At 47.2% G+C, this 285,275-nt stretch overlaps 6 protein-coding genes across 14 annotated transcripts; 4 read left to right on the top strand and 2 right to left on the bottom strand.

The window, feature by feature from the left end:
- Positions 1–42,257: 42,257 nt before the first annotated feature.
- On the top strand, positions 42,258–49,614 carry TAC4 (tachykinin precursor 4; the record flags this gene model as incomplete). Its single annotated transcript, XM_082679424.1, has 4 exons — positions 42,258–42,374; positions 45,087–45,180; positions 47,243–47,272; positions 49,508–49,614. The coding sequence occupies 4 exons, from the start codon at positions 42,258–42,260 to the stop codon at positions 49,612–49,614; spliced, it is 348 nt and encodes a 115-aa protein (XP_082535550.1).
- A 4,439-nt stretch (positions 49,615–54,053) lies between these two features.
- Positions 54,054–85,713, bottom strand: KAT7 (lysine acetyltransferase 7). Of its 2 annotated transcripts, XM_082678721.1 has the most exons (15): positions 85,565–85,713; positions 82,728–82,875; positions 80,304–80,480; positions 78,844–79,083; positions 73,211–73,293; positions 69,937–70,026; positions 68,419–68,517; positions 65,657–65,767; positions 63,859–64,050; positions 61,346–61,435; positions 60,974–61,114; positions 59,783–59,876; positions 57,853–57,999; positions 56,579–56,685; positions 54,054–55,950 (listed from the first exon to the last, which is right to left on the bottom strand). In XM_082678721.1, exons 1-15 carry the CDS (start codon positions 85,577–85,579, stop codon positions 55,849–55,851), a joined length of 1,836 nt encoding a protein of 611 aa, XP_082534847.1. In that variant the 5' UTR covers positions 85,580–85,713; the 3' UTR covers positions 54,054–55,848. The 2 variants fall into 2 exon arrangements, with proteins under 2 accessions (XP_082534847.1, XP_082534848.1); XM_082678722.1 differs by lacking the exon at positions 69,937–70,026.
- A 22,321-nt stretch (positions 85,714–108,034) lies between these two features.
- On the top strand, positions 108,035–151,013 carry FAM117A (family with sequence similarity 117 member A; the record flags this gene model as incomplete). 2 transcript variants are annotated; one of them, XM_082678723.1, is made up of 8 exons in its annotated part: positions 108,035–108,230; positions 133,407–133,576; positions 142,013–142,108; positions 143,391–143,501; positions 143,922–144,056; positions 145,233–145,434; positions 146,810–146,960; positions 149,782–151,013. In XM_082678723.1, the coding sequence occupies 8 exons, from the start codon at positions 108,035–108,037 to the stop codon at positions 150,080–150,082; spliced, it is 1,362 nt and encodes a 453-aa protein (XP_082534849.1). In that variant the 3' UTR covers positions 150,083–151,013. The 2 variants fall into 2 exon arrangements, with proteins under 2 accessions (XP_082534849.1, XP_082534850.1); XM_082678724.1 differs by lacking the exons at positions 108,035–108,230; positions 133,407–133,576; positions 142,013–142,108; positions 143,391–143,501 and adding an exon at positions 143,736–143,789.
- A 2,133-nt stretch (positions 151,014–153,146) lies between these two features.
- On the top strand, positions 153,147–159,698 carry SLC35B1 (solute carrier family 35 member B1). Of its 6 annotated transcripts, none has more exons than XM_082678730.1 (9): positions 153,147–153,237; positions 154,312–154,415; positions 155,025–155,130; positions 155,423–155,453; positions 156,045–156,202; positions 157,548–157,674; positions 158,413–158,519; positions 158,687–158,840; positions 159,537–159,698. In XM_082678730.1, exons 2-9 carry the CDS (start codon positions 154,384–154,386, stop codon positions 159,587–159,589), a joined length of 768 nt encoding a protein of 255 aa, XP_082534856.1. In that variant the 5' UTR covers positions 153,147–153,237; positions 154,312–154,383; the 3' UTR covers positions 159,590–159,698. The 6 variants fall into 6 exon arrangements, with proteins under 6 accessions (XP_082534856.1, XP_082534858.1, XP_082534857.1 ...); XM_082678732.1 differs by having other exon boundaries at positions 153,207–153,237; positions 155,000–155,130; XM_082678731.1 differs by having other exon boundaries at positions 153,218–153,301.
- Positions 159,699–175,636: 15,938 nt separating this feature from the next.
- Positions 175,637–243,495, top strand: SPOP (speckle type BTB/POZ protein). 2 transcript variants are annotated; one of them, XM_082678727.1, is made up of 11 exons: positions 175,637–175,799; positions 212,723–212,771; positions 222,779–222,921; positions 223,547–223,668; positions 225,573–225,724; positions 225,848–225,975; positions 232,780–232,957; positions 235,795–235,850; positions 236,348–236,470; positions 240,496–240,638; positions 241,903–243,495. In XM_082678727.1, exons 3-11 carry the CDS (start codon positions 222,844–222,846, stop codon positions 242,045–242,047), a joined length of 1,125 nt encoding a protein of 374 aa, XP_082534853.1. In that variant the 5' UTR covers positions 175,637–175,799; positions 212,723–212,771; positions 222,779–222,843; the 3' UTR covers positions 242,048–243,495. The 2 variants fall into 2 exon arrangements, with proteins under 2 accessions (XP_082534853.1, XP_082534852.1); XM_082678726.1 differs by lacking the exon at positions 212,723–212,771.
- A 15,908-nt stretch (positions 243,496–259,403) lies between these two features.
- Positions 259,404–263,362, bottom strand: NXPH3 (neurexophilin 3). Its single transcript, XM_082678737.1, has 2 exons — positions 263,258–263,362; positions 259,404–260,876 (listed from the first exon to the last, which is right to left on the bottom strand). Exons 1-2 carry the CDS (start codon positions 263,309–263,311, stop codon positions 260,172–260,174), a joined length of 759 nt encoding a protein of 252 aa, XP_082534863.1. The 5' UTR covers positions 263,312–263,362; the 3' UTR covers positions 259,404–260,171.
- Positions 263,363–285,275: the final 21,913 nt, after the last annotated feature.

Raw genomic sequence — 285,275 nt, 5'->3', positions numbered from 1 at the left:
GACCGGCCTCATCTTTCTCCCACCGAGCGGGCTCCCTCCCTCCCGCAGGGAAGTGCTTTTGCTGTAGGGCTGGGGCTGGCCAGCTGACAGCAGGCTGCGGGGGAAGGGGATGAGTCCAGATTTACACACACCCTTCCCTGTGGGAGCCCAGAAGTTGGCTTGGGCCTGCATCCCCTCCATCTCTGCCAGCCCACTAGGCCCTAGGTGCTGAGGGCCACAGAGTTTAGGGACCCTGGGGAAGGGGGTGAGGAAGAGAAGGGGGCTGAGGCATCTGCTCCCTTGGAAATGGGTACCATAGGCAGGAGTTAGGGAGTTAGAGATACTCTTGGGAAGAGTGGGGAGGGGTCTTGGGAAAGGCTAGGGGGTCACTTCAGGCAAGATGAAGTCACTTTTTGGAGGCAGTGGAGTTTACCAGGTCCCATCAGGGCCACAGACTCTGAGGCTACGGTGGTGGGCGTGGTGGGGGCAAAGGAGGGTCCTTCCCCCTCTCTCCAACTCTGAGGAAAACTGACCCCTTAAATGCTTCTACAAAAATCATGTACTGAAGGTAGGAGTAGCAGGAAGGCTGCCAGTGAGACTCTGAGAAGAACTTTCTCACCTTCCGCTTCACGTGCGCCTCTCTTTCTCCAATGCAGATCAAAAGGCAATAATGAGATGGGCATCTACTGGGGTTTGGGGGTTCCAGGAGGTAGGATAGGGGTGATGATGGGGGCTCAGCCAGGGCAGGAGCATAAATGGAGGCCCCAGCCTCTGAAATCTCTCTCTTCTCTGCCCTGGACCAGGAAAGGGAGACACGCACGTGGGTCTGGGTGCCCTAGCTCACCATCTGAGGTCCACCCTCCCCCTGCCCCCTGACCACACCGCCCACCCAAACAGCCACCCTGGGGTCTCGGAGTTTCAGCGGGCCTGGCCTAGGGAAGATGGAGTGAAGGGGACAAGCCTGTGTAGACCCGGACAGCAGGTTCAGGGCTGCTCGGGCAGGGGGTTCTGAGGTTCTGTGGTCTAGCAGGAATTGTGCCAAGTCTCCCCCTTAATTTCATGGAGTCCTTACTCTTGGGGAGGGGGATCTGGCTGGAAGAGGGCCAGAACAGGGCTAGTAACCTTGGGGCCTAAGGCAGGGGCCCCCCATGCCCAGCCCAAGAGTGATACTGCTGCCAGCACTTACTTCCTGCCTGAGGGCTGGGGAGAAGGTAAAGGGCATCCAGGTGCCCCAGCCCAGCTAGCTCTGGGGAAGAGGACACCTCCCGTCCCCAGGCCCCCTTCCTTCCTCTTGCTCCAGCCCACCTCTGGGCTAAGCCATTGCTCTCTCTGGGGATGGCCCTTAAGAACTTTCCCGGGGGCTTCCCTGGTGGTGCAGTGGTTGAGAGTCCACCTGCCGATGCAGGGGACACGGGTTTGTGCCCCGGTCCGGGAAGATCCCACATACCGCGGAGCGGTGAGCCATGGGCCCATGAGCCATGGCCGCCGAGCCTGCACGTCCGGAGCCTGTGCTCCGCAACGGGAGAGGCCACAACAGTGAGAGGCCCACGTACCGCAAAAAAAAAAAAAAGAACTTTCCCGGGTCACCTTTCACCCCAAATCCCAACCTTCCCAAGGCCCAATCCTGTTGCAATCCGTGCTACTCCCTTAGGGGGAATTCCACCCGGGAAACCAGGGAGGGTGAGGCCAGCCCTGAGGGGGAGAGGTCACCTGGTGTGATAACCTGTGGGACCAGGTGTGGCCTGTTCCAGGAGGGAGGAGCAGGACAGGGTTGGAGCCAGGGCCTCAGGAGATGGACAAAGATGACGGAGGCAGGCAAACCCTGTAGGCGAAGTCAGGGGGCATCCTGGGGAGAAAGGGCAGAGGGAAGAAGGAGCAAAGGGCTGAACAGAGTCCACCCTGCTCCAATAGCAACTTAATTTTGTTTTTCAATAATTCCTACTCCTCCCTACCTTACCTGCCTCCCTAGATGTCCCTGACTAAGCAGAGTGCCCCCTCCTGGCAGGGTTATGGACCTGCCTTCCAGAGAGCACAGCCCAAACAGGCAAGGAGGAATGCAGGAAAGTCCCTTTGTTTCTCTTAGAAACACCCTCTACCTTCTGTTTTCTCACACAGCTCCTAGTTGATTTGTGGGCTTATCTCCCCTAAGAATAAGACCTCTTCCTCCCACCCAAAGAGTCACACTGACCCAAGTGTGAATTCTAGTTCTGCTACTTACTTGTTCTGTGAACATGACCTATTATTACATAACTTTGAGCTGTTATGTAACCTCTCAGAGCCTCAGGTTTCTCATCTGTGAAGTGGGAAACCTACCACAGAGGATGCTGTGAGGACTCTCTGAGGTCATGGAAGCCTTTGGCCTAGCGGCACACAGCACACAGCCGCTGGGTCAGTATCCTTGAATGGATGGATGGATGGATGGACGGACTTGAAGAGCTGTTTATGTCTTTTCCCTGATTTCCTTACAGATTCTTGGGCACCATCTGGATTTCCAACTTAACCCCTCCAGGTCTCAGTGTCCTCAGCAGTAAAAAGGGTGATAATGAGACTCCCTGCCTGGTGGGGTTATTGTGAGGCTTGGATGAACGCGTCCAGGTGAAGATCTTCCAGGAGCGCCTAGTACTTAGTAAGAGTCCAGTCATTGTTGATGTTGGTCCACTAAAGGCCACCTTGTCTCTCCCCCAGCACAGAGCAGGGCCTTCCCTCCAGCCCACACCATGCTATCTTCAAACAGCTAAGATGCCCCAGGACACTTCCTCTTCCTTTTTTTTTTTTTTTTTTTTTGGTATGGGGGCCTCTCACTGTTGTGGCCTCTCCCATTGCGAAGCACAGGCTCTAGACGCGCAGGCCCAGCGGCCATGGCTCACGGGCCCAGCCGCTCCGCGGCATGTGGGATCCTCCCTTACCGGGGCACGAACCCGTGTCCCCCGCATCGGCAGGCGGACTCTCAACCACTGCGCCACCAGGGAAGCCCTCTCTTCCCTTTATCTTATTGCCCGCCCCTCCCCAGGCCCAGTCCTCCCCACTTGGAGATCAGAAAATCCTTTCCTCAGTACACTTCTTCTCTCAGAAATACTCTCCCCAAGACTGTAGAAACTCCAGACAAGTTCCACTTCCTCAGAGCCCTCCCGGGCCCACCCAGGACCCAGTTTGGGCCACCTGCCCTCCCCTCCTTCCCTGTCTCCAGGACTGATCCTTCCCGTGTCCCTGCCATGCTCTCAACCAGGGACCTCCCTCTCCACCCTCCTCCCTGTTGCCCCTCCACCTGGCGGCTGGGCCTCCCTCTCCTGGGTGGCGGGTGGCGGTTGTGTGCAGACTGAGTCTGCAGCAGGTCTTGGGAGGAGCATGGGGTGCCAAGACCAGCCCGGGCCGGCGGCTCAGGCCTCCTCTTGCTGAAACCTGCCACCTCCCAGCCCCTGTGGACACACGCTCATCCCCTTTCGCGGCCGCCAGGAAGCGAGCTCCAAACACCTTTACCTAGAAACCAACACTCCCTACCTACCAGATCCTGTCCTGGGACAGCTCTGCCAGCTTGTCACCTCGGGTGGGGCCTGTGGTCTTTGCCTGGGCTCTGGCCCTCTCTAGACAGTCTTTCCCCACTGTGACTGACCTGCACCCCTTCTAAAGTGGGCCCTAGCCCAAATGGCAGAGAGGCAATATGGTGGTTATTGGCAAACAGTACTTCTCAAAGTTCCCCATGGGGGACCTGTAAGAGCAGGATCCACAGGTGGGCGGGAAGGCCATTCAGAGCAACTCACTCATAAATACGTTCATTTCAGGCCTCTGGTTTACTTTTAATAGACGTGTACATAGGTATTGCACACTTTACTCCATGTTATGTCCAAGTTTGCTTTAATATAAAAAGCATGCTCTTGGGAATTCTCTGCTGGTCCAATGGTTAGGACTCCACACTCTCACTGCTGGATTCAACCCCTGGTTGGGGAACTCAGATCCCATAAGCCGCGCGGCCAAAAATAAAAAATAGATAAAAAATAAAAAGCGTGCTCTAAAATAGATAGTTGAATTATTTTCTCTCCAAAAATCTTTAGGTCAAATAGACATATCAGAAAGATGTGCAATGTCTGGGGTATCGCCTGGCACAGCCTGTGTGGCGTGGGGCACATCAGTTTCTCGATGTGAGAAGCTAGGGCTGAGGGAACAGGGAGAAGGTCATCTGGATGGAGCGCGTGAACAGGCGGTCAGGGAATTTTGTGGGAAATTCTGGTACCTGTTCCTTGGGGCTGGCCAGAACATCGTTTCTTCCCTTCCCTTGCTAATCTGACCTTATCTGAGGCCAAGTTCTCCAGCCCTAAGTCCCAAACATGCCCCATTTATCTCAGATCTTTCTGCAGTGGGGTTTCCCTCAAGGCTCACCATCCCCAATTCCAGCTGAGCCAAACCTTTGCTCTGATCCAGAGAAGAGCCCTTGGCAGTTCCAATTCTGGGAAGCAGCAAAACACAGCCTTCCACCCCAGAGCACACCCCGACACCATCACACACAGCAGCGTTCTTCATCTTCCATCGCTCCACGCCTCAGTTTCCTCATCTCCTCATCTGCAAATCGGCAGGGTTGAATTTTGGTCTCTGAAGATCTTCCTACAGCAAGAATCTTAACCTCCTTATAGAAACTGTAGGCTTCACTAGAAAATCAGTCTCTTTACTTCAAAACTAATATTCTTCCATTTATTCCACAAACACTTATTGAGCAACTACTATATACCCAGCTCCATGCAATGTACCAGGGCTGCAGGTAAAGCATGGTTCCTGCCCACACAATACTCAAATGTGGGGATTAGCGTGATGTTGGAAGACTGCCTTTCTTCATCACTTAACAAATCTTAAAGTACCAGAGGCTCTGGAGGCCTGGGGAGGTGCCCAGCCCTGCTCCTGCCCCTGTACTGAGTGAAGACCCCACGCAGGACACAGGAGAGCACTGTGAGTCATCACTCAGGCTTCAGTGGTTCATATCCAGTCTCCACACTCACTACTGAACCTCTCAATCCTCCGTTTCCCCATGTAACATGGACTTAATAATAGTACTTCCCCATAGACTCCTCTCCTGCTGTGCCCCTCACATCATCCAACCTCCTGCCACCTGTGCTCCCCTGAGCACTCTCTGCTCCCACACACTGGCCTTCTTGCTGTGCCACGTGCAAGCTAACACCCACCTCAGGGCCCTTAAACTTGCTGTTCCTCTTGCCTCCACTGCTGGGCCCTCAATATTCAAATGGCTGGCTCCCTCTGGGAGGCCCAGCCCACCACTCTCTGTCCCCTCATGCTGCTCCAGGTTTCTTCAGAGCACTTACCCAACATTATATGTCTGTTTTCCCACTTGTTTATTTTCTCTCTCCCTCACTAGAATGTAAGCTCCAAGAGGGCAGAGGGTTTTTTTTAATAATAATTTTTAAAATTATTTATTTGGCTGCACCAGGTCTTAGTTGTGGCACTCGGGATCTTTAGTTGCGGCATGAGAACTCTTAGTTGTGGCATGCGGGATCTAGTTCCCTGACCAGGGATTGAACCGGGGCCCCCTGCATTGGGAGTGTGGAGTCTTAACCACTGGACCACAAAGGAAAGTCCTGAGGGCAGGGTTTTTAATCTGACCTTTTTTTAAATTCACTGTATCCTCAGCTCCAGTATCTGGAATAATGCCTGGCAGATAGTAGTTGCTCAATAAATGTTTCCTTGAATGAATCTTGACTAAATGAATAGGGGAGTAAACAAGGCAAAGCCTGTAAAGTACTGCACAGTCTCTGGCACAGGGTGAGCCACAATAAATGGAAACTGTTAATATTAAACACACGTCAACCAGCCTGTCTGAAAGAGACTGAAATTTCATGAGGAGAAAAACAGAAGTCAGCCAAAATTATGCATATTACTTCATGCAATAAACACTTCTGTTGCCATTTCTGTCATCCATCCTGATTAGAAGATGGTTCACTCCACGTGCTCCAAAATCAGCCTGCTCAGCAATCGCTAATTCTTCATTTTCTTTAAGCACCTGTCATCCAACCTCTGAGGGAGCAATTGGAAGAAATCAGTGAGATGTCACTTCTATGGTCACCTGGGCCTGGGGTGGGGAGAGTGACTGCCCCCAGTGCTAAGTGATCATAAGAACTGAGACAGCAATGACCACGAACAAATGCAGCCATTTCTCTTCCTGGCAGGGGCCCTGAATAAAGAGAGGGCCATGGACGAAGCACCATGAGGGGACTCCTGCCTCTCATTGGGAGTCCCCCGCCCCCAACCTGCAGTCCTGTCAACCTAGGGCCTGGGAAGAAGGATGCTACACCCTCTCCCTACCTTCCCAACTGCTGAGAAGCCCCCAACCCCACATGAGGCCTTTCCTTGTCTCAGCCAGTGAGGACAGGAGATACGCCTGCTTCCAACGTCTGGTATGACCTGTGAGGCAAACGGGTCCCCCGCGGTCCTCACCCCCTCTTCCAATGGGCCCGTTGTGGACTCAAGCTGGAAGGTGACAATCCCTGACCAGTTTGAAGAGACAGGTCCTTGCCCTTCGCTCCACCATAAGATCATCAAACACTCACTGGGTCAGGCTCCTCTACCACCATAACGCGGCAGGCGGGGTTAATCGTCCTATTTACTGCTGGGCAAACGGCCTCAGGCAGGTCAAGCGGCTTGGTTTGTCCAAGGCAAGAACGAAACCCGGGTCTCTGTGACTCAGGCTGAGCGTGCCGCCCTTCCATCGCCGCCACGGTGGCTGAAGCCTGGGCGCCAGGATAGGAGGTGTGGCCCTCTGGGCAGGCTTCTCGGAGGAGGAGGAGAAGAGGCTCAGGGCCGGGAAGGGGGCGGCCAGGGGCAGAGAGGCAGGAGGCCGGGGTCCGATTCGGCCTGGGCTGCGGGATGCCGGGATTTGAGGGCGGGGCAGGGTGAACCCAGCCCAGGAGGGGCCCCGAGCCAGCCCCTCGACCCGCCCGGCCCACAGCGTGTCCCCAGCCACCCCCAAACTGGCGGGACTGGAGGAGGACGTGGCAGACCCCGGGGGCCTAGACGTAGGGGTGAGCTCCCTCCTGCAGCGCTCCTCAGAGGCTCCCCGGGACGAGGTGGGAGGTGCGGTCCAGCCTCGGGCCGGGTCTAAGGCATACGTGCGCCCGCAGTAGAAATCAGGCAATGGAGCCAAAACCAAGGGGTCCGCCTGCGCCCGGCGCCCCGGACTGCCGGGGTGGGGCGGTGTCGACGAGAGGTGGGAGGTGGGGGGCGAGGCCGGGTTGGAGGCCCGCAGGGCTGGGGCCCGGCTGCCTAATGGTTTTCGGAGGAGGCTCCTGGAGGATTAGAGGTCTGCTCTGAGCAGGGCGGGGCGGCGGGGAAAGGACTCGCTGGAGCCGCTGGGCCGCGGCGGGTCAGGGAGCCGGGTTTCAGGGAGCCGGGTTTCGGAGTGGGATAGGCCAGGGCCCTGCATGTGCAGAGTCGGGCCAGGAGTTGGGGTGGCTTTTCGTGCTAACCCAGTGCCCGGTGGCTGCTGGCTCTAGGCACTGAGAAGGGATGAAGACCCAAATGAAGGTGCTGGGGGGAGGGGGTATCATGGGACTTGCCTTAAAGTTGCGATTGCCCGATACTTTACATAAGACACAGATGCCAACTGCAGAGCAATGCATGGGGCAGAGGCTGGGGGACTAAAATACCCCAATGTCCTGCTGGAGAGGACTTTTCCATGGGTTGAGTGGGTGAGCAGTTGGGGCGTGGGGGGGGATGTCTCCTCCCCAAGCCCCCATCGCCGCTAGCAGAATCCCCTCCCCCTCACTGAGCTTTCCCCCACTTTGAGCCTTCTCCCTTCATTAGCCCCCCTCCCCCTTACCAGTCTCCTCCCTCAGCCTCAGCCTCCCCTCACACGGCCCCTCTGCCTCGGCCCCTGCCAGTCCCTGCAGAGACCCAAACAAGGAGGCTGACACCTCCTCCAGCCAGGCCCAGGCCTGCCGGTTTCCCCCTCCCTCTCTGGAGCTGGCCCCAGGCAAGAGGAGCTTTCTCCTGAGAGGACCCCAATTCTTTCCAGGGAGTTGACCCAGAAGAGGGGCTGGGCCTTGAGTGCAGGCTGGATGACTTCAAAGGGCGGTGGGTGGGGTTGGCGCCTGGTCACAGGTGCCACTCAGGGTGGGCCAACCTGCCCAACCAGGTCAGGGCTTGCACCGCACCCCGCCCTCTGCCCAGAACATCACGACACAGACCTGACAGCAGCTCCACCCATCAGAGACTTCCCCAGGGCCTCCGGAGAAAGACCTGAGACACAGGATCCAGGATTCAAGGCACAGAGGGCCTGGCAGGTCATCCCAGCCGTCCTCCTGCCACCCCAGTGCCCTGAGCCTCCACACACCCATTCACCCATGTGCACACCCACAGAGCTCTCTGGCCACATAGAGACACAGACTGGATCCAGGGCCTCAAGAGGCTACACCTAGCTTTGTCTAAAAGTTCTTCCTGCTGTCTACCCTTGGCCTGGAATTCTTAGGAAATGAGCAGAGGGTAAGCCAGTCCCCAGTCTGGCACCAGCTCCTTTGGACTGTGGAGCCCTTGGACCTGAGAGGGGAGGCCTAGTCCCCCTTCTCTGCATGGAGGTCTCTGCCCCCCTAACCAGACCATATGTCAGATGAACATCTGCACGTTCCTGCACGCAGCACCAGGTGCTCAGGACCATGCTAGGTGCGAGGGCTTAAAAGAAGACTAAGGTTTTTTTCCTTCCCGTAGGAAGCTGATAGCCTCAGTTTGCTGATGTGTAAAATGGGAATAATAATAGTACTTACCACATAAGATTGTTGTGAGAATTAAATGAAATACCATGTAAAGTTCTGGACACAGAGCCTGGCATATAGTAGGTGCTCAATAAATGGCAGGTGTCATTGATATGAGTATTAATAGTATTCAGGGAGCTCACACATGGCGAACCACATATGCCATGGACCAGACTGGACCTTTGCAAACTGAGTGGGTCCTGGTCTTGTGCGAATCAGTGTTTGCCCCTGCACCTGCCGCTCCACCTGCAGCTCGCCCCAGAGTAACCCCCAGGACTCAGACTGACCCAGCCATTTACTAGAAGGGACTCCAAGCCCCCAGGCAGAGGCAGGAATGGTCGGTGGGGGCACATGGCTACATATGGTGAAGACTCACAGGGGGAGAGAGGGGCACCGGAGAAAGAGTGTCAGCCAGTCGAGTTCCAGAAAGGCCTCACTCCCAGGAGCAATGGGAATAGCCGAGGGAAGTGGCCCTGTTTATCCTGGACCAGAGACAGGATGGGGACAAAGGGGGCTAGGAGAGGAGGATGCTGGGGGAATGCAATAGGGGGTTGGGATGGTGAGATGAGAGCAGCAGACAGGGCAGTGGGGAGGGCACCTCACTCGGGCTCTTTCCAGACCCTATGCTGGCCAGGATAGGCGGGGTACCAATGAGCCATGTCAGCTCATGTCACGTGCGGGGAGCCTGGCTTCTCAGCCGGTCCATGCCTCTGCAAGATGTATTCATCTCCGTGTGCATTTAATTCAGCAGTTTGGCAGGCAGGTGGGCATTACTTACTGGGCACTGACTGCCAGGCCCTGAGCATAGGCAGTGACCGAGTTAGTCAGGGCCCCTGAGGCTGGGGCACCTATAATCTGGAAGGAGCAGTGACCCCTCAGTCTGAGAAGCCCTCCTAGAGACAGGGAGGGTAAGGAGGCAGGGGCACTGGCTGGAGAAGGTAGTGTGGGAGGGCAGAGCAGGCCAATCTGAGGACCTCCTCCAACCAGGGGGAAGGAGAGGAGGGGTGGCCTCGCCAAGTGCAACGGGATCCGAAAGGCTGGAGCCTTGGGTAGAGTAGGGGAGGGGACTGGTGGGGGGAGAGATGCTGCTGGCACCCATTCCTGGCCTGAGTGGGAGGCGATGTCTCTGGATCTGCCAGCCCTGGACTCGGGCTACATCCGACCTCGACCTCGCTCAGCTAGGCAGCAAGAGCCGGATGGGCCACATTCCACAGAGGCCCAGGTTGCCATCCTACTGGGCTTGGATGTGCCCCCAGGGGCAGGCTGGTCTCAGGGCTGGAAAAACTGGTCTTCCTGCCCCCCCAATACACACCAGCCTGGAGTTTGAGGATTCAGGAGAGGGTGTCACGGGAACTGGAGGTTCCCTACATTCCACACTTATGGGCCTGGGAGGGGAGCTGGGGAGGAGAGAAGGCAGGGGAAGCACATAAGAGGAAGCAAGACAGGAGCTTCTCCGGCCAGTGCGGAGCGTGGCTTGACTGGTGGTGGGAGCATCTTTAATAGACTCCGAAGCCAGATGAGATTAGGGTCAGATCCCTTTCCCTCTCCCAGTCTGACAGGGGAGGTGTCCTACTTCTAGGCAGGAAAGCTTGAAGATAGACATCAAAAAGAACTTTCCCCCTGGATGAATTAGATGGCAGTGAGGGAGGAGTGAAGTATTCTCTAAGGAAAAAAGGAGAGAATGGCTTTCAGCCTGGGATGAACCCAGGAAGTGCAGCCTTAGTATGTGCTGACTGGCCCTTCACCAGCTCCTCCTTCCCTACCATGGGGGTGTGTGTGTGTGTGTGTGTGTGTGTGTGTGTGTGTGTGTGTGTGTGGAGGGGGTGCTCTCCTACTATCCTCTTGGACCCCTGCTGCTTCCCAGGACCCTAGGCCATGTTAGACCTAAGAAAACCTCCAGCCCCTAGTGCTACCTCTATAGGAATATCCTTTGCAGCAAGAGAGATTTAGTGTAGAAACAAAGAAGGAAACTGGTGACCGAAGCTAAGTCCCAAAATTGGCCCAGGGGACATGTCAAGCCCAGCTCTCTTCTCAGAACATTCTCACTCAGTTACCTGGGTCCTTCCCCCGTCTCTGGACTGCGAGGGCCCCCCGCCCCATTCCTTCCCCGGGCCTGCTGTGGTACTGGTGCAGAGTCGTCCCAGTAAGTGTGAGGTGGGCTCTAGGGCAGCAGTCCCCAACTTTTTTGGCACCAGGGACCGGTTTCGTGGGAGACAATTTTTCCACAGACGGGGGTGGTGGGGTGGGAGGAGAATGGTTTCGGCATGATTCAAGCGCATTACATTTATTGTGCACTTTATTTTTATTATTATTACATTGTGAGATATAATGAAATAATTATACGACTCACCATAATGCTGACAGGAGGTGGAGCTCAGGTGGTGATGGGAGAGATGGGAAGCAGCTGCAAATACAGATGCAGCTTCACTCACTAGCCCGCCACTCACCTCCTGCTGTGCGGCCTGGTTACCAACAGGCTGAGGACCGGTGGTTGGGGACCCCTGCTCTAAAGGACCATGGCTAAGCCCCCGAAGTTTCCATAGATCCACAAAACTTCTTCCCTAGAAATAAAACCCAGCCCTTCTTGGAGCGAAAAAGACCAAATTTCTGCTCAAGGTCATTTCCTAGCATTCAGGGAGACAGGCACTGAGCTTTTGTTTCTCAAAATGTAGACCACAGATCACCCACCTGCCTCAGAATCAGGGGAGCACTTGTTCGAAATGTTCCCACAGTCTCCCCATTGAAATTCACTGAATCCAACATTTTATACTGCTTTCCCTATCAAAGTCCCCACCCCAAGCCCATCAGTGATTCTGAGAAGTTTAAGAATTTCGGCAAAGGACCAGCCCAATGAGCAGGTGCTAGAGGGTGGGGCTTGGGAATCTCAGACTTGCAGGGCAGAAGCCTTCAAGCCTTCTGTAGCCCCAGGGAGAACAGTGTGACTGGAGGGGAAACTTCCCCCTGACAAGTGACCTGAGTAACAAAGACCTTTCCCCAATGTCTCTATCCTTTCACTTGACATTCACTTAATACTCTTTGTTGCGAGACCACTAAGTGCCACGTGCCGTGGCTGGTCATTTTATTATTTTTTAAAATTTTTTTAAATTTAATTTATTTTTGGCTGCGTCGGTCTTCCTTGCTGTGCGCGGGCTTTCTCTAGTTGCGGCAAGCGGGGGCTACTCTTCGTTGCAGTGCGTGGGCTTCTCATTGTGGTGGCTTCTCTTGTTGTGGAGCACGGGCTCTAGGCACAAAGGCTTCAGTAGTTGTGGCACATGGGCTCAGTAGTTGTGGCACATGGGCTTAGTTGCTCCGTGGCATGTGGGATCTTCCTGGACCAGGGATCAAACCCGTGTCCCTTGCATTGGCAGGCGGATTCTTAACCACTGTGCGTGGCTGGTCATTTTAGAAGAGGTCCTGCTCACCTGCCCTAGGGGCAAAGGAGGGGTGAGGGCTGGAGGATGTACACGATGACCTCTTAATGTCCCCTGGAGACCCAGCGGCATCCCTGCCTGGCCTTCCCTCCCCGGCTCTCAGGATGGGCCAGGTTTCTCTCTGCTTCCTCACAGCGCCGCCCAGTCCAGATGAGAGTGAAATTTCCTGAAGGTGCCAGACCTCATGGAGGGGAAGGAGCCTCTAGCCTTGTAGTCTGATATCCCACTGAGAGGTTCCTGAGGAAGCACTACTAAAGTGGAACTCACTGATGGCTTCATCATTCATTCACGCATTCGTTTATGCACCACGCCCTCCTCTGTTCAAGACTGGGGCTCAAACGTGGATAAGACGTGCTCTGTACCATCAAGAGATGCTCACGTGAAATAGACACTTATGATCCAGGGTGTTCAGACATCCGACCATTCACGCACTCGTGCACCGCACGTGCACCAAGGGTCCTTGTCCTGAACCTCTCCAATCACCAGCATTGTTGCCTGCAGTAGAAGGGTGAAAAGAGCAAGGGCTTTGCAGTCAGAAGGTCTGCAGTTCAAATCCAGCCTTCTAGCTCCCGGTGAAAACCACCCAGGGCTTTGTCCCTTGCACCTGGGACTTCCCCTGGCTTGTTAGCGTGCCAGGAACAGTGTCAATTAGGGGTAAGTGAGCTAACAGCTCAACAGTGGGTGAGTTTCTAATCATTCATTTCTCCTGTTGCAGCTTCTCCAGTCAAAGCACTTATCACATTGTATGGGTTTGGTCTCCTGGACACACACGCAGTACATACATGAGACTGTGGATCTCAGCACCTGGGTGTGCAGTAAGGGTTTGCTGTGTGAATAAGTGCTCAGCGCAAAGATTAAGAGTGAAATCCGTAACAGCCTCCGGAAGGGGTTGGGTGTTGCCCTGAAGTCTCTGCCTTTGATTAGGTCTATTGGCTGGTTTTTGGCTGAGAACCCACAGCCTTGTGGATCAGGTTAACACATGAAGGGTTAATGCTGACTCCTCTGGCCTGCTGAGTCCCAAGAACCCAGGTATTCTGAGTTGCCAGGTGAGTGTGGAGACAGACATGCACATACAGGACGACTCCAGTCTTCCAGCTGGACCAAAGGGGCGGGGCGGGGGCCAGTGCCGGAAGCAGCTAAGGAGAGGGGGACACCTGGGTCTGCTCCCCCCACCACCTCCCCACTATGGAAGCGACAGTCCCCACATCTCCCAAGAGAACCTTCTGTAGTATCTGGGAAGTGCTTTGACATTTGTAGCCTTGGAAGGACTTCTGTGCACTTCCCAGACATTAAGACCCAGGAGGCGGAAAGGTGCCTCCTGGGCCCACAACCCCCAGCCCTCAGTGAATATGCCACTGCTGACTGTCCAGACCTTCCTTGGTCTTTCTCCTCTTTTCTGCAAGAAGCTTCCAACAAGGAGAGGACAGGAATGCTCCCTTGCTTCCCAGTGCGCTCACACCACTGTATCGGGAGAGCAGAGCCTTCCCTAGACCACCCAGCCAGCTGAATGAATGGTGCCCTGAAAAGGAAGACCCTGCCCAGGAGATGTGAGGAGGGAACGGCTCAATCCACCCCCTGGGATTTGGGTCAGACTTGAGGAAGGTCTTCCTGAATGGGCAGACCCTGCCCCCAGGATCAGATCACCAAGGGGGAGACGGGATGCCTTCCTCTAGGGATGGGACGCACGTGCAGTTGTTCTGCGGAAGCGCGCTCTCACCACCACGAAGGGACAAGCCTCCTTGTTCAGCGTTACCTGTGACGAGACTGCCCGGATGCCTCCTGGGAAGCAAGTTAGATTTCATCCACACGGTGGGCGCTCTGCGGCCTTGAACATGAGATCGCTCTGTGAATGCGGATGGGAACAATGGAAACACAAATCAAGGAACTGTTTGTTTTATTACTATTTGTTAGTAAAGTCCTGTTTGTGTTGAAAAAAAGTTTTTGGAATGCTTACAAAGTTCTGGTAGGAAGCACACCAGCGTTAACCACAGTTGCCTGACGGGGTGGGTAGGAGTATGGAGTGCTTTGTATTCTATAGACTTCCATACTGTTTACAGAAATTCCATACTCCAAGCACGTAGAAGTAGGACCACAGCAAAGGCTGGGCTGGAAACCCACCCAAGGGCTCCGTCCGCTAGGCACGCCCTCCCCTCTCTCTCCTCTCTGCGGCACTAAGAGACCGGAGCAAACCAGAGGACCTGCTTCTCACACACAGGCACTGGAGGCTACCCCAGTTCTGCAGGCTCATTTTTGACTTCCCAAGGCTTTGTCAGAATTCCTCACCCTTCCGTGGGACCCAGAGCGAGCCACATGGCCTCCCTGTGCCTCAGTTTTCCCGTGTGTAAAATGGGAGTCGGCGGTACTAATAACTAGGATCAAAGAGATGATGTTTATGAAAATATTAATGTTAGCAGCTGCTTCTCTTTTCCGAATGAAGGCGGCCCCTTTTGCGGGGGCAGGAGGAGGGTTGGGGTGAAGGTGAGTACCTGCCAGGTCCTTCAGGGGAGGGCCAACCACAGCTGTTGGGCAGCACCCAGAGGTCTGCGTGGGAACTGCGTGCCTCCCGCCTGCTGGCTCGCTCCACAGACAGGAGGCCGGGGGAGCTGATGCGAGTCCAGCTGTCCAGCCCCACCCGCAGTGGGCAGCTCTCAGGTCCTCTGCAGGCCTCTGAGGGTAGGGCGGGCAGAGGAGGTACAGAGTGAGAAGAACATGGGTCATCCTCCTGCAGAGGAAGCTCTGCTGCTCAGAGGGGCATCTGGATTTGGGCTGCCGTAGCGGGGACCCCAGGGCAGGATGGGAAGGAGGTGCTGGGAGGGAGCCAGGTGCACTTGAGAGGTGGAGCGGAGGAGGGCAGGCGCCAAGGGCAAGGGTGGACAGCAGTGTCCAGGGAGGAGGCAGGCTGAGGGCTGGAGACAGGGTGTCTGTTCAAGGGGAGAATGCGACCATGTTGGCCGGCCCCCTGCCTCAGAACCCCTCCCGAAAGGGATGAGTTGTTGCTGGCAGCGGCAGTGTCTCCTGCGAAACTCCACCTGAAGCTGAGTTCCCAGCTGCCACCCTCCCCCATTCCCGCCCCCCAAGGTCGGCTTCCCTGGATCCTAGCCCTTCTTGGGAAGTTCCTTCTGGAGCGTGACCTCAGATGTCCCCCTCCCTCCTGCCTGGGCTGGGGGGAGGGAAACCACTGCTTTAGTCACGCCAGATAATCACCTCTGGTCACTCACTGTCTGGCCTCTTCCTCCAAGTAACTCCCAAGTATCTCTTAGACATTATCTCACCATGCAGGCCTGGAGTGGGGGGGGGCAGTGGGTAGGGAGGGGAAGAGGAGGGGAGGCAGCATTTAAGGAGAAACTGAGGGCAGAAAGGACCCCCACGCCCCCTTGCCTGCTTCCCCACGTAGCCTGGGAAGGTGACACCGTGTCGTACTCTGAGGAGGGGTGGTGGGCAGACAGCAGAAAGAACCTCCAGGAGGGCTGTGAAAATGAGCACTTGAAAGGGGCCTTTGGAGAGTCACTGGAGCCCAGTGGGTGTCAGACTCCCTGAAAAGAGCTTTACAGGAATGTCATCCCTTCTCCCACTCTCATCCTTATCCTCCTTTTACAGATGGGGAAACTGAGGCAACCACTTGCCCAAGACCACTCAGTAACCAAGGGGGGATGCGAGGATTCCAGCCCAGGGGCTCTGACTCCAGAGGCAGCCTCCGGTGAAACAGTCCGGAGACAGGAGCACGCGTGGGGCGACCTCCGGTGACTGCTCTCGAGGGACCAGTAGAATGACCTTTAGGTGTCCATTAGGGTGAGAGTACACCTTTCGTAATCACTGCTGAAGGTGCCAGGCCTCAGCTCACCACACTGTTGGCCTTTCTCTCCCCAGTGTTTTCATAGAACCTGATTTTTATGCCTGGGAGAGGAAAGTGAGCCAGGAGAGGACGAGGGGTATTTCTTTCCCTGTGTTCAAAGGCCTGACCCTCAGGTCTTTTTTGGTGCTAACCCTTGTGCCTCTTTCCCTCTGTTGTCCACTGGCTGCCTGCCTTTCTAAATTGCTCAGTGCCACGCCAGCAGGGCGGCCCTCCGAGACCTGGAGCAGGGGTTAATTCCCTAATTCTGCCCCATTGCAGACTTGGATCGGCCAGGTTTATTATCATGCACCCCCATGACCTGGGAGGTTCTTCCCGGAGTCTGACCCAAAGCCTTTTCTAACAGCATGGCGGAGGACCTACACGGGGTGAGAAAGGCAACCACAGCTCCTGCCTTCGATTGGAGGTGGGAGGAGCTGTCGTAGGCTTTCTCGGACACAGGATGTCGGGGGGGGACCCCAGAGGTCATATAGCCACACGGGCCCATCTCAGCCAAGATGAGAAGGCAGGTGCCACGTGCCCAGCTAGGCCTGGACCTGCCGCTAGGCCTGGACCTGCCGGCCCCTCGGCTGTGTCCCTCGTTAGAACAGCAAATGGAGCTAGGCCTGGACCTGCCGGCCCCTCAGCTGTGTCCCTCATTAGAACAGCAAATGGAAGGTAGTGAAGGACTGACTTATCTGATGGGAGTCCACTCAGGCCCCCTCCCCCGGAAAAGCCTCATTACCAGGGCCCCACCTGGGCTCTGCCTGCCTGTTTACTCTGTCCTAAGAACAACACACTCTGCAGCACTTCAAGGCTGCTGGGAGGGAGGGAGGGAGGGAAAGAGCAGGAGCGGGTGGGCAGGCAGAGGACAGAGAGGGCCAAGGCAAGGGCAGGGCTCAGGGCCTGAGTGGCAGGTGAGCACCCTCTGGAAGCAGGAATGGATCACTGAGGCAGCACTGCTTCTGCCCTCAGGGAGCCCCCAGTTTACGGGAGAGATAGGCCCTGCCTTGGGAGCCCCTGGTCTGATGGAAGAGGCAGCTCCTCTCTCAGACACACGCGCACACACACACACCCCCCAGGACATGTAGACTTGAATGTGGAAACTGACTCTCCTGCACACCACGGCTGCAGACCTCCGGCCGCAAATTCAGGAAAGCAGCCCAACTGGCCCCTCGCCGACTCTGTCATCCCAACTTGGACCCACAGTAGGATCAAAGAGATGTGACCTGGCTGCCTAGATTCTCACCCAGGTCTGACCAACACGGCTATTCCCATCCCCTCAGAATCCCCCCCTGAGCCCCTCTACCCACCCTGGTCTGGTGGGAAGTCTTCCTGCTGCAACGCCAGCTTTCTATCCTAAAATCCTGCCTCTGGGCAGAGCTTCTGGAAGGTAGAGGGCCTTCTCCCCTCCACCACCCCACAACGATCAGGATGTGCTCCCATGGGTCACACCTGGGAGGATGAGATGGGTGCTGGCAGGCGCCATCTCCTGCTTCGCAGGAGGGCCTCCAAGAGAAGTCCTCGCACCCTGGCACCTTCAGGGGTTTCTCTTCCCACCTGCCTTCTCCGCTGCCCCCAGCTTCATTAAGGAAGGTAGTTAACCTCAAACAACAAGCAAATTAAGGTCCTCAAGCCAATCAAACAGCCCAGAGGGTAAATTGAAGGTAAGCGGCCCAGGCCTCGGAATTATCCTGTTCGCGTTCCCAGCTCCCGGGCTCCCTTTTCTCCCATAAAAGGCAAAAGTTTGAAATGAGGGGCTCAGTTAGGACAAAGCATGGAATCTCTGGGATCTGGAGTAGCTACTTCTGGGAAAGAAAGGTCCCTAGCACAGATGGCCCACCTGCTTCCGTGCCTCGTTGGGAACAGCGACTTCCCACGGATGAGCCGGGTCACAGCGAGCATGGGATCCAAACAGCGCTGACGTCTCATGGCAGAGGTGCGCTGACAAAGCCATGGTGACAAAGAGGCCAATAAAGATGCAGAGATGGTGCCCCCAGGAAGAGAGTATGGGCTACAACTGGGACTGAATTGAACCACGTAAAATATACTTGCACCCAGACAGCATGGAAGGTTCATCTGGGACAGTGTCCTATTGGCGGTATGGAAGATCATTTTATACTAATGGTTCGTAGTTTTCTCTATTTCTTTTTTTTTTTTTTTTTGGCCGAGCTGGCAGCTTGCGGGATTTTAGTTCCCCAACCAGGGATTGAACCTGAGGCCACAGCACTGAAAGCGCTGAGTCCTAACCACTGGACCTTTAGTTCTCTATTTTAATGTGTGTGAGAAAATCTAACTGGTAGGCTTCCCTGGTGGCGCGGTGGTTAAGAATCCGCCTGCCGATGCAGGGGACACAGGTTTGAGCCCTGGTCCAGGAAGATGCCACGTGCCACAGAGCCACTAAGCCCGTGCACCACAACTACTGAGGCTGCACTCTAGAGCCTGCGAGCCACAACTACTGAGCCCGTGTGCCACAACTACTGAAGCCTGGGTGCCTAGAGCTGGTGCTCCGCAGCAAGAGAAGCCACCGCAGTGAGAAACCCATGCACCGCAACGAAGAATAGCCCCCGCTCACTGCAACTAGAGAAAGCCTGCACGCAGCAACGAAGACCCAACACAGCCTAAAATAAATATACTTTTTAAAAGTGAATGTTTAAAAAAAGAAGAGAAAAGAAAATCTAACTGGTGCACCAAGCCACGACTTCACAGCTGTCGTTGCTCAGAAGTGTTTATTTACTCATTCTATCTAACAAACGTTTACATAGACCTTTCCATGAGCCAGGCACTCCTCCAGCGGCTTTACAAACACTAACTCATTTAATCCTCATGATAACCCCATGAGATAAGTACTATTGTTATCCTCATTTCACAGGTAAGGAAACAAACGCACAGAGAGATCAAGGGACTTGCCCAAATCACACAGCTAGGAAGGAAGTGGTGGAGAAGCTAAGTTTAGAAAGTGGGTTGATATCACATCAGTCAACTTCAATGTCCTCACTGCTGAAATCAGGCCAGTGGCATTCCCTCAGCCGAAGTGTGGGAAGCACTGAATTCAAGGGACATGATTGGAATTTTATGTCCAATTACTTATCTGTTTAATTGTTTGTGAAGGTTAATTTAAAAGTAAAAGAATTTTTATTCATATCTCCACCCATTTCCCCGTGCTTTCCTCTGCCCGGTCCCAGCTGATGAGAAAAGACCCTGGGCAAGTGATTCATTCTCGCTGGGTCTCAAGCCGGAGTTCACTCCTACATCTGCGCCCCCGCCCCGTCACAAACTCCATCCCCATTCCTGTCCCGACTTCCTCACGGCCCAAGGAACTGGATCCTGGCATTAGGTCACCAGCAGATGCCATAGAATTCACATCCTTAGCTCTACTTATGAATTCGAATAATTACTGAATGTCTACTACGGGTCCGGCACTATACTCAGAGCTAGAAAAAGAACACATGGGAAGGAGGGAGAGGGAGGGAGGGAAGAAGAGAAGGACCGAGCTGCTCTTCTACTGATTCCCACTGAGGACAACCCCCTTTTCCTGCAGCTGAGGTCCTGTCCAGCCCCCCTCACCCCACTGCCCCCTGACCACCATTAAGAATGGCCAGGTGCCCCTCAGGGACACCTCTGCAGCTGGGGTCACCCAGGAGACCAGCCCCTTGCCCACAGCCCCATTCCTGGCTCCAGCTGGGGGTGGGTGGGGCGTGCTCCAGAGTGATGAGAGGGTACCAGCCAGGGAGCCACGAAGCTCGGGGGAGAATGCCCCAGCCTCTGGAGGAGTGAGTAGGGATTAGGGGACACACTAGGGTGGTGCGGGAGCCTCTGTGGACACTTTCATCTCTACATCTGGGCGGTGGCAGTGTCTCCACCAATCTGTTCACCAAGCCTCCTCTGCCTGCAGGCCTGTCCTCAGCCTCCCACCCCAGGGTAGGTTTCAATCACATCCCCCGCCCAACGTTCACTTGCCCCCATTCCCCCCCCCCACCCCCCCATCCCCGCCCCCCGCCTCTCCCTCTCCTACCCTTCCCTCCTTCTCAGCCCAGCTACCCATGTCCTCCTGCTGGAAGCCAGCCCCAACTCCCCCTCACCCAACACCTGAAGACCCTCCACAGCCTGGACAAGGAGGCAGCCCCTTCGTGCCTCTTCCGCACCCTGGCAGCCATGCCCATTCACTAGGAAGGCTATTTCAGACTTTTCCATTTTGCCCCCTTTTCCCCATCTGAGTCAAGTATACATACCTTCTGCCCACCAGGCACCTAGCGGCCATAGCAAAGGTGGGCAGAGCACATGGGGGCCTGTGCCCATGGCAGGTCACGGGCTCAGGTCCTTGCTCAGGGCAGCATTTCTCATTCCTCAGAGAGGATGGTGGGTGTGGGACAGGGCAAGGGGGTGAGAAAGGGAGAAGGAAGGGGTCCGGCTAGGAGCCACCAGCACTAGTGCAAACACATGGTGCGTAATGGGCAGCGTGCCCCGCTCTCTGCCCAAAGCACCTTAGGCTCATGGACTCCATCCTCCTAACAAGCCTATGAGGTTGACACTATTACCATTTCCTTTTTACTAATTAAAACCCAGGCACAGAGAGGTTCAATAACTTGCCTAAAGTCACACAGCTAGGTTTCAGGGCAGGATTTGGACCCAGGCAGTCTGGGTCTCTGCTTTTATGGTGTAACTTTCCTGTTTAAAAGCCCTTCACCTACAAAATCAAGCTGAGGCTTCTCATCGAAGTAGTCAAAGCCCCTCCCAAGCTCCAAGCTCCCTCTGCAGCATTTCTTCCACCTACACCCTCCGTGGAGCTTGACAGACCGAATCCCACCTCTGCCGGCAACCTAGCTGTGTGACCTTGGGTGAGTCACGCGACCTTCTTGGGCCTCAGGTCCTCATCCCTAAAATGGGAGCTAATGATACGTCTTCTCCGGCAGAGTTAATGAGATCACCTGGGTAAAGTACCTATTAGGTGTCAGGCACCGGTAGCAGCTCAGTACAGAGCAGGAAGGGAGAAGGAGGAAGGAGAGCTCTGAGGTGGTGAGTTGAGGTGGCTGGGGTGCTGGGTGGGCCTGAAGAGGAGGGGTCTCTTGCCAGGGTCGGGGGGAAGGAGGCTGTCACCCGGAGAAAAATGTGCTCTGCAGTGGCCTGGCCAGTCACCAGCAGGGGGCCACACTGGCACTCGGCCTCCAGAGTAAGATGGCGCCTGATCCCGTCTCCCACTCACCCGTGGAGAGGCAGCCCACCCAGTCTGGGGCCAGACCCGGACCTCGTGCCTCCCACCAGCCCCAGCAAGCCCCAGAGCCAGGATGCAGCCCACAAGATGCTGGCCGGGGCCACCAGGCCCTGTCCCTGGAGGAGAGAGGGCAGCGACCATGCAGAACTTCCTCAGAAGGGGTCCTGAGTCCGGAGACTGCCGTGGCCCCAGCCCTGAGGGGCTGACGGCTGTGCTGGAATGGGAAGGGGTCTGCGCTCGGCCGAGGTGAGCCCATCCACTCTTCCCTGGCCCTGTCCCCCTGGTCGAAACCAGACACACAGGCTACCCACGAGGGACCCAAGGCCTTCCTGGCTCCGAGGACCAAACCGAATTATTTCCCGAATGCGATAAATAATAAGAGAGTGGGGAAGAGGGGGCCTGAGATCGCAGAACCTGGCACGCTTCCTGAACGAGAAGGGCTCTCCTCCTCCACTTCCTTACCCGCAGGTGGGGGCACGGCCCCACTCCTGCCTGAGTCTCAGGATTGCCAGGGGCTCAAAATGAGGTCGGGTGTGTGAATGTGCAAACTGTGACGTGACCACAAACTGAAGTCGTTCCTACTTGAGATGTGTTGCGTCAATCAACTGCAAATAGAGCTATTGGAGCCACTGCTATACAAGCTGGTTTGGGTCAGATGCGCTTTGAACACCTGGCAAAGGGGCAGCCCGCGCTCAGCCCTACGGAACCTTGCTCTTCTACTAAGAAGGAAACGGGCTGATCTACCATCAGGATTTAATTCTAGATCTGCCTATCCTTGGTCACACACGCCTCCTCTTCCTGGAGCCAGTCAGAGGGGGGCACACATTCCCTGCTTCCAGAGCTTCTCAGCTGATTGGCGAAGACCAGCCTCAGGTCTCAGGACCCGCTCCCACCATCTGGAGACAAGGCCCAGGGCATAGAGCAGGGCACAGGGAGGCAAAGCAGGTCCACGTGGGGGTTGGGACGGTTCGGTGGGGGGCGGGGAGTGGCCTGGAGTCTGCTTTCCACCCTCCCACTCACCTCTGGAGTTCTCTGAGCAGGCTACCTGGGAATGGGTGGGTGCCAGACACTCCCAGGGGCTCCTGTCCTCCTGAGCTCCCCGACAGGACCCCCACAGGGATGACCCAGGGGCCCTTTCCACTGGCATTCAGCCCCTTGCCTCCCTGGCTGGAGCCTCTGGACAGTGTCAGGGACGACGTGCCTGTCCCAAGGTTTCCTGGGTCTGGGAGGGAGGGAGAGAGTGGGGCCAGGGGAGTGAGTGGCTGTTGAGAAGGTAGGGAACCCAGGCTGGCCGCGCCACCCCCTGCTGAGGACACTGCTTCCTCTCCCAGGAGGGGCATGAAGGGGACCCTTTACAGCCCTCTGGGCTTCCAGGAGGGGGTGTCCCCAAAATATTAGTGGGAGACTGAGGCAGAAAGAGAAACGAACTAAGCAGGGCTCCAGGGTCCTGGAGAGGCCTCGATGCTCAAAATAAATGCCAGAGGCCTTGACCGTCCAGAGTTTCAGGTGAAGACTCGGCCGCCCCTGCATCCCAGGTGCCTTCAGGAAGCTGCCCAGGGCCTCCCAGCTCAATTCTGCCTGTCCCCCCCATCCCTTCCCGCTCTGATGTCCTCCCTCTACCCACCCTTCCCTCCTCCCTCCCTCCCTCCCTTCCTTCCTTCCTTCCTCCCTTCCTTCTTCCCTTCCTCCCTTCCTTCCTTCCTTCCTTCCTCCCTCCCTCCCTTCCTTCCTTCCTCCCTCCCTCCCTTCCTCCCTTCCTCCCTTCCTCCCTTCCTCCCTTCCTTCCTCCCTTCCTCCCTTCCTTCCTTCCTTCCTCCCTCCCTCCCTCCCTTTCTCCCTCCCTTCCTCCCTCCCTCCCTTCCTCCCTCCCTCCCTCCTTTCTTTCCTTTCATTTATTCAAAGAATTGCGCAGCTGTCTTCAGCCCTCGGTAAGTACTGTGGATCTTGTGGTTCTGGCCGGCTGGGAATTGTGTCCTTATTTTACTGTGTGGACCCAGCTCTCTGGGTATCCAGTGTGTCGCATCACTCCCATCAAACTGAGGGGTTCCCCGGGCCACGGCTGCTCCTCCGCCTTCAGATTGGGGCTCCACAGAACCAGTGCTGCAACGTCTCCCTCATCCAGCCACCCTGGGGATCCATGCCCCCCTGCAGCGGAGGTGTGCTAGGACAAGTCCATCTGGGGAGAGCACACCCACCCCAGCCCAAATCTCCGGTTTCTAAAGGCAAAGAAGACCCCCCCCCACTCCTCCACGCTTCTCCCCTGCCAAGGGCCTCAGACCGGGGCCCTGCCAAGCTGGCAGCTGGGGGAGAGGCTGAGACCCAGGCAGCAGGAGAGGCTTCACAGGTGAAGGGCTGAGGCCCGGAGAGGCAGGGGCTGGTGAGGCTCAGGCGGAGGCTGCCAGGGCAGAGGCTGGAGCCAGCGCCCGGGCCTGGGAGCCGCCTCCCTGACCAATGGGACCCAGACACTGGCGCTGGACGATCACTTGTCATCGCACCCCCACCCTGGGCCTCAGGACGGTGAGGGGAGAAAGAGGCCAGGACGCACTTCTCCAGTCCTCCTCTGACCCAGGCCTCAGAGGCAGGGCCGCCACGTCCTGCGTCCCGACCCCAGCTCTGAGGACCCCTTCCTGCCGGCAAAGGGAGAAAAAAGTGTCCCCAGGGTGCCTCTGGAATAGGGGAGTGGTCCTGACACTTGATCCCCAAAGGGTGGCTGAGCAGGGAAGGGAGAAGGAAGCGGACAGGGAGGGAGGACGGAGGAGGGAGGGAGGAGGTGATGCTGCTGACGCTAAAGATGAGGAAAAAGCCTGGGCGTCACGCCGCTCACACAGCAGCACACGCGTGCGCACACACGTGCACGCGGACCCACACCTGTCTGTTCCCCCCGCTCTTGCTCTCGTTTATATATTAACCTGTGTACATAGATCCTCCCGCATCAGAGACCCAAGTCAATTCACACACACACACACACACACACACACACACACACACACACACGTCTCGCATACTCAGGACTCACGCCCGACACAACCCTCTCACTCATTCACATTTGAAATGACCTCACAGGATTGCAGGCACTCACGAACCACAGCCTCTCACACCCTTATCTGTGGAGTCACGAACCCTCGCTCCCAGGCACACGCACAGTCACTCGTGCTCGTGTGCACACTCTCACACATGCACCCGGAATCACACACTCCCTCACAGCCGTGCACACACACACAGTCACGCATGCTTGGGCTGCCAATTCAGAGGGGGTGTCCCCCCAGCCTCTCGAGACCCTGATCACCTGAGCACCCCCAGGCATGGCCTCTCCTGGGTCCTGTCCAGAAATGCCCCAAATCGGGGTCCCTGCTGAAGCCCCTTGACTCATGAGTTCACAGCCACCTGGTGGGCACCCATCTTTGCCCAGAACCTAGAACTGGCCAGAACTACCCAGGCCTGAGGGACGTGAGGCCCCAGCCAGGGCCACTGTCCGGAACCTGGACTCCCACAGGGCCCCGAGCCCCCAGTCCAGCCGGCTTGCCTCCCCCTGAGGAGGGGTCCTGGATCGGGCACGTGGCATCCCTGTGCCTCAGTGTCCTCATCTGTAGAAAGATGGGGTCACCTCATTCCACGCCCGTCAGGGGTCACGAGGCTTCCACATGACCAGGAAAGGGCACTGTCAGCTGGAAAACAGGGAGTCCAACCTAGGGGTTAGTCACGTCTTTCTTAGTACCACCCCTCCTCATGGCATCCTTGAGAAACAGGCCTAGAGAGGCCCTGGGGCTAGTCCAGAACTGCAGCGTCAAGGGAGGGCTCTGTCAGCCCTGAGGGGGCTATCCACACCAAGACCACCCACTGCCCAAGCCTTGCCCCTCGAGGCCCGTCTCTCCAAGAGGACCTGGGTCTGTGGCACAACAGTGAGAGGAGTGTGAGCCTCTTCTCTGATGGGGATGAAGCCCTTACACCTGATGGGCAGATGCTGCTAGAGGTACCTGGGCCCCGGCAGGGGTCGAGGTGCAGCCCAAGCCCCAGTGCCTTGGAGGGGAGGGGATCTGTAGGGTTCTTAATCCCCTCTTTCCCATATTAGGCCGTGGAGAGGCTCCTAGCAAGCCCCGCCCTCTCCCGGGAAAGAGAATGGACAGGGCACTGCCTGCCATAGGGCGGCAAAGGGAGCCCGCTGGGCGGGAGGTCAGCCTGGCCAGGAAAACCAGATGTGGGAAGGGCCTGAAAGAAGTCCAGGGAGGGGCAGGAGCCACGGGGGCTGTGCTGGGAGCTGAGGGCACGAACCAGGGAGGAGGCGGACAGCCTGGAGCTGGCCCAGCTCACAGCCCAGCGGGCTTGCACTGGGGCAGTCTCCACCAGGGAGGGGGTGGGGCCCGAGCCCCATGTTCTGGGTGGGAGGGGCACAGATAAGGACGACGTTCAGTGTGGCGAGGGGCTGCAGATCCCACGAGAAATAAGGGGGAAAGAAAAGGAGAGGGACGGAGACAGAGCTTGGTAGAGATGGAGAGAAGGTATGGCAATAAAGACGGAGAAGTCAAGTCTCCAGTCGGAGTGAGAGCACACAGGAGGAGACAGAGGAGGGGAGGCCGCGGGGCAGAGAGCGTGCGTCCATGGGAACTGCAGCCTGCGGCCCAGACTAGAGCTGGTCCCTGATCTAGACAGAGGATCAGAGACACAGAGAGCCAGAGAACCAGGAAGAGAGGGAAAGAGAGAGATGGAGAAGGAGAGAGAAAGTAGAGAGATAGAGGCAAGACAGAGCGCCTGAGCCAGATCAACAGCAGGGAAGGGAGCGAGGGTGAGAGGCAGCGTGAGTCAGGCTCTAATTACGGGCGGGCGGGCAGAAGCAGAGGGCAGCCTGTTTGAAGTCTGTGGTGAGAAGCATCAAAGGGAGAGAAGGGGGAGGCCAGCAGGCGAGGGGAGACACAGGAGGGGCCACACTCTGCCACGGCCCACCTGGACCTCCCAGGCTCCACCCTTCTCTGCCCCAGCCGCCAGCTCCCCTCCACCCAGCTTCTCGGGACTGGCCAGAGGTCTGGCCACCTGGTCACCGGCCTGGGGCTCAGGCTGCCACGAATCCCTGCTGCCTTCTCAGCATCGCCAGGGGCAGGGCAGGCTTCTGGCCTCAGGAACTGCCTGGCTTGGGGAGGGGCAGGCTTCCCTTCTAGTTCCTGCAGCTACCCCCTTTCCTGTCTCCCCAGAAATATGTCCTGGCATCTCCCAGCCCCCACTTTTGGGATCCTGAGGTGGGCTCCGAACTGCTCCAGCTTCCGCATCCCAGCACCGGTCCCCATGATGGGTCTTTCCTTGGATCCGGAGAGTTCCAGGTCTCAAGACTCCCAACTCCCACCCAGGCCATTGTGGCCTCTTTTGGCTGCAAGAGGATGTCCCAAGATGAATTCTTCTGGCCACCCCTTGTCTCAGGTCAGCAAATCAGCTGCGCTGGGACCACCATAGGTCACCTCCTGCAATGAATGTATTTTTCTGCCCTTCCTCTTCTGCCCTTTTCAGAGTTCTACAGCCCTCTAGGCCAGAAAGTCCTGCTGGTAGTCTCACCCAAATCCTTCATGCTGCCTCTTATTTCGAATAGAGGCCAGCAGGTCTCTGTACAAGAGCCCTAGAAACACTTAAAGGTCCTTGGCTATAGCCCATCTCCTTGGTCTCGAGCCTTCTCATTCTCTGGGGGCCTCACCTACATCCCTCTGGTGTGTCCTTCCAACTGCTGCTCCTTGAACCCGTTCTAACCAGCTGGACCAGACTGCAGGGAGGGGGTGAGGGCTCAGACATGAGAAATGGCATGTGGCAGAGAAGTCAGGTCGACCTGAATAGGAATCCTGATTTGATGACCTCCTTGACGGGTAATACCAGGCACATTCTTTAATCATGCTGGGCCTCAGTTTTCTCATCTGTAAAATGGGAGAAATACTCCCTGCCTTGAAAGGATACTGTGAGAATTAAACATGATGACATATGTAAAGTGCCTGGCGTCCAGAAGGTTCTCAATGCGTGAGGCTCCTATAATTGTCATGGAAGCCAGGCCATCCAGAGTCCCCAAGGGAAGATTTTCCCCAAGAGGAGGGCAACAGAGAATCCTCTTGAATCCAAGAATAGGCCTGATACCTGGGAAGGGACAGAGAAATGCTTCCACAGCCCACCCCCCCATCCCCCGCCAAGCACACCCCCTCCTGGCATTTAACCTCCATGTGTCTTGTTACAGCTTCCGTTTGCCTCCTCTCATTCGGGAAAGCAGGTCAGTGTCCACCTTCTGTTGTCAGGGCAGCACTGCCGCTATCAAGTTCATGTTAGCATCCCACCACCTGGCAGATGCCAGGCTAATCTCTGTGGTCCTGGGCTCCTCCAGTGCTGACTAAGCTTCAGAGAAACTGAAGGAAGAGCCCTAGACCCTCAGGAAGTCCAGCCACTGTCCCTGACCCTAGAGAAGGAGTGAGCCCACCAGAGAGCTACAGGAGAATCACAGCACACTGACTGAACTCTGTAAGTGTCTGAGAGGAGATGCCGTCCTGCCCAGCATGGGAGGGAGAAAGATGATGGCAGGCTGTGAGGAAAGCAGGAACTGGACTCCCAGGATGAGCCGTACCTATGCATATGACTGACACGTTATATGCAAAGTTCAGACCCTCAGACTTCATAGGGGAGAGCCAAAATCCACCCCTGAGTGTGATATAAATCAGGTTGCAACCAACCAGCATCTTCTAGATTTTTCCATAACATGGTTTCTCTCCATCAGTTCAGATGAATTGAGGGCTGACCAAAACCAAGATACTTGTGAAAAATTCATTCCCTGTGTATAGCCTGTCTTTCAAAGGCTCCTCCAGGCTCCCAAATCTCTACCACAAATCCACTCACACACCTATCTACCCACTTTCCCATCTCTACCCTTCCATCCATCCATCTATCCATCTGTCCATCCATCCATCTGTTTATCCATCCTTCCATGCATCCATCCACCTACTCTTCCATCCATCTATCCGTCCAACATCCTCCACACACCTAATAATCCATCCGTTCAACCATTCACTCATTTATCCATTTATCTAAATACCCACCCACCCATCCATCCTAACACCACCCGCTCACCCATCCACACATTCCACCTGCTCACTTATCCGTCCATCCATTCACCCGCCAGCCGACACGGGCATCCCCCACCCAACTCACCTGTGCACTCACCCTCTTCTATATATTCATCCACCCACTCAGCACTATATTTCCATCTTCATATGTTTACCATCTCTTATACGGAAGGCACGGAGCCAGACCCCTAACCTCCACGCCCTTTCCCAGTCATTGGGAAAAGCCCAGCTTCCTTCTTGGCATGCTTGGCGGCTTCCCTTCAATGGAAGGAATGGGGTTGGTGCCTCGTTGCCTCCACTGAAGACCAAATAAAAGGAGACAGGAGGGGACTAAACCTCAGAATGATATTTTGGTAGAGCATCCATAAATACCTGCAAAAGCACAGGACGGGTGCAAGGACTGTCCGTACTGTGGGGCCCTGATTGCTTCAGGATGGGGTGTGACTCGAGGCGGGGCCAGGTCCTCTCACCCAGCTCCCACTGGCCTATCTCCATTCCATAGTTTCCTGAAACAGCAGACTCTTCGAGGGTGGCAGGGACAGGGTACTGAGGAGGCAGAGGCCCAGCCATGGGGATTAGGAGGGGTCCAAAGGGTCTCCCTTGACACTTACAGAGCAAGACCCTGGGCTCCGTCCTGGCTCTGTGGCTCACCAGTTGTGTGATTTTGAGTAAATCCTTTAACTTCTCAGAGCCTTGATCTAGACACCTCTGAAATAGGAAACATGGTAATACCTGCCCCACCTGTTGAGAAAATCCACGGGAGTAAACGTGAAAGAACTTTGAAAATCACTTCTGGTTTTGCACAATACAAGGAAAAGGCTAGACTTAAAGCCTCAGCGTCAGGAGGCACGACTAAAGGACTAGTCACTCTCCCGACGGAGAAGCCACAGAAACACGAGACCCACTGTCATTCCCAAGTCTCCTGCATGGAGCTCCTTTGACCCCACACCGAAACGGACAGCTTCGCCAGCTAGGGTGGGCCGAGCCCTCACCAGACGGGCGCCCACTGCCTTCTCTCTCTTGCTTTCAGTGCTCACTGGCCGGATCACGCCTTCCCCCAGGAATGCGAGGGGAAGGAATGGGAGGTCGGAGCTGCAGTCAACTGTGGGGGAGGGGTGCAAGGGCCAGGAATGAGAGGTTCAAAGACAGAGGGGTGCCGACACACATGTAGGCCTGCCGAGCGCGTGCTGAGTGACAAAGAAAGAGAAACCCAGGGGAGACGTGGCCCCGCCAGCAGTGTGTGTACCTCAGGACCCATTTCTCACGGGGGCACCCAGGTGTGGGGGCAGGGGACACACACACACACACACACACCCTCCGGGGCTGGAGAGGCTGCGGTGAGGGCACTGCCCCTGGGCTCAGAGGCGTCGGTGCCAGCCGGGTGGGCTGGCACGAGGTGGGGAGAGGGCGGCGCGGGCAGCTAATCCCCCCAGCGTCTCCCAGACGCCCACAGAGACCAGGGTGAGCTCTTTGTCTGAATGAAGAGACGACAGAGGGGCGGCGGGCAGGCGGGCAGGCTCCTCTCTCTCTCCCCTGCCTCACGCCCGGGGGCAGGTAGAAGCCTGCCGTCTGTGGGGATGGTCGGAGGGAGTGGGGGTGAGAGGATTAGGAGAGAGACAGGCGCTTACGACTTGTAGGGTTCCCTCCCTCCAGCCCAGAGGGCCTGTGGCTTTGGGGTAGGGGTCCACAGAAGGGCAGAGGGGCATGACCCTCAGTGGGAGCAGGACTCATTTGCAGTGGGAAGCTGGTGGGTGACTGACTGGTAGCCCCACTGCACATTCCCATAGCCAGTCACACCCAGAATAACAATACACACACACACACACACACACACACACACACACACACACACACACACACACACACACACACACAGAGCCTGAGTCCGAAACCCTGCATCCACACATGCGTTTACTCCCAGACTCGCACACGGAGACCCACATCCAGGGGGATAATTACACAGCCCCACAGGATCAGAGCTGGACAGTTTAAAACAGCCCTAGTCCCTCATCTACCACCATACTCCTAGGCTGCCCCACAGAAACGTCATGACGGGGTCACATGCCGCCCTAGTCACCTACAGTGGAGCAATGCCATAGCCACCGGTGGGTCATCTCACACCCGTGTGCCACCAGAGCCCAGCCGTGCAGTCACCCACACCACACGGGTCCCAGCCCACCGGCCCCAGCACACAGTGAGAGCCCACCACCCCGAAACCCGCGGCAATGGGGCAAACACCACCGCACGCCCAGCACCACTCGGCACCAGGAGGCTGCCTCTCTGTGCACCTCTCTTTCCCTCCTGCACAGTATCCCTGCCCCCTCCTCATCTTCTCTAAACACTGACGCCCAAACATGTCAGTCTCCTTAGAGAGAATGGAAAGGCCACCACCTTCCTGTCCCTGGAACTCTGCCCCCTGCCCACCTCCCTGATTAAGAACAGGCCCCCAGACTCCCAAGCCCAGCTAAGCCCCGTGCCACAGACACGCTAGGCCTCGGCTGGGCCTGGGCTCACCGGGGCAGGCAGCAGGTCTTCTCCCAGGCCTGCCCTCCAATGCCCGTAGGAGCCTTCAAACCTACAGACACATCCTGAGCGTGGCATTCAGAACTGAGTGGTCCTGACTGGCGTTGACACTCCCCTGACCCCAGCCCTAAAGATGGGCACGGCCACATTTGCCCTTTCTCCCCCCTGACCCCACTCCCTGCCCGAAGCCCGTCTGCCCTGCAGCCCAGGAGCCCAGCGTTGGCAAGCTGAGTCCGGCTGTGGCCAGTGCCTCCAACGATGAAAGACCTCTGGCTCCTCCAGAAACCAGGGCTAAATATACCCCTTGCCAGCTTTCTTGTGCCTAACTGGAACCAGCTGGGCAAGACCCACCCTTCCGCCTGCAGGACAGGCCATCGGCCATCAGACCAGGGACAGGCAGATCGAGAGGCTGCTGCCCGGAGCTGCGCCGGATAGAGTGTTGGGATCCAAGGAGTGGAGCCTGGAAGGAGATGAAGAAGAAAGCCCTGTCTCTCGGCATCCCGCCCCCAAACCACCATCGGAAAAGATCAGGATGCTCCCTGAGCCTGGCACACGAAAAATGGGTTCCTTCCAAGCCTTAGTTTTTCTATTTGTAAAATAGGGATAAAATAGCACGGACCTCGTAGTGTCGTTGTACACAGTAAATGAATTAATACAGGTAAGGTGCTGGGTCGGTACCTGGCACAGTAAGCACTTAATAAATGGTTATAAACACTCTGGGCACCCCTCTGGGGCGACACTGTCCTGAAGGTGCTCTGGCCGCACCTTCTTGGACACACACAGATGCAGGCCCAGGGCTAACTGCCTCAAATCAGCAGCGCTACAGGGAGGGGGCAGAGGGATGGGCCCAGGGGGGCAGATCAGTGAGGGGCCCAGGGAGGGGTCAGACGAGCCAAGGACACGCCCCCACCGGGCCCTGCCCCAGGCCTGGCCACGTCCCCGTTCCCCTCCCCCTGCCAGGACTCCGCCCCGGGCTGTGGTCTGTGCTGTGGCTGCAGCTCCCACGCTGAGGCCCAGTTTAGCGGCTCCAGCCCTCGGCCCCAGGACAGCCCACTCTCCGGCCCAGTCCAGAGGCCTGAAATAGGAAGGAAGAGGGGGCTAAAAATAGCCCTAATTACAGAGGGGCCCAAGGGGGTGGGGGGCGGCGGCTCCTCTCTGGCTCCTGGGCACTGCCACAGCCGGCCCAGGATCCTGCTCCGGCCCTGGGGAAGGGACCCCACCCTGGGCCTCCTGTCCCAGCCCACAGCAGGCCTCCCAGTGGGACGGGGGGTGAGGGGTGGGGCGGGGGGTATGGGCCAGTCGGGGAGTTTAGCCCCAGTTAGGGCCAACGTGGGCCCTTCCCCTGCCTCCAGGGCTGTGACAGACCACCCGCCCTGCTCCCCATACATGAGGATCACTCAGCAGCTGCCATTGCCCTCACTCAGCCTACCTTTCCCTAGTCCTGGCCCCTGCCTCTTCCAGGAAGCCCCCCTTGAATACCTTCACCTGGCTCTGGCTCTATACCGGTAGGGGTTCCCAGAAAGCTACACCTCTGTGTTCCCCTTTCAATAGGCTTCTGGGGCAGGGCTGTGTTTCCCACTATCCTGGGGGCTCCCCAGAAGGCAGAGAGGGGCTGCCTCTTCTACATTTCAGCCTTATTAGAAAAGACAGAGCATGAATATACGTAGAGAGACCAAAAGGAAAAGGAGAGCCTGGTTAGTGTGAAGATGCCTCAACTCTGAGAAGACCCAGAGGCTAAGATAATAGCAGGCGCTTCCCTGGGTAAGGATCATTCTGTGTCAGGTTTGAAAGAAACAAACCAAGAGACACCAAAGGGACAGTCACGGGCCTTAGCATGGGAGAAAGTGCCCAAGGGCCTCACCTGCTCTGGGGACCCTCGCACCATCCATTTCCACCCACTCCTGCCAGCCCAAGAACCCCAAGTTTTGGGAACCTGCAAAGCTGGGGTTCAAGTTCCCTCCCACTACACGTCTGATGTCCCACCCTGGGCGACTGACTTCATTCCTTTGGGTTTCACTCTTCATGTGCACAGTGCACACTGCGCAGGACCTCACGGGTTTGAGGTAGGAATGCTGTGATGTGTGCGAGCACCCTTCCCGAGGTAGATGTTACCCTGAGGCATTAGAGCCTCTCCAGCTCCGGGCCCCCACCCTGGCCATGCCCATATTTTGCTGCATCTGTTTTCCTCCATGTTTAAAGTCCCAGGAAGGCTCTGGGTAGGGTGTGGGTGTTGTGAAGGGTTAAGGGTGTTTAATCGCCCTGGGCTGGGGGGAGGGGGGAGCGGTACGCTCATCTAGGATGGGACACGTGGTGCACTGGTGCCATCTGGTGGCTACAAATAGCAATGCTAGTTACTGGGTTGAGAGAAGAGAGGGAGGAGGGACGGGAGGGCAGAAAAGTGGGTGTAAAAGGAAAGGAGGGAGACAGAGACAGGCAACAGCGAGAGAGAGTAGAGGAGGGACTGAGATGGAAGGAGAGAAGATGGGGCCAGGGGCCCACAGCAAGAGGGGGAATGCCAAGGACCGTGCCTCTCAGATGTTGCCGCGGGCTCCGGCAGCCCAGAATGGCAGCCCAAGAAGATTTGCAGTCTCTCAGAGGCTCCCAGGGGCCACAGGGCCCCAGCTCCACCCCCAGCACCTGAGTCTGATCCATGAGACCTGAAAGTCAGGAGGCTGAGAAACAGCAGGTCAAACGAGTTGTTACTCCACAGGGACCCCCAGTTCTAAGGCCCAGCCTCGTGAGCCTTCAGCTGTTGGCCCCCAGACACCAGGGATGGGGTGAAAGGTCCCTTGCTCCGTGGCCAACTTGGTCCCTGGAAAAGGTTGGGCACAGCTCCCCCAAGGACGCATGTGTAAGCAAACACGCTTCTGTACATGTGGCCCACATGCAAGAGCCCAGCACACATCCTCCAGGCCCCGTGGACACCCATGACACGCATCTGTGTTATGCAGATGGCTTGGCCCTGGTGGGGTGCTTGTGGGCCCCCACCTCACCCTCTTCCTTGCTTCCTCTCAGGGGTGGGAGGCAGAGGGCAAACTTGTTTACCACTTCTGCTCCGGGCAGTGGTGATGAGCTCAGACTGGCCCAATGCCCTCCAAGCGCAGGGCCAGGCCTGAGTCATGGGGGTCAGATGACTGCGGAGGCTAAACGGGTCCGATCCTGCAGCCCCCAGGAGCTGCTGGAAGCCCCACCCTACCCCCGACGGTGGGCTGCCCTTCCAAAGCAATCAGGCACTCCCAGGCAAACAGGATGGGTGGATACTGAGGTTCAGGCCCCAACCGGCCCCTCCGCTGACCAGAGGACAACAGGGCAGATGGCCCCTTCCATCTCTGCCCAGCCAGGCCCAATCCTCTGAGCACCCATCCAGGAACAGTGCCTGCCCTCTGGGGCATCCTGGTTCAGGCCAACGCCCTCCCAGAAGGCCAAGCACTCCCAAACACATCTCAGAAATAAATGGAATGTTGCAAAAATGGTCGTGCTGGAGAATATGTTACTTCTTCCTGGACCTCAGTCTGCTCCACTGTGAAATGAGAGGAGAGGGATCAATGTCGTCCAGGGGCATTTCCCAACGGACCTCAGCCTTGGCCTGCAGTCCCTGTTCCTGGGCCTCCAGCTAATGACAGACCTCTGTCCCCCAACAGACCTGCAGGCCTTGGGATTATCTGCCAATAGGAGCGACCCACAGCCTGACCCCCCTGGACAGCAGAGTAACCAAGGTCAGCTCCAGGCACTCAGCACTCACCTCCATGATGTATTTTTGTCTTGTAAAATCCGTTCTAGTACTGTGGGATATTTGAGTTCCATTGAAAATAAATTCCTAATGGTTTTAAATACCTCCCTATTGTTTGGAGTTCCACCAAAACTACAATTTCCATGGAATCCCTCCCAAAGGTCCCAGCTCACAGGAGGTGCGCTCCACTATTGACCCAGAACATTTCCCCAGGGGCGCACGTGGCCTTGCTCTGCTGCCTGGGTTTGGATGTGTTTGGCCTCATCTCCCCAAGGACCACTGGTGTCCTTGGTCAAGACTGGAGCCCTTCACTCGGCACCCCTCACCTTCCAGCTCCCCACCCTACACCACACAGGTGTGGCACAGACTTGGACACACAGGCAGGTTCCATCCAGTTCATGTCTCTCGACTCACTGGGTAGCCCTAGAAAGGCCAGTGCCCCACTGTGGGCATCGCTGTCCCCATCTGTACAAAGAACGAATTGGAAAAGATGACCCCAGAGGCCTCTCTGAACCCTGAACTCTAGGGTTTATAACTCACCAATAAAGGCCTCTGTTTTTATTGCAAACTGAATGAGACCTGGGAAAAGAATAAGTTTGAGGGTTCCCTCCCCCTGCCCCCCAGCCCCAAGTTGGCACTGACTCTTTCCCATTGCTCCTTTGGCACTGCCCACTTCCTCCCGGTGACCCTCTGTCTTCACTGATCTCCACACTCCACCCACTGCCACCCTGCCCCTGGCGGCCTCCTGCTTCAAGCCCTGACAGTGCCCCGGCCCTCCCCCATCCGCTCCTCTGATCTCCAACCCTGACAGCCCCTAGCCCCAGCTTGGCATGGTATCTTTCAGTCTGCTGTCTGCCAAGCCTGGGCATCGCCCGCTCTCCATGCCTGGGCACCAGGACTTGGCTTTTGCCTCCCCAAACCTTCAGGCCTCAACACTATCCTCGCCCCCCCACCCCCTGGGCACCAGAGACTTGCTGGCTCCTGCCAAAGTCAGCATGGTCATCCCCCTGCCTCGGGGCCAACCTACGCCTCCAGCAGCACTGCCTGGCCTGGACACTGTCACCCCTTTGGGTCCTCAGACAAATCTCTCCCAGAGTGATGACTCCACTTACTCTTGGGTAAGAGACGAGGACAGCTTCACTGTATCGTCAGCAGCAACATCAAAGGCTCCTCGCGTGTCCCGGAGGCGGCAGGGCTGAGACCACAGTGGGAAGTACCCAGGTGGCCCACTGGCTGTTGATGGTCTTCAGGGCCCTCTTGGCAGGGCTCTTAACAGGAAAACCAAAAGCAGACCCTGAGCCTATGGGCCCAAAACACTGGTGGGAGCTCGCCTACCTCAGGCCAGGCCAGGCTCTGCCCCCAGCTCTTTCACTGCAGGACTTGCTCTGTATTTCATACTGTTGACCCTTCCCTCTTTCTTATAACCCCTCTCCCCATATTTTTCTATTTCTCTTCTAATCTTCCTTTTTCAAAATGTGTTAATTATATCAGGAACATAAAAACGTATACATAATACTACAGCAAACCTGAACGCTCATTACCTAGTTTTTTTGTTTGTTTGGCCGCGTGGCTTGTGGGATCTTACTTCCCCGACCAGGGATTAAACCCGGCCCTCGGCAGTGAGAGCGCAGAGTCCTAACCACTGGACGGCCAGGGAATTCCCTCACTACCTAGTTTAAGAGAGGAATCATTACAGAGAAAATTGAAGCCACCTGTGTTCTCTCCCCAACCTCCTCCCCATGTATATTTTCACTACATGTGTATATATCCATTTATAATATGGATATATGTTTTTCATGTTTTTCAATTCTACATAGATGGACTCATACTCTAGGAATCCTGCTGCAACTTGCTTTTATTAGCTCAACATTCTATGACTTTTATCCACGTTGATAGACACACTCTAATTCATTCGTTTTCACTGCTGTGTAGTATTCCACTGCCACAATGGACTTATCCATTTTCCTGTTAACGGGCATTTATATTATTTCTCATCTTGTTTTAGATTGTAAAGGTATATTCTTATCGTAAAATATTCAAATCATATAGGGTACTGAATAGATGACGGACACCTCCCTTTGCTTACTTGTCCATCTCAAAAGTTAGCACCACAACCACCTATGTGTATTCTGCCAGTCCTTCTTCTAGGCGTTAACATACACATGTTTGAGGTGAGGAGGATTTGGGAACCCATGAAGGAAAAAAACAGAATCCCACATAACATCTTTGTTCTAAAACCTTCAGTGACTCACCAGTGTCTGCCGGATAAAAGCCACACTCCCTAGCCTGGCATTCAAGGCCTCATCTCTTTGTTCTCCAGTCCCCAGGCAGCCTGTACAGAGTCTCACTGAACTCAGCAATCCTCTGAGAGCCCAGGTGTTCCAGACCATGGTCAGGGAGAGCAGGACAGGAGTCAGTGCTGAGTCTCGTGCCCCGCCCCCACCAGCCAAGTTACCCCACCCGTGGGTACCACCTCCATCTCTGAGTGGCCGGCTCTGGCGTCCTCCCTGACTTGAGAAACAAACTATTCTTCAGACAGTGGGGTCTGGAGGCACAAAGGACAGTGCATTATAACTATATTTTCAATTAGTCGTGCACTTTTCTGCCACACTCGCTAACCAAGATCCAGGAAGAAAAGGCTGATTGGAATCATGAGCTTCACCTCTCCCACTAATGGGGTCAGACTCTGGCGGCCTTTATTGCACAGAAGCTCTGGGAGACACAGGCACACAGGCGAGACTTCACCGCCATACATGAGGTAAGGGCCGGGCAGAACCCACATCCCCTTAACAAGGGGGGGGCTCCACAGGCCTCCCTCAGCACCCAGGCCTGAAGCTTCTGAACCCTAACTTTAAGGTTGGGTTCACTGAGCCTTGTCTGAGAGACCTGGCTGCAGGGAGCTCCTAGTCTGATGGGAGAGACCCAGTTCCTGTCCTTAGGAAACTCTTCACCTGATAACAAAATATCAGGGAATGCCAAAAATGACTTTTCTTAATCTGGCTTTCCTGTAAAATAGGGATGAGTGTTATTGTTTAATTATATTATTAATAGCAATAATAATTGCTACCATTTACTAAGACCTACAATGTGCCTGATGCCGCATGAAGTTCTTTTATGCATTATCTCATTTAAACGTCTCAACAACCTTTTTAAGAAAGTATATTATTATCCCTAGCTCATGGTGAAAATCAGAAAGGTTAGGTGCCTGAGGTCACACACTGGTAAGTGGTGGGGTCAGAATTCGAACCCAGAGTCTTATCCTTAGACACTACACTTTGCTTCTACTCTTGACTTAAATCCTTCTTATGGACAAACAAGCCCCCACCATGCACGTTTGTCTTTCCTTATAGAATCTAACTGCGAAAAGGAGGTAGGTAGGTGGGGGCCAGGGCCCTGGGAAGAAAGGTGATGGAGAAGGAAGGGAGATGGCGTGAGAACCTCCTAGGGCCATAGGCCTGGGCCAAGATGCACCTTTGGTGGGGGGAAAGGGGCCTGATGAAAAGGGCAAGGGCAGGGACTGTTTGGAATCACCCTCAGGACCCTGAGAATTTCTGAAACTGGGCTACCTATATCTTCAGGCCCTCCCAGAGATACTTGGGATATTATTAAGAGGCTAGAAGTGCTGAAAGCAAGGCAGTCTTGGGCCAAATTGTCTGCCATACCTACACAACCTGTGGGCACAGAGGATTATGGCTCTGTTTGCTCCATCTGCAATCCGTGTGTAGAGACCCACTTTTCCAACCCAAAGTGTTCTGTCTAGGACAAGTGTCTGAAGCGTACCCACACTGTAAATGTGGGTAAAGGGGGTCCAGGATTCTTCTTCTCTCCCCAGATACCCCCGTCACGGCACTTTCCACACTGCTAAAAGTGTTATAATGCTTGTCTGTTTCTTTCACCTGTGTTCTGGGGCAACTCCCGTGTTGTAAGGTCTCAGCAAATCCAGAATCAATGAATGAATGCATGAGTGTAACCTCAAAGATTCGCAGTAGAATTAAGTCATTGCGAGCGAAAGGGTCCTAGCACAGGGTGCAAAGACTATTGCCCCAGTTACACACTCCGAGCTCCTTTTACCCATCACCCTGCTCCCTCCGTTGGAAGGACCGCACTGCCCACCCGAAGGAGGCTCACCTCCTCTGGGGGCCCAGCCTCCCCTTTACCTCCCGTCCTCTATCCAAGGGGCAGGCCGTGAGACCGGACCCAGCTCTTGCCCCTCCCGGGTCAGCCAACTCCGAGTTCTAGGAAGGGGCGCGCAGAGGCGGGGAAGGGGGGGTAGATCGGGCTTCAGAAGGAGCCTCCACACGGGGGCGCTGGAAGGGCGCGGGGAAGACGGACGCAGGGTTCCTGCGGCGTCACCTGGGGCAGAGAAACCCAGAAGGCGAGCGCCCCCGGCTCCCCTTCCCGCCCCGGCCCGCTCCGCCCTTCCCCGGCTCGCGTTTGCGTTCTCAGTCGTGGGGAAAGACCGATCAGGCTCCCGACTCTGCTACTTCACAGCTGGACGCCTAGTCCGAGGCACCCAGCCTCCCCGAGCCGGCCGGTAAAGTGGGGCCAGTCATCCCACCTCCTTTGGACGCAGCCGGCGCTCAGGAAACGTCAGCTTCCCGCCCTCATCCCGCCCTCGGCTTGTGTTTCCCTCTTCCCCGCTCTCCTCCCTCCTGCACCCTTTCTCCTCTAGGCTCCGCAATCTTAGCCAAACCGCAGCCTTTAGCAATCGTGAGCGCCCACCCGGCGCCCGGGCAGCCTCGCCGCGGCCGCGACTCACCCTGCGGCCCGCCCGCCGCCCGCGCCCCAGCCCCGCGCGCCGTCCGCTCCCGCGGCCTTGTCACCGCTCGGCTGCGGCGTCCCGACCCCCCGCCGGGCCTCGAGGACCGGGCGAGGTAGGATCCGCCGGCCAGGGCAGAGCCCGGGTGGCCGAGGGCACAGGGCGGGGCGGCGGGCTCGGCAGCCTGGCCTGCGAGCGCCGGCCCGACCTCAGCCCAAGGGCAAAGCTGCAAATAGCCGCGGTTTCCAGCCCGTACCCGGCCTCCCTCCCGGCCTTCCGGGCCTTTGGGATTTTCTCTCCCTTCTTCCCGCCGCCCTCTCCTCTGCCCCGTGGCCCCGCCCCCTCCCCTCTGTGCACCCCACACACTTGTCCCGCGCAGCTGGGGCCAGGAGACCAGCGCTGAGGTCCAGGGTTCCAGAGGTCGAAAAATCACAAAACATAAGTTCGGATTAATTGAGCACATACTATGTGCCAGGCACTCTGCTGAGCTCTTTAAGGGTGGGCATTTATGAAACCTTTACCACCACCAGATAAGGGGTGGCTCCAACTTTCAGATGGAGAAACTGAGGCTCAGAGAGGGTCCTTGGCTCCTAAGGTCACCTGGTTTGGATCTGCAGAATGGGAAGGCATCACCCCTATCCAGAGGGCCATGCTGTTACTCTGCCTCCACCCACGTGCTGCTTGCCCTTGTGGGAAGGTGGGAAGCAGCTGACTGGGGACCCGGGATGCTAGTCCGCCACAAATTCTCAGTGTAACCTAGAGCAAGCCCAACCTGCTGGCTTGTGAAACCCAGTGCCAGTTTCCACATCGGTAAAGTGAAGGGGCTGTTCATCCCTGTAAGGCAGAACTTGTTAACAACAGTGGAAAAACAAAGTGGATTGTGAGCTATTAAGTGCCCTGCCCTTGGGAAAGTTCAGCCAGAGGCTGTGTAGATTCAGACCCACAGACTAGAGTTGGCTGTGTCAAAAAGGGCTGAGCTGGGGAACATGCATTTTAGCAAATGCAGGGATTCTGAAACCATCAGGTCGGGATTCACCAAAGAGATTCCTGGAAGGGGGTGGACGTGGTATGTATGAAGCTGTCCTCCCCCAAACCTCCACACTTGTCCTTATTCATCTCTGCCTTCACTGGCCTGGACTCAAGAGTAATTGCACGTTTCTTAAGGACCCACTGTGTGCCAAGCACACATATATCACAGCCCCGCTCTCAGAGCATTCGTGACATAATACGGCAGCCTAGCAGGGCTGTCCTCAGCCCAGCTGGCCCCTCTGGGAGAAATGGAACCAGGCACCTTCTTGCAGGGGGTGAAGCCTCTCGCCAGGCTGTGTGGCGCAGTGAGCAGAGTGAGGGCAGGTTTCCACCTTCACTCCCCCGTCGGCAGCCTCCTCTGTGCAGGACACAACCTGCACAGCCTCTGACCACAGCCTGTGCAGAGCTGCAAGAGATATGAGTAGGAGATATTGGGAAAGCCTAGGAAAGGAGCCAACTAATTCTTGCTGGAGTCCGAAAAGAGACAGAGAAACTCTACTGGGGGTGATCATTAAGGAGACCTTTAAGGATGAGTGGGAGTTCACCAGGTAGAAAAGGAAGTCTAGGCAGAGGCAACAGCTGAGGCCAAAGCAGAGAATCAGGGAAACTTGTCCTGTCTGGGAGCACGTGGTGAAGCTGTCTGGGGGCAGGAAATGGGCAGACTAGGAAGGGGGGTGGCGGCGCGGCCTTCTCCTGTCCCCACCTCTGTGCCAGCACAGAGCAAACTGAACACAGCTTATCTGCCAACCAGAGGTCTCCTTTCCTAGAGACTGTGAGATGCTGTAGGACAGGGACAGGGACAGTGTCTTATTCATCTTCTGTGGCCCAGTGCCTCACCCAGTGTCAATAATAGTAATAGGAATGATAGTTAATGGGTATTAAATATTTACCATCATGTACTGTGCTAAGTGCTCCACATGCATTATCCCATTTCATCCTCAACTTTGGAAATAAGTGCTATTAATAATCTCATTTTACTGATGAGGATTCCAAGGTTTAGAAAGGCTAAGTAACATGCCTAAGGTCACATAGCTATTTAGTGGGGGAGCTAGGAATGGAATTCAGGGCTCTCTGACCACAGGACCCTTGTTCTACACTAACAGATGGACAGATGGATGGATGGGAGACAGGGAGGAGCTAAGTGGAGAAGCGCCCTGAACGCCATGCCAGGCGAACTTTACGCCACGGGCAGTGGGGAGACACTGGAAGGCTGTAAGCAGGGAGAGATAGGTCAGGTTAGGGCTTTGAAAAGATCCCAGCAGTGGGAAGATATTTTAGAGCTGATGACACTTGAGCAGGAGGTCATTTTTCTGGCAAATCCCAATTCCTGCCTGTGAGGACCCTTATTTCTTTACGTATTGTCTTACCTCTTAGGGCAAGACGTGTGCAACCATGTTCACATGAGGACTACTGATGGCGGGGAATGCCGAGGAAGGGGTGCAGTGACTGGAAGGGGAGACTAGTGGTAGAATACTAAGTTCTGGGGAGAGGCCTCTCTTACAGGGTAAGGGAGAAGCCAGGCAGTTCCCCCTTCCCATTTCCAAGATGGCGCTGCCTGCTCGGGGCTTCCAGTCAGGAAGCCGGAAGCACCAGGCCCCACACACTGCTCCATTGTGCACCTGCCTCCCAAGGGGAATGCAGCCAGCGGTGAGGCGGTGTTGCAACAGAGATCAACTGCTGGGGGGCGGCAGTGGAGGAGACCTGGTCCCTTCTCTGGGCAGCTCGCGGTATCATTGGCTTTTCCAGCTGGTGGGGGCGGGGGGCAGTCACAGGAAATGGCCCCGGGGGTCAGATAAGCTGAAGGAAGAAGCCGAGTAGCTGGGAGGACAGAACAGGTGGAGTTTCCCCCACCTGCCGAGAGCAGCCAGAGAGAGAGGACGGAGCCTGCTAGTGGCGGTCTGTGGACTGAGAGGGGCTCCCCGAGGGTCCCAGGGCAGAGCTCACCATGCTGCTCTGCCTCACCCCGCCTCTCCTGACGGGGCTGTCTGCTTGCACTGTGGCAGGTGACAAGGAACTGCCACTTGACGCTGAAGCTGGGTCCTGGGGCACCGTGACCCTGGAGGTAGGTGCCTTTGGGGAGAAGCAGGGGATGATACATGGTGGAGGGGGCAGAAGATCCCCTTTATGGCTGCCAGGAGAGCAGGTTGTATACTGCAAGGTAGGGTGTCTGCCTCCCCTCCCTGGGCAGGTTCAAGGTCATGGCCCCTGGCCTGGCAGACCTCCAAAGAGTTGCATGCATATGGAAGCAACAGTGTGTGTGTGTGTGTGTGTGTGTGTGTGTGTGTGTGTGTGTGTGCGCGCGTGCGCGTGCATGCACTCACACTTCATTTAACAAACACTTATTTAACATATACTATGTTCCTGGCACTGTCTTAAATGCTTCATAAATATTAACCCCTGTAATCCTCATATCAGCCGGTGGGGAAGGTACCATTACTATCCCCATTTCACAGATAAGGAAACTGAGGCACAGAAAAGTCAAGCAGTTTGTCCAAGGTTATGCAGCTTCAAAAGCACAACTGTACAGGGACTTCCCTGGTGGCGCAGTGGTTAAGAATCTGCCTGCTAATGCAGGGGACACGGGTTCGAACCCTGGTCCGGGAAGATCCCACATGCCGTGGAGCCACTAAGCCCATGCGCCGCAACTACTGAGTCTGCGTTCTAGAGCCCATGAGCCACAACTCCTGAGCCTGTGTGCCACAACTACTGAAGCCCGCACGCCTAGATCCCGTGCTCCACAACAAGAGAAGCCACCGCAATGAGAAGCCCACGCACCACAACAAAGTATAGCCCCCGCTCACCGCAACTAGAGAAAGCCACACCCAGCAACAAAGACCCAATGCAGCCCAAAATAAATAAATTAATTAATTATTTTAAAAAAGGCACAACTGTGCACCTTGCCCAAGGTCTGATTCTGTGTATTTGTGCCTCAGAGGACATTGTCCAGCATTTCTTTTCAAGGGGGTCAACTTGGGGCGGGATCACTGTTTTGTCTCACATGCAGAAACTCTTATTTCCTGACAAGTACTGGTTTGACTGCCAGTCTCTCCTACTAAACTGACCTGAGTTCTGTCACTGGGAATAAACCTCAAAGTTAGAGACACAGCATCTGTGCCCCACCCTGTCTGGTCACGGAGACAAAGATCCTGACCTTGGGGAGTTCCAATCAGACAGGGGAGCAAGGCCAGTGGATCAGAGACAAACAGGCCCGGTGCTCAGGGAAGGCCTCCAGGAGGGCAGATGGGACTGGCCGGGGCCTGGCTCCTCCAAGTCCTGGGATGGTGAACACACTGGGGCCACAGGACGAGCCATCGAATAACAGCCATTCCTGGTGGGTTTCCTTCATGGCAGGTTTCCTTCCTGGTTTGTCTGAATGTGGAAGTGTGTGCCCTTGAGAAGACAGCAGGCTGGAGAGACCCAGGTTCAAGTCTCACCTTCTCCACTGACTCTGTGCGAACTGGGGAAGGTCACATCAGTTTCCTCACCTGTAAAATGGGGGCAGCGGGGAGAGGATGATCCCCAAGGTTTTTTTTTTCCAGCTTTGACATTTTCCAGCTTTGACATGGAAACTGGGAATGGAAGAGCAAGTCCCTGACCCAACCCCAGCTGCCAGCCTCCTGGCAGGTGGCTTGTGTTACTCTAGGGCTCTGTTCACCTGTCTCAGCCTTCCTGGAAAAGGAGACCCCATCCTCTTCCCTATTCCCAGACTATCAGAGAAAGGACCTTTCATTCAGCATCCTGTATCCCACACATGCTGAGCTCCTGTGTGTACCAGTCACTGTGCCAGGTACTGGGGATATAGAGATGTGAAGACGGTCTAATGAACGTCACACACTGTCATGCTCTCCACTAGCGAGCATCTCTCCCTCTCAGCAGAGCTAAGCAGGGCCTCCATCAGAGGCTGCAGTTAAGGCCAGAGAAGGAGAGGACTTCGGCCAAGGTCACAAAGGTTAACGGAGGAATGAGAACTTAAATCTATAGTCCTTGGTCCAGAACTTTCACCCCATCAGCTCGATGAAAATGTCTTTGCCCAGGGGAGTGGCCTCCACCCCAGGCCACATGCCATTATCCTCACGGGAGGCCCAGGTTCTAGGGCAGGATAAATCCAGGACAATGGTGGTAGTGCCGGGGGAAGAGAGGAAAACAGGAGTTAGAGAGGGGGTTGGAGGGGAAGCAGTCTCATCTCGCCAACTGGGTGCCCACCCCAAGTTCATCAGCTGCCCCCTCCTTGTCTATATTGGAGATATTTCCCAAGATGGAGCAGAACCTGTGCTCTGGAGTCAGACTTCCTGAGTGGCTCTACTGGCTCTACCACTTCCTGTGTGACCTTGAGCAAGTCACTTAACCTCCCAAAGTCTCAGTTTCCCTACCTGTAAAACAGGGATAAATCAGTTCCTACTTCATATGGTTGTTGTGAAAAGTAAATGAGATTATGACTGGAGTGTTTGAGCTTTAAGCCAGATGACATGGGTTTGAGTTCTGGCTTCATCTCACATCCTTGCTGGTAATTGCTCTGTGCTTCAGTGTTTCCATCTGTAAAATGGTGCCAGTAATAGTACTTACTTCATGTGGTTTTGGTGAGGATTAAGTGAATTAATATATGCAAGTGCTTAGGAACATGGTACAATGTTAGCTATTAATTATTATTATTATTTACAGTATTGTGTAAAATGTGCAGAAGAGCTCAGTGGCAGCACAGAGCCCGTGTTACTGAGATTGTTATTGCTCAGGCTGTCTCCTTGCCCCAACTCTAAGGAACTCTCTGCTTCTTCAGGAAGATGTTGTGCCCAGCATTCAGCTCCAGCTCTGGGAAGTGAAGAGGAGCAAAGCGAGCCAGTTTTTTGGACTGATGGGGAAGCAGGTGGGAGGTGAGTGACAGAAGTGGGCGGGTGCCCAGCGAGGAGGGCTTCTGGGTGGGTTCTGTTACACCAAGCAGAGACCCTAGCTTACAGCAGCTCTTACTCCAGTCCAGTAGGAGGCGCTCATGTGATGAGATGGGATAGAGTGTCCGTGTCAATTACCATCCAAACCAGGATACTTCAGAGAGTGGTAATTATGCCAGGCAACAGGTGCAAACCAGGGCTGTCTCCAGCATCCGGGGAGTGCAGTCACCCTAAGGGTGGGGACAAATGCATTGCATCCTGCTGGCGCCCTTCCTTCAATACAATGGATGACTGGAGAGAGGTGGTGGTGCTCAAGATCAGCCTGTAGATGTGAGTAAAGGCATGAGCTAAGCTTTCTAGTTGATTCTGTTTGGCTCAAATAAAATTATTAAAATGAACCTATGTTCCCTGAGGGCACGCTTGACGCGTGATTCATGTCCTGGGGGGACAAGGAGAAAACAGTCTGAACAGAGAGCCGTTTTCTTTTTCTTATTGCCAATATTGTATATTTTTTAAAGTAGTGTTGGTGAGGATATGAAAGAACTGGTACTTTGGGCTTCCCTGGTGGCGCAGTGGTTAAGAATCCACCTGCCAATGCAGGGGACACGGGTTCGAGCCCTGGCCCGGGAAGATCCCACATGCCACGGAGCGGCTAAGCCCGTGCACCACAACTACTGAGCCTGTGCTCTAGAGCCCGTGTGCCACAACTACTGAAGCCCGCGCGTCTAGAACCCGTGCTCTGCAACAAGAGAAGCCACCGCAATGAGAAGCCTGCACACTGCAACGAAGAGTAGCCCCCGCTCGCCGCAAGTACAGAAAGCCTGCGCACAGCAACAAAGACCCAACGCAGCCAAAAATAAATAAATAAATAAGTTTATATTAAAAAAAAAAATATATATATATATATATAGGGCACATCCATACCCTTTATGGCCATTAAAATGGATGAGGCAGATCTGTGGAAAGATAAAGATCTCCAAGATACTGGTTAAGTGGAAAAAGCAAGTTATATAACAATATGTAAGATAGGAGTTTACCTGTTTAAAAGAAACACTACATACTTACACAGATATATATATGAAAACATAGGGAGAGTTCCAGAAGGATAAATATCAAACTGTCTACAGTGTTTACGCCTAGGATAGGAAGTGGAGGTGAGGGAGAGAGTTAAGAGGGACTTTTACGACACTATCCTCTACATTACCATTTTATAGTGGGCATTTATTCAGAGACTGCTTTTTTATTCTTTTCTTTTTTTGTTGGGGGGGCATGCCACATGGCATGGGATCGACCAGGGATCGAACCCGTGCCCGCTGCAGTGGAAGCACAAGAGTCTTAACTACTGGACCACCAGGGAAGTCCCCAGAGACTGCTTTTGTAATTTAAAAAATGCGTATAAAAATAGAGAAAACCTTCCCAGTACCTCCACCAAAAAAAAAAAGAGGAAATCAACTTGTGAGCAAACACTTTTGGCCTCAGTTTCCTCCTCTACAAAATGAGTTTTGGACTGGGCCGTTTCAGAGCTCTCTTCCAAATCCAGCAACCCATGAGGAAGCAGGGGAAGGGATTATATGAGAAATATTTACTGAGGAATTCCCTGGCGGTCCAGTGGTTAGGACTCCGTGCTTCCACTGCAGGGGGCACAGGTTTGATCCCTGGTCAGGGAACTAAGATCCCGCGTGCTGCGTGGCACGGCCAAAAAAAAAAAAAAAACAACACTGTGCTCACATGTGATTAAATCTCACAATATCCCCTTTACCACCAGCAGGGAAGCTAAAGCTCAGATAGGCTAAATACCTTCCCAAGGATGCCCAGCTGGTGCCAGAAGCAATGACTCCAAAGTATGCGCACTTCCTACTACCCCACGCTGCCTCCTACCCAGAGTGTACCTTGTGCGGCCCAGCCACACCAGGACAACAGGGAGTGACTGGAGTTCCATTGAAGACCCACCAAAGGTGCGGGATCCCCAAGAGCCATGAGCCCTTTCACCTCACTGGGCCCCCAGGGAAGCGGTGCAGCCCTCATTCCTTCTCTCTCTTTCCCCCAGGAATACCTCCCATCCAGCCAGAGAGAAGAGGTAAGTGTTGTCCAGACCTTCCCCCAGCATGCTCCCTGGGGAGAACCGAGTTGTCCAGGGGGGCGGGAGAGATGCTCTGGCCAGGGTGCACCAGGCTGGCACTGTGGAGGACCAGGGCAGCATGGTTTGGCCGCATGCTAGGCTCCCTGGTTGTTTCCTTAGAGAGGCGGTCTGTGCATACCTGGGGAGTAGCTGCAGGGATATGGAAAATACGGGGATGAACCTAGTTCTGCCAAAGGTCCAAAATTACCTTGGGTCTTACTAAAGCCTGGAGTTGGAGAAACTAATCAATCCAGAAGGACCTTAAAAGTGAAAAGCTGTCCTTTTGGTGAAAAGGGAAAAACAATATCAAAAGAAAACAAACCAACCTTTACCCACCACCCTTCAGTGCTCTCAGGAGCAAACCTAACGCCCTAGACTCACCACATCCTCCCGGGCGCCCTCACTGACAGGACTCCTAGCTCCTCTCTTTCCCTGCCTGCTTGCCTGCCTTACCCAGAGCTTGTCTCCATAGCCTGGGCACGGTGCCCTCCTTGGCACACTGCCTTGCACTGTTCTGCTGGGTCACATGGCTGGTGTCCCCAGAGCAGGAACTACCCCACAGACAGGTAGAGGTCTGCCATCTCCTCTGTCCCCACAGTTTCTATTAGAGGTGCCCACGAGGTGTTTGTGGAAGGAAGGGGAGAAGGGAGGGAGAATGGAGGAGAAAGAGGAAGGAATCAGTGAATGCATCAGTGAATGAATGAACCTCAGCTCCTAGATTGATTGAGAAATGACTCCATTCATGAGGCCCCAGCTCTGGCCCTGTCTTTCTTGGTTCCCAAGACAGCCTTCCTCTACTGCACTCTCTCTTTTTCTTCTCTATCTCCTCTCTTCACCACCAGCGTATCAACGAGGACCAGTAGTCCAGGGCCACCTGGGCAGGGGAGGACCATCTACAGAAGGTAGATGAGAGCTTCTACTGGATTGCAAGGGCATAACGAGAAAGTGACCACTTTGCTGCCAGTCTCCACAGTGGGGGCCAGGCAGCTGGCCAGACAGAAAGGCTCCCCACAAGCTATTAGGCAGAGGACCCACGGAAGAGAGCAGTCGAGGTGCAGGGAGATCATGATCCCTTTGATGATCCAGGCCTGTAACAGCCGTAGCCCTGAAGCTGCACCCTCTCCACCCCCAACACACCCAGGCACACTCTGCTCCCCCCTCTCAGGGCCAGCTGAAGCTACAGAGTAGTGTGTGGTTTTTCAGACCCTGAACATCCCCCTTATTCCCTTACTAATCGTTGTTAGAAAGTCTTAAGGTATTTCCTATCTTCAATGATTATAAATAAAGGCAAATGGCCCTGGGAGGGGTAACACCCTAAGTAGTTATCAGCTAACGCCTTCTGGCAGGGGCCACAACCCCAAAGGGGTTCAAGGGGACGCTCAATAAATGAACAGGCATGAAAGTAGATAAGTGAATCGAGCTGGGGAAGGAGCCATAGCTCAAGCCAGTCAGCTCAAGAGGAAGGGCAGGGGGTGTCACAGCTGATCAAAGACGCCAAGCTCAAGTCTGCTTTCCTAAACCTGACCTCTCCCCCCAGAGCCGCAGACCTGTGGACTGCTCTCTAGCTTCCCTGATACCTGCTCCTTCCAACATAGGCTCTTGGGAATAAAGATGGGAAAGTCCTCTATATTCCCCCAAGAGTTTTTCCTAAGTGTCTGAGCCTTTCCACTTGAAGCGCCATGGAAGTCAACCCAATGCCAATGTGGAAACGAATGTCCCTCCATGCAGAGTGTCGGCAGGAGCCTTAGAAATCATTTTTCAGGGATGGAAATAATTTGCCCAAAGTCACACACTGAACTGATAACAGAGCCAGGACTAAACACTGTGTGTCCCGCTCCCTAGGCCAGGGCACTTCCCGTGGCCCCAGGAGGGCCTTTGGAATTTTGAGTGGTGGATTACCACTCCCTTTCTTTAGAGGATTAGTGAGGGTTGGCTCGTCCATGCTCTGGAGGCGTTTATGGTTGAAAAATGGAAGCTGTGCCAGATGAACCTGTAATTTGCCTTAGATATCTGCAGCTGGAGAAACGCGAGTTAGGGACGTGGAGGGCCTTGGGTGGATGACTAGGGAAGGGCTCCGAGGGTGGAGGAGGCAGACCAGTCTCCCCTCACCGCCGGCCACGTGCAGCACTCTTCCCAGGCCCAGAGGATGAGGACCACTGGTCAGAGTGAGAGCCCCTGCCACGTGCTTCCCAGAGGACGAAAAACCCCTTTCTCCCTACCTGGACGTGACAGCCAACCAGCCAGCCTCCGTGTCTCCTGGGCTCATCGCCAGCATGTCCCTACCACCAGGCCCTCACTGAACTCACTGGGGCTCCTCCCAGGACTCTCGGTCTCAAGCAGCAGTCGTGCATAAGTGCACTGTTGTCACCACTGTGAGCTAGTGACCCTGCCCGCACCCCCCCTCACTGCACAGCAGGATGAGTCTCCCCCCCTCCTCTATCTCCCAGAACACAGCAGGGGCTCAATAAACCAATGAACAGTGGATGGCTTCTTCTCCGGTGCAGGGCAGAGGGCAGGGATGGCCTGGGCTCTGCACCCTGCCCAGTGGCCTGGCATGTCAGCAGTTGGGAGACCTTTTTGCAGGGTTGTAAAGGGAAATACTAAACAGTTGTGCTCCCCACCCGAGGTGGGAAAACAGGCTTGGGACACAGGTAAAGGTGACAAGCCCCTGCCTGAAAGCAGACATCCCCTCCCTACTCACCATCATAACCTCAAGGGGCAGAAGTGGGTCCCAGGTCCTTCATCAATTCTTGTGTATGAGGCGGCCCGTCAACTGACTGCTCTGCTTTGGGGACACAGGCATCTAGTCATGCTCCCACCACTGGGAAGAGCTCTAGAGAAAGGAAACAGGTCCCACCTCAGGAAGCCGCCACCCCCCCCCCTTCTGACGGGGAGACCATCGTCCTGCCCCAGTGGCTCATAGGCAGGCGGGACACAAAGGACCCTAGGATGCTTAGAAAGAGCTAGAATGAAATCCTAGGGGCCAAACCTAGGTGAACAAAGGACTGAGCTGGGAGGCGTGTGGGCTTGGCGGTAAAGGGCGATTCATTAATTCACTGGGCTGCGTAACATTCAGCTTCTGTGTCCCTCTTTCCAAAAAGAAAATGGGTTAGGGGCTTGGGGGGGTGCCTGATTCTTTGGGGGTGGGGTCGTTAGGCTGTTTAAAAGGAGGGGAAGAAGGCATTGGTGGAGAGGCCAGGCCCTTCATCTGGGTACCAGGGAAGGTTTTAGTGACAGCAGAGGCCCTGAGAAGCCAGACGGTGTCTGCACAACCAGTTAAGATTCTTCTGTTTGACCTGTAGTGAAACGGTCTCCATCTCAAGACTGACTGTTCATCATGAGGCATCTCTCTTCCTCATTCTCACACCTTACCCGTGTCCAGGGAGAAATGTGGGAGTAGGGGGCGGTGCAAGCCGCCTCCTGACTGCAGGCCTCCCAGGGTCCAGCACCCCCCTCCCCAAAAAAAGTCCAGCTCACACTCCAAAGGAAAATTAGCTCTTACTGGAAGGAGCGGCACACACATCCAGAGATGGGAGAAACTGTTGGTGGCCATCTCTGGAGGTGATCTACCGCACTTTTTTTGTGAGATAAGGGTATAGGTTCCTAAAAACTTTGGAACTGATTAAACATAAGGTGAGTGGTTTCCAGAAACAAATACCCAATTGAGAAAGACTGACTTCTTGGAATGGACATGACTTATCAAGGATAAAGGTGTTTACATCTCACATAGAACATCTGGGAGGAGCAATGGAGCCAAAGTTGTGCAACAGCACAGGTTATTTTCTCCACTCTTGGGCACAAATAAACTCCCAAACCCCAGAATGGTAGCAGCATGACCTGCATCTACACGTATTGCACAAGACGGAAGAGACAAACTGATATTCCAGCAAGGGGCATTTTTCACCACTGGGCAGCCTTTTTTTTTTCTTCTTAGTGACATTCATTGGCATTTTGTTGAAGATACCACAAAGGATGTGGGCAATTAAACTGCCCCCATCAGCAGGAGACAGTCTGGAAGAGACTGTCATACAAATTTATAGCAGAAAGTGCTGGAGCAAACCCAGAGGAGGTCCAATTCTACAATTCCATGATATCAACGAATAGCAAAAAGTAGTTTCTAGAATTCCTAGCATACATCATATATATTTAGCAAAAGAGTTTTCACCTTATTCTCTGAACATGCAAAACCCCACTGTGTATATATGCGCACCTGTGAGGATCCTAACGTTGAGCCCGTGAGCCAGACCTTCTCCCTGTCATCACTGTACCTCACTTAACGGGACCTGTCATCTTACACAAAGAACTAGTCATGGGCTGGGAGTGAAGGCAGGTAGGTGGGGTTCCTGCCTTTTCACGGGAGCTTTCTCAAACCAGGGTTTCTTATTTACTAACCCCAGTTCAGAAATGGACTTCAAAGGCTCAATTTCCTCAGCTGTAGACAAATGTGTGCATATTTGCATTTATGGACATTTTTTTAAACAGACTCGATGCTTTGATTAGATTCTCAAAAGGTCAGAAGGAAAGTAAAAAGGGTAAGGATCACTGAGAGCTACACTGCTTGATCCTAGCACCTTTCATACAAACTACACTTCTTCAATGTTTGGCATATCAATTGCTCTTCAAAGGAGGAAAAGGCAGCCATGTTTATGACTAGTTACTAATATACATTCAAAAAGCTGCTTTTCATTGGTTTCATATTCCAGAAGGAATGTGTGCTGTAAGCAAGCTGTGGTATTTTTCTATACTGGCTTCCCATGAACTCCATTAGAGGCCATTCCTAACCCCAGCGAGGCAACCTGCCCAGAACTACAGGGTCAAACCAAAGCTGAGGACGTGTCAAAAGCATCATCTTCCCTACCGAGGGCACACCATATTCTTAAAAGTTACTTAATATGACTCACTGTTCCCCCTGTGAGAAATGGGAAAGCAGGCACAGAGGCATCAGATGACTCACAATAGCGTTGTCAGAAGCACGGGATTTGGAATCAGAGGAGCAAGGCTCTCATTCTGTTTCTATAACCCAGCAGCAAGACCTCTGAGCCTCAAATTTTCTCATGTGGAAAAGGGCTACAATACTCACCTTACAGCGGTGGCGTTGTAAGGACTGAAGGAAACCATGTAAGTAAATGGGCAGACAGTGCTTGCTAAACAGTTTATTCCTAAATCGGAAGCAGAGCCAGAATGAAGCACATCCTTGTTTCCTGGTTTAGGTCTCTGGCCTCCAAATGCTGCCTATAGGAGCAACTAAAATCACTTCTTTCATCTTAAAGTTTTCACCAGTGTTGTCATCCTTCTGGCAGTGGAAGCCACTAGAAGCATGGGGGTCTACAGTTGAAGCAAGGAAATCTAACTAGAAGGGAGATGATAAATCATTAAGGAATCAAAAAAGCCAAGAAAGCAAATGATATAGGTTCTCAAGCTGGACAGACCAAAATATTTGTCTTGGACGCTTCCTGCGTCACCCTGTGCTCTAGGTTTCCTTCTGCAAAACCGGTGTGAATTTCCATTGCGCTAACAAGGCAGTGTGAAGGTACTCAGCACGGTGCTGAGCAGAGAGGAAGCAACCAGCTCGTGCTAGGGCTCTCTTCCTCCCTCCAGAAATAGCAAGTAGGTGCTTCCACTTAGAGAGTTTCAGGAGCTAGATCCAGGAATGACTCCAGACTTTTGCTCTTCTAATGAAGGAGCCTAAGCAGCTGAGCTTCTTTTGTGCAGGTAAAAAGGAGTCAGCGGGGACAGGCTGACTCAAAGTAGCCAAGGAAGTGAACTGTCTGTTCCCATACCTGCAAGGATTTAAACCAGAGAAATCTTCCTTTGATTTCTAGGTGAGGAAAAGGGGGTGGCAATCAGTGGAGGCTTGGGACCGCACTGTGCACAAAACTTCAAGTGCCTTGACCTCTCAGCATCCATTCTCGTGGTCCACATTAACTACCTAAATTTTTTCAAAATGTGAGAGAGAGAAGAATTTCCCTTTGATGTGAATACCTAGAACAGGGAGATCTGGGCACACATCTTTCTAAGATGTGTAAGAAGGGTCTTTTTATAAGCTTGAGCTTCTCTCCATCCCATCTCCCACCCCCAGTCAAGTGACACACTGGACTATAACCTTACCAAGGAGGACCCTTAGTTTGTCTGCCAGGAGAAGTTCTCACCATGCTGGCCACAGTGGGCAAAACCACCCCAGCAAATACAATTTCCACCCTCCTCCTCTCCACCATATAGCGAAGTGCCCGGCCACCCTTTTCCTGCTCTAGGTAAATGCTACAGGAAAATGCAGCTACTTTCAGAAATCATCTCAACCTGAGAGAGATAATGATTAGAGGTGGCACTGCTCACTACTGGCAAATAAGCCTGGAGACAAGAAGGGACCCACCTTTTCCCACCTCCCACAGCTATCGATTGTACCCCACATATCCTAACTTCCTGCTGGGTTTTCTGTCCTTGAACTTAATGAACTTAATGGAAGAATGGGTAATACAGACTACTTATTGCTATGCATACCCATTACCTGGAACCAGAGTGTGGCAGGGAGTTTATCCCATCAACTAAACAAGCTCAGAGTAAGCACTCCCTCCACAGATACCCTGCATCACAGAGGAAGAAACAACCTTCCCCAGCCACAAACCACATCCCTCAACAGTCAGTTTACTGCTAGGAAAATAAATCCCAAGTGCATTACCTATTAGCGGCAGGTCAGTGGCACCATTTTCTACTCAAATGAGATCTCCTAGGTGAAACAGACTTGAGCAGAGAACATGCTTTATTGAGGAGTAGATATAGAACAGCACATTCTACCACATATGGGGAAGGATTAGCTTCTGTAAAAGGCCTTTACCCCTTAAGAAAACCCCCAGTGAAGTTGCTTTTGGATAAATTTTAACAGTGACACTGAAACTGGCAGGGAGCTGCCACTGAACATGCTTAAAATTAGCTCCCCCCAACCCACAGTGAATATAAGTAGTGTACAAAGATGACAAGAGAAAGGCACAAATGACCAGAGTTGGGATTGTGGTGAGGGTTCCACATGAAGACAGCGGTGTTGTAGAGACCAAGTTGGAAAGGGTGACATGTCATACATCAAAAGCTGCCCCAAGATAGCAGGTTATAACGGGCTAGAGAGAAATTAGAGGGAGCATCTCTTCCTTCACTTAAACACCACCAAAAATAGGAGACCAGAGAATGGGGGGATGGTGGTAAATCCCAAAAAGGAAATGGAGGAGGAGTTCTTGGAAGGGCATAAGCACTTCAGTCTTAGAGGGAGGGTGAGGCACTGTTGAAAAGGGAAGCAAACCTTGGCAGGGGTGGCCATTCTGCCTTGCTGAGTCATGGGCTGAGACACGGAAGTCATTTTCAATCACTTCTCCAAGGATGTTCAGACAAAAGCAGTGTAACTTATGTGGAAGTATAGGTATGCTATATCAGACTGGTACTGGTGAAAAGGTTTCTGCAGTATAATTAACCAGTTAACATGCAGCATGAAAGGGAGAACTGGAAAGTATTTTGGCACCTGCAAACGTAAAGACGGGCAGGGAGTAAAGAGAAGAAAACATTTACCACTGGGCACTTTCTGGTGAGGCAAAAAGTAGTATTCCATTCCCTTCCACCAAGACGTTGCCCACTGCCCACAGGTGAACTCAAATCCAAATACAGAATCACCACTTCTCCATTCTTTTCTCCATCTCACTCAGATAATGTGCTGTAACCAAGACTAATCACTGCGAGTCTTCAAAAGTATTTGGCTCGGGGCTTCCCTGGTGGCGCAGTGGTTGAGAGTCCGCCCGCCGATGCAGGGGACGCGGGTTCGTGCCCCGGTGCGGGAACATCCCACATGCCGCGGAACGGCTGGGCCCGTGAGCCATGGCCGCTGAGCCTGCATGTCTGGAGCCTGTGCTCCGCAACGGGAGAGGCCACAACAGTGAGAGGCCCGCGTACCGCAAAAAAAAAAAAAAGTATTTGGCTCTGGTCAGCCTGATACTGATCAAAAACAGGTCTTTCAGTTAAAATGGAGGAAAAAACTTAAAGTGAGATGAAATCCAAAGGGAAGGGACCCCTCCCAGCACACACACACACTCAGAAGTGTTACCTCTTCCCTGCCCCTCCAAGAACACAGGTAAGGAGTAACTGGGAATGTCCTGGTGGCAGTAACCGTAGTTGGTGGTCTGATGACTGGGCGGCAAGAAGAAGCGCTATTACAAAGTTTAGAAGACACGACACAACCTCATGGGGCCAGAGGAGAGAACCAGTGACTGGACAGGTACAGTACCAAAACAGAACACCTTGGGTCAGTGCTACGAGGGATCTGCACTCAAGTCTAATACAGATCCCATCCAGGCAACCTCACTGAGGCCGAAACAACAGTTCCTCAGAACCAGCGTCTGCAGTGTACACGAAGGTCGGAGCCAGGACAGTCCTGAGGGGGATGGCCTTCCCAAAGGATACTGTACTTGCCAATCACAAGAGCAACAGAAATGACAGACAGATCCCTAGGGTACGGATTCCTACTGCTGGGGTTCGCTGGCTCGGAGTAACCGGTCACTTTAAGTGCCCTTGGGAGGGGTCCATTTTAAACAGCTTGGATCCATGGTTTTATTGGAGTTGGATCTTTTGGCCTCTTTGGCTATCCACTCATCAATCAGGTCCTGAGGGAGAACAATGGGAAAAATTATTATATACATTCAACTAAAACATGTTTGTAAGTGGATTCCAAAATGATTATTAGCAAAGAAGAAATGGCCAAAGATTTAATAATATACTAAGGTGTGAGACAAGTATATAAAAAAAAAATTATCTTTTGATTTACCTAGTGCTCTCCTACCTAATCCATTTCTTCTTACTATGCTTTCGGTAAGACCTGAAAATCATTATTCATCTTCCATCAGTAAACGTTATAAGTCAACTTAAAAAAATTTTAAATTGGCATGAGTTGAGATGGCATTTGTTAAAGGAATTTAAAACCACTTCCACAGGCCCTGGAGTTTATGAAGATTCTCCTCCACAGATGGGCACTCTTCATCTGATCTAAGGAAATCATCAAAGGATAGAAGTGCGACTGTGCGACATAAAGCTGCTTAACTGGAGCTGCTTACACGTCTGTCATCAAATCTGAGACAGGAGCTTAAGATAAGCCTAACGATGAGACCAAGTAAAGGATGCGTAGAGCCAGACTCCTTTAAGGGAAGGTTACCTGTAAGGTGTGAAGGCCCCACTTTGCTCTGCTAGGCCTCAAGGGACATTAAGCAATGAGCAAGAGGCTGAGAGTAACTTTACCTGTCTCTTCAAAACTAGGTGTTTTCCTTTCCAATATTTGAGCATCTGAAGGGCTTGCAGAGTGCTGACAATGTCCACAGGATTCACAGCTGTCTCCTGGCTAATTTCTGAAACAGAAGAGCTACTGAGAACTTGGCCAAAACGTAGACACCACCCCCGCCCTGCCCCACCAAGGCCCCCTTTGCCTTGGAGGAAATCTAGACGCAGACTCCAAATGTTTGGAATCTTCACTACTTGACCCAAGCTGTTCAGAAGAAATTTACGAAGCATTCATTTGACCAGTTAAAATAACTACAGAAGACGGATATTACAGCAGGAAACCACTTGGCCCCTATAGAAATCAAGGTCAAAGACAGACCAAACTAAATTCTCCCATCCTCACAAATATTCAGGGATGTTAGAAGTTCCTGTGTGTGCCAAAAGACTTGAAGTTTTTCTTCTTTCTTGACTTTTGTGGAGAATTAAAGTGTCAGCAACCTGAGATTTGAGACGCAATAACGAATGTCTGAATAAAATCTATCTATAAAACACATTTTCAGACTTCCCTGGTAGCGCAGTGGTTAGGAATCAGCCTGCCAAGGCAGGGGACACGGGTTCGAGCCCTGGTCCGGGAAGATCCCACATGCGGCGGAGCAACTAAGCCCGTGTGCCACAACTACTGAGCCTGCACTCTGGGGCCCGCGAGCCACAACTACTGAAGCCCGCGCTGTGCTCTGCAACGGGAGAAGCCACTGCAATTAGAGGCCGTGCACCACAACGAAGAGTAAGCCCCCGCTCACCTCAACTAGAGGGAGCCTGCATGCAGCAACGAAGACCCAACGCAGCCAAAAATAAGTAAATAAATAAAGTTCAAAACTCAAAAAAAAAAATTTTAAAAACAAAAAAACGCACCACATTTTCTCTGTAAGAAACCAAATCATATAACCAGTCCCAAGAAACCAAATCATATAACCAGTCCCAAGAAACCAAATCATATAACCAGTCCCAAGAAACCAAATCATATAACCAGTCCCAAGAAACCAAATCATATAACCAGTCCCAAGAAACCAAATCATATAACAAGTCCCAAGGGCCAAACACTCTGGAATCCTTAGGCACCTTTAGCGAGTGGTCCACATTAGTGGGCCTTCTGCTCTCATATTCAGATGAAACACAGAATGGGGTTATTTTCTTTGCAGGTTACAAAGCATGAACAGGGCCAAATAGAAAAGTCAGAATATTCAGTGGAACTAACATCTTGAGTAACAACCATTTTCTAAGAGTCAAAAACCAACCTTTGATAGAAATCTCTTTGCCTTGGAAATTATGCAGGTAACGAAGAAGCACTTCTTTCCAGTAACTGCGGTAGCTTATGAGCCCCAGATCTGAGAGTGGACGCTCTGGGGAGCCAACTTTTTCTTCCACTTTGGAAAGCAAATAACCTGCCAGGGAACAATACAGACACTGTATCTCACCCTAGTAAGAACAATGTACCAACATGGAAAAAGATTTAAGGAGCAGAGTCTGCTTTACAATATCAATTATAAAATAGGTGTTACCTATTCAAAGATATACAATCCCCTCACACCCTTAGTGGATTATGCCATTTCCTGATTCATCTCTTACCAGATGGCTTAAAAAAAAAAAAGGGGGGGGGGCTTCCCTGGTGGCGCAGTGGTTGAGAGTCCACCTGCCGATGCAGGGGACACGGGTTCGTGCCCCGGTCCGGGAAGATCCCACATGCTGCAGAGCGGCTGGGCCCGTGAGCCATGGCCGCTGAGCCTGCGCGTCCAGAGCCTTGCTCCGCAACGGGAGAGGCCACAACAGTGAGAGGACCACGTACCACAAAAAAAAAAAAAAAAAAAAAAAAAAAGGATCACAAAGCTGTTTCTAAGAATTCTAATTTGACTAAAATATGTCATGTTACAGTGAATATCGAATAAAACACGGTTGAATCTCATTATTTACAGTAGTTATATTCTACAAAGTCACAGTGAACACTGAATTAGCGAATGTTGAACCACTGCTCTTAGGGGAGATACAGGGTTAGGTTCCTGTGGGCTGCTGGTCACATTTTTGTCAACCAATCAATACATAACCTCGCTTTATGTGCTTCTGTTTAAAAACACCTATTTAATACATATCATTGATTCATTAACAGTGAACTAACAGCCAACAGCACAATAATGTATGCCTGAATAAAACCTATCTATAAAACGCACTTTCTCTGTAAGGCACATCACAGCCTTCCTAGACAGTACTTCAGCACTACGCTTAGGGACCATTTAAAACCAGTCCAGTAGTTGGGACTCCACGCTTTCACTGCCAAGGGCCCAGGTTCAATCCCTTGTCGGGGAACTAACATCCCACAAGCTGTGTGGCGCGGCCAAAAAAAAAAAAAAAGAAAAGAAAATCAATAACAAAAAGCACAAAAATATGGGGACTTCCCTGGTGGTCCAGTGGTTAAGACTCCACGCTCCCAATGCAGGGGGCCCAGGTTTGATTCCTGGTCAGGGAACTAGATCCCGCATGCATGCCACAACTAAAGGTCCCGCACGCCACAACGAAGATCTCGCACGAGGCAATGAAGATCCTGCACAACTAAGACCTGGCGCAGCCACATAAATAAAGATTTTTAAAAAGGCACAAAAATATGAATGACATGGCACTAATAGACCATGAAAAGGACACTGGCTTAAACACAGAGAGCCGAAACAAGGCACCTTGTTTAACTTCATCTGGGAATGCATGGTGACTTTTTTTTTTTTGCTGCCACGGGCATGTTGGTTGATTTGGGGCTTATTAATAAATTTTAATGAGTAGGCAAATTCCCAAATACAGAATCCATGATTAATAAGACGACTGCCTCTAGACAAAAGCTTACAAAACTAAAATTCCTAACACCCAAGAACAAATTTGAAGCCTTATGCATGTATGTGCTGTCGGTAAGTCTCAAACTGGGGTAATCCTAAAGAGCTTACTTTACTATCCTCTATATCTCCCACCATTAGGTACCAACTCAGGGTCCTGTATTCATTTGAGTGTTCAATGTGTATCAGGCCAACTGACAATGTTCAGGTTTCTTCCACTTACTCATTCACTTAATACCAGTGTAATTCCACTACATGCCAGGAACTGTATAGACAGATCACAGGACAAAAGGACAAACAACAATATTCACATGGTCCCTGCTTGTGGAACTTATGACTTTCCTGTTTCACTTACTGAAATCAATGAGCATCTTGCCATAGCCCTGTCTCATGTACTGAGGCATGGTAAGGATACAGGATACATTGTAGTTGAGGAATGAATTCTTTTCCTAAAATCAAGAGCAAACAGATGAGTGGGTCATGAGAATTTGGAACCAAAGGTATCAGCAGTCCCACAGATACAAAACAAGGTTGCTTGAAAAATATATGCTAACTAGTCCTGAGAAGTGGCTGTCAGGCTCACAGCTGGTACATCCACACCCTTTATTATGATCCCAGGGTTTCCCTAGCTCTAAGATTTCCAGTCTCATCTTAAGGGGGCTGACTCTGGGTTCCTTACAGGCACAGAGCAAGGCAAGAAGGTTTAGAACGCTGAGTCAGTCTAGAGCAGCCCTCTTTAAAAGTAGTATTTCAAAAGAGTGTTGCCTACTGGAGAAGGGAGGGAATCCAAACAGTAAGTCCCCATTCTGGAAGGGGGTCAAACACAATTAAATCACATACTGCATGATTCCATTTATGTGAAATGTCCAGAACAGGCAAACTGATAGAGACAGTGGGGCTGGGAGGGAATGAGTGGAAATGAGGAGTGACTACTTATGGGTATGGGGTTTCTTACTGGGGTAACAAAAACTGATTGTGGTGACTGCCAGGTGGTTGCACAACTCTGTGAACATGCTAAAAACCACTACACCATACACTTTAAATGAGTGAATTGTATGGTAGGGGAATTATATTTCAATAAAGTTGTTATATTAAAAAGTCATAAGCAAAATCTGGCCTTGAGTCTTTAAAGGCACAGTGGCGTTATCAACTGAAGGAGCCCAGCTAGAAAACCAGGCAAAAGGAACATATTCCTGGTTTTAAGCTAATACCACAGAGAAGAGCAAAGCCAGGAGAGCTGGTTGGCTTGACTACAAGATGTGGGCTTGTGGGTTAGTAGGCAGGGCCCTGGCCATTAATTAATGGGCAGCTTCAATCCACAAGTCCAGAAATGAATAAATCAGAAGCTTTTAATAAAGAATTGCACATTTTCATTAAATAATCTTTGATACGTGGATTTCTACCCCACCCCCGCCACCCTTTAAGAAAAGGGCTGTCATCATTGCCCAGGGAGCTGCCTCTTTCCATCAGTGATCTGCGTCACCATATGCCAACATCAATCACCCTGCTCTGGTCATCAGCTTCTTAATCTCCAGATCCTGCTGACCTTGGAAAAATATCCAATCAGATGACAACCAGTGTTGTCTGCTTCTGTCATAACATAGAACAGGAAGGGTTCCACATCATAATATAATGTCTTGTGGTCCAGAAAAAGCTTGGCCAACAGGCACAGGTTTTGGCAGTAGATCTGGAAGTAGAGAAACAACGTTTATGTGTGGGCCAGTGATTCTTATACTTATCAGATAAAGGCCTAAAATTTAAAGATCATACCATTATTGTTAATGAAGCAGAAATTGTGTATTTTGGCCAACAGAAGAGTTCTATCTTCTTTACAAGGTGAGATGGAGATAAAACAAATTTCTGAAACCTGTGAATGTACAACACTTTCACCCCTTTTTCTGATGTCAGCACTTTTTACCTTGTTTTTCTTGCCATCCACTTCAAACACAGAGATTGAACCTTTGCGATATATCTCATCTCCGGGTGGGTGTTTCCACACACACTTAGCCTGCAAGAGAATGGAATTCACATCAGAGAAACAAACCTTCCCAGTAAGAATGCTGCTCAAAAGGGAAAAGGAATCACAGGTCAAATTTAGTTAGCTGAGATGGACAGGTGGACAAACCTGAGAACATACAGCAAAACAGATTTTCTTTTTAGTGAAACGAATAAAGGTTTCTAAAGCCACTGCAATACATTTATGGTATTTTTATAGCAGTTTGGAACAGGTTTTCTGGATTATATTCTGGCACTGTTCCAACCCAGGAGATTAAAATCATCTACCACGTAAAAGCAAGATAAATTTAAAAAAATACCCCAGCTTATTATAAAATGCCTTGTGCCAACAGGAAATTCTTAAGCAGCTTATTTCCAGCAGCTGAGAGTTGCTATGTAAAGGTACTCTCACCTTTACCAGAAACTTCTCATTACCACCTAAACCATTATGGTCTTTTTTTCAGATTAGAAAACAGACCCAGTGATAAAAAACCATGCCCCCCTCTCCAAGTGTTCCGTTTGTTATACTGTAATGAAATAGGAGCATGTCCTTCTGTGGCTTAAAAAAAAAAAAAAAAAGACAAGGAAGCCTGGTTGAGCAGCAGGAAGCAGGGGGAGCGGAGGAGGGAGGAAGACAGGACAACGGACACTGACTTGGCCACAAGGGGGCACAAGGTACTACTTTCCTCACCCTCAATTGCTAATAGATTTAATGCAGCCGGGAAGCCACCGCTGTAAATGGGTGAATTTTTAAAAGGTTTTATGTAAAATACTTTTAAAAATATCATTTAAAAGGCATATGTATATGGAATATTTTTTTATTAAATTTTATTGTGACTCTTTCGGTCAACTCAAGAATCATGCCCCAACTTGTCACATGTAAGGCCACATATGCAGTAACTGGTCTTGTTTCAAGAAAGCTCCACCTGTAGTTTGTTCCTATCTCCACCTCTCTATTCATGTTGGCTTTTCCCAACAATAAGCAAATGAACACCAATTATCTTCAGAAACAGAAGCCAAACTGTTGGCCAAATGGCCAAAGAAAGCCCATTTCTGTGATTGTGCCTAAAGCAATAGGGATCTTCAGACGTGTGAACTAAAATAGGTTTTTATTTCATGAAATTCACTTTTTGTAACTCATATAATACAGTAGAGAACCTCAAATATTCAGAATGTTTACTTGATCCTCAGATTTATCTAGGCCCTCTGTTTGCTCCCCCTACTACTATTTCTTGCCTTTTAGCTACTTCATTGGTTAGTGCCACTAAATAAACAGAAACAAAAAGAAAAAGGGCACAAATAGTAAGCAGTTCATATCAGTAAAAATACCAGTCTTTCACATAGCAAACCCTAAATGAGGTTATCTCCATGGTCTTCAATCATGGAGTCCAGTCCTCACTCATCACCCACCTGCCCTCCCTCCCCGTCCCCCCTCCCCACATCCTTCCCCACCCAGTCTAGTGGGAGCCTAGTGGGCTGGAGTCTAGAGGGCTTAATCAGCAGTGGCAGTTCTGGGCCACTACGTACTCCAGAGTTGGGAACACCAAAAAGCAGTTATCACCAAACTGGGGAGGAGAGTCTTATGACAGAAATCACAGGAAGTCTGGGTTATAGATTCTCAGCATGTGGAAATCCTGGGAAATAAAGACGGAAGGGGAAGGGAAAAGAGACACCCTAAAAGGCCTTAGAGCCACAATTACGTTGTGACTATGGAAATAAGAAAAAAGATAGGTTTCCCCACCTGACAGACTAATCTCCACCCCTGACCCTTCCCCATCCCTGCTCCATGGCAGAAATTCCCTTTAAGACAAGCCTTTTCATTCCATAACTAAGGAAAGAAAAATGGCTTAAAACTGCAAAATACCTAGTGAGCACATTTGTCAACAATAAAATCAGATTCAAGTGTTTATTCCTATTTTCACAGGAATAAGACCGTTCAGAAACCAGAAAACACTAAGCAACTCAAGGGAGGGGCTGACCTAAGGACCCATTCTGTTAATTTCATAATTTGTCTTTCTTAAGCAAGTGTTCATTTAACACACATTTATGGGGCATTAACTGCCCATGCTAGCTGCTGGGGATACAAAAGGTGAGTCACGTCCCATTTCTGTCTAATGAAGGTCTATCTAATGAAGTCCATTTATTTTCATCTAGTTGAGACAGAAAAACTGTGGGCAGAGGTAATTCACATCCCAAGGGAGAAACAGACAAGAGCAGGCAGCAAGAAAAAAGACAGGGAGATGAGTATGACAGGATGTGGTTAAGGGCCACCCAGGCTTGCCACAGGCTGTATATCCCGACTCTGAAATGTGGCTTTCAATTTCCTGTGCCTTCGTCCCATTTCTGTGGACCACTTAGAGGTGCTTAGATAGAGGTCTAAATCTAGAGATCCCACAGCTTATCACCACCATGGTCATGGACCCCCAAACAACTTACCATGTGTCGGCGGAGTATTGTTTGGCTCTTCATGTATTTTAAACAGAATTCACACATGTAAAGACGTCCCAGTCGTGCATATTCCTCAGGATAGGGAGAATGGTACCACGTATCAAGCTCATAGCGACCAAAAGCAATTGTTTTAATCATGTTGCTCCCCTCTGTGATTTGGCCTTGCAGCCTTAACTTCTCCTGTTGTAGACAAGAAATTAAGTCAAAGGAGGATTAGAATTGATCATTTCTGTTGTTGTTAAGCTGTGTGCACGCCACCATGCTAGGCTATGAGAAAAAAAAAATCAGATTTGGCTTCTATCTCACGAGAAACTTGCATTGAAGAGAACTACAGGAGCATAGATAACCAGAACTAGGAAGCTTACAGAAAATGTAACTATCTGCACAGCCCAGAGCACAGACCTCAATAGGGGCTTTTCTCTGCTCCCTGCCACACTCTGGGTCTCATCTCCTGAACAAGTCCTTGGTAAAATTTTATTTTTACCAGCCAGAACCAAACTGAATGATAAAAGGCAAATCTATCACAAATACTCCCTGCACCTTTACGAAGCATTCTAAAACTAAACAAAAGATTCTCTAGAATGTGCTTTACATATCTGCAGCTTTTATAAAGCTGCGAGGATCTTCATGGCATACAGCCATGGCAGCCATCCTCTCAGCTTAGGTCCTTTAAAAAATATTTTTGAAAGAGGGATGATGCTTTAATTCTGGAACCTAAAGCTAGAAAGTAGAAGATATTTTTGGATGCCTGTGCCCACTCAGCGGCTATGAGTTGGCTACAGAAATAATTTTGAATAACCAGGTAAAGAGTTGTGAAAAGCTGACCTAGGAAATGCTCTGTTCCAGGGTAGGAGAGAGGAAACCAACAGCAGCAACCCAGCCTAGCCAAGGGCAGCTATCAAACCCTGCCTCCCACAAAACTTTCAACAAGTCTATTCGAGAATTTTTAAATAAAGTATTCAATATAATTTTTTTAAAGAGGAAGATGAAATTCACTTTACAAGCTAAATTTCCTTGAAGACATTCAATTCATTAAATCCGAGGTAAACTCAAGCACAATTCTTGTTTTTGGCAGCACCGTGCATCATGCGGGATCTTAGTTCCCAGACCAGGGATCAAACCCATGCCCCCTCCAGTGGAAGCACAGAGTCTTAACCACTGGACCACCAGGCAAGATCCCTCATTCACAATTTTCTTAAAGCAAAACTGTTGAAAATTCTGCCTAGGGAATCAAAACTAAATGGTAACTATAAATAAAAATCAGAAGAGGAAAATCTTAATACATGAAACTAGGCTGTGTCAAAGAATAATTTTCAAATATCTGACAACAACTGTGTCCATTATTCCTCTTCACCGTTCTCTTTATTCTTTTATAGCTGTAATGAAGGGCTGAGGCAACCCTGCAAAGAGGAGTTCCTGTTTAGGTTAAGAGGACAACAGAGAGGGGTTATCTCCCAGTCTAGAGGTTCTTGGAATTGCAAATGACCCACCTGACACAAAGGGATACCTGTTGTTTTACCCAGCTAACCACCACCACAAAACAGGTCCTTCCAGGAGTTGAGGTGGGGAGGAAAAACTTTAAGGGACGAGGGAAGGGAGGAGGGGTAATTAATTTTAAATATGAATGGGAAGGAAGAAAGTCTCAAATAAGGATGGCTGGGGGAAGGGGAAAGAGTCAACCAGCAAGGTATATTTAATCCCCATCAAATTGACTGCTAATCATTTTTCTTGGCAGTTCCAAGTGCCCCTCACAAGTGGTCCTCAGCTTGGAGGTTTTACTACTCACCAGATCCTCTGAAGCCCGGGCTTGTGCTCTTCGGAAAAGGTCCAAGTCATACTCGCTAGTCAGGTTTTCCAAAAGAGGTTCCCGAGTGTTCCCATAGGTCTGCCTGTGTTCCTAGGAAAATAACCAGAGCATGATACTCTCTGCTTCTAAGAACTTAATCTATTGTATTTCAATGGATGCCAACCAGAGGGCCAAGAACAACCATAAGCTATTTATTTAGTGCCTACTATTTGCTAGGCATTATACTAGGCACTAGGGATTGAGTACAAAATAAACTATTTATCAGACAGATTAATTCCAGAAGACACCCACTACCCACCCTAGTAAACCTGGAAAGGAAATGCTCTTATAATCTCTCCAAAAGTGAGTTTCATTCTTTGGAACTCTATGCTTCCATTTCTTTCTCTGAAAATGTGCGTGACAATACAAAGAAATAAAATACAACAAACCCAAAGGCACTACCAATTCCTAGAATCCTAAAATCTGGAAGGAACCTTGGTGGATACTCCCCATTTAAAAACAAAACCAAATAAAAACTAGAATCTCTAAGCTTTCGAGTCTAAGATTTTAGACTGAATAAAATCTGCAGGTAGGAAGGGGCAGTTGGACTAAGCAGTCTTTTGTAAACTCTTTCACTTGAACTGCTGCAGCACCCACCACTACACGATCCACCAAAGGTACCGTAATGCTCCTACTCTAGAACTCCAGCCCAAGTGCACTGGAAAAAAGGCTAGCCTGAGAAATGTGTTATTCAATATTAAGCAAGAACAAGGGACAGAACAGACATAGAAAATTAGAATCATAGAAATAATCCAGTTTTAAATAAGTAACAAATCTTACCATGGCAGTCACTACACAAATATCCTTTCACAAGAAAGAAATTCCACAGGGGAAACTTCGCTTTTAACCTTTGATTCTAGCCCTTCCCACTCCGTCCTAGACTCCACCTCCTACCCAGAGAACAGAAGATAATGGTTGTTAAGAGGAGCAGATGGCTCATCCCAGGAAGAACTCAGTAGATTTCGCTCATATATTATCATATGAAGAAACCACTCACCAGCATCTATTAAAATTTCTTCCGCTTAATCTGAAATTAAAATTTCTTCCGCTTAATCTGGGCCCATCTGATGGATATCTTTTTTAATTTGGGCTGTTATCTAATACTTGGGTTTTAAGTATAAGTTATTTCTTCTAGTTTCATGAATTTTTTTAAAAAACCTTTAAAAAATCCTATCCAGCATTTTTACCAGGAAGGTTCAGTCCAAATAACCTAGCCCAAACTAGTGGAAAGCAAATGTAAGGTAAATTTCAGGAGGTTTTACTTCAGACACTCTCCCTACCTGTATGATTCTGGGAAAATTACCTCTCTAAATCTCAGTTTCCCATCTATAAAACAGGTGAAATACCATCCATCTTTGTAACAAAGATTATGGGAGCAACATAACCACAGTGACTACCTAGCACATAAGCACTCAGTAAATGGTATTATCGTATTATTACACCTCTACCCAACTTGTAGATAAAAACACTGAACAAGACAGAGGGGAAGCATACAACTTCCCCCCCACAGCCCATTTCTAGAGCCTTCCCTCTCTCTACAAACCCAGCACAGTCTGGAGCAGGTGTTTAGCTACAAACTCACCCCACAGCCTCCACACATCTCAAATTGGACCATCTCCATTTACTCGTAAGGGTATCATTTTTAAGACAGTGATGACTACCACACTGTCTTAAAAATGATACCCTTATGAGTAAATGGAGATGGTAGTAAATGGTAGTAAATTTGCTACAAAAGCAAATACATAGTTGGGCATATTTCTGTCTTAATGAAGCCATGCTAAGTATTCACAAACCATACTTTTAATAATCTATTCTAATGACTAAGTAAACAAAGAGTCCAACTCCATGAAAAAATAAAAATACACATCAGAAGAAGATGCCAAAACATTAACAGTGGTTTATATCTGGGAGGGTGATTTTTTTATAATTTTTCTTTTCTATAGTTGGTATTTTCAAAGTAAACGCTATGAAGATATTTATAATAAATCTTTACTTAAAAATTAATATTTTGTGCAAAAAAATTTTGGAAGAATTTTTAATAAAACGGGGAAATCAGCTTAAGATAGGTAAATGAAAACACAGAATTAAAAGCTGTACTTATAATAATATCCAAACTATGTAAATAAGGCATTGTAAAAAGCTAGAAAGTTTTATCTCAAAATGCTAGCTTATTTTTAGGTAGTAGGATTAAGTGTTTATTTCTGAATACTTTCCTTAATTTTTCTATATTTTTTATTACAAACGTGCACTACTTTTAAAACTAGAAAAATAAATTAAAACACTACAAAAAGACCTATTATACAATGTATCACTCAATTAATACCTTTTATCATGTAGGTATTTTATTCTTCCATTACAGGAAATGCACTACTGCTTAGCTTGAATACTCTTCCTTACACAGACATCTCCAACATCATGGTATTTGTTCGAGCGGGTAAATTTAACCCTTTAAACCTAAAGTGAGGATTACAAACTAAAGGATTCAATTTTTTTTCATCTAAATTCTAACAGTATTTTGTTTTTCGAGGACTCCCAGTTCCATTCTTATTGGGGAATTATATATAGTGAACTCTAACTGCCAGAGTCCTGTTACTTACAGAGCATACCAAATGGCAAATGTGAAAAGTAGAATCTTAGTAACCAAAAGGAATCAAATGTGATAGCAAGAGTTCATGGTAATTAAATATTTAACTTTTTCTCACCATATATTTCTCTTTCTGTTCTTTGCTCAGCCCAGAATTTCTTTTCTTCCTGAGTTCAGCAACCTTTTCCTTATATCGCAACTGCCTCTCTGTTGGTGTCTAAAAAGAAGGAGAAAATTGAGAAGTTAGCTAGAAAACTCATTATGTAATTAAGTTTCTAAATGAAAGTAACATACACCAAAGAAGGGGTGGGGGGGCGGGGGTGGGACGCCAGATGCATTACGGGCACCCTGTGAATAATGCGGTAATTTTAAAACTCTAAATGGGGTTCCCTCATCACCTAGAACACTACCCTGTCACTTAATACGAGCTCAGGAAATGTATAATACTTTAATATTGATCCAAACAGAATATAAACTAAGGATGGAAGCAACGGGAATAAAAGATCATTTCAATTCAATAGGCATTTACTGAATGCTTACAGTTTTCCAAGTACTGATACGAAAATGAATAAAAATTTAAAAACTGATTTAGAACCCAAGATAGACAATGAAGACAAGTGTAGAGTGCTTTTACCTGCCAAGCACTGGGAACAGGTACTTTACATGCATAATTTAGCTGACTACACTGCCAGGTAGGTATTATTCAAGGAAATAAAGTTTAGGGAGGTTAGCTGACCTGCCCAAGACCACACAGCTAGAGTAACAGAATCGCCGTATTCAAATCCAGACCTGTTTGGCTCCAAAGTCAAACTTCTCCCTCATCACCGTGCCTCCTCTGCTATCCACTTATAATCTAACCACAGAAACAGACATCCATATGATGAGCTATGTGTATATAATATGTGCCAAAGGCTAAACTTACAATCTGAGAACATTGCAAATAGGAATACATGAGGAAGAAATTCATTATGGTAGAAGATTTGGGAAGAATTCCTACAACAGCTAAGAGTTGCACAAGGCCTTGAAGGAGAAACACAATCTATTCTTGGTATAAGTATAGAGTTCTAGGGAGAAAAACAGCAAGAGAAAGACCAAAGGCATTCAGGGGGAACAAGGAATTAAATGTAATCAATGGGCATGAATGTTCAGAGAGGCAGAAAGATTAGAGCGAAGCACCATCTTGGAATCCAACAGAAAAGAGAAGCAGAAGAAAACTGACATAAACAACAAGCGTCAAATGCTAAGGAAGTTACTGGTGACATTGGAAACATACCACCAGAGCAGAGGGGCCTGAAAGTAAATTATAATGGGTTAGAAAATGGATGCAAATAAGGAAATAGAGCAGCAAGTATAATCTTTCAAATAATCAAGATCACCTATTATTACTAATATTATTATTACCATTATTATTATTATTCTAGGTAGCACGATCCCTTCTTTTATGAGGGAGAAGTTTTTTTCTTGAAAATTCACTATTTGGAAAAAGTACGATTCTAAGTTTATGACCAAAGACCAGTTAGCCAGACACAGCATAGAAAACGAGGCATGGATATACCTAAAGACCATGACAGGGCAGAGGAGATCCAAGACTTGGCTCTCCAACTGTAAATGGCCAGAGCTTTAACAAGGCCCGTACCTGGTGCCTGGTTGCATGCCTGTTGTTGTCATCTTGCCTGTGGGACAGCATCCTTTCTTCTATCTGCTTATCCCGGCTCTGTGCTCTCACCTGCAACCATCAACAACGTCAATCAATCCACCTGCCTCTAAGACTATGTTTACTTAAAGTGCAAGAATACAACAGTAATCCCTTGAAGTTACACTGTGCTTTTACCTTCAAAGGGTCTTCACATTTAGTCTCACAATCTCTATAAGAAATAGATAAGGCAAGCTTCACACTCTGTTTTCTCAGCCATTATCCGAGAATCAGAGAAGTGAAATAATTACAGCCAGGTGGTGGTGAAGCTAAGATTTTAAGTAAGTCTGATGACTCTGAGCCTCTGTACTCGTTCCATTGTGCAACAGTATGTGTGAGGAAGTGCAAGAACAGAGTAAAGAAGTACAAAGAAAAGGTTAGATACTTGGGATCAAGTCTATAGAGAAATTTAACTCTGTAGTTATGACCTTAGACAAATCACATTGGCTCTCCAAGTCTCAAATTCATCTTCTGGGCAGTGAGGACTCATATCCAACTCCCTATTCTACAACAACACTAAAACTCAGCATGGTCAAAACAGAGTGACTGACACTCTCCCACAAATCTGCTCCACCCCAAATCTTCCCTGTAGCAATAAATAGCAACACTTTCTAAACAACTGATCAGGTCAAAAACTTGAACGTCATGCTTGATTGTTCTCTTTCTCTCTCACCTCACAATGAATTCATCAGCAACTCTATCAGGCTGCCCCCCTCCAAAACATATCCTGAGTCCAACCAATTCTGACCATCTCCACTGACAATGACACTAAACCAAGCCACCATCTACTGCCTAAGCCTCAGACACAGCCTATCTACCCTGTGTCAACTCTTGCCCCCTCCAGTCCACTCTCCACATACCAGCAAGCTGTGATTTTTAAACAGTGTTTACGATATTACACCACGCCTCTGTTAAAGCCCTTCGAATGCCTCCCACGGCCGTCAGAACACAGGCATACTCCTTTTGCCAAGGCCTACAGGTCCTTCATGATATGGATCCTGCTTCTTCACTTCCCATCACGTTCCAGCCACACTGGCCTACTTTCCACCCTTCAAATGCAACCGTTTATCCCTGTCTCACGGCCTTTGTGTTTGCCCATACTTCTCCTCAGGACCTAGACACAACTAACTGCCTCTTTGCCGTCACCCATGGCTCAGATAAAATGTCTTTCTCCACAGCCCAAGCAAAAGCACTGCCAAACCCTGTCACTCCCAAAACAGTCACTCTGTTTAACCTTTTCATTTCTCACAGCATTACCACTACACGAAATTCTTAATTGCTTACTAATTTTATATGTTGATTTTGCCTTCCCCCATGAAAATGTAAACTCATTGAATTCAGTCTTTTGACTGAATATAAAATGGTAATATCACTGATTGCAATCATTTACTGGAAAACTCAGAGTAATTCTGTACATGCAAGTACTTTAAAAACTCTGGGTTTTTAGTAAATGTGAGGAATTAGCCTCATCTTTCCATTTGGGATTCTAAATGTAATAAAAATATGTATCTTTCAGAAATTCTCCTGATCCACACAAGCACATGGTCCAGTAGTAAAGATGGGTTATGCTGAGCCTGATTCCCCTTGTGAAAAAGAGCACAAAAGAGGAAAGTACAGGAAATGCGTTCCTTTTTTCAGAATTTTCTTCCCCACACTGAAAATTTTCTTTTTCTTTTCTTTTTTTTTTTTTTTGCGCGGTACACGGGCCTCTCACTATTGTGGCCTCTCCCGTTGCAGAGCACAGGCTCCGGACGCGCAGGCTCAGCGGCCATGGCTCATGGGCCCAGCCGCTCCGCAGCACGTGGGATCCTCCCGGACTGGAGCACGAACCCGTGTCCCCTGCATCGGCAGGCGGACTCTCAACCACGGCGCCACCAGGGAAGCCCTCTTTTTCTTTTTTAAAAATAAATTGCTTAAGGCAACATGTTCATACTGCTATTAGCCAACAATTTAAAAAGTTATACCTTAAGAAGACTTTTATGTAAAACCATCCATAGTATCAGATCGTTATATTTAAAGACAAGTGGTAACAGACAACTCTCAAAAACCAGAGTTCACAGTTATTTTCAGAGAAAGAAGCACCTAATGACTTGTCAGCTTCTGATGCAGATGTTGGAAGAGCTGTTCCTGTTTTGATCTGGTCTCACACTAATGGGAAGATAATGGGAAGACCTACCACTTCTACAGAGAACAGAAGAAACTGCCTGGCTTGTATTAGAGATCTGGGATGAAGGAAGATAAGAGTAAGTATCCACAACCTCAAAATCCACGTAAGCACTGAAAGTATACTACTTTGCTGAAAGACTAAACAACACAGAACGAAACTTTCCCTCCTGTGGTCTACTTGTAAATAAGAGAACATATTTCTGAATCAGGGAGAATTAATGTTAGCTGGGGAATCTCATTTTTCTCAGGAGGAAACTGGCCCAAACAGGAATAAACCTGTTATCCTGGCCTTCTTAGCAAAATAACAACTATAAAAATGACAATTAATACTTTGGTCTAACCAGCTTGGGTAACCTGTCCAAATACTACCTGAGCAATGCATTTAATTAGTAACATTTTCAACTCCTGCTTGCCCATAATTAGTTTCTTGGTTCCTCCTTGGTAGCAACAACCCATGGAGAAACATACAAAATAGGATCTTAGGCTCTACTCCTAAATCCATTATTCCAAACCCCAAAGGTTATTTAGAACTATATTTTTCAAGAATGTAAGACAAGAATTAGCCAAGAGTAGGTGTGATTGAGAGTAACAAAAAGAAAAGTATTTCACAGAAACAGACAAAGAAAGAGGAAAAGAATTTTGAAAAACTTTTAAAAAGCAAAATGTCCTCATAGATTTATAAGAAGAGAAACTAATGCATAAATATTGAGATCACATATTTATGCAAATTATTCCTTAGTGGAAAAGGTCCCTAGCAATCTTTGAACATAATTTTCAACAGAAAATATCAAAGCACTTGGAGGATGATGTTCCAAATAGTCCATAGATAATCTCATTGTTAATTTCTCTCAAAACACTCACTACGTAGAATAATTCATTTGTCTGTTTTTTTTTCTTAACACAGTTGTTTTTTATAATGTTTCCTCCTCTAGAATGTAAGAACATGGACCTTGCCCATTTTGTTCACACTGTATCCCCATTGTTTAGCAAAGTACCTGGCAAATGGTAAGCACTCAATAAGTATATGTTGAATAAATGACAATACAGTTACCTTGCATTCATCAGCTGAGAGATTATGATAGAGAGGGCATCCTGATATAGAGAAATGTCTCTCGTGTTTTCCTGTAAGGTGTCCTGTTAAAGGAGGAAAAAACTTAATCTCAAGATGAAAGATTTAAGCTTGTAAAGTCATATTTTTCTCTACCTTTTTTTACAGTATCATTTTATCACATACATGTCTGATTACAGATTAAATCCATCAAAGGTAAGTGCTGTTAGGGTCATAACTTGCACCCACAATAATTTTTTTTCTTCCACAGGTTGGATCTAGCAATCTTTGAACACACTTGCATATATTCAGTATAAATTATAGTTCCTTCTTTTCTGATAATTCTTTCTCAAATTCCAAAATGTCATTACGCCCATAAACTTATTTAAAAGGCACAAAGTTGGGCTTCCCTGGTGGCACAGTGGTTAAGAATCCGCCTGCCAATGCAGAGGACGCGGGTTCGAGCCCTGGTCCGGGAAGATCCCACATGCCGCAGAGCAACTGAGCCCATGTGCCACAACTACTGAGTGTGTGCTCTACAGCCCGCGAGCCACAACTACTGAAGCCTGCGCACCTAGAGCCTGTGCTCCGCAACAAGAGAAGCCACTGCAATGAGAAGCTCGCATACCACAAGGAAGAGTAGCCCCTGCTCACCGCAACTAGAGAAAGCCTGCGCACAGCAATGAAGACCCAGTGCAGCCAAAAATAAATAAACAAATTTAAATAAGTAAATAAAAATAAAAGGCACAAAGTTACAAGCAAGAATATTTTCTTTTGGTGGAATTTAACTTTCCTATGCTAAACTGATCAAGTCATATGTATAGTAAGTACTTTCCTTTCTGTTATGCAATGTTATACAATCTGAATTGAACTTTTTTTTTTTTTTTGGCTGTGTTGGGTCTTCGTTGCTGCGCGTGGGCTTTCTCTACTTGCGGTGAGCAGGAGCTACTCTTCATTGCGGTGCACGGGCTTCTCACTGCGGTGGCTTCTCTTACTGTGGAAAATGGGCTCTAGGCACGCGGGCTTCAGTAGTTGTGGCATGTGGGCTCAGTAGCTGTGGCTCTCAGGCTCTAGAGCGCAGGCTCAGTAGTTGTGGCACACAGGCTTAGATGCTCTGCAGCATGTGGGATACTCCTGGACCAGGGCTCGAACCTGTGTCCCCTGCATTGGCAGGTGGATTCTTAACCACTGTGCCATCAGGGAAGTCCTTTTTTTTAAAAAAATTTATTTATTTATTTTTGGCTGCGTTGGGTCTTCATTGCTGCGCATAGGCTTTCTACAGTTGTGGCAAGTGAGGGCTACTCTTCGTTGCGGTGCACAGGCTTCTCAGTGCGGGTGGCTTCTCTTGTTGTGGAGCACAGGCTCTAGGTGCACGGGCTTCAACAGTTGTGGCACACAGGCTCAGTAGTTGTGACTCGCGGGCTCTAGAGCGCAGGCTCAGTAGATGTGGTGCATGGGCTTAGCTGCTCCACGGCATGTAGGATCTTCCTGGACCAGGGCTCGAACCTGTGTCCCCTGCATTGGCAGGCGGATTCTTAACCGCTTCGCCACCCCGGAAGCCCCTGAACTTCTTTCAAAAATCAAAAGAAACTTATGAAAAATGGAGAAGGAAGTGGCCTTTTCTATCGTATAAGGAAACATACCTTGGTAACTTTGGACCAGATTAAATATATTCATTCTTTTGGAGGGGTGGCTGGTTTTGTTTAAAGATTTAGCCTTCTTCTATAATCAAACTTTTATATTATTCATTCATTCATTTATTTATAAAATACATAATCAAACTTTTAATCAGGAAGTTTGCACAAGGCCCTCTTAAGAAGGGAAGATGAAGATATTAGGAAAAACAATACAGAAAGCTCATTTTATCTAAAAGGGTATCTCTTCATTTTTCTATTTCTCATGTGGTTTGTGAAAATACACAGAGAATTGATTATTTCATTTTTATATGTTCCTTCAATCAAAAGGTTTATCAAACACCTAAGATTGAGAGGGATGGTGAGCCAAGGCTAATGAGATAAAAAGATAAGTGAGCTAAGCTAAATTGCAAATCTACAAAAACCTTTATCTTTCTTGGGGTAAAGGAGACATTTAAAAGGGATTTAAAAATTATACAAGATTTACAGAGTAAGCTTTAAAGGGTAAAAACAGGGAATTCCCTGGTGGCCCAGTGGTCGGGGCTCCGTGCTCTCACTGCCAAGGGCCTGGGTTTGATCCCTGGTCGGGGAACTAAGATCCCACAAGCCTTGCAGCGCAGCCAAAAAGTAAATAAATAAAGGGTAAAAACAGTCCAAGTACTGGGGGAGAGGGGAATTAATATATGATACGCAGGCTGCCATGTCTCCAGGACTATATTATTTAAAACGTAATATTAGAGATCCACACATTTATCTTAGACACAAAATACTACCCTCACTGATCAAACACTATGTACAAAATGTAAAGTATCATCGCTATGGCAAGCTTTTTAGATACTATGCATCTGTAACTGCTGAATAAATTATTCAAGTTTGTTTTATTTTATAATATGTAAACTACAACCAATATGTCTATATTAAAAGTTTAAAAATGATAGCTGTTCTATTGACCTAGCAATTCCACTGCTATGAATTTATCCAGCAGATTTTCTAGAGACACCAAAATACATACATACAAGGCTATCAATTACAGTACTGTTCAAAATAGCTTTAAGAAAAAAAAAGTTAAAAAATGAGAAACAATATAAATGTCAATCAATACAGGACAATTTAAATAATTTCTGAACTTTCAATATAATGGAATTCTCTATATCCTTTAAACAGATGGACCTCTGAGTGCCAATAAATATCTAAGATGTCAAACCACTGTATATTTTCCTTTTTCTAAATAACAAAAAAAGAAATACATGTACATATACACGTGTGCTATATATGTATAGAAACTTATCAGCATTCATAAAAAACTACCAATAGTAGTATTATATCTAGGGCATGGTTCTGGGGATATGAGTGAAGGAGAACTTTTACTTAGCACTCAAGACCTCCTGTAGGGTTTTAATTTTTCAAAAGCACATCCTACTTTCATACCAAAATTACCAAGAAAAAAAAATTAACGACACTGTTTTGCCTAAGATGAAGAGTGGAACAGGATCCAGAATAATATTGGAAGCTCCGGTTCATACTTTTCAATCTTCGCCAATATATTAAAACCAAAAGTCAAGTCAACTTTCCCGTGATGCAGCAGATTTATACTTACTCTCTGGTCTCTACCACATTAAGGGTGCTGAGTCCAGGACATAAATAACACAGAATTAGTCCCCCACTCTAACCTCATTCTGGTCTGTCTCCTCCTCCCCATTCTGGTCTATCTGCTTCAGGCATATTGGCCCCTAAAGTATTCCTCAAAGGGACTTCCCTGGAGGTCCAGTGGTTAAGACTCTGTGCTCCCAGTGCAGAGGGCACGGGTTGATCCCTAGTCAGGGAACTAAGACCCTGCATGCTGCACGGCGCAGCACCCCCAACCCTCCCAAAAAAAATACTCCTCAAAGTGGTTAAGCATTCTCCTGCCCCAGACCCTGTGCACTTGCTGTTCCCTCTACCATAATGCTTATCCCCCAGATACTCAAATGGTTCACTCTCTCACTTATCTCAGGTTTCTGCTCAAATATCAGCATATCAGAGTGGCTTTCCCAACTCACACACGCTTGTATGTGCAGTATCCTACTCTTCAAAGCATACATCTCCAGTTGATGTATTACACATCTGTTTTGCCTTCCCCAGTTAGACTATAAGCTACATGAGGGTAGGGAATTTGACATGTTCACAACTCCACCCCCAGAATTTAAAACAGTCAATAAGTATTGAATGACTGATTACACATAGTACATAAAATAAAAGTAACAATCTAAGGATGCGTGGATACCAACAAGCAGAGCTGAGGAAAATTCCTTCTCCTGCTGTGTGGCAATGAGATCCTCTTACTGTCTGAAAGCATATTAGCTATCTCTTGTACTAGTGTTTATATACTGTCTATTCTTAGTTTTTCATTATTTATCTCAAGGAAATTGATTTAGGCCTGAAACAACTACCTTGAGTAACAACTGGTGTAGTGTTCAGGGGAACTTTTGCTTTACTTATGCATTTTGATGGCCTGAAATGACCTAAGAAACTGCTGCTAAGACCAGGAAAGGATCCAAATAAATAAAATACTAGGGAAAATGTACTGGTGGTCTGCAAAGCAGCAACTTACTCTGTTCTACTTTTTTTCTGAACCTGGTGGCCACATTCAATGGCTAAATTTTATTTATTTATTTATTTTTGGCTGTGTTGGGTCTTTGTTGTGGTGTGTGTGCTTCTCATTGCGGCAGCTTCTCTTGCTGTGGAGCACGGGCTGTAGGCATGCGAGCTTCAGTAGCTGTGGCACATGGGCTCTGCAGTTGTGGCTCGCAGGCTCTAGAGTGCAGGCTCAGTAGCTGTGGAGCACAGGCTTAGGTGCCCTGTGGCATGTAGGATCTTCCCAAACCAGGGCTCAAACCCGTGTCCCCTGAATTGGCAGGCGGATTCTTAACCACTGCGCCACCAGGGAAGTCCCCAAAGGCTAAATTTGTAGATAGAAAGAGAGGCCCCTTATCTTCCAATCAGCACCTTTCAACTCTAGACAAAAGCTTAGCCCAACATTTGCACCTAATCTCAGTTAAGGAGCACAAATAAGGTTTTTAAACCATTACTAGAATCCCTCAGTAAGGGGGAAAAATAAGTCATAAGAAAATAATGAAATATTCATCTATCTGTGAAGAAATGCTTATCTAGTTTATACTTACTAAAGCACACAAAGCCACAAGACCTAAAATTACAGAAGTCACAAAAGGCCAGGGTCTCATCTGTACTCCTTACCTTCAGAACCTCTTGACCAAAAAAATCTGTTTTTCTCATTTCCTTAATAGCTATGGCCATACAACCATTATTCATCACTAACTTACAGTCTATTAGTCCTCAGTAAGCTTGAACGAAGCACCGCACAATGAGATATTTAGAGATAACTGGTTTTCTGTTTTGTTTTTGCTGGAAAAATGAGAGAATTTTTCACTGGGAAAAGCTCTCAATAAACTGAATGGCCCATCACAGTTAATTTCCTTGTAACCAAATCTGTTACTATGGATAAGAGGCCAAGAAGCAGAGATGCTTTTTTTTTTGGCTGCGTTGGGTCTTCATTGCTTCTCGCGGGCTTTCTCTAGATGCAGAGAGCAGGGGCTACTCTTCCTTGTGGTGTGTGGGCTTCTCATTGCGATGGCTTGTCTTGTTGCAGAGCATGGGCTCTATGCATGCAGGCTTTGGCAGTTGCGGCTTGCGGGCTCTAGAGTGTAGGCTCAGTAGTTGTGGCGCACGGGCTTAGGTGCTCCGTGGCACGTGGGATCTTACCGGACCAGGGCTGCAACCCATGTCCCCTGCAATGGCGGGAGGATTCTTAACCACTGCGCCACCAGGGAAGTCCCAAAGATGCTTTTATTCAAGCGGGCAATTCAGAGTTACTCTGAGGAGTGATCACTGAAGAGCCTAAGAAGCTAAGTCGCAATGGAACACTGAACATTCCTGGGTGATCCTAATTCCAGAGGGAGAGAGAACCACACATCACAGGGTGTCATGAGGCTTGGGCACACTTACCTAGGGAGTTACAGCCTGGTGTAGGACACTTCATATTGAAATTGTAGCTTTCATGGAAGCGGCGGCGCTTGGGGCGATGAGAGAGATCACTGCCTGAGTCCTTCAAGGACATGTCCTTGGCAATGCTCTCATCGTGAGAAACGTTGGGGCTGGAGATGTCTATATCAGACTCGGAAGAAGGGGCATTTCCAGTTGGCGTTCGAGGTGGAGACTCATCGTGATCAGCGGTATTTTTAGTTTCTAAAGTAAAAGCAATTGGTAGAACTCATGAATGGGGTTTATTTTATTTAGAGGGTTATTATATTCAGAAGAGCTTATGGGCTTTCCAAGACCCTCTTTCTACGATTTAACCAGTAACTTTTAGCCACTTATCTGCCATAAAACTAAATAGAAAATGAAGAGAAACTAATAACATCATTCCTCTTTTGCAACTTTAAATCCTGACTAAAATTCCATTTGGAGTTTACCTAATGCATTTTACTTATCTGTGTTTCTCCCAAGCCCCAAATCATGGGTAATCAAAACTGGATGGGAATAAATCTTTAAAAAACATTACCACCCCACTCTCCTTCCAGGAGATACACAGGATGGAAGATAAACGAAAATGGTTCTTTCTGGATGACACTGAACAGACTTGGTGTGAGACTGTGAATGGACCTGACTAACTCTAAATTAGGGGTTGCAAACCAAATGCCTACCGGGGCTGAGCAAGGCCAAATCGAGAGCTGACTGTCCCTCTCAAGGGGACAACTACTACTCAGTTCCAGCCAATTATTACTGTGGTGAATGGCCACCTAATGTTCCCAGAGCTTTCCATTTTTTAAAAGAAACTAGTAACTCAGGTTTTTACATGAAATCTTTGTTTTTTCAAATACTGGCAACAAAACTTTTTTTAAAAAGTAAATACGGGTCCATCAAACCAGCTGACCAGACTTCCCTGGTGGTCTAGTGGTTAAGACTCTGAGCTTCCACTGCAGGGGCCGCCGGTTCCATCCCTGGTTGGGGAAGTTACACATGCTGTGGGGTGTTGGCAGGCTAAAAACCTAAAGCCTTTCATCTAAGGCCTCTGATTTGGGCTGCTGAATCACAACCTCAGTACCTTACCATTCCCCATTACTGACGGGTCACTCCTCTTCAGAAATTCAGAGATAAATGGACTGACAAGCAGGCTGTAAGAAAATGTGCTTTAAGCCTTCTTCATCTGTGGGTAAGAGGTACCCAGTCCCTTTTGCCTACTGCAGGTCCAATCAAATATATTCCAGCTACTCTGGACCTCAAGAGTACTAGAGTACCAAACTTGACCTCAGCAAGACACAGAAAAGGAATCAGACACACCAGCATTCACCTAGCTGAATTTTGTATTGGGCATCTATCTATCTGCAGTGGCTCCAAGCCTCCCTTAAGAGGAAACTGACTAGACCCTCTCTGTAATGGGTCCAAATCATACCACACCCACTCACCTCTATCTGAAAAGTCAACCACTTGCTCAGTTTCTGAGCCAGATGAACGAGTCTGCCGAAGAGGGTATTTTTTCGGAGTCACTGGGGTAGGCTGCTGCTGACTACGGGTCACTCTCCTGGTAGAATAAGCAGGCTCCTCAGTGCCAAAAGACTGCAAATTTCGAACAGGACTGGAATCTGATCCCGATTTTTAAAAACAATAAAACAATTAAAGAAAAAAGAAGGAAATCTGTTTTATTTCCCAGTGGTAGGACTTATTAGCACATAGGCCCTCCTCTTCATATTTCACAAAATCCAACAAATCCTCAAAATACCCATTTTATTGAACTAAATATAAGCAAAACAGATCAGGTATAGAGATGCAATACAGCAAGGAATTAATAGTTTAGGCTCTGGAATCAAGACTGAACGTGATTCAATTCCACTTCAGCATACTAACTAGCTGTGGCATCTTGGGCAAGTTAATCTCTCCAAGCCTGTTTCCTGATCTATAAAAAATGGGGCAAAACTAGTAGCATATTCCTCATACATTTTGTGTGAGAATACGTGGAATAATTCATGTAAGGCACCTAACATGATCCCTAGGTAGCTAAATCTAGTGCTTTATAAATATTAGCTACGTCCTCTCTTTCTTCCTTTATCTAACCCACCAGAAAACAGATGCTCTACTACTAAAGGTATATCAATATACGAATATTTCCTTTCCTTAAGGATCTCTTTTTTTTCTTCCTGATTACCCTATCTGATACCCTAAAGCAAAATAGTATTAGATTCGTAAAGGGCAAGGCAAGACTACAACTTTTAAAATTCTTTTGGATAGAGAAGTCTATTCTGAAGCACCCAGTAGCCTTTTCTCATCTCTACTCTGATGACACTCAAAAAAGGAATAAAAGAAATTCAGAGCTAAAATTAAAGCATATTTTAATCAACAAAAAATCCTAACATGTATATCTTACAGATTCTGCAAAGAAGAAAACTGAAATTCTCCAACTCTTGTGTAAAAGTTAGCACACAGCTAGGTTTTCAGTTTGCATACCTCCAGGGGGCTCCATTCACAATGTACTGATAGTCTACATTTGCTTTAGAGAGGGTCATCTTACATGGACCACACTGTGAACGGTGCCCCATGGAGTTGTGTGACTCAGTGGTCATAAAGTATAACTAGAAAGAGACCCGGAGCTCGTGTAATTCCTAGTTATTTTGAATATTTACAACTTTCAGGTGTCCAGGGCATGATCAATTATACTTTCTAAGAACACTTATGCCCATTCCTTTGCATATACTGTACTCTCTACCTATAATAACACTTTCCCATCTTTCAACTTGTAAATTCCTACTAGATCCCGTAAGATTTCCATATCTGGGCTTCCACGGTACTCTATGCAAACCTCTCTCAGAGCCGGTTCCACAATGCATTACCATACCAGTTTACATCCCGAACTAAACTGTGAGCTCCTTGAGGGCAGGAAGTATGATTTTTCTATCATGGTATTCCAGTACATAGCATAGTACCTGAATTATAGTAGCCATTTAGCAATATTTCCATTATGCCAAAAGATAAAACTTAAAAGTTGAGAAATCAAGAGACAACATCTATACTTCAGCTCAAATATTACATTCAAAAATAAAGTAAGGAACAGTTGCTGAGAATGTTCCCACTTTCTTGCTTGAAAGAAGAGATGTTCTTCTCTCATTTTGCAACATGCTTATACAAAGCACTAACCAAATCAACACTGTTTAAGCGCTCTAAGTATATTATATTTTCCCTCTTAACTTATTATCGCCTGTTGATCATCAGCTCTTTGTATTCATTATAACTTTCTTTCTTCCCCAGGGAATCCCAGAGCAGAGCCAAGAGGGTTTAGGGGTACGCTCCAAATCTAAGCCCAGATAGCTAATTGCACTAGAGAACCTTCTGACACCAAGATTCTCTGTTCTTTACTACCAAAGCAAAATTCTGGGTATTTACAATTGATAGTTAGGTCAACTATTTATATTTATTACCTGTACCTGACTATATTACAGAATTAAACGTGGCTTTAAAAGTATTGGGTCTCCTATAATAACAAGTTCAAGAGACTATTTTAAGTCCCTAGGCCTAAACCATTCTAATGAAAGTGAAAAGATAGCATTCTCATTTTACTGATAGGGAAACAGTAATCTATAAAAAATTAAATGACTCAGGACATACATGTGTCACACACCTATTAAACCAGACATAGTTCCTTTGGGTCTACAAATTGGACAGTACCTCCAACAGAACCATTTTTAAAAACCTGATACTTCGCAGTCATTTACTCTGCATTTTACCAGATTCTGTCATCAACATCAAGACATGGGACCAGTTTCCACAGTAACTAGCACCATAATGTGATGTCCAGTCAGCTGTGAGGTGTGGTCAGGAAGAAGGAAGCCGCCTTTTACCTTGGGAACTCTGGCTTAGTCGGGCTGAGGAGCGGGTGACTCGGGCAGATCGCCGGGATGTGCCGTCACTCTCTGAACTGTCTGTGTGCTCGAGATCTGTAGAAAAATCGGAATCTTCGGTTCCATCTGAACTACTGCCTGCATTCCTCTGTAACACCATAGATCCAAACATTAGCACAGAAACATTTACTCTGTGGGTCTGAATTAACACTGGGAAAAAAACGAACTGTGATACTGAAAACACCAAGTTCAAACCTAAGAAAGGATTCCACAGACAACTTTCCTTTATTTAGAGCATTTAAATGAAACAACCTACAAATAATGCACCCTTATTAAATAAACACAGAAAGAGAATTCTTACTGTATTATCGTTAATTCTGAAACAAGTCCATCTGGAGGTCAGTACCACAAACTGGAAAGTATTCTACTCAAAACAGATCGGTTGACATAACCATGTACTTACAGAAAGTCCAGAGTAATGAGAAAAATGTTAGTACTAGACCCCATTGAAATTCAGAGTAGCTTTTGTACAAAGTCTCCATCAACAGCTATTACATTTTTAAAAACTACACACTAATTCAAAATGTCATGGTCCACAACTCTGATCCCAAAAGAACTTAAGGAGAAAAAGAGTAACATTCTTCTTTCTTATCTACTTTTGAAGTTTCTCCACATGAATGGCAGAAGTGCTTTAAGAAAGCGGGGAAGGGAGCGGCTTGCACATGAAGACTCATAGGTATGCAAAAACAAAAGGTTTTTAAAAATCATCTTTTAGGGCTTCCCTGGTGGCGCAGTGGTTGAGAGTCTGCCTGCCGATGCAAGGGACACAGGTTCGTGCCCCGGTCCGGGAAGATCCCACATGCCGCGAAGCGGCTGGGCCCGTGAGCCATGGCCGCTGAGGCTGCGCGTCTGGAGCCTGTGCTCCGCAACGGGAGAGGCCACAACAGTGAGAGGCCCGCGCACCGCAAAAAAAAAAAAAAAAAAAAAAAAAAAAATTATCTTTTAAATAATTATTTGTCAATTGTTAGCCTCCTGAGGCATGATTAACCATAAAGATAACTTTTATCAACTGAGCATTAACACTATACCTTTTACTAAACCAGAAAGAGAAATGTATTTGCTAAAAGAATAACAAACAAAAAAACACCAAAGTTTCAAATTACAAGTCCCCAATTCTTTATTCAAAACTCTCAGGACCAGCTGTATTTAGAATTCATAACTTTTTAGAATTTTGGAAAGGGAATAATTTGCATATATGCTGCAAATAACACCATTTCTGCAGCAAAATATGTAAACAATCACACTAAATGAGACACACGAAAACTCAGGACAGTTTAGGACAGGTTTTGTCACCAAATAAGTTACTAGAAAATCTACATTTTCAAGAGCTCTTTGTATATGGGAATTGAAGAAAGGGGACTGTGGGCCTATTTCAAGGCACCAGTACTGTTCCTGCATTTGGTAAGCCTTAACATAAATACCACCTGTCAATGTACGTCATTTTAGGAGACATTAAAAAGTGTAAATATTTGAAAGCCTCTGTGAAGAGAAACATTTCTTCAGAAGTGAACAATACCACCCAATTTTCCAAATATTTCAAGTCTAATCTGCCCAGATAATGAGTAGAGGCCCCAGAGAGGGTCACAGAAAATTGACAGGATAAAAGGGGGAATCTTAAAGGTCATCTAGTCCAATTACCCAGATATTTGAATCCCTGATCATCTCTGACCATCCCTTCCTGGCTTGACTGTAGAACTCAGTTCTTCTCTCTGGCTTTCACCAATCTACTTCTCATCTTATTCCAGAACAGACTTAATTGCTCTCCCACTTCTCTGACATTAAGCTTTGTACATTACTGCCAAGTAGAGAATTTACTAGATCCTTCTACAGTTATTTATATGTCTGTTTTCCCCATCAGACTCTGATTTCCTTAAGCCAGGGTTCACGTCTAATTAATTTCTGAATCCCCAGCAACCAGCACGTAGCAAGTAGTCAATAAGCATTTGTTGAACTGAATTAGATTTGTTCTGTAGTCCTGGCTCTGCCATTGCCTAATTGAGTAGCTTGGGGAACTCCAATAAGCCTCTGTTTAGCTGAGAAAAGAAGGGATGGGAGTGTCCTTAGGTGATTTCATAAGTCCCATCTAATTCTACAAAGTTTCTGATTTTACGAACTGCATTTTCTAGGCGCTGTCCAACTAAGGAAACAATAATAATTACAGCGTAGGAGCAACAGGCCAGAGTGAGATCCCTTGGGAGTGGGCGCTGGTTCTCCACCACCCAGTCCTCTGCTTTGTTGTGTCCCCCGCGGGGAAAGGAAGGATGCTCCAAAACCCCGCCTCTCCTCCTATGAGCATCTCCAGACGGAAGAGAGGGGGATTCGTGCCACCCAATCGCGGCCCCGCTAAACCGCGCCCCCACAGGACAGACTGCCAAGCCCAGCCAATCAAGAGAAAAGGGATCGTTCTCTACCGCCAGTAGGAGAGCGGTGGGGCCGGGCCCAGACACCGCCCCCACACGCGGGGAGGTGACCGTTGAGCCCAAATGGGCGGTGTCACCAGCCAATCAATATGCTTCTAGACGTTTCAGCGACCAGTTAACGAGAAGAACGCCTCCGAGCCAGGCAAGCAGAGGGCGGGAATAGTTGCAAGCATAGGCCGAGGCCAGGGTCGGGCCCACATTTTTCTGTTGGGTATGGACAGAAGAGAGGGTTGCTGAGCTAGGTTCGGGGGAGCGGGAAGTTGGAATCCAACCACTGTGAGGCGTGGCCAACTGCGTCACGTTGCTCAAAAGACTGTCCTTAGAAACCCGCCATCCCTCCTGTCCCGTTCCTCTCACCTTCCTTCGCGGCATTGCCGGCGGCTGCGGCCCGACGGTTCCGATTCGGGCAGCGGCGGCAGCAGCAGTAGGAACGGTGGCTCCGGCGGGCTCCGTGGCGGCCTCTGTAGCAGTCCCAATCCTGCGTACGATCCCAAGTGCCTCTTGCTTCACAGCGTCTACAGCCTTCTGCGCAGGCGCCGCGGGCTGAGGCGCTTTTTCCTCTACTTCCGGCTGGGGTTCGCGTCACCTGACGTTGCGGGTCAGAGAGGATGCTGGGAGGTTCGCTCCTCCGGTGAGGCTACTGAGCGCCATTTTGGACTTGGTCAGGAAGTGACACCGATGGTGGAAACCGGGGTGAGCCGTGTTTAGTTAGGGGAATGGCACCCTTTGTAGGCGTGGGTAGCCATTCCTGTTTGGGGCAGAAGCCCGACAGTTGAAGTTAACGGTTCTCATCTTTACCTTGGGCAACATTTCCCTTCCCGGTCGTTTTCATTTCCTAAGTCGGAGAAGGAAAGCCCCAGAATCCATCAGGTTGCTGAGGTTTAACGCCTTCGTCGCCGAATTGGCTAAAGGACGTTTCCGTTTATGACATAAACTCAAAGTTGGGAAGGGGTATTTTGCAGAAGAAACTATATTTTAACAGCCATCCTGTGTCTCAAAGTGGTGAGAATGGGGGCTTGTGAAAGGAACGAAAGGGTAGCGTCTATCATCGGGAAGTTTCTTGTCTGGTAGAGGAGACATTGTCCTTGCCCTTAGCGAACAGCAAGTAAGTTAATCCGATCACTCGCGAAAGGAGACAGAACCATTCTCCAGAAGCTGTAGCTCCAAAGAATTACCAATTTAGTTCTGTGGTGAGCACATTCTGTATGGGTTTGAGAGCCTTGGGTGGCCCGCAGGGTGAGAGTGTGCGCCATAGCAGAGCCGGAGAAGCATTGAACCCGTTAGCCCAAGTGACCTCTCGAATGCAGATGCTGGAGCCAGGAGTTGGGGGAAGGGGGAAGAGGAAGGAATATTTTTAGTAAAGCTGGAGCTCAGAAAGGCGTTGATTTTTAAATAATAGTGAGAGCGCCTTGAAAGGAGAAGTTTTGGAAGATGTAAGGCTAGAAGAGTCATAAGAAAAGGCTGGGAAGTGGACAGCAGGCATTGAGGATTTAGCCTCGCTGGAAGAAAAGCCTTGAGAAGACCAAGGCTTGGCCCAGAGCTCATGGGTGGAATCCAGCCCAGCTCAGTCATTAAGTTAGGACCCTGGACCCCAGTTTCACCTGAGGGTAGCTAAGATGGAGATTTCCCCCTGGAGCTGAGCTAAGGAACAAAGCCACAGAAGGTAAACAACTGATTAATGTGCTGAACAGAGGACGCTGAAGAATTGAAGTTCCAGACCCTTGGTTAGTACTCTCCTTGGAGATATCCTGGGCTGGTGTTAACACAGGAAGCTTTTAGTATTTAGTGTTTAGCTTTTAATGTTTACTATAAATACCTTTGAATAATTTACTTAGGTTGAATTGTACATAAGAGCTTGTTTGGAAAGGGCTCATGTTTCTTCTTTTGTATCCCCTCAGGACTTAAGCATTTAATTTCACACTATTACTGTTATTTTGCACTTACTGGAGTGTTCCTGAGGTTACTCTTGGATGTTGTGGCTCCCCGACTATTGGTAAGGAGCTCTAATGTTAAGAGCATATCTCATTTTTTTTAATACCATCCTTAATATTACCCAGAGCTGGGCTTCCCTGGTGGCACAGTGGTTAAGAATCCACCTGCCAATTCAGGGGACACAGGTTCAGGCCCTGTTCTGGGAAGATCCCACATGCCGCTGAGCAACTAAGCCCATGTGCCACAACTACTGAGCCTGTGCTCTAGAGCCCGCAAGCCACAAGTACTGAGCCCACACGCCATAACTACTGAAACCCGTGCGCCTAGAGCCTGTGCTCCACAGCAAGGGAAGACACCGCAGTGAGAAGCCTGCACACCGCAGCGAAGAGTAGCCGCGGCTTCCTGCAACTAGAGAAAAGCCTGCGCGCAGCAACGAAGACCCAACGCATCCAAAAATAATAAATAAATAAATAGTACCCAGACCACGCTCTATGTACAGTAAATTCTTGCTAGTCAATCAGAATATGTTTACTGTTTCACAGTCTCTGAATGTATAGCACTCAAAGATGGTGAAGTATCCCTCCCTAGAAATTAGTGTTTTAGAATAAAATCCTGACTTAGCCATTCAAAATACAAACACCAGCATTACAGATGTTCAACATTAGTTAATCCCTTACACCGAATTTTCAAACACTGCAGGTAGCATTAAAAGAGTTTACAGTTTCCTTTAGACATGGTTCTTGTCCTGGGAAGGTGTACCCTCTGGCAGAAAGATGAAAAAACTAACACCAAGAAGGTAGAAATGTGATCGTAAGAAAGGTGTGTACTAAAGATGAAAGTCAAACAGCTAGGGGTGTGTGTGTATATATATATATATACATATATATATATATATATATTTTTGGCTGCATTGGGTCTTCGTTGCGGTACGTGGGCTTCTCATTGCGGTGGCTTCTCGTTGCAGAGCACAGCCTCTAGGTGCATAGGCTTCAGTAGTTGCAGCACGTGGGCTCAGTAGTTCAGTAGTTGTGGCGCACGGGCTCAGTTGCTCCCTGGCATGTGGGATCTTCCTGGACCAGGGATCAAACCTGTGTCCCCTGCATTGGCAGGCCGATTCTTAACCACTGTGCCACCAGGGAAGTCCCTTTTTTTTTTTAGCTAGGTATATTTAGAATGGGGAAGGGGAAATCCTAAAAGCTTTCTGCTCTCTTCCTTTCTTTTTTTGAACCAAACATAATCTTTACTTTGAGTTTTATTTTCATCATGATACAGTTATTGCTCAAAGCAGGAACTGATGTTCGTTTCAAAGCCTTTTACCAGTTGCCCCGTGCCCACACTCGTACGCCAGACTTCATTCACATGGGTAGCTCCACTGCTCTTCCTGCTTTTATGCTTTCACACAGGCTTTTCTTCCTGCCTTGATGCATCTCACAACCTTCTTTAATATTTACTTTCTTCAGAAGGTCTTTCCTGATTTATTCTTCCTAAGGTATTAGGGCATAGTGATTTATGTTATTTTGCACTTACTGCTTTATGTGTACTTTTCCTTATACAGTTTGGTAGATGTTCTGTTTCCCTCTCTCCTTCCCTAAAAAGTAAGAGGAACATAACTCCTCTTTGTTTTACTCATCAGGTCTTCTAGCATCCAGTACAGGGTTTGATGTCAGATCTGGATTTGAATTTTAGCTCTGTCGCTTTCTGTCTGCATTGCTCTTGGACAAGTTATAAAATTTACCTGTGCCTGAGTTTTCTCATCTGTGAAGTGGAGATGAGAATAGCCACTTCACAGGGTTGTTATAAGAATTAAAGGAAATGACTGTTATAGAGAGCTTAGCACAGTTCCTGACAGAGTAAGTGCTCTTACTCTGGCAATAAATGGCTGTTGTTACTGATATTTATTATTCCAGTTACCCTAGTTATGGCAGTAACATCTTAATGTTTGTGAATATAGCTTTATATGGTCTCGATGTTTGATTACCCAGGCATTATATGTCAGGCATTGAGTCAAAGCAAGATGGATAAAACATCGTGTTTCCCCAGGCCAGTAAGCTTGTTGTTCCAAAACACTATAAGGGTATTAATGGAAAAATAGAAAGATGAGCAAGGTTCAGAAGTGCTACAGAGGAGGAAGTGGACGGTTTTATCAGGAGAGTTTAGGAAAGGATGCATAGAGGAGGTGAAACAAGTAGAACTTCATAGGACGAATAAGTTTGCCAGCGGACAAGGAGAGTAAGGGCTTCCTATGCAGAGGGAGCAGCATGTGCAAAAAGCACAGAGGTGTGGAGCAGTACGGTGTGTGTGTGACTAAGGGCATGACTGGATTTGGAGTGGTTGACATAAGAAGAGGCATGAATGGTTTTAGGAACAAGTTCATGCAGAGCCTTGAATGCCTTGCTGAGGAGCCTGGGCTGGAGGTGAGGGGGAATCTCTGAAGGACTTTAATCAGAGGAGTCCCACGATTAGACTTGAACTTTAGAGATCTTTTTCTGAAAGCTGTGAGGGGGACTGATCAGAGTGGCAGGGAGACCAGTCAGAATGCTTCCATAGTAATACCCTTACCCAGAGCTGAGGAGGAACCAAACAGGGCAGGGGTAGCGGGGGTAATCTTTTGTGTATGTTCTTATGAAGTTTCTTTCTCATACCTGTATCTTGTCTCCTCAGTTACATTTGAAGCTCCCTAAAAGATCCTTCAATTTCCTTTCAAATGCTCCCCTTGCCAGTAAAATGGTGGGTACCATATTTCAAATACAAAGTGTAGTTGTCCATTGTTTGCTTCAAAGGCCTGGGAGTTCCTGGAGGTTGGGAGCCTTGCCTGGCTGGCCACATCGTCTCCAGCTTCTCCCTTGCTGGCATCTAAAAGGGCTCGGTAAATGGTGTGGCCTCTGCCAGGTGTTCGCTCAGTTAGGAAAGACTTGCACAGAACCAGCCACCCTCTCACCTCTAAGCCTCTTTTTGACCAGGAGGGGTTAGGGATAGCAGTTTCCTCTGTGTGCAGATAACTGTCCTGTAAGGTGGAAGAGCATGCCTTGACCTTTTAAAGACAATGCTAGTGTAGCCAGGCCAATCTCGCAACTTCTGAGTAAAAGTATTGGCCTAGTCTCTGTCCCTCTGCAAGAATCTCAGAATTTGCTGATGTGACCATAATTCATATTAAAATCTTTTCACTCACAGCTGCCTTAAAAATAGAGTCAGCAGAAATAAATAAACAAATAAGTAAATACTTTTTTTTAATTGAAAAAAATAGAATCAGTGAGGTCATTAGTGGTCCCTCCTTTCTTACTCTTGCTGGAGATGGCCTGAAACTTCTCTTACCTTCTTGGTTAATTTGGTTCTTGGATCACCTTATCCACCACCCACCCCAGCCCTGCCCTGGGGGAAGGTATTGGACAGATCCCAGCAGGCTCGGTCACTGTTGCCCACCTCTGTAGCTGGGGTTATAAATAACGGCCAAAACTAAATAGTCAAATAACTGCATTTTGAAAATTGCTAAAAGTAAAAAAAAAAAATCACTCTGATCCTGATTCAGTAGCAGTTCTTCTCCCACTCCTGCCCTTCATCTCCCCCTTTCTTCCACTTATCTACCTCCCTTTCCCCATCCAAGCTCCCTAGGGAAGCCAATCTGAGCACAAAGCCCTCATACAATGAAGACATCCTTTTCCTTATTTGACAGGGCCAGAGCCTCCAGGGCTGTAGTTATAGTTACACAATGTTGTTATGGCAGCAGAGGCCTCAGGGCAACATATGTTCCTGGGTGGTAATTGGGTTTGCTTTAACAGACTGTCTCTCCCTGGGTTCTCCATGCCCAAATTCACTTATCAAGAAAACCAGGGAATTGCTGTTATGGACGGGCCTTCTTTTTTTATTTTTAATTCTAGCAAAACCAAATTCTTTATTCCCCAGGATAGAATGTACTCTGTGATCATGGGTTGAGACTTTTTAGACTGCAGACATTTTCATTTATTCATTCAACTTATTGAACATCTGATAAGTGCTAGGCATTGGGTAGGAGCTGAGTGCACACTGTGAATAAACACACATGGTCTTTTCCTCCTCCAGCTGACGATTTAGGACAAGTGTGTATAGGAGGGGGCTGGGGGAGTATGACGTTCACCGGCACCAACCCCCTCCACCTTTTCAAAAGTTACTAACACAGTATAATAACACTAAATAAATGTCTGAAAAAATAAAAGACATCCTTAATCTCACTGGTGCCATAGAGCTATTTTTATTTTTTGCATATTGCCTTCCAATTTTTCTCCACATGTGTACATTTTATTACATGTACACGTTTTGTATAAATGCACTCATTGTTTACATGAAATTTCATATTTTTTACACATTCTCAATATTTCCCGTGTTTATCTGTAGTCCTCATAATTGTAATTGTAATTGCCGTGTGCCATTGCAATGTGGCTCTGTGACATAATGTGCCCTCACTCCCCTATTTGGGATTATTGAGTGTCTTTTAAGTCAAATAATGCTGCAGTGAGAGTCTGCATGCATCTGTAGTTCTCCTGTTTTTATTTCTGCCTCTTATACGTTGCTTTATTTCTTTCCCCAAAGACTTGCCCAAATTTAAAGTGTCACCATCATTGTGGGAGGATACCAATTTTAAGATGTTCCCAGAACTGAGTGTTACCACTTAATAAAATCTTGCAAGTTTAGTAAAAAAATGAAAACTGCACCTCAAATGTGCTTTTCGTTTTATTTCTAGTTAGGATAGACTTCAGTCTTCCATGTGTTTCTTTACTAGTCCTGTTTCCTCTTCCATGAAATCCTATGTATTACTCATTTCTCTACTGAGGTCTTGATGATTTTCTTTTAAGTTTGTGTGAAAGATGCTTTGTCTGAACCACATTCAGCTATGGAATCAGTGTTACTAAGAAAGCAGAAGATTTGCTTCATAATGATTTCTCTAGTTGTTTCTCCTCACTCTTTCTCTCTGGCTTCCCTATTACCTCTAGTGGTAAACTCTTTGTCAATTATGCATGCTATTAAGAAGGAGAATGATATTATGAACAGAATGTGTAGATGACATGGATGAAAGCAGTGGGGAGGCAGGTTATGTCTTACCTCAGCAAGAACTGAGGGACCGCTTTAAAAGCTGTAGTCACGGGGCTTCCCTGGTGGCGCAGTGGTTGAGAGTCCGCCTGCCGATGCAGGGGACACGGGTTCGTGCCCCGGTCCGGGAGGATCCCACATGCCGCGGAGCGGCTGGGCCCGTGAGCCATTGGCCGCTGAGCCTGCGCGTCCGGAGCCTGTGCTCCGCAACGGGAGAGGCCACAGCAGTGAGAGACCCGCGTACCGCAAAAAAAAAGAAAAAAAAAGCTGTAGTCACTCTTGCCCACTGTAGAAACTTTGAAGATGGTCGTGTTGACACTATTTTCCTGATGACCTAGGAGAAACTGAGTACTAGGAAAAAAATTCGCAAACCAGTCTACTTCAGGAGGATGAAAAATGACCCTGCCTTCTGCCGTTTGTAAACTGAGGGTCATTTCATTTGTTGGGAGATGCTTTCCCAGGAACTGGGGCCAGGAATGGTTCTCTCTGAGTCACTTACACATGCTCAGTCAATCTCCCTTGTGACTAATTGTACCCAAATGTGAATCAACTGCCAGGGTGAGGGATGCGAGCTACAACTAGGAAAATAATTTCTCTATTTAAGGTAAATCAGCACATAACATGGTCCAAACTCACAACCCTGCTCTTCTTAGTCTTGCTGTAACCAACTGCGATTACTGACCCAACCCAATCTCAGAAGTTAAGGATGATTTTCTTACTAGTCTGGAAATTATTTGAGGATGAGTGGGCATCTGGTCATTTTTTTTTACCTGCCTAGCCTTGCCAGTAGATGTCACTACACCAGACCACATTCTCCAAAGATAGGCCTGGAAGGAAAGAGAGGGCTTCAGAAAGGCCAAGTCCAACCATCATGACCCTATTCTCCCATGGCTTCCATTAATAACTCCAAACTATCAGGAATATGTATATACATGGTTCCAGACAGTACTAAGGCCTGAAATCAGAAGGCCAAGACCTCAGGTTCTGGGCAGAGTCAGAGTTCTTATCCAGAGGCCTTCCCCAGATTGGGTGGGGCGCACAGCTGCTGTAGGAAGGGTGGCAGGGTGAGAAGACCATTTAAATGGGGGGGGTGCACATGATAGACTTATCAAGGAACAAGAGCCATAGGCTTGGGGCTGTTCCAAATGTCACTGTGGGGCTGATACCTCAGGCAAAGCACTCCACCCACCCTCCACCCCTGCCCCTCTGTCCATACTGACAGTGTCCATCCCTTGACTGAGGGCTGCCAGGCTGGGGCCGGTTCATCAGCTTTGGGCCTCCCCAGGGCCAGCCAGACATAGCCACACCATGCCAGGAAACTGGGAAAGTTCCTAACAGTTCAGACTATCATTACTGTTCCCCTTCAAGACAAGTATAAGCAGCATTAATAATCTGGGGAAAAAAGCTCTTCTGTAAAGACTTTGGTTCCATGATCTTCTGTAGGATAAAGACTGAAATTCTTACCTGGCTGCAATGACTGCATGATCTGCCCTTTGGTTAATTCTCCAGCCCGTCCCACACAACCTCATTCTCTGGGCTTTAACCTCATTGGCCTTCCTGCAGTTCTCAGGAGTCCCTGGTTCCTTCCACCTCAGGATCTTTGCACATACTCTTTACTCTGTCTGGAATGTTCTTTCCTCATTCTCTTCTTCACCTCTTTCCACTAATCCTTCAGCTCTAAGGTCAAATGTCATTTCCTCAGGAAACTATTTCCCGAAGCTTCCAGACTAGACCAAAGCCCTTATTTCTATACTGTTACAGCACCCGGCGTTTTTCTTCATAACATTTGTCTCAGTTTATAATTATATATCTATTTATGTGACTGTTTGGATTCTTTGCTTCTGTCCTCCCAACACATACCCAGACTAGGTTTCATGAGAGCAGTGTCCATTTTACTTACCATTGCATTCTCAGCACCCAGCACAGTACATAGTGCTTAAGAGGTACTCAGTAACTATTGGATGTATGAAAGAATGGCAATAATAATGATAAATGAAGGAAGTTAGACAACATAGCATTACTCTCGTACACACATTCATGTAGCATTTGTATATGAAATATCGTGTCTAATTCTGGTCACCCAGCTCCTAAGAAGACATATCAGAGTCCAAAGAAAGTTATCTAAATTGGTCAAGGGGAAAATGGAGGTTACCATATGAGGCAAAATTTTAAAGATTGTGGAAAGATGGAAGCTGAGACTATGATCCGTGCATATGAAAATATAAAGGGGATAGATGCAGATTTATTTACCAAATCCGAAAAGTCAGTGCGAAGGAAAATCTTTCAAAAACTAGACTGTGGACTCCCCAGAGAAGAGACTGTGTGTTATTTATCTCTATATTCCCAGCACCTAGCACGATGCCTGGCACATAGTAGGAGCTCAAGAAATGTATGTTGAACTATTTTGTTGTTGAAGCTTAAAAGAGGTAGGCTTGGGTCTGGGGATAAAGTAGAATACGATTTTCACTTGGGAAATCCCAGAGGCAGAAAAGTATGAATAGGGTCAAGAAGGGTTCCTTTACATGTATGGACAATAGCTATACAATAGACTATTTCAGGGACATTAGGGCTATTCAAGGCCCATCCCTTGACCTTTTGAGATCATCCTTATGAAGGGCAATTACCATACACTCTCACAAAATGCATCTTCTCTCCACCAACAGGGACAAAACTCTAAACTATAAAAAGCATTGATCTCACCCTGCCTCTCACATTGTTATCTCCAGTGCCCTCCAGACTCTTGGGCACATGCCCTCTTGGTTCCCTGGGCATATTCTACTCAGGTTTTCACCAAAGAAGGGAAAATCCCAGAAGGTGGTGCCCTTCAATCAGAAGTAAAAATGGCTGCATCTCTCAGGGCAACCAGAGCCTGGGGCTGGTATTCCTGAGCCCACAGCAGGGAGGCCAATAGCCCTGGTTCCAAGAATCCCTGCAACCAGCCTCCCTGGCATTTAGCCTTCAATCCCTGGCACTTACCCGCCACCCCCCCCACACCCCGGCCCCTTAAGCAGGGACATTTCAAATAATTTTTCTTAGAGCCATGGAGGGTTCAAAAGAATTCTCGTACATTAAAAAAATAAATCCTCCAAAAACAGCTATTGAGCTGCTCATCCTCACTTATTTCTTCCCTCTCCCAGCAGTGTGTGGCTTAAAGTAAAGGTTGAGGATTTGGTTGTATGTTCATTTCCCAGCCAGCTCTGCTGGTCTCATCCTACCTGGTACCAGAGCGGTAAGGGCTGTATCATCTCTCAAAGATGGGCCCGAAGGCACAGGCATCAGGAAAATACTTAGACTCTTGTCAATGGTGTGCTGATGCATCATGGAAACTAGTCCCAGGGGCTTCCCCTGTCTGACATTCCCCCCCACCCCCTTCCAGCAGCCTATAAATCACTAAGGATTAAATACTGTCTGGAGGACCCTTCTCTCCCACCCTTATTCTGGGGCTCCCTGCCAGGCAGAAGGCTGCAAACTAAGCAGGGAGAAAAAAAGAGAATGGGCAGCAGGCAGGGGTGCCCATCATTTATCAACCAAATGCAGCGGTCAGTGGCTCTTTCCAGCAGCTCTCTGGCAGGCTGGGCAGGCAGTACAGCCAGTGTTTTGTGTCAAAATGGAGAGCACAGTCCGGCAAGAGTTCCCCTTATTTGGCTGTCCCACCCCGGACGTAGGGAGTCAAGGGGTGAGCCCCTTTCTTTTTTTTGGTTTTGGTGGGTTCAGAATTAAACCACACTTTTGGTCCTGGATAGAGTCTGACTTCCTTCCCACCCTTTTCTGCCAAGTCTTCCCTAGGGCCTCCTCTTGTAGCTCCTCTTTTGACCCCAAGAAGAGCTTTCTCACTTTACTTGGCACCTTACAGAAGTTTAAGAGTCCAAGTTCCAGAGCTCTGGCAGTCTTTCTTAAAGGGCAGCACCACTGTTCTACCTCCTTTGATCGTCTCTGGTTTCTCCTAAATGGAAATCCCCCAGCTTCCCCATCTCTCTCCTTCCCCAAGGTAGGAAGCTTGGAGAAAGGAAGTGCATTTAGTCCATGCTTTTTTCAAGGAGGAGTTCCAAAAAATGTTCAACTCCCTCACCAAGAACAGCTGGAACCTGCCAGACTCACCTCCATAATTTCTGAGCACTGCTTCTCTGCGCTATAAACAAAGTCAGAGTTCTAGAGAGTTTAGGGCTAGGGGAGGGGACAGGGAGGCAGGGAAGTGGGTTATAGGATCTGGTCTGTATTCCTAACTCTGACCTTCAACTTCTGGATAAGGGTGGACCTCTAGGTCTGCATCCCTCTGACCTAGTCCATTGAACCCCCCAGTAGTGGTTATACACAGTCTTTGAAAGCAGATGAACCTGTCTTCTCTAGCTAGATAACCTCCAATACATTTCCTAACCTTTCTGAGCCTCAGTTTTCTCACCTGTGAATTGGGGATAGTTACACCAACTGGATAGGATATAATAACTAGGACTGAGGGTTAAATGATATTATGTATGCAAATTACTTAGCCTATAGGAAGCTCCCAGAAAGCAGAAGTATTCTTTTATGCTGTGTAGTTGGGGCATATGGTCTATAGCATCCTAATTATATGACCTTCTTTCCGGGGCCCTGATGTTAGTGTCTCCACAGGTGGCACAAGCTTCTTGGGCATTCTGAGGAATGCAGACCCACCACAGATTCAGAGATCCCAGGAAGAATTTTTGGGGAAGAATTCAAAATTGGGTGTATATGGCCAAAAAATTAACAGGGTTGAGATCTAGACCCTGACTTGACATTCTGGGCAAACACCCAGTAGGTCAGAGAATTGGATGGAGCTTCTGGGTGGGACTTCCAAGGAAGGTGCCAACTTGTATGATACTATCAGAGTGGCATGGAAGAAGTAAGACCAAGCTGCTTCCTACCCCAGCAGAATACATGCTACTTTGTAGATTACCAGGCCTTTGCCCAAGTTGAATAGAAGCAGGGGTCACAGAGGCCACTGGTGGAATGTACTGGAACATTCCAGGCCCTTCTGCTGCATAAGAACACAACTCCTCGAGGCTCTGAGCCATCAGGGTCTTCCAGGAAGAATTGGATACAAGGTCCTCACCCTCCACCACGCATAGCAAGAAATCACCTGCTCTGAAAGGAGCATTATTCTAAGTGCCTCCAACTTACTAAGTGGGAGGAGTGTTAATCCAGCCCTTTGGGACTTTTTCACTAAATAGAGAGACTTGGCTGCCAAGGCCATTTTGTTGAGCCAGAACCTTCTTGTGGAATAGATGTGCTGGATACAGGATATCCACAGGAAAAGCCAGGAATAGGCGCCTGATCAATCAGGGCTGAAGAGTTGGATGGGATGTAACCAGGCTTCATTTTTTTCAGTCAGAAACAGATTTACAATGAAGCTAATGAAACTTAAGAGTCAGATCCCCTCACTTACACAGAACCCTTCCAAGTCCTCCCTAATTCTATAATTATTTTACTATTTAACTTAAAGAGGAACCCCCAAATTATATAAGTATTAGACCTCACAGAACCTGGAGCCTTCCCTACTTTTAGTCTGCAGGGCTTTTATTTATTTTTTTTATAGTGTTGCTTTATTTATTATTTATATATTTGGCTGCTCTGGGTCTTAGTTGTGGCACGTGGGATCTTTTAGTTGTGGCATGCGGGATCTAGTTCCCTGACCAGGGATCAAACCCGGGCCCCGAGCATTGGGCGCGTGGAGTCTTAACCACTGGACCACCAGGGAAGTTCCTGCAGGACTTTTAGCCTCAGTCTTCAGGAGTGATCAGAAACATTAGTTGGAAAAACAACCAACATTGCCTCAACATCGCCGGACGCAGTGGCTTGCACTAGTAGCTGACAAGAAATAACAGAGCAAATGGGTCCCTTTGCTCAGAACTGGGGAGAAAGGACAAACATATATAAAATGACTGAAGAGGAATTATGAAGCTACCCATAAGGTAGCACAAAATAATGGGCTAAAAACCGAATACTTAAGTCCTGGGGGCATCATTAGTGCCTCACAGGGTCAGCTGAGTAATGCTAGAAGGACCTGAGGTCTGATTGGAAGTTGAAGCTGGTGATGAAGATGGTGGAATTGCAGGGAGGGAGGGGGAATAACATATCCAAGTTTCAGAAGATAAAACTGAGGATGCATCTGTGGTGATATTTTACAGTTGTCTATTACAAAAGCCCTTTAGATAATATTCTTGGCTCTGAAAACAAATTCTGAGCCTATGCCCTAGGACTGAAGGAAATTAAACTAGAGACCAACTTTCACATCACTTGTCCCTTCTGTTATATTTATAATGTATTTGGACTGGATTTCATGGTACTTGATTCCTGATTTGGCGCATGGTGTGAGGGGAAGGGAAAAGGATTAGGTGTGGAATTAGATGAAGAATGTTTAGGGTATTGTAGCTTATTTGCTCCAGAGGTCATTGGTTTTTTTTTTGTTTTTTTTTTTTTTTTTTTTTTTTAAGTACGCAGGCCTCTCACTGTTGTGGCCTCTCCCGTTGAGGAACACAGGCTCTGAACGCGCAGGCTCAGCGGCCATGGCTCACGGGCCCAGCCACTCCGCGGCATGTGGAATCTTCCCGGACCGGGGCACGAACCCGTGTCCCCTGCATCGGCAGGCGGACTCTCAACCACTGCACCACCAGGGAAGCCCGGGTCATTGTATTTTTGAGGCTGACCTGGAGAAGGTAAATGGGGACAATAGCAGAGGAGAGAGGTCTAAAGGGGGTGAAACGAATAGGCCTTTTGGTTTATATACAGTCTCCTGAGAATGTATGCAACCAGCATCTCCTCTCCAGAGACTTTACTCTCTGAGGGGCCTGGGAGTGTGTAGGGGATGCAGACTCTTCCCACCGAGGTACTGCTCTAGAAACCAGATGGTCCCTCAAGGTACCCATAATCACATGACACAGCAGAACTAGTTTATTTTAATTCATTTTTTGTGAAGCACCATCTGCATGCTGGTCACAGTGCTAGGTGTAGTAATTAGCCTGAGGACAAAGACACGCCTGTTCTCCTCAGGAAACTTACATATTTTAGTGAGGAGGACACTTTTTAAAAATGAAGAATGCTAACCTGGGTATTTCATAGGTCAAAGAACCAAATCTTATGTCTTTCACAGTGAACTTTTATGGATATCATGGGGGTAGGTATATCTTTTTCATTAGATGTTCCCTTAAAAGATTAGCAGGGTCTGACATACATCATAAATCTCTCATCCATAAACATATCTAAATCCTTTTTTTTTAAACAGCTTGATTGAGGCATAAATTATATACCATAAAATTCACTTATTATACATGTATAATTCTATGATTTTTATTAAATTTATAGAGTTGTGCAACCATCACCACATTCCAGTTTTAGATCATTTCCATCACCCCAAAAAGTTCCATTGTGCCTGTTTGCAGGTCATCCCTGCTTCTGCTCCTAGCCCTAGGTTCCATTGTGCCCATTTGCAGGTCATCCCTGCTTCTGCTCCTAGCCCTAGGCAGCCACTGATCTGCTTTCTGTCTATAAAATTGCCTTTTCTGGATAGTTCATATAAATGGTATCATACGATATGTAGTCTTTTGCATCTGGCTTCTTTTACTTAGCATAATGTTTTTTAAGGTCCATCCACATTGTAGCATATATCAGTAGTTTATTCCTTTTTATTGCTGAATAGTATGCCATATAAATCTTTTGGAAGTTATTTATTTATGTTTTGAGGCAACACTGACCAGGATGCAGGAGCCCTGGTCTCCTGTCCTGCCTCTGATTTGCCAAGTGGCCTCTGGCAATTCATTCCCTTGTCTCGGCGCCCACTTCTCCATTTGTAAGATGAAGGGACTGGATCATATACAGTCTCTAATGTCTCTTCCAGTTCTTCCAAAAAGATCTACTTTGTATTTTTCATGGAGCGCCACTAGGTCCTGTATTCCAAAATTTTGATGTCTCTGATCCCACATTTACCCTTTACCTATTTTAAAACATCCAACAAATCCTTTATTGTTAAAGATGAGGAAGTTTCAGTTTTAAAAGGCTGCAGCTTAACAGGAAAATTTGATTCCCACCGAGAGGAAAAGAAGAGTTAAGGAGTGAACATCACCCAGTCTGAAAGAAGGAGAATGAACAAGTGAGATAACTAAGCAGAGGATAGAAAGTAGTGGGATGCAACAAGGGACAAAGTGTGTCAGAGTACCGAAGGTCAAAATCCAGGCCACGGTTACCTCGGGAGTAATGGGGCAGGGATGCAGGGAGAGGGAGGCCACCAGAGTGGGAGAGAGGTTGAGGGCTAGGCCCCCCTCCCTACTCTGTTCCCATAACCTCATTCGTTCCCTCAATACTCCTTCCCATTCCCTCTCAGGCTGCTCTGCTCCTTTAGCTCTGACCCCATTTCCTCAGGATCTCATTCCCTGAGGAACTGGGCCTGACATTTCAGACAGAGGCTGAGGGAAGGAGGTAGGTCAGAAAGAGACACTGTGTGTCTATGTCATTTTATTTTTCATTTTTATCATTTTGGAACCCAGGGGCCAAAGACGTAAGTACTCAGACATTTACCAGGAAGTTCAGAGATAGTCCCCCAGGTACCAAGGAATGTCAAGACTTCTCTAGTCCCTGCTGAACAAGTGCTACTGAGTATCAGATTCTGAAGGGTAAAAATGGTGATTTAGAATTTCCATTCTTGTTGGTTATTATGGCATAAATGCACAGGGTGAGGGTCAAGGTGCCCTGCAAGTAGGGCCGGACAGCGCTTTCGGAACTGGAAAGCTGCTCTTGGCTATGACAGCCCCAGCCTTCTCTTAATTCAGTAGCCAGCAGGATAAGGCCTCCCTGTGGATCCTCTGATCTTCCAGAATTCTCCACAGCCTTTCATCCTTGGTAGTCCCTCAGACTTCTGCAGCTTTGAAGACCCCAGGCCTTATAGGGACTGTTTGGGGAGGGGCTGTATCTCTGACTCACACTTGTAGGAAAAATAACTCCAATTCCTTGAGTCTTCATTTATTTGTGACACCTATGGACATCCCAAGATCAGGCTGGAATCAAGGGACTAAGCATTTGCTGTTGGAACCCTCTAAGGCAAGTAATTCTCCCATAGATGAAAAACAATTTATTGATATACTTGGTGTAGGTAATCCTCCACTTTTGATGTTTTTGAGTGCCTGCCTCTGACCTCCCTGAAAGCAGGACCCAGCTCATGTCTCAATCAGAACAGCATCTAGACCACTTCTGCTTACAGGCTTCAAGGCCTGCTGGGCTGTGAACTCCAGAATAGGAAGTATGTCTCTGAACATTATTGTCATTCCTTAGTGCCTAGCTCTATGTCTGGCACGTTGTGGTCATTTAAATAAATTTGTGACAAGTGAATTAATTAGTGACAATTATGTTGATAAAGATGATAGGGGGACAGTGACAAAGGTTTTCTTGCAAGCTAGAAGATGCTTTGTAAGGCAAGACATCTTCCCTTAGCATGCAGCCTTCTCAAAGCCATGGCCTTTTTAATTGGAGGAAACAGACAGGGGTTAATCTTCAGATGAGGACTTTATCCTCCCATCATGCCCATGCCAGGAGAAGCTATCAGTGATAGAGAAGGGAATAAGAGACAGCTGGTTGGGCATGATACCTGGGTAAGGAGAGGACAGGGATCTCCTCCACATGCCTGCCTTTGCATTCCTCCGGCTAGGTCAACTTAGTGTCTTTTGCCAGCTTATCAAGAAGGACCACGACTCTCTGGATTCAGAAGATCCAATTCTTCAGCTGTGCCACCTCCATCAACTCTTCTTCCACTGTCCAGGCTCTCTACTCCTGGTACTTCGGCTTTAGAATAAAATTTAAACTCCATATCCTTGAGACTACCCACATTACCCTTCTCTCCAAGGGAAGAATGCCTCTATCCAATAATATGCCATTTTATCTTTTTTAAAAAATTAATTTATATTTGGCTGCATTGGGTCTTCGTTGCTGCACGTGGGCTTTTTCTATTTGCGGAGAGCAGGGGCTACTCTTTATTGCAGTGTGCGGGCTTTTCATTGCGGTGGCTTCTCTTGTGGAGCACGGGTTCTAGGCGCGTTGGTGTCAATAGTTGCAGCACACAGGCTCAGTAGTCGTGGCTCGTGGGCGCTAGAGCACAGGCTCAGTAGTTGTGGTGCACGGGCTTAGTTGCTCCGTGGCATGTGCGATCTTCCCGGACCGGGGCTTGAACCCATGTCCCGTGAGTTGGCAGGCGGACTGTTTTTTCTTTTTACTTATTTATTATTTATTTATTTATTTATTTTTGGCTGAGTTGGGTCTTTGTTGCTGCCTGCAGGCTTTCTCTAGTTGTGGTGAGTGGGGGCTACTCTTTGTTGCAGTCCGTGGGCTTCTCATTGTAGTGGATTCTCTTGTTGCGGAGCACGGGCTCTAGGCGTGTGGGCTTCAGTAGTTGTGGCTCAGGGGCTCAGTAGTTGTGGCACACAGGCTTAGTTGCTCTGCGGCACGTGGGATCTTCCTGGACCAGGGCTCGAACCCATGTCCCCTGCATTGGCAGGCGGATTCTTAACCACTGCACCACCAGGGAAGCCCTGCAGGCGGATTCTTAATCACTGTGCCACCAGGGAAGTCCCGCCATTTTATCTTCAGAACAGCTCTGTGAGTTTGATGAAGCACAGTTGATTCTGCCATAGAGAAAGGAAGCCATTTGTCCAAAGTATTTCAAGATTCCTCACTCCAGGGCTTTTACCTCTAACACACACTGTATGGCCCAACCAATAAAAATCACACATCATCTTCTAAGACTGCCTGAGAATTTACATGTTGGGTCCTAAAATGCACAAAGTTGTCAGGTAAGAACAGATTTCAAGAGACTAGCTGGCTCACACTTTGGCTCTCAGGCAGGTTGGTGGTCTAGAAGTTGAGTGTTTGTTGGGAAAACACTTGAATCTGAAGTCAAAAGACCTAGGATGTTAGTCCTGGGTCTGCCTTTTACTAAGTGGAAAATCTTGGGCAAGTCATCTAGCCTCTGTGACTTAGCCTTCTGTAAAATAAGGACAATAATATCTGTATTTTCTACATAATATCTGCATTTTCTACCTATTGTACATGTAATATTCTACCTATTTTTTTGAATTTTATTTAATTTATTTTTTTATACAGCAGGTTCTTATTAGTCATCAATTTTATACACATCAGTGTATACATGTCAATCCCAATTGCCCAATTCATCACAGCACCACCCTCACACCCCCGCGGCTTTCCCCCCTTGGTGTCCATACGTTTGTTCTCTACATCTGTGTCTCAATTTCTGCCCTGCAAACCAGTTCATCTGTACCATTTTTCTAGGTTCCACATATATGCGTCAATATATGATATTTGTTTTTCTATTTCTGACTTACTTCACTTTGTATGACAGTCTCTAGATCCATCCATGTCTCAACAAATGACCCAGTTTCATTCCTTTTTATGGCTGAGTAATATTCCATTGTATATATGTACCACATCTTCTTTATCCATTCGTCTGTCGATGGGCATTTAGGTTGCTTCCATGACCTGGCTATTGTAAATAGTGCTGCAATGAACATTGGGGTGCATATGTCTTTTTGAATTGTGGTTTTCTTTGGGTATATGCCCAGTAGTGGGATTGGTAGATCATATGGTAATTCTATTTTTAGTTTTTTAAGGAACCTCCATACTGTTCTCCATAGTGGCTGTATCAGTTTATATTCCCACCAACAGTGCAAGAGGGTTCCCTTTCTCCACACGCTCTCCAGCATTTGTTGTTTGTAGATTTTCTGATGAAGCCCATTCTAACTGGTGTGAGGTGATACCTCATTGTAGTTTTGATTTGCATTTCTCTAATAATTAGTGATGTTGAGCAGCTTTTCATGTGCTTCTTGGCCATCTGTATTCTTCTTTGGAGAAATGTCTATTTAGGTCTCCTTCCCATTTTTGGATTGGATTGTTTATTTTCTTAATATTGAGCTGCATGAGCTGTTTATATATTTTGGAGATTAATCCTGTGTCTGTTGATTCGTTTGCAAATATTTTCTCGCATTCTGAGGGTTGTCTTTTCGTCTTGTTTATGGTTTCCTTTGCTGTGCAAAAGCTTTGAAGTCTCATTAGGTCCCATTTGTTTATTTTTGTTTTTATATCCATTACTCTAGGAGGTGGATCAAAAAAGATCTTGCTGTGACTTATGTCATAGAGTGTTCTTCCTATGTTTTCCTCTAAGAGTTTTATAGTGTCTGGTCTTACATTTAGGTCTCTAATCCATTTTGAGTTTATTTTTGTGTATGGTGTTAGGGAGTGTTCTAATTTCATTCTTTTACATGTAGCTGTCCAGTTTTCCCAGCACCACTTATTGAAGAGACTGTCTTTTCTCCATTGTATATCCTTGCCTCCTTTGTTATAGATTAGTTGACCATGGGTGCGTGGGTTTACCTCTGGTCTTTCTATTCTGTTCCATTGATCTATGTTTCTGTTTTTGTGCCAGTACCATATTGTCTTGATTACTGTAGCTTTGTAGTATAGTCTGAAGTCAGGGAGTCTGATTCCTCCAGCTCCATTTTTTTCCCTCAAGACAGCTTTGGCTATTCAGGGTCTTTTGTGTCTCCATACAAATTTTAAGATTTTTTGTTCTAGTTCTGTAAAAAATGCCATTGTTAATTTGATAGGGATTGCATTGAATCTGTAGATTGCTTTGGGTAATATAGTCATTTTCACAATATTGATTCTTCCAATCCAAGAACATGGTATATCTCTCCATCTGTTGGTATCATCTTTAATTTCTTTCATCAGTGTCTTATAGTTTTCTGCATACAGGTCTTTTGTCTCCCTAGGTAGGTTTATTCCTAGGTATTTTATTCTTTTTGTTGCAGTGGTAAATGGGAGTGTTTCCTTAATTTCTCTTTCAGATTTTTCATCATTAGTGTATAGGAATGCAAGAGATTTCTGTGCATTAATTTTGTATCCTGCAACTTTACCAAATTCATTGATTAGCTCTAGTAGTTTTCTAGTGGCATCTTTAGGATTCTCTATGTATAGTATCATGTCATCTGCAAACAGTGACAGTTTTACTTCTTCTTTTCCAATTTGTATTCCTTTTATTTCTTTTTCTTCTCTGACTGCCGTGGCTAGGACTTCCAAAAGTATGTTGAATAATAACGGTGAGAGTGGGCATCCTTGTCTTGTTCCTGATCTTAGAGGAAATGCTTTCAGTTTTTCACCATTGAGAATGATGTTTGCTGTGGGTTTGTTGTATATGGCCTTTATGATATTGAGGTAGTTTCCCTCTATGCCCACTTTCTGGAGAGTTTTTATCATAAATGGGTGTTGAATTTTGTTAAAAGCTTTTTTTGCATCTGTTGAGATGATCATATGGTTTTTCTTCTTCAATTTGTTAATATGGGTTATCACATTGATTGATTTGTGTATATTGAAGAATCCTTGAATCCCTGGGATAAATCCCACTTGATCAAGGTGTATGATCCTTTTAATGTGTTGTTGGATTCTGTTTGCTAGTATTTTGTTGAGGATTTTTGCATTTATATTCATCAGTGATATTGGTCTGTAATTTTCTTTTTTTGTAGTATCTTTGTCTGGTAATATTCTACCTATTACATGCCTATTGTGAAAATTAAATGAGATGATGTACGTGAAAGCTGTGAAGTACTAGACAAGAGTTAATTTTAACATCTCAGCCAAATTGCATCTTTGGAGACTCTTTATGTAAAATGTACATAGTAATCCTTCTATGTTCATAAGAAAGTTTTAAAAGAATAGAGATTAGTATTTCATCTCTGGAGTCAGGCTGCCTGAGTAACCTTGGGCAATAAGTAATCTTGCTTCAGTCTGAAGACTCAATGAAGAGGAGATACTACCCATCTCACAGGTATCATGATGAGAATCAAATGAGATAATGTATGCAGGATGCTTAATATATACCTGGCATGGAGAAAGGAACTCACTGAATGTTATCAGCTACTATTACTGATTTTATTAATGAAGATGTGAGGCAGGGTGGTGCAATAAGATCTGATAGAGATCTGTGCTAGGAATCAAAAAGATTTACCTTTTGGGGCCTTAGTTTCTCTACTGGCACCATAATAAGAATCCATGGTTTTCTTTTTCCAGATTGTCATGGGGATTTAAAAAAAAAAAAGTATATGAAGACTTTGAACTAATTGGAATTGAGGAATGTTATAAATTGCAAGATATTTTTTAAAAACTGAGTTAAGTTTATAAAGACTGAATTTTCATCAGTTCATCAACTTTTGTTCATTCCTACCTGCCTTTGGTAAAGTTGTCCTCTTCATGGAAAAGGAGTACAGCATCTCCCTGTCAGTAAAAAAGATTTCAAATGTCAGACCTCAAAGTAAATTTTTCAAATCTGCAAGGATATACTCTTTGCAAAGAAAACCTTTCTTTAGGACGTTGCATTGCCTCAATTTGTTCTCTGTACATAGGCTGATTTTAATATTCATCCAGTTCATGAATTTCCACTTTGGGTATTTTCTGCTTTCAATATTTAATCCCAAGAATGACCTCTCCTTGCCTTGCAGCACGCTCCCAGATTACCTCCTTTTCTCTGATTAGTTAGTATGGCTTCAGGGAATACCTTCATTTTAACGTTAAGCCGGGCAAAAACAGAAATAGATAAATCTGTAGCAAGATCAAAAATAGATATCATGGCTAAATATAAACCTGGAGGGAATTATCTAATTATTTGGATGGTCCCTTATCACAGACAATCCAGGGTTGATTGCCTTTCACTTTTTCCATATAAGAGAACAAAATGGTTAATGAATACCACGAGTAACAATTTTTTCTTTTGAAGAGTAATAATTTTAAATAGTAACTTAAACCCTCTTTTCTTCCCCAAATCTCATCATGTATATTATAGTATATGATTTTCACAACTGCGTGCATTCTTTTTGGGGACCGTCCAGTCTCATTTTGACTTGTAGGTCAGAGAGCATTGAACTGGGAAGACCAGGACTTGCTTATGGAGTCACTGTGCAAATTTGGTCAACTTTCTCAGTCACTTTGTTCCTTCCACTCTGCTGAGCTAGAGTTGGAAGGGACGACTCTGCTCCTTTTCAGTCTCAATTTAATTTACAGGCTAGCAGCTGCTTTTTTTTAGGTTGGACCAACACCAAGTAAGGACTTGGAAATGTGAAGAAAGACAAATGTGGTGTCATTTGAGGCACAGTAGCCATTAAGTTCACGGATATAATGCAAATCGCATGCAAATGTTATGAAAACTTGGCATTAATTTGTAGAAACTTACTTTGGAGCTTGCAAGCAGCGTTGAGATCCTATGAGGATTCAAAACTAATGTTTTTAGGTTAAACCAAAAGTAAGGCTTTTTGAAGTTATTGGTTTCTCCATACTTGCCGGGACTCAACTGCTGAAAGTTTGACACTCCTCCCTGCCCCCCATAATGATTTCACTACGGCTTGATTCCATTTTACACCCGGTCCCGCTCCCGCTTAGCCTGACGTCACGTGATATCGTATTTGCATACTACCTGGGACTGGGTGTAACGCTCCCCTTTTCTGCGTCTTCTCATTGGCGGCGCCGGAAAACCAGCCCTCTTCCGGACGGACCAATCAGCGGACCCTCGGACGTGGGACAGCAGGCAGGGGTGGGGTGGAGGTGGGGTCTTAGGTTGGATCGCTAGGCATATCGACCAATCGTCCTCTGGTGTGGGAAGATCAAGCCGAGGATTGGTTGGGAGGAGGGGTCTGGGGATCCGTAGGCCAATGAGGGCTCTGGGCTGAGGGGGGGCCGGTCTCCACCTCCTAGGGCAGATAAGCAGCAGCGGCGGGGGTTGGGGGGCTGTGTGGGGCTCACTGTGGGGCCGAGGCAGGCCGACAGTCAGGCGGGCGGGCGATGGCGGGGGCCGCAGTGGGCGGCAGAGGCGGAGGTGCCTGGGGGCCGGGGCGCGGAGGGGCAGGGGGGCTCCGGCGGGGCTGCTCTCCCCCAGCCCCCGCCGGCTCCCCCCGAGCTGGGCTGCAGCCGCTCAGGGCCACCGTCCCCTTCCAGCTGCAGCAGCCGCACCAGCGCCGGGACGGGGGTGGCCGCGCAGGTGAGTCGGGCCTGGAGTGGGTGCGGGGGGGTGAGGGGAGCCGTTGGGGGAGGGGGGGCGCGTGACTGGGGGAGGGGTATGGGGAGAAGTGTGAGGGGGAAGTGGATGGGGCGAAGGAAGAGCAAGGGGGTCGTGCAAAGTCTGCGAGGACGGAAGGAGCAAAAGCAAGGAGTCGTGAACGCGGAGTGCACCGCCGGGACAGAGTGTGCAAGGAGTCGGGGCCGAGAGGTGAGGGAAGGAACCTGGCAGATGGAGGCTGGCTTTGGGGGCGTAACCGAAAAGTGGGCAGAGGTGTCGTGTGGGGGTGAGTGGAAGATGCAGGGGTGGCAGCGAGGTGTGAGGAAGGAGTGAGTTGCGCGTGATGGGGGCGCCCTGTGTAGGGTTTGAGCTGGAGCGAGGAGCCGGTGGGCGCTGGATGTCTGCACGGGAAGGGGGAGGGGCATGGAGGAGAGCCCCGTGGAGCTATGTGTTAGTTCTCCAACTTGAGTTTGGCACCAGCATCCCGTTCTGCAGCTCTAGAGTTCCTTTTCCCACCACTTCACGTGGGCTTCCCTTTCTGCCACCTCCTGGAGCTGATTTCTTCTGAGCCGTTGGAATAACTTAGTTTAACGGCTTTTACTACCGTACAAACGCTCCGCTCCTATTCCCTACATTCCTCTTGGTTGGCCCAGAAGTTGTATGTTCCCAGATCACTGACCTGCTTAATATGGCTTCCAACCATTGCGTGTGTGTGTGTGTGTGTGTGCGTGCGTGTGTGTGTGTGTGTGTGTGTGTGTGTGTGTGTGTGTGTGTGTGTAGAACCTGAGTAGTTTGCCCCCTGCCTTTCCCTCCTCCCCCCATCAAGGCTGTTTTGTCCTGGGCATGTCAGTCAACGTGGCAGTGGGGTGAGGGCTACATTCAAGTACATTGTGGCAAATACCCACACTTGCTGAACAGCACCAAAAAGATGTCTTGATAGCAGCTTAATAATGTGGTCGATATGGGGAAACTAGGGGAGCGCAAGCTTAATCTTGCTTTCACACTCAAAGTTGTAATGGATCCCCTGCAAATGCAGGCAGTTAGGAATGGGAAAAGGAACCTACTTGCATGAGGAGGTTGGCAAGAAGTTGAAAGTGAGACTTGCATTTGATTCACACCAAATGTGAAAAGATCACTGCACACTTCCAAAGCCTCAGGGTCTACCAAACGCACAAAAGTCATGGTCCCTGCCATCTGATGGTTAATGACATTCTCTAAAGCAGAGTTTCTTGAGCTTTTTGTGATTACTAAACTTAGTTTCAGCACACCCCCTCCTGAAAGTATAGCTGCTACGGTGCCTTCCTAGGTAGGAATGGGATTAAGAGGGTCTCTGAAGTAGAAAATCCAAGTCTGTCTGGACTTCATTGTAAATGATAGCATTGCATCTTGGAACGCAGAAACTTGGTCAAATCTGGTAGCAAGATGGTAACCAACTAGTAAAAGTATACCTAGAATCTGTAGAGCAGGGCAATGCCCAGATAAACTCATGCCTTTCATGAACTGCTGTAAAGCAAACCAGAAGACTACAAACCTGTTGGTTTTGTTTGTGCTTCCTTGGAGTCCAGGGAAGTTAGTAGAACAGCAAGCACCTGAACCTTAGTTGCTTTTAGTAGAAATCAACAGAAAGCCTGCCTGTGTATTAGTTGGAAATCTATTAGCGATCATATTTTAACAGCAGTTATTTTGTGTCTACTATAGAACTAATATTTAAAGGACAAACACTGGTGGACACTGTGGAAAGAAGAGTGTAGCTTTGGATGACTGGGTTCTTCACATGGCCTGTTCCTTTTTTAGGGCCAGGGAACCCAAGATACTGGTAAAAACATAGGAAGCTAGAGCTCTGCACAATTTGTTGGGTGATTTAAGGCAGATTGGGTGATCTCTTGCTTATGGATTGGGCTGATGGATTGTTTCTCCACTTATTAGTATCCCAGAGACCCTAATAAGGCACTTACCTGGTCTGTAGTGGGATTATCTATAGTTCTCAGTGAGACAGGAGAGAGGAAAGACAGGAGGAGGAAAGAGTGGCCTGAGCCTGTGGAGTTCTTTGTGGCCAGACATTAAGGAGATGTTCCTGGCCTTTGGTTTGGGAGCACATCAGGTCTTCTGAATGTTAACTTTTACCTTTATGTGTGTTCAGATTGTTTCCATTCCTCGGCCTTGAGAAGTGGCAGAAGTGGTTTCCTTTGGGCCCGTAGGATATATGTGATAGAAGTAAAAGCCTTGCAGTCATAAACCCTTAAGAGAATGGCTTTGCGTGCCAGTTACCTGGGTGTTGAATCCAGGTTCTACCTTTTACTAGCTGTGTGGCTTGGAGGAAGTTAAGTAACTTCTGTGCCTCAATATTCTCATCTGTAAAGTGTGAATAATAATATCTACATCATAAGAATCAAATGAGTCAGTAACTATAAAGTGCTTAGAACAGTGCCTGGCAAGTAGAAGGTACTCTGAAGTGTTTGCTGCTGCTTATATTGTTGTTATTCTCTCCACCCAGCCAAGGTGAGAGCACTGTTGGCCAGAGCCCATTGCCTTTTCAGGCTTCAAAGAGCAAACCCATATTGGTCTGAAACCAGTACTGCAGGTTTCAGAATTTCAGGGCCTCCCCTTGCACTTTTATTCGCTCATCTTTTAAAATGAGCTTTCTAAACAGGGCTGTGAAACCCAACTGTTTAAAAAAGCATGTGAGCTGAGACGGAGTTTTAGGAACAATTAAGTGTCGTCACTTTCTGTTTCCCATCTCAAAGTGACGTAGTGCTCAGGGCTGTGCAGTTATCTCTCCACCACACACCCTGTTGTGTTCTTGACTAGGTATATTAGATGTTGTTTTAAAAAAAAAGAGTTATGGTGTAAAGAGCAGGATTTACCTTCTGTGGCCATTTATCTGTAAGGGATGTCTTCATAAAGTGAGGAATGGCTTCATTTTTACAAGCCTGGGCGAGGGGTGTGGAAGGTAGAAGAGAGTGGAGAGAAAAATGAAGGTCAACTCTAAGATGCTAAGAGCTACTAGTGGGTAACAGAAATCTAGGATAAATTTCTTACTGCAATTTCCCCTTTAATTAAATTCTCGTTTATGTCTTTAGTCACTTGGAGGCTGCTGACTTTTATATTCTTCCAGGACCACTGATGATGGACAAAACGGGGCTAGGAGGTGAATTGTTCTGGGTTCCAGTCTTACCTTTTCTGTTTAGTGTCTCCATATCCATGTCCAGAAGCTAATGTTCAATACAGCTTTGCAAGTTCTTCTCTAGTGGACCAGCCCCGCTGGCCAGCTGGGTGCTGGGGGGGTCCAGTGCCTCCTCTGCCCACCAGACTCTTCTTAAACCGGGGTTTGGCATTATGGCCTGCAGACCAAATCCAAGCCTCTGCCTGTTTTCGTAAATAAAGGTTTATTGGAACACATGGAGCCCTGCTCCTTCATTTAGGTATTGACTGTGGCTGCTTTTGCACACTGACAGAATTTGAGTAGTTGCGCACAATGACAGAGTTGAGTAGTTGTGATAGAGACGGAATAGCCCACAAAACCTAAAATATTTACTACATGACACTTTTCAGAAAAAAATTGGCCTACTCGTTGTCTTCAACGATGTTCCTGACCAATATTCCTATTAAAAAGATGAGTTTCAAATGTGTGTAGTATACACCTCTGCAGAAAATCCTAAGGGGGTAAAGAAAACTAAGAAGCCTGTATCCCCACTCATATTTTAGGGAAAAAGAAAGGGGGATCATCAGCTTCCAGTCAGTTCTCAATCTTTATAGAAGATCAGCACATGTGAATCCATGCTGCCCACCCCCACCCTTGTCAGGTGACATGTGTTCGGTAGATATAAACTAGTTTGGATTTACATAAAAGCTTAACTGTTAGGCAAATTTGCATCTCCTCCCCTCTTACCCTCCTTCCAAATCTAACAACCCACAACTGCAGTGAACATATTTCAAAATCAGTTGGAAATTACTTTAGGCTTATCTCCTGTTTTGGATTTTTCTCCTTACCTTTTATTTTTCTGAACAGATCATTGAGAGCTAGTGGTAGTCATGGCTGCCCTCAAATACTGACTTCCTCACAGGGACATAGGAAGGGTTTATTTCAAATGTCCATTAGGTTCTCCAGGATGGTTGTCTCAATGAATGTAAGGCAGCATTGTTATTAAATGCTATTGGTAATTATTAAACTCCTTTCCTTGCAGTGCTCTTGTAAACTTAGTCCTTAGGGGATGGGTGTTTAGAGAGGTATGGAACCACATAAAGGAGGTTGCTTATTAGAAGCTCTCATCAAACCATGGTCCTTGGTTTGAAACAGCCTGGAGATTAGAATAGAGTGTAACTTTTCTATGCCACGGAGCCATCTTGCTATAATGAAGCTTGGGCTGCAGTTAAAATCCTTTAAGAGCTACAATTGTGCTTTGAAAACCTGTGATTGAGGCAGCTTCTGTTTGGGAGGCATCAAACACCAGGCACTTCCCAGCCTGACACTGCTAGCTTGCTTTTGACAGCTTTGCTAGCACTAGGCACATGGTCAGCAAAATGCACTGCTGAAATATCTGACTCTTAAATGTTATCACCAATGATGGCATCTTGAAACTGGGGGCTAAGGTGCCTAACTACTTTATCTTTTTGGTACCCAAAGGAGAGTGCGTCCATGTGTTTTTCAGTATTTTGGACAGTAAGGGATTATACATACGGAAGCTCTCCACAGGTCACATAGGGCGAGGATTTTTTAAACCATTTGAGGTCAAATGGAGAAGGGCTGAGAACAACAGTGGGGTGTGGCTGTAAGAGGGCATTGTTCTCTCTGGTTCTAGATATAGATTGTCCTCTAGAAAATTTGAGGCGGGATTGATTGCAAAATTTTCATAGTTGTGGTGGCAATATGAGCATTGCCAAAGTGGTTGGTGGGCTTTAATAGCCAGAGAACACTTTACCTTCATTTTCTGCTAGTTTATAATGAATGATGTGATGGGCACCAAGGCCACACTATTCCTTGGCTCTTTTTTTTTTTTAATCTATTTATTTTATTTGTTTTAGTTTTGGCTGTGTTGGGTCTTCGTTGCTACGCACAGGCTTTTCTCTAGTTGTGGCGAGCTACTCTTCGTTGCAGTGCGTGGGCTTTTCATTGTGGTGGCTTCTCATTGTGGAGCATGGGCTCTAAGCATACGGGCTTCAGTAGTTGTGGCACACGGGCTCAGTAGTTGTGGCTCATGAGCTCTAGAGCGCAGGCTCAGTAGTTGTGGCACACGGGCTTAGTTGCTCCGTGGCATGTGGATCTTCCCGGGCCAGGGCTCGAACCCGTGTCCCCTGCATTGGCAGGTGGATTCTTAACCACTGCGCCACCAGGGAATCTGAATGGAGCATCATCCTCTGGATTCTTACAGCTCTCACATAGAGCCTTGGTGCCAAAGGATTCAGACTTTAGGGTGTGACATATTCTGGGGGCAGGCCTGGTTTTTGAGTTCTTATTGACACTATCATATATATCAAATGCTATATGACAGTAGGTCAAATGCTTTACTAGACTTACCTGGGCTTACTCTTATTCCACAGGCAGCTTGGAGCCCTTTGAAAGGGCTGGAAGGGAAAACCTTGTGTTTCCTTCCCGTTTCAGAGTGAAGGTGGGTGACCACCAGCAAGTTAGTTTAGTGAGACTGGACTGTCTCTTCGTGAGTTAGTAAGTTTTATCCCCCTCTGAGATGGATAGAAGAGGGAGCAGGGAAGAGTGGAAGCAAAGCAAAGTTGAGTGGGGAATCTGGTCAACTTTCCACCTCTGCCTGAGTTGAGTCTTCACAGAGGGCTCCATTATTTGGTTTGCTGGTTTATGAATTAACCAAACATTAGCCAAATCTAGTCACATTGTTGGGTCCAAAACAAATTCTGATCTCAGAGAGAAAAGCGTTTTGGATTATATTTGAAGCTGTAAATTATCTGTTTCCAGTTCCTCTCCAGTTGTGTGGCGCTTGTGAAGGGGCTCTTGTTCTTGAGAACAGCTGTCTGGTGGGAAGCTCTGCACAGCTGGCTGCTCTCACCCAGGATTCAAGCTCATGGTCCTCAGTGAACCTCCTGGTTTTGAAAATTCTTCCTGGCACTTTGTTTTCTCCTCCACACTTTTCCTCAGGGTCGCTACAAAGCTGAATGCCCAGCTTGGAGTCATTTAAATGTTTATTCTTAGGCCCTGAGTACGCCTCAATCGAATTTTACTGTGTGGGAGCACCATAGCCAATCAAGGGTGGCTTCAACAAACTTAAAAGAATGCTATCAAAGTATTTCATAATAGAAAAACTTACAACTCCAGCCCCTGGGGAACCTGGAACTGAAGTCTGGACTGTGTGCAGACACTTAACCTGCCCTGCTCTTGAGCCCCAGACAGCTGACACCAGGGGTGGCGAGTGCCTTGGGCTCAGCTCTGCCTGCACATTCTAAAAGGGGGGAGGTTGGGGGAGGCCTGGGAAGACTCCTCCGGGGGCTTTGGTCGACCTGAAGCGGCAGGCTTCAGGGGTGGGGGAGTTTTCTCTCAGAGCCTGCCTGAGTGTGGCTTCTTAGAGTTGGGCAGTATTTGGCAGGCAGAGTGATAAGTTTGGGGTGCCTCTTCTCTGACCCTGTACTCCCTATCTTGCAAATGGTGGGTGGCTTTTCCGGGGGGAGCTTTGTTAATGAGCGTAGGTCTAGATTACCACCTGCTCTGCCGCTTGCATCCCTCATCATCTGATCCTAAATGAAAACATGCAGGAGAGCATGGAGGTCTAACCTCCTCAAGAGGCAAAGGTAGGATTAAACATACAACTCTAAAAGCAAATTACTAACATGTGCACCAGTGAATAAAAGATAAATTCAAGCTGGAGGAGGTATAGAGTGAAGGAATATTCAGTGTTAGTTAGGGTTAATTAGAGAATTACTGAGATGTCTCTAGTAGGCTTTTTTTTTTAATTGGCCAGTATATTATTCTCCCTACCATTAAATTAAATTTTTACTCTCTCCCTTCCCTATTGAAAGTGGCACTGGTGTGTCCTTGTTTAGTCAGCTGTGTACTTTAACTTTCTCAGATCTCTTTAGTCCCTTCTGCCCCATGCTGGAAATTGTGTGCCTGCCTTTTTAAAAGGTAGGCACCTCATGTTTCAAGTTCAAGTGCAATGGAACTCACCCTGCAGCTTGAACAGATTTGAGTGTTTTTGCAGAGGGAGGGCCAGGGCAGATGGGGATTGTTGTGCTCAATAAATGCTTGTTGGATGGAGTTGCTGGAAAGGCAGCAGCGGTGGGGAGAGTGAACCACACTTCCCCAGGCTCATTTGAAATGGTTTTTTCCACTTCTGGCCCCCACACTCTGTGCCCCCTTTATAATACCCCTCTTTAGCTACTTACAAGGCCCCCCCACCCTGCCCGAAGTGTTAGTGTTCTCTCTTCAAATCACTGGTCTCCCATTCATCCTGGTCATTGGGCTCGAAGCCCAGCTGGTGGCGAAGACGTGGCATTTCCATGGATGTCTTCGCTAGGCCTGTAGGTTCTGTTCGCCGCACACTTAAAGCCAGAGGGTGAGCTTGGGCCGTTAGTTACCAGGTTGATCCATGGAAACAGCCAATGTTTAGGATTTTGTTGTGATTTTGTAAAAGAGCCAGAAGACCTGGCTTTAGGCTTATATGTGGATATGGGTGAGAGGCCAAGGAGACAGATGAATGCGGGATGTTCTTTCACTCCAGGTAAATTTGCACCAAATTCCTAGTAGTGCTATAATGTATAGCAAAGGAAAGCAGGAAAACAAAATCTGAATTAGCAGCTTTTCTAGGCCAGGGTGCAGAATTGCCTGTTGGCTTTAGGGTGGTTTTAGAGGTATGATCAGGCAGGAAGCCCCCCTTCCCAAGCCAGGCACCATCCTTTATATGAAGCACTGCTGATTCCTCTTCTCTTTTCCCCACCAAATGGGGGAAATGCTGGAAAGAGATGCTCACTGTCACTCCCCAAGCCCTGATACCTACACTGTCATCCATGGAGCCTGTGTTCCCCTGCCAACCACGGGCCTGGTGGCTTAGTCAAAATGGTTTTATAAACCTGCTCAGTTGTGGGTAACTTTGAACAGAATGAAAATGTGATTGCAAGGAAAGAAAGGCAGCTTCTCTTCCCTCCTCCCCCCTTCTCTCCCCAACCTGCCACACTGCCTTCCCTTTAAGAGTTTTCTGTGCTCTATGCGTGTTTGATCGCCCACACGGCTTTGAGAGCTGCGGCTGATAACACATGCGCTCCCTGCCCTACACCTGCAAGCTGGCTGAGAACCTGACGCCCAGCCCCTATTTGGGGATTGTCTTTGTAACTCATGCCCATCAGATATGACACACAAATTGGAGTTGAGGGTGGAGTGGATAGCATTTGGCATGACAGAGGGGATGCAACCAGAGAGCTTTCACAATATCATGTCGTCTGGATTTCGAAGTTGGGGAGAGGAGGCCCACGTGAGGCCATCCATGTGGTATGTGCACATCTTAATGCTGAAGGCAGCCCCTGGGCTCTTTCTCATTAGAACCGTAATCCTGGGGAGTTTTGTGTTCACAGGAGAAGTCTAAAGCAGCTGCTTCTGTGGAAAGGAAGAGTCTGTGGATCCCAACCCTGGAAGGCCCCAAAATTCATCTGCATTTTTCAGGGAAGCTGAGAGTGTGGATAGTGTTAGTTTTGACAACACGTTCTGCGTGTTTAGCTCTTTGTTGCTCGCAGTCGGTACCCTGGAACGTTTCTCATTCAACCTTGCCACAGTCCTGCAGGTGCAGGTGGCATTTGCTTGTTTTTGCAGATAAGGAAACTGAGGCCCCGAGAGGAAGTGACTTGCCCAAGACCATGTGACTAATAACGCCCTTTTGCTCCTGATCCAGGGCTCTTCCCACATATGTGTGCAGAGTCTGTGGGGAATTTCTCCTCAGGCTGGCATCCTCTGCTGCCTGCCCAGCACACACCCGGCCTATTTCCCTTCTGCTTATATACCTGTATTCCAGGAGCAAAACTTCATTTGTTTAACTGACCAGAAGAGAATTGGAGAGGAAAATGGGCTGCAGAGAAGTCTGTTTGTTCCTTTAGCACCCCATAAGTAACTATCCACTTGGTTCAGCTGATTGGAGGGTGATGGTTATTACATTATATGTGTGATGTGGTGACAGCTTTTGAGTGTTTCCAACTGGTTGTAGATATGCAATTTCCACGTGGAATGAGAAGCTAACCAGGGACAGCTAGGGCCCAGGAGGCAGGGTTTTCCTGCCTCGGTGGGGTCATGGTCATGGTTACTGAGCTTGGGGCCATGTCAGGGAGATACTCTTAAGATGGAGCTTACAGGAGAGGGTGTTTTTCTTCTGTGTGACTATGTGGAACCCCCCAAAAGCACTCAGGAGTAAATGTGGGTGGTGCATTTCTGTGGTGGGGGGGGCTAGGTGCAGGTGGCATTGTGTCATAGGTGACACTTTAGTCCTCCATGTAGGGGACGGCTGGTCCAGACCTCCCCCACCCCTGCCATACTCTGCCTGGGCGTGTCTCCCTCTCCTAGCTTTAGGTTAACTGGGAGTGGAGTCGTTGTGATACGTGATAGTGCCTTTATGAGACAAGTGTGTGCCCACTAAGGGGACCAGAAGGGACTTGAACTCAGGAGAAAGTTCCAACTAGGGACGTGGTGTCATGGAGAAGTGCCTGACCTGCTTCATAGAGAGGGTTATGGGCAGCTTTTACCTCCTTATTTCTCTTACAAAACCAGATTTCGTGTAGAATTCTTGAATATTCTAATAACCATATGCTTATGTGGAACCTTCCTTTCCCAGTTATTTCCCAACTGCATGAGGTAAAGCCCCATTATAACAAATATTATAAAAATGATTCTACATAATAAAGCTATTTCCATGCTTCATCTAAATGCTTTTATTGTTGTTTTTTGTGGTTTTTCTCGTTCAGAGGAAAAGAGTGACCAACTACCTTATGTAACAAGTACTTTTCCTGGTCCCTGTCCGTGTACTCGTTCATCTCTAAATCAGAACACTCGAGGGCTTGCTGTTTGCATTGGAGGCAGGGAGCGGGCAGCAGGGCTGTGGACCCATCACCAAGTAGCACGGCCCCCTTACTTTCTTTTCGCCTCGAACCTCCCACCCTCCTGTCCCTCCTGATTGTTTACAGACAGACCACCACACAAACCCCAACCAAGGACAGTGTGTGTATGTATCTGGATGTGAGCGTCTGTGTGTGTGTCTTGAGTGTGAATGTGTGGGTGCTGGGTGTGAATGTAGGGGAGAGCATGTGTATGAGTGTGTATGTGAGGAAAAGTGCATGTGAAAGAAAGCAAATGATAAAGCAAACGGGTCAAATGTTTAAGAATAGGCAAATCTGGGTAGAGGGCATATGGGTGTTCTGGGTACTGGTCTTATTCTTACATCTATATGTTTGAAATTATTTCCAAATAAAAAGTTTTAAAAAATGAATATATGCTAGACTAATTTGACTGTACCAGGAGTTCTTTAAAGTTTCTTCTATCATCCTTATAACATCTCTTATTCTCCCCATTTAACAGAAAGAACAACCGAAGCCCAGAGAAGTTAAGTGACTCGTCTTGAGTTCATGTAGCACACTGAGGCGGAGGCAGGATTTGGGCCCAGGTATTGACTGTTATAGTAGGAGACTGCAGCTTGTCCCTGCTGCTCGAGCTGGACAAGGTTGGCATCAGGTTCTGAGAACCATTGGGCACCTGCGGCCGTGTGTCTGAGCCCAGTCCGTGCCCCACATTGACCCAGCAGCGGGGTTAGCAGGGTTGCAGCAGGCTGCTGATCCACACTGAGCATGTTCAGGATGTCCAGGTACCTTCTAGGGAAACCTGCTTCCTCATTCTGAGAAAAACCCTCACTCTGCTCTTCACTCAACTCTCTTCATTTTCTTAAAATACATGAAATCGGAAGGCTCTCATGTGCCAGAGCCATAGAGTAATACTACTTCGCATTTTTATGGTAGAGATCCAAGGGGAAAAGGAGTTGAGTTTTGTCTAGAAAGCAATGTCAGGTTATGGGCCAGACCAGACAGCTTTTTTGCCTGTGTACCAGTCGGTCTGTTGTGCCCACCGCCTTGTGAATGTACAGGAGCCTGCGGAGTTACAACTTCATACACAAAGGGAGGGCTTCACTCTTTGTCAATGAAAACTTTCCACTAACCGCAGGGCCCCAGAAGGGGTGGATCTGGTAATCATCGCTAAGCAGAGTTAGAGGTTCAGACACTACTGTTTGTTCCCAGCCCCTATTCTCTCCCTCCAAACCGCATGCTCTGCATCTATCTGTGCTCCTTGAAGGCACTAGAATTATTCCTGACATTTTTGCTTACTGACATTTCCCACCAGCTTCCAGAATTGGGGTAAGTGAATGAGTCTGACTCTACTTCTTAACATAGAAAAAACAGTTTTTGGAGAATCTTTACTATGTGTCCTTTATCTAAAATGCCTCCCTGCAGCCGCCCTAGAATGTGAGACTGTGGTTAAGTTAGCATCAAAGGATTTTTTCATGGATTCCAGCCAGTTCTGTGAAATAGACCCATGAGCATTTACTATATTATTACACCAGTTTATACAGTTAGACTGTTTGTCCTTAAGCAGTTATCAAGCTATATAGGCTGTCTCCAGTATTCTCTTGGCTCTGTCCCACTCCAAAATCAGCGCCCGGTGGATGGCATCCGGAATCCGGACAGGTTGCAGGAGGATGAGAAAAGGCTGCCCCCAAGTCTTACTGGGTTGTCTGCAGTGTAGAGGTCTGTGTTAGAGCTGTCGTGCAGATGGCCAGAGCTGTCTGTTTGGAGGGGACTGGGACCACTGCGCTTTCCCTTCCAGTTCTTAGAGGCATGGATGGGGTGTCTTGGTAATTAACACACCAGACTGTTTCCCTGGATCATATTCTCCTCTTGCTTCAGGAGGATAAGCCTTTTCTTTACCTGACTTATAAAAGAAGGTGTCATTACTATTAAGCAGCTTTTGATTTAAGAGCAGATACAAAGCCCATTGTAAAAGGGGAAGATGGTGTAACTCACCATCCAGTGGTATGTGTTGCCATGTCCTCCTTTGTGCCTGGAAGCACATGTGGAGAGGTGACCTGACAAGCATCCTTCTGTTATGAAGTTATCATTGGTCTCAGGCAGACATTGAGGGTAGGAAAAATCTTCCCAAGGTCATACCTTTCAAGGCTCTTTCTAGAGAGACCATCTAATTTGTGTTTCAGACAAGGTTTACCCTGGAGGCACTATATAGCCTTTGAGCCTCCCTTAGGAGATCTGAGCAACCAGCAAGACCAGGGCTTTAGAGCAGGGGCTGCCCTGGAATGTTGCCCAGCACACACTGGGGTTTTTCCACCAGGCCCAGCCTGGGAATTTGCCTGGGATTTGGGGTCAGGGTGGATCAGTTCCAGAATGCCAGGGGCCAGGTAGGGAATCACTAGGTGGGATGTAGTGGTCTCTCAGGTATTTCCTTTTTGAAACTGGGGACGCAGTAGAAGTTAAGAGATGGACATAACCAGAGAAGATTTTGCAAGTGGGACAAAATGATCCACGCAGATTTTCAAAGCTTTGAGGGTTGTGCAGAGTTAACCCTAATAAGATTTTAGACCCTGAAGGCAAGGCAAGTTCTGTGACTATACCTTCATGGCCCTGAGGGACATAACTGTGTAACTGCTCCTTTAAGCCCCCCTCCCCACCCCCCAGCCCAGAGCAAAATGAACCAGAGCAGAGGTCCTGACAGACCTACTGAGGTGTAGCAAGTGAGCAAACCTGCCCTCTGAGCTCTGATGTCTACTAGGCAGTTACCACGTGACCAGCCCTTCTGCCTGTGGCGAGCCACAGGTAAATTGAGCACTATTTATACTCTCCTGCTTGGGTGAGGAAGTTTGAGAGATGGTCTGGGAGCGCACAACACAGCTGTCTGATCAGCCTAGGTAAGGCATATCTCCTTTTGACTTGGTGCCTTTTTTTCCCCCTTAACTAATTTTGCCCCGGATAACAGCATGGGCTCTGGGGCTTTCAATTTAGCTGAATCGGTCAGTAGCCATCTCTTATTTACCCTTTAATAGTTGGAGAATTCTAGAACTAGAGGAGGCTCAAACTCTCTAGGTACAACCTTCTGCCTTCTGGTGGGTGAATATTGAGACCTCTGGGGGCATGTAATGATCTCTCCCTGGAGCTGTTCAGGGGCAGACTCTACAATCTCCCTCATTCATTCTGATGAGCAGGAAGTTCTTCCTTTTATCTAGCTGGAATCTCTCCTATTCTAATTAAGTCTCTTCTGCCCTTCCTTTTTACACTCATGCAGAAGAAGACATAAATTCTAATTCACTTCATCTTCCTCTTGGGATCTAGCTACCTTCGCTTTAGCTATTTTTACCCATCTTCCCTGGGATCTCACTGGTTTCTACGTTCCTGTAATGAATGAGCAAATGGATGCCCAGGGTAACTTGGTGGGGCATATCTGAGGTTATATCCAACTCCAACTGTGTTTCTGGATCATAGGAACTCTTTAATTCTGTGCACAATCTGGGTCTTTCTCCTGGGATGACATACCACTTTTTTTTTTTCTTTTAATATTTTTGGCTGCATTGGGTCTTAGTTGCCGCGTGCAGCCTTTCTCTAGTTGTGCCGAGTGGGGGCTACTCTTCATTGCAGTGCGCGGGCATCTCATTGCAATGACTTATGTTGCTGCAGAGCCTGGGCTCTAGGCACGCAGGCTTCAGTAGTTGTGGCACGTGGGCTCAGTAGTTGTGGCTCACGGGCTCTAGAGCACAGGCTCAGTAGTTGTGGCGCACGGGCTTAGTTGCTCCGCGGCTTGTGGGATCTTTCTGGACCAGGGCTCGAACCTGTGACCCCTGCATTGGCAGGCAGATTCTTAACCACTGTGCCACCAGGGAAGCCCGACATGCCACTTCTTTTTTTTTTTTTTTTTTTTTTGCCACTTCTTAATTTAAAGTCTCCTTCCCTTAGTATCTTTATTCTACCTTGTACTGATTTACATCCTTCAATTCCTTGCCTCCTAGTAAGCCTCATTGACTGTTTCATTTCTTCTTGCCCACCTTCTCTTTCCCCAAATTAGAAGACCAGAACAGTGAACCAATTGAATTTGACTAAAACCTGCCAAGATTGAACTGCTAAACAGCTTAGATCCTTGCTAAGGAGTAAAGTTAATTCTGTCTTCCCAAATTCCAAATTAAGCCAGTTCTTTTTTTTTTCCCTCACAGCTTTATCTTGGAAAGTTTTAAACCTGCAGAAAAGTTGTAAGCCCAGTACACATCCATTTATCTTTCACCTTAGACTCATTGATAACTTTTGGCCACAATTGTCTAATCTCTCTTCCCTCCTTGTGTGTATTATGTATATGTGTGTCTCGACATACACATATGTGCATCCATAGGCACTTTTTCTCGTGAACTGTTTGAAAACAAGTCGTGAATATCTTGACACTTTGCCGTTACTTCAAGGGCATCTCCTGAGAATAAGACCATTCTTCTACATAATGATAATATCATTATCACACATAAGGAAACTATAATTCCATATTATCTAATATCCAGTTCATTTTCAGATTTCCTCTTTGTGGCTTTTTTGTTTTTATTTTTGATCCAGGGTCCAGTCAAGGTTCTCATTTGGTTATGTCTTTAAAAAAATCTGTTTAAAATTCCCCTCCCATCCCTGTCTTTTTGTTTTCAGGTTTTTTGATTACTGACTTATTGAAAGTGTGGACAGCCTTCTAGCTGTCCCACATTCTGGAGTTTTGTGACTGTTCCCTTTCAATGGCACTTGACTTGTTCCTCCATCTCCTGTATTATCTGCAAGTGGGAAGTTAAGTCTGGGGCCCAATTCGATTCAGGTAAAACATCTTGGGCATGAACATTTCGTGGGTGAAGCTGTGTACTTCATAATACATTGCTTCAGGAGGTACACAGTGTCAGAATGTCCATCACTAGTAATGCTAAGTTTGATCATTTGAGGTGGTGACAACCAGATTTCCCTTTGTAAAAGTACATTATTCTCTTATATGTGGTACATTATGTAAGTGTTCTGTTCCCCACAGTGTTTCTCCCAGTTGTTTTGGCATCCATTGCTGACTCCTCCTGACTGAGCTGTTACTTTGGGAGCTGCATAAAGCCAGTTCTAAACTAACACTGAAGGACATGAGTATTGATGTGAGTTCTAAAGAGGAGTAAAAAAATTTTCTTTGGGCTTTTAGAATCATTGGCGGGAAGGCAGCAAAATGAGGCCATCAAATTCTGTCAAACTCTAGGTATTCACACATATGTTGCTGTCTGGCAGTTTACGTGAGGTCAGGGAGAAGGCAGGCTGGATGAAGCTAAAAATAAGTCATGGTTTGTTCACAAAGCAGAAATTATTTTGACTATTTGAACATGATCTATAATTCTATTCTTATTTCCTTTTTTTCTTTCACTCGATTTCCACTGTCCTCTCTAGAAAAGGGATCCCTCCTTTTTAATTGTCTTCCTCCACTTGCCCTACATGCCCAGTGGGTAAAACAGTGTCCCCGAGACCCAGGTCTGATTGTGCTGGTTCCCAGTAGGGAAAATAATAGAACTCTTCCAGTCCGTGGGGAAGTTCCTGAACTAAGGCAGCCAGACAGTCATGACAGTTGAGTCTGACAATGAAACACAAGGGGGGAAATGCACTTTGATAAGTCTTCTGTGGGGGAAGAAAGGCCTGTGTCTCAAGTTGCTGTGTGGCGTTGGAGAAATCAGTTCACCTGTCTACACGAGGGTGTTCCTGGGCTCCCACCCAGAGAATCCCTGAGAGTGTGTGGGGCGCACACATTCAGAACAAAAATCAGAGTAGGGTTTCAATCACAGTTGTCCTCTCACAGGATTTACTGTAGATGAGCCTCCCCAATCTCTGGTTCTTCCTTCACCTCTTTTATCTTTAAAGAGCTAAGTGGACATCATGATTTCTCCTCTACTTGATAAGAATCAGATTGTCGTCTGAAGTGAAGATACTGAAGGGTTTATGCCTGTCCTCTGAGTTTGTAGCCACCCAGAAATTCATCCCTCCCAGGTAGCCAGGCGGTGAGGATTGCTGTTAGATGGAGAAGGCTAGGCTATGGCTACTTATGCTGTTCTTAACAAAGGCCAGATAGATCCCAAAGGAAAGCATGCTCCAATCAGTGACTGCTAGTATCTTGTCCTGTTTTAAGAATGTTGAAATCCTTCAGAACTCCTCTTCATAGAATTCAGATAAAAGGTGAAAAGTTCACACCACTTCCTTTCTTTCGAACTGCAGCTTCTTGAGAATTGAACAAACGTCTAAGTAACTGCTGTCTACTCTTCATACGCGCGCACGCACACACACACGTACGCTTTGGAATCACCCTTTCCCTCCTTGCTGATAAGAAGAGTTAGGGTGTTCCTCATTTTTTCCCCATAGTGACCCCTCCAAATGGGTTTCTCCTGACCCTTCTCTCCAGCTGCCCATGGATGTGGTCTGCATCCTGGGGAGTCAGACACACAGCAAGAAAAGGTTTCACCTGAGCTACACACTTAAATATGGAGACAGTATTAAATACAGAGTTAATATTAAATATGGAGTTAGTATTAAATATGGAGTTAGTATTAAATATGGAGTTAGTATTAAATATGGAGTTAGTATTAAATATGGAGTTAGTATTAAGGTCCTGGCTGAGAAGTTTTTCATGTTTATACAAATATCACTTTTTTTTTTCTCTTTAGGTAAGCCTTCTTGGTAAGGGAAATGTGCTGTTACTCCTTTTTTCTTCCTTCTTTTTAATCTCACTTCTTTAGTTTCTTCTCCCTGTTATGATTGAAATGAGCTATTGCTTGGGTTTGAAAGAAGTGTTTAAAGCCCCAGGTTTAATTTTCCCAGCTGGGATGGATGGGGTCTCCTTGGGCTTTCCAAGGAGGGCTTCTAACTCTTGTACAGTCATATTGAGGATTTCGGTTTGACCACAGCTTCCCTCCAAAACCCACATGTCCCTGAGTTAAGCAGTTAAGCGGCGCAGGACCGCAAGCAGCTCAGAAGACTGCCTGCACTGTTTAATCCCAGCACACATACTGAAATGGAAAAGTAATCCCTGTGAAGCTGTGAGGAGGAACTTCCCCTACTTACTGCAAATCTGGTATTGGGGAATATTTAGAAATTCTGCATCCCTGTTTTACTTTGCTCCCCTCCAGGTTATCATTCCCCCCGCCTCCCCCACCCCCAACAAAAGTGCTGCATCACAGCTAGGAGACGGGACAGGACAGGGCCTGCTCCCTCAGTGTCTAACCGTCTGCCCTGCCTCAGCCTCCTGGGTGGCCCTTTCCCTGCCTGCTTCTCCTGAAGTGAAGATCAGTGGCTGAAAAAAGCATATTGTTAGAAAAACGTGTAATAAGATCTCATTTTATTAAAAATACATATGCACACATAGGTGCACAGGGAGAGATCAGGAAGGATGTGCAGAATGGTGATTTCTGAGTGGTGGCATGCATCGTTTTTATTTTTCAGTTTTTGCTAATCTGCATTTTTAAATTTTCCTTTAACTTCCTCCTGTCTATGTACAGCTTCTGTTATAATGAGAGTTATTTTAAAGAGGGAAGGCAAGAAGATTAGTGCTAATAATGGCTCAAAGCCCAGTGACATGAGAAAGTGACTGGTAACTTGTTTGCTGAGCCTGCCAGTTGCTGAGTTTTTGCCACCTGTGAAATCTCATTGGCTGTCTCTCTTCTTCCTTCTGTAGTCCTTCTTGGGTATTTTGCGGTCACTCAGCCTCAAGCTAATGGAGGATGGGTGGAGAGTAGCCTTGTCTGGTTTCCCAGGTTTCTCTCTACTGCATTGCCCCAAAGATAGTAAAGTAAGTGAAGTAGCCCCCCTAGATTCCCAGCCAGGACCCTCTGGTCAGCGGCTGGTCTCTCCTTGTAAGCTGCTAAGCCTCCACCCCACAGTCTATCTCTGGCCAAGTTGAGAAGGGCAGCCACAGATGCCTCACTTCCTGTGTCGTCTGCTGCCTTCCTCCTTTCCCTGACCCCTCCTAAGAGCTGTCGCCCTCCTCCTTCGGGTTCCCGCAGTGGGGGTTTGCTGGTGTGGTCAGGCCTGAGCTGATTTCCAGCCAGGAATATGAGGGAACAGCAGAGACCAAATGGTGGTCCTTCTGAAGAGTCAGTGGCTGGAGGAATCCCCCGGAGGTTGAGCTGGCAGCCTGGCCCTTGGGGCTCGTATCGGCCTGCCCCACTTCAGCTTGGTCAGCAGCTTCTTGTCCTGCTCCTCCTGTGTCTGCAGTGCCTATCACAGGGCTGGTTTGTGGTGGGCACCCAGAACCTGCTACTGAAGGAATCAGTCAGTCTACTGTGGTGTGCCAGGCCCCTCGTCAGCTGTTTGTGTGTTTCTGCCCTATTCACTGTCCCCCAAGGTGCAGCAGACACTTGACCGCTGGTCCACTCCACTCAGAGCCTGCTCTCCCCAAAGCCATACAAATGTAGCAGTTGGGAGACAGGGCCAAGTGGCTCCGGAAGATAGCACCTAAGGCTTCTTATCTCTGGTGTGTGCTGTTTTGTTTTGTGTTTTCCATTTGCCGTTGCCCAAGAACCAAAGCATCCTCCACTGCTCAGCTGTATGGTGAAATGGCCTGGCCCTGTGCCAGGGAGCTTCGCCAGGTGGTTGGGCTGTGGAGGCTGCTGCATGCGATGGGCCGATAATACCCCACAGCGCTGTAAACAGGACACCCCACCCTCCCGCAGCCACCCAGCCAGGGCCCCGCAACTTGCTGGTTTGTCTTGGCCTGTCATGATAGGAGCGTCTCTTCTCAGACAGGGCAGCCAATTGTCCTGTTTCCCAAATCTGAGAGGGGTACTTTCCAGAAATGAAACCAGTTCATCTTCCGACCACAAGCAACCGTTGTGACTTCTCAACACTTCTCCTTTAACCATAATCACACAATTGCAGGGCAGAACCCCATCCCCAGATCTTTCCGGTGGGTGCACCCATGAGGGAGGGATAAGCCCAGGAGCCCCTATTTCAACTGCACTCACTTGTGAGATTTCTTAGAGGATGTTCCCGACTGAGGGAGGTCTCGGTGCTGACAGCGCTGCTGATGCCCACGCCTCCCAGCGGCTCTCTTTCGCCTGCATCATTCACTCTGGGTGCTCTCCTGGCTGGGTTAGACCAACACTAGGAAAGGAAAGGGCTCTGACTGAAGCTGTGGGCCTTCCCAGGGGACAGTGGTGGCTGGAACTCACCCTGCATGTCTCCTCTTCCTTCCCCACCCACACCTTCAGTCCTAAAAGATTGTGGTGTGGGGAGGGGCTGACTGATTGGTAATTGGTAATTGGTTTGACATGATCTATCTAATGAAGACTTTAAAGCCTTTTTGCATCTCATCTTTCGTTGTTTACAGCGTCCCTGAGAGGTAACTGAGGCTGGGACTGTGCTCCTGCCTGCCCGATGGGAGAGCAGGCCTGGTGAGGGGGGAGGGCATGAGGTGTGGGCTGCAGTCACGCCACAGTGAGGGCAGAGCTGCAGTCAGAACCAGATCCCTCACACCTGAGCCCCTCCCAGATATTCGGGGGCCACACTGCTCCAGCCTGTGGCCCCTTCGAGAATGGCACAGAACATGTCAATGTCTGGCTTTGGCTTCAGTTTGTGTTGCGTTTGGAGGGAACCTTGGTTTCGCCCTTAATCAGTTCTGGTGCCCAAATTAGCAGGTCATCACCAAACCATTTGGGGTGGGGTTTTTTTAATAAGTGGTAGATTAGTTTTCCTGTCAAAATCTCATCTTTTTATTTTTTTTTATTTTTATTTTTTTTTGCGTTACGCGGGCCTCTCACTGTTGTGGCCTCTCCCGTTGTGGAGCACAGGCTCCGGATGCGCAGGCTCAGCGGCCATGGCTCATGGGCCCAGCCGCTCCGCAGCACGTGGGATCTTCCCGGACCGGGGCACGAACCTGTGTCCCCTGCATCAGCAGGCGGACTCTCAACCACTGCGCCACCAGGGAAGCCCAAAATCTCATCTTTTTGAAGTGCCCCCTCCCTTAGTTTCTGGGCGTGAAGGAAACATGCACTATCATCACCTCAAAGGGTCTAAGAACGTGGGGGTTTGGGAGGGGAGCTGGGGCTTTGCTGAGCGCTTTGAGACAGAAGGGAATTCCGTCACCTTGCGGCTGGTCAGGAGCTGGGCTGGCACCCTGTGCTAGGATGTAGTCACTGTAGAAATTAAGTCTGAGGCCCAGCGGTCTCATTTAAGGAAAAGAAACTGAGGCGAGTCCTCCAGTTTGTCTTAGATGCAGCAACATCCTTGCAGGCCTAGCAGAGAGGAGGGGGCTGGGTCAGAGGCAGCTGGTTCTCTGTTGGGGTACTTGGTTTGTCCCCATTCGCCCTTCCTTCCCCTTTTTCTTTTTTTTGTATTCGTGTTTTTGTTTTGTTTTGTTTTTGTATACAGAGGAGCAAGTCAGAACCGACAAAGCGCTCAGAGTCTTTATGAATAACTTAGGTCAGATTTGGATGTAGAGTTGATCAAAATGGGTGGTTGGATTCTTATACCAAATTCCAGGATCCTGGGTCCTCCCCAACCCCGGGGGTGCTGGGGAGTAAAATGTCATCTCTGATTACTGCCCTTGAAATTGGACTCCTCCTGTAACTCGCGAATGAGGTGGGCTGTGAAGGGTATCGATGGGAAGATGTAAAATGGGCATATGGTTTACTAGAATCCTTCCCACTAGGCTTCAAAGGCTTCTCCAAAACACCAACCACCCAACACCCCAAACAAAAAATTGCTTTGTGGTCTCCTTCCTCACTCCCTTCCCTGAAGGAGCCGCCAGGCATTCCTTCCTTCAGGTATGTGGGCAGGTGTCCTGCACCCTTGGAGGTGTTCCCGATGCAAAAGGGCCAAGAGCCCTGTGGACTGATGTAGGAAGAAGGAGGCTTGGATTTGGATGTAGGACTGCCTCCTGACTTTCTGGGCAACCAAGTCCAATCTGAGACTGGACTTCTCTGTGCCTTGGTCTCCTTATCAGTCTTTCTGGAGCCCCTTTAGGAGAACAAAAGACTGTACACACACAAGTACTTTGTGAGGAGGGGGCAAAACTTGAAAGTATTATACAAACTTGAAAGTATTATACATACTTAGGGTGCAAGGCACACAAACTTAGAAGAGCATACGTAGGGCCTCAGGATGGAAACATTTCTAAAGGAGGTTTTTGCAGCAATTTCTGCTGAGGGGCTGAGAGAGGTGGCCCCAAGAAATCTTTCTCCCCAGTGCTTTTTTCTCAGCCCTGGAGTCCCAGCCCTCTTTCTTCCAACAGCAGTGAAGGAGCTGTTAGAATCATGGTGTTCTGGCCTCTCTGCCAGTCTCTGGCTCATCTGCTTCCCACCTGCCTCATTGCTTCTCTGTCATGTAATCTTGTAAACTTGCCTTCAAGGGCCCCTGCCTCAACAGTGGGCTCTTAGAGACAGTTTGGGAGAACCACAGGACAGCATTTTGGTGTCTGGCCAGGCTGCCGGCATGGGTCAGGGTCTCCCAGAAGTATCCAGATTGCCACCTTTTGATCTTAAGCCCACGATAGAAAAACGAGTGGTTGAAATGCCGGTGTAGGGGATGCAGTTGGGGCTTGAACCCAGCGTGCCTGTCACTAACTTTCTGGGTGACAGGTGCAGGGAGGGGAGGAAAGAGGTTGGGCCTCCCTGAGCCTCAGAGAGAGGAAAGGGGGCAAGCAGCTCAGGGGGATTTACTCACAGGGAGCAGGGTGAGCATGGATGTGCAAGGCACACAAACTTAGAAACCAGGTGTAATTAGAGCAGGCTCTCCCTGATAGTAACAGGTTTTTGATTTTATGAGAATACTTAGGCATCTGCCAATCTCCAACCCTATGCTCTAGATGCTGTGTGGGGTTCAAAGATAAATTAGACAGGCCTTGGCCACAGGCTGTTTATTAGCTGGGATTTACAAATACTTGTAATCCAATAGAGACTGGGAAGTACTAGAAGAGTACAAAGTACTGGGGAAAATCAGAAAATCCTGAGACATTCCTTCCAGGGGACTCAGGAAGCTCCGTGGAGGTGGAGATGTTTAGGCTGGCCCTGATGGATGGATCACATTTCAGCCCTGAGCACATGTGCAAAACCTCAGAGGAGGGCAGGCCCAAGACATGGGTGGGAAATGGTGCATAGTGTAGTTTGTCCAGGACATAGAGATCTTGAAGAGGAGTGACGTGTAAAGGAAAGGTAAGTGGGACCAGAACACAAGGCCTATGAGTACTGTCTTTGAAAGAAAGCCTTTGAAGAGTTTAAAGAGTGTTAAGGTCATTTAAAAGGGTGTGTTGTAGGTCAGTATATATTGATTTGGAAAGGTGTTTATGATATAAGATAAAAACTCATTGCAAAATAATATGCACAGTATAATCCCATTTTTCATTTTAAAGCATACACACACACGCACACGCATACATGCACGTACATAGAAGGCAAGGCCCCCGAGGATATATATCTCATAGTATTATCCGTGATTATCTCTGGGTGTTGAGATTTGCAGTTTTTTCTGTTTGTTTGCATATTTCTTGAATTTTCCACAATTCACAGTACTTTTTTTTTGGCCACAACACATGGCTTGCAGGATCTTAGTTCCCTGACCAGGGATCAAAACTGGGCCCACAATAGTGAAAGTGAGGAGTCCTAACCACTGGACTGCCAGGGAATTCCCCACACTACTTTTTTTTTTTTTTTGCACGGTACACGGGCATCTCACTGTTGTGGCCTCTCCCGTTGCGGAGCACAGGCTCCGGACGCGCAGGCTCAGCGGCCATGTCTCACGGACCCAGCCGCTCCGTGGCATGTGGGATCCTCCTGGACTGGGGCATGAACCTGCATACCCTGCATCGGCAGGCGGACTCTCAACCACTGCGCCACCAGGGAAGCCCCCCCCCCACTACTTTTATAAGTCATTTTTAATTTGTTTTTTTTTTAATTTATTTATTTTTTAAAATTTATTTATTTTTTTAAATAAATTTATTTTTATTTATTTATTGACTGTGTTGGGTCTTCATTGTGCATGGGCTTTGTTGTGGCGAGCAGGGGCCACTCTTCATTGCAGTGCACAGGCTTCTCATTGCCGTGGCTTCTCGTTGCAGAGCACAGGCTCTAGGCGCGTGGGCTTCAGTAGTTGTGGTGCACGGGCTTAGTTGCTCTGCGGCATGTGGGATCTTCCCGGACCAGGGATCGAACCCATGTCCCCTGCGTTGGCAGGAGGATTCTTAACCACTGCCCCACCAGGGAAGTCCCTTTAGTTTGTTTTAAATGAGCACATACTATATGATGGCTGAGGAAAATGACCTAGAAATATGTAAGGAATTAGATAAAACCTGAGACTAAAAGTTATCCATGCAATAACATTTATGATATTCAAATTGGGGTGGGGGAAACCTCTCAAACCTCCAATAATATGGGAGGGGCTAAGCAAACTACTGTGTATCAACTTGGTGGAATATTATGTAGTCTTTAAAAATGACAGATATGTAGATTGTTGATACTTGGAAATGGGTAGAACAAAGCAGAATATCATGTAATACATTTCGTATTGATTATACTATGTCAAAATGTGTGTAAATATTTAAATGGATTTGGAGAAGATAGTATTATTAGTGTTTCTCTCCTTTTTTTTTATTGTGGTAAAACACACATAACATAAAATTTACCATTTAACCATTATAAGTTTATGATTCTGTGACATTAAGTACACTTACAATGTTGTGTAACCATCACCACTGTCCATTTCCAGAATATTTTCATCACCCCAAGCAGAAACTCTGTGCCCATTAAATAATAATGCCCCATTCCCTTCTCCCCCTAAGCCCCTGGTAACCTCTGTTCTACTTTCTGTCCCTATGAATTTGCCTATTCTAGGTACCTCATATAAGTGGAATCATACAATATTTGTCCTTTTGTGTTGGTTTTATTTCATGTAGCATAATGTTTTGAAGTTTCATCCATGGTATAACATGTTTCAGAACTTCATCCCTTTTTGAGACTCCATTGTATGTATAGAACACATTTTGTTGATCCATTCATCTGTCAGTGAACACTTGGGTTGTTTCTACCTCTTGGCTATTGTGAATAGTGCTGCTATGAACATGGGTATACAGATATCTCTTTGAGACCCTCTTTTCAATTCTTTTGTATATATACCTAGAAGCGGAATTGCTGGATGGTATGGTAATTCTATATTTAACTTTTTGAGGAACCTGCCAACCTGTTAGTGTCTTTTTAACATAAAGCTCTTCAAGTTTATTTATATCTACAGTCCCCAGTTCTTTTGCTGTGCTTAATGCACACATGAATTATCAAGAGATTAGTACAGATGTGAAAGCATTTTGCTCTGCTTAAAGGAAAGAGCCTTACAGACCTTAAGATAGTAATGTGTTTTGAATGTGGCTGCGGAAAACACGGTCAACCCAGATGACTGAAACTTACAGATGATTCCAGAATGCTTAGACTTTAGCAACAGTTTCAACTTTTACCTTCCCCCAGAAAGCTTTAATCAAGGTAAAAAGAAAAATAAGTGGATTTGTAACTGGTTTATTTTTGTTCTATTTAGCCAGAAGTCAGAGACAGAGGAGAGAACCAAAAGACTTGGATATTCTCCTGGATCCTGGATAGTTGAAAGTAGTTATGTCGTTCTCTTTGTCTCAGTCACCTAGGTTCCCTGGAGCTAATGGTCTTGAAGGAAATAGGAAGAGTCCTTCAGTTAACTGGGTTGAATTTGTACATAGGAGCCTTGCAATCAGTGCTGGAAGAAGGCAGGAGATAAAAGGAAATAAAAGGCAGGATAAAAGATGGAGGAAAACTTGGTTTTTGTCCACTTCCAGTTACTTCTTTAATGATGGGAAACAGTCCTGCTCTCAGGAAACTCAGTGCGGAGACCTGGGAGTTCACAGTCTGTAGTCCATTAGGAATAGGAGAAAGAAGACATGTGTAAAGTAACCCCTCGTCCAGTGTGAAATGGTGTAAATTGTTTCCAGTGACAAAGACCAGCTGGATAAGTCAGGAGAGCTTTCATCACGCTGTATGTGCTTTTATGGGCTGCTTCAAATTCTGTAGGAGGGAGGTAAATATAAGTGAAGATGCAGCAGTCTGGTGAGGCTTCCTAAAAGAGGGAAGGTTGGTTACTGTGTCTGCTGCCTCCATGCTGACGTCCAGGTGTGCGGGCTGTGCTCTCTTCCAGCCAGCGTCCCGTGTTCCGTGGCCCCAGAAAAGCCAGTGTGTAGGCCTCAGCCACCCCAGGTCCGGCGTACGTTCTCCCTGGACACCATCCTCAGCTCCTACCTTCTGGGCCAGTGGCCACGAGATGCTGATGGGGCCTTCACCTGCTGTACCAATGACAAGGCCACCCAGGTAATGAAGCTCTCTGCTAATGGGATAAGGGATAAAGGTGGGGTGGTGGGCTGGCCGAGGAGGCCTTGGGTCGACTTACCAATACTCAGTCATTGATGTGACTTGTCCTGGGTTTTGGCTGTACATACGCACCATGTAGCTTTTCATCATCTCATGTTAACCAACTTGGTTCTCTTCGTAAATTTACCTGAAAATGAGTTTGCATTCCACCTGACTGGTGGGAGAGAGAAGGCAATCTGGGTTTATCAGTTTGGCTTTGAGTATTCATGTGTGGGTATACAAGAGTTGATTTTGGAATTTATCCTAGGTTTTAATAAATGAGATTTACGTTGCTAAAACAGACCAACATTCAACTGAGTATGCATTCCCCAGACAACGGGAAGAGGTGGCCCGAAAGTGTGTTGAGCCAGGATAGATCCCACTAGAGTAACAGGAGTGGAAAGTTCTCAGATAATGGAGAGTTGATCCCTAATCAGCAGCCCTCCTGGGATTTCGGTAGACCCATTTGAGTCTGATGGAGCCCAGGTCCCCTCTTCAGGGTTTTTCTCTTCATTAAGAATCCTAAACTTAGAAGGGATCTCTGTAATCATCCAGTCCATTGGTCAGCTTTTGAGTAAGGTGGTGTTAGCCTGAGCAAGAAGTCATCTCATGTGTGAAATTTTACAAAGATATCTCTTCATCTGACTTAGGACTTCAACATTTTCAGCAGTTAAGTTTTTAAGAGTCAGATCTTCTCCCTTTTGATGCAGTTTAAGCCCATTCCTGTTCAACTTCAGAACAAATGAGTTGTTCTCAGGGAAGAGGAAACAGGGTGGGGAGAACACAGGCTCAGAGGAGAGGCAGCCCATGTCCTGGGGGATGCTGGGCCAGTCACTCTTCCTTTGCATGTCGCTGGAGTGTGCCCGCCCCGCCTGATTGGAGGTGGGGTGCCGGCCAAATGGGAAAGGGTTTTGTGCGCTCGCTTCCCTTGTCCTCCTCTGCCGAGCACATCTCCCAGTCCCTTTTATTTATTTTTTAAATGAGATCCATTTTCAAATGTTATTAGTGAATGTTTGAATGCCCAGTACTGTTCTTGGCATGTCAGAGTGGAGAACAAGGAAATGAGAACAAGATTTGACCTTGCTGTGTCTGGATGCCAGTTCCATGAAGGCCAGTGAACAGGGAGCCAAAGGATGAGATGGGGCCAAATGTCTGGCACAGTTTACAGGAGGGGAATTCTCATAGGAATATGCCACCTTGGACCAACAAGAGTTGCTGCAGTTAAAATTAATGGCACTCTTTTTTTTAATTAATTAATTTACTTATTTATTTATTTATTTTTGGCTGCGTTGGGTCTTCTTTGCTCCGTGTGTGCTTTCTCTAGTTGCGGCGAGCGGGGGCTACTCTTCATTGCAGTGCATGGGCTTCTCATTGCGGTGGCTTCTCTTGTTGTGGAGCACAGGCTGTAGGTGTGTGGGTTTCAGTAGTTGTGGCACGTGGGCTCAGTAGTTGTGGCTCACAGGCTCTAGAGCACAGGCTCAGTAGTTGTGGCACACAGGTTTAGCTGCTCTGCGGCATGTGGGATCTTCCCTGACCAGGGCTCGAACCCGTGTCCCCTGCATTGGCAGGTGGATTCTTAACCACTGCGCCACCAGGGAAGTCCAATGGCATTCTTTAGATCTAGGAACAGACTGTGAAGGGAGAGTACGCTCCGGGTAGCACACCGACTTCCCAGAAGCCCCAGACACTGTTGTTCCCTGTGTCCCCTGAAAAGGGCAAGTAGGATAGGTTATACTTCCCCTTCATGTGCCTGAAGCACCACCCCTTTCTCTTTTGAGAGCGTGTTTAGTCCAAATAATGCGTCTAGTCATGGAGGGCTTCCTGGAGGAGCAGGACTTGAGGTTGCTTTGGTTGTGTAAGTTCATGATTACATCCCCCTTCGTCAGATGGCAGGCTTCCATGCAGCCCACCTACCTATCCCCATATCCCCGTCACTGTCATTTCCTGCTACCAGCCTTCTAGGAAGCCTCCATCCCACTCCTCAGATGGCGTTCTCTTTGTCAACTCAAGGCAGGGTTGGCCTCAGATGTTCCCTGGCCGGATTTAGAGGCATGGGCTCTAGGCTGTGTGTTTTGCTCAGGCTCCAGCTGCAGGCCAGATCTTTTATATAACAAGTCCGGGCTTCTTGCCACAGCAAGACAGAGGCCAGCGATGCGCCTCCGCGGGTCTGGCAAGGCCGAGCTGTGCAGCTTTCCTCTTTCTCTGGGCTGGGCTCCAGCCCTCGAGGAACCCTTAGCAACCTGTCAATATTGTGCCTGCAGTCAGGAGGTGGGAGAATTCTGATCAACGTGGGCATCCAAACCCCAGTATGTGCTCTGCCCATCTTTCATTCCTGGCCTTCTGGGAATTTTCTGCTTCTAGGTTTTGGGCTCCATTCAAATTCTTGCTTGAGCACCCTGGTCTGGCACAAGCTGCCTTCTTCAACATCTCCCAAAGAAATTGGTGCTCCTTCCCTACTGAGCATGGCTACGTCACCCAGAAGGGACTGGAGATGAGGGAGAGGTTTTATGGGGGAGACACAAGGGGGTGCAGAGAAGAGTGGAGGGAAGGTAGGAGGCAGGATCTACCAAAGTCCTTGAAAGCTGTTAAGTCACTAAAAATAGATGATGCCAGCACATTTCCTTAATTCCTTTGAGCTCGACGGGGGCTGTTCCCACCCCTACCCCCACCTTCTGCGCTTTCTCTTCTAGCCACACCAGTGAAGTATCTCCACTGCACCTGGCAGGCCCTCACTTCTGCTCTCTTATCTGTGCCCCCGACCCAGCCCCACACACACCCCAGCCAGCCGCCAGAGTGTGTGTTTGGAGACCTCATCAGCCTGGCACTCCCAGGGGCAGGACTTGCAGTAAGGACAGCAGCCATAGTCATGGTGTAGGCCGAGCAGCTCGGCTTCCCTCTTTGAACCCCCTAGAGCAGGCAAGAGCCCTGCACGTTTCATATCAGAACACCTGCCATTTAGATAGCCCAGCACACTGCGTCCTCAAGGCTTCTCCCAAGGCAGAAGATGGGTTAAAAGCTCTCGGTTCTCGAATTGCAGCAGGCTGCCAACAGTCTCAGTATTCCCTCCCTGGGCTTAGCTGTGTTTTAAGCCCTTAGGCAGGCGCAAAGGATAGCACGGGTGGTTCCCAAGCAACTTGCAGTCTGACATGGAGAGCGGGCTTACCCAAATATTTGGGGCAAGTGAGGAAGAGAGGTGGATGGATCTTATTTGGGAAATTGGTTCTCCTAAGGAGGTGTGAATGTGGTCATCGGGGAAGGAGGGCTTTGGAGCGGCTACATGTTCTGAGCCAGGATGGGTGATGGGAGCGGGATGACCAGGTCTCCCAGAGGTCAGCTTGGTGGGTGTAAGGAACAGCTTGGGTACAGTGGGTGCTGGGTGCAGAGGGGCCAGTCAGCGAGGACTAGGAAGGCTCTTGTGTGGTGTCACCATCATCTGGAGGTTTCTTTGTGTCTCGGAGGACTTTGTCAGGATCGTCCAGGTAAATCTGAACCTGTTTTCCCCTCTCCTGACTGCCCTCCCCCAGGTCAGCTGGTCACTCAGAGCTGGCCATCAAGTGCTGTGGGCTGGCCACTCCTGGCACTGGGCCCGGAGCCGGGACGGGAGACGGCAGCACATGCTGGTGGTTGCAGTTACCCCCTCCCTTCTTGCTGGGAGTCTTCTCGCACTCTTCTGGAGGGAGGAAGTGGTCTCACCACAGCTGGAATGACTGTTGGAGCCAAGTTCCCCCGCTGGTGTTCTCATCCTGGAGACAGATGGGACCCTGGGTGCCTGCTCTGCCTGGCCCCCCGTTCTGCTCATCCCCAGCCCCATTTCCTCTGCAGGCTCCAGGTGAGGTAGGGATGCCCTTATGAGAGACCTTTTTGTTTTAGGCCTGAGTTACCCTTTGGGAAAAAAAATTAGCTTAAGTCCTTGACAAACTTCATGGAGTGTCCTGAGGGGCAGAGGCAGAGGTGGCATGCTTTGTTTGGGAAGACTTCCCTTTCTGTGACTTTCCCTACCTGTGTGCTGTCCTCCTCTTTTTCCCAATCCAGTGCCTCAGCATTTGGTAGTGACACACGATTCAGTCTGCTTATGATGGGCCTTTCTTTGAGGGTGTGAGGGCCTGGGCACAGTGCCTATTTCCCAAACCGGTGAGCAGGACCAGTTGTTCAGTATATGGTTTGACATCAGCATAGAATATTTGAAAATGGGTCCATGATGGAAAGTCTGAGGGTTGCACAGTCACCGTAGGGCCACAGATGGTGGCCTTGGCCACCTGCTGCTAGAGTTCTCAGCGCTGGCCGGCAGACCACCCTCAGAGCCTTTCCTGCCTCTTTTTCTGGCCAGAGTCCCAAGAGGCTGATTCCCTGCTGAATTTCAGTTCAGCAAGTAGTTACTGAGCATATATGTTAGGCCAGGCACCACGCTGCTCTACACATCCGCATAGGTACACTGGGTTATGTTCCCAGGGCCCAGCCAAGGTCACTGGAGACAGCAAGGACCAGGACTCTCCTGTCTCAGAATCTGGGTAGAGGCTTAGTTGAGTGGGGGGCAGAGAAAGGGGTTCCACTTTGGAGGGTTTGGGCTCCATCTCACCCCTGCCTTCTTGTTATAAAGCTGTCCTCGCCCTCACGCAGTTATCCCACATGTTGCTCTGGGACTTCAGAATCCCAGGCAAAGCTTCCATGGTCTAACCCACATCCAGTTTTGCATAATCCGAGTATCATCTGCATAGTTGGCTGACGCCACTATGGCCAGTAAGTAGCCCTGCTTCTCCCTTAGCTGCTCCCCCTGGGCCAGGGTGTTAAAATAAATCTGTTCCAGTGTGTGAGTCCCTTTGACAAACATGACGGGCCTGCTGAGCTCAAGCTTTATCCTGCTTCCAGAGGACTGTCTGGAACAACTACATACGGTGCTGTCACAGCCTGGCTTGACCCCCATTGTGCCATGAAGGGTCACTCTTTGAAGGGTAACCTTCCTTAGCTGTGACTCTTCTGTGCTCCAAGGAGACCTTGGCCCAGATGTCTGTGGTGAGACCCAGGAGGGAAGGGCCTGTCCACCCAGGGGCACTGGAAATAAGGGGTGGGCATGGTCCCTTTCTTGATGCTCCTAGGTCACCTTGGAGGGGCCAAAGCCCATACCTGTGCATGTGCCTGCCTGAAGAATACTCAAGGCCAGCATGTAAACAGCTTCAAACACAGAATAACCTACTGTATTAGGTTCCTGAGGTTGATGTAACAAATTACCTCAAACTTAGTGGCTTAAAACAATGGAAAGTTATTCTCTCATAATTCTGGAGGCCAGAAGTCTGAATTCATTCCGCTCGCTAGGCCAAGATCAAGGTGTTGGCAGGGCTATACTCTCTCTGGAGGCTCTCTGAGAGACCCATTCCTTGCATCTTCCAGCTTCTGGTGGTTGCCAGCATTCCTTGGCTTGTGGCCACGTCACTCCAGTCTCTGCCTCCGTGGTCACATTGCCTTACCTTCTTCTGTGAGTGTCTAATCTCCCTCTGTCTCTCTCTCATAAGGACACTTTTAATGGCATTAGGGCCCACCAGGATAATCTTTGCATCTCAAGATCCTTCACTTAATCACATCTGCAAAAACTTTACCATGTAAGGTAACATTTAAAGGTTCCAGAGACTAGGACCTGATTTCTTTGGGGGCCCATTTTCAACCTGTCACACCTACAGACCTCGTCTCCTCATCTCCTCACCCACTCTGCCCCAGCCACGCTGGCCTCCTTATCATTCCCAAAGCCACCAGACTGGCTCCTGCTTGGGGGCCTTGGCACTTCCTATGTCCTCCATCTGGGTCACTCTCACCTCTGATATCTGCATGTCTCACTCCTCATCTCCTTTATGTTTTCAGCAGATGTTCCCTTTTCACTGAGGACTTCCCTGACATTTAAAATCATGTTCCCCAGCCCAGCATTCCTATTCCCTTTCTTTGCTGTATTTCTCTCTTAGTACTTATCACTGTTTAAACTGTGCCTCCAGCTAGAACGTAAACTCAAAGCGGACAAGGATTTTTGTCATTTTGTGCCTTGTTATGTCCCCGGCAGCTGAAACAGCGCCTGACACACAGTTTGCATTCAGTAACTCTTTGTTGAGTACATGAGTGATGTGTACCCTGAACCCATCTGATCAGAGAAGCTGCAGAGTGAGGCAGCAGGCCTCATGAGGTGGACGGCTAGGAAGGGCTCAGGGAACGCTGGGAAGAGCTGGTATGGCGGGCCATCTTAGGTGGTTAGACCAGGCTTAGAGGTCAAGGGATAAGGAAAAAAAAGGAGGTGGAGCTACATTTGCCTGTGGGACAGAGAGCCCACGGATGGAGGGCAAGATGGTGATGTCTATGGCCAGGGGTGGGTGTTGAGGCAAAGCGATGGCCTTAGTAGCACAGTTTACAGAGTAGGCAATAGTTGCTGGGAGATGCTGCCGAGCAGATTGAGGTGAGATGGACTGAGAGAGGAGACGATCCCAGCTGCCATGAGTTTTCACATGCATTCCAGCCTCCAGCGATAGCCTACACTTCTCCTTCCACCCCCTCACGTATCTCAGAAGAAAGAGGCAGTTGAAGAGTTTGCAAGAGATATTAGTAGAACCGGTGGCGACCTGAATGTGGCTGCTTTTACCTCCTTCTCACCACCCACCTGTGAGTTCAGTATCTTCCCGGAGGAAGAGAAACAGGCATCAACACCTTAGCCTTTGTCACCCTTCCTCTGTAGTCTCTGCCACCTTTCCAGGGACAACAAGCTTGTGTGGAACTCAGCTTTGATGAGCAGACCTAGTTATCTATAGGTTTGGCTTGGAGCCCTGGGAGGGGAGGAGTGTTCGTGCATCTGCTCCGTTCAGGGGGCTGTGGGCTTCTCCTCTCTTTTCAGTATCTGCAGCAGCCTTTTCTGAGGCTCTGTCTGCCAACACCCTGATAGGCATTTGGAAGTAGACCAGCTGCTTGGTTTCTACTGTCAGAGCCAGCTCCACCTTGAGGCTTTGGGGTATAGGCCTGAGGATATGCTCTTTGCCCTTTTTCTAAAGAAGAAATAGTGGGGCCGCATCTCTGGAGGGTCTCCCTTGCGGTGCTGGCCTCAGGGAAGGGAGTCCAGCAGTTGTCTCACCCTGACTGTGTCGCACGGCTGGGTAAAGGCCCTGATTGGTGGGCAGCTGGGAGAAGGAAGAGGCAGGAAGCCTCGGCACCCCCGTGGACCCTCTCCTCTGCAGCTGTTGTGCAGGGCAGCCTACTCCCACAGCCCCGCTCAGACTGCCATCACCGAGCTCTTCTTAACAGCTGTTGGGTGGTGAGTTGTTGGGCTTTTTCCCTCTTATCCTCCCCCTTTTCTGTTTGTAACAACCTCTCGGGGGAGGTCAGCGGATCTGTTGGAGGAGACAGTTCCCAGGCCCTCATGGTTTTGGCAGCTTGTGCAAAGAAGTTAGAGAGGAACTGGTTCCACCAGAGCCTTTCCCCTTGGGCCCCTCCCTTGGAATGGAAGTAGGGATGCTGGTGGGGGGGGGGGGACTGTGTCCTTCTCTGCCTCGTGCTTAGAGCCAACCACTTCCTCCCTCTGTTAGGGGCTCAGGAAGTGGGTCTACAACTCCCCCTGCCTCCATCATGGGTCCTCTGTCTTCTGTGCAGTGGGGGAGGGAGGATGGCGGACTGAGAGTCAAGTTCTCACAGGGGCAGAGCAGGGCCCAGGAGAAGGAGCTGTGATAAAGCCAAGAGGAGTCAGGAGTCAGGGCTGAGTTCAGAATTCTGGCTCCCTCCTTTGCGAAAATCTCCCCTCCCTATGTATTCAGGAGGACTTTGGGGACCCTAACCCTCTGTGGACCGGGAAAAATCACAGAACAAGCTTGAGGTACTGCACTGCACAGAAATCTTCTGCTTCGGTTCAGGATAGAACATGGGGCGTCTCTGCTGAGCTTTTTCCTGTCTTACCAATTAATGATTCCTTAATGGAGTCCCGTCTGGTAACTTGTCTTCATCAGGCTCCCAGGAACCTGGGCCCGTGCTGGGCACATAGATGGGGAGGGAATCGAGGATGCCAGTGTTGCCCTGAGCCTCCAAAATGTGCTCTTGGGAACTGGTTGGGAGAGGGAGGGGCCCCTCTGGCCCTCACTGCTGGCGAGAAGCGCTCGGAGTAGCTGGGGCTATAATCCATGTGTAAAAGTCAGGAGAGAGTAAAGAGCAGGTTGGCCTTATTGGCTCATCAGGGAAGGTTTCCTGGAGGATGTGGGCTGGGAAAGAGGCAGTGCAGGTGGAGAAGCCTGAAAGAATAAAAGGGGCTGGCAGGGTCCAGGAGGTTGATGAGCAGATGAGAGAAGACTTCGAAGAGCCAGCACCTCTGTCTGGGAAATGGTGTGTCTGTCTCCCCAGAGCCAGCCTGAGAAGCTGCTCTGTCTCGCTGGGTTTCTCTCCCTGCAGACCCCCCTGTCTTGGCAAGAGCTTGAAGGTGAGCGGGCCAGCTCGTGTACACACAAGCGCTCAGCGTCCTGGGGCAGCACAGACCACCGAAAAGAGGTAACTGCCCCCTTTGACTCCCTGGCCCGGGAAGCTGCCTCTCGTCTACCCCCCAGCACCATGGACACATCCGCTCCAAAGTGGACCCACATTTCCAGTCTCATCTGCCTCGACGTAGCCTTTTCCTAATGAGATGGCGCCTTCATAGCTGCCTCCCAGCCTCCTGGCGGCCTGGCTTCATGAGCCCAGACCCTCCTGCAGGCAGGGGCTTGGCCCTCCAGCAGCCTAGCTCAGGGTGGGGGTGGCCATTGTTCTCACTTCACTTTGAGGTTGGATCCAGATAAGCGTTTCAGAGACTGGAGAAAGAGAGCGAGTTTCTGGGAGTTGGAAGCCCCCAACCTCATTTACTACTTAACTACTCATCCAGCCTTATTTTTAAAACAAGAGATAAATAATGATGTGTCCTCAAACACTTCTTCCTGGCCCCCCCTCCCTCTCATGAGGGCCACAGGGGTTGAGGGTGAGAAGAGAAAGCCATAGACTGGATTCCAGGGCTCCCAACCCAGTTCCGCCTGGCATGCTGTGGGGAGCCCCCAGGAGGGCCAACTCACCAGGGGCCACCCTTTACAGGGCAGTAGCTTCTGCCCTCTCGGTTGTAAGAACAGAGAGAGAATATGAAGTATTTAAGGCTAGTGGGAAATACAAAGTATTTACAATTTGTAATTATCAGAGTATTTACACTAAGGACCAGTAGGTCCAGAATTACAAATGCGACTGGGACAATATTTAAAATTGTTGATGATACTCCATAATTGTTACAGGATGTGAAGTTGGGACAGAGGCTGATATTCCTTCTGGAGAGGCTGCTCCTTGCTCGGTGCAGTCTACTTTAAAATGGGGGGAAATCCTTCCATCCTTCCTGGTCCCAGGGCCTTTGAGATAGCTGTGAATGTATTTTGAGGAGTGAATTCAAAAACATCATTTTCCATTTCTATTAATAGAGTAGTATTCCATGCCTTTGGAATCTGTGAAAGACAAAAATGGTTTCAGTGTTGTATATTTTTAATTTTTCGGAACGTGAGCCACCTGTGGAATACATGGTAATTCAAAAAATCCGATAATCTGGTTACTATGGTGTCCAGCTTGCCTGATGAGCCTATCATCACAGTTTTGAACACCACTGAGGTATTTTGAGATGGAATACGTAAAAGGAAGATTAACTTCCATCTTCCTTTTACGTATTTTCACGGGCTTCTGGCAAGAGCCACGCCTGGGAGGGAGGACCCACTGCACTTTTGCTTTGCTTCACCTGCCTGTCCTCTCCCCCTCTCCCTGCCGCCAGATTACCAAGTTGAAGCAACAGCTGCAGAGGACAAAACTTAGCCGCAGTGGGAAAGAGAAGGAGCGGGGCTCCCCCCTCCAAGGGGACCATGCTGTGCGGGGAGCACTGAGGGTACGTCTCTTCCCCAGCCTTCACCCCTCTGTCATCCTCTGTGGTGGGCCCCGTGGGGTGGGCGGGTCCTGTGAGCCCTCCTGCACTGCAGGGCCTGTGGCCACGTGGGTGCCGGGTGAAGTTTTGGTGCAACTTTGGAAAGGGTTTCTTTCTGTGCTGCATGTCTCTGTCCTCCATCCCCACCCCCCGCACAATTGAGGCCATGATGCAGACTCTAAAAGCACACTCTGGACCCCTCAAAGCTCTGCCTTCTGGAGAAAACCCCGCTGAATGGACCTATTGCAATTGGTAACTGTCCCTGAATTCTCCTCTACTCACTTGGTTCTGCTGTGTAGGCATGACTGTTACCCCCTGGTCAGAACTGATAACTGCACGGGGCTTGGTGGGGTTCAGTGATGGCTTCATTTACCTCCTCCTCAGGCGTCCCCTCCCAGCTTCCCCTCAGGGTCCGCTGTCCTGCGACTGAGCCCCTGCCTGCACCGGAGCCTGGAAGGGCTCAACCAAGAGCTGGAGGAGGTGTTTGTGAAAGAGCAGGGTGAGGAGGAGCTGCTGCGGGTGAGTGGGGGCCGCACCCGGATGCACACATAGGCAGCGTCTTGCTGAGTCTGGACACAGGGAGTTGGGACTCATGCTGTCTGGGGGCTCACAGGCTGTGCACATGTCAACAGAGAAACATGCCCAAACCACCCCATGGGAGGAACACAAATTGAGTTTATTAGACTCAGATGGACTTGACCACAAGAACAGCAGAGCCGGGTGGGTGAAGTTGGGGAAGACATTGGGGCATTGAATGGAAAGAGAAGGGGCCAGGGGTCAGCAGGGTGGAAAGCACCTGGCTGGGAGGAAGGGACTAGGGATCACTCTTCAGCCAAAGCACCAGCTCAGTGTTCCTGGCATACTCATCACTGTCACTGTCAGTGTCACCCAGCTGTGCCTCAGTTCAAGTGGCCCCAGTACTAGAGTTATGCTTCCCTTCCCTCCATCTCTACCTGGTGACATGCGTTCATCCTTCATGCCCAGTTGCCTTTGTGCAGGCTTCTCCCCCGCTCCACTCCCAGGCAGAATTATTTGCTCCCTTTTCTGCAGTCTCAGGCACATTTTTATACTGACACAGGACAATTGCGGAATGCCAGTTGGGCAACATTAATATAATTCTAATGGGCACACTCCTTAGTTTATGATTTACTTGCTGGTTGATTTTTAATGTGCATATATGTAGGATTTTACACGTGCACACAGACTGGTGATCTGTGGACACAAGTACCATTGAATGTTAAAAAAAACGAGGGGGGTGTATTTAATACATGGAAGTAATCTGCACATTTGTCCTGCAACGGCCTATAGCTGTTACAGTGTCCTGGTGGTTTGCCCCCTCTTGTGCCCCCATGTGTTATTCACCTTTGTGTTCCCAGAGCCTGACACACAGGAGGCCCCTGCCCTCGTGAGGCTTACAGCCTTGTGGGGCAACACCTTGATGAAACCATAAAATAAATATGTAGTCATAAAGTTCTGTCTATGAGGGGAAAGAATGAAGCACTCTGGGAGAAGCAGGAGGAGGTGTCTCTTAGATTGGGGGCTGTTGGGAAAGTCAGTGACATGAGGAAATGGTGTCCTGCTGTCACTGTGTGTTGTGAGTCGAGGACAAGGACAATGGCAAGGGGATGACCCTAAGGGTTACCGCAGCCCTGCCAGCCTGCAGAGACAGGCCTGACCCCCACTCTTCCTCGGCAGATCCTTGAAATCCCTGACGGGCACCGTGCCCCAGCTCCCCCCCAGAGTGGCAGCTGTGATCATCCCCTCCTCCTCCTGGAGCCTGGAAACCTTGCCAGCTCTCCCTCCATGCCCCTGGCATCCCCCCAGCCTTCTGGCCAGACTAGCCGTGAGGAACACCAGGGTGCAGCCGAGGAGCTGACGTCCATCCCCAGTGACAAAGGTGAGCTGGGGAGGCCCAGGCTGTGGGGCCCACATGGGGTATGGGGTCATCTCCATGCCCTTTTCCAACTCTCATCAATTTCTGGCCACGCATTTTTTACTTACTAAACAACTAGAATATCTTTGGGAGTCATCTATGTTCCATACGTTATAGTGGTCCTTGATATAGATTCTAATTTATAATTTATATGAAGGTTCTGCACTTCCAGTTTTGTTTAATCCTCACTGTAATCCAAAGAAGCAGTCCCTCCCACCCCCATGTTTGGCTGAGGTTCAGCATGCCGTTGTGGAGAGCCCATGAGCCCGTTCAGGTGTCCACTGGACCCGTCACCAGCAATACACCTCAAGGCGGGTGTGAACGCTGTAAATAAAAGAATGTGGTCTTTTGCCCAGGGTCACACAGTTTGACCCAAATCGAAACCCAAGCTTTCTGACTCCAAATCTCCACTTTCTATTCTGCCGTGGCTGCGTCACTGAGAGGACAAGATAAGAGTCCCTCCTCCCCGTCATAATGATCCTGACATTCTAAAGCACTGTTGCCTGCATCACCTAACTTGATCCTCACAGCAACCCCATGAGGTAGGCTGGTCAAAGGCATGATCTAACAATACCGAGGTAAACAGAGCATAGAAAATAAAGAATAAATGTGAGATAGATAAAGTCAATATTTGCAACCTCGGCAAAGTACATTTGCTGTGTGGAAAGTGAGAGGAATCTTATCCCACAAGTTGGGTTGAGTAAAGATTGCTTGTCTGAGTCAGTACAAGAGCTCTTCCTGGAAGAAGGGATAGATATTCAAGACATGGAAGGGAAGAAGCTGTGGTATGTTGGCAGGCAGGGCGGTGCAGTCTTGGAAGAAGGCAGAGATAGAGATGTTAGGATTCTTTCAAGTCTGAGACTTGGAGTTCCAGTCGCAGTCTACCTCCGGGGAATATGGAATTGGTATTAGACCCAACTTTTCCCTCAGTTCAACTGTGATTTTTTATCCTGTATAACAAGGTCTGTATTTTTTTCCCCCTTACAATTCTGGTTTTATTTTCTTTTTTTTTTAAATTTTATTTATCATCATTATTTTATTGGGCCTCTTTTTATGGTATTTAATTTTTTTTAATTGGAGTATAATTGCTTTACAATGTTGTGTTAGTTTCTGCTGTACAGCAAAGTGAATCAGCCACACATATACAAGGTTTGTATTCTTGTAAGGCTGCCTCAAAGATGTTTTAAGGTAGAGTGTAGACAAACAACCTGGATTAACATAAGCACTGCCACCCACCGTACCATATCTCCCAGTCCTGCCCCTTTACACCAAGGTCTGAGTCCGGGAAAGCGGAGACCTTCCTTTAGCACCATGGGACTCAGCCTTACTCTGTTTGCAGCTTCCCCTCCAGGCCACCCAGCCTTCCTTGAAGAGGGCAGCCCATCTCCAGTCCTTGCCTTTGCCTCCTCCCCTCGGCCCAATCACAGCTACGTCTTCAAACGGGAACCCCCGGAAGGCTGTGAGAGAGTGCGGGTGTTTGAAGAGGCCACGTGAGTACCTCAGCCGGTCGTGAGTTCCTCAGCCAGTCGGTGGGGGTCAGGATGTGCGAGGGAGGGACAGGGATGCGGGCTGAGCCCTGTGGCATCCCACCTGATAGGCCTCTCTTTAGTCTGACTCCCTATTGTCCTGGAGACATTGTCAGCTGTAGATGATCAGTATTGCAGTCTTTCCATGACCAAACTTGTTGACATTACCTCCTCTGAGCACCTAAGTCTTTGCTTATCATGATCTCCATAGAAACCTGCTCTCTGCCCACATGCCAGCCACAAGCGCAACAGGAGCTGGAAAGGAAAGAGATCTGAAACCTAAATCCTTTGCTTCTTCTATTTTTTTCCATCCCCGGGGAAGGTGTGAGAATTTGCTAGACCATAATCAGAGAGAGAACATACTAGTAATTCTCTTCAGGCAGAGCTTAGAAGCGCCTCATGCCCACCGGTGTGGCAGGGGGAGCCTAAAAAGCTTTCTGATTGCTTCTAAGTCAAATCTTCACCCTGCAGCTGCAGTGGTTCAAGTGTCATGAACTCCCAGACAGAAATTTCCAGTCCTTGCAAGTAAGGACTATGGAATATTCCCAAACCAGACTGGACAATTCAGAAGTCATTCTTAAGTTGATTTCTTTAGTACAGTTCCCTCCCGTTAGCAGAGAGAATCAAGAGCCAGAACTTTCCAAATGTCCCACGGTCCCCCTTAGCAGGAGCTAAGAAGAGAGTTCACCATATTCCCACTGCCGCTGTAATATTCATCGGGGCCGATTCACATTGGAAGCTGTGGATTCGATGGCAGTGAGGAAGTTTAGTTATGGTGTGTGAGTGGAGATTTAGCTCGGACAGGGTGTGGGGCCTTGATGGCTCCGTCTGTATCTCAGATAAGGGAGAGGACAGCCCATGGTAGTAGCAGGAGGCACTTATATAACCCAGAGGGGGAATTATGGAGAAAACCAGGGGCACTGAGGGTTTGCTCCCATCATCACTGTTGCCTGGCATCCCTCCAAGAACCCTCAATCCTCTGGGGTCGTGTGTGGGGAAGAGGCCAGATCTCGTAGCTCAAGCAGACTCTGGGCTCGTGTACCCTTCCCCAGTCCACAGTATAGTTGAGTAATTACAACCTGGAATTGCTTGTGGCAGTTAGGCTGCTGCTTGTCTTTATTCTTTTGTAGGCTCATAAGGACAGAAGAGGTTTAACGTCATCTCATCCAGCTTCCTGCCCCTATGTTAACCCTTTGAGAGAGGTGGCGATCCATCAGTTACTTTCTTAGATATCCGGGGATAGAAATTCTCAGCTCATTGGTGTCTCTTTATTGTATGAACTTTCCTACTGGGAAGTTCTTATGTTTAGTGGTTCCTCTGCCACATTTTCCTCTTCCTGGCTGCCCATCGTGTGAGATTCCCAGGGAGGGAATCAAGCCATTCAGGGTCACGCTGGTTGCCCTCACGTCCTTCGAGTGTTACTTGGTCTCCCCTGGGTCACCCTCCTCGTGCATGCATGCACACACTGAGAGCATTCCCTCTCCTGCCCATCCCCCACCTCTTCCTAAAGTGGGATTCTTTTAAGCCCTTCTCAGTCAGGGGGCACCTTGCTGCTGCGGAGTCCTCTGGGACCCCAGGCTTCCAAACACACCCTGCACACAGGCCTTAGCTTCCCTCTACCTCTCCTCCCATCACTCACGCTGGGCCAACATCCGCCCTCCTCTGCGTGCCTCGCTCTTCTTCCTGGGTTTGGAATGATTAGAATTCTACAATTAAAATAGTAATCAATTTGTCAAGCTGTACACTAAGTGCATTCTTCTGTATGTATACATTACACTTCAAGGAAAAGTTAGGCGATGGGAAGCATTGGTGCAGAGCTTGACTGTCTTCCCACAATTTTGTCTCCTTGCCCGGAATCCTCATAACCAGCAGCTTCTCAGGGCTCTTCACCCTTGAAGCATGGCCAGACATTCTTCTTCCTTTTTTATCATAAGGATTCCTTACTCTAGAACTGTCTGACCTGACCTCTTTTAATCCTTTCATTTTCCCTACATGAGCAGAAGGATAGGGATTCTTGCCATGTTAGAGGTGAGGCAGGTTAGGCCAGGAGCACATGGTGAATTAGAACCTAGATCTCCTGAGAAGGTCTAGCTGCTGTCCTTTCCTCCCAGCAAGGGTTTTGAAAATCACACCTTTCAAATCTGCTCAAGAATTAGATTCTTGAGGTCAGTAGATTTCAATGGGGGATACTTTTCCCCCCAGGGGACATCTGGCAATGGTTGTCACAATTTGGAGTGGGGTGCTACTGGCGTATGGTGGGTAGGGGCCAGGGATGCTGTTAAACATCCTATGATGCACACGATAGCCCCCACAACCAAGCATTATCCAGGCCCAAATGCCAGTAGTGCTGAGGATGAGAAACCCTGCTTTAGGCTATAAAAAGTCTAAGTCACTCTGCTTGGATCTCTGCTTTCAGGCAAGTGGTCTGCCCCTAAACCACTGTTCAGTGATGAAATCTCTCAAATTAAAAGATCTCTCGGTCTCCTCTTCTAGAATCACACTGTCAGGAAGTTCTCCTTCCCGTCTAGCTTTAATCCCTCCTGTTTTTAGCTCAAGTAGATTTCCTGTTGCTTAGCCATATTTCTAGAACATGGAGAGCTGAGGGGCCTGCTGAGCGCTGGCGGTTGCTCAGCAGCCTGTCGTTGTTTTGGTCAAGTCACCACCATGTTTGAACAGAGCCCTAGCTCCCTTGCTCCCCTGACGCTGGGACACCTCTCGCCCCTTCTCACCAGCTGTTCGTGTGCATGCACACATGTATGTCTGTGTTTCTCTCTCCATCCTCCAGGTCCCCAGGTCCTGACCTGGCGTTCCTGACTTCCTGTCCTGACAAGAACAAAGTCCATTTCAACCCAACCGGCTCGGCTTTCTGCCCCGTCAGCTTGATGAAGCCCCTCTTCCCCAGCATGGGCTTCATCTTCCGTAACTGCCCCTCAAGCCCAGGGTCCCCCCTTCCCCCGGCCAGCCCCAGGCCACCGCCTCGGAAGGATCCAGAGGCCCCCAAGGCCTCCTCGCTGCCATTCGAGCCTTGGCAGCGCCCCCCACCGTCAGAAGAGCCCGTGCTTTTCCAGAGCTCCCTGGTGGTCTGAGGGCCCCACCCCCACTTCACCATGGAGACCAGTGCCTTGGTGGCAGGCCCCTCCCGAGCTCCCTGAGACGGGGGATGAAGGAGCCCTTTCCTCCTGGCCTTTGAGCACTTTCATGTATTGTGTCAAAGCCCTGGGTCCTCTTCCCGATGGACCCCTGCCCCTTCGAATGTGAGGGGACCTGCCTCCTCCACTAGCAGCTGGGCAGCTCACGAGTCACACCCGTGTTCTTGTCACCTCTCTCACTTGGTGGAAAACTCACCCAGAAGGTCTTGGGTCCCCCACCCCTGGGTGTGAGTCCGGAGGACTGTGTATGGGGCCCTTGTCTTTATCATGGAGCAAGCTGGCCATGATTAAAGGAGAGCGGACACCACAGATTTCCTTACCTCTCCTCCCCAGACACAGACGAGGAGACCCGAATAGATTCCCGATCCTCTCAGTCCCATCCCCCTACCTCCCTCTCATTGGAGGAGCTGACCAAAGCAGCCCGAAAGGGCCATAACACTTGACCAATCCAGCTGCTGGCAGAGGGGGAACCAAGCGTTTTCCTAAGTGGCATTTTCATCTCGCTTTCACCCTAAGATTGTCTTAAGCAGCAGCCCAGCCTGCCCAGCCCCAGGTGGGTAGTAGGGGAGAGGGAGAGCTGGCATTCCTCCGGGTGGCAAGTGGTGACTCTCCACCCTCCACCTGCCCCAGGACTGGGTTGGATTAGAAAAATGCCTATTTTTCTTGTATCGATGTAGAAACTCTATTTTCTCCCAAAGACACTATTTTTGCAGCTGTTTGAAGTTTGTATATTTTCCATACTGCAGAGCTTACACAAAATCGAAGAAGAATGTTAATGTTCAAGTTTTATTATCCTGTGTTTAGAAGTTGTGTTTTTTTGTTTGTTTTTTGCAGATCTTGGTGTTAATAGACCAAATAAATAAGTATTCCCAGCAGCTTGAGGTTCTGTTAAATATTTTTGGGGGGAGGGAGCGGGATGGAGATTGAGGCTATCATATTAATCACTTCCTCCTCGTCTTTAAGAGGAGCCTTTACTTAATACATAATGTTGGGGGGATGGATCCAGAGTCTGTGTCCTCAGGACAGCAGGCTTGCATTCTCTACTTGGACATAGAAACAGTAGGGCCAGGGAGAGTCTGTCCAGAATGAAGAGTGTGGTGGAGGTGGGGTGAAGGAGTCAGTGGGGAAGTCATCCTTTCTTGGGTGAGTCTGGAAAAACACCCTAAGGGAGAGTGGATTTTAGCAGGGACATAAGGGTGACCAAGGGGAGACCGTTTGACACTGTGGGTGCTCCTTGCATCAGCAAGGAAAACAAGATGAGGGAATGGCATTCAGATCGAATCTCTGGGCACAGTTTTAGGGAAGCTTTAGCTCCTTGTGAGTATTCTTTGCACATCAGTGAGTGCCCACAACACAGAGGGCGGAAGAAACTGTTCCTCAGCTTTATAGTGCCCCCCCGTAAGAGCTCTTAGGCTTTTGGGGAAAATGAGAATAACCATCCGAACATTCTGATAGTGCTTTGCAATTTACAAAGCATTTTCACAAAAGACACATTATCCCCACTGTATGGGTAAAAAGTTGACTACCCCAAGGGCAGTCATAATAACTACAATTATATCTATCTATCTCATAAAACCTCAAAACAAACTCTTAAGCCAGGCTATCCCAACTACCATGTATTGGCTAGGTAAGCATCAGATACACTGTAAAATGCTTTACATAAAATGTCATTGAAATATCACAAACCATCTGATGTGATAAATCCCACTGTACTAATGAGGGAAAGACAAAAAAAAAATTGATAAACCTTGCCCCCAAAACACAGGTACAAAGCGTGGAAGCTAGGACTGGGAACCAGATCTTTTGAATCCAATGCCTGTGCTTCTAACCACAGTACTCTACCGCTTGTTACATTTCCATTAATTTCTGATGAGGAAACTTGACTCAGAGGTCAAGTGAATTGTTTGAAGTCCCAGCTGGTAAAGAGGCAGAGCTGGGACTGGAACCCCAGCTCCGTGCCCTGGAATCGTCGGCTAATACAGTAAAGTAAACCACTGGGCAAGAGAACAAATGTGTGGGGGTCCCCCTCCCCAACTTATATAAAGGACACAGGGGGTTGCAGACAGACCCTATCTTCTACTTCTTACCCCTCCCCTGAAAGATGTTTGGCCTACCCCCAAAGTCTTAGTGAGTCAGGCCCGGAGGGATGGGTGTGGTGCTGCCCCGAGTTTCCTTCCTTTGCGTGAGGCTGTGCCAAAGGAGCAGGCTGCTAGAAGGGGAGAAGACGTCTCTACCCAAAGAGCAACCCAGAGTCCAGTGATTACGGGGGGGCTTGAGCCCGGTAGTGGCAAGCCTTGGGGTCAGTCCGGCCCTAGTTCTTGGTGTCAGCGCGTGGAGGTCCAACACTGGGATGAGGGAGGGGCTCCAACAAGGAGCTCATCAATGCAGGAGGGTTTGCTCCCTTGTCGGTGAGTTGTAAGACCCTGAAGAAAATCCACTTCGGCAAGCTTCCATTTCCACCTTGAGGATGTGAGGAAATAAGATTAGAGTTGAGAAAGAGTAATGACTAATAAATACCTTAAGCTTTCACAGCACGCTTTACAGTTTATAAAACCGTTTCACAGCCTCAGCTCATTTGATCCTCAGAACAGTCAAGAGGCGACAAGGTGGCTATTATTAGTAATAATATAGACTAGGAAAACTGTAGCTCGGAATTTAGGTGACATGCGTAGGTTACCCTGCCTTTAAGTGACAGAGCTGAAACAAAAGCTCTGCCGCCCTTGGGAGCCTAGTGATGTGCCCTAGGAGGAGGACGGCTCCCCAAAAGCCAGGCCTTGAGCAACGCTCTTCTTGTAGAGGGGTTAGAGTCAGGGACGCTGGGCAGCAGCTAGAGGGCGCTAAGGCTGCATTGCGATTTCCGGGCGTTAGGACCCAGCAGAAGCCTGACAGCCGACCGGGAAAAAGACTCTTGGATTTGCCGGCCCGGCGCACTCCTCCTTCCCGCCCACCTGTCTGCCTTTGCACAGCGCAGCCAATTGGTCACCTCCACATCCTTATACGTCATCATTCCACGTCCACCTATCTCCTAGGCCATCCCGTCGAGCTCCGGGTCTCAGTTGTCCTCGGAATTGCCTGGTCGGAAAGTCTCGAGGGTAAGGCGTCACCCTCGGGACAGCGGGCTCCCCTGGCCACCAGGGACGAGATCAAGGCCCCAGGGTGGGTGTCCTTTCCTTGGAAGCGGGTTCAGGGTTCTGAAGAGTTTCCCCTCGGCGGTCCTGAGCTGGCAGTTCTGGCGGTGGCTGCTGAGGCCCTGCCCAACGGCGGTCACATGCAGCTCCTATGAGGCCCCTGTCGCCGGTCGGCGATGTCCGGCTGGACTTGTCGCCGCCGCCGCTGCCGGCTGTGAGCGGGTCTCCGGTCGGGTCGTCCGGGCGTCTCATGGCCGCTAGCAGCTCCCTGGTGCCCGACCGGCTGCGCCTGCCGCTCTGCTTCCTCGGCGTCTTTGTCTGCTATTTCTACTATGGGATCCTGCAGGAAAAGATGTGAGCGGATCCCCCGGGTCGGAACGCAGACCTCCGCCCCCCTAACCAGTCCGCCTTGTCTCCCCAGCCTGTGGTCAGGTTCACGGTCCTCCCGCCCCTGGCCCCACTGTTCCCTTTTGCACCCCCACGCCGCCCCGCCCTCCCGGCATCCTGACCGCCTTTGCCGCTGAAACCTCCCTAGGTTTCCAAAACGTGAAAGTTGGTCTCTGGATTCTCGGGAGCTGGTTATTTTTCTTCCCTTGGTTGCTCTTTTTTCCTGTTGGTTCTAAGGAGCTAGGTTTCACAGGCTTAGGTTTCCATGACCTGTGCCGGCCCCTTTTGGGAACTCCCAGATGCTTGCAGGTAGCGGATTCCTTTGCCCTCGGCCCTGCTGCTATAGCCCAAATCCCTTGTTCTGCCCGGGATACCTCGTTTCACCAACTAATTTTTCACGTTTCCTCTTGCTCCATCCTGTACGGATATTTTTTCCTTCGGCTACGGGATCAGCAGCCTGGAATGTCTAGTTTTTAGATGCCATAAAATCAGCTTCTGATGTCAATGAGCCCGGTGATCCTTACCAAACTCTCCCTACGTCTAGAGAGGCTAGAAAATTTCAAAGTGTTCAGTGGCTCTGGATTAGTAGGTAGATGGCACTGAGGGAAGTATACTAATTCCTCCCCTCTTTCTCATGCATTTCATTCTTAGAACAAGAGGAAAGTATGGGGAGGGAGCCAAGCAGGAGACGTTCACTTTTGCCTTAACTTTGGTCTTCATCCAATGCGTGATCAATGCCGTGTTTGCCAAGATCTGTGAGTACTTAGATAGTAATCTGTTGTGTGTCCCCTCCCCTTTGTATCCTAGGCATTAGGTCTAAGTCTCAGCACCCTCAGCCCCTTTAGTGCTTGCAACAGCCTCTCTGTTCGATTGAGAAAACTAGTGGCTTTGGAAAAGGGTGAAACCCCATTTCCTTAGATTAAATCAACTTGTCAGTCAGAAATGTGCAGGAAATGGGTCTTCTGTGTTCCAGATCCCCATGAGAATACTTAAAGCTTTTTCCTTTGTCCTTTTGATTTTCCTTTATGTGTCAGCTTCAAGCATGTTTTGAGCATTCTCTCTTTGTTCCCTGGGGGCTAGCAGCAGGGATAACTAGTCCCTTGAACTGAATGGACACCCTACCCCCACCCCTGCCCTCCATGAGGTCTTGTGTTAGGGTTAGGTGGGATTGGAGAGTTGGAGAATCTTCAGAGATTTCCCAGTCTAAGAGGACAGAAATAGTTTGTGCTTCTCATCTTATTTGACAGGCAAATTCCTTTCATGTGGCTTCAACTTTTGCTCAGTGGTCCATCCTAGGCCCACCAGCTTTCTCTTGTATGTTTCTTTTGTCTTCTCCCAGTGATCCAGTTTTTTGACACTGCCAGGGTGGATCGTACTCGGAGCTGGCTCTATGCTGCCTGTTCTGTCTCCTATCTGGGTGCCATGGTCTCCAGCAACTCAGCACTACAGTTTGTCAACTACCCAACTCAGGTGAAACCTTAGGGTGGAATGAGGGTTGGCTCAGAAGTTGCTTGAAAAGGATGAAAGATGCTTCCCTCTGGCCTGTGACTTAAATAAAAAGAGAGTGTGTTTGGGAAGTTAAGAGTGTGAAGAACCATAGATCTGAGGTTTAGTGGTGGTGGGCTGGCCGTGGTAGGGCTGCTTTCCGAGGCTGCAGTCTCTGGTGCAGGCCTCACACTTAACTCATCTTATCGTAGCACCTAGTACAGTACCTGGCACATCAAAGACGCTCAGAAATTATTTTTGCTGAATTTAATTTCAGGTCCTTGGTAAATCGTGCAAGCCCATCCCAGGTAAGCAGAAGAAGATGGTCGCCATCTTCCTTCCTCACTCTTCCTGCAGTGAGCTTGATCCTCCTCTGCTAGAGCTCTATGCCTCTGGGCTTTGTCATCTCACCATAGCTATCTCTCGGGTTCCCTCCATCCCTTCCCCCTGCCCATCCTTTATCACTTCCTATGGTGTTGGGTGTTCATTAGCTGGTAATCCTCACTGAGAGCCAGAGGCTGACCTAACCTGCTTCACATAGTCAATCATTTTGGTGTCCCATGTGTTCACGTTGTCATTAGACACCCTAAATCCCATTTGATCATCAGTTTCCTTTTCCTCAACCTGTCACTCTTCCCTACTGCCCCTCCCCTGCCCTGTTCCTTCCTGGAACTTTCACCTTTGTTCTCTACCTCTTCCCTTCTTTATACCCTTTGCTCAACCTTGTTGCTCAGTCGTCTCTGTCTAGGTGCCAGCGTTGCACCCTCCTTTTGTCCTCTGTCGGCTTTCCTTCTCAGACATTCTTTTTTTCCCGTGAGTCTTTGGCTCCTAGAAGGAGAGTGTTGGGCTCATCAATGCCTATGGGTGCCTGAATTTTCCACTCTGTTTCTTCCCTGTAGTCATGCTCCTTGGAGTGACCCTTTTGAAGAAGAAGTATCCAATGGCCAAGTACCTGTGTGTGTTGCTAATTGTGGCTGGAGTGGCCCTTTTCATGTACAAACCCAAGAAAGTAGTCGGGATAGAAGAACACACAGTTGGCTATGGAGAGCTGCTCCTGGTATGCAATTCTGTTGGGAAAGGAAGCCTTTTCCAGTAATCTTAACAGAGGAGTATCCCCACCTGTGCAGGCAGAAGGCCAGTTATATGTTTTGAGGGAGGTTGTGATGTTTCTTGCCCCACATTTCTGGTCTTTGTCTCTGGCTGCAAAGCCCTTGGCTCTGCTAAGGCCATAGTGGGGAGCCTAAAATATTTCACTATGGGTCAGCTCTCCTTCTGGGGAAGGGATGACTCTGAGGCCTGTGTCTAAATGCTGGTGTGAGGTTCCAGAGACCTGAGAGCAAAGAGGAAAGGAGTAGTGTGTCTCTCACTGTGGCTTTCCAAGGAACATGGAAGCCAGGGTTAAAAATAATACTATAGGGCTTCCCTGGTGGCGCAGTGGTTGAGAATCCGCCTGCCAATGCAGGAGACACGGGTTCGAGCCCTGATCTGGGAAGATCCCACATACTGCGGAGCAACTAAGCCCGTGCACAAACTACCGAGGCTGCGCTCTAGAGTCCGTGAGCCACAACTACTGAAGCCCGCGCGCCTAGAGCCCGTGCTCCACAACAAGAGAAACCACCACAATGAGAAGCCCGCACACTGCAACGAAGAGTAGTCCCTGCTCACCGCAACTAGAGAAAGCCCGTGCGCAGCAACGAAGACCCAATGCAGCCATAAATTAATTAATTAATTAATTAATTAATTAAAAAAATACTATAGTAGCTATTACTTACTAGGTGTTAGGCACTTTTCCAAGTGTTCTACGTGTAAACTAGTTAATTTTTACAACAATAACCTCATAACTTAGATAGCATTATCTCCATTTTACAGGTGAAGAAACTGAGGCAAAGAAAAGTTAAATCACTTGCCCATGGTCACATGGCTGTTAATTGGCAGAGTTAGTGGCTTACATTGCCCCGGATTCTAATCCAGGCAGTGTGACCACAGAATCCAGTCTCTGGAGCCCTATACTCCAAGCCAGGAGGCTAACATGCTGGGACTAGATTTCCTCTCTCCAGCTTTAGTGGAAGAATGAGTGTGGCTCACCATGAGCCGTTCTAGGCCCCTGCACGCCAGACTTCACAGCATTGTGTTGGGAAGCGGTAGGCTTCCTGCCCTGCTCCGATCACATTACATCCATGTGGCTCAGATCGCCTGTCGTTCTGAGTGCCTGAGGGGAGGAGGGAGCTCACGTGGTCTCTCCCATCCTCCACCTGTGGACAAATGGCAGCATTTTGTTCTGAGGACTCTGTCTTAAGGCAGCGGCTTTTCTGAGGGGTCTCAGAAAGGTGAGAGTTCTGTGTCCTGCGTTAGGGAGGGTCCCGGTGGCCTTCTCACTGCAGGCTGTACTCTTTCTTTCCCAGCTCTTGTCTCTCACCCTGGATGGGCTGACCGGCGTTTCCCAGGACCACATGCGGGCTCACTACCAAACAGGCTCCAACCACATGATGCTGAACATCAACCTTTGGTCGACATTGCTGCTGGGAGCCGGTAAGGAGCAGTTCTGCTATTCTTTCTACGTATCAGCAGAGGGCAGACTGCCCTCATCCACATAATCTCTAGCTCTGGTGCCAGTTGCTAACTTTGCCCATCAGTTCTCAGATGCCTTTATGTCCAGGCCCCTGAGAAGCCTTGGAGAAACCTTCACCAGTTGGCTCTACTTGCTACTTGTTAGTGGCACAATCGGGTAGACCTGTGCCAGGTATCATGGGAGGACACACAGTAGTAAAATGCTGGGGTGCCCTGGGAACTCGCCCTCTTCTGAGGGAGATGAGACACTGGTATGTGGTGAATACTGAATGTTGTTCAAACATGGATGTATTTGCTTTTAAATCAGTGCTTCCTAACTTTTTTCAAATCTGGGCACACACAGGGAGTATTTTTCATACAACACACTAGGGTTAACAGAGGAGGCTTCTGATGGCTGGAATCGAGCAGTGCTTGGGGCTGCCTTGAGCTCGGGATGTGTGGATCAGTATCTTCACAGCATCTGAGGTTTGCTGCGTTCAATCACTTTGGCAGAAGTAACTCATTAACTTCCAAATATTTCCCAGAAGAGTCTTTAGTTAGTTTCTCTTATCAGAAAAATAGGAGATGCCTGATGGGACAATACAAACTCACTCCATATGTTTTTCCATGGCCTCCTTCAGAGTGCTTTAGCAGGCCTCTGCAGGGGTGTGAATACGGGCACACAAGATGCACCGTTCATCTTTTGACATTTCTTCCTAGGAATCCTGTTCACTGGGGAGCTCTGGGAGTTCTTGAGCTTTGCCGAAAGATACCCTGCCATCATCTATAACATCCTGCTCTTTGGCCTGACTAGTGCCCTGGGCCAGGTGAGTGCCTTGATGGAGGATGGCTTGGCTTCCCCAAAAGAGACTGGCCTGGCTGCGAGAAGAGGGTTGGCAAGATTAGCCGTGATGTCCTGTTACAGACTTTAGACCTCTTGGCAGATAGATAGCCAAGAACCAGCCTGACCTAGTCTTTCCCTGTCTTTCTCTAGAGCTTCATCTTCATGACAGTGGTGTATTTTGGTCCCCTGACCTGCTCCATCATCACCACAACTCGAAAGTTCTTCACCATTTTGGCCTCTGTGATCCTCTTCGCCAACCCCATCAGCCCCATGCAGTGGGTGGGCACTGTGCTTGTGTTCTTGGGTAAGTTCCGTCCAGAGCGGGCAGCTCTGGACCACACAAAGGGACAGTGACAGAGCGTTATTCTTTTTCCTTAATATTTACTTGTATATTTGTGAAATTCATTAGGTTACTTTAGAGAAAATTTTTTAAAAGAGAAAAGGAAGCATTACCTCTACTCTAGCTTTCCTAAGGAACATTTCATTTGAGTGATTTCTTTCCAGTGATTCTGCTTTCCCCAGATACTGAGCAGGATAAAATTATTATACTTATTCCCTACTCATTTATGCTGCTGTGGGTAAGCTGAGAGACCTAGCTTAGAAGTTTGATTCTTAAATTTCTTTCAGTCTTGCTGTATTATTATTTTTTTTTTGGCCGCACCACACGCAGCATGCGGGATCTTAGTTCCCCAAGCCGGGATCGAACCTGTGCCCCCTGCGGTGGAAGTGTGGAGTCTTAACCTCTGGACTGCCAGGGAAGTCCCTGCTGTATTTCAAATATACATGTAATTACCAGTATCTTGGTGATTTTTTTTCATTTGATACCAATCTCTTTTCTCTGAGGAGCTTTTATAAAACCAATGTTTGAAAACTAGTTTTATTTAAAGCTCCAATTTTGGAGAACCAAGGCTCACCCCCACCCCCCCCCCCCCCACCCCCAAATCATTTGTAGGCTTCATTTCTCCCCATAAAGTTAAGCCTGTGTTCTCTCTCTCTATAGGTCTTGGTCTCGATGCCAAGTTTGGGAAAGGAGCCAAGAAGACATCCCACTAAGAAGAGAGAGACTACCTCCACTCCAAGAATATTTTAAGTTATTTTCTCGAACAGTGACATCTTTTGGGAAAATGGACACAATAGAGATAAAGGACTAGGTCTCAGTCGGCTATTTTGTTATTTTTTTTTTAAGGAAGCAAAATCACGTACTCTAAAAACAGCATTTGGATTTTAACAAGACAGAGTGCCTATTTCTGTTTTTGATGGCCAGGAGCACAGCCTCGCACAAGTAAAGAAAGAAAGAGGGGGAAGAGGCAGAGCTTGGTGCTCATGGCCCAGGCTGCTCCCTCGTGGGTGTGGTTAACCTGGCTGGGTGGCCAGTTCCCCCAAGAGCTGCTGTGCTTGTGGCTTCTGTTCCCACAGGCCAAGGTCTAAATATCAGGACAGGTAACTGTCAGAGCCAGAGGATGTAAAAATCACTTTCTCTCTTAAAGCTCTGGTGGGCAAATATTTCTTAAAAAACTACAGATATATTCTCCCCTTGAGAAACTTCTCTCAAGGTTGAGCTAAAATGAGCCCAGAGCCTCAGAGTCTGCTGTGTGTTCACATTTCCCCAGTGCGTCCCCTTCAGCCAAAGCTCAACCAAGTCCAGAGCGGAGACCCAGTGTGTATGTCATGAACAGCTTTGGAAGGTCTGATTCCCTTTCTCCACCTCCGCGTCTGTTCTTGGTTCTCTCGGTCCCCTCCTGGGAAGGCTGGATTAATCCTTCCTATTCCCCTGCCCCCTTCAGCTGCTAAAACATTGCAGTCCTCCGCCATCCTGGCTGTGCCCTGGTGTCCCCATGCCAACTCCTGCCTGTTGAAAGGGATGCTGGTGGAAGGCACGGTGGCTGAGTCCTGGCATAGAGCCGCCGTTGTCGAATTTTCTGTGTGGCAGTGGGAGGGGAAGGCGGAGCATGGAGCAGAGCCACCTGCCCAGTGCTGCCTTCAGAGTTGGAAGTCGAAATCCTCCGTGGACCAAACTTTACACATGAAAGTGCATTTCCACCAGCTGCAACTTTCGCTCCATCTGTTCAGCAGCCCCAGCCCCTTGGCTCTCCAGATGGGAGCCCAGCCTCCTTCCTGCGCGGCTGCCTTCCCACCCCCCGCCCAGCCTTTCAAGACCTGCCTCACTTGCACTCATCTCACTCTCTAGGGGCCCGAGTTCACTGCAGCTCTGCCCCCAAAGGCCCCCTCTCATCTTGAACTCCTCCTTGAGAGAAGAGGTTTTAAATACAACTGGCTGAACTTCCTTCTTTTCTCCACCCCTTTGTTTTCTCTGTTTCTCATCCTGAAAGTTGCATCAATTAGCTCCTTCCCTACTGGACTGATAGTTCTTCCAAACTGTCTTCTGTGGATTGGTTAGGTGGTGAGACCACGTTACCAGGGCCAGGGGCCTATAAGCAGTCCTCACCTGGGCCTGTTGTTTTAACCAGAGACGTGTTCCCAGCTATCAGGCCAGTCCCCTCCACCTCTACCCCCTGCCATCCCCAACCAGGGGTCTCAGACATGCCTCATACCAGTCACCAAGAGCAAGAAGGATTTCCAACAGCTCAGCCTGGCTCTCACCTGATACTAGAGCAAGCCTGTCCTAGGTGAGCCAGGAGCCCAGGTCTGGTATATTCATTCAGTCCTGTGTCTATTCATCTAACCCTTCCTTCAGTGTGACATGTCCTGTGAACATGTTGTGAGTTCAAAGTTGAGTAGGACCAGTACTTACCCTCTAGGGTGTTCACAGTCTAATAGGGAGACGGGTAGAAAAATCACTGCATCTCAGAAATGCAGAGCTAACAACGAAGGAAGGTGTCTGGGCAAGGTGAGGCTTGAGCTGGAGAGAGCACGTAAAGATGAAAGGAAGTGGAAAGGCAGCTTTGGCTCTACCGCCAAGTGGGAAATGGGGTTTTAAACTGCCTGCTTCTCCCTGTGCTCCTGCTTCAACTCAGTTCAAGTGAGAGCACAGGAGCAGGTGAGTGGCTCTACAGGGAGGCGTCATTTCAGCTCAACTGCAAGATATTTTAAAATGTTGTGTGAGCTGCCAGCTCGTTCGGGGTGGCGTACTCACCTACAGGATCACAGGAACTGAGAGTGCCAAGTCAGACTCGGCGTTGGTAACACTCTGCTAGGTTATAATGGTACCGATAAACGTGAAATACCAGGCAAGTTCAAACAGAAGTACTGTTGATCACTAACCCTGGGCAGCCTGATGTCTCAGGTTTCTAAGCATCAAAGGACTTTCATCTGCAGTTAATTCTCAGCTATGTGTATAAGGGAGGGCACCGGACACACATTTCCCCAAGCACTGTGTTTTTCTTTTGGGGTGTACTGTACTTAATGTCTATTTTGGTCAAACTATCTGGCTTACTTCCTTAGGTGTTTGTGCTCAGGTTCATGGTAGAGTGGTTTTTCCATTTCCTGTACACCTCTTAGCCTAGGGCTAGGGGAGCGATGCACAAATGTGATTTGGGGTAAAACCATAGGGAAGGCTATTCTGCAATTAATCATTATAAGGAAGAAAAATTATATGTTGTTGTTCAAAGGACTTAAAGGCAGGAATTAAACATTCACTGTGTATAATCTCTAAAGTGAGTTCTTTAGGATTGGGTGATGTGTTTTCTCACAGCCCTGTAACACCCCTGTGAAGAGGACTGAGCAGGCATCTGCACCTTTTATAAATGGAAAAACAAGTTAGGGAAGGGGGCAACTTGCAGTAGGTCCCTGGGTGTGTCCCAGAGAGATTAACTAGAACTCAAGGTTCCCCGAGTTCTAGTTGCATCTTGGACCTATGCCCTTGGAGGGGGAGAAGCCAACATCCTCAGGAGGCCCATTGCCTCTGCCGTCTGGTCCCACTTGTCGGTGGAACAGTTTGCACACTTTCTGAGTGGTGCTGGTCACTCTCCCCAGATGTCCTGGCAGAGAAAGTGTCCTGGGTCTCTGCGGGATCATTCAGCCCTTCCCACTGAAAACACACCAGCTGTCTTTAGGAACAGCAATCTCATATTTATTGAGCTCCTTCTTTCCCAAAGCTCTTTTAGTTCATGGCATTTTATCCTTACAACACTCCTGGGGAGAGCTTAGGCCAAAAACAAGTCTCCCCATATACGGAACAGGGAGCCCAAAGTCCACCAAAGTGCATCGGCTGAAGGTCACACGACTCCGTGGCAGGGCAGGGCCCAGAGTGAGCCTCCACTTAGCACATGTCAGAGGTCAGCAAGCTAAGGCTAAGGCACTGGTTTCCGGCTGTTTGGATTTCCTGATCCAGTAGAATTTTCAAATTATTTGGGGGGCTGATATAAGTATGCTGGCTTTTTATATTTTCAAGTAAGGACTTAAAAAAAAAATCTAATATCATTATGGCTTACAAAAGGACACTTTAAGGCCAAAAATTTTAGGAAAGGCTATCCACCTCGGAATAAAGAATCCTTCTTCCAAAGAAATGATAGTTGGAAATCATACCACTATATAGGTAATAAGAAAAATTGATTAACCGCAGAAAATGTTCAACATAAAATGTCATCCTATGGTAATACATTGTAGGCATATCACTATGATTGCTGGCTTGAAACACCTGGGTCAGTTTGGGGCTTGTATTCCATGATTCAGTCTACTGAAGCTGAATGTCGCATAAGCATATGCTGACAAAGATGGAAGCAGCAGGCGATGAGGTTTTACATCATTTAGAACATTCTGAGAGTCTAAACCAACATCTGCCTGACCTTCTGCCTTCCCTCTGCAGGGTCAAGAGGAGAGCAGGCTCTAAGGGCTGCGGGAGGGAGACAAGACGCGGCACCTCCACTCCAAGGTCTGCTCCCAGGATGTTCAGGCCGAGACTTTTCATCACCCAGCTCAGAGCACCCAGAATTTATCCTGGAAGAACTTCCACCTACTGCTGAAAGCTAATTTCTGACAGTCCTCAGACTGGGAACCAGGGTGCTCTACCTGCCGTGGCAAGAAGGCTGGAAAGGAGAACAAAGAGGGTCTTGGAACAGGGAGCGATTTCATCCCGTGCCTTCCACTCGGCTGAGGGACAAGTCCACAAGGGCTGGTGGGTTTTCTGTCCAAATATGCCCAACTCCTTGTTATTTCTGGGAGAGGTGGAAGAGGGAAGAGGTTCAAGGCATTCTCCAAGGTGGGGGGGGACAGGATATTTCTTCCTGCCCACTTCTGTGTTTTGTCATGGTGTGTGGGTGGCCAGAGCTAGCAGAAGCATCATGTTTTAGCTTAGGGGCTGACTAGACACCATTTCCTCCTACTCAGGACCCTGGAACTGCCACATTCAGACCATAGCCCTAGAGGGAACGTCACTCTTACACGAAGGCTGAGAACTCCCTGAAATTTTAATGTACGAATGTGTGTGTAACACAGGTGCTCGCACATATGTCAAGCTAGTAGGTTAGTTTTGCTGTAAAAAGGGTCCACAGCTCTCTTTAGATTCTCTTAGGGGTCCGCTGTAATCATGGGCTCATTTAATGAAAACTGATTTCCCAAATAGAGTTATCGTATAACTGGGCAACACTATAAAGTATGAGAAAGTATCATCTCCAGCTCTGTTTAGATGGAGGGGTGAGATTGAGTTTGCAGAGAAACCCAAGGAGGGTAACGCATCCGATTTCATTTCTAGTTTTCTCCTGGCCCCTCCAACACACTTTATCTAAGGTTGTCAGGTTTAGCAAATAAAAATACAAGATGCCCAGCTAAATTTGAGTTTCAGATAAACAGCACATACTTGTTGAGTATAAGTATGTCCCATGCAATATTTGAGACATATTTATACCAAACAATTGTGTCTTGTTTATCTGAAATTCAGATTTAGCTGGTGTTCTGTATTTATCTGGCAACAGTTTGTGGCATTAGTCATTGTCACCCGTTCTCATGGGCCCCTCTTCATCTAGGAAAGGAAGGCACTCTCAGATGCATCACCACTTGCAATTCCGTGCCCAGGGCCTCCAGATACTTTTGTTCAGGGCCAAAACATTTTGTAATTTCCCTCTTGGCCAGGGGGAGATGCAAGCCCAGACCAAGTCAGCAGGGGGCACCATTTTCTTAAAATAGATCCCCAGTGGCATTTCAAGGGCCTCAGAAAGGGGAATATTGAGTTGAAGTTTCTGTCTGCTGCTTCCGTCTTCCCTCTGTAGCTTCCCATTTCTCCCCACCCCACCACCCTGCCAGAGTCATCCGTGTGAAGCAAGACTCTGATCCTGTCACTCCACTCCTTAAATCACTTCCAAGATTCCGTGCTTACCTTCCTAATACACTCTAAAAAGCCCTTCCGGGTCCCACGGGAGTCTTTTCCCGGCTTCAACTCCTGCTGTTTCCACCCTACCTCATCCCACCCTCCTCATACTTCCGGCACCCCACCCCCACCCCCATTCACCACCAACTATTTGCAGCTTCCCACTATACTATTCACTGTCACGCCTTTGCACCCACAGTTCCCTCTGCTTGGAATTCCCTTTTCCACCTGATGCTTCTAGCGGCTCCATTCATTCAACACATTTCACAAGTGTGCATTGAGATCATCCCTGTACCAGGCACTCTGCTGTGGGCTGGAGATGCTTGGAGGAGGGAACCGACTGGAGCCTTTCCCTTATGCATCTGACGATGGGGGCAGGGGAGAAACAGTATACGAGTCATCAAATCAACAAAGTCCTTGGACTTAGTTCAAGGGATAACTGATCTGACTCCCTTGAGCAGAGCTGATGGTTCCATCCTTTGGGTCTTCTGATGGCTTTTCATTCTAAGGGTCCCAAATTCTAACACGTGCACGATGGTGGTAGTGAACGTGGATGAACGAAACGAACCAGTTTAACTCAACAGGGAAGTGGGTGAGGTGGGGGGTGGGTATGTGGCCTATGACACTGAGAGCACATCCCAGCTAAAGGGGACAGGGGTGTTTTACCTCCTCCAGATTACTGCCAGATGTGTTATTTCAAAAACAGATGGAAATATTGATTTTTATGTGAACTCTGACAATTTTTTAAATTCCTTGCCAGCTAAACTAAACGTGTCTACAAGTCAGATTTGGCCCATGGCCACCGGTTTGCCACCTCTCATATTGCAACACTGTATCACACTGCCTTGTGTCTGATTAGTACTTACATATATTTTCTCCCCCAAGACTGTGTCCGTGTGTCTTTAGCCCCTAACAGTGACTGGCACAGGGTAGGTGCCAGTCAGACATCAATAAGTGTTTGTGGAAGGGTGGAAAGAAGGGAGGGAGAAGGAGGCAAACTGGGAACCACAGTTTGTTGATGGAAGTTCTTATTCCCACTGCTTTGGGCATGGGACGGATGGAACAAGAAAGCCTGAAACAATTTATTGCTGAGTGTGCACGTGTTCATGAGTGTGAGTTCCCACGTTAGCAGGTGTGACAGCTGGAAAATGTGTCTAAGAACCATCGGCTCCTTTCTCAGTGAGCTCCCAAGCCATCCCACCTCATTCTCGGCGGATGAGGGGGTGGAGAAGAATGCAGGGCTCACGGTGGACGCCTGGCTTCCTTCCAGGACCCGTAGTCGCTGGCACGGAGATCAGAAAGAGCTTATAGAGGCTTCTGGCACCAACTGATACATCCTCAGGGGAAGGTGTCTGGCAGCTGCTGCCACCCACTCACTGCCTACCCGCTAGAGTGCCCGCTGCATAGCAAGCAGTTGTGGGGGTCAAAGTAAAATGCTCCCTCTTCTTACTTGTCCAAAGTGAGACCATCAAAATGACCCTTCACCCTGCATTGGGGGGATCAAAACTCCCAAGTTGAAGAGAAGGGTGGGGATGGCTTAGACTCCGCATCGCAGCCCCCAGAGGCAGAGCGGGGGCTTGGCCCCTGGAGCAGTCTGCTGGTCCTACTAACGGTATGCTGTCCTTTTTATCAAGAGAGGGTTCTGCCTTGTGCCCACACAAGGGAGCATTCTCGCTGCCCCAATGAATAAGGACATATCTTCAGAAAATAGATATCTGAGGCTCAGAACATATATTTTGTCTGATTTACAGGAGAAGTAACCAGATCAATCAGGAATCAGACTTCCACCTTGGCCCTGAAATCTCTTGTGAGACCTGAAAAATGTGATTTTCCGAAGCGGAGAGGGTGGAGGGTGGAGGGGCAGCCTGAAGTACATTGGAGTCACTCTTTAAGCGGGATTATGGAAATTTCTGTCCCATGATTCTCTCTCTGGTGAGAGGTATCTTGAAAGCCAAAGATGCATCGTCCAGCCTCCAGTGTGCCTCTTGCTCGCTACCGGCGCTTGGCCAGCCCGAAGTTTTGAAGCAAGACTTTCCAGGAAGCAATCTCTCCCACAGGCAGTGCTGACTCAGCCCAGACTCCAAGCTCTCAGGCTGGTCCCTGGCCCAGAGTAGCCAGCAGGGGCAGAGACGCACAGGGGGCTGTGATCCTGGGCTGTGTGGGTGCTGCTGGGAAGGGGAGATCGGGGTGCAAGACAGTGGGGCATGGATCCTGAATTGTTTAGGCTTTTGCTAAGGGAAAGGGGAGGAGACTCAAATAGTGGCTCGAGTCCTCCGAGTTCCAGCATCCTTTGTCAAAAACTATCTTTCCTAAATTTCCAGAGGCAGGGATCGTGGCCAATTTAGTACCTTGAATCTGGGAGTGAGAACATTCCTTGTCTCATTTCGAGTCTGCCGTGGGGGGGGTGTGACTGACCATCTCTCTGGGGCCTCCACCTGACTCTCCAACATCCCCTTTCCCCAAAGGACCCCACTTGGATTAAAGGGAAATGTGTGCCCCCTCCCTCCTCTCCCTTTACAAATTACCTATGGTTCCTCCCATCTCTGCTGCTCCCTGTTTCCCTCCTGCAGCCTTCCTCCTTCAGTCCTTCATGTCATTTTCCTCTCTCCATACTCCTCCCTTCTCTCTCTCTCTCAATCTCCCCCAGTTCTGACAGCGAATCCTTTCCCTGGCACAGGCCCTCGACTTGCTTGCCAGCTCTGCTGGGTTACTCTTCTCATTTCTGTAGCTTCTGTCCAATTATCTCTCTGGCCAAGCTCATCGGGAGCCCTCTCCTCTGGCCACGCGCCTCCTTCCTTCCTGCTGCTAGCAATGCTATCACCCACGATTCATTCCCATTTGGGAATGGGGGTAGAAAGCTGGTTTGAATAAACTGGGAGGTGTCTGGCAATCTATTCTGTGTTCTTCTCTGAAGGCCCCAGCAGAGTTAAGCAAAGCTTAAGGAAGAGGACACCATTTCCTAGACCACTAAGGGCTGCAGGATCTAGTTCTAACGAATGGGGGACCAAAAGCTTTTTAGAGTCAGCCGGTCCTGAAAAACAAGGGCCCAGTGACCGGGAGGACTGGAAGTCTTGCCACGGAAAACAAAGCTGTGACTCAAAGGCATCACGTAGATGCTTTCTTGCTCATCCATGTTCCTGAGTTTAATGTCGTTGGCTTGGGAATTAACTTTGAGACTTTTCCAACACAGATAAAAATAGAGCTCATAAATGCCATCACTGGTACTTTCCGATAAGGTGGCCTTTTAAGGGAAGACTGGGCTCCCAGTGGATGCAGTGAGTCAAGGAGCCTCTCAAGCAGATTGTTCAGGGTTCTCACAGGCTGCCGACCAGCCTGTGACCAAACAGAGGATGCAGGAAGAGGAAGCTCCTGGAGGCTTCTGTGCCTGAAACGACAGGATCCAAGTTCCTGAAAGGATGTTTCTTTCACTAGTTAATTCATTTATTCATCACACAAGCATTTATCTGAATACCTATTACATGCTAGGAATGCTTCCCTGTGCTGAAAACATAATAGAGAGAGAAAAAAAAGGGAAATCCCTACCCGCAAAGAGCTTGCCATCTAGTGAGGGACAGAGAGGGAATCAGGCAACCACGATACAGGGGTTGCAGTGAGAGGAGGAATATGGGAAGACCTAGCTCAGGGCTAGGGGACATGCACAGCTTCCTGGAGGAACAGACGGATGAATTGAAGCTGGAGAATCAGCAGAGAATTAACCAGGGGAAGGTGAGGGTAGGGGCAGGGAAATCTGTGGAGAAGACTGTTCTGGGAAGAGAGAACAGTATGTGCGAAAAGAGAGAACTTGGTTTACTCAGGGCATTGAAAGTAGTTCTCTGTGTGACAGGAAACCTTACTGCTAGGTGCGGCGGGAAGCGTCAGAGACCACCTGGAGACTAAGGCATAGGTCACTGGTAAAGAGCCTTTCACCTCTATTAAGGAGTATGGTTTTTATATCGAGGGCAGTGAAGGGTGGAATACAAATAAGTGACTCAATCAGATTGACTTCTTAGACATCTCACTCGGGCTGCAGAGCAGTCATGAACTGGAAGGGTGAAGACCAGAGGTTGGGAGCCCAGGGAGGAGGCTGCTGCAAGCCCAGAAAGGACTGGGGAGGTGTCAGTGGAGACAGAAGGAAGTAGGCAGAACTGGGAGATAACTAAAGCATGGAACTGTCAGAACTTGGTGTTGAATTAGAAGTGGGATTGAGGAGTCAAGGACACTTTCCCGTTCCCAGGCTTGAGCTATTGGTGAGGCAAGAGAGCACCGGAGGAGAATCAGGTTTTACCTCTGCTGAATCTCAGGTGCCTATGGACCATCCAACTGAAGATATCAGGTTGATAGTTGGATATGTAAGTGGAGCTCAAGAGAAAGACCTGGCTCGAGATAGATTTGGAATATTCTTTAGCAGATCGATGGCAGTGGAGCGGTGAGAATAAAGGAGCCATCTCAAGGCAAGAGAGGACAGTGTGAAGAGGAGAGGAACTGCACACAATCCAAGGAAAGCTGATATTCAAAGGATGGCCAAAGGAAGAGCCTGTCAAGGAGACTGAGAAGGAGTAGCCAGAGAGGGAGAAGGAAAAACCAGGAGTAATGGTCGTCCGCTGTTGGCCCCCTGCATTCATTTCCTCCTTCTGCCAAGAGGGCCCTGAATTTCCTTTGGGGAATTCACTCCTCCCCTGTTCTCAGTCCTGCGGTTTGGTTCATAGGGGAGACACGCTGGCTGGCTATTCCTAACCCTCCTGACCCACTCCCCGCAGCCCTCCCACTTACTCTGTGTACTCCAGCCACACTAATTTTCCTTGAGTTTCTCAAAAACTCCATGTTCTCTCTGGCCTTAGGATCTTTATCCGCCTGGCCTGCTTTCCTTCCTCGTTCCCCTTCTCCACGCTCTTTGCCTACTAACCTTCCTTTCATGCTTCCAACCTTCTTTGACATTCCAGACAAGTCTAGGGTTTTCTGTGGTACATTCATTCATTCAGTATGTACTAAGCACCTTCTGTCCATGTGTCAGCACCGTGCTGAATGCTGGGACATTATGGAGAGCAAAAGAAACAAACAGGCTGGAGCCAACAATTGATTAGGAGAGATTGATAATAAACAAGTAAATACACAAGACAATTACAAATTATTGTTAGTGTTGTAAAGGAAGTAAACAGAGTACCAAGATACCAAGAAGGTCCTTATTTTAGATAAGGCAAGTGGTCAGAGAAGGTTCTCTGGGGCTGTAAAAATTAAACTGAGACCTGAAAGAAGAGGCAGAACCAGCCAATGTGAAGAGTTTAGGGGAAAATTGTTCAAGGTAGGGGGAATAGTAACCACAAATGCTCATGGAGGAAAGAGGCTGATGGGCTCTAGGAATTGATAGATGGCCAGAAGAAGATGAAATGAAGATGGGGAAGAAAAGAGCAACGGGGGACATAGTTGAACGTGAGACTCTTAAAAGCAGTGGTACAAAGTTTGGGTTTTATTCTTGGTACAATGGGAAGCTATTCAAAGTTTTTAAGCAGGGGTGAAGCATGATCTGACTTAAGTTTTAATTAGATTGCCCAGGTTGCTGAGTGAAGAATAGATTGAGGGACAGCAAAGAATTAGGAAGACCAGTTAGGACCCTCTCGCTGTGGTTCAGGCCAAGGAGGATGTTGGCTAGAACTTGAATGGGACTGGGGAGATGGAGAGAAGTGGATGGATTCAAGGGATACTTTGAAACTAGAATTTATGGGAATTACTGATGGATTAGAGGTAAGGTATTAGGGGAGAAGAGGACTCAAGGATGGTGCCCAATTTCTGGCCTGAATGAGTGGATAGAGAACCAGACTGGCTTGGCTTGGACTGCCCAAGCCCCCTTTGCTGCTCCCCCTTCCCTGGAACCCCTGAGGCAAATCTTCAGAAGCCCAGAGCTTGAGAGGCAAACATTGTTCAAAAACCACTGGGCTGGAGAATCAGTATGGTCCCTTCCGGTTTTGAAATTTTTAAATTCTAAACTGAAAACTTTGCGAATAGGGACACTATTTCTATTTCTTTTGATTTCTCCTGTAGTTACCTCCGTAGAGCTCTGTACCTGGGGAGCACTCAGTAAGTGCTACGTGACTGTTCATTTGGGCACAGACCTTCCATGATAGAATTTTAGATTAAATTTCCTTTTAAAAATAGGATTCTAATGTAGAATAAACTTTCAGTTGAAATCAATTCACCTTGATAAAGTACAGCCATGGCAAGGATAATCTAAAGTTGTAAAATCCGTAGTAATTTCTATTTGAGTGGAGGCAGAGGAAAAAAAATGTTTTTCCTAAACAACTTATCTACATTTAGGTAAATGTTATTTTAGGGCAAATACCAAGAGGTAGTGGATCAAGCCCATTCAGAATAGGGCCAAGAAACCACTGAACATAATTCGTAACAGTGAATGTAATCCATTTTTTGGTAATATATTCTCTCTTGAAAGCAAATATTGACCCTCTAAAACTTAGTTTGAAACAATGACTTTAGGTAATTCTTAGAACCATTTTAAAGATGAACAAGATGGAGATGGAGCTGCGTGGCCAGTCCAGGACAAAAATCAAAGACAAGGTGGACTCAGACTTGCCATTTCCTCTCTTCTCTTTCCCACTGCTTCTCGTCTGCTTGATACTCCACTCTTCAGACATGATCTTTCCCAACCATCTGAAAAACTCAGAACTTCAATATCTATAAGCACATTGATCAAATCGTCAGATAAGCACACCATTCCAAGCCTTTTATAAAAGAGGGAAGTAAAGTAACAGAATGTCTTTCATATGCCAAGCACTTTTGAACAAACATGTCATATGACGCTGCTTACTACCCTATGATGAATGCCCTGTTTCAAGGATGAGGTGGGAGGGTTGGTGGTCCAGCATCTGACCCCCTTCCTGTTTGGGATGAGTACCCTGCTGCGGACAGCGTCAGTGAGAAGGAGTGCTGAACGTTACACCGTGGACACCGTGGCAAGCGAGATCTTTCTTCGTTTCCCTCCTCACCGCCCCTCCCCCCTCTCCCATGGTGGTCAGGGCCCAGGATGTGGTCTAGGATTAGTCAACAGGGTGCTGCTGCCTGGGCTTTGGGTTTGCAGCCTGAGGCACACAGACGGAAGAAAGGTTAAAGGTCCTTTTGCAACGGCAGCAGCCAGAGCCATGTGTCTGCTGGTGGCACTTTGTGGCAGTGCCCAGCGGTTGGACCTCCTGGCCAGAAGGTCCTACTAAAGAAGGTTGTCGTTCTTCCTCCACTAGCCCTTGGTTTCTGCCGAATTTCCAAGACTGATTCTCAGCTCCTGACAATTCTGGGAGCCAGAGATATTTCTTCAGTAAATTCCAGTTGGGGCTGATATAGCCAGCGTTGGGGCAGTTCTTACAACCAGAAACCTGACTGATCTGTGAGGAAACAGACCCTGAGGTCAAGGAGCTTGCTCAGGGACCCTGGCTAGCAAGTGTCAGTGTTCTGGCCGAGAAGCCCGTGCTGCTCTCTTTGATTCCATGCTTCCTGAAGAATTCTAAAGAACGGCATAAAGGAAAGGAGCACGGATGGCACACCGATTAGAGTGAGGCTTGAAGACCAGCAGGCATGTGAACACTTACCCCCAAATCCACATTCAGTAATACATCCGTAAATAAGTGGGGTCTATTCTATTCCGTGTAGAGGGACTGTGCTATGTTCATATATTATTTCAGTTAATCCTCACAACATTATGATATGGTGAGCATTATTTTCTCCATTGTTCATATGGAAAAACAGGCTCAGAGAACCTCGTCCAAGTTTATATGTAGAAAGCGATAGTGCTGGGTTTGAACTTGAGTCTCCGAGGTGGCTGGAGCTCATTCATTAAGCCACAGCTGCTTCACTATGAAATTTAATCAATCAATAAATGTTTCATCGCTGCCAATTTTCTACTAAACCCCATCACAGCCCTAGCACAACCTCATCAGTGTGTTCTTGTTGGTATGCTTCCTTGGGTGTGGTCTTACATCTGTATCCCAGGGGGTGTCATCTGTCACTTTAGACAGGACCATGCCCCTACTAAGGATCTTCCTTCCTGAATTTCCACCTCCTATCCAGGCACTCATCTTCTATTCATTCCTGCCTGCCTCTACCTCCCCTACACCTTCAAGGGAAACCATACCTTTGCTTATTGGACTGTAAAATGGAGCTGAAGATCCTCATTGGCAGAATAAATACCAGACGTCTAGGGGTCTTTGGGACAGATTCCTTGCCCAGACCTGGCTCGTGATGGCCAAAGAACACTTTGTCATTTGTGTTTTGGATTAAGAAAACAAGTTCTGTGTGTTTCCTACCATCACAAAGAGCAGTGAATTGAATTGGTACCATTGTAAGGTTGATTGTTGTTGCACAGATAAAAGCCTCATTAAGTCCCTCGTGAGGGGAGAGAAGAGGGGGTTCCTTGCTTGTTGTGGTTACAACAATGAAACAGTAAATGGAGGAAATAATGAAATAACTGCACTTCCTCCCCTCCCAAACCTCATCAAGAGGCTGGGTGAGTTTTTAATTAGTGCTGCGTTTTCAATAAATCCGTATCTGTACGTGGTACTGATTCTTTCCTGGATAAGGAAAGATAATAATGAGAATCCTATTTTTCAGCCCCACACTAAAGGGATGCCTAGTGTATTTAATCATGCTGTAGAAATCCTGGCAGCTTTCTCTGAGCCCAGCTTCTGCTCTAATTACATTTCTAGATTTTAGTAAATTGAAAGGGAAAATGTAGGAACAAAATAATTAAAACTGAAGAGGAAGTGCATATTAAAAAGGAGAAGCTGTTTAAAATTCTTCCACACAGTGCTTCCAAGGACATCTACAGTCATTTAATCAGATCCACACCAAATCAAAGTCCTTTGTACAGAGGCTGGTGGGATCACATCTCAGGTGGGCGGTATGGTCCCCACAGTAGAATGGGAGCCTCGTCACACCAGGCTACAGATGGAGATAGGACTCTTATGTCCTTCTACCTCTCTGGAGATTCAGGGCCAGCCTGGACAAGCTGCTGGCGCAGACTCACCAGCTCTGAGGAGTCACTTCCCAGGTCCCAGGCAGAATCTGACTAAACTGTAATGATTAGCCCCAGTTGTAAGGTAGCTAAAGTATGTTGTCCGTGCCTCCGGTTTCCTCCTTCTGCACCCCTTCCCACCTCCATGCTCCTCCCTCCAAGCAGTACCCCTTTTCTTTCTTCCCTGCCATCCTGTGAGATCTGAAGTCAAAAGAACAGGAACTGAACAGTTTCAGTGACACCAGGAATCAGTTACTTGTAACTGGTTACTGGGTTGCCTGGGGGGCACTCTGATTCTTCCCAAGGACCAAAAACCTCGCTGGCTTCAGCTAACAGAATGAAATATTTGCTGCTGCTGATGAGTGAAATCTAATTGGAAAGTTTCAGGCACCAGCCTAATAGGTGACGAAAGTGCTTTTTGTTTTCAGTGGGGCAGGCACCGTAACCACATCACTGTTGAATTTAGGATCTCCATTTCTTGATCATTTTGGCTGAAATATGGGTTGAGCAAGCTTAAGGAGTTTAGAGTGTTTTGTCTGTCATTCCTAGGACATTTTAAGCTGTGGGATTGTAGGGTGTGCTTGCATATTTGAAAGTGGAAGGCAGCCTGGCACTGTCACAGCCTCCCCGGTGGCTTTGCTCATGGGCTCCCAGCTTTCCCTGCTGAACAGACTCACCAGCCACCCAGAGCCAGGATGCATGTGGCAGGAGACAGTCCCACAGAAGCAGAGCTTCCGGTAGCTATCCCCAAGGCAGGGCCCACACTTTGTCACCCCACGACCCATAGATTCATCTGGTTGCTCCTTTGGATACGATGCCTTCTCGTGCACTTGTGTGCATGTCTACGTAATGGTATAATCTCAGTATGGAAAAGAGACAACGCCTGTTCCAGATTATTTGGCTTGATTCAGTAAGAATAATTTTTTTACAGTTGAAGCTAAAGGAAAGAATTGTAACAATAACAAATATCCCATCACTGACATTATGATTCTAACATAATAACGTGGAGATGACTTTTTTCTCCCAGGGCCAAGATGCTCTGAGACTTCCTGTTTTTTTTTGCCGGCACTGCACTGAATGCGGGATCTTAGTTCCCCGACCAGAGATTGAACCCATGCCCCTTGCAGTGGAAGCGTGGAGTCTTAACCACTGGACCACCAGGGAAACCCCTGAGACTTTTTTCTTTTACTCAACTCAGGAATCAACCATAGCCCTTGGGGAGCTAGGATGTGAGACCAGTTGGGGACCCAGGTGTCCAAGACAATAAATTGTCACTGAATCAGCTTCCTTTCAGTTAAGCCACCTATATGCCTGCCTTCCCTCAAAAGAACGGTCCTTCTCCTTTCTGTTTCCAAATGCTCAGTTTTATGTTACTTAAAAGAGTCTCTAACATCATCATAAAGTCTAAAAAATATTTTACTGACAGTTGGTTAGAAAAAAATGAGGTAAAGTCGTTAGTAAACCACACCCTGCTTGTAAGTATAAGTTGCTGTTGTTAAATGCCTTTATTGTTACGGCCACCCCACTCCCACTCTTGGTGTGCCTCTATTTCGTCCTCGCACCTCCGCGAAGCCTGCCGCGCCCTGCACGCGACCCCCTCCGAGTTCCCGCCTCTTTCTTCTCAGGCCCCTCCTTCCCCTCAAATCCTCGGGGCCTGGTGAGAACCGGGACGCATGCGCACTAGGGAAGGTAGGCGGAGTCTTGAAGCAGAGGGAGGAGAGGCATGAGAACCCAGAGAGGGGAGGGGAGGGGAGTAGAGGGGGCGGAGGCCGTGCGGGGTGGGGCCTGGCGGGTACGCGCTCGCTGCGTCGACGTGCTGACGCCATGACGCCCCGGCTGGTGTGTTTCGGTGTGTGTGTGTATGTGTGAGTGTGCGCGCTCCGAGTGTGTGTGTATTTGTGTATCGGCGGTTCCGCAGGTCCCGGATGTTGCGGACAGTATGAGGCGAGTGCAGGGGGACGGGGACCAGCAGCTGTCGCCGCCGCTCTCAGGTGAGTGGGGGGAGGAGAGTCGAGGAAGAGGGTTGTCCTGTCGGAGTGGGGGCGGGGCGTCTCCCTTAAGGGGTGACTGACCCCCCCACACTCCCGCCCCCCCCGCCGCCTCACATAACTCTTCTCTGCCCCGTTTCCCACATGCCGGGTTACGTGGCCCGCGAATGCCAGAGCCTAATCAACCGTAAACGCGCCCCCGCCTTCGGCCCCCCCCATAATTTTCCCAGCCCAATCCCCCTTGCCAAATAGTGAGCTGTCGCCTGCGGCGAGATGGGTGACTGCGCATGCGCGAGTGTGAACGAGCCAGGGGTGCTTGTTCGCTGCCCTCGGGGCGCATGCGCATCGCTGTGTTGCAGGGACCTGCGGGATAAAGAGACCCTTGACCACGCGCCTGCCTTCTTCCCGGGCAGTGGGCTAGACTTGGTGCCAGATAGTGAGCCTGTTGCTTTTATCCAAAAGAGAGAATTTAGATTATTTAAGGGAGTTTATGGCAAAGCACCGTTCGCATCTTGTGTTGTCCTAGAGACTCCCAGGCTACAAACGCCTCCCAGAGCCAACATGCCCCACGCTGACCCTTCTTTTGAAACTGTCACTGCAGCTCCTAGTTCTACCATTATTTTTCTTTCCTCGGATACTCCCATCGTCATGTTGTATCTTTAATGCAAACTTCCCCTAAATTTAGGAGTAGGTGCCCCAACCCATTCAGTTATTCTGGCAGGGGATTTTGGTAGCCTTTCTAAGGAGGACTAGGGTCATAAAAACGAAAGTAAGGGGAGTTTTCGTTTAGTAAAGTTATTTATTATTCTCACAGAACTAGATAAAGAGCGAAGGGTATAGGGCTTAGAATAGTAATTGTAAATCAAGACGTCAGGGTTCTCTCATCTCCAGCCCTCCTACTTTGTGTGACCTATTTGCCTCTTTTTTGGTAAAAGATCTTCCTTAGCGCTTTCGTTTTAGCTGTACATTATTGATGCTCTGAAGAGCACATGAAAACAAAAGCAATCTGAAACTACTGGTGGACAATAAATTACCCAGTGGACGTTTTAATTTTAAGTAACAAGAGTGGTGTTTCTTTCACATTTGCAAATAACAAAGAGCAAATTTTTAAAAATTAACTTTAAGGTACAGTAATATTTCAGTGATCTAGAACCAGGGTTTTCAGTTGGCAGATTACACGTGGTCCCTTAATTTACTCCTTCCTGTGTTGCCACTGCTTTGGATACTTGCTGCTTCTTACCTCTGCCATCAGAACAGAGTGAGGAGTTAATAAACTGTTACAAGCAAAAGGTTTGCTGAATAGCATTGAAATGAATAACTAAATTGTTGGGGGTGTGTGTGTGCACATTTTCTGTGTTTTTCAGTTGTCTTTGCCAACCTTGTCTCCTATCTGGATAACTTAGGAATGGGACATATTAGTGAGCCTTATTTTCTCTTCTCTTTCCTTTGTGTTCTTTCTTTGGTATTCGCCTCTCAAGGCTTTTTTTTTTTTTTTTTTTTTGCTGCCATTCTTAACTCTAGGACCTTATGTTCTTGGGCCTTAAAGTATATATATATTTTTTTCACTTCTCCATTTAACTCTGGCCTTCTCATGGTTCAGCTGTCTTTTGTGCTGTTTTCTGTTGCCATGGTTACAGCTGGAGCCGAGAGAGGACACAGAGGAAGCACAGGAATTTGGGGGGGCATATATTTTCTTGTGTCCTGTGAAAGAGCTGGAGACTCATCTTTTTTTTCCTTGTGTGAAGACTGAGGAGTGTAAGTTATTGTGACAGCTTCACACTTAGGCTGGGGGTGGCTGGTGTCCATTTGGTGCTTTGGGACTTCTCCTTTTAGAGCTCTTCATAGTGGTTAGTTTGGTGCTTGGAGATGTTTAATGTTGCCTATGTCCAGACTTCCATCAGGTAGTCTGGTAAAATCTTGTAGTAAAGCTATGGAGGTAATAAATGTCCATTTCTCTTTTCAGTAGGCTTCTGTCCTGTAGGATGCTTTGTTTTTATCTGATTGAATTCACTGAAGTCTCATGTAAAATTTTCATGGTATGAAGACATGAAATGCTTTTAGGTTAAGATAATATTAATTACATAATTCGAACTGGTGCAGAGCCATGTTTAAAAAAATAACTCTTTAAATGGGTAACACATGTACATACATATGAAATAAAACTCAAACGCTACACAGAGAGAGGGAAGAATCTTTCTTCTCCTGTCCTCCTTTCATCGTTCTAGTTACCTCCCTCAAAGGAAATTATTGTTACTTGTATTTTGTTTACCTTTCGAGAGGTAATGCTTTTATAAGCATATACAACTATGTATTCGTTGGTATTTTGTTTTTATTTGTTGTTTATACAAATAAGATACTGTACCCACTATTCTGCACTTTGCTTTTTTTACTTAGTATATCTTGGCTGTCATTTCATGTAGTACATAGAGTACCTCTCCCATTTTGAAAGATAGCAGATACTCCACTGTATAGATGTACCGTCATTCAGCCAGCTCTTATTGGATACTTAGGTTGTTTTCAGTGCTACAATTAACTCCTTGTATGTACTTTTTATGTACATGGGTGTCTGTTGGATAAATTCCTAGTGGAAGGATATATGCGTTTTTAATGTTGTTAGATATCGCTAAGTTGCTTTCCATGGAGGTTGTATTTATATTCCTGCCAGCAGTGTATGAGTCTGCCTCTCTTCTCACCAACACTGTATTATCAAATTTTAAAAATCTTTGTGCAGGGGACTTCGCTGGTGGCCCAGTGGCTGAGAATCCACGCTTCCACTGCAGGGGGTATGGGTTTGATCCCTGGTCAGGGAACTAAGATCCTACATGCCGCGCGGCGCTGCCAAAAAGAGAAAAAAAAAAAGTGTGCACTCTTTTGTCTAAGTTTTTAAAGTTCATTATGTAGCTTGTTAAGATTCATTACACCCAGGAGTTGTGGATAAATACTGTCACTGTTTTGCAGATGGGGGTGGTGGTGGTGATAGACATTGTTGGACTGAAGAATAATGAGAATAAAGTTGTATGCCTGGGTAACACGGGAAATCCATTAACAACGCTAGGAAGACATGTAGAACCTATATTCTAATTTCTCCCTTTAACTCTTGCTGCTAGTTTCTCTATGTGAAATTCTGTAAGCCCATAAGTGATGTTTGATGATCTCTTTTTGATAGCAGTGACTCAAAATTGTTTATACGAGCGAACTGCCATTCTGTTGAGGAGTTGGAAAGCTAACCCAGTTAGTTAAGGTGCTTTTCTGAGTGCCTGCACAGAATACTGCTACTGGTACTTTTATTTTTTTTTTTGATTTTTATTTTATTTACTTTTTTTTTAATGGGATAGTTGTTTTACAATGTTGTGTTAGTTTCTACTGTGCAGCGAAGTGGAGTTCCCTGTGCTATACAGCAGGTTCTCATTAGTTATCTGTTTTATACATATTAGCGTATATATGTCAATCCTGATCTCCCAGTTCGTCCCACCATCCCCCCACTTGGTGTCCAGACGTTTATTCTCTACATCTGTGTCTCTGTTTCTGCCTTGAAAACCGGTTCGCTACTGGTACTTTAAAAAAGTCTGCTAGGGGCTTCCCTGGTGGCGCAGTGGTTGAGAGTCCGCCTCCTGATGCGGGGAACGCGGGTTCGTGCCCCGGTCCGGGAGGATCCCACATGCCGTGGAGCGGCTGGGCCTGTGAGCCATGGCCGCTGAGCCTGCGCGTCCGGAGCCTGTGCTCTGCAACGGGAGAGGCCACAACAGTGAGAGGCCCGCATACCGCAAAAAAAAAAAAAAAAAAGTCTGCTAATTGCAGAATTTGTGCTTCGCTATGACCTCTGAGAAAATAGAAAAGAATTAAAAGATGTCTGTGCTGGAAGGAGCTTACAGTTTTATTGGAAAACCAAATCCGAATGTATCAAATTATAAGAGAACAATTAGAAAACAGAACAGGAACAGAAATATACTGTGCTACATGCTGAGAGGACTTTGTAAAGAAGCGATTAAGATTTAGAGGCGAGGTCATTTGGAAGGCCTTCCGGGAGGAAGTACATTTTGAGCCCCCCTCACAACTGCTTAAGTGAAAAATTTTAAACATACAGAAAAATTGAAAGAACAGTACCGTTATCACCTTTATACCAGTTATCCCCTAGATTCAACAATTTTTCATGTTTTCTGTATTTGCTTTATCTATGTATGTGTCTTTACATATAATATATAAATCTTTATATTGTAGATATCATGACACCTTAATACTTTAATGCTTTACTTTAGATGCATCTTTTTAAAATAAAAACATTGTTTTAGTTAATTGTTCTTACATTGTCACAGCTGAGGCAATTAACAATACTTTCCTAATACCATCTGATACCCAGTTCACGTTCAGATTTTCCCAATTGTCTCCAATGCAACGCTTGTTAGCTATTGGTATTTTTTTCTCCAAACATGTCTCTTTAGTCTCTCTTTTTTTTTTTTTTTTTTTGCGGTATGCGGGCCTCTCACCGTTGTGGCCTCTCCCGTTGCGGAGCACAGGCTCCGGACGCGCAGGCTCAGCGGCCATGGCTCACAGGCCCAGCCGCTCCGTGGCATGTGGGATCTTCCCGGACCGGGGCACGAACACGTGTCCCCTGCATCGGCAGGCGGACTCTCAACCATTGTGCCACCAGGGAAGCCCTAGTCTCTCTTTTTTTTTTTTTAAAGTCTTTATTGAATTTGTCACAATATTGCTTCTGTTTTTTTTTATAAATTTATTTATTAATTTGTTTTTATTTTTGGCTGTGTTGGGTCTTTGTTGCTGCTCGTGGGCTTTCTCTAGTTGAGGCAAGCAGGGGGCACTCTTTGTTGTGGTGTGTGGGCTTCTCACTGTTGTGGCTTCCCTTGTTGCAGGGCACTGGCTCTAGAGTGCAGGCTCAGTAGTTGTGGTACACGGGCTTAGTTGCTCTACGGCATGTGGGATCTTCCTGGACCAGGGCTCGAACCTGTGTCCCCTGCATTGGCAGGCGGATCCTTAACCACTGCGCCACTAGGGAAGCCTCCTTATGGGTTTTTTTTGTTTTTGTTTTTTGGTCACGAGACATGTGGGATCTTAGCTCTCCGACCAGGGATCGAACCCGCACCCCCTGCATTGTAAGGTGAAGTCTTAACCACTGGACCGCCAGGGAAGTCCCCTCTTTAGTCTCTTTCTCAATCTAGAACCCTTTATTTAGGAGCCATGCAGTACTGCCTTTTTGAAGAGACCAGGCTATCTGTCTTGTATAACATATCACTTCTGGAATTTTCTGAGTGTTTCCTCACAGTTTCATTTAATTTGTTCCTTTATCTCTGTATTTCCTACAAACTGGCAGTGAAGTCTTGGTTAGATTCAGGTTAAACATTTTTGGTAATAATACTTCATAGGTGATGCTATGTACCTCGTATCACATCACAGTAAGAGAAACATCATGTCATAATGTCTGACTGTTAATGGTGATGAATTTGTTTGTTCAAGATCATAAATACCAGCTCTCTCCACTGTAAAGACTCTTTTCCCCTTTGTAATTAGCAAGTAATCTGTAGAGTGGTGACACTTTGGCGTGATAGTGTTTTACTTCTCCAGCAACCTTTCACCTTCTGATGATGATCCTTGCCTGAATCAGTTATTTCTTTGGTTATTACAAAATGGTAATTTTCGAATTCTGCCATTCCTTTGCCTTCCATCTTCTGTAAAGATTTCCCTCATCAGTTAGGAATAAATCATAATTTCTTCCCAAAAGTTCAGGTAAATTCTTAATTTTCCCTTTAGCAATTTTCTGAACAAGGAGTTGGTATACCTTTAATGATAGCAAATGAATTGTTTCTTTTTCTTGCTCTCTTGGTTTTAGTATCATTATAAACGCGTGGATTTTAATTTAGTCTATGTTTTACCAATAATTATAGCCATTTTTTGATTCTCAAAATGTCCCATATTTGACCTGTGGGAACCCTTAAGCTTGGTGTCTGAATGCTTCTAGTAAAAGAAGTCCCTGGATCATTTTGTATTTTTCTTGTCTCAAATGTCCCCTCACCTCACCTCTGTACATTTATATATACATTAATTACGTTTTCTTCCCTTTTAATAAATTATGTTGTTCATCTCCCTAGGGAGTTTCTGGCACCACATTCTAAAAACTAAAGGTGCCTTTCTTTTAACACAATGCACCTAGTGTTTGACTCACTTCTGTGCCACTGGCATTGCTGGATTCTGAATCTGAGACCTCACAGATTTCTTATCTTGAATAGTCTTTGTGAAAGACAGGTAGTATCTCTGAAGAGGGCATTGCTTTCCACCCTGACATCGTTAATATAAGGTTAGCTATAGAGGAGACTGGGGAGTTTCTTCTCTCATGAGCAACCTTGCTTTTTTTCTGAGATTGAAAGGTACACAGGATGAAATTTAGAAACTGATAATTTGTATGTAGTATTTTGGGGATATGGGGTTTTGATTGTTATAAATCTTTGTGTGTATATGTATATATGTACAAGTATGTGTTTGTCTTTCCTCCCTTTTCCTCAATTACACACATTTCTCCAACACAGTTGGACTGTTATGTAAGATTATGCTGTAATAGCATGTTTTTTTCATTATCACTAGATTTCATCATAAAAAAGAGACAAATTTTTCTTAATTAGGGGAAATTTTCAGATAGGCCGTGAACTCTGATATCTAGCTGTCTTATCACAGGTTGTGGAACAGTGCTGGATCCTGTGGATTTTTATCGTGTACTATGGACTCAGAAATGTTGATGCATCCACAGTGTTTTCTGAAAATCCATCACACTAATGAAGGATAATATAAATGAAAGATACAGTGGAACTACATTCTAAAACTGTTTTGGGGCTAAACTAATTCCTGCCTTAGCAGAAAATGATTTATAAGATTCTTACCGTTTAGTGGTATTTTGAGTAACTTACTGATTTCAGGTTACTCAGAGCCTGACAATAACAGTATTCTGATATTTATCTGAAATTCATTTTTCTTTTTACCATCTTGTCATATTTACTTTCAGATTTTATAAGGTTATTCTTAACCTAGTTTCATAACAATACTGCCTCCATATTAAATTCTGGTTGTGTATTCAGGGAAGCACACCTGTTTCTTGTGTTTGTTTTCAGTCATGGTGAATCACTCTGAAAGGCTATGCTGATACATTTGCTCCTAAGATCCAGTAGCTTCTTTTACTTTTGTTTTTGACAAGCTCCCATTATAGGAAAAAAGATTCTGAAGTTTAGCCTCTTTAGGGAACACTTGGGCCTTCATGCTTACAACTATGGTCATGTTTTAATAGAATTGGCAGGAGTTGTTTAGTTGCTCTGTGTGGCAGAGTTGGTCATGCTGCTTTGGGAGAGCTGGATGCAGACCGCAGAATGGGAATTTTACATTCAGACAGTAACTGTTGCTTGACCGTGAAGACCTTTATTCTTTTTTTTTTTTTTTCACACTTAAAAAAATTTTTATTTTATTTATTTATTTATTTTTGGCTGCATTGGGTCTTCTTTGCTGCGTGCGGGCTTTCTCTAGTTGCGGCGAGCGGGGGCTACTCTTCGTTGGAGTGCACAGGCTTCTCATTGCAGTGTCTTCTCTTGCTGCAGAGCACGGGCTATAGGTGTGCAGGCTTCAGTAGTTGTGGCACGTGGGCTCAGCACTTGTGGCTCGTGGGCTCTAGAGTGCAGGCTCAGTAGTTGTGGCGCACGGGCTTAACTGCTCCGCGGCATGTGGGATCTTCCAAGACCAGGGCTCGAACCTGTGTTCCCCGCGTTGGCAGGTGGATTTTTAACCACTGCGCCACCAGAGAAGCCCCAACAACTCTTTTTAAAAAGTTTTTTTATTTTTTGGCCACGCCGTGCGGCATGCCGAATCTTAGTTCCCTGACCAGGGATCAAACCCACACCCTCTGCAGTGGAAGCGCAGAGAGTTAACCACTGGACCACCAGGGAAGTCCCAGAGACCTTTATTCTTTTTTTTTTTTTTTTTTTTGCGGTACTTGGGCCTCTACTGTTGTGGCCTCTCCCGTTGCAGAGCACAGGCTCCGGATGTGCAGGCTCAGCGGCCATGGCTCATGGGCCCAGCCGCTCTGCGGCATGTGGGATCTTCCCGGACCAGGGCACAAACCCGTGTCCCCTGCATTGGCAGGCGGACTCTCAACCACTGTGCCACCAGGGAAGCCCTAGAGACCTTTATTCTTGACTGTTGCTTTCTAAGAAGCTGTTGGCATAAATCTTCAGGCTGTGGCACCAGCTACATCAAAGGAGGGCTTGCAGTAGTTCTCTGAAGACCTGATTCCTCCTATCAATCTATTTGTTTGTAAGAAAAAAAAGATGTATATGTAATCATTCATCTCCTTAATTTGAGATTTACATAATCCTTTTCTTGGTATTTGGAAACAGGTACTACTTTCTGTTTCTATGATTTTGACTACTTTTAGATACTTCATGTGAGCGGAATCATGCAGTATTTGTCCTTTTGTATCTGGCTTATTTCACTTAGCATGGTGTCTGTGAGGTTCATCCATACTTTAGCATGTGTCAGAATTTCCTTCCTTTCCAGGGCTGAATAATACTTCTTTGTATGTATGTAATTACATTTTGTTTATCCATTCATCCACCAATGGACACTTGGGTTGCTTCCACCTTTTGCTGTTGTGAATGATGCTGCTCTGAACATAGGCGGGCAAATATCTCTTTGAGACCCTGATTTCAATTCTTTTGGGTATATACCCAGAAGTGGAATTGCTGAATTATATGTTAATTCTATGTTTACCTTTTTTAAGGAAGCTCCATACAGTTTAATGTAGTGGCTGCACCATCTTACATTCTTACCAATAGTGCACAAGGGTTCCAGTTTCTCTACATCCTTGGCAACACTTGTTATTTTCTTCTTTTTTAAAAAAATAATAGCCATCCATAATGGGTATGTTTTAATTTGTTTTTGTTTTTGTTTTTGTTTTTGTTTTTGCGGTACACGGGCCTCTCACTGTTGTGGCCTCTCCTGTTGCGGAGAACAGGCTCTGGACGCGCAGGCTCAACGGCCATGGCTCACGGGCCCAGCTGCTCCGCGGCACGTGGGATCTTCCCAGACCGGGGCACGAACCCGTGTCCCCTGCATCGGCAGGCAGACTCCCAACCACTGCGCCACCAGGGAAGCCCCTAATTTGTTTTTTAACTTTATCTTTTATTGAAACTAAATTTAAACTTTAAAGTAGGATTTTTTTTTTCCTTTATAGTGTGTGTTTCTTGTGAGGTAATAGTTACATCCTGTATTTTCTTCTACAAGTTTTAAAGTTATGCTTTTCACATTCAGGTTTCTAATCCACCTGGAATTTATTTTGATGCTTGGTGTTAAGTAGGGATCTAATTATTTTCATAAGGATAACCCAAAGTAGGGATTTAATTTTCTTTCCATAGGATAACCTGATATGCCACCATCATTTATTGAATAGTCATATTTGCCCCCTACAACTTGAAATACCACCTACATGTTTCCAAATATATGAGGATTTGTGTCTGTGTTCTCTATATTCTGTACCATTGGTCTGTTTACATATCTTGTGCTGGTACTACACTGCCTTAATTATCATAGCTTTATAATAGTTGTTCATATCTGGTAGGGCAGGTCTCATTACCTTGTTCTTTTTCTGTTCAACAACCTCTCTGAAAAACCCTGTCAGATTGGTGTATTGCAGTGAAGCCATTTGCTGTCTAAATTGTATTGACATGATATATAATGGTCTTCTCCAAAAGAGAGAAAAAAATCAAGCCTCCCTTATCTGCAGCTGGTCATTAAGTTTGTCTCTTATTCTGAATGAGCCGATAATTTACATTCAATTTTTAGTTTTGTTGGAGTGATAATTTTTTTTTTATATGGGAATATGGTCTTCAGATGGAGGAGAATCTTGTTATAATTTGTTGTTTCATACAAGGACACCAGATGAAACACTTCTGGTAACGGCATTGAGGTTCTGTGGTGTTAAGGCTTTCTTGATCATAAGGAAAAGAAGCCCATTTAAAATAGCTCACATAAAAGATTTATCAGAAGGAAATAGCTGTCGTCGAATCCAAGGAAAAGGTGAACGGCAAGGCTTCAGAAAGGGCTGGCACCAAAACAGTTCCAAGTACAATACTTCAGCAGTTAGAGTTAATGGAGTCTAGTGTTCCACCATAAACAGACTTCAGTATCCATGAAGCTTAATTCAGATTCCTGAGCAATATCTGATTTGGTCAGTCTAAGGCTTGATTTCCCCTGGGCCAGATATCTACCCCAGGTTCAACTCTGGTTGAGGATACAAAAAACAGTTTGGGGTTGGAATCAGAGGCAAATTCTCTTAAGCAGTGTTTCTCAAAACTTTTTGGTCTCAGAACTCTTTACACTTTTTTTTTTAATATATATTTGTTTTATTTATTTATTATATGTTATATTTGGCTGCGTCAGGTCTTATTTGCAGCACACGGGATCTTCACTGTGGCATCTTTTGTTGCGGCACGCAGGCTTCTCTCTAGTTGTGGCGAGCAGGCTTTCCCTAGTTGAGGTGCGCGGGCTTAGTTGCCCCGCAGCATGTGGAATCTTAGTTCCCTGACCAGGGATCGAACCTGTGTCCCCTGCATTGGAAGGCGGATTCCTTAGCACTAGACCACCAGGTAAGTCCCTCTTTACACTCTTAAAAATTATTGAGATTTTCTTTATGTGGTTTATATCTAGTGATAGTTACTAAATTAGAATTTAAAACAAAAAACATGAAAAAATATTAATTACTTAAAAAGCTATCATATTAACACAAATAATATATTTTTATGAAAAATAACTTAAAAAAATTAGAAGAGTGACATTTTTAGATTTTTGCAAATCTCTTAAATATCCAGCTTAATAGAAAACAGCTAGAATCTCATATCTGCTTCTGTATTCAATCTGATGTGATAAATTGTTTTGATTGAAATACATGAAGAAAATATGGCCTTAAAGGACTTGTAGTTGGAAAAGGGAGGAGTATTTTCAGACAATTGTGCATATTATTCTCTGATACTACACCAAAACTTGATAATTGGTAGTTTCTTCACAAGTTAGGCTGCAGTGTGGAATCTGAAATCATACGATGTTACTGTTACATTAAAATTCATTTACATGTATTTTATAATATCATGATACATGATTTTATAATATCATGCATTGGTTGTTTAGGAAATGTTGGTTCATTGAGTTAAGCAGATCTTCCAAATGACACGTTTCATAATATAATACCAAAAAACCCACATTAGCTAATATCACTGTCCTTCTTACCAGAAAAATTTGTAAGTATTGGGCGTCTATTAAGCAGCTACAGTATTTCCAAAATTTTAATTTTTGATTGAAAGCTTGGACTTTATCATTGGCAACAAATACTATCAATTGTTTTCCTTGAAGGGACAGAATCACTTCATTTTCAAGAAAATGCCTGCTAAATATTCATGTCTGAATAACGACAGTTTGCCCTTTGTTCCAAGTAAAAGTAGTGTTCCATGAAAAAAGCAGTTAGTTTAGCTCACTAATCAGAGTCACAATTGCTTTTCCTGGAGACAACCAATGTACTATCCCGTAGAAGTGCTTTTTGCGTACTTCCCATTTCATCACGCAGAATATTTAAAAGACCTGTACAAGGGCTCAGATTTAATAAAATTAGTAATTTTTATTGCTTCATCAAGAACATTTTTAAGTGAAATTGACTTTTGAAAAAGATCACTAGTCCATGATGGTAAAAGACACACATAACTCTAGTACAGTTTGATGCCGTCACCTTGATTTAAGCTAAGGCATCCACAGTTATACCCATTATTGATTTTGTATCACCAGTGCAAATGCCAACACAATGAAAAAGGCAGTAGTTTCTTAGTATTATGAAAATAGTTTCAACTTAACAGACTCAATGAAAGGGGCTTTTCAGGGATCTCTGAACTACGCTTCGGGAACCCCAGTGGGTAGGGAAACAAAAGTCTATTATTTGAGGTACAACAAGTGTTTCATGGTAGAGTTTTACTGGATTGCTGGTAGTGTTACTTAACATCATTTAACATGATGTAGAAATGAGTGGGATACTTAAAAGATCATAAAAAGTTTCAGATTTCTTGTTGAACAGAAATATTTTCCTAGTAATTATCGTTTTCAAACAGCAGAATTTAAGGTATTCAGATTTTTAGCCAGATAGTCTTTCAAATATGTCATAATCTTAGGGTAACCCATTTTAATATGGCATATGGAATTTATGTCATCATAGTAGCACGTGCAGCTTAACATTTTTTTCAAGCAGTTGAGTACATTAAAAAATCTGAGCTCCAAAAATTACATTTGGGAAGATCTTGCCTTTTCAGAAAAAGCATGGAAGGGAAGGTTAAGGCTAGGAATCTGCTATTTCAGCTTTAAGTCTTTTTGGTCATTAAAGAGTCTTGTGAAAGAGGACACCCCCTCTCCCCAAATTTAAATATGTTTTATGACAGAGAAGGGGGACTAGTGGTGTTAACTGACTTCATTTCAACAAATATCTATTGAGTAATTATAAGCAAAAGAGTTTGTAAAAGGTGGGGGAGGGTATGTTCCGAAATGAGTGGGGAATTAAACCAGTATTATGTGTTTTGGTGTTTAGAAGAGGAAGAGGGACTTCCCTGGCGGTCCAGTGGTTAAGACTCCTCACTTCCACTGCAGAGGGCACGGGTTCGATCCCTGGTCGGGGAATTAAGATCTCACAAGCCCCATGGCGTGGCCAAAAACAAAAAAAGAAGAGGAAGAGACCATTCAATTGGGAAAGTTAGGGTGGGAGGACTATCTTTGTGAAGGTTACATTTGAGCTGGGTTTTGAAGGGTAGGTATTTTAAAGGCTGGAATTTTGATAGGCAGGAATAAGAAGGGAATTCAGGCAGAAGGAATGTCATGAGTAAAAATGTGGAGGTGAGGAAATGCAGTGTTAGTATAGGGTGCGTACTGGAAATAATGAGCAGTGTAGTGTAGCTGAAGCAAAAGACACATGGGAAAATAGGAGCAAGACAGGAAAGTAAATTGGCCCAGAACGTGGGAGGTCTTCTACCAAGGCCAGGCAGTTAGGGTTTAATGTGGTGAGTGATGGAGAGACTTTGAAAGTTTTTGATTGAAACAATAACATGATCAGAGTGTGCTTTCAGAAAATGTATTTGACCTCAATCATTTATTAACTCATTCATCTAAAAATTTTTAAATTGCTCTGTGCCACTTAAGCATGAGGAATGCTGTATATAGTGGTGAACCAAACAGAAAATCCCTATTCTCATGGAATTTACATTCTAGGAAAGAAACTTCAACAAATAAACAAAATATAATTACAAATTACTGTAAATGTTATGAAGGAAAGGAATAAATTACTATGGGGGATAATGGGGAAATTAAATTTAATTGAGGAATCTGGGCAGGCCTTGCTGAGGAGTTAAATTTTTAATAGAGTACCTACCTTGTGCCAGATGATGTTCTAGCTGCTGGGGATGTAGTTAAGGAACAAAACAGACAAACATCCCTGCTCTCATGAAGTGCATATTCAGGCAGTAAACAAGATAAATAAAATATATGTTATGTTAGAATGTGGTAAGTCCCAAGGAGAAAAATAAAGCCAGAGAAAGAGATGCTGAGCGTTGAGGTGGAGGTGGGGATTGCAATCTTCGATAGAACGGCCAGGGAATGTCTCACTAAATCACTACAATAGTAATATTTGAGTAAATATCTGTAGAAGTAGAAGGTGGAGGAGTAAACCAGAAACTCCAGGCAGAGGGAGTAGCAAGGGCAAAAGCCAGGAGGAATGTATGTGCCTGGCATGTTCAAGGCACCAGCAAGGAGGTCAGGATGGGTAGAGTTAGGTGAACAAGGGAGAAAGTAGTAGAAATAAGCTTGGAGTGGTTCGTAGGAGTCCAGGACCTGTAGAGCAGAGGGTGAGCCCTTAGCTGCATGCCAGAACCACCCGGGGAGCTTTTAAAGCTCCTGAAGCCTGGGCTGCACCTCATACAACCTGAATAAGCATCTTTGCAGGTGGAACTCAGTGGCAGAGGGAATGGAGAGAAGTAGATTATTTGAGAAGTATGTCAAAGAAAATCTGTTTAATTTTAGAGTGAATGTGGGGGTTTAGGGAGAAGAAAGTGTCATGGATGACTCCCAGATTTCGGGCTCAAGTAATTGGATGGGTAGAGGTGCCACTTACTGAGATGGGAGTGGGAAATAGGAATGGGAAGAGTAGGTGTGGGATTTGGAGGGAAGATCAGAAGTCAGGAGTTCAGTTTTAGACATGTTAAAATTTGAGATGTGAATGAGGCTGAGTATAAATACATTAAGTAGGCAGAAATGTGAGTGGAGCTTGACGTAAAGTCAGAACTTGAGGTGATAAATTTGTATATAACCTGCTTGTTGATGGTCTTAAAAGTATCTAAATGACATCATATAGGATATATTTGATGGGGAAGGAACTGAAGGTCTGGGAAGTTTAGCCTATCCCAGTAATTTGAATAAGAATTGGTGCTAGTGTGAACTAGGATGGGGGCATTGGGACTAGAAAAGAAAGAGTAGGTTGGAGGTTTGGGGACCTGTGGAGCCTGTATGTAGTGGGGATGGGCAGTAGACAAGGAATGAAAGATAGCTTTAAAAGATGTCAGTCAGGCCTGGGTGTAATGGTCGGTCTGTTAACAGATATAAAATAGTCAGGAGGAACTGGTTTGGGAAAAAAGATAGTGTTTGACTTTGCATATATTGACATTTAAGAGAGGCTGCTTAGCAGGCAGGCAGTTTAATCTATTGCACTGGGTTTTGGAAGAGCAGGTGAGCTTTGAAACATAAATCTAGGTTTTATTTACATAAGATTGGTTCACCATGGGAGTGGAAACATTTTTGAAAACACAACATCCAAAGTCTTTATCATGACCTGCTGGGCCCTCTGTGATATCATCCCTTCCAGTTTCTTCTGCAGTTTTCCTTTGTGCACCATGTTCAAGCTGCACTGGCTTTCTTTCTGTTCTTCCAATATGCCCAGCTAGGTCCTCCTTCAGGGCTTTTGTACTTGTTTTCTCGTCTTGAGTGTTCCCTTCCTCTTGGTAGATGGAATAGAAGTTCAGAGAGAAAAATTCGGAAGTTAGCATCTGGGAAGTAGAAAAAATTCCAAGAGATCCTTGCTAAGGTATGAGAATGTCAGTGAGCATCTGAAGTGGAATGGCTGTGGGAGCCATTGGAGTTGAAATCCTGTCAACAAAAAGACACAGAGTACCATCTTGGTCTTCATGTACTCCAGTATTCACATCTGTTGATTAGAGATGCTAACTCAGTGGACTTCCCCTCTGCCTTGTTGGTCTGATGATGGGGTGTTGGTGGTGGTCATCGTCACTGACCTTTGGAATATAACTTGACTTGACGATGACTTGACTCATTGCCGTCCTGTCACCACTTATGGAGATGTCTGTCCTCTGAATAGGTGAAAACTTCCTTCAATGAAAATTATTGGTAATTATTTCAGAAACTTCTGGCGTGAAGAAACAACATGAAAACAGCAGGGAAGTTGATTACATGTTGACTTTGATACATTGTTAAGGATTACTCTTCATGAGCTAGTGTGTCACTTCTTAAGTGGTAAATAGTTGTATGTTATTTCAAATCTACACTATATTTTTTTCAGAGTGAAAAGATTTGCTTTTTTCTGATTATTAAATCATGGAGAAATAGGAAAAAATAGAAACAACTTTAAAATTTTCATGTCATTACTAATACTCTTTTAAAGTAACTACATAGAAATATGTTGTATGGATGCATCATATTTTATTTGGCCTGTTCCCTCCTAATGAACTTCCTTTTTCTCCAGTTTTTGCTTATAAATTATGCTGTGATGAATCTTTATACACTGATCAGATTGATGCCTTAGGATGGATTCCTAAAGTGGACAGAATTGCTGTGTTGAAGATTATGCAATGTTCCATATTTTCCTAATTATTCTTTTAATATCTTTATAGTTGAAAAGATATTTAAACAACATTAAAGGACATTTTTTAAAATTAATTAACTAATTATATATTTTTTGGCTGCGTTGGGTCTTCGTTGCTGCACGCGGGCTTTCTCTAGTTGCAGCGAGTTGCGGTGCGCGGGCTTCTCATTGCAGTGGCTTCTCTTGTTGTGGAGCATGGGCTCTAGGTGCACGGGCTTCAGTAGTTGTGGCTCATGGGCTCTAGAGTGCAGGCTCAGTAGTTGTGGCACACGGGCTTAGTTCTCCAAGGCATGTGGGATCTTCCTGGACCAGGGCTCAAACCTGTGTCCCCTGAATTGGCAGGTAGATTCTTAACCACTGCGCCACCAGGGAAGTCCCCAAAGGACATTTTAATAAAGGAAAAAAATCGATTTTAGCCTTTTACCAGCTGTTTTCCTCTTCTCATCTAAGTTGTTCTGTTTTGATTTTTAAATACCTATTCCATGTTCTCACTACACCTACAAAAAAGAGAATTTGGGGGTAGGGAAAAACACATACAAAGAACAATTACAATTCTGGGCATCTTATATTATCAGATAAGGGATCCTAAGTAACATTTGTTAAGTGCTAAGAAGTGACAATAAATATGATAGGAATTCAGAGTGAACTGAGGTGATTAGGAAATGCTTCAAGGCAAGGTGGAACCTGACCTGGATCCAGAAGAGTAGTATTCAGATACGAGGTAGGAGAATGTTCCTGGCCTTCAGAATTGTATGAACAAATTTGAGGAAGGTGTGTATCAACTGACAGATAGGCTAGAGTATGCGGCTAGACTAATTGGAAAGGAGGGTTCATGTTGTGGTGCAGTGGAGAGGCTTCTATTGGAGTTAAGTTATATTCCAGAGGACTGATTTTATTTTTGGTACATCTGAAGTTGTACAGTAGGGAACTTTAAGATAAAGCAGATATGTGGCCCAATTTAAGCAAACTGAATAGTCAATTTTTTGCAAGAAATATAGGTTATTTATTTATATAAGTGAATTATTTAAATAATGAACTTCCCGTAGATCTTAAAAGTTCTTATCACATACACACACACACACACACATTTTTTTGGTAACTGTGTAATGATGGATATTAGCTAAACATATTGTGGTAATCATTTCACAATATATATGTATATCAAATCATTATGTCGTACACCTAAAACTAACACAGTGTTATATGTCAGTTATATCTCAAAAAAAAAATGAACTTCCCAATACTTAAATATTCATTTTATTATATAGTTTGACAGCATGTTGCAACTTTTGTGGATCTCAGTTTCTTCTGTAAAATCGAAGGGTTTAGACAGGGTGGTTGCTGAAATCTTCTGGCACTTGAGATGATTACATAAACTTTCAAGAATACCTTGATTTTATGAAATAAATTGGCCTGCAGTTAGGCTGCTGCCCACTTCCAGCTCCTTAGGCACAATAATGCACCCCCATGTCTGTGGGAGCAAAAATCCTCAGTTGGATGATCTCTCATGGCTTACCAGGCCTAGACCGATTAAACTCATTTGTTCTCACCTTTTACTTCTTTATAACATTTAGAGACTTGCATTTGAAAGAATTTTGTGGCCTAAGATTGAGCCTCAAATGGATGCTGTGAGGTTGGTCATATCCAGGTGCAATTTTGGATATAAATCTATAGGAAAAATTACATTCTAAAGTAGAATGTTAAGGATTTCTTTTTTTACTGTCTGTTTTGAATTATTTACACCACTTTTCACCTCCTTTAGTGTGGATAATTGAGAACTGACTAGTACTTTTTAAAACTCAGACTCTCTCTTTAAAGTACATAATCGTGTTAAAGCTAATTTGTGGTATACTTCAAGTATCTCCCTCCTAGCATCACATTCTTTTCACTGAAGCATATTTGACCAGTGTTGCCTTTTAGAGGGAACCAAGGTCATAAGCTGACTGACTAGCTCTTCGGACAAGCCTTCTCAGGATGCTGTTAACTTTTTTGGGCCTTTAGGATTTAGGATCCATTCCTCAGTTTTTCAAGTAAACTTGTTTCTTCGGTGCGCCAGAGTTGACTGGTCTCAGAGAAAAGTGGCTAGCCAAACTCACATTGGGCTGACAGGTAAACCAGAATGACGTTTTATTAAGGTACATGGTGAGGGTTTTATTAAGGTACATTGAGGGGCAGTCTTTTCCATGACCTAGAAAATGTGTCTGCTCAGTCCCTTCCCCTCCTAGTGTCAGAGTATTATTAAAAAAACTAGGCGCTGTGGTTGAGAATCTGCCTGCCAATGCAGGGGACACAGGTTCGAGCCCTGGTCTGGGAAGATCCCACATGCTGCGGAGCAGCTAAGCCTGTGCACCGCAACTACTGAGCCTGCGCCCTAGAGCCTGCGAGCCACAACTACTGAAGCCCACGCGCCCTCGACCCCGTGCTCCACAACAAGAGAAGCCACCGCAATGAGAAGCCTGCACACTGCAACGAAGAGTGGCCCCTGCTCACCACAACTCAGAAGACCCGTGTGCAGCAATGAAGACCCAAAGCAGCCAGAAAGAAAGAAAGAAAGAAAGAAAGAAAGAAAGAAAGAAAGAAAGAAAGAACATAGCTGATGTTTCCCGAGCACTTATCGTGTGTTAGGCTCTGCGCGAAGCGTTTTACTTGTATTTAACTCATTTAATCTTCACAGTAACTTTATGATGGAGGTATTCTTACCTGTGTTTTACAGGTGAGGAGTCTGAGGTACAGGGAGTTTTTTTGAGTATTAATAACTTGCCTGAAAGCATATATTTTGTTCTGTATTCTGATTTTGGTGGTTGTTACATGTGAATTCTGTCAAAAATTTTGTACACAAAAAGGTAAATGATACTGTATATAAAAATGCTAAACACATAAGTAAATGCGTCCAGAGTTCTGTGGGCACTTTTGTACCCTTTTAACGGGATCTGTTTAGAACTTTTTATAATGCCAGAGTCTCATATTAACAAATTTTTCTAAACTTTCCCACCAGTTCTCTGACCAACCTGACAAATAAGAAAATGGGTGGATTTAAATTTATCCGTCCTCCCCCTACTTCGGTTATCTCCTACTTGAAGACAGAGGGGCAGGAAAGGGTCTGAAGAGTCTACAGATTATACTGACCCAGTCTTCTTTTCCACCAGTAAATTGTGAATGATTTTTCCCCATAGATATCTACAGTATTTTTTAAAATAATTGTAAACAATTTCTTTTTGAATGTTTTCATCTCCTTAAGTATGGTAGGGATTGAAATAAAGGTTATAATTTCATTCTAGAATAAAGAAGGAGGATAACAGTATCTTAATGCCAAGAATAACAAAAATATTTTGAATTAGCTAAATTAACAACAGTTGGGAAAGTCAAAGTTTATAGACATGAGATATTTATAGGAGTGATTGGGTTAATTATAAATTATGTGGCAGTCTTAAAGACACTGGACATGTAATTTCATTTTTGATAATTTGTTATGCAGCAGTGGAAAACGAAGACACCTCCCTTCCTCCGCTGGCCTGTGCCTTGACTGCTGTGCCTTGTTTGGAGCGCGTGCTCATTAAAAACTCATACAGTGGGGGACAGAGGTCAACTACTGCTTACTTTTGGAAGTCATTTGTATTACATGATCTGACTGGATGAACTTTTCTGGCAAGTATGGGCAGTAACCAATAAGTATGCACTTTGGTTATCAGACTGTCTACCAGCCAATTATGACCAGTTACTTATGTCATAGTAGTTTGCCATTTAACACAGCAACCCTACTAATAGTGGCTTTAGTTTGTTCCTGACAGTGTGTGCAAACTCAGTGTTAAATTGAGTGTCTTTGATTTTTGGTTTAGTTTCAGGTCGTCATTTTTCTGTCTTAATCCATTGCCACTTAATACCAATCTCAAGTCCAAGAAACAGATTCTGGTGTGTCTTGGAAACTGTAGATTGTATTGAAGGGCGTAATTGTTTCATCTCAGTCTGAGGCCTGCCTCCTTTATTATGTGATTGTAATATTTGTTTTTTCTGTAGTTTATAATTTTTATTTGAAAACTGTTAACCTAAAATTTTTATCTTCTAATCTGTGGAGTTCATTCTGGTAGATAGGACGTTGGACTCCATTAGGTAGAATTTGCTAGCACCTAGAAGACTTTAATTCTTTTCAGCTGCAACCAATCCTAAAGGGCCTACAGGTAAGGGTATGTTTTTGGTTGTTGTTAGTGGTGGAATTTGGGGACCTCCCATGTGATTTTCTGATAAGGTCATGGGCAGGACCCTTGCCAGGTAACCCTTATATTTGACTTCGTGTCCCATTTACTTCAACTGCCCCTCCCTTTCCTAGTTGATGCCTTGTTGGATTATATGCTCTGAGCCCAGTGTCTGGAGTTGGGCCCCATTGATAATTTGTGCTGTAGTCAGAGCAAGGGTTGAGAAGACTTCCCTCATTTTGAAAGATGCTTCTGGCCCTTAGCATAGGACTTGCTGTGTTTGGTGAGTTTTACGTGTTAAGTGTATGTAAGGTCGGCTTTGATTTGAGTGCTTCGTGTTGATCCTTAAAACTGAGGCTTTTTTTTTAGTGATCTCCTGACAATAGAAGAAACTGGGGGCAGTTTTCTTAAGAGATTTAGTGTTGTGTGTGGTTGGTTTACTTGGATGAGGAAAGGAAAGATTATGTGTTGGGAATAATCTCATAGTGGGTGTTCCTAAATTATGTTTAACCACTTTTCTTATAAAATTAGAGGGAGCTTCTGCTGAAAACATACGGCATTAGATATACCTCATTTCCCTGGTTCTAAAATTTTTTAAAAATTTATTTTTCCACATTTCAGTGTAAGACCAAAGTTGTTGCTCCCTCCCCACCATGTGATGGCATACTACAACTGAAGATGTAAGAAATACTTAAAATAATGAATTATAGAAAAGTATATGAGAACTTTTGAGAACTTTTATATATGTTTACTTTGTTTTTAGAAACTCATGTGCTCCTCCTGGAGTTGCCTGATGTTTATATGGTCCTTTGCAAATACTTCCTAGTAAACTAAGATGATATTTTCAACGTGGATGACATTCATTAATTTAATTAAGTTACTTATTGAGTATCTACTCCATGCTAGACATTATACCAGTTATTTAATTAAAAAACACTTTAAAAATACCCAGGAGTTACTTCTGTGTGCTCTGTTAACACCAACTCTGAGATCATGTACTATTCCATTTAACTTGGGAATAAACAGCTGAATTAATAGGGATCCTCTGGCAGTGAAGAAGATAAGGAACTAAATTGATTTTTCAGTGTACCGATATCCATCTCTGGGTGAAAGTGGCCAGATTATATGCGGAGGAATTTAGCCATACATGCTATTAAATCCACATCCTGATCTAAGATAGAACTTGATCTCCTTGGAATTAATAGAATCTGCAGTACAAGTTGCTCACTCTCACCTACTCTTTGTGCTTCCTTGTACTCAAAGGTGTGGGAGAATTGAGCATTCAGTCATGTGGATGGGGAGTATATATTGGTACAACATTTTGTTGAGCACTTTGGCATTATCTATCAAAATAAACAGTGCTTAGACTTGGGCTTGCTGCATTTATGTTCAGATACACCTATCTGCTACATTGTTTGCAGTAGCAAAAACCCAGAAACCACACATCAGGGTACAGTGGAATTCCTTGCAGCCTTTAGAAAGATCAAGGTATGTGTGTGCCTCCAAGGAGTATGAGTGTGTGTGTGTGTGTGTGGTGTGTGTGTGTGTGTGTGTGTGTGTGTGTGTGTGTCTGTGCTGGTACATGCCTTTTTTTGGTTTTGTGTGTTTTTTTGCTTGTTTCTGAGGCTACAAAAGAAAACAGTGGTTGTCTTTAGGCTTAGGAAAGAGGGACTTGGGTGTCTGGGAGGTAACTTTTACTTTTCAATTATAGCTTCCTATAACTTTTGAATTATTTATACTGAGTACATATTGCTTTTATTTTTTTAAAAGCATATGTGTAGAGAGGCAGATGTCATTTTAACAGTTTTTCCAAAGGGTCATAGAACTTTAGTTCTAGAAGGGAGCTTAGAGAGCCTTGGACAGTTGCCCTCAATTTAAATATAAGAAAACTTAGATTTAGCAAAGTATCTACAAAGCCTACACTAGAATTCAGGTCCCAAGGACAGCAAGAGCTTATAAATATATTGACTTGTTCTGTTCTAACAGTTTATTTAACTGATGTCCGTTTCTCATTGTGAAGAATTGATTTTGAAAGACCCAATAAAATGTTGACCTTTGTGAGACAGATCTTCATGTAACTACCTCTGGCAATAAAGGTAAAGTGGTAGTGTTAACTCTTACCTACATTTTGTAACTTTTCCTTAAAAGTGAGTTTATTTATGAGTTCTGTAAGTTTTTAATATTTGAAATGAATTTGTGTCTAGAGTCCAAAGCTTCCCTTTTTTATTTGAATACTAGCTGACTATCTAGATTTTTTTTTTTTTTTTTTTTTTTTTTTTTTGCGGTACGCGGGCCTCTCACTGTTGTGGCCTCTCCCGTTGCGGAGCACAGGCTCCGGACGCGCAGGCTCAGCGGCCATGGCTCACGGGCCCAGCCACTCCGCGGCATGTGGGATCTTCCCGGACCGGAGCACGAACCCGTGTCCCCTGCATCGGCAGGCGGACTCTCAACCACTGCGCCACCAGGGAGGCCCTATCTAGATTTTTAAAACTGATTTTACTGAGCTTTTGTTCCATCTAGTTTCCAGGGATGAATAGATGGAGAAATAATTTTTGTGTCTTCTAAATGGCTTCCTATTTAAAGACCAAGTATACTGAAAAGGATGGTAGGGAAATTGTTTAAAGGAGGAAAATTTATATATTGAGGAGGAACCCTCAGTTCTTGAAAATATGAGTTCTTCTTTTAACTATAAGTTGAGTCTTTTCCTGGCTCTTCAAGGCCAGAAACATTTTCTTTTAATTCAAACCAAGCAAAGAAATTGGTAGTAGTGAGGCTGGTGATTTAACATGGGACTGGACATCCAAACTGTATTCAGTGCATATTTTTTATGGTTGATTGACTTTAGGGCTTAAGCAATGGGAACACATTTATTAATGCTCAGAGTAGTTGTTGGACTTAGGATAAAAATCTGTTTTTTGCTGTGACTCTACTAGTTGTATAGGTGGGAGAAACTTAGTCTTCCAAAATTTAAATAATCCATAAGCTCTCCCAAAAAGGGACCTCTATTTGATAATAATTTGATTCAGCTAATAAGATGACTCGTTGCTTTGAAGGAAAGGGTTTTCAGGAAATAGAGTAAAAGAGCCTTTTTACAGCTTGAGGATCAGAGTCAAATATGTGCAGCTTTAATCAGTTAAGGTTTGGTTGAATTGAAAGGAAGAAGAGGTTACAGAGGGCCAAGAACAAATAGAGTTGCAAATTTATATTTGTAACCTCGCATCCTTGGGGAGGAATCCAGTTTCTATAGCCGCTTTAATTCTGTTGCGAATGTAGACTGAGCAGTAGAATTGGGTATCCTGACAGTTGACTTAATTTGAACAGTCGCATTAGGTAAGACTGGAAAACAATCTGTAAAACATTTTACTGGATGTCCATTAAATCCTTTTGTATCTCTAGAATATTTTGCTAATTCCTTTACTCACCAGATGTTATGAAGCACCTTCTGTGTGCCAGGCACAATACAGGATTATCTGGGTACACGTCCCTTGCCCTCAAAGCGTGTTCAGGCTCATAGCCGAGAACTCCCTTCACTTTACTCAGATCACTTCAGTCTTTTACTCCTGAAGAATTAAGTAGCATTAGCAAGTTTTCTTGGTTTTTTACTATCACCCAAAAGGCGTTTGTTGCAATTTTTGTTATTATTTATATCTCCATCTCCAAAAATGCTTTTACGTCTACCTTTTATTTTTCTACTTGTAAGCCAGTTTCCCATCTCAGAAAACAGATCTCGGCTCCCAGTCCCATTATGATCAGTTGTTTCCCTTAACTGATAGAAAATAAACTGTGTACTACAGAATAAGGCTTAGTGGTCAGCAAAACTAGTGATTTCTTTAAGGCAAGACAGAGTCTACAGGCTTGATATTATAATTTTTAAAAAGAGAAGCCTAAGTGGATACAATAAGAAAAGTTTCAAAGATCAAGGATGGCTTTGTTAAAAATTTTTACCCCCGAAAGAAGAAAGAAAGTTTAATCAAGTGTCTGTTGGACCCAAACAAGAAAAAGACCAGGGGCTGCTTCTGACCTTGAACTGGGCGTTATCTCAGCAGAGCCCCCACTGTCTAGGTTCTGGTTTTCAGACTTGCAGGACCAGAATGTCAGTATTATAAGTGCACTCAGAAGATGATCAGGCTCTATAAACTGTAGACAGTGTAGAGGATTAATTCACACAAAACAAATCCATGGAAGAGTAGGGATGGGGCTGCTACTTTTGGCTGTGGTCACAGAAGGCCTTTTTTAATTTCTAATTAAAACAAAACAAAACAAAACATTTATTTATTTATTTTGGCTGTGCCGGGTCTTAGTTGCAGCACGAGTGATCTTCACTGCGGCATGAGGACTTCTTAGTTGCGGCATGCATGAGGGATCTAGTTCCCCGACCAGGGATCGAACCTGGGCCCTCTGCATTGGGAGTCTTATCCACTAGACCACCAGGGAAGTCCCCAGAAGGCCTTTTTTAAAAGAGATGAGTGTTGAGCTAAACATACATAACAAGAAGCAAGTAATGTGAATAACTAGGAGAAGGGTCTTCCAGGCTGAGGGAAGATAGCACTAAGACCCTGAGGTGGAAACAGGCTTGGCTTATTTATAGAAAGGCCAGTCAGTGTGTTTGGAGTGAGGGATAGGTGATAAATTTGGCATAATGGACCAGTTTTTATAGGACCCTATAGGGTCAGGTAAAGAGACTGAATTTTGTTCTAAGTGTGGTTAAATGGAAGAGGGACATGATATGATTTACCTTTTTGAAGTTCATTGTGGCTACTGTGTGGCAAATAGATTGTGCTACAGAGGAAGCTGGAAGATCAGTTAGACACCAGTTACCGCTGGTTCAGATGAGAGAAAACTGCACAGAAATGGGTAAAATTTTAGATGGATAAATGTGGACTGTATTAGGAAGCCGGACAGCTGACAGGACTTGCTGATAGTTGGGATATGAGAAGATAGGGGTTTTGGCTTGAGCAACTGGGTAGAAGATAGTGCCATTTAGTATTTTCGTCATGTTAGACTTTTCAGATGAATATAATTAAGGAATGATAGAAATTGTGCTTTTTAATTCTGTAAGCTTGTGGCAAAGGAGAGAGAGATCTCCTGGGGAAAAGACACTGGTTTTTTGTAAACTCAGGCTAGAAAATACTCTGGCATGTTAGAAAAGTAGCCATTTTATTTTTAAAAATTAATGATGATTAGGTGCTAAAATATGGAAAGTCCTTAAAAAAATGTGAGGACATATGATTTGTTCCCAGGGTCTAGTCTTGAAAGTAGGCATGAGCCTATCAACAGTTTGCCCAGGTGTCATTAATAATTGTGCTCAGAATTTGTTAGAACAAAAGAGCATAGTTTTCAACAGAGTTGCCACTTGAAAACGAAATCAGAATCGAAAGTTAGGGTATATATATATATACACGCACACACACATATATATATATATATATATATATATGTATGTATGTATCTTCTATCGGGTATTTTTCCAGTTCCTCCGTGTTGAATAATACCTCATCTAAGAATCACCTAGCCACAGGAATTAAAGTATTGGATTAGAAGTTGAAAGACTTCAGTCTTAACTCAGCCCCCTTAATAGCCATGTAACCATGGTAGATTGTAACCTCTGGGCTTCTGTTTCCTTATTTGTAAAATACTTGCCCTGCACGCCTCACAGAGCTGTTAATAAATCCCAAAGAAGATCCTGAATGTCAGAGTACTTGGAAGATGGTGAAGCATCGAATACTGCTTGTGAGGGAATGGCTATATAGCTTAAGGCATTTACCACGAAGCGACCTTAGAAGCCCCTTTAAAGAAGATGAGGAAGCGCTGGCTTTGGCGGCACGTCTGCTAAAATTTGCATGATACAGAGGAAATTAGCATGGCCAAAAAATTAAAAAATAAAAAGACAAGGAAGATGGGGGTGGGAGTGCTCCGGTTGTATCTCTACTGTGAATCTTGAGATTATGGTTTCCATTAGGCTGTAGTACTCAACTGTACAGACCTATTCTCAGTGGCCTTATAATTCTTAACCAAAGGGACTTGTGAAACAGAGGACCCTAGATAAATTTAAATGTTATGAGGATGATAAAATGTAAGTTTGGTTTTGCTGTCTTATTTGGTAGTTACAACTTTATTCCTATCCGTAATGAAAATGAAAGGCAGCAAAATATTAGTATTTTTTACTTTTAAGTTATTTTCCCTTTATTTGCTCTTGGGCTATGGAGAGGCATTTTGTTCGATTTACGTGGAGTATCTTTTCCTTAAGAAGGGAAAAGTATAAACATGCCAGAGGCTTGCTAGCAGTTGAAAGCAACTGTTGGTCAGCCAGAGAAAAGAAGGAAAAAAACAGGTTGGGGAATGGAAAAAGTGAAGCAAGAGGGAGGAAAAACAGATTTGAAAGGGGGGAAAAGCATTTAAATCATTTCCAAAAGTCTCAAGTTTTCTTTTTAAAAATCTGTCTTTGAGTTTAGGTACTATACTTTGAGGTGGTTGAAGGAGAGGTTGGTCTTAGAGGAGAGTGAGTAAAATTAGGGAAAGTGGGAGGACAGGTGTTCAGGTTAGAGGTAGATGATGGAGAGGAAGGAGAAGGTGTTCTGTGGAAATATGGTTCCTTGTGAGGATTGACAGTCTCTGAGGATATACTGGGTTAGGATGAGTGTTATCCTTATTTAAAATGTACTTTCTTACTGAAGTATATAACGTCAGTCTCTTTACTCCCTCTGCTTAAGTAACCCCGGTGCTGTGTTCCCATCAACTGGGGAAAATATTTCACCAAGAGCTAAATTTTTTATTATTGAGAAGATCTGGACTGAATTCATTGGCTTTTTTGGTTTGATTTCAGACTACTCTGATGTCAACTTTTTAAAGCTTTTCTAATCTACTTTTCCCTCTAAATTCATTGTTTTTGGGAACTTCCCTGGTGGTCCAGTGGTTGAGAGTCTGCTTTCCAGTGCAGGGGACCAGGGGTTTGATCTCTGGTCGGGGAACTAAGGTCCCACGTGCCCAGGGGCAACTAAGCCGTGCGTACGCTCTGGAGCCTGTGTGCCGCAACTAGAGAGAAGCCCGTGTGCCACAACAAAAGATCCCGCACCACAACGAAGATCCCGCATGCTGCAACTAAGACCCAACGCAGCCAAATAAATAACTAAATATTTTAAAAAAAAAAGAAAAAGAAAGCCGAACAAAAAGTAGAGAGACTGTGAGACCTTCAGCTGAAGTCCTCTTCATTCACTTTCTCAGTCCTTTTTCCCACCTCACTCCCCAGAGACAATCTATGACCATAAACTTAGTGTGCATCCTGTGCAGAGTGTGTGTGTGAATGTATAAATAAATTCTATTGCAGTCATTTTTTCATTTATTCTTGTTTTTCAAGATCTGTCCATCTGGATACATGTAGATCTAGGTCCCTCATTTCAGCTGTTTAATTTTTTAATTTCTCTGTATGTATATTTCACAGTTTTCCCAAACCCCTTCGATGGATATTTAAATTGTTTCCTTTTTTTTTTTTTGCCATTACAGACAGAACTTCAGTGAACAACCACCTCATGTGGTGTTTTCCTCCTCCTCCTTCTTCCTTGTTATTGCTTGGGTGGCTTGATTTTTGTCCTAAATATCTTATTTGAATTCTCCCATTTGGTTTACCACTTTGGTATTCACAATCATCCTTTGAAGGAGAGGAAGGGATGAGGAAAACCTTCTCTAACTTGAAATGCCAGTTTTCTTTTACTAAGGCCAGAGGCTCTGAAATGTTCTTTTCCTGTGGATTCTTTTTTTTTTTTTTTGCGGTACGCGGGCCTCTCACTGTTGTGGCCTCTCCCGTTGTGGAGCACAGGCTCCGGACGCGCAGGCCCAGCGGCCATGGCTCCCGGGCCCAGCCGCTCCGCAGCATGTGGGATCTTCCTGGACTGGGGCACGAACCCGTGTCCCCTGCATCGGCAGGCGGACTCTCCACCACTGCGCCACCAGGGAAGCCCATCCTGTGGGTTCTTTATGGACTCTGATAAATTTGGCAACCTTTGCATTTAACATTTTATATTTTTATTGTCTCATATCCAATAGCTGATTTTCATAAACATCAGTAACTACTCACGTTTTCCCTTTCTCCGTTATATGTTTTCTGTCATTACTTTTTAACTCCTAGAATACTTCCGACTCATTAAATGTAGGACTAGTATTTAGTTGGTTGATTGCCAACCTAGTTCATTCAATTCTTGTCTTACAAATTCATCATGAACCAAATGTAGCTGATACTTATGAAGGAGTTTCTTGGAGCATTCTTAGCCAAATTAGACATTTTAAAAATGTAAGCCTTTGGGCTTCGCTGGTGGCGCAGTGGTTGAGAGTCCGCCTGCCGATGCAGGGGACACGGGTTCGTGCCCCGGTCCGGGAAGATACCACATGCCGCGGAGCGGCTAGGCCCGTGAGCCATGGCCACTGGGCCTGCGTGTCCAGAGCCTGTGCTCCACAACGGGAGAGGCCACAGCAGTGAGAGGCCCGCATACCTCAAAAAAAAAAAAAAAAAAGTAAACCTTTACCTTAGATTAGAATTATTACAGATAAATTTTGTTCAGGGACCATATGTTTCAATGACCAATGGTTTTCTTTTCTTTTTTTTTTTTTTGGCTGTGTTGGGTCTTCGTTGCTGAATGTGGGCTTTCTCTAGTTGTGATGAGCAGGGGCTACTCTTCATTGCAGTGCGTGGGCTTCTCACTGTGGTGGCTTCTCTGCTGTGGAGCACGGGCTTTAGGCATGCGGGCTTCAGTAGTTGTGGCTCATGGGCTCTAGAGTGCAGCCTCAGTAGTTTGCGCATGGGCTTAGTTGCAGCACCACATGTGGGATCTTCCGGATCAGGGCTCGAACCCGTGTCCCCTGCTTTGACAGGTGGATTCTTAACCACTGCGCCACCAGGGAAGTCCCAGTTTTCATTTATATTTTTTTTTCTGGAGTCTTTAATCCACTATACTTTAGTCATTATTGTGAGGTTGGGTGTATTTTTTAAATTTATTTATTTACTTATTTATTGGCTGCGTTGGGTCTTCATTGCTGTGTGCGGGCTTTCTCTAGTTGCGGCGAGCAGGGGCTACTCTTCGTTGCGGTGCACGGACTTCTCATCGCGGTGGCTTTTCTTGTTGTGGAGGACGGGCTTCAGTAGTTGTGGCATGCAGGCTCAGTAGTTGTGGCTCATGGGCTCTAGAGCACGGGCTCAGTAGTTGTGGTACACGGGCTTAGTTGCTCCACAGCATGTGGGATCTTCCCGGGCCAGGTATCGAACCCATGTTCCCTGCACAGGCAGGCGGATTCTTAACCACTGAGCCACCAGGGAAGTCCCAGGGTGTATTTTTAATTTTTATGTTCTAGGGTTGTTTTTTTTTTTCCCACTTTAAAGGTGGATCCCGTTCAGAGCTTTGAGCACTTGGAATGTTAAAGTGTTACAAATGAAAACGGTTACTCTTCTCTAATAATACACTCCGCCAGCTGAAGTGTTTGAGGAGGACTTCCTTTCTTGAATATATCAACTATCTTTAAGAATTTATGTGCTAAGTATTTTTAAAAGTAATTGATAAGACCTTAAAATGGAAATCTTAGTAATAAACATAACTGTAGAATATCAGGTGCCTGTGTATTTTCTTTCAGATTTGTTTATGTCCTAGGATATGGTTCATGTCACAAGTTATTGTGGTTGGAAAGTAACCTTCGGATCTAGGCTTATTCTGCCTTTATTTTAGGTGAAGTATTCCACCAAAAGTATAAGCTCTATCTGCATACTCAGAAGTATGTGTAATCACTCAGTAGGCAGTGAATTGTTCAGTGACTTTTCTTCCTTATGTTGTAATCACTAAGTTTGAATGGAGTTCTTTACCTGCTCTTTATCCTGTCAATTCCATGTTTTATGCTGCAGAGAAATGTTCCTATTTTAAATCTTTCTTTAGAATAAAAGTATGTTCTTATGTGGAATACTAACACCATGGGGTTTTGTTTTCCCTTCCACTCTGGAAACTCTGCTATAAAAAGTTTTAGTTCCTAAGTCAAAAATAATTTTTTCTTTTAACTGTAGTTACTGTCTTGGGATATTTCATCTGGATACATAACAGAAGACTTTACTGTTTCTGTGGGCATCAAAGTATAATATAAAGAACCTTCTTCTTGAAATTATATTTTGTTTGCATAATTCTTTATTTAACACACCTTTTTTCCTGACTTTAAAGAAAATAAGCTCATTAAAAAAAGAAACTTTAATGAAAAGTATAAATAAAGGAAGCAATCACTCAGTCTTCGTTGCTACATCTTGTTGAGTAATTCCCTTAGTGGTTACGGCAGCGCACACCTGCACCAGCAGTACAGGAGAGCTCTTGACTTTTGTCTCTCTGGGCTCTCCCAGCATTGCCGTCACTAAAACATGCACTGCACATTTGTTTTAGGGGAAAATACAGTTTAGTTTGTATCAACTTTTTATAAGTCTTACCTGTGACTCAGTACTAATAAGAGCATAAATCTGAAACTTGTTAGTAAAACAAACTTTGTTAATAAATTTGACTTACAGAGAAGGGAAGCCTTCTTTTTTTCAAATGTATAAAGTTATTGTCTAATCTTTCAAGGATAGAAATCCAAAAGAAGAGGAGATTAATTCAGTCATTTATTAGATAAGTATTTTTTTCTGATCTTCCACTTGCCAGACACTGTCTGGGTACAGCAACAAAACAGACAAGAGTCTGCCTTCTTACATCTCAGGTAAAGTGTGGTAAATGACTTTGTGTGCTATAGAAAAAAATGAAGCAATGCAGGAGAAATAGGATTATGGCTTGGGGGGAGGGGATGACATGCTTAAGGGTGTCAGGGAAGGCCTCACAGAGATGGTGGTTATTAGGGAAAGCCCCAACAATGGGGAGGGAGTGTGCCAAGAGAATATCTAGGGGAAGAGTTATCCAGGTAGAAGAAAGGGCAAATGCAAAGCCCTAAGGCAGGAATGAGCCTATTCTGTCTGAGGAACAGCGGCAGAGAAGGCCAGTGTGGCTGGAACACAGTGAACTCCGGAGAAAATAATTGGAGATGAGGCCAGAGAGGTAATGAGGTCCAGATTGTGCAGGGCCTTTTCAGTTATTGTAAGAACTTTGGCTTTTACTCAGAGTTGAGATGGAAATCATTGGAGGTTCCATCAGAGGACATGATTAAACTAAAAAGGTAATACCAAAAAATACTTGTGTCCTGGCTTTGCTTTTTCAAAAGCTTTTGTTTGTATCTTATAATAATTTGGATATTAACTAATGGCTCCTGGTGAGTAGTCATACATAGATTTAAACATTTGTGTCAGTACCGAAAATTTCGCAGGAATGCAGATCTTAGGTATTGCATTTAAATTCAGAGAAAGAATGTATAATAGGAAAGCCTGTCTATAGATATTCATTCCTGGGTGGCCCTGCATTTATTACTGAGTTCTCATCCTGAACTGTCTTTGAAAAAAAAACATCAAGGGTATATTCTGTGCAATACACTATATTCACCCTTAGACATTGGAGGAGATATATACACACATGCACATATACTCTATTGAGTAATTTTATTGCATATTTTAATGCATTTTAAATTATGATTTTATTTTAATGCATTTTTATTTTGAAATATAACCCATAGAAAAATACACAAAACATAACTGTATAGTTTAAAGTTTAATTATAAAAAGCAAGTACTGGCTTCCCTGGTGGCGCAGTGGTTGAGGGTCCGCCTGCTGATGCAGGGGACACGGGTTCGTGCCCCGGTCCGGGAAGATCCCACATGCCGCGGAGCGGCTGGGCCCGTGAGCCATGGCCGCTGAGCCTGCGCGTCCGGAGCCTGTGCTCCGCAATGGGAGAGGCCACAGCAGTGAGAGGCCCGCGTTCCGCAAAAAAAAAAAAAAAAGCAAGTACTTATATAACCACCAATTAGACCTAGAAATATACCGTTGCCAGCGCCCAGAAGAAGCTTGCTGTGTTGTGTTACTTGTAGAGCGTAACCCATAGCCAGGTGTCACTAACCTGACATTTGTGATGGTAGTTTCCTTTCCTTTGTGATTTTACTACCTGGGATTCATTGCAAACCAATAGAACTTAGTTTTGTCTGTTTTTGAACTTTATATACATTAAATGGAATAATACTATATGTGTTCTTTTATGTCTTCTTTCAGAATCTAACTATATGTTTGTAAAGTTCATCCATGTTGTTACGTAGAACCGTAATTTCATTGCCATGTAGAACCCTGTCATGAATATACCCCAATTTGTGTATCCATTCTACTGTTGATGTTTTGCCTGTTAGGAACACTGCTGCTGTGCATGTTCTTATTTATGTGCACTGATGGACATGTGCAGGACTTTCTCTTGGCTGTGTTTGGGGGTAGAATTGTTTAGTTTTTAACAAACTGAACAATGGATCTTTAATTTTTTTTTAACATTTAAAAAAATTTTATTTATTTATTTTTGGCTGCATTGGGTCTTCGTTCTTGCGCTCAGGCTTTCTCTAGTTGCGGCAAGTGGGCTTCTCATTGTGGTGGCCTCTCTTGTTGCGCAGCACAGGCCCTAGGGCGTGCGGGCTCAGTAGTTGTGGCACACGGGCTTAGTTACTCCTCAGCATGTGGGATCTTCCTGGACCAGGGATCGAACCCCTGTCCCCTGCATTGGCAGGGGGATACTTAATCACTGTACCACCAGGGAAGTCCCAATCTTTAGTTTTATTAGATAAGAAAAAACTGTTTTTCAACGTGGTTGTGCTAATATGTCTTCCTACCAGCAGTGTGAAAGTGCTCCTGTTCCTCCCAGTCCTTATCGGTATTGTCAGACTCTAAATTTTGCCAGTCCACTAGGCCTAAAAGTATTCATTCAAGCAAATTAACTGAGAAACCGAAACCTTAAACACAGTTGGTGTGCAGTAAATAATCTGTTAAATGAATTCGGCCTGACTCTTGCTACTCTAAATCTTCTGATCGTGACTTGTCCTGTTTTAGAGTCAATAGTTCAGTACAGCTTTTGGTGAGGGCTCGTTCCATTACTGACAGTAACTAGACTTGGTTAACCAAAGTAAGAGGAACTTATTTGTACCAGTGTACCAGTTAAAGATAGCATTTACATTTTCAGGAAAAGATTTTGTTTTTGAAATGAAAGCAGCAAAGAGGAGCTAGTAAATTTTTTTAATTTAATTTTTATTGTTAATTCTTTTATTTCCTTGGCTGCGCCTTGTGGCATGTGGGATCTTAGTTCCCCAGCCAGGGATCGAACCCGTGCCCCCAGCACTGGGAGCGTGGTGTCTTAACCACTAGCCACCAAGGAGGTCCCAAGATGCTGTTTTTTAAGAATCACCTACAGTGTATGCAGTACTTCATTTTCCCACAAAAAGGAAGATAGCACCAGAATTTCCTGCCTAGGTTATACTCCTAGAACCCTTGCAACCGCTCTTATCCCTGTTTCTGTTTTGAGTGACTTTGTAGGCTATGGTAGATTATTTAGGTGTGGGGGGGTGGTGTTTAGCTAAGATGCCTCACCAGTCTTCAACAGCCACCTCAGTGTGGCAGCTGTTTATTAAAACCATAGGATACATGGCTTTGTTTAAACGTATCTTGCTTCAGTGTAATTTACCCAGAGCACTTTTTTTTTTCTTTAACATCTTTATTGGAGTATAATTATTTTACAATGTTGTGTTAATTTCTGCTGTATAACAAAGTGAATCAGCTGTATGTATACATGTATCCCATATCCCCTCCCTCTTGAGCCTCCCTCCCACCCTCCCTATCCCACCCCTCTAGGTGGTCACAGAGCACCAAGCTGATCTCCCTGTGCTATGCAGCTGCTTCCCACTAGATATCTATTTTACATTTGGTAGTGTATATACATCAGTGCTACTCTCTCACTTCATCCCAGCTTACCCTTCCCCCTCCCTGTGTCCTCAAGTCCATTCTCTACGTCCGTGTCTTGATTCCTGTCCTGCCCCTAGGTTCTTCAGAACCATTTTTTTTTTTAAGATTCCGTATATATGTGTTAGCATATGGTATTTGTTTTTCTCATTCTGACTTCACTCTGTATGACAGACTCTAGGTCCATCCACCTCAGTACAAATAACTTAATTTCATTTCTTTTTATGGCTAAGTAATATTCCATTGTATATATGTGCCTCATCTTCTTTATCCACTCATCTGTTGATGGACACTTAGGTTGCTTCCATGTCCTGGCTATTGTAAATAGTGCTGCAGTGAACATTGTGGTACATGTCTCTTTTTGAATTATGGTTTTCTCAGGGTATATGCCCAGTAGTGGGTTTGCTGGGTCATATGGCAGTTCTATTTTTAGTTTTTTAAGGAACCTCCATACTGTTCTCCATAGTGGCTGTATCAGTTTACATTCCCACCAACAGTGCAGGAGGGTTCCCTTTTCTCCACACCCTCTCCAGCATTTATTGTTTGCAGATTTTTTGATGATGGCCATTCTGACTGGTGTGAGGTGATACCTCATTGTAGTTTTCATTTGCATTTCTCTAACGATTAGTGATGTTGAGCATCCTTTCATGTGTTTGTTGGTAATCTGTATATCTTCTTTGGAGAAATGTCTATTTAGGTCTTCTGCCCATTTTTGGATTGGGTTGTTATTTTGATATTAAGCTGCATGAGCTGCTTATATATTTTGGAGATTAATCCTTTGTCAGTTGCTTCGTTTGCAAATACTTTCTCCCATTCCGAGGGTTGTCTTTTCGTCTTGTTTATGGTTTCCTTTGCTGTGCAAAAGCTTTTAAGTTTCATTAGGTCCTTTTTGTTTATTTTTGTTTTTATTTCCATTTCTCTAGGAGGTGGGTCAAAAAGGATCTTGCTGTGATTTATGTCATAGAGTGTTCTGCCTATGTTTTCCTCTAAGAGTTTTATAGTGTCTGGCCTTACATTTAGGTCTTTAATCCATTTTGAGTTTATTTTTGTGTATGGTGTTAGGAAGTGGTTCTAATTTCATTCTTTTACATGTAGCTGTCCAGTTTTCCCAGCACCACTTATTGAAGAGGATGTCTTTTCTCCATTGTACATTCTTGCCTCCTTTATCAAAGACAAGGTGACCATATGTGTGTGGGTTTATCTCTGGGCTTTCTATCCTGTTCCACTGATCTATATTTCTGTTTTTGTGCCAGTACCATATTGTCTTGATTACTGTAGCTTTGTAGTATAGTCTGAAGTCCAGGAGCCTGATTCCTCCAGCTCCATTTTTCTTTCTCAGGATTGCTCTGGCTATTCGGGGTCTTTTGTGTTTCCATACAAATTGTGAAATTTTTTTGTTCTAGTTCTGTGAAAAATGCCATTGGTAATTTGATAGGGATTGAATTAAATCTGTAGGTTGCTTTAGGTAGTAGTATAGTCATTTTCACAATGTTGATTCTTCCAATACAAGAACATGGAATATCTCTCCATCTGTTTATGTCATCTTTAATTTCTTTCTTTAGTGTCTTACAGTTTTCTGCATACAGGTCTTTTGTCTCCCTAGGTAGGTTTATTCCTAGGTAATTTATTCTTTTTGTTGCAGTGGTAAATGGGAGTGTTTCCTTAATTTCTCTTTCAGATTTTTTGTCGTTAGTGTATAGGAATGCAAGAGATTTCTGTGCATTAATTTTGTATCCTGCTACTTTACCAAATTCATTGATTAGCTCTAGTAGTTTTCTAGTTTTCTGGTAGCATCTTTAGGATTCTCTGTGTATAGTATCATGTCATCTGCAAACAGTGACAGTTCTAATTTTTCTTTTCTGATTTGGATTTCTTTTATTTCTTTTTCTTCTCTGATTGCCGTGGCTAAAATGTCCAAAACTATGTTGAATAATAGTGGTGAGAGTGGGCAACCTTGTCTTGTTCCTGATCCTAGAGGAAATGCTTTCAGTTTTTCACCATTGAGAATGATGTTGGCTGTGGGTTTGTCATATACGGCTTTTATCATGTTGAGGTAGGTTCCCTCTATGCCTACTTTCTGGAGAGTTTTTATCATAAATCGGTGTTGAATTTTGTCGAAAGCTTTTTCTGCATCTGTTGAGTTGATCATATGGTTTTTATCCTTCGATTTGTTTATATGGTGTATCACATTGAATGATTTGCATATACTGAAGAATCCTTGCATTCCTGGGATAAACCCCACTTGATCATGGTGTATGATCCTTTTAATGTGTTGTTGGATTCTGTTTGCTAGGCTTTTGTTGAGGATTTTTGCATCTGTGTTCATCAGTGATATTGGCCTGTAGTTTTCTTTTTTGTGTGACATCTTTGTGTGGTTTTGGTATCAGGGTGATGTGATGGTGGCCTTGTAGAATGAGTTTGGGAGTGTTCTTCCCTCTGCTATATTTTGGAAGAGCTTGAGAAGGATAGGTGTTAACTCTTCTCTAAACATTTGATAGGATTTGCCTGTGAAGCCATCTGGTCAACCAAGAGCACTTTTTATAAAGGGTTTTTTTTACATAGAAACTTGATAGTAATTCTTTTAGCATTTTGTGAAGTAGCTGGCAAAAGTGGTCACTCCCCTCTTGTAAATCTTGTGAATATTGACACAGGGCAAGCCACTTATTTCATTTTTGCTGTACTCATAGGCCAGTTCATTAGAGGAATTAGCTTGAATATTTCTGACTTTAATTTCTAAGTATAATCTTTTTGAGAGATGACTAGAAAATAGAGCTCTCAGAACTAGTGATGAGATATAAGAATGGTAATTTTGACTAGTAAATCCTAGCTAATGTATCACCTGCTTTTGTAAGATTTTCCCTTTTCAGAATAGCCTAAGTAAGTAAAGACTTGCATGAGATTCAGAATCTTGTTAAGTCTGATTCATCATCTCTATTTCCAGCAAAGATTTCCTGTTAGACAAGACAAATTAGAGTCTTCCTACTGACTTGGTGAGTTTTTACATAGTTTAATTTTAAATATAGTTTAAGATCATGAGGACAGAAGTGGAATGAAATGCATAGAAATATTTATCATGACTTTAAAAAATGCACATCTTGTAGTGCAATCTACTGTTTCATTTCAGTGCAGATAGTATGCATAGTTGGAAGTCATGTAAGGTGAGCATGTAAGTTTTTTTTTTAAATAATGAGGATTACAATCAGTGTTAAAGAAACATTTTTCATAAATGGTTTCAAAAGAGGTTTTATTCTAAATATTCTTTCCTGGAGTAAACAATAGTTATTTATTCAGATCTTCTTTGGTGACTAGTACCTACAGGATAAGGCTTTACACTAATGATGGAGAGGAGAAAAGATGTTTGGATTTACATTTTTTGATATTACATGATATGGAGACTTTAGAGTAAGATTATTTTTCTCCTGAGAAAAGATCTTCAGGGAAATTTGAATTCCAGCTTATAAAAGGAGATACCTTAAAGCAATTCATGGGCTCCCTTTTACTCTACATATAAAAGGAGTTTGATTCTGAGCAGGTTGCCTTTGTGTATGAACCTTAGAGCTCATCTTTCTATGGGTAACTTAGACAGCTGTTTCTGCCATTCTGGCTACCATCTTAAAAGTTTTGCTTTGTGGCATGAGATTCTTGCCTCAAATGCTTATGTATGTTTTTACACAGTTTTATTGGGTAAAATAGGTGTTATTGCATTTTAATCTTTTAAATTCTGACAAAAATCATTGGGAGCCAGGAAATTGTGTTAAGACGGACATTCTGTCTAACTTTCCCCTGTTTTGTCTGCCTGTGTGGTTTTACTTTTTCCTTGCGTCACGAATTTTGGAATGAACACTTCGAACTGAGAACTTCCTGCTCATCCTTTGTCCCATTTAATTTAGTTAGAACCTTAACATTAACATAGAAATTGGCTTATTTTTTAATAACTTTGGAAGAAGGGAGAATTTATTTTTTGCAGGTGGTTTCTAGGTAAGGAACATGGGTCCATGTAAACAATCATCAGATTTCTTTACTTAAGACCATACTTAAAGGAGGAGAGTAAAGCATACATATACCTCAATCTCTCTTTCATAGGTAGGGGGAGGTCTGAGTGTCACTCATAAAGGTAAGAGTCTCCAGGGAACACTGAATTCTGTACTGCTAGATAGTATGTAGTAGTAAACGCTGAAGAGGATCGGTTGCCCTTGTAGTAGACCAAATCCTCTGGAGCAGGTGGGTCTTTTCAGCTTCTAAGTTAATGAAGTTATTCCAAATTATATACCTTAAGACCAGTTTAGAATTTATTCTTTGGTATGCCTTCCTTGAGCCCTTTCTGTAGCCAGACTGTGTTAACAAGAAATATTTTTAAATGGCTTGACTGAAACATCGATGGCCAAAGAGAACTGCTTGTTGAATTTGGCTTCTGTAAAGGCCAGAGGATCCTGTGGGGTTATGCAAACTCTGCCTATTTGTTTCATGAAATGACTCTTTTGTTTCTGAATTCCTTGCAAATTAGACATGCTTAAATTGTATTAAGGCCAAGGCATTCATCTGTTTACTATTTGATTTTATAAGGTTCTTCATAATTGTAGCTGAGGGGAGAGAGAAGGTGAAAAACTGTCTCTCATATCTCAAAACAGCTTTGGGAATATAATTATATAATAAAGAGAGTCTTCTTAGCCATAAGGTTTTTTCCCTCTTCTTCCTCTTCCTTCTTCTTTTTTAAAATTCTGTTCCAGCTCTTGTTTTAGAATAAATTTTCTCAACCTAGAGGAGAAGTCTTTGATAACATGTGGGATGTGTTAAAATCTTCATCTTTCCTAGGTTTGCTCTTTGTGGCCCCAGAGATTTTTGCCCAAGCCATTCAGTGGAATCAACACATTATTATAATTTGTGAAAAGAGAGGAGTTGCTGATTGCCTCTGCCTATCTAATTTCATTTCTAAAGGTGTTTTCCTTTGGAACTGAGATCCACTTTGAAGTGAAATAGCCCCTTTATAGTCAGGTTAGTTTGCTGATCTGGATTCATGTCATTCTATTTCAGACATCTCCCAGATGATGCATTTTGAAGGTGATGTGTGGAGAAGCTTAATCCTATGAACCCTATCTGCCTTTTTTTTTTTTTTTTTTTTTTTTTTAAAAGCAGAGGAGGGTTTTTTTTGTTTCCCTAGCAGGGGGTTAGTAACTCACAACAGCAGCACATCACCTGATGGAAAGAACCCAGACCTTGTGAAACCTGTGCCTGTTGCAGCCATCATGGTTTATGCTGCAGGACCCTCCGTCCAAGTGGAGGCAGGAATTTTTTCCTTCTATGTTGTTATGTAGATGTAGTCATTTGTGCCTAAATTAAAAAGCAAAACAAAAACTCAGTAAGTCTTTTTAAGGTCTAAGGAGATGCAATCCTACAAGTCTGTTGAATGGCACCTACCTCTTTCCAGGACAGACCTCTGCATTTGGAGCAGAGCGTGCTGTCCCTGGACGTATTTTTGGGGTAGGGAATCATGCTAATATGTCCGTATCAACAACTCTTACATAATGGATAGTTTTTAGGGGGAGGGAATGATTCCCTAGCCCTTAACTTAAATTGGCAATAAATTTTTCTGCTCTTTGATTTTTTTTTCCTAACTGGAAAAGTTGCATCCATATTGAGAATTATTCCATATTTTAACCTTTGAGCTGGTTGCTGAGGTCTCTTTGGGGACAAGGACACTTTGTAGTTATTTATAACCTATAGAGAAGGGCAGTAAGGCTGTGAACAGCCAGCATGTGATGAGGTTTGGGAGCCAGTGGGAGCAGTCTGTTGTTTACTCTGCTTTCCACGGCTTGAAATTCTTTCATGTATCTTCTTGTTCCTCTTCATTTTGACTTTGGATGGACTTTACTAGCTGGGGTATTTCTATAAAACTCTTATCTTGTAACACTTAGATTGAGGAGAAGAAGGAAAAATAGCCTTTTTATGTACAAAAGCATGTCTAATCCTCACAGTCATTTCAGAGTCTATGCTTGCCTAAGAGATCTGTAAACTGGGAAAACCTTAAAGGTACTGACATGCATATGTAATACTATACTTGTTTCTGAGTTTTCCTTGTATACAGTAGTTTCTTCTAAGTTTCCCTTATACACAACAGTTGCAAGAACAGTTGAACTCTTAGTTAAATATTTGGCTATGGTAGAAAATAAGTTCTGCATCTTAGCCTGGTATAGAAAAAACTTAATGTGTCTATACATGTCTTAAAGGTATGTCTCCCTGTCTCTCTTTATATCTGTACACATGTGTACATGTGTATATATTTAATGTTAATTATTGTTTCTCTACATGTCAGTTTTAAGGGAATCAAACCCCGTGTCAGATATGAAAATTATAGATCAAATCTAAATAAACGCTAAGAATCTGCCTCATTTTTATCAGTATACTGGAATTTTACTGTATAGAATTTAACTTGAAATAACTGAGAGGTCCTCTGTTTCTGACAGCTGCTGTAATGGTTCTTTCAGGATCGACTTATCCTGGAAGATGTGCTTAGATTACTATTGTCTTATGGGTTCAAGAACTTCCCATTTAGCCCTGCACACTTCTCTTTCTCCCAACTTTTCTTGGATTTTTTTTTTTTTAATCAAAGAAGAATGTAGTTTTGGAATGTATTAAATTAGTTCTTCAAAATAGGAGATCAACTGATAGTTTTCTTTTTAAAATATTTTCTTGTTTTAAGAGTATGCTTGGATTCCTATAGCTGTTACTCATTCAGCAACTCCCAAACTTTAATCTTTTAACTAGAGCTCATTAAGGAAAAATATGATCCCAAAAGACAGTAGTCTAGTTAGTCAACAGCAATTTCATTGAACAAATATTTATTGAGTGCCTATTATGATACCATTTTAGGCACGGGGGATGCTGTTCTCTCATTGTGCTTAACTTCTAGTGGGAGAGACCGTAGACAAGTGAAAATATAAAAACAAGGTAATTTCAGATAGTGGTATTAAAAAAGAAATTTGAATAGGGTAATGTGATGAAAGAGGCTAGAAGTGGGGACTGCTTCAGATCTGGTGGTCAGGGATGACCTCTCTGAGGATATTACATTTGATAGGACACCTAAATGACAAGAAGGAGCCAGCTGTGAAAAGATCTGAGGGAAGAAAGAGCTTTCCAGGCTGAGGAAAGAGGCTGATGTGTTTGCCAAGTAGAATTAAAGGCCTGAGTGACTAAAGCATGGTGATTGAGAAGGGTAAGTGTTAGATGAGGTCAGGGAGGTACACTGAAGCTTTGGCAGTCATGACAAAAGGTAGATTTTATTTGGATAGGAGTGGAAGTCACTGAAGAATTCCTGTCTTGTTTCTCATAAGGGTCTGACTTATAAGCCGTCTCATAACCAAGAAGAATTCATTGTGAAGTCTGCTAATTCCTTTTAAAATATTTTTATTCATTATTTGAAAAGGTAATATATTCACATGGTTCAAAATTCAATAAGTACAAATGGGAACAGTGGGAATTCTCCTTCCCACCCAAGTACCCAGTTTCCTTCCTTGGAAGTAACCAGTGTCTCTAGAGTCTTGTGTAGCTTTACAGACAGAGATATCTTACACACACACATACATACATACACACATACGTAAATATTTCTGCCTCTTTAGGTAGAAAGAGCTTCCCCATTCCTTTTTTAAATAGCTTTATTATTACATTGTCTGTATCATAATTTATTTAATCAATCCCTTATTGATGGATTTTCAGGTTATTTCCATGTTTTTGTGATTACACATAGTGCCACATTGAAAAACCTTTTATATTTATCATATTAAATATATTAGTAGGATAAATTTCTAGACATGGAATTGTTGGATCAAAGGGTATATGCATTTCTTATTCATTCTGATATGCATTTCCCTTCATGAAGTTTATAACAATTTATACTCTAATCAGAAATGTTCTCCTTATCCTGGGCAAGTGTTATCAAACATTTTAATTTTTGCCAACTCACTGGGTGAATTAATGTGTGGTTTAATTTGCATTTATGTTTTCACATATTTAAGAACCATTGATACTTACATGTCTGTAAACCATTGGCTGTTCTTTACGCATTTTTCTGTTAGGCTGTTGACTTTTTTCTTCCTGATCTTTAGATTCACTCAATTCTAACTCCCTCTGTTAAAGAATTTTTAAAAAATACAATGTTACATGTCAGTTATATCTCAATTTTAAAAAAGCAGTCATCTTTAACTTGTAAATTTTAGGAAACATGAACCTGACATGAGACATGAGACACGATAAACCCTAGTCTTTCCTTTGCTGATTGAAGTCTCTCTTGATTGCCCTTGGTTTCATTTTAAGAAGTGTCTCTAAATTAAAATAAACAGAAAAGAAAAAGAAAAAAGTGCATTTAGTGTTTTGTTAGAGTAGATTGATCTGCAAAAAGTTTACCCATAACAAATATTCAGAAGTCATTCAAACCTTGCAAGAGAGGAAGTCAGTATGACCTGTAATAATCTGTCCTTGGGGTAATGAGAAAGAAGTTATTACCTCCTGGGCTGTATATGATTGAGGACACTGTAACAGAAGAAATACAGACATTCCTTTGAGGTCCCCAAAGTTTCTCAAAAATGAATATACCCAAATCTTTCTATAGTTTTGGGGGGGTTTTTTTGTTTTTTGTTTGTTTTTTTTTTGGTCAAGTCTTTTTGGCATCTTCTGTTTTGGAAAATGCAAACGTCTCTCAAGTTTAAAATAGTTACAACATTGGGATTTTTCCTTACTTGGAAACTGTACCAGGCTTTAAACCAAGAGAAAAAATAGTTACAGGCTTTAAAAAGTCCCTAACAAACCATTCTTTGGCAAGAAACCATGTTCCCAGCCATCTAGTTTGTGCATGTTTGTGTATTATATTAAACAACATGAAATTGTCAGGATTTAATAGAGTGAACAGGAAAATAAATGGTGGTGTATAACAGATATGTTCAGCCTCTGAGTTGTCAGCATACTGGGAAGTTTGCTAAGCCTGGGAAAATAAATTTCTCATTAGAGAACTTGGGCAGTCTTGTTTTAACTTGTTTGAAGCCAGGAACAGTATATTTTGGTGCTGGTTGTCTCCTACAAAGGTTCTCAAACCATGACCCTCAAATAGACCTCCTATTTCCTAAAATTGTTTTTCTGCTGGGCATCTGCGGCAGTTGGCATGAAGTGCTGAAGAGTTCACGTACAGGGAGGCTACTTTGCTTATGAACACTTTGCCCATGGTGCCTGCTGTGAGTGAAATTAATTAGATTTGTGCTGTCCTAGTCGATTTCCCTCCCAGCAGATTGTGTGGTTAGACCTCCTCAGAGTCTAAAGCCGATTCTCCAGTTCTACTGACTGCTGGGTTGGACACTTTTAAAAATTGGAAGAAAGGTTGGTGATATTTTAAAAGAAACCAAAGACTTCTCTACAGAATAAATGAGAAGCAAAAAAGATAGGTAAAAATGGCCAAGACCAAGGTTGTATTTTTTTCCTGGTTGTAATAGTGAACCATGGTTCAGTAGCAACAGTTAAGCCATTAAAATAAACTGGTTTTTAAACTTGTCTTTTTCTTAGGCTTAGAGAATTCTTAACTTGTTAATTGTTAGATAAATTTGAAGTATTTTTTTAAACTTCAAAAGTAAACTCAAATTAGTATTTTATGATCTATCAATATAGAGCTGAGCCTGCACCTCACACCTACAGAGCCAAGTTTTATGCCCTTAACTAACATGTAAAATTCACATCTTCATTCCAACCCGCTCAAAAGATAGTTTTAATTGGGAATTTTGAAAATTCATTCTGGCTCCTACTGGCAGTAATGGTAACTGGGATTTGTAAAACCGCCTAAGGTGCATTTACTCACTACTAGATAAGTGAACAGTTTTGTGAGAATATGTTTTCCATCAAATGCAAGTCTACCTTGATCACAGGTCTCTTTTCTTGATATTATCATGACTCCTGAATTGCACAAACCAGGGAGGCCCAGATTCCATTGCAGTGCTTAGTTTAAGTGAAATAGCACATCATGTATATAAGACTTAATTTCATGTGTGATTACATGGGATGTTTTAACTATAAACACATGTAGGATAGTGTTAAAACCAATGGGGACTCTGGTAATACTGATGGTATTACTCTGTGAGGGTGCAACTATATCTTATTACTCCTCCATGTTTATTAAGTGGCCAGTGAATGTGAGTTGAGTGATTTTTTTTTTTTACCTCTTTCTACGAAGGATTTGAGGCAGTTTCCAGAAATACTTAATATATCAAACAGTAAAATAAATCAGTTCAGGGAATTATAGCAAAGTGAATAACAATGTTAAGAAAATAATAAAGCTATTCGGACTTCCCTGGTGGTGCAGTGGTTAAGAATCTGCCTGCCAATGCAGGGGACACGGGTTCGATCCCTGGTCCGGGAAGATCCCACATGCCTCAGAGCAACTTAGCGCATGTGCCACAACTGCTGAGCCTGTGCTCTAGAGCCCACAAGCCACAGCTACTGAAGCCCACACGCCACAACTACTGAAGCCCCCCCCAACTAGAGCCCGTGCTCTGCAACAAGAGAAGCCACCGCAGTGAGAAGCCCACGTGCAGCAACGAAGAGTAGCCCCCGCTCGCCACAACTGGAGAAAGCCCGCACACAGCAACAGAGACCCAATGCAGCCAAAAAATAATAAAATAAAATAATAATAAAGCTATAGTAGAGGGATCATATGAGCCTATATAGAGTATAGCATGTAGAATGAGCATATGAGCCTGTAGTTTCAAGAGATGGGTCAGATTTGTCTCAGGGCTTCCTAGTAGCCAAGCAAAGAGAGCAGCATTATCAGATATAGATTCATATTGTCTGTCCATAGCTGAAAACACACCAGGTGTTCAGGAAAGAAATTTCTCCCTTGTATATTGTAAACCAGACAATGTATGATATGATGGAGTAAGTACATCCTTATACTATTCCCACAATTAATAAAATATATTTTATTGAATTTAAGGTGTTTTTTTAATCATTTTTGATCATTTTTAAAATCTTTATTGAATTTGTTACAGTATTGTTTCTGTTTTATGTTTTGATTTTTTGGCCGAGAGGCATGTGGTTGGTATCTTAGCTCCCTGACCAAGGATCAAACCCACACCCTCTGCATTGGAAGGTGAAATCTGAACCACTGGACCACCAGGGAAGTCCCAATAAAATATATTTTAAAGATAAAGCAGAACAGTACAAAGGTAGTATATACTAAAATAGCTCTCATCCCAAACTAAAAGACATTTGTCATATTTGCCTCAGGTCATCCTAATTTTTAAACAAACATGAGAGATCAACTTGAAATGTCTTACATTCTTTTCCCAGCTTCATTCTTCATCCTTGCTCTCCCATCAGGAATCTGATACATAGCTTGTCAATGATTTTTTTCACTTCTGCTGTATGCATATATCTGTAAATAATATATAAATCTTAAATTTGCATAAATAGTGTACTGCACATGACATTCCAAAACTTGCTTTTTTTCATTAGTGTCGTGTTAGATCTCACTCATCTCCATGGTGCTGTAGATGTAGTTCATTACTTCTAAATCCTGAAGTAGTTTTTCATTGTATGGAAATAACCCAATTTAGTTATCTGTTTCCCGCCTAATGGATTTTTAGTTTGTTTGTCTACAGACAAACTGCCACATTGAACGACCTTGTCTATGTCTTCTTGTGCCCGTGTGCAGTTTTTCTAGGACAGTGGTTCTCAAAGCATTCCAGGGCATATCAGGGTCACCTGGGAACTTGTTAGAAATGGAAATTCTTGGGCCCAACCTCTGAATCAAAAACTCTGGGGGGCAGGGCCCAGCAATCTGTTTAGCAAGTGATCCTGATGCACCTAAAGTTTGAGAACCACTACTTTAGCACATATATAGTTAAAAGTAGAACTACTAAGTCTTAACGTATAAGTAGGTTAAACATTACTAGATATGGCAAATTCCTACCCTAAATATACTTAATAATTTACAGTCTCACCAGCAGTGTATGAGAGTTCCTATAGCTCCATACTGTGGAACAGAGGAACAGAGAAAGCAAGAAGAATCTGGAAAATCAGATACCAGTGAAGTGTAAGTGGAGAGAGATCTCTAATGATACAGAGAAAGGAAAACATCTAAGAAAGGGATAAATGTTGCCCTTACAGAGAGCAGCCAGCAATGGGTTGATAAATAGAAGACTATTCATTTTTAAAAAATTTATTTTTGGCTGTTTTGGGTCTTCGTTGCTGCACATGGGCTCTCTCTAGTTGTGGTGAGTGGGTGCTACTCTTCGTTGCTGCACGTGGGCTTCTCACTGCGGTGGCTTCTCTTGTTGCAGAGCACGGGCTCTAGGTGCGTGGGCTTCAGTAGTTGTGGCGTGCGGGCTTCAGTAGTTGTGGCTTGCGGGCTCTAGAGCGCAGGCTCAGTAGTTGTGGTGCATGGGCTTAGTTGCTCTGAGGCATGTGGGATCTTCCCGGACCAGGGCTTGAACCCGTGTCCCCTGCATTGGCAGGCGGATTCTTAACCACTGCGCCACAAGGGAAGCCCAGAAGACTATTTATTCTTAATAATAAGTTTGCACTGAAGTGTAGGAGAAGATGAGACAGTATTTGGAAAGATAACAAAGTAATTTTCCTTTAGGAGTGAAGTATTTGTACCCTCCAGGGAAGGAGCCCACGTACAGTGGTAAAGCTGTATGTGGTGTTCACCATGCTGTCTCCTCTTTAGGTAGCCTTTTCATGGATGTACTTTAAGTACCCTTTGAGTACACTCATTTGGTAAGATAATATTAAATAGTATTGTGCAGAAGATTAAAATAGGGTGATATCATTGTGATGAGACTGCTTTAGGTTAGGTGATCTTCTCTGAGGTTAACATTGAATGCTAAGAAGCCATTTGAATGATAAGGGTAGAGAATTCCAGGCAGGAGGCAAAGTTTCCAGTCTCTGGAAGGTCAAATGGAAACAGTAGGATAGTATACCATTAATCTAATAAAATTCTCTTGCTTCTTGCATCATCCAGGGTGAAGAGGAACAGAAGTCTTTGTCCCCTGACTTTGGAAATCTTGTTTAACCTTCAAACTGGCGATGTCAAGGGTTCCAAGTCCTCCACCTCCGGCAGAAATGTCGAGTGGCCCAGTAGCTGAGAGCTGGTGTTACACACAGGTAGGTGCTTCTTGGGAGGATTTTGGGGGACGAAAGGAATCAGATTTCTTTTCTACGTTGGCTTTCCTGCTTTCTCTGGGTCATACCTGCCAAATAGTTAGATAAAGTACTTGTCAGCTTTCCATGCCTTGGTTTTCCACGGGGAATCTGAATGCCCTAGGCATTCACGGGAGCTTGAAAGGGGAATCTTTGAAACTGGATCTGCTGCCTACATCCACCTTGATGGAAGTGTATTCCTCTGTTGGGGAATTTAGGGGGAAACCACGTTTGAGATCGCAACCCCAGGCAGTGGTATCAACATCTAAATCATCAAACAACTGCTCTGAGCAGAGGTTCATTTTAGGTGTGGCTTAATCACCTGCTTTCCCAACCTTGTCCATGTTTTTCTCACTTTCCGTCTAGTGTTTCTCAGAAGCTGAGAAAAGTTATGAAAGCAGTTGGTCACCGTGAGATTTCTTAAAATGTAGATGAGAGACAGAAAAGGCTGAGCCTCCATGCTGGCCAAACAGTGCTGTCTTCCTATGGGATTATGCAGAGGGAGGGAGGGGGAAAATTATCTGATCTCCAGCCTGGTTTTCAGGTTGCCCACTTCCTATTTAATTGCTTCCTGGTTTTCTATCAACAGATCAAAGTAGTGAAATTCTCCTACATGTGGACCATCAACAACTTTAGCTTTTGCCGGGAAGAAATGGGTGAAGTCATTAAAAGTTCAACCTTTTCATCAGGAGCCAATGATAAACTGAAATGGTGAGGAAGACTACATTTAGCTATACAAATTTTTCTATAAGTTCCCTGTTTTGCTTGGCTTCACAGGATACTGACTGGAGTGGAAGATCCTTGATGGCAGGGACTTTGTTTTGTTCTTAATGTATTCCCTGGTGTCTGATACATAACAGATGCTCACTGTATATTTGTTGAATTAATTCAATGAGTATATCAGGGGATCAGCAAACTCACATGGCTGTAGGGTAATGTAAATGTGTAAAGAGAGCCAGTGTTGTAAATAACGTCCATACGTGGTGTGAGTGTTGACCACTTGGCAAACTAGTGAATGTCCTTCTAAAAGAAGTGGTGGCTTCTCAGCTCCAGCTGACTAGAGGCATGTGTGAATAAGGGCTGACCAGCCCTATTTTCTGATTTTTCAAGAAAAGCAAGAGATCTAGATTTTAATGTAATATCTCTTGACTTTTAGATTGCCTGTTTTTAAACAACAAAGGAGATTTATTTACTTATGTACCTGGAATGCCCATGGTGTAGGATGTCTTTGAAGGTAATTTGATCCAGCAGCCAGCCCAATGGTTAGATTAAGGACCCCATCGCTCTCTGCTCTGCCCTGCTCTCCACACTGTTTGACATTTCAAGCTTAGCTTCCCTTGTGGTTGAAGGGTGACTGGCGGTAGCAATGAGCATCACCCGCTACCATCCCACAAGTGCTTTGAACTTGCTCTGAACTGTGTGGCCAAGAATGCACTGATTGGTTTAGATCTAGGTTCCCTCAGTTGATCCCTGTGGCAAGGGGAATAGGATCTGGAAGTGGGGGTCAGTCCTATCCAAACCATGTGTTTTCTTTAGGAGGGGCAGGCAGTTATGGATACAACCATATGCTCTCTACAAAGACCAGAACACATATCTGTGAACCACCATTTTTGACCTCTGATATCCCACTGAAAAGTTTTAACAACTCTCCTTTCGTTTAGTCCTTTTTGGCCATGTACATAAGCAGTGTACTACTAGGTGCTGAGAGAAGGCTTATTCTTAGGCATTGTATTTAAATCCGCATCTTTAGCACAATTGTGTAGTGATCTATGTGGCATATGCACTTCCTGGAGAAGCACTGAATTGGGCCACCTGTTTGAGAGAGGTGCTATAACACTGGCAAGGCCTAAGGATACATATGGCCTGTGTATTATATGTGGTAGAAGCCGTGTTTGAACCACATGCAGTTCAGCTAATGACATTTACAACTTAACTGAGTTGAACCTATTCTGTCTGAATTTTGTTTTGATCCATTGGTAACATATTGGCATCTCTAATTCTGTTTAGAAGTCTGGCTTAGAACTCTACCCTGTGTAATGGGAGTTTACTTTTGTCTGTGCTTCCTCCATGCTGCCTCCTTTATTTTAATCTTAGAATATTATTGCCAGATTGATAAAATATCTATAAAAGATTATTTACTACTAACATATTCCTCTAGAATTCTTTTTCTCTCCCAAGGTGATATTGAAAGGCTCACTGACTTTTTTTTCCTGGTTTCACTGCAATCCCAGCAAAATAAGGGGCTGCTTTTCCTGAGATTGAGGATTAGAGTAGATTGAGCCTAGGCTGAATTTTAAAATATTTTAGGGGAATAAAGACTGATTTGGGAGATCATGAGGAAAGAGGAAGAGATGCAGGGGATGTGTTGTCAGATCCTAGGATGCCCCTTTATTGTTTACTTTTTAAAAGGTGCCTCAGGTTGCTCTAGAAAAGTGATTTCCAAGTAGTCATTCGCTGAATCAGAATCTCCTCTATGGGGCCTGGGTTTTTTTTTGTTTGTCTGTTTTGTTTTTTTAACATCTCCCTCTCGATTTGAATGTTCTAGTTCCCTCCTGTCCTTTCATGAGCCTACAAACATGGATGCTTTCGACATTTTTTTTTTCTGTTTTGGGTAGGTGTTTGCGGGTAAACCCAAAAGGGCTAGATGAAGAGAGCAAAGATTACCTGTCACTTTACCTATTACTGGTCAGCTGTCCAAAGAGTGAAGTTCGAGCAAAATTCAAATTCTCCATCCTGAATGCCAAGGGAGAAGAAACCAAAGCTATGGGTAAATGTTACCTTTGTTCGACTCTTTATTTTCACATATGGCAACTTTATACATTGACAAATTGTGGGTTTGATACGGTTTTTTGAGTAATCCTAAATATAACTTTTTTTTTTTTCACTCCAGAGAGTCAACGGGCATATAGGTTTGTGCAAGGCAAAGACTGGGGATTCAAAAAATTCATCCGTAGAGATTTTCTCTTGGATGAGGCCAATGGGCTTCTCCCTGACGACAAGCTTACCCTCTTCTGTGAGGTGAGTCCTTTTACCCTGCTGTGAGAGTAGCAATTCCCAGACCTGATGGGTATCAGTAGACATAATTGTATTGTATCAAGGATGGTGAGTGAGAAAAATCCCCAAGTGGAGTGGTGCTGCACAAATGCGATTTGTGTGACTGACTGAAAAGCTGTGCCGTGATTTCAAGGTTGTTGGGCATCTCAGCTTTCCACCTGTTACTTTCTTAAAAACAAAGGTTGTGCACTATCTTGGTATGTGTGATTTTTTAGCTGCTTGCGTCAGAATTCTGGCTTTTTCCTTGTGGATTTTTTCAGAAAGCATTTGGAAGGACTGTTAACTTTAAGCTGAGGAGAATGACCAGCAACTAGATATGTAAACGTATTTGTTCTTTGAGCTTTCTGGCTCCTCCTTGAGTATGAAGTCCACGTGTGTTTGATAGAGCACTTTCCTTTTCTGCTTTTCGAACTAAATGACTCTTACCGGTTGTTGAGTGTCTCCAGTTTGTCTTGCTGGTAATTGTGAAATAGGAAGGTGAGAACCATTTTTTCTAGAGTGAAGGTTAAAAAGGTTAAAGCTCTCTAACTCATAGTTAGCTAAGAGAGTTATCTGTAGTCAGTTAGGAGAGTCCTTCTCTCCCCAACGACCTAAAGAGCCTTTTTCAGGTTTATAGGAGAAGCCTTGAAGTAAAATTTCCAAACTGAGAGTGAGTTGAAAAATGGTTTCTTTAATGAGTATATACAAATTGGTCATTTCATGCTGTTAATACATATATAAATACTCATAAGCTCACAGTGTAAGAAATGAATAAAACCTCCAGTCAGCTGGGATGTTGGCATTCCCTGTACATCGTATGGTCAAGGAGCTGCTTCCTGAGCAACACCACTTTATGAAAATGACCACTGTGCCTTCATGGGGCAGGTGCAGGCAAGTTCCCCAACTAGCAGTGTGCTCTGTCAAATAATAGGCATATCACCGCCTGCACAGTAGGAAACGTGTCTCTTAGGAAGCTTGCCCCTTTGTAGACGAGGCCTGGCCAGCAGTAGCCAGCTTCTTTTCCAAGTCACAGCTCATTGAATATTTCCACGGAATAGTTGCTGATGATTAGGAAATTTGGGAGCTATAGTTTATTAAAATATCACACTGAATACATAAAGTATAGTTTGCATAATAACTACCTTTTCTCCTTTTTAATTGCTAAGTAAAAGAAGGAAATACTAGAGTGATGGCGTCTGTAAAAATACATAAAATTTTGCAGTTGTTTTTTGTCTGATGGACTTGGAATTTGAATTCTACATAAATCCAAGTAGTTATAGATCATACTCAGCTGCCCAAGTGGAGAAATGAGAACAATTAGGTGGTTTTATGTCATGTTGGATGTTACATAAACAAACCATCAATTTAATATTCACCCACCTTAGAGATCCTATATTTCAGAAAAAAATTAAAAGAGTGGAAAACTCTAATTTCTGTTGGAAATGAAAGCCAATTTTTGAACTGCTCTCTGAAGGAAGAGAAATCGCCTCTAAATAATGCATCTGGTGCTTTAGGCAACACCAAAACCTTTACTGTAGCATTTTCAAGTCCACAGTGGGTCCAGCCTTTTCTTACATGCTTCCCCTCTATACCATCACCAGATCCATTCCATCTGCTCCAGCCCTTGTATTGACATTCTTGATTTGGAAACCAGTTGGCCTGCCCTCACTTGGCAATCTCTCATCCTGTAGTTAAGTCCGAGGTGCACTCTCTCTTTGCTTCGCCATATGAAATTCTCTTAGGAGAAATCCTGTGGTTAAGTTTAGAAATGCCTTACTGACTTAGAAGGGAAGTGAGATGACACTTTGGAAATGAGGAGATGTTGAACAGGGAAACGTCTGTTGAGTTCTGCTGATGCCATCGGTTTCTTACCATCGGACCAGGTGTGCCATCTGTTCCTCTCACACTTCTCTGTTGGCCACAGGTGCTGAGTGTTGCTTCTTGTTCTTGGGCTTGTGCCTAGTGAGACTCGTTTCTGTTCCAAGGCTCTCTGTGGACTTAGTAGCATTCAGCATTGCAAGACAGTTGCGTGGGGGGTGTGTTTTGAATGTGTGGGTTTTAAAAATGTCTGCAGCTCATCTAAGTTCTTAGTGCATTTCAGAGCTGGATCGTCCTTTGGTGCAAATTCTATCCTTCTGACCTGTGCTACTTCTATCAATAGAATATTTATAAACAAATTTATTTTGTTCATATTTATTTATTATTGGTTTAGTTAGTATTTTGTTATAATTTAGAGGCCTTTATGAAGTTGATGTCCACATACAAATTTAGGTTATGAGTACTCCACTGTTCCATTCCTTACTCGGTTTTTGGCCCAGGCACTTCTGTCCTGTCCTGATGTAAGTAATAAGTACAGTTGTTTTGTGGATATTTTTGGTCTGTTCCCAGAGGCCACAAGAGGGAATCCGAAGGCGAAAGACTGAGAATCACACATTTGTGTGTTTGGGTTGTATTTCAGTGGTAAAACCATTAATGAAACTCTGAAAAATGCCGACTGAGTAGTCTTGTTTGTAATGTGCTGCACTGGGTTCACTTTTGATTCTCGGTGATCTTTCTGTCTGACTATTAGGAAGTATGGCAGTTCTTCCAAGTTGATGTTGCTTAGTTAACGCATTCCCTTAATTGTCTCTTATCACAATCCTTTGAGCTAGGTTCGTTCTTTTCTCTTCATTTCATGTTACTGGGGAGAGAAGCAGTGCCTAAGGAGGTCAGGTAAGTTTACTAACATTGTGCAGCAAATTAGTGTCAGGGCTATGTCAGCTCTCCATTTTCCATCTCTAGTCTGCTGTGCTACACTAAGTGAAACTGAATGCCATTTACCCAAGGAAACATGGGCTCTACCAAGTTTTCTTTTGGTAATGAAAGAGAGAATCGTGAAAGCTTTACACTTTTAATTTTCTCTGTAACAATTTGGACCATAGAAAATCTACTTGAAATGTTTCAGCTTCTATTGATCTTCTTTCCACTTATTTATATTGAAAACAAGTAGCTGTTAGCAATAAATATACGTGTATTCCACCGTCAGTGTGTATGCCTCTGACAGGTAGAAGATTCCAGTGCCTCTTTGTAATGTTGCAATTAAAGTTGAAATATTAAATACCATATGAAATATGAAATACCAAATATGAAATATCTCAATACTAGTTAACTCTTCTTTTTTTTTTTTTTTTTTTTTTGGTACGCGGGCCTCTCACTGTTGTGGCCTGTCCCGCTGAGGAGCACAGGCTCCGGCCGCGCAGGCTCAGCAGCCATGGCTCACGGGCCCAGCCGCTCCGCGGCATGTGGGATCTTCCTGGACTGGGGCACGAACCCGTTTCCCCTGCATCGGCAGGCGGACTCTCAACCACTGCGCCACCAGGGAAGCCCCTAGTTAACTCTTAAAACATCTCTTTCCTTATCAAACACAGAATATCCGTTCAAAGCCTGGGAATATGTTTTTTTGCCAAATTTTAAATATGTGGGTCTACTAATTTTTCTTTTTATCATTTTTAAATGGATTATTTGTATATATTAGTTGAACTTATGAAAATGCTAATAATATTTGATCTTGACCTACAAAACTGGTGATTAAATATGTATTATCATTATAGGTTATAAAACATGATAATGTAGTAAACCTACCACCCAACCCAGCAACATCACCAATAACTGAGAACTATATATGCTTCTCCCCTGTCCCTTAGACCTGTTGTCTCCCTACTCAGATGATGATAATAAATAGCGCTTTTGAATTGTTTATCATTCCCTTGTTCATTATTTGCATGCCTGAACCATATATTGTTTAGGTTCACTTGTTTTTGAGCTTTATGAAAATGGTGTCAGGATGTATGTAGTCATCTAGGACTTGCTGTTTTCATATTATGTTTCTAAAATTTATTTATATTGTGAATGTAACTATAATTCTTGATTTTTAGTGCTGTACAGTAGTTTGCTGTGTATTCACACGACAGTTGATTGTTTATTCATTCTCTTGCTGATGGACATTTATTTATTTATTTTTAATATTTATTTAGTTGGCTGCTTTGGGTCTTAGTTGCGGTGCATGGGCTTCTCTAGTTGTGGTGCGTGGGCTTCTCTAGTTGTGGCGCACGGGCTCAGTAGTTGCAGCACATAGGCTCTCTAGTTTAGCGTGTGGGCTCCAGAGTGTGCAGGATCAGTAGTTGCGGCGTGTGGGCTTAGTCGCCCTGTGGCATGCAGGATCTTAGCTGCCTGACCAGGGATCGAACCCACGTCCCTTGCATTGGAAGGCGGATTCTTAACCACTGGACCGCCAGGGAAGTCCCCTGATGGACATTTAGTTTGTTGCTAGTCTTTTGATTAGGAATAGTGCTGCTGCTATAAACAATCTATATGCCGTCTGTTTATTTTTTCTTGATTGTTTTAATTATACAGAAATTAAAAATATATTTCAGTGGTTTTACCTTGACATTCTATGTTTAGACAAAGTAAACAAGAAATGGCACAATCTTTTATGAAATTTTATGTCTTTTATGAAATTTTCTTTTTTAAGAAAAGGAATTGACTTTAAAAGTGAGGCCCTTTTACAACTTGAAATTTAGAGGGTTATAGAGCCTTCCTGAGACATTTTCATGCAGTCATTTCTAAGACATAAATGTCACAGTCACGTCATCTTCACAGCTGCAATTTTGAATGAGTCTCCGTAGTCAACTTTATAGGCATTAAAAAAAAATCTTTAGTTTTTCTCAAAATGGTATCATTTTAGCATCATCATTTGCAGAGGAAAACAATCCCTTTCTAAGTTAAAAGTTTGGGCTCTGAAGACTCATTTGTGTATGCCATTTAAAATTTATTTTTAATTAAGCGTATTTAATGTTGGTAAGAGGTGCCAGACATTCAGAGCTCTGGAGACTCCAGGCATCCATATATCTGCAGAACAAGTCTGGCTCAGACAGTAAAGGTACATTCTCCTTCCTGCTGTGTTCCTGTCTGTGTCTGAAGAGAGGAATTGCCCCAGTGAGAGGAGTCACAGTCTTTGGGCCGCACTCATTACCAAGTGCACGTGCAACCAGCACAGAGTCCACTGGTCACCACAGTTTGCAAATCAGCTTGGCTCTTGCCAGTTCATTTTACCCAGTCTAGTAGATTGCCATCAAGTGTTAATGACTTTGGGCTCCTGTCAGCCTGGTTTAATTCAAGCTTAGGAACCCAGTGCCAAAAGCGTTCTCCATTCCCTTCATTGGCCATCCCAAGCGATTCCTGCCTTTCCCTATGAGGAAGTTGGATTTAATTGGTCTTTTCCTTGGTGCTTTGTTTGTTTGTTTTTAAATCAGCAGTATTTTGAAGCTAAAACTGGAAGTAGGCCACTTCTACTTTCGGTGTTAATATTATATCAAAGAAGTAAGGGTGTTAATATGAGAAAGTTGCTGAACCAAATTAGAGATCTTACATGGGACGATCTCTGTGGAGTGGTTTGTGTTGGGTCCTGGGCTATTAAAATAATGTTATACTCTGGCTCTGATAAATGTGGTACTGATGCTAAGCACATTCATAGCTCATTAGCTTGGTTGCTTCATTGCCCAAGACCGTAACAGCCAGCTTTAAACAAATGAATAAACTTCATGACCTGATAGTAAATATCTCACTCCTACGCAGAAGGGACTACAGGTCACTTGGATGGGGCATTAACTTTGCCTCTGGGTTTATGACTGCATTTAAGGAAGGGATGACTTGCCTCTTGAAGGTTAAAAGAAATTTGGGTCATTTAGGATGCTCCTCAGCTGTCTTTCTCATCTAACTCATAGGAATAGCAAGAGTGGGGAGCTGATTCTCAGGGTTTGTGAATTCTGCTTTCATTTGAACATTTCTAGCCTAATGTGATACAGGAGAGGACGCATAGCCAGGGTTGTCAGGCGGAAGACTGATCTGTTCGGTCTCATCTTCAGTTTGGTCATTTACATTTATTTTATGATGTTATATGGTTTATAAATCCTTGTATTTTGTATCCTGACAAACTTATGTGAGCTTCATTGATCCATCTAGAAGTTACCAGGGTTTTTCTCTAGACTGAACAGTTAATTCAACTGGTTAAACCATGCTGCTGCTGAAGCCAAGCGGCAAGTTGGATTCCTCTATAAACCCGTTGTCGTCATTGTGTTGCACAGCTGTAAGTGCATGCCCAGCTGGAGCCAGTCATCTTGTATGTCGTTGTCACCAATGACCGAGTGAGGGTATAAATGGTGTGGGATACCCACCCAGTTACCACTACGCAAGATCTTGCAGGCCCAGTCCTGTTCATTAAACTAACATTTGTGAGGAGATGCCGTATGGAAGCTGCATTTTATTTTTCTGTTCCAGACCCAACTGAAAAAGTGAAGTGCTCTTAGGCTTACTGGAGTCTTTTCTCTGGAGAGTTTAGTTTAAATGGTAGTTTCTATAGAGTTCTTTATATTTAACCTTTCGCTGAAGGCAGAATAAGGTAAATACTTGAGGTTTAACATTTGTTTTTGTCAGTTTTTTCCCTCGGGGGGTTTTGCCCAGGTCTTCAGGGCAGGGAAGGAGGAGCTTGTTAGAAGTTTGGAAGAGAAGGAGATCTGTGGGGCTCTCTCCTTACTGTCCTGAGATGGTGTAGAATAAGTATGATCATGATAGTTTGGAAATTACTTGATCCAGAGGTTAAAGACTTCATTTGTGAAGGTGGTTTCAAGAGAATATGCCTAACATCAGTTTCTAAATGTACCATAACAACAAGGTAGAAGTCATCTCTCCTCCTGCTGGGAAGAAAATTCCTGGTAACAAAAGCTTTGGACTGTGTTTTCTTATCTTTCACAGGTGAGTGTGGTGCAAGATTCTGTCAACATTTCTGGCCAGAACACCATGAATATGGTGAAGGTTCCTGAGTGCCGGCTGGCGGATGAGTTAGGGGGGCTGTGGGAGAGTTCCCGGTTCACAGACTGTTGTTTGTGTGTTGCTGGCCAGGAATTCCAGGCTCACAAAGCTATCTTAGCAGGTTGGTATTTATTCATGGGGAGCTTTAGTTGTGGTTAAACGAGGAAAAACAGTGGCTGCATAATCACCTTTTGAATGACTTCAACTTTTTGAACTAGTCCAAAAAAACTGCAGCTAAATATATTTTTATATTGTGGTGACATTCGTTGTCAAAACCAAAAAGGCTACTCTCCATAAAAATGCTCCTTCTTTTTTTCTCTCTGTAGTGGACTTAGGCCATCATTTGCGAGGAATGGATGATGATGTGTATTGGATGCCTTTGCACCTGGAGGCTAGATGTCAAAACACTGGTTAAGAGCAGGTATCAGCCCCTAGACAGGGACTTAGGATGTAATGGAGAGGATTCTGGACTCAGGACTAAACCACCACATAGCCAAATCCCCAGCCCTGGAGGTCTTAGCCCTCTCTTCCATACAAACTTACTAGAAGAATGAGAATGTTGCCAGTGACGTGGAAGATCAGGTCTTGTTCTAGTAATAGGCCCTTGGTCTTTAAGACCAGAAAGACTGGCACACAGCAGGAACTGTTAAGGCAGACTGATGGCCTTACCTCACAGGGAAGCGTAGCTTTCAGCCACAAAATTATATTCAGGCCAAGAGATGTAAGAGGAAATCACATGAACCTTCAGGTAACAGATTTCTTACCAAGACCATCAGCCCTGTCATTCTGAAGTACACACCTGCAAAACCTCTGTCTGGCTCAGTCTAACCATCTTCCTGATCCCTCTCTCAACTAGGTGTTACTGAGACTTGCTAAAGGAAGGCAGTAACTCTTGTGTGCGTGCCTCTGTGCTCAGCTAGGCCCTCGGCACTGCCGAGACCCCTTTCTACAGATGCGTAGTCAGCTCCTTTTCTTTTTCTCAACAATAGACACTTCACACCTTTACCACTCTCCTTTAATCTCCAGCTCCTAAAAGACGACCTTGCTACTTCTTCCAAGAGAAAATCAAGGCCCTTCTCCCTCGGCTCTTGCCTCTCCCTTGCATTTTCTCTGCATTCTCAGTGGAGGAGGTGTTCTTCGTGTCCAAAGCAGACTGCTTTCTACCGTTGTTCTGTCTCATGCTGCCTTCTCAGAAGCCTTACTCTGCAAGTTAGACCCTTGTTCTCCGGTATCGTTGCCATCTCTTTCTCCTGTTGCCTGTTCACGCTCAGCCTGTACACACGCTCAAGCTTCTCCCTCTAGTTAATTCTCTCTTTATTTCCCAGAGCTAAGTTTCTTGAGTTAACATATTCATTCTCTCTATTCTTTCCTCCCACTTACCCTCAGTTTGCCTCCATGCCACAAAAGCGGTTTTCCAAAGTTACATGACCTGCTAGTTCCTAAATTTGAGGGACTCTAGTTTATATATTATTTGACTCCTTTCTTCTGGTTTCTCTGGCTGGCTTTCTGGCTCCTTCTAATGTGTGGCCTCCCTCTTCTTCACCCATCCCTTTAAACGCTGTTATTCCCTAAGGGTCTGCCTTAGTTCTCTTTTCACTCTACTTTAGTCTCCCTAGATCATTTTATTTATTCTCATAACATCAGCTTCTCTCTATCCACTGATCCCTCTAGGCGTATTGCTGCCTTGGACCCTTCCCTCTATTAAAAGCACCAGCCCTTTAGTCTTCAGCTTCTGTAATGTATTTATATAGTACCTTATAGTCTATAGCCTTGCAGAGATAAGAACAATGAGAACTGATATTCTTTTGGAATAGATTAAAATATTGAGGTTCAGAGGGTTACGTGATTTGCCCAAGATTATGTGGTTAGAAAATGGCCAATCTAAAATTAGTCCTTTCTGACATAAATTAGGTCAAAGTTCCAGGTGCCTGTTAGCTGAAACTCCTTCTATATATTCCATCTGTCCCTCCTCTCTTCGATAGAGGTTGGTAGTCTCAACTTTCACCAAAACCCCTGATTTATTGGACATGATAAAATTTGACTTCTTAGCCATTTTATTACTTTCATGGTTGAAATTAAGTTTAGTTATTTTTCATGGTGTTCATTAGACTAGAATGGGCATGGCTTAGAACACTGTTTCTGAACCTTTTTTTCATTATTCCCACCCCTAAGGAAAAAATTAAGACATTAAGGAATAAGATTTTGTCTAGTTGGGTTAAGATCTGAAGGGCCACAAATGATTGTGATACCTAAGATTGTTTTCACCTCTTTGGGGCGTTACCATCTCTGTTGATAATGCATGGCTTGGAGGAACAGACAGCCTGCCATAAATAAGCCTGCACTTCACCTAGCTAAGGGATGCCATTGAGCCCTGTTCTTGACCTCCTTGCTGTGTGGTCCCTGGAAGCGGAGGAAGTGTAGGTATCATTGTTCCAGGCAAAAATGCAGGTATTAGGACACCCTGCTTAGACCATGAAGGAGCTTCCATTTGAACCCCAAGATCTACTCAGAGGATATCATTGTCATCTAACATAGGTAATTTGAGTAATCTCCTTGAAATATGAATGGTTGGAATGAAGCCAATAAATTATTTTGAAAGAAGTGATTTCTTATTTTCCCTACGTATTATATAATAATTATTCACTTATTGTATAATATAAAAAGAAAGTAATTTTATAATTCTGGCATAATTTGATATAAAAGACCATTTCTGTAGTAGTGGGACAGGAAAGAAAATGATCTCTTCTTCTGGAGTTCCCTGGCAGTCCAGTGGTTAGGACTCGGTGCTTTCACTGCCATTGGCCCAGGTTCAATCCCTGGTCGGGGAACTAAGATCCCACAAGCCACATGGTGTGGCCAGAAAAGAAAAAAAGAAAATGATCTCTTCTTCATAACAGAAGAACCAAGAGATTTTGGTGTGATAACCATATCTGTTTCTGTTTTCCTTTCACTTTGTAGCTCGTTCTCCAGTTTTTAGTGCCATGTTTGAACATGAAATGGAGGAAAGCAAAAAGGTATGTAACAGGATAGAGATACCTCTTTTTAGCTAGGTGGCTAGAATCAGATCATTTCCCAGTTTGGCAGCAGATTTATTTTCCTGGTTTTTTTTGTCTTATTATGTTATTCAAATGGAGTAGAGTTCCCCGAACAGACAATTTCTGAGAGCAGAGAGAGGTAGTCTGGAAGCATTCTAGGTAAAGCAGAAACACTATACCAGGCAGGTCATCCAAATAGTCTTGGGTGAGGGTATTAGACACGTGTTTCTACTGAGGAAAAGAAAGGTGAAAAATCGAAGGTATAGTTGTCTTGCTATTGTATTTGAGAAAACAAAGGTGGTACATATGATGGGAGAAAAGGCTATTACAATCAAATAGGGCAAAGAGAACTTTCCCATTCGTGTTAGATTTAAAATGGTATGAGCTCCTCTCTTCATCAGAGCTTAAAATCATGAAAATTGTTTAGGGATTCTGTTCCGTTGGAATGTTTCTCATTTTTAGTTTCTTTGGCATAGAATCGGGTTGAAATCAATGATGTGGAGCCTGAAGTTTTTAAGGAAATGATGTGCTTCATTTACACGGGGAAGGCTCCGAACCTCGATAAAATGGCTGACGATTTGCTGGCAGCTGCTGACAAGGTGAGATGAGAACAGGACAATAACAACAAGACTAGGAGTCTTGGTGACCTCTTGAGTTTCATGACTGGGCTTTTATGTTGCTTTGTGGGCAGGATGAACATATATCTTAGTTACGTTTTTTTTTTAATATTTATTTATTTATTTGGTTACACCAGTCTTAGTTGCAGTAGGCGGGCTCCTTAATTGCAGCGCGTGGGCTTCTTAGTTGCGGCAGGCAGGCTCCTTAGTTGCAGCATGCGAGCTCTTAGTTGCGGCATGCGAACTCATAGTTGCGGCACGCATGTGGGATCTAGTTCCCTGACCGGGGATTGAACCCAGGCCCCCTGCATTGGGAGCGCAAAGTCTTATCCACTGGGCCACCAGGGAAGTCCCACATATATCTTAGTTTGGCCAGAACAGTCTTGGTTTACACTCGTGTTCCAACACAGTTACTGATAGCGCCCTTTTTGTTTTCAAAAGTATCCTGCTTTGAAGGGCAAATTATATGGTCATCCTAATTATGGAGAAGAAGGATGAGTTGATGTTTACCTCTCTTCTCTTGCCGATCTCAAATTTAACCACAGTGATTTTAAAGATTCAGATAATACTAACATTTGGATTTATAATTTGGCTTTGTAATTTACAAAAATATTCTTGAGTTCATTAACTTTTATTTAAACTTTGTCAGTAAGAGAATAACTTTTACCTAGTATCCTGCTTATTAGCATTTTCAGCTTTTATCTTAGAAGTTATTGAAATATACCATATTCAGAATTGAAAGATGACGAATAGATCTTTGGGAAAAAAGAGAGACTACTACAATAAATGTATGCTTTGATTGTAAGACACGTTTTAATTTGAGAAATGTTAAAGTGTGAAAATAAAAATATAGATCTTAGCCTTAAGGAAATATGGTTATTACCTAAAACAACAGGCTGGTGATTCCCAAAATAGGGTTGAGGGGAAGAGGTTAATGAAACACCAAGTCAAACTGGGTTTTTTTGTGTTGCTCTTTTATAGCAGGACCTTTCTCAGAACCTTTAGTATGTCAGTGTGTACTGTTAGTTTTCTAAAAGAGAATATAATAGACAAATTTCTCCAATTTAGTTAACCCTGGAGTTACTTTTCTCAAGGATCACCTCTGGGGATTAGTGTTCCCCAAAACACACTTTGGGAAACTGACTTTCATTGTGTAGATAGACCAGAGAGAGCAGTGACCTGTTCCTCCAAGGCCCTGTGGTCTGAGGAAACGTGACTGAGGGGTGGGGGTGGGGGGGGTGTAAAAGGATTGCTATTTATCCTGTGGAAGCTTCTCTTACATTGGGGGGCAGTTGAGGCAAGGGTGTTAAAGGGCTTAAACCCGGCCAGCAGTAGACCCCGTGAGAAAGATGGTTCTCTGCTGGAGGTGCCTCCTTTTCCTGCCGTGATGCTGCAGCGCCCACCCGAGGGGCACAGCTGGCTCTGGCCTGAGAGCACTAGAGCCTTCTCAGGATTCACTCCCGGGAGTAATCTCCATCCTTCTCCCTTAGCACCCCGGAGGAGAGTATTTGTGTTTACAGTGGAGGTTTTATCTTTATTGATCATCTTTTTGGAGTGTTTGTAGAGGATGAGGCATGTAAACCCAATCAGTGCTACCGGTGAAAAGGATTGAGTAATAGCTGCACCTTTCTTATCACCTTTCAAGACTTTATTAAGTACCATTAAGCAATGTGAACATCCTATACCCTTCCAGTCTAGCTCAGTTCTGACCAGAGGAAACTTGCCTCCAGTGGAAACGGAAAGAAAATATTCGCTGTGAGTCCTGGGGAAGTAGAATACACAGCCCAAATGGCTGCTTCTTATAAACATGAGTTTATAATGATTCTGCCTCATCTGCCCTCTGATTTTTTTTTTTTCTTCTTCTTTTTTTGGCCTCACCACATGGCTTGTGGGATTTTAGTTCCCCAAGCAGGGATCGAACCCAGGCCCTCGGCAGTGAGAGCACAGAGTCCTGACCACTGGGCAGCCAGGGAAGTCCCCTTCCTCCGATTTTCAGTGAAGCAGTCACTTGTGCTTATACATACCAGCCAGGCATTTATCCCCCTCATTGTCTAGCTCCCATAAGGATGAGTAGCATCACAAGGTCCAATTTTCAGACAGAAATACTAAAACTCAGAGTTGTACATTCTCAGAGCCAGGGTTAGACATCTGTGTCCCTGGGTTTTCATTCCTGCTCCTCAGCCAGAGAGCCTACTGGGAACCTATTGTAAGTAGAGAGAGCGGGGGTCAGCCTGAACTGACGTTCTGAGGTTGGTGCTTTTCAGTACAATGTGTTAGTTAAAGCAGTTGAATCACAGCGGTGCTCTAAATTTATGAATGAGAAGTAACGGAAGGGTGCGTTTTTCAAATTCCATTCAAAATTTCCCATTAGACAGTCGTTGCTCTAAGCTTATTTGAAAACATTTTTACCTTTACACCTCCTTGTGAGCTTCAGGAAAACAGAATAAGAAAATTTTCATGGAAGGATCTAAACATCTAGAATTTACCCAAGAGGCTAAAACAGCTTCTTCTAAGTTTTTCCAGTCTCCTGGGGACATATGTAATTAGACCAAAAACAAAACAAAACACATAGCCCAGCCCTAGGAGACAAATTTCAATCTCCCGGGTAAGGACTACCATTAGGCAGGTTTTTCAGAAGCATAATTAAGAAAAAAACCTTTGTCCCCAAGGGACGAAAATGGCTACTCTTGTCTAATTATGCAGTAGGGATCAGAGCTATTCACAGTAAAAGTCCTTTTAAAAGAATTTTATTGAGAAAGGATAAGACGAATATTCTCTGCAGCACTGTATGAAGACTGAACATTTACTTAACCTTTTCCAGTCTTTTAAAACAAAAACGGCAGCCTAATTTCTTTCTTGTGTAGTGTCATTCCCGTTTTCCATGGAAACTGTTTTCTAGTTACTCAAATGTAAGAAATTAAAGCTGCACCCAAAACCAATAAAATTCTCTTTTTGCTGCAGGAGATCACAGTGCCAGCAGATATGCCTCCTCACCCAGAATTCATAACAGTAAAAGTGTCTTGGTTTGATCGTCATGATTCAGCCTGAAGGAGTGTTGTGTCATTCAGTTCTCAGGCCCTCAAGATGGGACCTATATGGAGACTGTGGATACCCTCAGAGCAAATCATCCTCCTATGAGCTGATTAATGACATTTTATTTTGTGCCTTCCTTTATCCCTCCTTCCCCCTTTTCCCTGAAATTCCTTAGTAGGTTCATAATATATTTGAGAGCAAGTAGCACAGTTGCATCAAAACAAATCAGGTAGATCAGATGTGCCCAATGTTAACCTAGGCCTTCGTTTCCAGAACATTTATTTATACCCTTTACTTGGAAAATAGGAAGTTTTTAGGCTGAAACTGGATCCAGGGTCTCTGTTGCTTTGTTCTTCTACCCTAAGAATCTTAACCTCAACCCCGATAAGATAGGACTCCATTTATCCTTTTCTGTTGAAAAGGAGGCCTTTAGTTGACACTCATTCAGGAATAACTAGTGGTAGAGATGCTGGTGAATGTCACCACAGGGCTCCTTTTCACAGCCTGATGGGACAGTTGGAATATCCTGCTGGGCTGGTGACAATGCTTAAGTAGAAAGGACTGTGCTGCACCCTAGTCTGGCTCTAAATAAAAGGATTGCAGAAATTTAAATGTAATGTCCCTGTCGACTTGAAGCAGAGAAATACCTCATTGTAAGGGTAGGTGGTGATGGTTTAAGAGACACTTTAATGGTAGTCAGGGTAGGGGAAAACTTGAAGATATGGGTCTATTCCATAATTGCCATTTTTCTAATAGACTTTAGAACTTGAATGGCAGCTATGCAACAGCTATGCTGTTCATTTCGGCCTTCGGAGTGTGGTTTTGTTTTATAATTGCAGTAGCAGCATTTTCGTGGTCTGTGCAGTTTTGTTAAGGTATCCAGTTACGTGATGGTACAGCTGAAGAAAACAACTTCAGTAGCAGTCAGTCCAGAGCATTCCTGCTCTGACGACAGCCACGCTTGTGTTTTACAGTATGCCTTGGAGCGTTTAAAGGTCATGTGTGAGGATGCCCTCTGCAGTAACCTCTCCGTGGAGAACGCCGCAGAGATTCTCATCCTGGCTGACCTCCACAGCGCAGATCAGCTGAAAACTCAGGCAGTGGATTTCATCAACTAGTGAGTTGTCATCTTCAAAGTTCTTTCAGGGTAGTTGGGTTAGTTAACGAATGAGAAAGGAAGACTTTGAATTGGTGAGTGAAACAGGTGAGTAGCTTCATTAAGCTTTTTAGTAGTAAGTAGAGAGTGTCCATCTTTTCCTTCAGCTTGACGGTGTGAAAAATGGTTCTGCTTTCATCAGTCTAATCTGATTGGTGAGTGAAGTGTATTACTACCTTGCAGGATCAGAATTGATGAAAATGACAACTTGCTGGTCTGAAAAAGCTGTGTCCCCTAAAGCGATAGTATCTGTACTTCACACTCACCGGCTTAAAAAAAAGACATGCAGATCTCTGGGAGAGCAGAAGTGGATTTTTATGAGTTAGTAAGAGTGTCCAGCGGTCGACTGCAGAACGGGGGAAAAGAGAAGGCATGATCAGGAGACGAGGTCGTAAAATAACTGTTTTGAGAAAGAAGTGTAAATTCCAGTAGAACTGTTCCTTCATCCTAAATGACCATATTACTTTCTGAAATAATTCTCAGTGGGACATGTTATACTCCTTTGCCTGATGGGGAGCAAAAGTTGGAAAAAACCCCAGGAAGAGAAGCAGGCCTACCACTAAAGCCCTCAAAACAGCAGTTCTGGGGGGTGAGAGGTCTAAGAGGTCGCAGGGTAGGTGAGTAAGCATTACTTAACGCAGAAAATGCCCTGAAAACAGGAAATGATGTCCTCTAAGTCTGTAAGATTGTTCCGAAGCAAAGTGTTCTTTGTCCTGAGTGCTCACTCTGTGCTGGACACCTGCTTGGTGCTTTTTAGATGTTAACTGTTCAGTGAAGTGTGAGTATTAGCCCCTCTTTTTCGATTATCAAATAGGCCCCAGGCTATGACCTGCTTTGTGGTTATGGGACTAGTAAGTGGCAAAGCCAGATGGAAGCTCAGAGCTGTCTGACCCAGAGAAGTCTTGCTCTTTCTCTTTATCAGCATCACCAATGAATATGAAGAGCATTGATGGTGTAGAGAAGAGCCTGAGGAACATTTCATCTTTTGTAACTGAGAACATAGCGTCTCAGAGTCCTAGTTTTCAGAGTTACAACAGTCGTAACCCGGTCACCTGTCTGCACGTTTTCTAACAAGCAAATTCTCATGCATGTTAAGGGTTCTGTCTGAGTACGTCTTGCATTGACACCCAAAGCAGCAAACCCTGGGAAATTCGGCTGTCTAGGTGGCTGTGTAATTCATCCTCCATTCACCCCTCTGGTAACCCATCTCTCGCATTTCTCCTAGTCATGCTTCGGACGTCTTGGAGACCTCCGGGTGGAAGTCAATGGTGGTGTCACATCCCCACTTGGTGGCTGAGGCGTACCGCTCTCTGGCTTCAGCACAGTGCCCGTTCCTGGGACCCCCGCGCAAGCGCCTGAAGCAGTCCTAAGACCCTGCCTGTTGTAAGACTCCGTTTACTTTCCAGAAGCAGCAGCCACTGTTGCTGCCACAAACCACCAGGTAGACAGCGCAATCTGTGGAGCTTCTACTCCGTTGTGGGGGGAAAAGACTGCATCGTGGCCCCAGACTTTTAAAACAGCACTAAGTAAACTTGGGGGAAATGGGGGTGGGGGGAGGGAAGGGCCCGGGACTCGGGGCTGTTCAACCTAATGAAAATCCTGTTGCTGCGTCACTGTGTTCTCTTTGGCCTGGCCGAGTTTGATACTGCGGGGATTCAGTTTAGGCGCTAGCCCTGAGGACATCCCAGCGGTGGTACTTTGGAGAAACCTGTCTGCATCTGACTGAGCAGAACAGATCGTCAGGTGCCTGGAGCAAAACGAAAATTAAAAAAGGACATTTAGTTTTAAGAGAAGGGAAAAGGAAAGAAGAAAGGATTTTTGCAGAATTTCTCAAAAATCAGTTTTTGGATTCCAGTAGTATTTATGTTAAGTTTTAGTACATCCAGCTGTGCTAAAACTTGGGTATTTGTGAGAACTCACCACGCACCATGCAAGTATCAGAAGAGCTCTCTTGTTGTTAGCACTTATTGTTTGCAAGAACACAATACTTCCCGTTACCCTTTTATGAAAAACAACAAGGAGAGGTGAAAGGGGAAGGAGATGATTTGATCTAGAAGATGAGTATTCTGATGTGGTAGCTTTTGGAAAAAAATCTTTATTTGGTGTTGAAAACTGGAAAAAGTAATTCATCCAGAATTCATACTGTCTTGACAAAAACTATGGTTCTCTGTTTTTAGATATTGTGGAAAATGTTTTTTGGCATTTTTCTCTGATTTTATTTCTTCTCCCCTGTTCCTTTTTCTAAAAAACAAACACACACAAAACAAAAACAGAGCAAAAAGACGAGAAAAGGAAATCTTATTATTAATGCTGTGTGGAAAAACTCCCAGCCCAGATTGCTCAGCTGTTCGTACCTGACTTGCCACCTGCATAGGAGCCAGTCCTGTTCCTTCCAATTCGCCCCTCTTCCTACAGGGGAGAACTTCCAAATGTTAATTTTTTTCTTTTTGAAAATATAAATAATGACTATTTTGTACTGTGTGGTATCTCTGGTCTTTTGTCTCACTCACCTGGCTCGTCTTCGGGGCCTGAGTCCCTTGAGGGATTTTGAAGGCCTGGTTCGATTCTTTAGCTTGCAGAGGTTATGCCCCGGACGTCTAAGCGGCAGGAATTTATTGCGTCTCCCTAACCTCAAGTTTCCTTTGTGAGCTACCAGCATCCGCCAGTCCCTTGTCCTTCTTAGCTCACAGTCCACATCCTACTGAGGAATCGGGCTGCTTCTGCCAAGGCGAGTAACGGAAGTGGGCTTTCCTGCGCCCTACATGTTTTAAGACCGAATTCCCAATCCCCCTTCTCCTTAAGTAAATACAAAAATATCAAGGGGACATGAATGTGGAGACTTAATAAAGGGAAGTTCTTATCTCTGACTGGTTCTGTCACTGACTGGATGTGTTTGCAGAAAAGTTAATGTCCAAATTCCCAGTGAGCTCACAGGAATGCTCTGGGGCTCCTCCTCTGCCTTTCCTGCAGCAGTGCTGGACAGGGCAGTGGGATACACTGGAGAACCATTGGCCATTGGGCCAAGGTGTGTATTATTTGACCTATTATCAGTCTAATCAAAGGCAGGATTTGCTTATTAGAAACCACTCCTTTGCGCTTCTCGGTTTCCTCCTAAGTGTCACCTGTGTGAGCAAGTGCCCAGTTCTCTGTCCTGGCTGCTGTCCTGTGCCTCCTGAGTCCTCACTTTCCAGATCAGCACGTGGATCTGGGGACCAGGGCGTACCCAGGGTCTCCTGTACGCACACTGTCTCTCAGGTAACTGCACTGGCTCAGCACTGCTCACGTTTCAGCAAACCTTCCTGTACAGTATCTCATTTGAACTTCCCAACAACTCGATGGGTTGGGTAGGATAAATGAGAGACAGATAGCATCTTCCCATTTTATAGGTGAGAGAAATTGAGACCCTGAGGGACATGCCTAAGGTTACAAAACTTGAGTGAGAGTTCTTCTAATGTGATACCCTGAAAAGATTATGTAAGCAACGGGAGGAAGTTCCATTTCTGAAATGTTTAGGTACGCAATCTGAGGTAAAGCTTTCTTTCTGTGGGGATGGCAAGAGCAGAAGCTCTGGAAAGGTGCCTCAGCTGGCCTGTGTGTCAGAGGCTCCAGGAGGACAAACCGGGCTTCAGATTTGCCCTTCCTCATTCACAGAAAGCTGTGGATTGGGGGCTGGTAGGTTCAGGGAACGTGTCCTCAGGAGGGTAGCAGTTCTGGCACCAAGCTTCTGGCAAGATGAAAGTCTCTTCTGGGATTTCCCAAAATTTACGGGATTTCCACTGTGGGCTTTACTGTTGGGTGCAAAGCAGTTAGGATTTCGGGTACAGGTGAAGCTGTTTGATGCCTCTCCTGTCATTATTCTTTCTGGACGTGTTTGTTTCTGTTTAAATGATAGAGTTGAAGCCATCTGGTTATGACAACATCAGAGCCCCAGCATACTGTTCATAAACCTCCCACTGCCACCAGCCCCTCCCTGAGCTCCCCCACATCTGAAATTTAATTCAAGTTAGCTCCACAGTCTGGGGCATGTGCTGTCACTGCAGAGATGTCCGTGCCAGTGGAACAGTTGGAGATTTCAATTCCACAAGGATGTGGCTTATTTATCAAAACAATATTTCAGGCAAGTAGTTTCACAGAACCTTTGGAGTTGCAGTTTCAGGTCCAAATACTGTATCTGGCATCATTCCCCAACTTCCCTCCTTCCTTATTGTCAGCCCCCCTCTATCTGGCCATTCACGGAAAATTTTTCTTGTTCCTTATGTAGAGATTAAAGCTGTGTTATTAGGCATTTCAAACAGCTTTATGAGGTTTAACAATTCAGGTAAGAGATGCCTCTCTTTTCCTTATCACTGGTAAGTCTGCTGGGCTTTTAGGCCTTTAAGAGGTTCCTCTTCTTTTTTTTTTTTTTTTTTTTTTTAAATTCTAGCCAGAGACATCAAGATTCTTTCTTAGGCCAAAAAATCTCTAGCTTGACCACCACTCTGCGCATTCATTTATAATTCTGGCTTAAACCTATTGTAGGTTCTCCATATTGCGTGAGCCTGTGCAGATGAAAGGAAACAGCCTGTATGTTTATGAGCAAAACAACAGACCGGGGGGGGGGGGCGGGGGGGGTGTGGAGTTGAGCTGTACTTTGAAACTGACTGTTGCTTTGTTCTGGCTCTTCAACTCCTATAAAAGAACAGCAACTAAATCCCCCCAACATGACTGTATTGGATCCTTTGGTTTATCTTTGTCAAAGACAAATTCTTGGCTGGAGCCCAACCTTATTTTCCACAGCTAATTATCTTTTTAATCAGCCCGGGCCTGTGTGTTTCCTTTATCTCATGATTGTTCCCTGAACCCTGCCCTGTATCATTTAGATTCAATTCTAATGGCTCGCTGACTAATCCAGCATTCAGGTGAGTATGGTCGGACTGCTCTTTATGTATGTGTATGCACAAGGTAGATGTGTTTCCCCCCTTTTAATTTCAGAAGTGACCTTGCCACCTTGGGGACTTTGACCCAATAGGTGGACACCTCCTGGAGACAGTAAGCAAGGAAGCAAATGTAGGATGATCAGTATTGGGGATAATGAGCTGGGAGAACCAGAAGCTTTGACCTCCAGATGAGAGCGGAAACTTGAATGTTGTCGACTGATGGGATCTTTATGTGGCTAAGCTATTATAATGCAAGATATCATTCCCCCTCTGTAAATCCTGTAATGCTGGAGTAGAAAGTGGCATCTGGAATACTCTTTGGTTCTGATTCCTGCAGCTCTAGGAAAAGAGAATTTTAGACTTGAGGGAATTCAGTACAAGCAACAGAAATGACTAAGGAGTTGAAGGGGATCAACCTCAGGGGGAAAACATTATGAAGATAAAATATGCATTACTCCAGTATGGGAATGTTGCACCAGGACCTGTAGCTTACAGATCTCACGGGAGTTCTGTACGCTTGCCGGCTTGTGTTGTGCAGCTCCCGTTCATCCCAAGGTGATAGAACCGTAACATCCTCGAGGTCACTCAACCTGGCTCTGAGCCAAGAAGCAGCAGAAGGCAAAGGAATAGCTTTGGGCCTTAGGCCCCCAGACCAGAAAGAAAGTGGAAATCTAAGAATTTGCCCAAGTGGGCACCCCTGCTCATAATGCTCAGTTGAAATGGGGTGAGCTTTAGCCCCCTCAAGACCCTGAAAGGTGAGCTTTCGACAAACGTCAGGGAAAAAAAGGGGCCCCCACATAACCCGTCTTCTTTTCATGTCTGAGAAAACACATCCAGAGAAGTGAGATGACTGCTCAAGGTCACAGAGATGAAAACTCAGGCCACTGACTGAGCAAACAGTGCCTGAGCACCTAGAAAGTGGCAAACACAGTGCTAGGCTAGGTTTGAGGTGAGGGGTAGGATTTTCCCTCCACTAATCCAGTCTAATGGAGGAGACGGGAGTGGCCCACAGAAACAAAGCCGGGGGGGTCATAACACCGAGGACTGAAAAGCTATTGAATTTAGCAGGAAGGAGGTCAGCGGTTACCTTAGAGCAGTTTCTGTCAAATGGTGGAGGCAGAAGCCAAGACTGATGAGAAGGTAAGCAAACATGGCTTGAGTGTAAGCCACTCTTTCCAGAAGTTTGGAAGGGAATCTCTCCCACCCACTCTTAAGAACTTAACATCTCGATTTAGTCAACACATTTATGTTTGTTTAGAAGTGATGGTATACAGGTTGTTCCGTAAAATTACAGACACTTCAGTGACTGATGTTTGTAATAAAAGTCATGTCTGTAGAATAATTATAGCTTCAAATTGAGAAAACAATCACCGTCAACCCTGCCACAGTTTTGAGAATGATTTCCTCAAGACAGACACATGTTTCTACACTTCTTTAACCTATCCATCTTGCAAGTAAAAGTTGGCTTCACTTTTCTTATAGACCCTCAAAATGTTTTTCTGGGCAGTGGTTTTGTTCAGTGGCGTGCTACTTAAAGGTATAACATTTAGTTCCCCAAAATGTCAGCCCCGATTGGTAGCATTTGCTAGTTTCCATGGTGTAAATACCCCCACTGTGGCCATTTCAAACCCTGAGGTGACGTTACCGGGTGCAGAGTTGGAAGGGGTGTGCAGCTCCCCACTGTCGAGTACTGCCACCATACAGATGGGGTAAACGAGTAGAACCTCAAGCCATGGCAATGGTAAAGTGTAAGGTAATTAGGAAGAGATGAATTTTGAGTATTTATTACTTTTGCTGTTAGTTGTACATTGATACAATTTAATTTTTAATTGGCCATTTAACAAACATCTCTCAGAATTTCTGAAAATTTTAACGAATGGCTCTATAGAGCCAGTGTGAACTGGTTCCAGCACACCACTGGTGTGCTTTCAAATTTGCCCTCCAACATCTGTGCTTTGTTATTTCCTGTTATCCTACAGCACTTTAAAATGCACTTACTAGTTTAATGGTAGAATGAAGTACTGCTTTTTTGGAAATTTATAGATAGATTGACATTGATACATGAACCAATAGTCATATTACACATTTTAATCTCTCTGGGTAAATAAACATTTTTTTGCTATCTCTTACAGGTATTGGAAGTGTTTATTTTTATTGAAACACTAATGAAAAGTAGGCACATCCCCTGATAAATCCAATGTAATCTTCAGTCATTCCAGGGAAGTGGTCTCCACAGTGTATCATTCATGTCTCCATTACCTCTATTCATGTCTCCATTACCTGTGAACAACAGTTAAAGAGGGAAAAAAGAGGGCGTTTGAGCATGGTCAGCATACCAATGGGTGATCCCCAAGGTCTTCTGCACCCACTGAAGTTTAAGAACCTTGCATTGGTTTTGCCTTTCTTTTTTTAAATAAATTTATTAATTTGTTTTTATTTTTGGCTGTATTGGGTCTTTGTTGCTGCTCATGGGCTTTCTCTAGTTGAGGCAAGCAGGGGCTACTCTTTGTTGCGGTGCGTGGGCTTCTCATTGTCTTGGCTTCTCTTGTTGCAGAGCACAGGCTCTAGAGCACAGGCTCTAGAGCGCAGGCTCAGTTGCTCCGCGGCATGTGGGATCTTCCCGGGCCAGGGCTCGAACCCATGTCCCCTGCATTGGCAGGCGGATTCTCAACCACTGCGCCACCAGGGAAGCCCTGGTTTGGCCTTTTAAGAATGAATTTTTAGAGCCCTTTCTGTTTTCTTTGCTAAAAATTTATCTATACCATATATGATGTGCCAGGGACTGTGCTCGTTTCTAGGGAAAAACAGTGAGTAAAACTAACTGCTCCCTGCCCTCATTGGACCTGACAAGTCTAATGGGGAAGAGAGTGTCCTTAATAATCTCACAAAGACATGACATCAAGCCATGGTGAGTGCTCTGAAAGAAATGTGGAAGGCACCGTGAGAGCCTGGAGTGGGGAGTTAATCTCATCTGGGGCATCCAGAAAGGCTTCCCTAAGAAAGCAACTTTTGAAGTGAGAGCTGCAGGATGAAGAGCTGTCAACTTGGTAACGTTGGAGAGTCACGTTCCACACAGAAGAAATCGCCTGCATGGAGCGCAGACTCAGGAGGGAGCATGTGGTGCCTGTGTTCTAGGAGCCCAGAGGAGGCTGGGTGGCTGGAGTGTGGAGAAGTGTGAGAGCAAGCTAGAAGCCAGACCTGGCAGGACCTTCACAGGTCACATTTAGAATCTGGGTACTTATACTAAGAACAGTGGGGAAATCATGGAAGCTTTATTAAGCAGGAGGGGGTGACAAGATTTTTATTCTAAGATCTTTGGCTTGAATGTAGAAAAGTTGATGTTGAGAGTGGGGATGGAGGAAGGCAAGAGATAGCAGAACTTGAACTACAGAGGTGGCAGAGCTGGAGAAGAGATACATTTGAGAGAGGTTAAGGGGGCAAATTTGTTAGAACTTGCTGATTGGATAGAGTAAGGACAACGAGGTGAGTAGGATGGATTCACCAACATAGAGACCAGTGGGAAGATAAACTGGGGAATTAGATCATTAAATTCATTTTACTTGTTGCTTATGAGATGCCTTGAGAATTCCAAATGGAGGTATCACATGGGCTGTTGAATTTTTGAGCCTAGGATTCAGAGGAGAGATCAAGACTGGAGAGATGGTTCTGGGATATACTGGTTTCGAGGTGTAATTGTGAAGCCCTTGGTGTGTTGGATCATCAGGGAGTATAGAGTGAAGAGAGAAGGGGGCCCGGGAACCTTAAGGAACCTAAAGCTTCCTAAACCTTAAGGAATGCTTATATTTTAGGGCCAGTAAAAAAGGATAAGCCACAAAGAAGGAAAAGAGTTGGCTAGAGATAGACAGGAAGGAAACATGTCAGAGAACAAATACAAAACTGTTAAAAGTGTCAAATGCAGTATAACAAGAGAAACGATAAAATCGCCCATTGGAGGTAGCAACATGGAAGTCATTAGTGAGCTTAGCTGGGGCCATTTCAGTGAAGGGACCCAATCTGGGTGAGGTGAGGAGTGGGTGGGTCATGAGGAATGAAAAGTTCGGGCAAAACTGGAAGAAGGAAATGAGTAGAGGGAGGAGTTCCATTTGTTTCCTATAGTGTGGAAGAGACATGAGCACGTTTAAAGCTGGCGAGAGGGATCCAGTAGAGAGGAAGCAGTTAAAAGCTTTCAGGTCCAGTAGAGAAAGGACCATCTGTGCTGGGAGGTTCTGAGTGGTCTGGGAGGAGAAGCGGGTGGGTGGGCATAGGTAGGAAGAGGAGGGACACCCTCTCTGGGTATGAGGAGAGTCCTATAGAACGTGGGTTTGTCCCACAGTAGGAAGTTGAGCAAGCTTGCATCTGGTGACGTGTACGTTTTTGAGTGTTAAGTAGGAAATAAGATCAATGGCTGCGAATCCCTGGGATAGCGTCGGGGCTGGGAGGTGTGATGAGCCTAGTGGCTGGGGAAAGGTTGGTGAGAGTGCAGGCAGCGCTGGAGGTCTAGCCAAGGTTGGTGTTCAGAGAGCACAGCGTCTGGAGTCAAGGAGCCCGGCTCTGATCTCCTGCCACCACTCACGATCCTGGCCAAAGCACCTGCACGTATAAGCCTTAGTTTTTCTTCTGTAAAATGGGTATTTCATAGAGTTCCCGTGGAAATTAATGAGTAGTACATATCAAGTCCTTAACATGGTGACTACCGTTCATGAGCTCCAGAAAGGTTAACTGCCACTGATGCTATTGTTATTGCCGTGTACTTCTTGTTGGTCCTACCCTAAGCCATATGTAGCCTTTAGAGTCCGTGGCCTTTTAGGATTTCTTGGAATGGAAGGTAAATCTGCAACGAGACCCTGAAATGGGCACCTTTGGGAGTGTGGGGATCTTCTGAGCCAGAATTCCCTGTGGGGAGAGGGAGAGCCATCCCCTGGCCAGCCCTGTGTCCTGCGAGCTCTGAGGTTCTCACCTGCTGTAACGCGTGGGGGAGTCTCAGGAAGAGTCAGCCTGCCCCAGACCTTTCAGTCACCTGGAACAGCTCTTCATCTATGATCATCACCGTCATCTTTGTTATAATCTCCAAAAGCTAGGAGTGCTTGACATTAGGCATTCCAGAGAGGAAGGTAAGAGGCAGGGCAGAAGCACTTCGGCTTGGAGGTGTGAAAATAGGGACTGGGGAGAGGATGTAACTTGAGGACCCTGGAGCCCAGTTTCTCGGGCAGCTGCTGCCTCCTGAGGGGCCAGGGGGAGAGGGATGATGTACACCTGCTAATGCAAGGCCGTCTTTTCTACATGGTTTTCCTTCTTTGGCTTCTTTTCTTTTGTCTTTCCTTTTCCGCTCCCTGTCCTTCCCTCCTCCTGGAGCATGGAAGCTTCCATGATTTCCTAGACATTTCTCTCCCCTGTCTCCAGTACTGCTCACTAGAGTGACGTCTTGAGCCTGATCCTGCAGCATTAAAAAAAATAATAATAAAAACCTGCCTACAATGAGCCCTCCAGTGCTGATCTCCGCTGAGATGTGACAGATGGCAGCGCCTGACTGAGCAGCGGCAGGCCCCTCCTATCCCAGGCCTGGGAGCTGCCGAGGCTGGTAAATGGGGCATCTATATACCTTTCCACACTCTTGTATCCTCCACCTTCCCGCGATTTCCCCAAACAGCATCCTCCTCATTTATAAAGTGCAGATGCCGCCTGTCGGGGTTTTAGCTGCCCCTTGACCTGTGTCTTCCCTTCTCCTCCTCTCTGTCCCTGTGAAAGACTCTCACGATAGAGAGCGTTCAGAGTCCCTCTGCGAGTCGCAGATTTACTGCCAGGCCCTGTGCCTACCCCATGCCCTTGGCCCTTCTCAAAGTGTAGAAGAAATGGGTCACGTAAGGCCCAGTCCTCAGGGAGTCACCCTCGGGGCTACAATCCAAGATGGGCCTGTTTCACACACCCAGTTCCCAGGAGTACCATCAAAGGACCACAGGCCATCCAGGCTGATGAGAAATTGATCCGTTGGGTGGAGGTGATAAAGGCAGGTGAGGTGAGGGTGGGGCAAGTAAGGCAGGAGGGGCCCCTGCAGGCTGCCTCAGCCGCCTGGGGAGTACACTTGGCTGACTGCTGTGGGTCTTTAACTCTGCTTCTAAATAAAGACCCTTTGGCCCCCTGCCTTCCCGAGCCTTGGGTCGTGTTCACCAGTCGAGGTCCCCAGGGGGAGTACCCAGGGGCTTCTGGAGTGCAGAAGTGGGGGATTCCTGGCCCAAGGATCAGTAGAAATACAACCAAGAGCTCCATTTCTCAACTGGAATCAAAAGAAAAGTAGATTCCTTTGTGTGAGTCATCTTTTGTAGACTTCTGACCTTCCCTGTGGGTATTTTTTCCTGCGCATTCCTGCCCATGGCCATACTTCTCCCTCCCTCACACCCAGGCTTGGCCAGGAACAGAGAGGGCTATAGGCTGGGACTGTACTCAGGGCAGCTGTGCCAAACACGGTTCAATTGCTTTACCCATTCCAGCTCGCAACAGCCCTCTGACAGGTAAAGATCACCCCCCCCCCCGCATTTTACAGATGGGGAAATTGAGACAGAAAGATGTTCAATAACTTGCTGAAAGTCTACAGTTAGGAAGCGGCAGAGCAAGGACTTGAATCCATGCAACTTGGCTCCAGAACCTGTGCTCTCAACTGCTGCTCTCCACAGCCTCCCCCAGGAAGAAGGAGAAACCAGCCCTCTGCCGCTGCCCGTGAGCCCCAGCCAGACGGCAATAGCCCTACACGGACCCGGAGCCACCGCTGCCAGGGCTGTTTCTGCAGGAACCATGTGAGCAGGTGGGGGAAGGACTGCCATCCAGGCCCAGAGGGCTGAGGGGACCAGAACGAGGCCACACGGCAACCAGTACTCAAACCCAACTCTCTCCAAACGCACCCTAGCTGGGGAATGGCCTTGCTCTGAACCCAAGGAGGGGGAGCCCAGTCTCCCTGGGGCTGTGCAGGCCATCCTACCCCAGGTGGGGCCACCCCTCAAGTCATGAAGGGGATCGGATCAAGGAAGCCTGGGGTCAGGAAAAAGCAGGTACCGGGTTAGGAGCCAGAAGACCCTGGCTTTTCCTGTGACGCTCAGTGCCCCTCACTGTGCCCCCGGAGCTGAGCCAGGTCTCAGAAGACTGTTCTAGAGAAGACAACACACAATATCGGGACAGCTGGGAGGAGGGGTGTGCGAACACCCACATGCTGCCCTCCTCCTCTGCTGTCCTCACCCTTCCTGCCCACCCTCTCCTCCAGCCAGGAGGACCTGGGCTGCTGGAGTGAGAACAGTGCAGCAGATTGTCCCCCTGTTGTCACTTCCTCTCCCAAGGTGGCAGAGTGAAGGCTGTGATCATGCCTCAGCACACCGTCCAGTGAGGCCCATCAGGGATGACTCCCCAGGGAGAGTTTGGTGTGCAGGACACCTTTGAGCAGATATGCCTCAAAGTAAGGCCCTCCTGTCTCTGGGGAGCCTCCAGGCCAGCTGGACAGGACACACAGCCCCTGCGCTCACAAGTCTTCGATGTGATGGGGAATGACAGCTCCTATGTCCCGTCTCTAGTTAGTCTGGGGGCACATCCACATTTCCCGCTGTGACAGTCCCCAAGTTGGCAGTTACATAGCACTCCAGACTCAACCTGGGTCAGAGGTAGGAGCAGTCTCTTTCAAGAGGGCCGTGGATGCTGGGGGATAACAGAGGAAGCAAGGTGGAGTGGGGAGTTGTGGCTGGATGCAGGAAGAGAGGCAGGGGGTGGGAAGGCGGGAGCCAACAGGCCTGGGTACCGCGGAACACGTTCAACTGCAGTGCTCCCGGCTTCAGCTACGGAAGGAGAAATTTGGGGGTGTGGAGTGGTGGGGCCTCACGGCTCCTACCTTTTCCCCTTGAGTTTTTTCTTCTTCTTAGGGTTTCTTGCTTCGATTCTAGCCGCTGACATCATGCTGACCGCAGTAGAACATGTCCTTTAAGGCTATGGCTCAAGTGCGAACTGAACCTCTTCCCCCAACGATCTGGCCCCACGGAGCCCAGCTGGAGCTTTCAGAGGCTTTATTAAACAATATTTGTTAAATGAATAAGTACTAAGGGAGAACTGAAGGGTATTAACGTATTATGTCCACAAGGCTTAAAAACAGCCCAGCTTATGGAGTCTAGGCTTCTGCGTCTGCCCTGCCAGGGCTTGGCAGGCTCTGGCCTGGCCTGGGCTACCTCCTTCTGCCTTCACAGGGAGAAGCCAGTGGAGGGCCAGCACCACGTTGGAGGAAGGGAGCTCCTTACTAGACCCGAAGAAACCACATGGTTCCTCTGCAGCCCACCTAAGTCACCCCCTTTCGTCTCCCTCCCCAGATGGATAACACCTTGAGTTCACAGGGGCATTGCTTTTCCTTGGTGGAGACAGAGGTACCCCTGTTTCTTAAGCCAGGCCAATTAGCAGGAATCAGAACTGTACCTGCTCCTACCCAGACTGTCCCGGGCAGGGCCAGCGTCTTGAGGGACTCAGACCTGAGCTTATACAGTCTGTGCTGGTCTCAGTGTAAGCACAAAACCAACACTGACAGCTTCAGGTTCAAGTGGCTGGTACTCTGCTCCCAAGGGCCTCACTCCCCGCTTGGCAGTCAACCAACCAAGCCAGAAGCACGGGCCACACAGGCTGCTCTGTACGGTTTGTGCCCACCCTGGTGGGAGAAACGCTCTACAACCCCAGGTTCCCAGAGTGATGGAAGGGCAGCCCCTACTCTGCCCTGTCAACGATCCCCCCCCGTTACAGGCCCCCTTCTGCACTGGACTTCCAAAGCTGTGTTGCTGCAGGTAATTAAAGGGTTTTAATTAAATTAGGATCCCATCTGGCTGGGATCAGTCAGGCCCTGAACAACGATTTTGTGTCACCAACATCAGAATGTGGATGGGGACTCAGATGTGTGGGGGCTGAATTTGGGTACTGGAGGCCTTTCAGACAGGGCTAGAGGATGCTTCTCAGCTTCTTGGGAGCCCCCTGCAGTGCAGCAGCAACTTCTTCCAACTCGCAAATGGCGGCTGTGCGCCTCAGTGCTGGAGAGGGGGCAGAGAACCAGAGCTTTTCCAAGTTCCTTCTTGCCCGTGAGTCGATAACATCTCTCTGAAGTGCGGCAAGATATGTGAGCATTTTCTCATTTCTACAGATGAGGAAACTGAGGTCCACAGAAGTGAAGTGCTCAACCACATCCACGAAATCAAGTGGAGCTGGACTAAACTGCTAGAAATGGAGACCCAGTAAGAGAAATTTGATAGAAGTAAGATAGAAATTTGATTTTTCTCTCACATAAAAGTCTGAAGGTAGGAGCCTAGGACTGGTATGATATTTCTATTCCACAAAATTTTCAGGGACCAGGACTTCTTCCAGCTCATGGCCACTTCTAGGGTATGGCTCTTATCCCTCGTGGTTTAAGATGGCAGGTAGAGCTCCAGCAATCACATACATGTTCCAGGCAGCAGGACAGAGGCTAGAACAAAGAAGACGGGGCAAAGGGTGTATATCAACTTCTTAAGATTTCTGGAAGTTGCCACCTAACTGGCTTACTGGCTAGATCTTAGTCACGTGGCCACATCTAGGCACAAGGGAGGCAAAGAAATGAAGTATGTTTTTCAGGCAGCCAAGTGCCCAACTAAAACTGGAGAATCCATGACTGCGGAGAGAGGGGAAATGGATATTAGTGGTCTCTGCCGCACTTATTATGGAAACCCAGGTCGCCTACCTCCAGCCTGGGGCCTTTTTACCTCTCCACACCAGGAGCAAGGCTGAAGTTAACACAGACCCCCATCTCCAGAAGCAAAGAAGAGGAGGAACATTTGTCAAGCAACTCATTTATTTTTCCCACCAATGCCCCAAGGTAGGTAGTAGGTCCCTGGTTTTTCACATAAGGAAGCTCTGGAAGATTATGTCATTTGTCCCGGGCACCCGACTAATAAGTTACAGACTCAGAATTGGGATCCAGATATATCTTTCTGCAACTCTCCTGTTGTCAGTTCATTGGTTCAGGAGGTGCCAGCTTGTCCCTTGGGACCATCTAGCCAGGCGGCCCTGAGATGATGAACTGGGAGGCTTTGAACTAGGCACCTTAGCTTGGGTGGTTTTCAGGTCAGCCTCTGAGCTTGGCAGGCCGACAGGAAACAGGGGCTTCTGTGGAACCAGAACCCAGCGCCCGGCTGCTGAGTGCCGTGTCTCTTCTGGCATTTGTGTCCTGGTGATGGTAGCAGCTGCCGCTCCAGGACTTTGGTATAATTGGCAGGTGCTGTCCCCCGCCAATCTCGCCTCCGCCTAGCGGGTCTGGTGGTGCCTCTCCCTGCCCATCACCCCAGCCTCTGGTTCTCCTGGCAGTACCAGAGGACTCAGAACCTTCGGAAGTAACATTTCTCTCTCCTACTCCCAGCCATGACATTGGATCACTTCCCAGCACAGAGCCACTGGTTCATTGTGTCTCCCACGACCCCCTACACATACCCACTCAATAATCCAGCACCCTGGTCACTCCACGACCTTCAGCTGCCTCCACCCCCATACACGCCCTTCCCCCAGCTTCCCTACCCACCTACCACCTCGTGCATCTCTGAGCAGTGGGCCTCGCCACACAAGTCTGCCACATGCAAGGTCACCAGCATTCCTGCCAAGGATGGGAAAGTGGGTGACTCAGTTCCTGCTTGCTCATCCCTGGGAAGTGGGTAAGGAGGGAGGGAGGAGGGGCCCAGGCACCCATTTGCTTTTGCCTTAAACTTCATCAAGAGGAAGACTCAGCGTTGCTGCCAGCTGACCTAACATGTATTCCCTCTTATTAGCTTCACAGACCGCTGGGAATATTCACTCCATTAGAGATGGCGATGCCGAGGCCCAGGTGGGAATCCTTGCCCAGACGTGCGCAGGGCTGAGGGCAGAGACCACCTCCAGGTGTTCCGGTGCTTAGAAAAGAATAAGCTTTCCCCACTGCGTCCAAATTGCAGTTCTTGCCCTCAGAGAGACTCCAGCCTGATGAGGGAGGCACAGATCCTAGCTTCAGAGGCTCTTCGATCTGACGTGGCAGGTACAGACCCTGGCTCCAGGGGCTCCCCAGTCTGGTGGGGAGATACAGGTCATGTCCCCAAAGAGCCCCCAGTCTGGTAGGCTTGTCCCAGAGGCTCCACTCGAACAGAGGAGCCAAGGCCCCTGCCCTGGGGCGGCCCCCCAGCCAAGTTGAGCAGATGGGGGAACAGGGCCACGGGGCCAGCAGGCCAACCACTGAAGGGCAGTGGGAGGGGGCAAGGGTTGGGGGTGAGGATAGGAACCTAGAGCTTCTTCCTGGGACAGGAGACAGGTTTGTTCCTGAGGAATCTGCTCTCCTGTGTTTTTGTTTTGTTTTGGTTTGGTTTTTACGGTATGCGGGCCTCTCACCGTTGTGGCCTCTCCCGTTGCGGAGCACAGGCTCCAGACGTGCAGGCTCAGCAGCCATGGCTCACGGGCCCATCTGCTCCGTGGCATGTGGGATCCTCCCAGACCGGGGCACGAACCCGCGTCCCCTGCATCGGCAGGTGGACTCTCAACCACTGCGCCACCAGGGAAGCCCTCTCCTGTGTTTTGAATGGCAAGAGTGGGAGGTCCAAGCAATTGATGAGGACTGGGGGTCTATCTGCCCAGGAGATGCCTAGACATTGCTCACCAAGGGGGAAGAGGTTGGCTTCTTCATAGCCAGATGCTTAGATGGACCCCTTCCCTCTGTGGGGACCAGGGGGGACAGGAAGTATCTGGTGATGGCAAGACTAGTAGAGCACAAAGTCTATTCCAGCAGAATTATGATTCGGGAGGAAATCTGTTAGCAAGGTCCTAATTGAGACGAGCCGCCCGTGTTACCGGGGAAGGCGGAAAAGGAGGGAGAGGCTGCACGCGGGCAAAATGAAGTTACTGAAATGAAGCCCCCGCCCCGTGCGGGCAGAACTGTGTGCCAGGCAGGCCAGCCCTCCAGCTGTCGGCAGCATCTGGCTCTCTACAGGAGGAGAGGAGCCGGGGGGTGGGCCAGAGGGCCCCCCGCCCTGCTGACAGTTCAGTCAGGGGGGACAGAGCAGGGGCCCAGCGCAGCCACAGGACTGTGGGAGGTGCTCGTGGTCGGTCTCCAGCGTGTGTCCACAGGTGGGACAACGCACCAGAGCCCAGCAAGCCCAAGCCCCCCATGGCAGGCAGGGCCCGAGCCCTGTCCCTAGGGTGGGGAGGGAGAGGGTGGCGCGAAGGAGCTGGGGAGTCTCAAACCTCGGCTCAGGAGAGATGCCCCACAAGCAAGGTGCGGTGGCTGGGCGGGGAAGAGGCTGGGATAGGAGTGTGGGCTCAAGTCACTCACCCTTTCTGGGTCCCTTCCTATGAGGGGGACGACAGCAAGGTGGCTTCTGAGACCCCACCCAGCTCTGCTGTGCGGTGTGAGGGCGATAGTCCGAGCTGAGTGCTGCTGGGCAGGGGAGACAGGCTGCGGGTGGCCAGAGCACCCGACCCTCACGCTAGGACTCTCCTCACTCTGGCTACCTGGCCAAAAGGGACCCAGGGGGCCCGCACGCCACCCTCCCAAGAGAACAGATCTCCAATGGCCTCCAGAGAGGGCACTGTGATCTTGGTAGCAGGGGCCCAGCCTTCCCCACATGGAGCTCGAATGGAATTAGCCCAGCTAACTCCCAGATGAGGTGGCCTGGGCAGCCCTCCATTCTGAGGCCCTCCTATGGGCTGGGGCAGGGGCATGGCTGCTTTCAAGCCCCTTCTGTCCCTACCCCACCCTGGCCTGTTTCTCCCCGAGCATGTCATCAGACTGAACACCCAATACCCCTGATTCTCTGAAGGGACCCTTCCCAGGAGACTTCTGCAGGAGGAGCCGCTGGAAATCACAACGAGGAGAAGCATCAGAGGTGTCTCCTCGTCCCAGGAAGCCAGGGCCAGAAGGGAACTCAGAGGACATCTGAGAGGCCCTCAACGTGTGGTCCCTGGGCTGGGACCATCAGCGTCTACCTGGGCACTCATTACTCGTTAGAAAGGCAAATTCTTAGGCCCCACTCCAGAGCTACTGAATTAGAAACTCTGGGGTAGAACCCAGAAATCTGGGTTTTAACAACCCTCTTGGTGATGCAGAAGCCCACTCACATCTGAGAACCTCTGGGTTCCCAAATGGCAAGCTCCTCATTTTATAGAAAAAAAATGAAAAGAGAACCAGAGAGGACAATGGACTTGCCCAAGGCCACAGAGCAAAATACTGACAAGAGTGTTGGGACCCCAGTGGGCCCATCAGACGGATATCCAGGAAGGTGACAGGGAACACCTTATGTGGCCCATCCCACCTACTACCTCTTCCTCCCCAGCTACTTCGCAGATGCCACCCTCACCCCCTACCAGCCCCGGCACAACACCGGCCCAGCTTTCGTGGCTGGAAAGGGGGTGGAGAGGGAAGCCCTGGAGCATCAGCTCCAGTAGCTGTTGGAGCCCTGCAGCTCTGGACTCCAGAAAATGTCCTGTTGCCATCTGAGAAACTCTGGCCGGACCACGGGGTGCCTGTGGCCCTCCCCACCCCCGCTCCCATACCCCTCCCCAATAACTCAGAGTCCAGTGCCCAGGAAAGCTTTATTCCTTGATCTGAGAACGAGAGTCTGCACACAGAAGTCAACAAACTGATGATTTCACAAAACCTCCCCCCTCCCCACCCCCACAGACAGACACTACGGGACAGGCCCAGCACACCCGCCGCGGTGTGGCCTTACCCTGCCCCGAGCTGCAGATGGTCCCATGGGCCACAGGGGAGGCAGCATCTCTGTCCTGGCAAGACCTGGGCTGATGGGCAAGGCTGGCTATGGAAGGCTCACTCGCTGGATAAGGTCGTTCCCCGAGGAGCCAGCAAGCAGTGGGATGCACGTGGCTCACGGGTGGGCTTCCACGTGTGGTCTTGGTGCTGCGAGAATTACGATCGCCCCCTGTCTCAGCTTAAGGACGAGGGTCCCCTTCAGCACAAGAGTGGGGGCGGGGAGCAATGGCAAGAGAAGGAATTTTGGGAAGGGGTGGCCTGGCTGGGGGCAGATGGTCTCTTTGTCAAGATATCGAAGACTCCACAGGTCACCACTTCAGCCTCAAGCCACAGTCCAGGATGAGGGCTCGGGTCGGCCCACTGGGTGGGGCTGGAGAGTTCCGGTGCTGGCTCCCAGGAAGCCCCAGCTCCGCCATCCTTCAGTGCCCGCGTGCTGTCCTCACCGATGAAATAGCCCTCTCCTTGCTGTGTTCTTCCGCAGGATGGCAGGGAGGGAGCCAAGGTCTTGGGCTCCCCTCCATGACTTTATTGGTCTGCTTGCTCCAGGGGCCTCCTGCATCTCTCTATTGCTCCGTGGGGAAGCCCTGGGAGGCTGCCCAGAGAACCCACTCCTCGGCCAGCGCTCCTGTGTCCTGGTTGCTGGTTGGGGCCAGCACCTGCGCCCCCTTCCCCGCCACCTGAGGCTTGGCCCTGGCGCCCTCTCCACCCCCGCGCTCCCCGCCTGAGGCCCCTTCCTCTCCCTGCCCAGTATCCAGACAGATGGCTTCCTGTGTGGGCAGGCCTGTCCCTCCAGTCCTGGCCTCTGTGGCCTGCCCAGGGTCACCCGGAGGGGTAGTAGGGAGTATCGCTGTGGTAGCTGTAATCCGGGCACACCTTCTGGACCAACCTGTAGTCTGTGCTGTAGAAGGCGATGTAGACGCAGACGACTTTGAAGGGCTGGGAGCAGCTCCAGGTGGCTGAGCTCTGAGCGTGGTCTCGGGAGCAGGTCTTGGCTGGGTCGTGGGTGCAGAGCGAGATCCGGCGGCCCCGTTCCACCTTCTCCCACTCCATCCGGCAGTTGAAGATTTTGGAGGCCTTGGCTTCAATGAAGATCTGCTGCTCCTGGTGGAACTCTACAGCTTTACTGGGGGGCACGAGGCTGATGGAGATGTTGCCCTGGCCCGTGGCATTGTGTCGGAAGTGGACGCTGAAGGTCCCATTGCCGTGGTCCACGATCTTCCCCGTGACGAGCAGGTTCAGGGCTACCGTCTTGATGTTGGAGTAGAAGTCACCCCAGCCAAAGATTTTCTTCACTCTGGCCGACGGTGGGGGGCTGTGGTTCGGGCGACTGGGGGGCTGCCCGAGGACCCCCCATGCCTCGCCAGGTGGAACCAGCAGGCCTAGGAGAGTAGAGCTGGCCATGGGGCGGGACTTAGGTGACATGTGGCCCCGCTTTCGAGGCATCCGGGGCCGGGGCTGGCTCTCAGGGTCGTCACGCTCAGGGTCCTCTGAGCCAGGGGGACCATCATCCTGGCCACAGATGACCTGTGGAGGGAGTTGGGAGGAGAATGAGCACCTGGGTCCCCAGAAGACCCAGGAATTCTGGTTCACTGCCTCCCACCACCGGCATCATCGCTCTGCCCTCCCTTCCACTCTGACTTGGGGCTGAGGGGGCCCTGCACATTGCCCACCTACTCTGGGGGCTGGGTACGCACTCTGGCCTGTGTCGTGGTTCCCTCTCATGTTCTGACACTCAGGTCACCCCTAGCTCCTCTCCCCACTGTCCTGCCTCTGGTCACTGTTCAAAGTCTTGGAAGGATGGTGGAAAATTCTCTCCAGTAGACCACGGCAGCAGAGGTACATGGCCCCAGCTCCTAGGGAGCCCCAAGTCTAATGGGGGAGGCCCAGCTCCCGATGTTGGGAGAGCCTTCATCTGATAGAAGAAGCTGTGATGACAGAGCACCCCTTTCTTATAGGAGAGGTAGAGTCCCCCACTCTGTGAAATTCCCAGGCTGATGGGGGAGGTACAGTCTCTGCCCTCAAAAAGCCCCAAGTCAGATAGGAGAGCTCCATCTCTATGCTGAGAGAGCCCCTAGTTTGACAGGGGAGGTACAGCCCTTGCCTTTGGGGACTTCCTAGTCTGTTGGATGAGACACCACCCCTATCCTGGGGTAGTTTCTACCTTCAGAGGCGAAGAGAACCAACAGATGATGGAAAAGAAAACAGAACCCAGCGAAATTCTCTCTCAAGTACACATGCAGTTTAGGTTTTGGCAGGAGGATTTGAGGGAGACCTGGGGTGAGTTCCATACCCAGGAGGGCCACACTCTCCTCCGGGGACCACTGGTGATAACTTGCCAGGACATTACTTATACTAGGAGGTAGGAGTTCTTATTATTCCCACTTCACAGATGGGGACACCAGACTCACAGGTTACATCACTACAAGGCTGTCACACAGAGTCAGACCTCCCAAGCCACTGCACTCCCGGGCGCACAAGCCAGATGGGTCCTTCTACTGGGATTTCATCCAAGCCCCATCCCCACCCAGGATCTCCTGTAAACTGCGGAGGCCTGGCTGGCCTCTGCTGCATCAGCTCTATTGACAGGCAACATCTGGGGAGGCTTCCTGAAGGAGCTGTGGGGAAGGCCAGCAGGACAGCCTGACGAGCTCAAACACAGGACAGCTCAGGAGGGCATCAGGGAGTGAACCGGGTTTCCTGAGGACAGCTGCCTGGTGTGGGTTTGCTCAGCTTCTGAAGAGAGTACTTACCTTACGTATCTCGTTATGAGCACCGGGGCACCAGCTCACAGCTGGGCAGCATCTGGATTTGCTGGTGACCCTGGGATGAGGGTGGGGGATGCCTGAGGTCTGGAGGGCTCCAAAGGGGTTTGTGGTCTCTTTTCTGGCCCTGGCCATGCCTGGGGCTGTGTGCGGTGGCCCTGCCTGCCAGGACCCAAGGGTGGGGCAGAGGGACAGTAGGAGGGGAAGCTCTGAGGGCTGGGCTCAAGGCGGCAGACCTGTGTGTACTCGGCCGCCGGGGGTCACAGCTGAATGGCTGGAGGATGGGGAGAAGGGCCCCGGGTGGGGATGTGATAAGGGAGGGCTTCTTCCACACGGTGGCAAAGATAATTATTGTTTTGAGGAGAAGGGCAGACCCAGGTGTGGGGCTGAGGCTTCTCCAAGACGGGATTTGTGGGTGGCGGTTGGCCACCCGACCCAATTGGTGGGTCGGAGGGGAGCTGAGCCCTGGGCTGGGGTCTGGGGTCGATTCCGCGCGTCCTGGGCCGCCAGGAAGGAGCGAGCGAGCGCTCGGGGAGCGGGCTCTGGGCGCTCCGCTCAGCGGCCGCGAGAGCCCGGGGCGGGAGCCGCCTGCCCAGGTCCTGTGGGGCTCCGGCTGCGCGCAGCCGGGAGAGAAGAGGAAAACAACAGGCGGGGAGGGAGGGAGCGGGAGGGAAGGCGGCAGCGAGGGACGCGGGGGCCGCCCCGCGCCTGTACTGGCTCGTACGCTGATGGACCCAGAGCGCGGGGCCCCTAGGTCAGGGAAGAGCCCCACAGCTCTGATGACTCTGGCAGGTCATCAGCTCCACAGCCATCCCCCCCCACCCTTCCGCACGGCCCGGGGCCCGGGAAGGGGTCGAGCAACCCTTGGCGACGGCTGCGGGCATTTTCCCTCGTGCCCGTCTTACCTCCCGCCACCAGAGGCCGAGTGGGTGGGCCAGCCCAGCACCCTCTCCCCGCCCCTATTAACCCTTACTGTCCAGTCTCTGGCCTCGGCCCCGCCCTCTCCCCCAGCCTCCAGGCTTCCGCTCCATCCCCGGGATGCTGAGGGGAAGGGAGAAAGTTTTCGGGCTTGGAAGCTTCCCGCGCTCTCCCCCAATCCTCCCGGCCCCCGCCCCTCCGCGCCGCTCCCCGCGGACCACTCACCAGATAGAGGCTGCCCTGCACTAGGAACACGAAGCAGCAGCGAGTCAGTTGCATCTTCCTCCTTTGCTCTCGTGCCCCTTTCTCTCGTCTTTCCCCCTCAGGGTACCAGGCCCTTCCTCACCCCTGCTCTTTCAGGCGTGCCGTCCCATGCTCCAGTCCCAGGCCACTCGCGGCCCTTCGCTCTGCCAGCCGCCCGGGACCGACCCCGCCCCCTTCGGTCCAGCTGTGCAGCCGCCGCCCCCCTCCCCTGGTCCAGCTGTGCGCGGCACGGCCCCCTCTCGAGGTCCCAGATGGGTGCCCCGAGCGCCTCGAAGGGCCCCAGCTGCGCGGTGGCTCCGCCGCTCCAGATATGCCCCCTCGGTTCCAGCGGCGCCGCTCTCGCCCAGATGTGTTGGGGACCCGCGCGCGCGCTCGTCCCTGTGCTAATTCCCCAGACCAGACGGCCCCTCCCGCCCCGTCGCGGCGCGCCCCCTGGCGGACGCCCCTGGCCGCGCCGAGACCCGCCGCCGCTACCCGCGCAGCGCCCCGCCAGACTGGAGCGCTTCTGGCGCCCAGGCGGCTCCCGCTTCCTCGTCCCTCCCACCGGCTGCGGCGGCGGCGGCGGCGGCGGCAGGTACTGTGAGCCCAGCCGATACCTCCAGAGTTAACTCCTCCCCTGCCGGCCAGCAACCCAGGGGCCTAGGACGCGAGGGGCAGGATGTGGGGGCGGAGTAACTGGGCGAGGAAGGGAGAGGGTGGTGGCCTCGGGAATAGGGACACTACTTTTTCCACCCCTCTGGCAGGGCGCCTGTCCCCGGTCGCGAGCATTGGGGATCCGCTGCCCTGCCCTGAATCCCAAGAGACCTGGAATTTGGAAAGGTCATTTTTCCCGAACTCATTACGAGAGCCAGAAAAGAACGTCTTCCTTACTGTAGCCTATTCCCACAGCCCAAAGTCCACTTCTCTCCGCAAGAGTTGCGTTTGTGCTGAGGGAAGTTCTTCTAGGTGTCTAGCCTGTACTCCTTTTGCTCAGGAGTCAGTTCCTTTCCTCTTCTACGTTACTCAGAGGGGCAGGGATAACCCTCCCTGCCTCCCCCCAATACGTCTCAGTCCAGTCGCTGTAACAGGAAACTTTTGGCTGGAGCGCTGGGCTGAAAAGGCCACTAGGGTCCAGACTGGATTCTGGGGCTGGGGTCAGGGGTAAGCCTCCTGAGAAGCTGGGGAGCCAGGTGGGCAAGGCCTCCCTGGAGGCTGTACCTCCATTCTTCACTACTGCCCTCCCTGTGATCCAGGGAGCCCCAGGCTGGGATGTGGGGCTCCTATGCCAGCAGGGTCTCTATCTCCGGTCTCTGCAAACTTCCCAGGCGAGGAGGAAGAAAATGACCCTCATCCAAGATTCCCAAAGGTGGGGCCCATCCCCCATCCCCCCACATCTCTGGGTTTTCTCCCTGGAATTGCAGGGCCCCTTTAGTCCTTAGAAAAATCAAAGGTCGGATTCTAGCACCCAGCACCCCTCAGAGGCTGTGAGGGTGAGGAGGTACCCCAGCATTTGGAACAGCCCCAGCCTGGGCTGGGCCCATGGGGCAGGATGGGTGGGCACTCCGCTCTGGCCCTCGAGGCCCAGCTTGGTCTCTGGCTGCAGCCCCCAGCACACACCCAGCCTCCTCCCCCACCATCTGCCAGGCGGGTGCGCGGGGAATGCAGATGAATGTTAATATCAGCCTGGGCCAAGTGCGATGAGGGAGACAGATTCTGCAGAGCGCAGACAGCATCACAGAGCCCCCTGCATTCCCCAGGCACCCTGGGCAGTATGGGACGCAGCAGCCCTTCCCTGGTGGTGGCGGTGGGGGGGTGTGCATGTCTAGTCAAAGACCCCCCTCCCCCACCCAAAGCCTGGGGAGGGAGGAACAGATAAATCCTTGTCTGGCCTCTGAGCCTCTGGTCCGGCTGGGAGGAAGAAGCTGTCGGCCTGAGCGTGAGCAGCCGGTTCTGGCCCTCAGCTAGGCAGGTGTGTAGCTGGGCCCACTCCTTGTCCATCTCCAGGAGGTGCTATCCCCAGGAGAGCAGTGTGACCCAGCAGAAAGAGCACAGGTCTTCAGGCCAGACAGCCCTGGATTCCACTCCAAGCCTGGCTGTGTGACCTTGGGCAAGTTGCTTTGGTTCTCTGATGCCAGTGTCTTGATCTGTTGTTGCAGGAACTAAATGAGACCGAATGTGCAAGCGAAGCCCAGGCGCAATGGCTGGCAGGCAGTCATGGCGTTCGATGAAGGGAAGCTCTTGCTTTTCTACTACCCACACGTTTGCTCTGGCTGCGCCTCCTGCCAGGCTGGCCTTCACTGCCCTATTGGCTCTTCCTGGCTGTCACTTCCTTCAAGTTTCCCCTCTGCATTCATCCATCATCCATCGGCCAAGCCTGTCCTCAGTGCCAGGCACCAGGCCAGGGGTTGGGACACGGAGACGAATTGGACACCATCCCTGCCCTCAAGGATCTCACTGCGTAGCGTGGAACCGAGACATGAAAATCAATGAGTATAACTCAGTGTGGTGAGTAGAATAACAGATCCCTCTACCAGGCAGGATGGATACACTAAGGACCATGCGGGGTGGGGTGGGGTGGGGTGGGGGGTGGCGGGGGCGGTGGGGGGATCGGAGAGGGATGGCTTCCTGGAGGAGGTGATGCCGAAGGACTGACTGAATGGTCAAAGGTCTGGAGGCCAGAACAAGAAGCAGTTTGTTGTTACTGGAGCTCAGTGGGGAGGGGAGGAAGTTGGAGCGGCAAGCTGGGGCCAGCTGGAGGAAGGTCCTTCCTGCAGGTCAAGGGGGTTAGGACCTTGAAAATCGTTTGAAGGGTTTTAAGGGGGCTGGTGAGTGTAGTCAGATTTGCAGTTTAGAAAGCTTTTGGAAAATTCACTGGAAAGAGGAAAGACTTGAGGAAAGGAACCAGTTAGGGGATAAATGCAATGGTCTGGGGTGAGAGAGAGGGGTAGACTGAAAACATCTTTAGGAGGGAGGCAAATCAGGATCGAGTTGTTGCTGAAATGAGGAAGGAAGGGAGACAGAGAGTCAAGTATGATACCCAAGTTTCTGGCTTGGGCAATAGGCAGGATGCTCGCTGAGGTGGGCACTACATGCGAGAGGATGTGTTGGGGGGTAGAAGGTGGCTTCTGGGGAAGTGGGGAGGTCAGTATCAGTCATGTCAAATCTGGGTGCTGTTGGCCAAACAAGGGCAGATGAAAGTCTAGCTGAGGGTACTGGAGGTGTGGATGTGAAAGAGGAATAAGGGGCTTGGATGGAGGACCCCTGGGCACCCTGGCATTTAAGGGGTGGGCAGAGGAAGAACAGCCCCCAAAGGATCCCAGACAGGAACCAGCAGCCAGGGGCAAGGAGGGCGTGTGGGCTGATCCTGGAAGCAGCAGAAGTACTGGGGCTCTCACACTCGAGAGTGCCAAGCAGAGGTTATTGTACACATGCAGATGCTAGGGTCCCACCCCAGGGTCAGCAGATGGGAGCTCAGAACCAGGCGTTTTTGCCCCCTTCCCAGGTAATACCAATGGAGGTGGTCTCTGGACTTCACTTTGATAAACTGGTGTATGGGGAGTGTCAGGATAGAGGGAACAAGCAGCAGCTCAGAGGAGCAGAGCAGCCTGGCAAGGCAGAGACAAAAAAGTGACCACAGGTTTGGCCGAGATTCCTCCGGCAACTGTACCCAACCTCGGTCCTTCCACCTGCTCCCAGGGTGGGGAGACAGATGGCAGATTCAGTGAACTCTGTGCGCAGCTGTGCTGGAGGTAACCCCAGGTGTGTCTGCCATGCAGGCTCACCTCTCCTCTTACCCCCAATGCCCTCCCCACCACACCTTGCACACAGCAGATGCCCAACGAAAGGGGAAGAACTCAACCTGCTAGTACCGCCCCGCGGCCCCCAGCCTCCTTGGCACCCACTTGCACCCTGGATGTCGGTCGACTGGGCATTTGCTTAGCACCCCTGATGCTTTCGCCTGCCTCAGTCTCACCTTTGGAAGAATCCTGTCTATATGCCTCCCCTCCTCCCTACCACCCCAGTGCTGGAGGAAAGAAAACAACAGAGGGGTGCCCGGTCAGCGCTTATTGAATAAATAGGAAATGGGGCTCCTGATGCTTTGAAAGGCAGAGAATGGATGCCCTTGAGCCGCTTGGAGCAGAGAGGTGCGGGGGAGAGGGGGGAGTAGTTCATTATTGCTAACAATCTCTCATGTTTACCTGGAAAATTGCAATTTTTAAGTGTTATGATAGAATGCTACATAGAGGGAACCAGGGGAGCCCAGAGGAAAACCCTAATTCTAATGAGGGGGCCAAGGACGAATCCCAGAGAAATTGGTCTTGTGATATGTGGATCAGCTCAGGTGGGAGGGGAAGGAAAGAACCTTCCAGGCAGAGGAAGCAGCTCATGCAAAGGCCAGAGATGAAAGAAAGGCTGGGAATGGGGTTCTGATGAGGACAAGATGAAAGACTCGTTTGTTCCACAAATAGTTATCGGGTGTCTACTTGTATGTCGGGTCCTGGGCTGGGTGTGAGGGTACAGCTGTGATTGAGAGATGGCAGTCCTTATTCGCGTGGAGAATTGGGGCTCTGGGAGAGACAGAGATTAAATAGCTAAGCATACAAAAACACAAGCTCTGAGATGCTGGAAGGTGGTATGAAGGATGAAGATCACCAAGTTCTGAGTAAGAGAGAAACCAAGTAGGGGGCCCACTTTACCTGGAAGTGGTCAGGGAAAGCTCTGTGAGATGTGACGTTTCAGCTGGGACCAGAAGGGCGAGGAGGCGTCGCCAGCCATTGAGCTGGGGACGGGGCTTCCAGGCAGAGGGAACAGCGCATGCTAAGGCTCAGAGACTAGGGAGAGTTTGGTGCTTTGGAGAAGCCATAGGCAGTAAGGATTGTGAAGGAGTGGGGAGTGAGCCAGAGCCAGAGAGATGCGCCGGGGCTGGACGGCTCAGGGCTCTATGGGTCTAGTGAAAGGTTTGGGGCTTCCTCCTGTGATAAAGGTGTTTGTTTTGTATTACAGGTTTTTAATTTACAAGTTTTAAACAAGGGGCAGACTTGCACTTTAGAACGATCACTCTGATGGCAGAGGATTTAAGAGAGTGGGTGACACTGGAAGCTGGGAGGTGATGATGTCCTGGGTTAGGGCAGAACCCCTTGGGATGGGAAGGAGGGGATGGCCTTGACAGACATTTAAGGAGTGGAATGGAGAGGAGTTAGGCTCTAGGACTGGGGTTGAGGGGTCAAAGATGCCCCCAGCTTTCTGGCCCGCGGGACACAGGACGGAGGGCAGGTTTGTGGGAGGATGCAGAGCCCCACCCTGGACAGGTGGCGTCAGGTGCTTCAGGTGCAGCAAAGAGCTGGGTGCAGAGTGGAGTTCCCACTGAAGGGACCAGACTGGGAGGCGTGTGAGCCTCGAGAGTTATCAGAGGTGAGAGTGGGAGGAAGTCGCAAAGGACAGAGCACAGTGAGGGTGCAGAATGGGGCTGCCAGGGCCAGTCATGCAGGGAAGAGTGATGGAAGAGAGGGGGGATGGGGCAGGGGAGGGACAGGGGAGCCAGGAAGCAGGTGGGAACCCCCTGGCCTCAGAAGCCTGAGGGAAGCTACTCACATCCCACACTGTACCTACCTCCTGCCTCCGGCTTTGAGGGGTCATTTTGTCTATGCCCCTGCCTCTCACAGGTCTCTCCAGCCAGGAGGGCCCTCCTGTTCAAAAGGCTCCCTCGTGTGCTCTTGTTGAGAGGAAAGGATAAGGACGTGGGGTCCAGCCCTCCTGGATTAGGGTCTGGCTCTGAGATCGGCTGTGCGGGTGATCTGGGAGAACCTCTTGTCTTCCTTGGGCCTCAGCTGCCCTGTCTGTAAAGGGGGATCACACTGCCCCTCTCCTGGGGTGAGGACTTGGTGAGGGTGAGAACGTCTGGCTCTCTACTGGGCACATGTACACCCTGGTCCTTTATCTGCATCGAGCTGGTGGAAAGTGCTTTGTAAACAGTGAAGCACTTGAACAAAAGGAGTCTGGCCGTGCCCCTTCCAGCTACTCGTCAGTTATCTTCGGAGGTGGGAAGCAAGGGGGAGAAACAGGGCCTGAATTGCACCGCTAGACTGCAGGGCACCTGGCAGGGGCCCCGCACCTGGCACCAGGTCATCTGTTCTCCACCTGTCGGCTGGACACAGGTCGCCGTGGTCAAAGCCAACTCCCCGGGGGATGATAAGGAGACCGCGCTGGCGTGTCGTGTCGGACGTGAGTGGGGTCAGCGCGCCGCCTGGTGGGCACTTGGGACGCTGCCTGCGGGCGCTTTGCGCCGCGAGGAAGGCGAGGATTCACCTGACCGCCGCGCTGCCCCCTCTCGCTCGCCAGTGCCCGGTGCCCAGGCGTTTGATGACAACGCCTTAAGACAATGAAGGGCCTGTGCTGCTCAGAGACGTCGTTGCGCGATCGAGCTCTGGAGCCAGATCCCCTGGGTCCCAATCCTGCGTTTGCCACTGTGTCTTGGGCAAATGATTACGCCTCACTGTGCCCGGTTTCTTCATAGGGATAATAACAGTATAAATTTGTTGGGAACGGCGTCTGGCATATAGTTAGTGCTCAATAAACGCCGCCTATTCTTATATACGCATTCAGTTATTCAGTCAACCACAGGCTTTCACGTAGCTGTCGGACCAGGAGGCAGCTCTGGAGCGAAAATAGCCTCGACTGAGACGGGGAGGGGGGTCGTGCCCCCTCGGGCACGCGAAGGGAGCCTCGAGTTCTTTATTTGTGAAAGGGTCAGTACAACATCTGTAGTGAGAAATTCCCGCTTCCTTTTCACGGAAGGGGTTCAGGGTGGGCGTAGAGGCCACGCTCACCTGCACCCTGGCCCTCGGGTTCGCCTCCATTCCGGCCCGAATTCAGGGGCGCGCGCCCCTCTGGACCCCCAACGGACACTGGGTCCAGAGCCCCCCGTGGCAGCCTCCTCCGGAGGTCGAGGCGTCCACCCCGCTGGGTCCCTTCCCCTCCTCCCCCATAGGGCTGGCGGGGCGCATCACCCCCTCGCCCTCCGACGGTCGCCCGGGCGTCCAGACGGCCTGCCTGCACCTTCCATTTCCAGGCCGATGGTGACGCCTGGCGGCGGAAGGAAGGACAACCGGAACCTCCACTCAAGGAACTCCTATCTAAACTCTTGGGCACCGCTGGGTGGGGGCGGGGCGTTGGGGTGGGGGAGATGAGGAGACAGTGTCAGGGGGATCCAGGAGGTTGAAGGGCTTCCCAGAGCAGCACTGACCTGAGCTTCTGTTGCGGAGATGCCATCAAGACCTTCCGATTCCAAATCTGATCAAAGGGGCAGGGGGAGTCGAAGGGCACTGAGGAGGGGGGCAGGGTTGGGGTGGTAGCCAGATGAGACCCCAGAGAGTTCGGGAGGAAGACTTCCCTAGTATTCTCCCTCCACCCCATTTGGGGTCATCACTGTTCCCCTTTGGTGCCATAGCCCTTCCCACATTTCAATATAGGGCAGAACATGGGGGGAATGAGCCTGGGAGTGGCCACAGGCTGAAAGGGACCTCAGTCAGGCCACTCCTGGAAGGGTCAGCGCAGCCATGAAGAGGCAGCAGGAAGGACGCCACTGGGGGTGCTTTTCTGACCCTTGTTCTGCCCTGGACCACCACGGCTGCCCACACCTGCGTCACACAGACTCAGCACTGGCTTGCTCTGCAGCCTTTCAGGCTTGGGGGTCGGGGACTGACCTCAGCCCAAAGGCATAACCTACTCACTCCTGAACGCCAGGCCCAAAGTCAGCCAACTCTGGACATGGGATTCCACAGACTCTGCCAACTCCAAGTATTCAAAATCATCCTCTTCACATCCTGAGCCACAGTCCTGTGGCGTCCTGTGTTCCTCCCTCCTTGAAGGGCGCCACCATCCACCTCATTGGAATCTTGGTGCCAGCCTTGCCCCCTGCCTCTCTTCCCAACGTCCAGTTGCCTCTCCTCCAACCCACTGGAGGCTTCAGGACTCCATCATTGCTCACTGGGACCACAGCAGCCCGGAATGGTCTCTCCCAATCATTCCTTAAGTACCTCACGCCAAAGGGAGATTAATTTCCAAGATGCAAATTAGATGATCTCCTTCTCCTATTTCAAATCCTGGGAAGGCTTTCCGCAGCCCCAAACTAGACAATGCATATTGAGAACATTCATGAAATGGTACCAACATCCTCTCATTTAATCACACAACCTACTGAGGTAGCTTCTATTACTACCGCATTTTACAGATGAGAAAACTGAGGCTTCAGGAGATAAGCTGGCTTCCCCGAGGATCCGTAGCTAATACTCTTCAGAGCTGAGATTTGGACCCAGGCGGCCTGGCTTGCTGAACCCATGCTTTTACTCACCACACCAGTGTGTCCTAAAGTGAAGTATTTGTTGTGTTGGCTGGGAGATTCCTTTAAAAAAAAAGTAGTACAGATGAACAATTTTAATTTTCATAGAAATGTTTCCTTTTAAGGCTTTTGTTCTATTTTCTTTTATTTATAGCAAGGGATACTGGTTTCCCATTTATGGAGGTGATACAAAGTGACCCTTTAAAATTAATTTATTTTAAGGGAAAAGAGTAGCTAACTGAAAGCAAAGTACTAAGTACGTGACAGCCTGGGCGGAATGTGGAGCTGGGAAATGAGCGTCGGTGCACTCGCTGCGACGCTGTGCTTCTCGGGAGAAATGGCAGACTCTGCAGTACGCTTGCATGTGCTCTGGCCCCACTTGTTACGGACCAGGGTTCTTGACGTCCTTAATCAATAGAAATTGACCAGAGGCCAAACAAGAAATTCAGGCAAGGCTTTATTGGGACCCCTGCTGCAGCAGAGGGGAGTGAGAACAAGCAACAGATTCCCCTGCTCACTCGCTCCAAAGGGAGGGCAAGCTGGGTCCAGGGGTCATGCCTGAGGGGGGGCTTAGGGGGTTTGCCTACCCCTTCGGCGGTGTTGTGTGCAGGGGGCATGCCCGGTACCCTGCTTCTGCTCTCCGTTCTTCAGAAGCGGCAATCGGGATTTTTGGTCTTTTTGTATCTTTTTGTCCATAATTTGCCCCAACTGTACATGCACGCAGTTATTTTTAGTCCCTTGTAGTTTCTTTGTATTTTGTCCAGGTGCAAGCATGGCAGCAAAGGGTCCCAGATTCCAGGTCCCAGCCTGTCTGACGCTTCACTCTGCAGACTGCCCCTTGCTTTCTCTTCTCTACCTACACTCCTTTCCTGGGGCCTCTGAACCACTTGCAGCTCCCCAGACACACCAGGCTTTGCCTTGCCTCCGTGCCTTTGTACACACAGTTCTTGCCACCTGGCGGCCCCTTCCTCCGTGGCTGTCGGGTGAACACCTGCTCTCCATTGGACCATTCACCAACCTCAGGCAGCACTCCCTTCTTGAAGCTTTTCTGAATGGAATTGACACCTCTCCCACCATTGTTCCCCCAGAGTCACCTGTCCTCACTTTGTTCTCCCTTCTCTCCCCAGGCTGTGAATTCCTAGAAGACAGGGACAGTCTTCTTTGGTCCAATGCCTGACACTCAGGAGGAGCTCAATAAACGTGTATGCAATTTGAATGGATGAATTCCATGGCAAGTCAGGTGGGGATAAGGCAGATTCCAGCTGGGAGGAATGGAGTGGGGGATTACAGCCTTTAAGGAGAAGGTGGGTATGGGCTCTTGAGCTGGATGTCGATGGCAGCATGGAGAACTGGGGAATTCAGTCTTCCAGACGCAGACGTAAGGATCTGTATGGGAACTTATTTATTAAAGGGGAATGTCAATTTAGGGGAAAAGTCGATTTATTTAATAAATGATGCTGCCATATCGGTGACCCATCGGGAAGAAAATAAAGCCAAATCCTTCCCTCTGACCTGACAACACCTACAAAATAGACCCCTGATGGATTAAAGTTTTAGAGTGAAAAATAAAAGCTAAAGATATTAGGAGAAAAATTCGAAGAATAATTCTTTAACCTTGCGGGAACAGGAAACCCAGAAGCCATAAAAAAGAGAGAGAAAGGGACTTCCCTGGTGGTCCAGTAGTTAAGAATCCGCCTTCCACTGCAGGGGATGCAGGTTCGATCCCTGGTCAGGGAACTAAGATCCCACATGCCACGGGGCAACTAAGCCTGCGTGCCTCAACTATTGAGCCCGTGTGCTCTAGATCCCACGCGCCACAACTAGAGAAACCCGCGTGCCACAACAAAGAGCCCGTGTGCCACCATGAAGATCCTGCATGCCGCAACTAAGACCCAATGCAGCCAAATTAATTAATTAATTAATTAAAAAAGAAAAGACTTTCTCTTTAAAAAAAAAAGAGAGAGAGAAAGATTTGGTTACAGAAGAAAGTATTTCAGAGGGACATAAGTTTCCACAAACAAAATAGAAAGGTCAACAACACACTGAAAAAAAATACCTTTGCAACATGTGTAATAGACAAACGGTTAATATCCTTACTATGAAAAAAATTTTATAAACCAATAAGAAAAAGGCAAAAAATAAAAGAGTGGGCAGAAGTATAAACAAGCAGTTAACAGAAAATATATATGGAAAGTCAGTCAGCCTCAGCAGGTGTCAGAGAAATACAATTTAAAACAACAATGAGATATGTATTGTTAAAACTTATTTTATTGACGTATAGTTGATTTACAATGTTGTGTTAATTTCTGCTGTACAGCAAAGTGATTCAGCTATACATATATATATTCTTTTTCATATTCTTTTCCATTATGGTTTATCACAGGATATTGACTATAGTTCCCTGTGCTATACAATAGGACCTTGTTGTTTGTCCATTCTATATATAATAGTTTGCATTTGCTAATCCCAAACTCCCAATCCATCCCTCCTCCAACCCCTTGGCAACCACGAGTCTGTGCTCTATGTCTGATTTTGTTTCTGTTTTGTAGATAAGTTCATTTGTGTCATATTTTAGATTCCACATAGAAGTGATATCATATGGTATTTGTCTTTCTCTTTCTGACTTACTTCACTTAGTATGGTAATCTCTAGTTGCATCCATGTCGCTGCAAATGGCATTATTTCATTCTCTTTTATGGCTGAGTAGTATTCTATTGTATATATGTACCATATTTTCTTTACGCATTCGTCTGTTGATGGGCATTTAGGTTGTTTCCATGTCTTGGCTATTGTGAATAGTGCTGCTATGAACATAGGGGTGCTTGTGTCTTTTTGAATTATAGTTTTTTCTGGATATATGCCCGGGAGTGGGATTGCTGGGTCATATGGCAACTCTATTTATAGTTTTTTGAGGAACCTCCATGCTGTTTTCTATAGTGGCTGCACCAATTTACATTCCCACCAACAAAGTAGGAGGTTCCCTTTTCTCCACACCCTCTCCAGCATTTGTCATTTGTAGATTTTGTAATGATGACCATTCTGATCGGTGTGAGGTGGTACCTCATTGTAGCTTTGATTTGCATTTCTCTAATAATTAGTGACGTTGAGTATCTTTTCATGTGACTGTTGTCCATCTGTATGTCTTCTTTGGAGAAATACCTATGTCTCTGCCCATTTTTCGATTGGGTTGTTGAGTTGTATGAGCTGTTTGTATATTTTGGAAATTAAGCCCTTGTCAGTTGCATGAGATATGTATTTTTTAAACTAGTAGACTTTATTTTTCAGAACAGTTTTAGACTTACAGAAAAAATTGAGCAGATAGAGAGTTCCCATAGGCACCCCTCCCCCCACCCCATACACGGTTTCCCCTGATATTAACAATTTATATTAGCATGGTGCATCTGTTACAATTAAAGAAACGATACTGGTATATTATTATTAACTAAAGTCCATACTTTATTCAGATCTTCCTAGTTTTTACATTCTTCTGTCTCAGGATCCCATCCAGGATACCTCATTACATTTAATCTCTTTAAGCTCCTCTTGGCTGTGACCTTTCCTCAGACAGTGCTTTTTTTTTTTTTTTTTTTTTTTTTTGCGGTACGCGGGCCTCTCACTGTTGTGGCCTCTCCCGTTGCAGAGACGCGCAGGCTCAGCGGCCATGGCTCACGGGCCCAGCCGCTCCACGGCACGCGGGATCCTCCTGGACCGGGGCACAAACCCGTGTCCCCCGCATCGGCAGGCGGACTCTCAACCACTGCGCCACCAGGGAAGCCCTGTGCTCATTTTTGATGACTTGACAGTTTGAGAAGTATTGGTCAGGATTTTGTAGAATGCCCCTCTGCTGGAATTTGATCTTTTTCTCATAGGCGGGGGCTATGCCTTTTGGGGAGGTTGACCACAGAGGTAAAGCGCCATTCTTATCACATCATATCAAGGGTACATACGTAATAGGGAAGAACAAACCTGACTCCATATTGGATCTGTTTCTTTCACATTAACCTTTGTATTATATTGTTTTTGCTACAAGTTAATCAGTGAAAGGATGTTGCGCAGAGCTTAAAGTATACGTAACGGCTCATCTCTGGGAAACCTGCCTCCATGCCTGAGCCTTAGCTCACAGGAAACATCCTGCCCAGGTCTGCAGGAAAGAAGAAATTAACACATCCCCTCCAGAGTCTGGCCGGAACCAGGAAATATTTGCAGCGACTTATCGCCTTTTTAACTTCACCTCCTCACCTCCCCCTCTTTGTTCTATAAAAGAAGCTGCGTCCAAACCCAGCCAGGAGGGCTCTTTGGGACGCTAGTCCACCACCTTCTCCGTCTGCTGGCTTTCCAAATAAAGCTGCTATTCCTTGCCCTGAACATCTCATCGTCTCATTGGCCTGTTGTGTGGCAAGCAGGACGAGCCAATTTGGACTCGGTCACAGACACTGTCAACGTGACTTATGACAGTTCTTGACTTAATTGCCAGGCTTTTTCCCTGTAAAATTATGCCTTTAGAAGGAAGTCGTTATGTGCAGCCCCCAGGTAAGGAGTGGGGGATTATACGTTTCTCTTTTAGGATGAAGTATCTACGTCATTTACTTGGAATTCTTCTGCACCGGAGATGTCTTTCTTCTTTCCCCATTTATTAATTTATTCAATCACGTATTTAAATCAGTATGGACTCATGGATATTTATTTTATACTTTGGGTTATAATCCAATACTCCTTTATTAATTTTGTTGCTTAAATTGCTGTGATGTAATTTTTACCCTTTGGATTGGAAAAATTAAAAGATTGATTTAACCACCAGGGCTACGGCAGCTGAGGGGTGCTGGCTGCCCAGGGTGTGTGTGACCTGCCGACCCTTTGGAACTGGAGTTGCATTTTCTGACTGAAGCACTGGAAGGAAAAAGAACATGAGCAGAGCAATGGATGTAGTCTAAGCCCATTTTTATATAAAAAAGAAGGAATATCTAAAAGTAGAAATCTCTCTCTCTCTCCCTCTGTCTCATGGCAGCCATACTGGCCCACCCTCAATCCATTCTCCCAAGGGGTCCTTGTGCAACCCCTTCCTATGCTCAGTGGCTTTTTGGTGCCCTTAGAATAACATTCGAACAGTGGCCTACAGTGCCCTCTATTGGGCCTCAACTCAAATGTCCCTCCTCTTGCAATTCCACCCAAAGCGGCCGGGTCCCTGACTCAGAACCCATCAATCCCAGCCCATCACCCCACCATTTCCCCCCCAGAGAACTCATCACTGCCTGAAATATTCTTATTTACTCTCTATTGCCTCTCCTCCTGCTTCTAGAATGTAAGCCCCTTGAGGGCAGTGGGCATCGTGGCTGTTGTCTTATTTTCCTCAGTAGCCCAGGCTTCGCACAGGGCCCGATGCACAGCAGGTTTCAAGTCTTCCTACCTATTGAGTGAACAGCCTTAGAGCAATGAGGAAAGACAACACTCCTTCGACCACGTTAGTGATCTCAGGGGTGTGGGGCTGGAAAGGGAGAGAGGAGATTCTCGACTTTTTCTTTAGATACCTCTGGTTTGTTTAGCTGTTACAAAGAACATGTAGTACTGTGGTTTGTGATTAAAAAGAAAATCCAATAAAGTTAATTTAAAAAAAGAAAAGAAAAATAAATTGAAGTTTTCATTTCCTGGGGAAAAAAATAAGAAAAAAGCCGAAGGCTTTACGTGGGAAATCGTTGGTTGTTGGGGAGCACAGGCAGTCCCCTGAGTCTGGGGGACGGGGGTGCTGAAGAAGATTGGAGGGTATGGTGTCTGAGGAGGGGGCTGGTGGCGAGACAGGGAGGTTCTAGAATTGTTATAGGAGGGGTCTGGGTAGAAGAGGTGGGGCAGAGACGGGGCTGGGAGACCTGTCTGGAGTTGCCCGGATGTAGGTCGATTCCGGGTGGTTGGTGGGGAGCATGGCGGTGGGGGTGACTGGGAAATCCCAGGCCATCCCATGGCACCAGCACTGGGACTTAGCCAGCCCCGTAATCCAGTCCCTGGCGCCAGCCCATTTTGCGGTCAATCATCTCCCCTCTCTTGGCTTCAGTTTTCCCAGCGACAAAATAGGGATTGACGCAGGAGTCGCCAAGGTTCTCCCAGCTCGGATGACCACTTCAATGGGCGCTGACTCCTGGGGCCCTTTAGGGAACTTGTGTTTGGGCCTGAGTCCTGCGGGCATCCGCTTTCCCCCAACCATTGCAGAGCTCTGGACAGGCGGCCTCCGCCTCTGGCCAACAGAGGGCGCTGCGGCACCGCAGTACTTGGTTGGGCTCAGCGCGTCCCTGAGCCGTTTGCTGAAGCTGAGGTCCTCCTGGGTGTGCCCCGCAGTCCGCTGCCTCCCCATCCGTCAGATTCTTCTCTCCACAGCCCTGGTCACGACCGTGTCCACAGGTCTCGGGTGTCCGGTTCTCTGAGCCTGGGCCGAAGTGGGCAGACTGGATTTGGAGCCTGAAGGGGTTCGAGAAATCATTCCTTCCATGCCCCTGCGTCTAATCTTCTGCTCCCCTGCTCTCTCCCTGCAGCCCTCCCCAAGCCCAGAGATGGCTGGGCTCCAGCCGAGATTTTCCCTCCTGGGATTCTGGCCATCTGGGCCATGCTCTCTGGAGCTACTGGGCACACGGATAGGACGAGAGGCCCTCAGCAGAACATCCAAGGACTCCAGCTGCCTGTTGGCCAAACCCCCCAGCAGGCCCAGGAAAAGGGGCTCCCACTGATTCCGGGAGCCGGGCTGTGTGATCTGGAGGAATTCAGCTGCCACGCACACTGGGGAACTCCATGTTTCCCTTCCTCCCTGGACCTCTGCTGCCCCCAGGGATCTCCCCAGCAGGACTGGGGGGCCCCATGAGGCTGTTGCACCAGAGTATTTGGTGCGCGGTGGTGTGAGTGAGGCTTGGCCTGCTGCATGGAAACACGTTCCAGGTCAAGCTTTCCAGCACGAGTGTCCGGCACTCACGGGATGACATGTGGGGTAGAGAGTGTCTCTCCATCCAGGTGCTCTGGGCTGGAAGGCTGAATGGATATGTGGGGTGGGGCTGAATGACCAGCATCCTGGGCCAGTGTGGACAAAGGCTTCACCCCGGGCCGTCACCCCGGGCTTCACCCCGGGCCTGTCTCCCCCTCCCCAGGTGAAATCCTGTTCTCAGGGTGGTACCTACGAACCTCAGTCAGCTGTGGGGATTGGGCCAATGGGCAGCTCCTATTCAGGGTGCCCCACACTGTCATCAGTTGCTGAGTCCAGATGGAACACAGGCCTATGTGCTGTAGGGACACAGTAAGGGATGTGGGCATGTGCAAATAAACTGTATCAGGAAGTCGTGGGCTGGACATTTGATCTGTCTGCCCAGAACTGTCACATCCTGATCGGTGGTTAAGACTCTGCTAAATCCAGGTTCAAATCTAGATTCTGATACTTGCTCGCTGTGTGACTTTGGCAAGGAAGCTCCTAAATGCTATGTAAAGTGGGATAACAATATCTCCAACGACACAGGATGGCTGTAAGAATTAAATGATAAGGTATGTGGTAATAACTATAATAGTGAACACTGAGTAGTGCCAGCAAACTCTTCTAAGCATATTACGTGAGCTAATTCATTTAATCCTCACAAATGAGGTCTATCCCATTATTATCCCCATTTTGTAGATAGAGATATAACCCTTGCTGTGAAGGAACTTCTAGTCCAGTGGGGAGACAGAGAAGTGAGCAAAAATCCTTTGAGCAAAAATAATCTTTACTGTTCAATGAAATGAGAATTTAAGGCCATAACTGTTCAAGTTCTAATTGGCTTCTCATAATCCCCAACAGTGAGACCATTTTACAGACAAGGAAACTGAGACCCCGAGAGGCTGCAACAATCACCCAAAGGTGCACAGCAGAAGGGATGGAAGCAGCATTTTCTGATTCTTGTGCCTATTCTCTTCCCCTGAAAATGAACACAAAATATCATTTAAGTCGAAGTGCTCACCATGTAATTGCAATTTTCAGAAAAGTCTGTCCCCTCCATACAAATGAAAGGTTGCAGCCTCCAAGCCCCTAGGCATCCCCCGTACAGATATTTAGGACCAACCATGTCTCTCCACCCCACTGCTCTGCCTTTGGATGTTCAGAGTGAGGAACGAGATTACTTCTGCCTGGTAAGATTAGAGAAGGATTCACCTAGGAGGTGACATTCGAGGTGGGACTTGAAGGATGTATAGGAGTGTGCTGGGTGGACAGAGAAAGAGGCCCATCCAGGAAGAGGGCACAGCACAGCACAAAAAAAAGGTGTGAGTGTTTATGGTGGAGGAAGGCAGGGAGGTGTTCTTGGTGGGGAGCAGGGAGAAAAGGGTCAGAGGCAGGGCCACCCAAGGAAGCTGTGTTTGGGGACCAATAAGGGGAGGAGGCCTGGGGTGAGAGCAACAGAAATGATGCAGAAAATGCAGGATGGAGCCATATTTCAGGGAAGACAAAACTCTCAAGGACCGCTACTCTGACTGTGCTACTCTTACCACCAGGGACCCACTGGTGGTAAAACCACTGAAAACAGCCACCTGACCCGTGCTGTCTCCTCCCAGCCAATCACACGGGAGCGCCCTTGCTAGTCCTGCCCACTTGGGGGTCTGGGAGGGATCTATTGCTCAGGGCACTTCACTGGCAGCTTCTGTGTGCAGCCCCCCAACTCCTACGTGAAGCTGAGTTGTGTTTGCTTGTGCACTGGGGCTGTGGGGGCATGTGTGTAGACAAATGTGTGTGAGTTTTGAGTGTGTGTGAGGACAGAAGCACGGGCATCTGTGCAGTTGCATGTGTGAGGTATACTCAGCATTTTTGCATGTAGGTGGAGGCTGGTATACTCTTGTGCCTGTGTGCAGGAACAGGTGTGTGTAGGGAGGGGTCTGTGTGTGTGTGACTGTCCTTTAGGAGACACCTGGGTCAAGGGGAGACAGAGAGGAGCAAACTCCTAGAAAAGGCTCAGCGTCCTGTGAGATCCGAATTCCAGGGTTGTTTAGAAATGGCCAACCAGGAGGCACATGCAAATCAGATGTACGTGATATGCAAATAAGAAGGCTTCTTCCTGGTCTGGGCTGGGGCCCCAGGAATCTTCCGGGAACGCTGGGGGCAGAGACAGTGGAAAGTGGGGCTCTGGGGGTGCTGGGAGCGGAACTCCTTGTCATCTTCGTCTCTCCCAGCTCCTGGATTAAGGCTCAGAACCCCACGAGACCCCATGGCCATGGGATGCTTCCAGGTGTCACCCTGCCTAATTTCCAGATGTGGGTGCAACAGGGAGGGAGAAGGGCGAGAGGAGCTGGGGGAGCTGGGTGGGAGCTCCCAGGCCCACCGAGGAGAATGGATGTCACAGTGACAGCTGGCCCGGCCTGCATTCGCTGGTCAGGCACAGTTGTTCAGGCGCCAAAGCGAGGGATCAAGGGCAGACAGAAGGCCTGGCGGTGGGCAGGCAGGGCCCCTGGGGTCTTCCCTGGTGCTCAGAGCACAGACTGATGGAGCTGGGGAAGCCTCACACAGCCTTCTGCTGACACCTCCCTGTGTGCAGGGGACTCGAGGTCCAGGGAGGGCGGGCAGATTACCCAGCATGACCTCGTGGGGCAGACACTGGGCCCAGTCTCCCCACTCCCCCGGGGGGTCTGCATCCTGACTCACGCACACATGTTGCAGGAGCAGTCACACAGCTGCACCTCACACCCTTGCAGACCCTCCATGCAGCCTGTGCACAGCACGTCACCAGCACTGAGGACCACGCCCCCATGACCACGCCCCCATGGTGACCACACCCATCTCCCGGGCCTGAACACAGGTACAAGGACACCTGCCCAAGGATGCGCACACAGTCCCCCACCCAGCCCTCTTCCCTTACACTCGTGCACATGTCTGCAGACAGGCCGGGGGCAGGGGGATGCATGGGGGTTTCCTCACCCCCACCAGCTCCCCAACACACTGCACTCACTGCTGGGCATGCTGCCAGCCCTGCTTCCCTGATCCAGTTTCAGATTCACACGCAGTTGGGGGTCCAGCTGCCTCCAGAGGAGGGGGGGTTGGTGTTTGCCTAACTCCTAGGTCATTTCTCCAGGTGATAGGCCTCTCCCCTGAGGGAGGGGCTGCCTCCTTTCCTCCACTGGGCTCCTGAAGGCAGAGGCTGTGTCTTCCCCGTCAGACAGACTGCCCGCCCCGCTCAGAGCCTGCAAAGGGCTCCGCACGAACCTAATGGCATGGGATGAGTGGACAAACGGCCTCGCCCCATGACTAAGCCAAAGGTCAAAGGTCAAACCTCATGCGTGCCAGGAGGGGATATCCAGCCGGACCAGGACGAAGTCCGGCCATCCCGGCGACAAGGGCAGGAGGTAGCCCCCGATGCCTCGGTCACAGGTCCCTCCTGCTGCCCAGCCAGATGGAGCCCTGGACAGCAGTGACCCAGGGCCTGTCCAGGGGCTCCTGCCCGTCCTTCCAGGAAGGCTTCCTCAGTGTCAGCCTCACACCCCTCATGCTCTACAGCATTCCCTCTCATTTGGCTTTCTGGCACTCTCACATGAGGTCTCCTGACTTACAGTTTTCTAAGATGATTGTCCCTGTTGGAATAAAAAAAGACTGAGGGCCAGAGGGACGGCAATGACCACCCCAGGCCCATCACCTTGTGGGTAAACAGGCTGATAGAATGGAAGAGCTTTGCCCTAGGCCCACAGGAATGGAGGGCAGAGGCTGGGGGCTCTGTCTCCCAGCTCTTGTTCCTAGACCCTCCTTGTTCTAGCAAAATCTCTCCAGGGTCTTCTTCCAACCCTGGTCCTGCCCCCTCAGGCCCCTCCTGAGGATGACTATGGACCTTTGGCTTCTGCCCAGCGCCCACCGGGGCCCTTTTAGCAGTCTCCCCTGACATGGACAACTGAGTGAGCTTACAGCTGGGGGAGCGCAGGCAGGTAAGGTTGGAGCTGGGGGAGGGTGGTGAGCCCCAGCGGAGACCCTCCATGGGGAACTGATCCTCCCCTGGCCCGGTCACACCCCAAGAGATGCTTCTGAGATAGAGCGGGTGGTCCTGCCACCCTGGGAGCCGTGGGCTGGCTTCAGGAAATGGTGGGCGGCTGGCGAGTGTTTCAGAATGACATGACCCGCTCCCTCTGTTCCTGCCCCCTCAGGATGGGTGGGGAGTGGGCAGGCGCCTGGCTGCCCTACTACAGCCCCAGGACCGGCAGGAAACAGACCCTCTCTTAGGGAGCCTCCAGCCTCATGGAGAAAACATTGTCCCGACCTCAGGCATCTGGAGTGTGGAGGGGAGACACAGCCCCTGCCCTCAGGGAGCTCAGGTCTAAAGCAGACAGCCCGTCCCACTTTCCTTTAATAATTCAGAAACCACCACTCTCAGTGCGGTTTGTGTCTTGTCTGTTTTTCCCCACCAGCTAAGATCTCCTCGAGGCCCTCACCTGGCTTGCTCGCGGCTGTCTCTCGCCCCCAGCAGATGTGTTGAGATGTGTTGGACTGAACAGGGCAGGAAGAGTCACAGTGCAGCTCAGGGAAACCCAGTGTTTCTCTGCAGGTCCCATCAGTCGCCAGGAACTACTGGTTTTCCTCCATAAAACATAGGCTTGGCCCTTGCCTGGGCTCCCTGCCTCCCCTCAGGCCAGCCTTTCCAATTTCGTCTCCTCACCGCAGCCAGAACCCACATCTGAACTGTCGCTTCTGGGCCCAAACCTCCCATGGCTCTCCATTGCCCTAGGAGACCATGCCCAGCTCCTTCTCTGGCATTCAGAGCCTTTCATACCTGGTCTCACAGGGCTTCCCTGCCTCATCCCAGCCTTGAACGTTCTCTCCAAGAGCCCCAAGCCTCTCTTCTCCCTCTGCTTGCCCCGGGGATGAAGGATGCCTGCTCTGTGCTCCTGTAACCTCATGTCTCTCTGAGCGTTTGTCAGCACTGCGAGGTCTCGGTCACGGGGCCTGGCGGCCACTCACCGTTAAGTCTCCGTCTGCTCAGCGGGACACAGACTCAGAGAGATGGACAAGTGGGTGCTCCCTGGCACCCTGGCCCTCCCCACGCTGCCTCTTATCCATCTGTCCAGGCCCCCAGCCAGCCCGCTCTGAATGCCTTCTTGTCACCCGTCACAGCCTGGGATGATCTCGTTTGCTGATTGCTGACATGTTCCATGTCTGCCCCTGCCACTAGCGTGGGAGCTCGAGACGGCTCGGGTCTGTCTCTGCCTGGAGCACGCTGGCCCTGCTGTCGCCTGAGCAGTGGCTGGCAGCCCTGTCTGAGCGCTTACCGTGGCCCCCAGGGGTCTAGGCCCGTTTCTTTGCACAAAATGCATCTTTCTTCCTCTGAGCCCCAGGGAGGCAGCTCCGACATTCACTCCATCTGACACACAGGTCAGCAGAGACCTCGGCATCTTGCCTGGGGACACGCTGTCAGCGGGTGGGGGACTGTGTCGGGAGCCCAGGCTTCACCCGCTGCATGTGCCTCGTCCAGAACAAGGGGACGCCCTCAGGACACCAAGGCTCTGGGGCCTCCTCCAGACCCTGCCTCCGCCACTTCTGCTCCTGCCTTTCCCGGACGCATTTCCTGTTTCTCTGCTTGGAGATCAAGGGGGAGCAGATGGACAGCAGTGACCAAGTCAGAGAGTGGCAGCAAGGTCAGACAGCAGAAAGAACTTCCAGACCCTGGCTCCCTGGGGACAAGACCCGTGTCTTGTTTCTAGGAAAATGAATGAAGCTGCCCCCAGGGAGCAGGGAAAGATTCCCCTTGTCCAGCCGGAGAGCCTGCTGGGTTGGCCGAGGGGCGGGGACATCCGGCTGGAGGCAGGGGCATGGCAGAGATGAGTGTATTGGGGACTGCTTGGAGCCCTGCTGGGAGAGAAGGGGTTAAGCCCCCCCCCCCCCAGCCTGCTTGCTCAGGCCTCTGACCGGGGTGTATGCTTTGGCTCCGGGAGCCATATCTGTTTGTCTGAGGTGTCCCCTTTTTGTCCTCCTTCCCAGGGCTATTGGCAGGCCCACTCTCCCACAGGCCGGCCAGCTGTGCAGCTGTCCGGGGCTGTGTCTGGGGCGATGGGGCGTGAGAACATCTGGGGCTGGGTGTGTCGAGCAGCGAGGCAGTGGGGCAGGGCCCCTGGGCCTGCTGTGGTCACACAGAGGGTCCCCCACCGCTCTGGGGGACACACCGCTGTGCCCCCCGGGCAGGAGAGCCCACACGGGATTTTCCTTCTCAGGGTGTGAAGGCAGAGGGAGGGTGCTGGCTCTGGGCTAGGCCTTTGCTATTAGAGAGGATGTGATATGGGGACAGGAAGGCTGCTTTCAGGCTGAAGCCGGGGGCACTCTCCTGTTTCCTCCTTTCTCTGCTGGGGTGTGATATACCGGCCACCTTCACCCCCCCCAGGCCTCCTTGGACTCACCAGACTAGGTCGGAACCCAGATCTACGCTCATACAATACCCTCTTCTCTCCTCCGACCTCATATTCCAGATGGAATTGATGATTTGGTTGATGTCTGTGTCCCTGACTCGTCTCGCAGATCCCTGAAATCCCCTCTCTGCTGATTCAGTATTGCGTTCACAGCGCCAAACTGTGAGCGTCTGGCTCGTAGTGGGGGCTCAGTTTAGAGAGGGGGACAGGCCTCCCCGGCTGTGTCCATGGCAGGATAGCGTATCTTTCCCCGGCTCACAGAAGTTCACGTTCATGGCTCCCCATCGCCGCCCCAGCCTG

Source organism: Grampus griseus (genome assembly GCF_964374135.1).
Source record: "Grampus griseus genome assembly, chromosome: 20".
Taxonomy (NCBI): domain Eukaryota; kingdom Metazoa; phylum Chordata; class Mammalia; order Artiodactyla; family Delphinidae; genus Grampus; species Grampus griseus.
The sequence above is the reverse complement of the archived record's forward strand: the minus strand, read 5'-3'. Positions and strand labels throughout refer to the sequence as shown.

What these genes read in the sequence shown, in the direction of transcription:
- SLC35B1 (XM_082678728.1), top strand. Translation starts at nt 153,425, where the DNA reads ATGAGGCCCCTGTCGCCGGTCGGCGATGTCCGGCTGGACTTGTCGCCG. An exon ending in ATCGTGCAAGCCCATCCCAG is followed by an intron (nt 155,454 to 156,044) that starts GTAAGCAGAAGA and finishes TCTTCCCTGTAG; the next exon opens with TCATGCTCCTTGGAGTGACC. An exon ending in GCTATGGAGAGCTGCTCCTG is followed by an intron (nt 156,203 to 157,547) that starts GTATGCAATTCT and finishes TTTCTTTCCCAG; the next exon opens with CTCTTGTCTCTCACCCTGGA.
- NXPH3 (XM_082678737.1), bottom strand. Translation starts at nt 263,311, where the DNA reads ATGCAACTGACTCGCTGCTGCTTCGTGTTCCTAGTGCAGGGCAGCCTC. An exon ending in TGCAGGGCAGCCTCTATCTG is followed by an intron (nt 260,877 to 263,257) that starts GTGAGTGGTCCG and finishes CTCCCTCCACAG; the next exon opens with GTCATCTGTGGCCAGGATGA.
- SPOP (XM_082678726.1), top strand. Translation starts at nt 222,844, where the DNA reads ATGTCAAGGGTTCCAAGTCCTCCACCTCCGGCAGAAATGTCGAGTGGC. An exon ending in AGAAGAAACCAAAGCTATGG is followed by an intron (nt 225,725 to 225,847) that starts GTAAATGTTACC and finishes TTTTCACTCCAG; the next exon opens with AGAGTCAACGGGCATATAGG. An exon ending in GCAGTGGATTTCATCAACTA is followed by an intron (nt 240,639 to 241,902) that starts GTGAGTTGTCAT and finishes CATTTCTCCTAG; the next exon opens with TCATGCTTCGGACGTCTTGG.
- KAT7 (XM_082678721.1), bottom strand. An exon ending in CCCGGGCTTCAGAGGATCTG is followed by an intron (nt 64,051 to 65,656) that starts GTGAGTAGTAAA and finishes TGTCTACAACAG; the next exon opens with GAGAAGTTAAGGCTGCAAGG. An exon ending in CAATACTCCGCCGACACATG is followed by an intron (nt 61,436 to 63,858) that starts GTAAGTTGTTTG and finishes ATTCTCTTGCAG; the next exon opens with GCTAAGTGTGTGTGGAAACA.